Source organism: Podarcis cretensis (genome assembly GCF_951804945.1).
Source record: "Podarcis cretensis genome assembly, chromosome: 3".
NCBI classification, from domain to species: domain Eukaryota; kingdom Metazoa; phylum Chordata; class Lepidosauria; order Squamata; family Lacertidae; genus Podarcis; species Podarcis cretensis.
The window spans coordinates 39743116-39997668 of NC_137172.1; the positions used below are offsets into that span (position 1 = coordinate 39743116).

The 254553-nt window shown below is 45.1% G+C and overlaps 5 protein-coding genes and 2 long non-coding RNA genes across 13 annotated transcripts; 3 read left to right on the plus strand and 4 right to left on the minus strand.

Annotated features, from left to right (window-relative positions):
• Positions 1-3626: 3626 nt before the first annotated feature.
• On the plus strand, positions 3627-18989 carry SLC35B2 (solute carrier family 35 member B2). Of its 3 annotated transcripts, none has more exons than XM_079969299.1 (4): positions 3627-3756; positions 13069-13262; positions 14964-15124; positions 16606-18989. In XM_079969299.1, the coding sequence occupies exons 1-4, from the start codon at positions 3746-3748 to the stop codon at positions 17539-17541; spliced, it is 1302 nt and encodes a 433-aa protein (XP_079825425.1). In that variant the 5' UTR covers positions 3627-3745; the 3' UTR covers positions 17542-18989. The 3 variants fall into 3 exon arrangements, with proteins under 3 accessions (XP_079825425.1, XP_079825423.1, XP_079825424.1); XM_079969297.1 differs by lacking the exon at positions 3627-3756 and adding an exon at positions 4573-5547; XM_079969298.1 differs by lacking the exon at positions 3627-3756 and adding an exon at positions 11815-12465.
• Positions 18990-22594: 3605 nt separating this feature from the next.
• On the minus strand, positions 22595-38784 carry HSP90AB1 (heat shock protein 90 alpha family class B member 1). Its single transcript, XM_079969234.1, has 12 exons — positions 38626-38784; positions 36619-36771; positions 33170-33376; positions 32204-32363; positions 29944-30077; positions 28737-29051; positions 27631-27796; positions 26599-26789; positions 25999-26146; positions 24905-25173; positions 24267-24600; positions 22595-23188 (listed from the first exon to the last, which is right to left on the minus strand). Exons 2-12 carry the CDS (start codon positions 36769-36771, stop codon positions 23079-23081), a joined length of 2187 nt encoding a protein of 728 aa, XP_079825360.1. The 5' UTR covers positions 38626-38784; the 3' UTR covers positions 22595-23078.
• Positions 38785-40941: 2157 nt separating this feature from the next.
• Positions 40942-44959, plus strand: LOC307212287. Its single transcript, XR_013836941.1, has 2 exons — positions 40942-43497; positions 43871-44959. It is a non-coding gene; the product is annotated as an uncharacterized lncRNA (long non-coding RNA).
• On the minus strand, positions 44842-128831 carry SLC29A1 (solute carrier family 29 member 1 (Augustine blood group)). 3 transcript variants are annotated; one of them, XM_079969303.1, is made up of 13 exons: positions 128677-128831; positions 67953-68044; positions 64262-64343; positions 63016-63209; positions 62514-62653; positions 59836-59970; positions 59295-59392; positions 58050-58146; positions 56527-56618; positions 56276-56384; positions 55031-55116; positions 48881-49080; positions 44842-46353 (listed from the first exon to the last, which is right to left on the minus strand). In XM_079969303.1, the coding sequence occupies exons 2-13, from the start codon at positions 67976-67978 to the stop codon at positions 46242-46244; spliced, it is 1371 nt and encodes a 456-aa protein (XP_079825429.1). In that variant the 5' UTR covers positions 67979-68044; positions 128677-128831; the 3' UTR covers positions 44842-46241. The 3 variants fall into 3 exon arrangements, with proteins under 3 accessions (XP_079825429.1, XP_079825428.1, XP_079825430.1); XM_079969302.1 differs by lacking the exon at positions 128677-128831 and adding an exon at positions 106167-106298; XM_079969304.1 differs by lacking the exon at positions 128677-128831 and adding an exon at positions 79473-79640.
• LOC307212265 lies at positions 79691-82624 on the plus strand. Its single transcript, XR_013836918.1, has 2 exons — positions 79691-80075; positions 82034-82624. It is a non-coding gene; the product is annotated as an uncharacterized lncRNA (long non-coding RNA).
• On the minus strand, positions 111544-181065 carry LOC307212137 (uncharacterized protein). The gene is made up of 33 exons (XM_079969147.1): positions 179840-181065; positions 175305-175409; positions 171607-171768; positions 170005-170136; positions 168899-169087; positions 167946-168029; positions 167212-167330; positions 166932-167046; positions 166746-166832; positions 165646-165761; positions 164575-164662; positions 163765-163844; positions 162474-162567; positions 160603-160719; positions 159706-159980; positions 159092-159215; positions 157293-157520; positions 156869-157015; positions 156262-156479; positions 150832-151009; positions 150391-150537; positions 149452-149859; positions 148899-149018; positions 144033-145796; positions 143463-143543; positions 140969-141055; positions 139870-139961; positions 138928-139013; positions 138173-138239; positions 137368-137525; positions 135945-136100; positions 129172-134399; positions 111544-111722 (listed from the first exon to the last, which is right to left on the minus strand). The coding sequence occupies exons 1-32, from the start codon at positions 180251-180253 to the stop codon at positions 134161-134163; spliced, it is 6477 nt and encodes a 2158-aa protein (XP_079825273.1). The 5' UTR covers positions 180254-181065; the 3' UTR covers positions 111544-111722; positions 129172-134160.
• Positions 181066-217010: 35945 nt separating this feature from the next.
• Positions 217011-248460, minus strand: CAPN11 (calpain 11). Of its 3 annotated transcripts, XM_079969246.1 has the most exons (23): positions 248321-248460; positions 238218-238295; positions 236900-237190; positions 234510-234579; positions 233698-233816; positions 232978-233111; positions 232636-232804; positions 231014-231097; positions 230842-230927; positions 229738-229812; positions 229255-229415; positions 228659-228828; positions 228553-228564; positions 227878-228089; positions 227419-227458; positions 226303-226368; positions 225318-225375; positions 225154-225218; positions 223101-223169; positions 222826-222904; positions 222035-222151; positions 220970-221028; positions 217011-220269 (listed from the first exon to the last, which is right to left on the minus strand). In XM_079969246.1, the coding sequence occupies exons 3-23, from the start codon at positions 237143-237145 to the stop codon at positions 220243-220245; spliced, it is 2118 nt and encodes a 705-aa protein (XP_079825372.1). In that variant the 5' UTR covers positions 237146-237190; positions 238218-238295; positions 248321-248460; the 3' UTR covers positions 217011-220242. The 3 variants fall into 3 exon arrangements, with proteins under 3 accessions (XP_079825372.1, XP_079825371.1, XP_079825373.1); XM_079969245.1 differs by lacking the exon at positions 238218-238295 and having other exon boundaries at positions 248321-248458; XM_079969247.1 differs by lacking the exons at positions 238218-238295; positions 248321-248460 and adding an exon at positions 248172-248314.
• Between the last annotated feature and the right edge of the window lie 6093 nt (positions 248461-254553).

Here is a 254553-nt window from a genome sequence, read left to right on the forward strand (position 1 = left end):
GTTATGGACTTTCCTTCATTGGAGGTTTTAAAGCAGAGGTTGGATGGCCATCTGTCTTGCATGCTTTAGTTGAGATTTCTGCATTGCAGGGGGTTGGACTTGATTACTCTTGGGGTCCCTTCCAACTCAGTAGGATTCTATGATTCTATGAATTGTCGTGCTAGTAAAATATCATCCCATATTTGCTTGTGGTGTCATTTCTTTCAGATATAACGTCCCACACATTTTCACAGGTCTACCCATCTGCTGCAGGAAGAAGATACACATGTTACGCTTAAGCAATGAGAGCAGCCAATCTGCCTGTTTTTCTGCCCCAGCTAGATAACCAAAAGCAGCGGATGGATATATCCTTTCACCCACAGCAACAAATTGCTTGGGAAAGCACCAGTCAGCTGCTGAAGCCGAGAAAGGCTGAGATCACATGGGTTGTCTCCTGGCTTTAGGCCCAATGCAACAGTTCGTGCAGTTCTGGTTATTACAGAATCAAAGCTGGAGGAGGCTTATATAGAAAGTTGTGTATTTAAGGTTTCTGACAATAGAGGACTCTTGACTCTTCAAATCTAATCAAGCTACTGTGCCATTTACAAGGTACGGAAATCTTTGGCTGGCTACTATGGAGAAGCCTTCAGTTCCGGGACGACGACGACGGGGGACTTTGTTCTGTACCAAAAGCATTACAATTGGTGCAAATATAAAGCTGTCCACTGAACCTTACCAAAGAAGTGTCAGCAAACATAGTAGCTCCTTACACGGGAACTATTAGGGCAGGAATGCTTTCAAGAATTTGATTTGGGTTTTTTGTTTGTTAAGAAAAGTTTTCCTGTCTTTCCTGAGATGCTTCAGTGGAACTTTAAGCCATTTGCACCCTGCTGTCGATTGGCAGCTGTTAGCATGGAAGAGGAGGAGTATGTTGAAAAGGGTTCACAAAGCGGAAGACACAGCTTCCAACATTCAATAGGAAAATTAGAGCTGTCTTTCTACTGTATATTGTATTTCCAACAGCTTGATGCATCCTTGGAAACCTACAAGCAGGCCTGCTTCTGCTTTCAGAAGTTGCTGTCGGATCCCAAAGGCTCAATGTAGCTGTATTATGGCTATCCTCTCCTTCGTGGACCTAAATCAGGGGTCAGCAACCTTTTTCAGCTGTGGGCTGGTTCACCATCCCTCTGACCATGTGGTGGGCCGGACTATATTTTGAAAAAATAAATAAATGAATTCCTATGCCCCACAGATAACCCAGAGATGCATTTTAAATAAAAGCACACATTCTACTCATGTAAAAACACCAGGCAGGCCCCACAAATAACCCAGAGATGCATTTTAAATAAAAGGGCACACTCATGTAAAAACACGCTGATTCCCAGACCATCCACGGACCAGATTGAGAAGGCGATTGAGCCACAATTGGGCCCCCGGGCCTTAGGTTACCTACCCCTGCTCTAGAACATAAGTTCCACTGAACCTGGTAGAACTTGCTTCCAATTGTGCTCTGTGGATTGTGCTCTGAAGTCTTCCTTTGATATGAAGTTTTGCTTTAACCATCTCAAGATAATTAATACCAGAAACACAAACTTTGTACAACAAAACGGAGTAAGTCTACATGCACACTACCTTGAGCTCCTATAAAGCAGGATGCTTTATAAATATAACTAGTCATTGAAAAGTAATAAAACCACGCAGGAAATATTTTCATTTTCATATGGGACGTAAGGCTACCTTTCAGTTATAAAGTGTTTGAAGAGTTTTGTAATTGAAGTCTACTAAATTTATGGATAATATTTGGTTGTCGTTACTTGCATTTGTTAAATCACTTTATACAGAAGTTGCAAAGCAAGTTAACAGGATAAAAGACAAATAAAACTGGACATGTCTAAAATACAGGCAGGCGTCTTATTTATTGTTTGTGGTTAGAAAACAAATGGCAAGATGTTATGAATGAAAATGCATTCTTAGGAAGTGGTAGAACATTTGCAAAAGACTTTTTGGACACAGATTACGCAATAAGACATTCCAGTCTAGCAAAGAGAATTTCCGTTCTGGAGAACTGGGCTCAAACACTGTCTAAGATGGATAGCTTTGTGCAGGGGTCAGCAAACTTATTCAGCAGGGGGCCAGTTCACTGTCCCTCAGACCTTGGGGGGGGGGGCCCAGACTATATTTTGAAAAAAAGAAAGAAAAAAATGAATTCCTATGCCCCACAAATAGCCCAGAGATGCATTTTAAATAAAAGGACACATTCTACTCATGTAAAAACACACTGATTCCTGGACCATCCACAGGCTGGATTTAGAAGGCAATTGGGCCGGATCCAGCTCCCAGGCCTTAGTTTGCCTACCCATGACCTAAATGAATCATAGAGTTGGAAGGAACCCCATGGATCACCTAGTCCAACCCCTTGCAATGCAGGAATATGCAGTCATACAGGGATCAGCCCATGATCTTGGTGTTATCAGCATCACACTCTAAGCAGCTGAGCTAATAGGTATCCTAGTTTGATGTAAGCCAGGGTATGTATGCAATGTGCTACTGCAAAAAGCTTCCCTCAATAGCCCAGCATGCATGCTATTGTAATTAGATGCCATAAATCACACATCATCCCCCTCAAGATATTTTAAATACTTTTGGTATTTGGAAACTCTTTGTTCACGCTAAGGCAGGCAGTTTTGTTACCTAGAATGGGTATATGGGGCAAGGGAGCGCCATCATCAGGTTCAAATATGTACTGTATCTGTTTTTCCACATAGCTGGCAGGGAAGGTGACAGGTGAACTCAAGAGAAGCAAATTTGTTTCCTTCACTTTTGGGTTTGTGCCAGTTGGGTAACTTGTTCTCTAGTAGTTCAACTCTCCAACTAGCCTCAGGCAGCGTAGCAAATGTACAGGAATGATGCAGTCTCAGAAGGCCACAAGTTACCCACAACTGTCACCCCAAGTTTTGTTGTTGGACCCTGATACTGGCAAATGTAGCAGCTGAGAGTATGAAGGCATCTGAGTTTTCTCTGGTTGAAAAACCTGAGGAAAAAAGTAACTATTTGAAAAACATAGAAGTGTCCTTTTAAAAAAATCGGGAAGTAAGAGTGGAGGAATGCCATGCTTCAATGACTGTTAATCTGGAGATGAAGCACCCAGACTGCCTGAAGAACAGTGCTTCTGGTCATATACAGAGAGCAAATCCTGTGGCTTGGAGACGTGTGACTGAAATCGTAGTGAATGAGGCTTTTTATGGGTGGCTTCCACGTTCACTTGCTTTTCCACAGGGCATTGTCCTGTCCGAAAGGAGCCCACAGCTCTCCGCAGGAGGGTATATTTGCTAGTGAAAAGAGAATAATTCCTGAAATTGAAGTTCTTCCTTTCACCTCACGTGGCTCCTCAGGGTGGAGGGGAAGCCCTTCGCACCTTTTGGCAAACTTCACGGTCACTCTTCCAAGAAACGTTGCCCTCCAGATTCTGGGCCGGCGGCCTAGCTCTCAAACGGATTGAAGAGTCCTTTTCGCCCGTCGCCGGCTTCCTCCCCTTAGTCAAACATGGGCCGGAACTTGTAGGCTTCCCCCCTTCTTCGGAAGGGAATCCATTGCCGCGCGGAGACGGGGCCTCCAGACCGGCAGGCGGCGCTGTGGGAGCCCCGGAGTCCCTGCTCGGCTGGGGCGAGCGGCCGGTTCCTGGCCCTGTGGCGCCGGGAGGGAGGCGCGGCCGGGCTCGGAGCAGCGAAGTGGCGGGGGAGCGGAGCGCACCGGCCCGGCCGGCATCATGGGCCGCAGGTGGGCTAACCCCGGAGCGCGGGGCGGGGGGAAGAGGCTTCCGGGACGGGGGACGCTTCTCTGCGCCGGGGATGAGGCGGCCGTCCCCTCCCGCGCCGGCGGGCCCGCGACCAGCGGGGGGAAGACGGGAGGCGCCTACCGGCATCTTCGGGGGCTCCGGGCTGGGGCGGGGAGGATGCTGTGGGTCAGACGGGAGAGATGCGTGGAGGAGCGGGCAGAAGAGCCCCTCGCTAGTCTTGGGTGCCTCTGGAGGAAACGGGAATCAAAGATGGGGCTGGATCTCGGGAAGAGCTCGGTTTCTCCTTCCAAGCTCTCGGAAAGGCGGATTTGTCTCGCTTGCCTCGTCCGGGTTCAGCCGGAGACCGAGGAGTCGGATAGAAATGAAATCTGGGGGGAGGGGGGGATCCAGCAAGACTCGATATACATACAGTACGATCTGATCCTGGGTTTGAAGCAGCTGGGGGAGGTTATAAATGCCTGGTATGTTTCCAGGTGGAAGTCTTTATCCCTTTACTAGGGGAGTTAGTCCCATTTATATCAATGGGATTTTTTACTTCTTAGTAGCAAAGTACCTTTTTTCCTGGATCGGCCTCAGGACAACCCTGCGAGGCAGGCCAGTGCTAGCTCCACCCGCTGAGCAACTTGACTTTGAAATCATCATTTATCCAAGGCCACAGTTGGTTTCATGTTGACATCGAATTGGTATCAAGGTTGCCTTAGTAGCCTAGTAGATTACATAGAGGCATTGGGCTTCAATCTATACCTACTTAACTGGGTGTCTTTTAAAACTAAGGCTCCAGTCCAACTCTGCTTACCAGGAAATTTGATGCTTCATACGATGCAGTAAGTGAAAATCATTGTGTGGACGATTTCATAGCTAAAATCTGAATGGATTAATCTGAAGTAACTCACGGGCTCTATATTTTAATGGCGTGTATCCAATTTTAATGCAAGTCAATAATTCTTTAATGCTTTTTTTTTTTACCTTGCTATAATCACAGTAAATGGTAAGGATGCTTGTCCTCACTCTGCTTTCTTCATTCACACTTAACAGGTAGAATGGGAATTCTATTCGCAGTGGCAGTTTTGTGTAAGGAATTTATGGTGGGAGTTGTTTGAGGATTATGACGCTAGAGTAACAGGATGTGATCATTTATGTGGGAATAGTAGTATAGTTAAGAATCCAGATTTAAAGTGTAAGGGAAGCATTTTGCTCTGTTTGTATCAGCTTGAGTGTGCAAATGGTAAGTGCATCTGAAATAACTAAAAAATTCAAAGCTCAAAGGTGACAATTTCATTAGTACTTATAACACATCTTATGAAGTTATCCACTGCAGGGATGGGGAACCCATGGCCTTCAAGGTGGTTCTGGGCTATAACTCCCATCATCCATGACCATTGCCTGGAAGCTGGAGTCCAGTGATACCTAGGGGGCCACAGTCTCTCCATCCTTGCTCTACAGAGTGCCACTTTATGAAGGCCAGTCAGTTCGTAAAGGGATTTGACAGACCACAGAATCAGTTGTCTCATCAACTGAAAAAGGAGCCTACTTCAGCCACTGCCATGCTTATTCACAAATGAAACTCTTTGTACCTCTCCTCTGTTTAGAATGGATAGGAGGGTCAACTCCTAGTATCTAGTGAAACATGAGCATGTTTAAGAGAGCAAGTTCAATGACTAAGAAGCTGCGCCAGTGTAAACAAGGATGGAGCACAAAGAACAGTCAGTCTCTCCTGCATTCTGGATTTATGAGGATTTATATACTGAGACCCTTCACAGGCACCATAGCAGGTATTGGCAGGCACACTGGCACCCGTGGGCACAGTGTTGCTGACTGATGTTAAAGGTCAGTATCAGCATCTTGAATTAGAAACAGATTAACAGTTTCCTTAATTTGCTGACTGGGGTTCTTGCTGCAGTTTGTAAACACATGGAGCTATCAGGTGGTTGGCTGTACAAATATACAATAAAAAATTAAAAACATTCAAAACTGAAGTGGGGGGGGGAATCTGCCAAAGCTTAGCTAAACAAAAATATTACCTCTTTTCCTTAAAAAAAATGTGGAGCTGCACAGGCTTAGGCAGGTGTCTTTTAGGATAAATTACTTCAAGTAGATGTTCTTCCTAAGAACAATCTTGCTCCTAACCACAGTCATAGTTCTCTCTGCTCTGGTCCATGGGGTCACGAAGAGTCGGACACAACTAAACGACTAAACAACAACAACCCCAGTCACAGTTTTATGGAATATGGAGCAGAGCTACACCTAAAAATCTTGCGTAAAAAAGGCTTGTGGAGGACACAAGCTACATAGGATCTGTTCAGTTATCACATTCAGTTTGAATTGTGCCCAGAACCTGATAATCAGTATTGCAGAACGCAGCTGGCGTATGCTCTCAATCTTTGACTCCAATTAGATCACAGACTTTTGCATTTTGTACAAGCTGACATTTCCAGTCTTAAAAGGCAGCCTCATTTGTAGTTTATTTGCAGTAGTCAAACTTCAGAGTTTAAAAAATACACGAATGATGGTTGCTAGGGCCTTGTTTTCCAGGAAGGGATGCAGTTCACATATTGGTTATTAATGAAAAAAGTCTCTGGCCAAAGCTTAGAGCAACCATGTGCAAAAGAGACCACAGCTCTTATACTTTTAATAGTTGTGGAGTAGGGAATCCCAGAAGGAGTAGCTTGACACCTGACATTTCCTCTTCTGCACACTAGTAATGTTGCAGGTGTCCTGTCCTCTTTTTGAGCTGGACCACAAATGTGCACCCATCAGCAAAGCCAGGTCCAGGAGTACTCCCACTCTGAATATTTGTTCTTTGAGGGACATTGAGACACCATCCAAAAACACATCCCCAAATCACATTGCTATAATACCTTGTCTGGATTCACCTTGTAATGGGTGAATCTTTGCTAAAATAGCCTCTAAGTATGGGTGTAAACACTAAGACCATTGCTATTAGATTAGGTAGAAATGAAAAATAGTGCTGTGTTGTCAATTTAGAGATGATACCACACTCCAAATCTGCAGGTAATCCCAATGTTTCATTGAATATTAAATAGATTCCCACAAAAAAACTTCAAGTAGCAAATGAAAATCTCCCCATCGCCATTCTCTGATATTGTCATATTGAAAGAAAAAGCCACCAAAGGGCAATAACAATTTGTATTTCTTCCACTCTGCTTAACTGGTCCAACAATACTTCATGGCCAGTAGTTTAAAATGCCCTGAAACTAGGGTGCCTTTTGTTGTTGTTGTAAATTTCATTTTAGTGGGTGAATCATTAACAGTTTGATATGTTAAAGAAGTTTAGTTAGTTGTAGGCAAGCCTAGACATCCCTTCAGCTCCCAGAGTTCTAAGCTGACAACTGCCCAAACAACCTCTCCCTGTGGATCTTTCTGCACCAGGATCCTTACCCTGACTGCTCTACATAGCAAGTAGCCCTGTGAGTTTCTCTGAGGCTTGCAAATAGTGCTTTCTGAGCTTTGGATTTCTTGGGATCCAGTAGAAATATTTAGAATATGTTTAAACAATGAAAAGTGTCTATTATCTAAATCGGTCACTATTCAGGGGCATTTTACATTATAATATGAAATAAGAATAATAAACTATTTGGGGGCATTTATATGTGGTTACATTCCAGTTCATGGTTCATAAGTGAGCTTCAGTGTCTTGTGGTGACGCTGCCCAGAAGTGTGCTGCTCTGCAAATTTAATGATTGCTTGACAGGCAAGTGTGACTTGTTTGTTCTCCTAGTGAACTCCGAAGACTAGCTGATCAGCAGCCTCTGCTATTCTTGCTTCTGTGTTCTGGGAAGCCCTTAGGCTAGAGATGCCAGTCATAGGAAGAGCTTTATTTTTCATAACATTTTCTTGTCGCTGTGGCTGAGATTTGCCTTTAACTTTCCTTTGGTTTTCAAATTGTTTTTATTATTTGCTGGTTAAGAGCTAACAAATACCAGCTTGTAATTTTCTAACTGTTAGATCAGCAATGTCAAGTAGTGATTGCCTCCTGGTAACTAGGATTGACTGATAAGTGTCAGAAATGTGATTCTGCACCATGTACTAGGCTCTTGGATGCTTTACTTCTGGCCCTTGAATGCAGAAGAGAGAGCAAGAATGAGATGCTGCACTAAATTTTTGGGTTGTCTGCATGCACATCACTATACCACCTGCAGAGACCAAATACTTAGAACTGGGAGCCCTCAAGCGAGACATAAGCTGTGGGTGGGAGCTGGTTCCTAAAGTTTCCTCTGCAGGGGAAAAAAACCATGCACAGTGAATGTCCCTCACCCTGGAATCAGGAGCTCCTGGGTCCAATGCAAGCATTGGCAGTTATGTTAAGGGAGATGAATGCCTAACTCCTCAAGCTTGATTTGAAAGCTGATTAATAGTGTAATGCAATATGTGCAATATTCCCCTGGTTCCATGCTTGCACCCGCTAAAGCAAATTTCAATCCATGCACTTTATTTACTGTATTGGTCTGAATATAACACGCACCCGCAAATAAGCTGCACCTTTAAAATTCAAGGCTTATTTGCGGGTGCAGCCCACCTCCTGGCACTACTGCCCTGAACAGGGGGCGGGGGCTTGGTTCTGAGCACGCTGCGCGCCTGCCTCCTGGCACTACCGCCTCCTGGCACTTCTTCCTCAAGCCACCATTGCCTCCCATTCAGGGTGGTAGTGCTGGGAGGCGGGCACACAGCACTCGGTTCTGAATATAGGATGCACTTTAACTTTTCATAGAATTTGGAAAAAAACGTGCGGCTTATATTCGAGCCAATACGATATACGTGTGAAACAAAAGAACATTGGAAGCTGCCCTATAGCAAGTCGGATCATTTTCCTATCTAGCTCAGTATTGTCTACACTGACTGACAGTGGCTCTCCAGAGTTTCAGATGGCGCACTTCTCCTGTCCTACCTGGAAATGCAGAGCAGCGGGTGCTCTGAGCTATGGCCTTTCCTCTAAATAGGTTGGCCATAAATGTGCCCTTTTGCCACTCCTTAACCACCCTAATTGTGAGACAGTATGTCATAGAAGCCTAATAGATGCAAATACTTGCCAAGTAATTCTGACTGTGGATCCAAAGAAGGGAGGAATCTCTTAAGGCCCACAGAACTGTAGCTGCAGGAGAAATGCAACTGAAGGGTGAAGGGCATTTGCTCCCATGATCTTTTTGTGCTCTGCTTTCTTGCGGCTTTCTTGTCACTAGCATCAAGAACGGAGGTCTATGGGGATTTGTACTCCTGCTTCAGAACCATCTTGCCGGAGGAACTGAAATGGAAAGGTCTGCCAAAGGGGGCTTTGTCCCAGACCGCTCTTGCCCTAGTAGAGAGCCGCCTATCCGTGGGGGTGGGGTGTGTGTCAAAAGCACGTCTGTCCAGTGTGAAAGGGAACAGTAGAGGTATATATGAGCTCTGACTTCCTGGTTTCTTTGTGGGTTTGAAGCTATGAAAGCTTCTTTCATTCCTAGCACTGGTGCTGGTTTTGCTTGCCTGGCAGAAGTGAGAGCTCACCTGTAACACTAGCTGCCTTGTCTGAAGCTGGGAGGGAGAAACACAGGGTGAAAGTGGCTCACAGGCAGTGCCAGATTTACATATAAGCTAAACAAGCTATAGCTTAGGGCCCCACTCTCTTGGGGGCCCCAAGAAAATTTAAAGGGAAAAAACCCGGGATGTACATTTCCAAAATATAAGATAAAAAACAAATAAAATAAAACCTACATACAGTTAGAGCTTAATATTTATTTTACTAATAATATACTTCTTAATTGTATTTCAGATCAGCAATTATTTTGACAAAATACATATTTTTTATGTGCAAATGGCTTTAGATACCTATTAGGTCCATAAATTACCATATAGCATATATTCAACACAAAAAAACAGCAACAATTTGTTGTTGACAAAGGACAGCTGGACAAATAAAGGGCTCCCATTACCTTCAGTAGCTTAGGGCCTCATCAGTCCTAAATCTGGCCCTGCTCAGGGGCCAGGGAGCTGTGGACCAAAGCAGGAAAGAGAACTGTTGCTTGGCTGGTTTATTCCTTTTTCTCTGGGAGCCAGTAATACCAGCACTCCTGTCCTGGCCCAAAGCAGTTGAATTAAGCCAGGCTGAAATTGATTTAAACCAGTTTCCCTCTAAGTGGCTAATCACACAGGGAGGTGCCCATGCAGTTGGGGATACCAGGACCAGTGATATATTTAGGGATTATGACTTACTTGGGAGTGAAATAGGCAAATCAAACATAAGCAATCTCTTGCCTCCTTGCTGAAAAGTCTACGGCCTGAGAGTCCTGACCACACAAGGGAATAGTATTTTCAAAAGCTAGTACTGTGTGATAAATTCTCCATAAAATTATTTAAAATGCCTGCTGATTTTCTTCTTCTTCAGTGATCAGGTGTGTGAAGGTCAATAAAGAAGGATATTGTCTGAGTTCAGCTGGGTGGGAGGGGAATCCACAGAATGCATGGCTCCTGGTGATGTGTCTGAGCCGTGAGGGATCACTAACAGAGACTCCGGGTTTGGCGTCAAATGGTCCTTAAGTTAACCTGGACAAAAGTTGTCCAGGAACCCTTAATGTGCCCTAGTAGTATGTGGACAGCTAGTGCAACCATTAAGCACTGGGGTGATGTGCTGGTGGTAATATGACCCCACCAACCATCTAACTGCAACATTTTGTGCCAGCTGGAGCCTTCAGACAGGGGACATTGCAATAATTGAGTCTTGTGGTTACCAATGAATGAATCATCATAGCCAGGCTGTCCTTGTCCAAAAATGGCTGTAGTTTTTTACATTTATCTGGAAACCACCAGAGTATAATATATTCATGGCTTGGGGGGAAAAAAGAGATTTGAAATTCCTGGGTGCCTGGACTACAGTTTTATGCAACAAGGTGTGGAAATTTTTCTAACAATTATTTCTGTAATTTGGGTAGTGCTTGCCACAGCATGAACAAACGATGCAAGAGGGCAATGCTTTGAAACTGACCTCAGAGGGCTGTTTCAGAGCCTCTTTGAACTTACTCAAAACCGGTTTTCTGTGGTTTCATATCTTGCAAAAGATCTTGCGCTGGCACATGCCTGTGCAAGGCAGTTGGTGGGTAGAAAGAGAGAGGATGGGGAAACAGTTAACAGAATTATTCAAAGTGGGCTCCTCAGCTGTTGTTGGACCACGACTCCCATCATCCCTAGCTAGCAGAACCAGTGGTCAGAGGTGATGGGGGTTATAGTCCAACAACAGCTGAGGACCTCAGTTTGAGAAACTCTGAGTTAGAGGGTTGAAGCTGTCAGCAAGAGGGTATTAATTCTGCCTTGGAAGCTTTATTAGATATGAGTAACGGTTCAACTTTTCATTAGGCTGGAATCCTATGGAAGGAAGCTCGGCACAACATATTGAGACTTGCTTCTGAATAAGCATGCATCTATGATAGTTGTGATTCCATGGTGTCCAGAAAAACGTGGCACAAGTGAAGAATTTACTATTCTGCCTTCAGCTGGAGATGGAAGGACTAGCCTTAGGGCAGTATGCTTCTCACACGGTGAAGGGAAGAATAAGGATGCATGTGCTCGCTGCATCACATCACAGTGCTGGTCCCTGTCACCCTTCACATGTTGGAGCGCAGACATCTGCAGCAGGGAACCTGCTGCCTTTGTGCAAGTTTGACGTCTACATCTGTGGCTGCGGCTCCTCGCTGCAGACATTTGCCCTCCGAGAAATGTTGAGCTGTGGGGGTGGTGACTCAGCAGAGCTATTGTGCTTGACCCCACTCTCCCTCACACGATTCTAACCATGTGAGGTAAATTAACAAACAGGGCTTCTGTCTCTCACAGTTGCAAGGGGACAACGTAGAAAAGTGTCAGCGGTGCCTTTGAGGCTCGGGAATCACGGTGGCAGTGGCGGGGGGGGGGACTGCATAAGAACAGAAGAAGAGCCTGCTGGATCAGGCCAATGGCCCATCTAGTCCCGTTTCCTGTTCTCACAATGGCCAGCCAGATGCCTATGGGAAACCAGCAAGCAGGATTCGAGCAGAAGAGGATTCCAGCAAGTAGTTCTTAGGAACATTACTTCCTGCCTGCATGGAGGCATAGCATAGCCATCATGGCTTGCAGCCACCGATAGTCTTCTTCATGCCTTCTGATGGTTAAAGGGTGCTCTCTCTGCATAGCTTCTTGTTTGTAACAGATATTCTCCCTTGATCTTGCTACCTATTCTTCCGAGTTTCTCTGCCCACCTCTAGCTCGCCATCTTGTTTCGGAAAACAACGCTCGCTCCAAATGTGCATAACTTGAGTTTGACAGATTCAGGGTCGCTGGCTAAAAGGCCAGTTGAGACCCTGTGGGTTTCCCTTGCCGCTAACAGGATGAAAAGGGGCTTGACAGCACAGTCATTAATCTGCCTCCTCTTTTGGAGTGTTATCTCTTTGTGGCGCAACTGCACTGTGGCTACTCCAGGGAGACATTAGCTCCTTCCCTCACGTGTCTGTGGTGAATTTCTGCACAACTACATAGCTGCTCATTGGCTCTCGCCCTGAAGTCTGAAAATACGTGTGATTCCTCTGTAATAGATTTGAGTGAGCAGCCCAGTTGTCTGCTTCCCATGCTGCGTAAGAATATAGTTTTTAATAGGCTTGTTCTGTGACATATCTGGGAGTTATGTGCTGCCATATTTCAAGGACACTCCTGCCCCATAGAATGTCTGGATGGTAAGTACCAACGGAGCCCTCAGCCACTACACTTATTTACTTTGTAGGAAGGTCAGTTTGACTTTGCTGCTCAGGGGACACCAGGATCCGCCTGTTCCAAGATCTGTGTTTGTGCATGTTAATGTGCACAGCTTGTCTGAGATCCCAAAAGGAGGGTGTTTAAAGTGTTCTCTGTTTGCCTGTGTCTATTGCATCCCAGCCTTACTGTTTTATTTCATTTCTTTTATCTCTCTCCCTAACTCCAAGGGTGTTTGAAAAGACCAAAGATCTGACAAATGGGAGCTCTCACAGGCCTCTGTCCTTGGTGTTGTGCCAGATTAAGTGAAAGGCAATAGTTCCGCAGACAGGCATAGGGATTGCATGTGCAGAATTTCTTCACTCAGCTTTGAAGCTGCAAGCACGTCTGCAGCATTTGCTGTGAGAATCCTGCACAAGACAGATGTAGCTGCTTGGTTTCTGGGGTTCTTGGTTTCGCCTGTTGCTAGAGGAAGGGGGGCGGGAATCTTGAATGCTTCCCATGTGTGATGAGAGAGTTGCCTGTATAAACTTTTCACTGGATCCAGGGATTCCCTTTGGCTTACAACCTGCTCTTTTTCTTGGCAGGTTCTGCCTGGCTCTTGCGCTGGCTGCTCTCCCCATAGTGACTGCGAATGAAGAGGTACCTGCTGTCCACCAGGACTCCTGGGGAGACTTCTGGCTGTTTCGCTTTTTGGTCAATGCTGCAGGCTATGCAAGTATTGTGGTTCCAGGCTTCTTGCTTATACAATACTTCAAGAGGAAAAATTACCTTGAAACAGGTAAGTGGTAGGAATATGCACACAGAGTGGTTTCCTGATGTTGCAGCTGAGATAGCTCTTTCTGAGCCCATCGTATCTTCTGCAGCCCCTCAGCTGTGCTATCCTGGACTTGAAACTGCCCCAGAGTGCAATCATTGTCGACTTCTAAGTGCGCAATCAGTATGTTCACTCAGTGTTAGAAACTCAGATATATAAGCTAGGTGTCAAATGGCTCCTTAAAGCAGGGTTGCAGTCGCCAAAATGGAATGCCTCGTTGCCATTTTGGGGCCTGATGGCTCAAAAGTTGTATTTATTTATAAATTTATTTAGTTTTTCAAATTTTGAAATTTACAAACGATTGTCAAACAACCCAAATAAAAAGAGAATTCCATAGATTCCCCTGGACTGCCCTCTTCCCCTTTGTGGGTCCTTAGTTAACTTTTTTTCTTCTGCATCTTCTCTATTAATCCAAATCTATTAAAGCTCCATTTGAACCATAATTCAACATTAAACTACAAGTATTATTCCAGTCCTACTAATAATTTTGTTTACAATGATTTTTAAGGTAAATTATATATTTTCCCCTTTCCTTATTAAAGTTTTGGTCTTCCTGATTCTTCCGATCATTTTTGCCATTTTGGCATAGTCCTTCAACTTAATCTGCCATTCTTCTCTGGGCTAGTAGCATCCGAGCAGCAGTAGTCGCGTACATTAATAGTCTTTTCTGATCCGTTGAGATTTCGGTGTCTAGAATTCCTGGAAGAAAAGCTTTGGGGTTTTTTTTTAATAAAAAGTTATTTTAAAGATTTTTTTCAGTTCATTATATATAATCTCCCAGAATTCTTTTACTAATTTACAAGTCCACCACATACAATAAAAGGTGCCTTCTTTTTATTTACATTTACATTTCAATGCAACTTTCTGGTTCCTGAAATTCATTCTGATTGTACAGATAAAATATAATGGATAGAATTCTACGGGGTATGTTGCTAGTGTGTGAAAACAGTCACGATACAAGGATCCCCAGGCAGATGGACCTCCAGATGGCAGAGACGTCAGGTGCCATCCTGGTGCCTGGGCATCTTCACTTGGTCGCAAGTGGCCGATAGCCGGGTGCAAAATGTGCCTGGCGAATTTCAAACATTGCGTCCACTCCATCAGTGTTATCATGCTAGCAAGCACAGAATCTGTAGCCACTACCTGTTGAGGAAATTGGGAGATTTGCAAGGAATAGCCATGGCAATGTGGGTATAAGATCTGCATCACTATCTCTCTGATTTTCTGCAGCTCAGTCAGTCTGTCTTTTCTTAGCTGGGGCAAGCACTGTGAGCAGAGTAGAGTAGGACTGGCCTAGAGAAGAGGCAAGTAAATCTATTTGGAAGTGCCATCAAGAAATCACATATGGTGGCACTGTTGGAGGCAGCATGTCTCCAATTACCAGTTTATGGGAATTGCAAGTGAAAAGAATGCTGCTGCTCTCAAGCCCTGCTTGCAGCCATTCTTTGTGCAGGCACCTGGTTGGTCACTGTGAGAACAAAATGCGGGACTATCCTGGGCCTTTCGCCTAATCCAGCAGGGCTCTTCTTAATTCTTATATGGTGGTGATTGTGGGGACAATATTGGCAGCTGTAATGTGTGTGGCTCCCTTCCTCCCTCCCCCATGCCCCCAACTGGTGTGATTAAGTGTTGTGGCTAATGTGTTTTTGCTCCTTTCCTTCTTAGGCCGTGGTATTTGCTTTCCAGTTATCAAATCATGTGTCTTTGGCAACGAGGCCAAATCTGTACACCAGGACGATACCTTGCTAGCAGCTCGGAATGAGACTGTCGAGTCCTCCACAGCCCGGCAGTTCTTTAAGCTGCTGTTTTGTGCAACAGGCCTACAGGTAAAGAACTGAGAGCTAGTACGCCACTTTGATTTGGCTTGTCTGGGGTGGTGATTGGGAGCTTCTCGTTTAGATGTAGCATTACACCGAGAGTATGATTGGCTCAAAGGTTAGTTCACAGCTGAGCAAAGTTTCCAAGCAAAGTTAAAATATCCCACCCATTGCACTGACTTTATGTGCACTGGGACACATGTAGCCTTCCTGACCTATAACTTCCATTAAGCAATGCTACAATCTCAGTTCTCATGAGACTTGCAGGTGGTCATTAAATTGGATCCTGGGTTCATTTGGGAGGATATAAATTTAATAAAATAATAAATAAAACCTAGATGATGCTTTCAGAATTGCATGGTTCGTACCCTTCATGCAATAATGAGGTCAGAATATCACCCAGTTATTTTTGAACTGGAGTAAGAACACTGGGTTCAGTTAGGGGATTTCTGTTATTTTAGAAAGATAAAAACTTCTGCTTAGTTGGTATCAGGTGGATTAGAATTTTGTTTCTCTTATCTCACTCATTCTGCGGAAGATAGATAAGAGGCGTTTTGTAGTTAATTTGGCTTTTTGAACAACTGTAAGTCCAAAATAACGATATGTTGCAGGCCCTAGAGTGACATAGTTTAGCAAGTGCAGAACTTTATTTGGCATCCTTGGATTATGCCCATAGCTACCTGTAAAAGAAATACATAGGAAATGCTGCATGTCCTTGGATGACATTGAAAGAAAGAGAGAGAAGGAAATTTTCTTAATGCACTGAACTAATGTGGATTTAGTTATGTACCAAGCCTGCTGAATGGCCATAGGCAAGTCATGAAATCTCTTTGGTTCAGATCATTCCAAATTTACAGGACATAAGTAATTATATTTTTCGTATTACTGAGGTGAGGGTGTTGGGATTACTGCTTCTGCATTTACAAGGAACTGAGAAAACAAAGAAGGAAAATGGTTGATTCTGCAGGCCTGATGGGACACTAAAAGCTGCTGTCTGCAGAAGCAGGTGCTCTATGGCAGCTGCTGTCCAGCTATATACTTTTTTCAGTGCCTGAAATATGTAATCCTGTATAGCATCATGGTCATTTCATAAAACATAAACCAGATGGTGTTCAGATTGTTTGTGCTGATAGGAAATGCCAAGGCAAACATTGCATCTTGTGGCTCAGCTAGCATTTTATTGCTGTAATTTTTGTAGGTGGTGTCTTAACATAGCCCAACATAGAAAATAGTCTCTGTGGGATGAAGTGCAATACCGATCTGGTTAGATCCTGTTTGGGAGTGGAAAGAAAATCTCAATCAGATCCGGCCCTCAGCTTCCTGTTGCGTAGGTTGACAGTATAGGAAAAGTGGGCGTCTTTATGAGCTGCTTGGGTCAGCGGCATCCAAAGAGCGTCATGCTTCCTGCTTGCCCGATTCTCCAAGATGCTATCTTACTGTTTGTTGTGGCAGTTGCTCTCCATCCCCCCTCTCTTCCTCTTCCTTTGCAGATCTCCTACCTGACATGGGGTGTCCTCCAGGAGAGGGTGATGACCCGAACGTATGGCGCAACCGATTCCGACCCTGGCGAGAAGTTCAAGGATTCTCAGTTCCTGGTCTTCATGAACCGGATCCTAGCGTGCACCGTGGCTGGCCTCTACTGCGCCCTGATCAAGCAGCCCCGTCACGGCGCTCCCATGTACAAGTATTCCTTCGCCTCCCTCTCCAACATCCTCAGCAGCTGGTGCCAGTATGAGGCCCTCAAGTACATCAGCTTCCCCACGCAGGTGCTGGCCAAAGCCTCCAAGGTGATTCCGGTCATGCTGATGGGCAAGCTGGTGTCCCGCAAGAGCTACGAGTACTGGGAGTACCTGACAGCAGCCCTCATCTCGGTCGGAGTCAGCATGTTCCTGCTCTCCAGCTCCCACGACAAGCACCTCTCCACGGTCACCACCTTCTCCGGCGTGGTCCTCCTGGCTGGCTACATTGTCTTTGACAGCTTCACGTCCAACTGGCAGGACGCCCTCTTCACCTACAAGATGTCCTCGGTGCAGATGATGTTTGGCGTCAACATCTTCTCGTGCCTCTTCACGGTGGGCTCGCTGCTGGAGCAGGGTGCCCTGCTGGAGTCGGTGCGCTTCATGGCCCGCCACTCAGAGTTTGCTGCCCACGCCGTGCTGCTGTCGGTCTGCTCGGCCTTCGGGCAGCTCTTCATCTTCTACACAATCAACCAGTTTGGAGCCGCCGTCTTCACCATCATCATGACTTTGCGGCAAGCCTTTGCCATCCTCCTGTCGTGTCTCATCTACGGCCATGCGGTCACCGTGGTGGGCGGGCTGGGAGTGGCGGTGGTCTTCACGGCGCTCTTTCTCCGCGTCTATGCCCGCAGCCGCATGAAGAAGCGGGCAAAGAAAGTGCCCGTCGAGGGCACCGTGCAGAAGGTTTAGGGGCCACCGGGCAAGCGACACGCCCTGAGCTCCTCCCCGCCCCCAAGCACTTGCTGAATCTCTCTCTCGTCTCACGAACCCAGCAAAGAGCTGGTCGACTTGGGAAACGTCAGTTCCCATCCTCTACACCTCCCGCCCCAGCTGATTCTTAAACACTGCTGGGATTGGCTTGGAGGAAGCGAGGGGTAGCTTCCTCCTGTCCTAACATCTGAGTATTTTAAGTCTGCTGAGGCTTTCTGCTGAAGGAGACTTGCAAGCGGCTCTTGAGACCCCTTTCCAAGATAAGGGTACAGGTGTCCCTAATGCCTGCCCTGACTGACAGCTTGTGGGGGAGAGAAGGCTAATTTATGATCAAGTCAAATTGGAGCTTGTTTTTGTTTTTGTTTTGCTACGGTTTGCCTTCTGCTCACCACCCTGGAGCTGCGTATGAGGGAATAGCAAGGCCAAGACTTTTACAGTTTCCATTAAAAAGAAAAGAGAACCACACCCTCAAAACTTCATGGTTGGAATGGAAAGCTGGCCGCTTCGACAGAAAACCAGTCCCGACTGTGGAGGTTTTGAACTTACCCTGCTGGGCAACGGCCTCTCTTAAATCACAGCCCCTTTGCTTTCTGGCTCAGTATACCCACCTGTACTTTTGCCCCACTGTCGGACCTTTCAGACGGTGCCCCCTTTGCCAGCGTCATTTGGGGTTTTTGCTTTTTGCTTAGCTTTTCTTTGACCATCCCCTCCTCTCACTGCCATGAACTACAGTCCCAGAACCCCTCGAGGCCACTCTTGGGGTGCTTTCTTTGGGTTTACTGTTGCTGCAAACTTAGAAAAGCACAAATATTGCCTTTTTGAAACACCTCTCTTTGGAACCAAGTTTCTTTGCTGCTCTAGGCAAGGTGGTGAGGGAGAGGGTATCCTCATAGTAAAAGAATGTGCACCCCAGTCCTTTTCTCCACCCCCCCCCCACTCCCCAGTGATTTTTGCAAAGGTTGGTGGGAAAGACGGAAGCAGCCTGAGTCTGGGCTTGTGTGCTGCTTCCAGCAGGGCTGAGCTCTGGGCTCTGACCCTCTTGGGCCTTGCAGTCTCTTTTGTGCCATGTTCCCATTTTACTACGTGGCACATAGGCCGTTCTGGAAGCTGCAAGGTGTGGTGGGGGCACTGAACTGCACTGTATTGTCTAGCTCGCTGTGCCATTTTCATTTTTGAGCCAGGAGATAACAATTCTGAGATGTACAGTGCAGGATAGTTTGGTGCCCAGAGGCTGGATCTTTTTACCCTTTTCTTCACATGCTCTCAAAACTGGATGCGGGACTGGAGTTGCTGGCTCTGCCCCAAAAGTCTCGAGTTTTACCCATTAACCCTTTTGTTGCCAAGCTGACATTGGGCAGGGGAAACATTTTTTGGTACTCGACACACAACTGTTTTATTTTATTAAATTTAAACTATGCTGCAAATAAGTGGCCAGGACATGTTTTATAGCCTTTAAAGTGTGCCCAGGAGGGATAATCTAAAGGAGTTGCTGCTCCATTGTGGGCCACCCCCCCTCCAGGGGTGAAAACAAACAAGTGTCTCAAATCTCATCCAGTTGATTTATCCAGTATGGTTTAATCTGATGTGCCAAATATGGATCTAAGTGGCAAAAATGGGAGTTCCATTACATTAAGCAGAAAGAAGTTGCTGTATCTCTTGCCATTGAGCCAGGTGAACTTGATGGGGAACAATTTTGGAGGCTTGAGATCAATTATTTGTGCAAAGCTAGTTATCTTTCCTTCTCTATCTCTGCTGCCACAAAAGTCTTCTCACAGGTAGAAATACTGCCAAAAGTTTATTCCTGTGTCAGCTTAGTTTTAGTACTCTTTGCATGAGGATAGAGGTTTCCGGCAGGAAAAACACACGTTATTTTAAATAGAGCCAAAATGAGGTAGCTGAAGTGCCATTCAGTCTCTGCAGTGATGACTGGTGTCCGTTGGGGCTCAAGGCTAAGAGATCAACAATAGGTGCAGCCAGAACCAATGACAGGCAGAGTCAGAGCCTGACTGGTTATAAGACAGAAAGCAGGCATGTGGATACTAGGTGAGGGCTGACAAGTTATTGTGGAGCAGTGCTACATTTGCTTTAATGGACCAGCCAGATTGAGTCTCTGGTAACAGGTAGGCAAGTATGTGAAAAAATTGATATAAATACAAGTAAGGGGGAAGAGATGTCTTGTGACTGAAAAAGCCCCATTTGTTAATTTCCTCAAATGAGCACATAGTAAGTAAATTGAAGGGCAAAGGTACCAATGAGACACAAAAATCCTCATATTTGGCTACAAAGTATGATGTGTAAATTCACAATTCAAAATATTCCAGGCTTTCCGATTTTATTTCAAGGAGTGGCATGGTATGAGGAAGTAATGATGGGCAAGAAGGGATGTGGACTGAAGTAGTAACTTCACACAGAAGTTCAGCTTTAGTAGCTCTTGTACACCATGAGGCCTAGATTCTTAACTTGACTTCAAAGCAAAACTTAACTCCCCCCCAAAGAGCTGCTTAGGACACAGAAGACGTTCCAGGTCAAAGGTTACACTTGACAGCCATGCTCCACATTAAGAGAAAATTCCAATGGGTAGGAAATTCAGTGTATGGTGTCTTAGCCTTGTTCTGCCAATGTTGTTGCAGTCTAAAAATATCCCCCACCCTTGGCTGATCAACTTGTGAAATCCACTGTTTATAAACTTGCATAAATGGAGACTGAAAAGAGATCTGTATTGTTAATTGTAGAAAGGGAAGGTGTACACAATTCAACCCATTTAAGTCCTATCTGAACTGCCTAAACTCTTGTTGGATTCCGATCACAGGGTTCAGTGTAACTTTCCAAATTGTAGTTTGTCCTGAACATCACCTACAGGCAGGTGCCTGTAATAAAGCATAAAATCTTGACAGCAAGAAGCACAAGGTACTTCCTTAATTAGCTGTCAGGAAGGCAAGTCTGAGTAATCCTATGCATGTTTAGTTACAAGTCCCTTCGTTCAACGAAGCTTGCTCTATTGTAAGCGTTTATTAGCAGGGGTGGGGAACACACTATCCCATGGGCCAAATTGGGCAGTTAGGTGGGTGCTGCATGATGTTACAATGAAGGCAAGCTGGTTTTGAAGAGCTCTTTGAAGGCACTCTGCCCATGGATCAGTTGATCATTGTACAGTGGTACCTCGGGTTAAGAACTTAATTCGTTCTGGAGGTCCGTTCTTAACCTGAAAAAGTTCTTAACCTGAAGCACCACTTTAGCTAATGGGGCCTCCCGCTGCTGCCACGTGATTTCTGTTCTCATCCTGAAACAACGTTCTTAACCAGAGGTACTATTTCTGGGTTAGTGGAATCTGTAACCCGAGGTGTCACTGTACCGGGTTTGGCCAGGGGAGGAAGATGGGTTCAGCAATCTTCTCTAGCCTACAAGGAATTGTACATGTTAGAGTAACAGCTTTATATAGATGGCTGCTACATCCCTGCTCTTGTAGGAGATGATGCCTTGTGTAATCCTTTATAGCAGGACTGGGACAGAGGGCCATGGGCAACCTTCCAGAGACTGTCTGCCAGTGGTGGGCAGGGCTGGAGGCAAAAGTGGCCAAAGCAATTTAACTTTTGTACCCTTGGCTCTATTCCAGCTATGCCAAAGTATATTTTGTAGAATCTTAAGAGTTGGAAGGGACCCTGAGGATCATCTAGTCCAACCCCTTGCAGTACAGGAATCTGCAGCTGTGAGATGTTTCTACAACCCCCATGTACATCCAGGCAAACAAGAGTCACAGTTCAGGAACATATTCTGGCTAGGAAAAAGCATCCAAAGGGCCTGGAGCCAAGCCAGTGAAGGGAATGCTCTGGACTCTCCCTCCATGAGACTGAACCGTCAGCACCCCCTGCTGGAAGCAGGCTTGACAGCAGGATTTTATTATATGCATATGCAACTACGGATGGCTGCAGGGTGCGCCTTGCCCACAAGCCCAAAGCAGTTGACAACCCCTGCTGCAGAGCAGATGCCAGTAAAGAGAAGCATGTAAGAAATTTGACTACTTAAGAGACAGTCTCTGAACATGCCAAAATAGTCCTACCACCTTCAGGAGACGAAACTAAGCAGGTGGATTTTTCTAAAAGAGAACTGACTTGAAAATAAGTCATCTTGTTGCACAATGACAACAGGGAGCAGGGATGGGTAACATATGGCCAACAGACCAAGTGTGTTTCCAAAAGCGACTGTGATACCATACCATTTTGCTCAACACACTTCATATGGAGGCACCCAAAGATGCTTCCGCTAACAACCTGCAGCTGGGATTCCCCAACATGGTCCCATAAAGCACATGCACCCACCAAGGCCAAGAGAGACCTGGAACCCATGAGAACCTGAACCCATTGAAACAGATTGAATTGCTGGAGGTTTGTTCTTGCCCAGAGCCATTCCTCCACACTCAGTTATCTCCGTATGCCCTCTAACCAGCATGAATGTGGCAATGGAAGCAGCAATGTGGGTTCCAGGGTGGAGGCTTTGGGGCACCATGAGGAACATTTTTACTCTGGCACGTATACGCATGGTTGTTTTAAGGCTTGCCCACAAGGAATCCCCTAAAAACATCACATTTGAGGTCTACAGTTTTGTTCCATGGCATGTTTCTGCCCAGTGTAAAAACCAATGCCACGCGGCATTTATTTATTTATAATTTGCGGAAGAATCCTTGTGAAAACCATAAGGATTTGTTTTGAGAACCCAGTGTTTGTAATGACAATTGCTGGGTCTAGGATTTTTAGATGTCAGATCTGTAGTTTGATATTGGTTTAGAGGAATACTCCATGTAAATATCATGCAAATGCAAGAGGAGCCATTTTGAGGCTGGAGTGCCCACAACACTTTCTCAGAATTCCACATGTACACACAAGCTCAAGAAGGTCAGGGTGTTCTGGCACATGACACCTGAACTGGGAACCAGTTTCCACTCTTGATTGGGGGGGGGGGGCAGGTATGGCTCTCTGCACCAGTTTGTGACAAGGTCCATGTGCTCCACAAGAAAAGAAATCCATCACAATACCACTTCATTGTAAACCACATTCTTTGTTATTTTAATTCCAGTAAAACAAAACCAAATACAAACAGCCAACAAGAGTACAAGTCCCTGCTCTCTGAGGACAAAGGGCAGCAGTGAGGGAGGGAGGCAAGGAGTCAACTCACTGCTCTATTAGTGGGGAGGACATTCACTGTGTTCACCTCAGCTATGGTAGGATGGATGCTTGGTGGCCCAGCAGAAAAAGGATAAAACCCGCATGGGGGGAGGGAAAACCTAAAACCAGTGGGCCGGTCCCTTTCCCCTAAAGCAGCATTTTTTCTAAACAAGCAGAAAGACAGATCAGATAGGTGTGGAGACCCCTTGTCACACTGGCTACCAATTATACAGGAAGGTAGTGAGAGACTGCTTACGAAGGCATGCCAGAGCACTGCCGGAGCCAGTCTTCCTGAGCAAGGCGATGGTGCAGGGAATGGATGGGGGCAAGACAGAGGGGGAGGTCAGCGCCCTCTCTTTAATCCACCTCCTCCATGCGTGAGGCATCCTCGTCTCCTTCCAGAGGGGGAATATCTTCAGAGACAGCAGCACTAGGCTCTTCAGCAGCAACCTCATCTTCATCAATCCCTGAAATAGTAAGTGTGCAATAGAAAATCATTTTTAGGCCGTTCAAGGCTAGAAAGGATCTCTTTAAGAGCCAGACTTGTATTGCTTTCTCATTTGCAAGCAATCATCATGCCCCCTGTGGCACATCGGTTGTACTCAGTTTGGAGCCCTCCAAAAGCATGAGGGCCTGAAGTGAGGAGCCTCCATGAGAGAGAGAAGGATCCTCACTTTAGGCCTTTGTCCTCAAGCGTGTGGAGGGCTCAGAGCCATGACCTGCTGCTTCTCCCTGCAGGTTTGTTTACATACAAGGAGATTCAGTGCCCTAACAGGGCTTTAATAAGGCCACACATGTAGCAGTAACAAAGCAAAGACTTATCAGCCTTATACTGCAGTACTATAGAATGCCCTTCATGGAAGCTCCTTAGGTATACATCTACAATTTTTAGAAAAATTTGGCAGACTAGAGAACATTTGCCAATATCCATCACAATCTCAGTAATGCTTACAACAGCCTGGAAAGGTGCGGCAAAGTTATCTCCATGTTGTAGATGCTTGGGGGAGGTACTGAGAGAACAGACACTTCCATCAGTAGCAAAGTCATGGAAAAGGTCCAATCTTAGCTGGGGCTCTCATACCTTCACATCCACCACCTTGTGTTACAGGCTGGAATCCTTTCTTGGTACTCCCAAAATTAATTGACATTTAGGTTCCAAGTCTGCTTTCCACACCAGCTACAGGCAATTTCACATCCTTCTGCTCACCAGGCCTCACTTATAAAAACACTCCCCCCACTGCTATACCTCTCCTGCCCTTTTCACAACGTCACAATTCTATGTGACTAACCCACATTCATGTTCCCACCACCACTGCCACAACAAAGTTTCCCCTGAGGCTAGAGAAGAATGAGTGTGCATTTGTGGGTAAGTAACCAAGTAAATTAGACCTTCCTGAGGCCAAAAAACCCAAGTTGTTTGACAAGCCCTGGATTGAATGCATCAGGGTCACAAAAAGGCTATAAACCTCTCTTAACTTGCCATATTCCATTTCCTCAATAGCAGAAGAAATAGGCTTTGCTGCTCCCCATCTCCCAGCAACTCACCGAGCCCCAGCTTGATCATCCTATAGATACGGTTGGAGTGAGTCTGTGGATCCTCCAAGGAGAAGCCAGAGGAAAGCAGTGCTGTCTCAAAGAGCAGCACCACAAGGTCCTTGACGGCCTTGTCGTTCTTGTCTGCCTCCGCCTTCTGACGCAGTGTCTCTACAATGGGGTGGTCAGGATTGATCTCCAGGTGCTTCTTGGCCATCATGTAGCCCATGGTGGAGTTGTCTCGCAAGGCCTGGGCCTTCATGATACGTTCCATGTTGGCGGTCCAGCCATAGGTGCTGGTGACAATACAGCAGGGTGAGGAGACCAGCCTGTTTGAGACCGTCACCTAGATAAGACACCAGATGCCAAATCATGAGCCTTCATCAAAAAATGTTTATTATTCTTATTATTCTTAACCCATCTGGCTGGGTTTCCCCAGCCACTCTGGGTGGCTTACAGCACATCTAAAAATATAATAAAAACAAGCTTTAAAAACCTCCTGATACAGGGCTGCCTTCAGATGTCTTCTAAAAGTTGTACAATTCTTTATCTCATTGACATCTGAAGGGAGGGCACCACTACCAAAAAGGCCCTCTGCCTTCTTTGCACATGTGTGTGGTCAGGCAGATAATGGGACAAAGCACACTCACCTTTTCAACTTTCTTCTCCAGGATTTCCTTCATGAGTTTGCAAAGGTTCTCAAACTTGGCTTTGCTCTCCTCCATCTTCTTTTTCTCGTCCTCATCCTCTGGCAGCTCCAGCCCTTCTTTGGTGACGGACACCAAGGTCTTGCCATCAAATTCCTTCAGCTGCTGGACGCTATACTCATCAATGGGCTCTGTCATGTACACCACCTCAAAACCACGTTTCCTCACTCGCTCCACAAAGGCAGAGTTAGCCACCTGCTCCTTGCTCTCACCTGCAGCACAAGAGATTAGAGGAGCTAACATCAGGCTGCACATCATGGGCTCCAACAAAGCTCCATTTTTAAAGAGAGTAATGATGCTCTCATAACAAGCATGTTTCAGCTGCTCTTGCATTTTGCTAAGCCTTGTGGATGGGGCCCCCAAACCTGGCAAGACTAGGAAGGTATCAAAACAGGAGATTTTTGCACCCAACACTCAAAACAGAGGGCACCAAGGTTATCTTCTAATAGAGACCAATATTCTAGTACAGAGCAAATCAAGATGTATTTCTGTCTACATTTGCTGAATCTAAGCTTCAGTTCCTATTATAAATGTGCCTCCCTTTTGCGTAATTTAATCAGCACACATTATGTGGATCGTGCAATTTAGGAACTTGAAAGGTGTGTTTTCCCATTTTTTACCATGCACTGAGAAATTAGACTGGAACTCTAAAGGGCAAAGATGTGTAAAAGAATTGACAGATATTTGGAAGTCCTTCTGAATTAACTCTTACTGGTTTCACAACGTTTAATTAAAACTTGGAGGTTTTTAGCTCATGTCTCTGGAATCATGAAGATTAGAGTTGGGTTTTCAATCTCTCTTCAATTAAAGAAAAGAGCCACCACCCCCAGAAGATCCAAGGAAGGTAATCTATTAAGGAGAATTGACCAAAGGCACAAATAACTCAGAAATTGATGCCAGAGCAGCCAAGGTGAGTTCAGTGGAAATAAAATTCCCAGGTTCCACTATAGCCAAAGATTCCTGCTCAAAGGAATCACCATTCCACTGTGAGGAGACAAGGTTTGATCAGCTTTGTCCTGACAGCAGGTATTATTTACCTGTGATGTAATAGATGCTTTTCTGGTTTTCCTTCATACGGGACACATATTCGGAGAGGGAATTCATCTCGTCGCCAGAGTGGGAAGTGTGGTACCGCAACAGTTCTGACAGGCGTTTCCTGTTGGTAGAGTCCTCATGGATCCCCAGCTATGGGCAAAAGATGTTTTAGATGCATTTATTTGTATTTATAGATTCCAAATAGTGTGGGCAAAAAAATGTCACTATTGACAGATGGGCAGCCCAACCCAGGGTGGTTGGGGAGAGAAGAACTGGACTCTAAATAAATAGGTACCCAACTGGCCAGGCTAATAAATGGACATGCAGGGCAACAGGTGTTCAGGCTAGAGTTAAGCTTTCTGATAATCTAAAATTACTGCTTAGCTTCACTCTCCACTTTTCTGAGTTTATGGCTTGAAGATTTCCCAGCCTTTTCACAATCATGAGGACTAGAACTGTTTTTTTAAAGAACACTTCCCATAATTAAAAACAAAACAAGGTAGTAGAAGTCAGGAGCAAGAAATTCTACTGCAGCAGATTGTTTTACTGCCCAAATTACTGTGCTCAATCCAGCCTGAGACAGTGGGCTGGTCAGCTCTCACCTTGAGATTTTTGGAGAAGGCTTCGTAGAACTTCTTGTAGTTTTCTTTGTCCTCCGCCAGCTCTGCAAAAAGCTCCAGGCATTTCTTGACGATGTTCTTGCGAATCACTTTGAGAATCTTGCTTTGTTGCAGCATCTCACGGGAGATGTTCAGGGGCAGGTCCTCGGAGTCCACTACACCCCGGATGAAGTCTGATTTAACAAAAGGAAGGAAGAAATAAAATCAGAGACTAAACGAGCCATGACAACTGATAGGTAATCTGAGTAAGAGAGTACCATTTCTTTGTTCCACATAAGTGATCCAGGGAGAAGGGACAAGAAAGTGTGTACATACATGGCAATTCAGCCTTCCCCAAAAGTGCCCTTTGCAGAACTCAGCAGAAGGGCTTTGCTCATTTTCAAAGTCTCCACACTGAGAATTTTCATATGGTTTGATTTTCCATAGAATTGCTGTATGGTTTAATTCTTTTCCTTGGACCAATGTTGTGCAGTATTACTATTATTTTTTAAGGAGAGGATGAACGGGTGGGTTGCAGGTTAGGCCAAGTGGTATTTCATCCCAACCTACGAAAGCATTTTATAAGCAAAACAGTGCCCAATTGGAAATGCAAGCCTGGGGTGTTTGGGAGGAACAGCGCAAAGAGAACTTGCACAGAGGGAGCTAACCTATGTCATGACCCCCTTGCACTAATTCCCCCCTGCCCCGCCACAGTTCTACAAATAGCGGAGGAAGATAATGAGTACGCTAAGCCAGGCTGGCTGGGGTGGGAGATACAGCTTTGCTAGAGATCAGCGATGGGGAACATGCGTCACTCCAATTCCCATCAGCTCCACCTAGCATGACCAATGGTTAAGGATGATGGGAATTGTAGTCCATAAGCATCTAGCAATGCCACCTTGTTTCGGGAGTTTGAAAAACCAGAATAAAATGATAGTTCAATACTGGCATTGCAGAGATGGGTCAAACAAGGGCGATAAAAAACAGCCCAATATTCTAAGTGAGGTAAAGCAGGAACAGAAAGAGGGAGCTTACTCAGGTACTCTGGGATGAGTTCATCACAGCTGTCCATAATGAAGACGCGCCTCACATAGAGCTTGATGTTGTTCTTTTTCTTCTTGTTCTCAAAGAGGTCAAACGGGGCCCGGCGTGGGATGAAGAGAAGCGCCCGGAATTCCAACTGCCCCTCCACAGAGAAGTGCTGTGAAGTTTGGGAACATCAGATGAGCTAGTGAGCAGCCCTTTGGGGAAAACACACACTGGCAGCAAAAATACCATAGAAAGACTTCTGTGTGGACTGGACTTGTTAGATATTCCTGGCAAAACTTGCTAGGCAAGAGGAAACTTCAGAGACTCCACTGTGCTAGAATTTCTTGCACCCCAGTAGAGTTCAACATTATTCAACATTATTCCATTAGTGCTATATGGACAAGAGAAGTTGCACCTGTTCATCTGCAACCCAGAACACAGCTGGAAATGGACAAAAACTTGCCCCAGCATGGAATCTGGCAGCCATACACCTAGTTCCAATTATTTCACTCAGGAGACCCTTCTCTCCTCTAGCCTGAGGGGGGGTGTTTGTTTGTTTTTTAAACTTTTCAATGATACCTCAGTTAATACTTTAAAACATACTGCTATACTTCTACCCACTGGGCAACTATGAATGGGTGCAGACAACTCTAATGAAACCTAGCGACACTTAGAAAATATATCGCAGTGGAGAACTGCAAGCTTCTTCCTCCATGAAGCGGTCTCTTCTATCCCCTTCACATAATAATGCATACATTCTTCAGTTAGGGTTGCCATATTTCAAAAATCTGGACATAAAAGGTTGCTTGGCAGTGGCAAAGTTGTTGAGCTTTTTTTAAATGGAAAAACCACACTGCCAGCATGGGCTGCCATACATCTGAATTTTTTCAGACATTTTGCCAATTTCTGCCTGGGCACTGCTGCCAACCACAGTATTCTGGGTATGTCCAGGAAATTCCAGATGTATGGCAACCCTATTTAAGTACTCAGCTTCTTAGTTAGCAGACGCTGCTGCCCTGTATTGCCATCTTGTCTGCTACTTTCTCTGGGCCTTTGCTCGATACAGAGAACCAAGTACAGTAGATATCAGCAGAGATATCTACCACTCTCACCTTAACAGCCAAATGGTCTTCCCAATCATTAGTCAAGCTCTTGTAGAACTCTCCATACTCCTCCTGAGTGATGTCATCAGGGTTTCGGGTCCAGATGGGCTTGGTCTTGTTCAGTTCCTCCTGGTCAATGTACTTTTCCTTGATCTTCTTGGTCTTCTTCTTGCTCTTGCCACCTTCCTCCTCTTCATCTGAGCCCACATCTTCAATCTTGGGCTTCTCCTCTTCATCTTTGGGGGCTGCCTCTTCATCCTCCTTCTCCACTTTTTCCTCCTCCGCCTCATCGTCGCTGATTTCCTTCTCACGCTCCTTCTCCAGCTGCAAGAAGAGAACCTTGTTACTGTACTGCAGGTTTATCAAGAAGGTTAAAGTTAAAAGGGTCAAACCTGGGCGTGAGCCATATTCAGAGAATGGGGGATTATTGTACCGTGTATGAAGCATGCACACACAGATAGGCACCCTTTCTCTTGCCAACTTCACACCTATACTTCCACCAGGAAGAGAGTATAGCCGGTCTGCTTCTCACGCTAGTCAAGGGAGCAGAGTTTCAAAACACCGCTACCATCCAGTGTGGCCACTGCTTTCTCAGGCCTGTGACCAGGCCACAACCCAAGATGTGGCAGAACTTTTTAAAAAGCCCACCACGGGATAGAGCTGCTCTCCACTGCAACACATGAGAATGCTTCCCAAGTGAAGCCGCACTTGAAATTGCAAGAGCCACTTCACTTTAGCACCCTAAACACTTTAAAGCATACAAGAATTCACCCATCAACTGGTGTGTCGGGACCCAATATTGGGTCATGGTCTGATTTAAGGTGGCTCATTAACAGCAGCACTACCGCAATAGATACATATAACAAAAATTAAGAAATGGATTCCCAAATCCATTTTTGTGTTGAAGGTGGGTCCCGGTCTGAAACGAAATTCAATAAATAAAATCAATAGCAGTCTAAGCCACAGGCAAATACAATGCTCCTATAAAATCCATTTCAAAAGCTGAAAAGCTGCAGGACTGCTCTACAAGTATAGGCAGTATATGAATGGTCCAGCTCTCCCTCCTTCACATACCATGCCTGGGCTCTCCTTCATGGAGAGACTTTAGCACTCCAACAGCAGCACAATGTGGAACAGTTTCCACCATACACCTAAAAGTGGCTGTGGAAATGAAACTCATTTGACCCCCCTGGAGCAGCTCCTCTCATATACCTACGTAGAGAGTGATAGGGTAGCCGATGAACTGAGAGTGCTTCTTCACCACTTCCTTGATGCGACGTTCCTCCAGGTATTCAGTCTGATCTTCCTTCAGGTGCAAGATCACTTTGGTACCACGGCCAATGGGTTCGCCTAAAACAAACAACGAGGAACTAAGCCTGGGTTGCAGAGCTGCAGTCCAAAACATCTGAGGAGCACTAGGTTGGTGAAGGCTGGTGGGAGACTCTAGAAGGCCACATCAGATCTGCGGTTCCTTAGAAAGTGTTCCTGGTCAGAGCCAACATCTCCAGCAGGTGGAAGACTGGCCATTATTGGGGGACGTAGTCCTTGTTTTGGAGAGGCTGATATAAAAAACTTAGTTTTTGTCTTCTAAGAGCAAGTTGTAGGTCTTATAATTGGTAAGAACTCTTTCTTAAGTGTACATATGCAGCCTAAGATTGTTCAGAGGAAACCTATGAGGCTACTAAAGGTAAAGGTAAAGGGACCCCTGACCATTGGGTCCAGTCGCGGATGACTCTGGGGTTGTGGCGCTCATCTTGCTTTATTGGCCGAGGGAGCCGGCGTACAGCTTCCAGGGCATGTGGCCAGCATGACTAAGCCGCTTCTGGTGAACCAGAGCAGCGCACAGAAACGCCGTTTACCTTCCAGCCGGAGCGGTACCTATTTATCTACTTGCATTTTGACGTGGCTTCCAACTGCTAGGTTGGCAGGAGCAGGGACCAAGCAACGGGAGCTCACTACGTCACGAGGATTCAAACTGCTAACCTTCTGATTGGCAAGCACTAGGCTCTGTGGTTTAACCCACAGCGCCACCCATGTCCCTTTTATGAGGCTACTAGAAAGAAGGTAAGAGCCTGCTGGATCAGGCCAATGATCTATCTAGTCCAGCATCCTGTTCATAGAGTGGCTAACTGGATTCCAGTGTCAAATTCACAAACAGGAGTGCTCTCCCTAAGCCATTGAGAGCCTTATCCTCCACAAACTTCTCTAATCCTCTTTTAAAGCCATCCAAGTTGGTGGCTATCACTGCTTTGGTGGGAGCAAATTCCAAAGTTTATCTTTGTGCTATGTGAATGAATGCCTTTCTTCCTGTCCCAAAACCTCCAACATTCAGTTTCATTAGATGCCCAGGAGTTCTAGTGTTATGAGGGAGAAAAACATTTCTCTATCCACTTTCTCCATGCCATGCTTAATTTTTCAAACTTCTATCATGTCACCTTTTACTTGCCTTTTCTCTAAATTAAAAAGTCCTAAATGCCGCAATTTTCCCTCCGTGTTTCAGATGCAGTCCAGATTTTTATAATGACACTTGTGATATTGGCAGTTTTATTTTCAATTCATTTCCTAATGATCCTAGTATGGAATTTGTCTTTTTTACAGCTGTCGCATACTGGGTTGACATCTTGATTGACAACTAGTGTTGCCATTTCCTCCCCTGCAAACTCAAGCTATGCACCTAATGACAATATGCAAGGACACCTATTTATAGCTGCCTCAGAAATATGAAAAGCATGAGGTGACGCAGATAATACATTTATTTTGTATCTCTTGCATCAACAGATAATTATGGTTTCTTTTTTATTTCCTTATGGAATGCTTTTGAGAATTCTGTGGTGGAGAAGAGATGCTATTTATACATCCTGCTTAATAAAATATTATTTAAAAGTGAAAAATGTCACTTCATGCTCAATCTGCCTCAGGAAACCAGAAAAACAGAGATCCCAAATGCACAGTAAATGATGTGGGAAGTCCCAGCAACGTATCAGAGGGATTCTGGGACCAGCAAACAATGTGCTGATGCACCATGAATGACCTCCATGCTCTTTTGAAAATGACTGAAAGGTCTCCTGGGTAACAAGTCTTTTTTGCTGGTTACTGCTCAACCTCACCAGCAGAGGGCAGAAAAGAAGAGAAGAGGAAGGATTACAGTGGTACCTCTGGTTACGTACTTAATTTGTTCCTGAGGTCTGTTCTTAACCTGAGGTACCACTTTAGCTAATGGGGTCTCCCCCCGCCGCGATTTCAGTTCTCATCCTGAGGTAAAGTTCTTAACCTGAGGTACTACTTCTGGGTTAGCTGAGTCTGTAACCCCAAGTGTTTGTAACCTGAGGTGTTTGTAACCAGAGGTACCACTGTACTATTGTTCCTACTTTTGGGTCATGTATGAGACTGCCATATTCCCCCTTCTACTTCTAATTCAAGACAGCATTTGAGAACCCCTTGATCACTTGCCATTGGGGGCATCTGCCATCACATACCATGGTCAGTTTTGACAGTGAAGGAGCCGCCTGCAGATGACTCCCAGGCATACTGTTCATCATCGTTGTGCTTGGTGATAACCACAACCTTCTCAGCCACAAGGTAAGCAGAGTAAAAGCCCACACCGAACTGTCCAATCATGGAGATGTCTGCACCAGCCTATAGATGGAAGAGAGACTAGATGCCTGGAAAGGAAACCTAACATACATATGCATACACAGTTTCTAAATAACCAGAAAGCTATGTTCTAGACATGAAGAGTTGGCAGGAAATAAGGCAACACCCAGGTTAGATGTACCTTTATAATGAATGTATATTTTTTTGTTTATTTTAAAAATAGGAATGGTGCAAAACAGTGAAGCAGCTTATGAGCGAGGTGCTGTATTTTGTGCAAAAAATGAAAACTCATAGGCAAAGGATTCAACATCCTGAAAGCCTCAATTTTGATTATATTAAAAGCAGCCTTCTTCCTCTTAAAATCAGGGAGAGGGACCTGTGGCCCTAATTTACTGGAAACCAACTCTCCTCAGCCTCAGAGAACATGGCCAATGGCCAGGGATGGTAGGAATTTAAATCAGGTGGCATCAGGAGGAGGACAGGTTCCCTACCATAAGACTGTATATAAAGTGCATGGATAGTGGCTGATGAAATTCTCAGAAGAGCGCATGAGACATAATTTCCACATATCAAGGGGATTAGATACCCTGTAAAGTTCTGTTCCTCTCCAGTAGAATGTTGTTAAATAAACACCAATTTGCCTACTTTGCATGTAATTATTTTAATTTCTAATATAGATGTTAAGTAAGAGATTCAGGTTTTCCTGCTAAAGAATCCCAGTTTCTTTGAATGTGAAATTCAAGCATGCCTCTATATACCAGATCCCTTGTCTCTCTGCTTATTTAAGTCAACAAACTAAAGTTGTTGCTCTCCATCCTTTCCAAAAATCTCATCCACCAGCCACCCACCTGCAAGGCTTCCATGAAGGCTTTGGTGCCAGACTTCGCAATAGTGCCCAGATTGTTGATAAGGTCTGCCTTTGTCATGCCAATACCGGTGTCCACCAAGGTGAGGGTGCGATCATGGGGATTGGGAATGATATCTATCTTCAGCTCTTTGCCACTTTCCAGCTTTGAGGGATCTGTCAGACTCTCATAGCGGATCTTGTCCAGTGCCTATGAGACAAGAAAAAATAGGTAAGGATGGGACGATCGAACAATCTCAATTTCAGAATCTGTATCACTTCCACAGAACTGCATGTAAGCAAACAAAATGTTTCATGATGCTATCAGTTTTCAGATTTACAAACCGCTGTCAAAGTTAACGGCATTGTTGTGACGCTAAGTAGCCGTTTGAAATTTGCTATATAAAAATACAAATCTCAGTCATTTTGTATTCCACATATCCAATTATGACGGCAATCAGTTGTCCTGTGATGTTTAAGCCCCACCGCCCAACTTTCACTTTGTTTGCTGTTAAATTACATGGAATTTACAAAGCTTGGGGATCCAATTTGTTGTTACTGAAATGAATGAGGAAGATAAATTTCTGAAGACCAAAGCTAACATAAATCCATTTAATTCTTGACAACTTCTCAAAATAGGGCAGAGAAAATGTTAGCATTTTACTTGTATCACCAATTCCATTTTAATGTTGTTATACAACTTTTAAAAACAATGGAGTATTTTTTTGTTTCTGTAAAAAGTAGTACATTCCTTGTTGTTTTTTAAAAAACGTTACCTAGGACTACAGGGTAACCACTGGACCTCAGGAATAACACTTATCCTAAGAAGTTCATTCTGCTCAAATATGACTTTATCATGACACATAAGTTAACACTCTCATAAAGCAAACTTGCAACAGTGATTTCTTATTTCTACTTTTTTAAACCTATTAGGCTACTGGAACATATTGGACCCCCCTTTTTTTTTACTATGAGTATTTCACTTAGGCATTTTTTTGTTTGTTTTGGATTCTCATCTGTTTATTAGACTATTTTGAAATGTGATGCCAACACTTGCCCACACCCTAGAACTGGAGCCATGCTGAAATCCATTCCAATCATTGTTTCCAGGTAGGACTTTAAAGGGGCCCACTAGAGCCAGCGATACCGTCAAAACAAAACTCTGCCGGAGGCTTAAGAAGGAACAAAGCCCGTTCAGAAAGGGATGAGTAAAATCTCAGAGCAGTATGAAGGAGAGGTGAACCAGTTCCCCCAGCACTTGTTAGCACATGCCTACTGCAAAGCTGCTTCTGAGGGTGAGAGGAAGAAATTGAGCCAATGTGATCAATCCATGTCAGAACGCTGCTTCTGCATGAGAAGGTTCTGCTTAAACGAAGTCCCAGAAGCAAACCTGACACAGGGTTGTTGCTCTCCTGGAAGGAAGAGTATGAAGACCTCCCTCTCTCCCTCATAAACTAAGGAAGGTAGGAGCGGCTCAACTGGTGAGGCACACCAACAGCAAGAGCCCCCCAGTGGTTGCCGTTGATGGGAAAGGAGAGGCGCTAGGCAGTGAGGAGGTTGGGGCTACACAGCAGAACCAATCCAGCACTCCTACCACTGCACCCAGCCTTGTCCTTCCCAGGAAGTGGCAACCAACATTGCTGCTGGCCAAGCTACTCCTGAAGGGAGAATAGGAGGGAGATTTATAAAATTATTCATGATGCTAAAAAATAGATAACAGGAAATTGTGTGTGAGCTCTCTCTCTCATATATAATTTTAGACCCAACAAAATTTGGGCAGCAGATTTAGGACCAAGTAAGTATTTCAGCACACAATGCAGAATTATAGAATTTGTCGTCATAAGGTATGGCAATTGCCACTGGCTTAGAGGATTTAAAAGGAGAATATAATCAGCCATTATAACCACAAACAGCTGCTCTGTAGCAACCGGCAAACAATGGCGACATGTCTTCATGCCCTTCTTTTGGGCATCTTGAGAGCCTCTAGCTATCCATTGACAAAAACAAGATGCCAGACTAAATGAATCTTTGGTTTGTTCCAGAAGGCTATTTAAATGTAGGAACCTGTCCACACTGTCCACCTCCCTAACACACTAAACAGATTGCATGCTATAATGCAGGCTTCCCCAACCTGTGGTCCTCCAATGTTATTAGACCACAGCTCCCATCATCTCTGACCACTAGCCACACTGGCTGGGGCTAATGGGCGCTGGAGTCCAACAACATCTAAAGGGCAACAGGTTGGGAAGGTTGTCCCAGTCTGAACTTCTAAGGTAACCAGTCCATGCTTTACCTAGTAAAAGATGGAAAGTGAGTGCTCACTTCTAGTTAATACCAGCAGTTGGCTTGATCAAATCTGTTTGTACCTACTGCTAAGCCTTTTTTTTCAGTATTGCCAAGATGAGGGGAAATCATTTAATCTGATTTGAAGAAGAAAAAATCCCAAGTTTATCTTTCTAAAAAGATAGGACAATTAAATCTGAAGAAAATTATGTGAAAACTCAAATACACTGAGGGAAAGGCTGCATTTCTTCAAAAATAAAGAACCACTGTAAAAATACATTTTTCAAGATCAATCATTACCAAATGGCACAAAAGGTTATGTACTATGTTGTTACTAACGGTTTGGGACTGTGCAATAGATACCATATTATACTGCTGCTATGGGATTGATACTCGGGGCTAGACTCTAGCAAGTGATGAAATGCGCCAGGATCTAGAGTCTGGGTCCAGGAAATGGAATTCTGTGGATCACTGGGAGACCTATACCATTGTGCCCAGGGCTTGCCTTTGAGGCAAAGTTTTAAAGACACCCATGGCAAGCCCCCCTTGCAGAGAAATGCCTTGCAGGAAAACATTTATTCATTATTCCTCTGTGGCTTTCTAGGCCCCACACCTTATGCCATGTTATGGCAGGTGGGCCTTGCAAGGCAAAGTAGGACCCCGGCAGGCTTCATTTTGTCCACAGATCAGTACTTTTGAAGCCCGCCATATTCTTTAACTTCTTGAACTCTGCAACCTACTCCATAACTGACATTATGAATATGAAGAAAGAAAGAAAGTAAATGTCCTAACAGCTTGCTCTGCCCAAGCCTTGCTTCTAGAAAGCTCTGGGCACTTAATCTCTAAATAAACAAAAAATGTGCACAGGCATGCTGCAATGGAGTTTTTGGATTGTCTTTTACTTTGTGTTTTTGGGATCAGGACAGAACAGGCATGTTCTGCAACTAGAAGAAATGGCTGGCAAGTAGTGTAGCCTCCTAGACAGTATAAATGCTCTATTAAATGTTTATGTCTAGCTCAACTAATGAGCGTGCACCACTGTTTGGGAAATATATGAAGTTCCAATGGGAAACTCAATTTAAATAAATTATTTAAATTCTAGATTTAAGTATTATTCCTTCTTCCGCACAGCTCTTCTCCTTCCTCCCAACTCTAGGTCAACATACTCACATCAGAGGCGTTGGAAATGATCTCCCGCATAAAGATTTCCTTGTTGGAGTAAAAGGTGTTGATTATCAGGGACATAAGCTGGGCAATCTCTGCCTGGAAGGCAAAGGTTTCCACCTCCTCTTCGCCATGCTGGGTTTGGATTTCTTCAGGCATCTGGAATACAAACCAAGAAGTCAATATCTTTATCATACAGGGTTCATACAGGGATACAGTACTAACATTTACCACAACTTCATCAGTTGCTAATTTGTTTCCAGGTTTAATTTATGGAGCTCACACTGCTGTTAAAAGCCCCAAACTAGGCCCCAACTACCTGAAAGACCACCTCCTTGCCCTACAGATCCTCTTAGGTGCTCAGATAAGCAGAGGGGGTCCTCTTGGTAGCTGTGGCACCCTCAGAAGTTCAAGTGTGGTGGGCCTTAAATTGTGGCATTCCCTTTCTAGTGGTGCATCTGACACCATCCTGCTTTTGTCTTATGCTGAAGACACATCTCTTTATCCTAACTGTTGACACTTAAATATATTCTAGGACCCACTCCAGTTGTGATTGTAATTTGTTTTTTAAACGGTTTTTAGTGTTGTATTTTACATTGATGTGATCCATCCTGGAACCTTTGTGTTCAGTGTGGTTAGTATAAATTAACTCAGTAATCCTTACGACCACCTTGAAAGGCATATCCTCACATTGTTGTCCTCCTACAAACACTGGGCAGCAATAGTGACCTCCTGAAAGCTAGCTAGTCCAGTTTGCAAGAGGAAAGATGTGAAGCAGAGACACTGTGTGTAGCTCAGCTACACATGCTATGTCTACACAGCAAGAACGGGAAGCTATGGTCCTCCAGTTTCTGTTGGACTGCAACTTCCATCATCCTTGACCAGTGGCCATGTTGGCAGGAGCAGGAGCCTTACAGCATCTGGAGGCTGATAGGTTCCCCATCCCTGTTAGTCTGACACTGCATGATGGAGTCCTGAACTTCAGCTCGCTAGAGTGAAAGAAAGATTCACTGAACGTTTCCTGGGATACCACTATCTTTCTTCCTCGGCTCCTGCGAACGAAATGGACTTATCTCCTGCCAGGATTAGTGCAAGGCCGAACTAGATCAAGGCCACCGGCAGGCATCTTCTTGCATCACATGTTTTGCAGTAAAGCAGGGGGCCAGCAGGCTTAACTTCCCCGATGTTTTCATTCACTGGCCCGCCATTTGTAAAAACCCAATTAGCAAGATTTAAACCTAAGTTGAAACAATGGGAATTCCTAGATCTAAGTCCCCTCCCGTCCAATTTATGCTGTTTTCTTAGCTGCATCTGGGACAAAAGCCGGCTGCCTGGGGAAGCCGAGGCTAAACCGATTCCCTTTCGGCACAAGGCGATACCCGAGACCAGGCGAGCCATTGTTGAACCGGCCACTTAAGCCGTTAGAAGATGAGCGCCATTAGGGCGGCGGCGGCGGCAGCAGCAGCAGCAACCGCCACCATCCACCATGATCGGGTGGTTTTGCTTCTCTTTCACACCTTCTCCCCCGCGAGGAACTGCGCTCAGCCAAGGCCGGCAAGAAGAAAAGCCGAGCGCGGGGAAGAGAAGCCGCAAGGCCTCGAGGGAGGGAGGGAGAGAGGGAGGCAGGGGCTGCGGGAGGCGCCAGGGCTCTGGCCCTGAGAATGACGCGCTCGGGCACCGGGCCTGGCTAGGCCCACGAGCGCGCGCGCCTGCCTCTCCTCGGCCGGGTGGCGCTGCGCCCCCTCCCCCACCCACCCACCCGCGCGCGTCTCCGCGCGGCCGATCCTGTCAGCGGCGCCTCGGAGGAAACCCTTCGCGGGGTCTGGGGCCCGACCTAGCCGAGGAAGAGGCGGCGACGGCGGCGGGCACATGGCTCCCCGGAGGAAGCAGGTGCGGCGCCGCTCCTCTGCCCTTCTACCCGCAGCATCCCTCGGGACACCGTCGTCGCCTCACGCGGCGCCCCTCTTTTGGGAATGGGGTGGGTGGGGGGAATCAGAGCCCCCCCCCGCTTACTTTGATCGACGGCGGGAGATAAGCCTGGAGCACGGCCTGGTCTTGACGACGGAGATCGCGGCACAGCCAGGAGAGGAGCGCGGGCCGCCTCTTGCAGACCTATATAGCGGCTGAGTCCGGAGCCTCGCGTCCCTTTGCTCCCTCCGCCTTAAAAGGGCCTGGTGCTCGGCTCGGCTCCGACAGCCTCCTCCCTCCCCTTCGCACTTCGACGGCTCTTCTTCTCGCTTGGCCCTGAAGCTCAGGGACTCTCGGGTCCCGCTTCTTCTACCTGTGCCGTTTCGAAAGGAATGGCTAGGAATAACGAGCGACGTGCAGAAGATAAGTGCTGTCTGTTAAAGACGTCGATTAGCTGCGTGAACGCTCGCCGGTTAACCCTTCAAATGTGCATTAATTTGTATGGGAAGTGTAGAGTTCAGAATCAAGTACTGTAAACAGATATTTTGTTTTGTGATGAGGGATGCGTGTACCCTCAGTCAACATTTTCAGAAGAGGAATTCCTTATGTGAGGAAGAAGAACGCTTCTTTTAAGATAGTCCAGTTACAGGTTTTTAAATAAATAAATACATACATACATACATACATACTTTTATTTTCATTGGAATCCTGGAATATTAGAGGTGGAAGTTACCTTGGAGGTAGATCTATGCAGGTAGATCTCTATGCAGGATCTTCAATTCTGGATGCAAATACAGGATGCCTTAAAAAATGGCAGCCCAGTCTCCAGCAAAGGAGAGCCCAATGCCTCTCAAGGCAGTCTTTTTGCAGGTCACATAGCTCTCACCCCAATATTTAACTGGAAATTGCTTCCCTGCAATTCCCGACCATCGATCCTACTCCTGCCTTCTGTGACAACTCCTTAGATATTGGAGGACTGCTATTATTCCTCCCATTAATCTCTTCTCTAGGCCAAATACTGTATACCCAGCAATTTTATTGCCTCAAAAGCTTTTAAATGATTCCATCTTGGCTTTTTGGCTAAAATAAAAGGTAATGTGTGTAACTGGTTAATCTAACAGATTGATCCATTGAAAGTGTTGCAGTTTTGCCAGATTTATAACCTTGTTAACCCTAATTCAAAAAGATAACTCTGTTGTAGCACAAACAGTTGTTGCTCTGGGACCATTTATTGTGGGATCAGCTTCCACAGACTACCAAACAGGTGGAGAATGTGTAGCCTTTCAAACTGTTGTTGGACTCCAATTCGCAGTACCACCAGTCACCATGACTAATGGCCAGGAGTGATGGGAGTTGTAGTTCAATAACATCTGGTTCCACATCCCTGGAAAATGGGTTTCAGTTGGGCAATGTGACAAAGTGAATTTCATTCAGTCTATGAAATCTTTGTTGTTTTAAGGTCCCACAAGAGTCTGGCGGGCCTTGTGGTTTTGAGTCCCCTCCAGAATGCACAGGTTTTTAGAAACAGTATTTACTTTATTGTAACCTGCCCCAAAGGCAGGGTAAACAACACAAAATTGGTATTTTATTAAATTGGTATTGGCTTTCCAGCATGTTGTGACCAACAGGTTTCAGGATAAAAGACCCTACTTTCAGAGAGTTGCAGAAGAGCTTTAATTTCAGTGCTCAGACTCCTGTAGAAGAGATTCTCTCACTAATACTAATAATAATAATGTATATTTGCGGAAAGGAATGCTGTTAAACTAGGACAAAGAGCTAAAGAGAGCCAGTTCAAAATCAGGGGCATGTAAATATGTTACTTTTACAAACACGAAAAATGCCCAAACCCAATTTAAGCATCAAGTGTAGAAACAGGGCCGAAACTAGGCTTTATTTCACCCGGTTAAAGACCTAATTTGGCACACCCGGGGTGCACAATTGCATCCAGACATACAAAGGCTGGGAGCCTCAATGGCGCCTATAACTATCCATGTGTCTACAATTTCTCTCCGCATGTTGCTTTGTGGGGCCTTGGCCCTGAAAAGCAGCTAATAAAGAATTGGAATGCACGAATGAAAACAGAGATATGTGCTCGATTGTGAGTTGCGCTCCTCTCCTCGCACACTGGAGAAGGAACGTCCTTGCCCTGCTACAGCTTCGTCTCTCAGGCTGGAGCTGACATTGTGGGACCCACAAGATCTTTCCCTCTTAAAAAGAGAAAGCTGTGGGAGGAAACGCAGGGGCTCTGGAGCCGATTCAGTTCTCCCGCCTCCCCCAGATCTTTTAATAGCCAGATCACTACACATTTCCTGTAATCGAAGGAGAGCCCTTGCGTTCGAAAGCCCAAGGCAGGGCAATGGGGCCCTACACGCTTTTCGTTCAAAGCCCTGACTCCGCTTCCCGCCCCGCCCCCCCGCCTTGTGTCTGTGGACAAAGCACTCTGTACATGCCCAGAGGCGCTCTCGTCTATTGCTGTGTGCGTTCCCGTTCTCAACTCAGGCACCTGAATGCTTCCTATGGGCTAGTTTGCTTATAAACGCCCGCGGAGAGCAAAGACCAAATGGGCACTACAGACAATCGCTGCTCCCGAAAGGAATCACGGCTCTCAGACGCAGATTTGCTTTGCGAGAACCCTCCCGGTGTACGCATGCGCAGTCGCGCTCCCTCGAGGTGCGAGGCGGAGCCGCGGCCGCCGGCTTTGATTGGCGTGCGACGGCGAGGCTGTGCGGGGACTATTTTTCTTGAGGTACTCTGCATGGGTGGCGTAGGGAGACGGTTGGCTGTGCTGCGACCTCCTTCCAGTAGTTTCTTCGCGAGGCTCCTCGCTCCCTCCCTCCCTGTTCGGCTTGTGGCTTTCTTTTACCTCGCGCCCGCTTTCCCGCCTTGCGGGAATGCTTCTGACGCAGCGGCGGGCTCATTGCGTGGCCACCAGGGGGAGCCTTAACTCAGGCCTCTGCCGCACAAGCCGTGCATTTAAACCACCCAGACCCCCAAGAATGCTGGGAACTGTAGCTTAGCTCTACACAGAACTACAATTCCCAGCACCCTTAGACTACATTTCCCGGGATTCTTTTTTGGTTGTGGTGTGCTTTAAATGCGTCGTGCTCACCCATAAGATCCAGCAACCAGAGCGCCATGCAAATGTCAAATAGTTCTGAAATCTAGGATTTTTTGTGTGTGTGAGGACCAGAATTGAACCCAGCTAGCATTCTCCCCCCCACCACCATAATTTTTCTTGATTTCAACAGTGCCGTTTGGTGTGGGGGAGGGACACATTTTGGCCATCTACTAAAAATCATCTAGAATATTACCAGTAAATCCTGATCTGCTTTCTGCCTGGCCTACCTCTGTATAGGCCAGATAGGACAGTGGTACCTCGGGTTAAGAACTTAATTCGTTCCGGAGGTCCATTCTTAACCTGAAACTGTTCTTAACCTGAAGCACCACTTTGGCTAATGGGGCCTCCTGGTGCCACCGGAGCACGATTTCTATTCTCATGCTGAAGCAAAGTTCTTAACCCGAGGTAATATTTCTGGGTTAGCGGAGTCTGTAACCTGAAGCATACGTAACCCGAGGTACCACTGTAATTGTATTTATTTTTGTTTGTGTAACTCAGGGGTAGTCAACCTTTTTATACCTACTGCCCACTAATGCATCTTTCTTGATAGTAAAATTTCCTTACCGCCCACCAGCGCTTGATGGAAGGAGAATTCAGCAAGTGCCGTAGAACCCCCTACCGCCCACCTAGAATCCTGAAACGCCTACTAGTGGGCGGTAGGGACCAGGTTGACAACCCTGGTGTAACTGGTGCTGCAAAAGCAAGAGGGGCTGCCTTGGCCAGGTGCCCAGCAAGCCATGAGAGGGTTCAAAAGTGGCCCCAAAGTTCACTGTGGGTGACCTCTCAGCCTAGCCTGCTTCACAGGCCTGTTTGTGAGGATGATAAAATGGGGTAACTTCATCCTTGTGCTATCATGTGCCCACCACTCTGGAATCCCTGGAGGAAGAGGCGGGGGATATAAATGTGAGAGACAAAATACGGTAGATACAAGGGGAAACTGTCACTCTGCTGCCGCCCCCTAAGCTTTATATATCTTAGTAGGAATTTGAACCGGCATCTCCTGCCCACTAACAATGGCCCCATCTGCACTTTACATTTAAAGTAGCATCATACCACTTTAAATTCATGGCTTCCCCCCAAAGAATCCTGGGAAATGTAGCACGTTAAGGATGCTGAGAGTTCTTAGGAGGCGCCTAGTCCCATCAGAAAGCTACAACTCCCAGAGTTCCCTGGGAAGAGAGATTGAATGATAAACTGCTCTGCTCCAAAAGGATCTCTTCAATCTGAGTGAATCGCTATTAATGTGAAAAATGCAGTTCTGTGTAAGAAAGTAAAGTTGGGGCAAAAAATCCTAACTTTACCTAGATGCTTATTATGGGATTGGAACAGACAGTAACTGTCCAGGAAAAAGATGCATAGTAGATGCTCCATGAAAATGTTGAACTGGTGAATCTCATGCTAAGACCATAGCTGTCAACCTTCCATTTTTTTTTGCGGGAAATTCCCTTATTCCAGCGCCGTTTCCTGCTCCGCTGCTATTCCGGATTGTTAGATATCCAGTAGACTGTCTCCGGGACAGGTGAGGCTGCTGACTCCTTATTTTCAAGGCTGCTGATCCCTTATTTTCAAATCTGAAAGTTGACAGTTATGGCTAGGATCTCTAAGAAAGGGAACAACAAAAAAACTGTCCATATCATAATGCCAATATACAAACATCTATAGTTCAGTCAAACTTTGAATACTGTGTACAGTTTTGGTCACTACATTTCAACAAGGGTATCGTAGAGCTGTCTTAAAATGGGACTCAAATGTTTGCTCAGATATAAAATTTCAGGGAAATATATTTTGAGAATGAGTTTTTTTAAAAAACCAACTTTTGCCTTGCAGTATAGAAATATGGGACGCGGGTGGCGCTGTGGGTAAAACCTCAGCGCCTAGGACTTGCTGATCGTCAGGTCGGCGGTTCGAATCCCCACGGCGGGGTGCGCTCCCGTCGTTCGGTCCCAGCGCCTGCCAATCTAGCAGTTCGAAAGCACCCCCAGGTGCAAGTAGATAAATAGGGACCGCTTACTAGCGGGAAGGTAAACGGTGTTTCTGTGTGCTGCGCTGGCTCGCCAGATGCAGCTTGTCACGCTGGCCACGTGACCCGGAAGTGTCTGTGGACAGCGCTGGCCCCCGGCCTCTTAAGTGAGATCGGCGCACAACCCTAGAGTCGGACATGACTGGCCCATACGGGCAGGGGTACCTTTACCTTTACCTTTATAGAAATATGGCCAACATGTGGTGTTCTAGTTCTGCTATTGCCTTCAGAAGCCAAAGCCAATAACAAGCAATGTTTGGAAAGCTTTACCTCTTGTAGTTGACATTTGTCTACTTATACTTAACACTTCTCCCCCTCTCCCCTTGAATGTTGTACCACCTTCAGCCCCCCCCCCGCCCACCAGCTGAAGTTTCCAGATACAAAATTGCAGTAACTAGTGGAAAAAATGTGAAAGTATTATTTTATGGAGTGGAGCTGAGCAGGCAAGACATTCTGCCTTGAACTTCTCTCCACCCATTGTTCTTTGTGGTGGGAAATGGGTGGAGGGAGTTTCAAAATGCAAACTGCCTGCAGAGCATTTAACATAACTCAGTCCTTGTAGTTTGTTCGGTGCTAACACGCCATCAACCTTTTAACAGGTCTGGTCATTTCTTCTAGTAGTGTTTGGCTGTGCTCTCACCCAAGTGCTGGATGCAATCTCATCCAAGTGCTCTTCCCCTAATTTCCCTCTTCATATTTAACCATTCTAATAATTAACAATTCTGCAGTCCTATACACACGTTGTGGGTTAAACCACAGAGCCTAAGGCTTGCCGATCAGAAGGCCGGCGGTTCGAATCCCCGTGACAGGGTGAGCTCCCGTTGCTTGGTCCCTGCTCCTGCCAACCTAGCAGTTCGGAAGCACATCAAAGTGCAAGTAGATAAATAGGCACCGCTCTGGCGGGAAGGTAAACGGCGTTTCCGTGCGCTGCTCTGGTTCGCCAGAAGCGGCTTAGTCATGCTGGCCACATGACCCAGAAGCTGTATGCCGGCTCCCTCAGCCAATAAAGCGAGATGAGCACCGCAACCCCAGAGTCGGCCACAACTGGACCTAATGGTCAGGGGTCCCTTTACCTTTACTTTATACACACTTACAACAGAACTTCTCTGCAGGCATATATGGAATGTGCTGTTCATTGCGAACCTTTATCTCCCGTACACTTTACTCCACACCTTTCACAAAATAAGGTTCCAGGCATGTTTTTTAATTATAAAAAAGCAGTCCTATTTTTAACCCATCTCCTAATTTAATAATACAAATCTCTTCCACACACTAGAGGACTACGAGCTTCTCCCCGCCCCCCAAAAATAATAAAAAATATATATCACAAGCATTGCCTTTTTTTAAACAGAGTACAAACAAAACAACTACAATCCTGAGCTTTATAAATCCAAGGAGGGCAGGAGACAAGCTGAGAATGGATTGCAAGTGCCTTGGGCCTTTGCTCTAAAACAACCAGGGCAGGGGAGGGTATGGGATGAGGTCTGCCATCCACTATAGCATTTCCTGAATTCCATGCAATAAAATGCACTCCTTCGGTGCTGCCACCTGGTGACCATGTGAGTAGAAAGTTGTCAAAGACACGGAGGCAGTTTTAAAACTGGGGCATGTTCTGTTTGTATACAAAATGGCAAATGCACACACATATTTACAAAGGCAAAGTAATAGGGAGTAATTCGAGACTCCAGGACTATGGCTGTCGAAAGCAATGCTCTCCATCATTGACTTGCTCAGTCATATTATATATATATATATATATATATATATATATATATATATATATATATACACACATATATATATATATACATATATATATATATATATATATATATATATATATATATATATATATATTCACACATACACACTTCCGCCAGTTATGGGTCAGGAGTAGCCAAGGTCCTCCTCCTCGGACTTGGCACTCTTACCATGCTCTTTTCATAGACAGAAACCAGCTATGCCTTGGGGAAATGTGGCTTGGGAGTGCCAGAAGTCCACCTCAAGAGAAGGGTTGCCTTCCAGAGGCAGGACAGGACAGAACTCTGGGTATAACCTCTAATTATTGCCAAAACATTGGGATTTCCCCCATCAGATAGCAGATGCCAGATAAGCTTGGACACTTAGGAGCAAGTCCTTCCAACCAAAGCAGGGGTGGGAGACTGAAGTGGCAGTGAGGTGCAGGGGAAGAATCCCTTTAACGGAGCAGCGGAGACTGCAATGGTGTTCAAAAAAATAGAAGCAGGGCAGACATTCTTAAGCCAGTCCCCCATAAGGAAACACAGTAAATGGTCCTGGGTTTGGGAGGCAGGACAGACAAACATCCCGATGTCAACGGGAGCACGGCGGGTTGGCACAATCCTTGGAAGTGGAGGTCATTCACAGCTGGCAGTAGAAAAGATGGGAAGGCTGGGCGTATTGCACAGAAGAGGAGCCAGGCCGCTAGCGCAGCCCCACTGCAGGCCAAGAAGTGCTTGAGTCAGCTAAGGCAGTGAATTCCCGGGCAGCAGGCAAAACATCTTCCCTGGCGCTGTGGCCTCTCTGAGCTGATCCTCTGCCCGCAAAGCACTCAGAGTGTGTCTGTTAGATGGCTAGTCGGATTGGGAAGGAAAGGACAGCCCCCAAGGCCAGGCCCAACGAGAGGAAGAATGCCATGATGGTCCCAGCCGTCTCTGCTTCGTGGGACAGCACTTTCCTAGTGGGGGAAGGAAGGAGAAAACCTAGTCAGTTCAGGGCCGGCACCCTGTTACCCAAGCCACCAACTGCTTGCACACAGTCCTTTCAGTGAGTCAGCCCAACAAAGGGTTTCAGACAGCAGACATGCCAGCTCTGCCCGGAGATGCCAGGGGCATGTAGCTGGGCTTGCTTATATTCTTCCCTTCGCCTCTCCCATTTAAGAGTGTAAGCACCTTGGGGCAGAGGCCTGCCTTTAAGGTTTCGTTTGTTTCCGTCACTCTGTAGGCACCAGTGTGCCGAGTGCATGGGCAGCGCTGTGCAGAAAACCCAGGCAATAGCTTGCTAATCCCAAACCAGAAATGCAGAGGTGGCCCAACATTATGCTGCTAAGGGAGCTCAAGGGAAGCACAACCCCTGCCTGCAGCTCCCACCTTGGCATATCTGGTTGATAGACTGAAGCTGGGGCCTCAAGCACTAGAAAGGAGCTGGCAAGATGGTTGAGATTGACTAGAATCATAGAACTGTAGAGTTGGAAGGGACCCCGAGGGCCATCTAGTCCAACCCCCTACAATGCAGGAATCTCAACACAGGGTGCCCCATCCAATTTTAGACCAGACCGGACCCTGCTTAGCTTTGCAAATGTGCTAGCAGTTTTATTGCTGCACCACTACCTCAGGAGTGAAGAATGTTCAGTCCTCTCTATCTGGCCCTAGGGCCTCTCACCAGGCCACACCCATCCCCAGCCGTGCCACATCACTGTTCCTCTCCCACACCCTCATCAACTTGTTTGTTTGCATGACTGTAATGTGTCCTTGAACTCTGATAAAGCCTCTTGCTTGCCTGGATGGGGTTGTGTTTGACTGGCTACTGTACATATTTTGACTATTAATGACATGGCGGTGCCATGCATAAAACAGCACCATCTAGTGGAAGTCGGGAGGTATTGATATTCATCATTTTTGGTGGAAGCTGAAAGCTTATTTCAGGGTGTGCTTATTTTAGGGTTGCCCAAAACAAAAACAAAGCATTTTGTACATATTTTGGCTATTATTGAGATCATTACATCATAATAAAATATCATACTATTATTGTTGTTATTATTAATAATAATTATTATTATTATTATTATTATTATTATTATTATTATTATGTAGGCTATCATTGAAACACCCAAACAATGCCTCACACGGCCCAATAATCAGCTGATGGTGCTTTGCAAGCTGTGCCTTTACCTGCACATTTTGATTTCAAGGGCAGGCAAAAATACAGGTCATCAGGTGTCTGACAGGTGGGTGGAGCAGCACTTTGCACAGGGCTCTTCAGTGCCTACAACCGCTCCCCCCTTCAGCTCAGTAGGGTGGGTGGGTGGGTGGGTGTGGCTTGGCTGCAATGGCCTCACAGACCAAATGAGAAGGCATGGAAAACCTAATTAGCCCCGCACGACAGAAACTCCCCACCACTGATCTAGTGTTTTGCAGAGTGTGGAAAACTGGGATGCACACAGGTTGACGGAAACATGAAGCAACGTGAGGCAGATACAAATAGAATCCTTGTCTATCTACAATGCCCTAGATTTTGAAGTGGTTTCAGATGGAGGCAATGCTGTGCTTTGCCACGTGTTTGGAGGCAGTCTCCTGCTGTGAAAAATTCCCTGAACCCAAGGAAATTGCTGGGGACCAATGTGGTAGACCAGTGGTTTTCAACCAGTGTGCCGTGGCCCCCTGCGGTGCCTTGAATGATGGCAACACAGGCCTCTGTCCCTCTTTTCCTCTCGCATCTCTGCCTCCCAAAGGCTTGCACAGCTGTTTGTTGCAGCAGCTACAAGCTCAAGAGGCGGAAGGAGGAAGCAAGCAAGCAAGCAGGTGAGGAAGCCCAGCCAGCCAGTCCACCAGCCCTTGCTGTTGGGAATGGACAGACTGGTAGGAGGCCAAGCAGGCGGTGTGCTGGCCTTTCTTGGGCTTGCTGTGTGCAAGACCTGCTTGGGAGCTGAGTGCCTGATGCTGAAGGCAGGAGCCTTTCTGCCATGCAGTGCCCGCTGCTGGCTACCAAGGTGAGTAAGGTGCTGGCCTCACATTCACCTCTGGCCAGTCTTTGTCAGGTTGCTAAGGCTGGGGGCATCCTCTTCCCAGGCCCTTGAGGGGTGGGGCAAGGAGGCACCTCTCTTTGGGGCAGGGGGTGCAGCTCAGAGACCAGAGGACTCCCAAGGAGAGAGGAGAAAAGGCTGAGGGAACACTCCACAAGGGAGGGTGTTCGAAAAGGGGTGAGGGGTTGCCAGCTCTGCAGGCAAGGGGTGACACAACTGGGCTCCTGAGCCCCACAGGGGTGCCACAGAAAGAATGTAGCTGGTCAAGGGAGCTGTGGACTTGAAAAGGTTGAAAACCTCTGTGGTAGACGACTACTAGTCATCAAGTGCAATTTGGGCTGCAGTGATAGCCCCTCAGGCAAGCTCCATGCCAGTTCCCATAGAGCAGAAGAAGCAGAGTCTGGCAAGAGTTCAAGTTTGGCCTTTTTGCTCAGGCCTGCCTTCCTCTCAGGTGATTACTCACTTGGGTCCAAAGCACATGCAGAGACTGGCCAGGTAGCCATTGGAGATGGAGAAGAAGAACATGAAGACGATGTACCAGGCATCATGGGCAAAGAGGACAGGCAGGTGTCTGCGTGGGCCCACATTACACAGCATGAAGAGGGGGATGAAGACCACACGGGCAACCACCATGATGGGCAGCAGGCGGCTGTCCTTCCCAGGCTGTAGGAAATGGGGGAGAAGAAAATTAATAGTTGTCAGGCTTCGGGGAATTCTATCCCTCCCCTGGTGGCAGCAAGAAGCAGAGAAAACAAGGAAGAGTTCTTACTAATGAGTTTATTCAATCATCACGGCGAGAGACAAAGGAATGCAGTCTGTATCCTGTTAATGGCGTTGCTCCAACTGATCTCCTCCCCTCCCCCTTCCTAGCAACAGCACTTCCCCTTATGGTGGCCACCAGGGGCTAATTGCTCTTGCACTCTCAATGAATGCCAAATTCTGGGAGAAGCAGGGTCAGAAATACTCTCCAGTGATAACGTGTCACCTGGCTGCTCTCTCTGTGTCTCCTCCTTCTCTTCTCCCAACTCTTCTGTTCACCTGTCTCTGAGCTGTGACCTTCCTCAAACCACTGCTGTATTTCAATACTGCCTTCCTCTTCTATGGAAGCTTTTTTTTGGGGGGGAGGGGGGAGATCTCCACCATTCCTCATCAAGCTCATCCCCTTCAGTCCAGTCCCTGACAGCAGTAAGCTGCTGGTATTTCCTCCCAATGCAAGTAGCTTCAGAGGAGCAATTTTGGTCAGTTTTGCAACTGGGTTGTAAGGGCTAAACTCCCCTTTCTATTGAAATCCTGGTATTTATCAGATGCATCAGCAGATAGATAGGTATATTTCAGAGTATGCATGTTACATTTAACATCAAACACATTTTATGTCACTTCTCCTTTGGCTCCATGCTATAGAATCTCCCTGCTCATTCTCCCTGCTCACTGGAAGACTTATTGTTCTCTGGGTGGACTGAGAATATACAACAGTACAAACTGCAGCTCTGTGCTCTTAATTCTGCGATTGTTAAATGGGGAGGTGGGCTCCCAATATTATTCTGTATTTAAAACAGCACTTGTTTAGTCGTGATTTAGTTGACCAAAGCAACTGACAAAACTATTTCTTATTTTGAACATCTTTATCCTAGTTTGTACCTGTACTAGATCTGAAACTGTTTTTACATATAAAAGTGCTCTTGTTACAATCTTTATATATATATATATAGGTGTGTGTGTGTCAGAGCTGCCCCTAGGTCCCAGCTCACAGAGGACCAACGCGAGGCTGTCGTTATGTACAAAAGTCTTTATTGAGGTTCAGTTTCCATTTCAAAGCCGCAGCGCGCAGCTCTACGTCTTAAACCCTAGACCGGCGAAGTACCGTCTGAGTCTCCTCCCCTATGACACCAGTTTAAGATCCTAGCCCTGCTCCACCTTTTACGCTGCTCTCTCCTCCTCTGGGTCCTCCTGCCCGCTGGGGCATTGCCCTTTCTGGACTCTTCCGACGCTGAGTCGCTTAGCTCCTCCCCCTCCCTCCGGCGGGCTTTAGGACCCGGTTCCCAATCCTCATTCTCTGCTGTCCCGCGCTCCTGTACATTTGAACTTGCCTCTCGCGCCAACCCAGTGACCTTCCTCCTGACCGTTACACTACTTCTGTCACTGCTTCCCTCTTCCGGGATACTGGCCGGATCTGACCTCCCCTCCGTTGTCTGACTCTCCGATGGAGGTGTGGTCAGCCCTGCCTTATCTTCTCTCCCTGGTGGGGAATGCACTGGCCCCGATCCTTGGGACTCTTCCCCCCCACTCTGCTCTGGTGGGGAAGCTAGTCCTGATTTCCAACTACTGCTCTGGGAGTCCCTGCTGCCCCCTTGCTCCTGGGGCGTTCCCCTTGGGAACCCCCTACCCCTGGCCACTGGCGCCCCCTTCTGTGAATCTTCCGATTCGCTGGAGAGGCTCATGGAATCCCTCGGTCCACTGTCCTCTTCTCCTACACTCCCCTCGGATTCTTCCCCTTCGCTCTCCATCTCCTCTCTTCCCTGTGCCTCTGCTCCTGAACCCCTGACAATATGAAATTGCGCAATTGTTTTTATTGCAAACATCAATAAGGAGCTATTTTGTGGGAAATGAATATAATAAATGGAGTTAAGAAAAACAATAAGATCCTAAGGGAAAAGAGAACAAAGTCATGCCTGAGCCAAAAGCAACCATCAGGAAAACAACAACCCATACATATAAATTGAATCCCTGCCCCATGGAGCCTTCGGTCTATTTGTTTCCATGAGGGTACAGATGTGCTCAGCAAATCTCATGTATGTTCAATCTAGTCTACCAACATACCCTTGAGGGTTCTGTTTCGTGAACTGCTGTTATCTTCCCACTAAAATTACACACCAGAGAGAACAGTCTGTTCCTCGCATGCATCCTTAGGCTGTGTAGTCGCAGTCTGTCGGCCAAATCACGGGGAGAAGCGTCTCCACAGAGGTCACAAAGGACATCTGGAAGTTGAGGGTTTTCCCACTTTCCCCTCTCACTGGGCACTTCCTTCCACCAAAGTGGGAGAACTGTGCAGAGCTCCACAGACACACTCCTCTGTGCCCAAGCAAAGGGAGAGCAAAGGAAAATGATCGAAAGAGCTGCTGGGTGCTTCTGCCCTGGATTGCTTGGTTTGCTGGCAATGGCAAAGCACTGCACAATAATTCCACAGATGCAATACGTGGCAAAGAAAGCAGCTGGAAAAGCCACTCACACAAACATTAACGCACTATGGAACAGCTCACCCTTCCCTCAGCTTTGGCAAGGGGACCTGGCAAAACCTCGATAAGTGCCTGCGTGTTGCAATGCTCACATTAGTCTCCAAAAGACTTTCTAGATCCTTAAACCATGCACAAAGGTCAGCTAGTTCAAAAGCCTCCCAAGAGAATGTCCTTAGTGTTGGCTGACAACAGCATATCCACAATCTAAACTTGCGATGTTTTGCAGCCTAGCTCTCTTGACTGAGCCTTTGGGGAAAGGAGATAGCTCAGCTGCAAAATAGGAAAACTGTGTGCTTAAAATCCTAGCACCAGAGCTGTGTAAAACCCCTACCCAAAGCCTGTCAGAGTAGGCCACACTGAGCTAGATGGTCTGATTCCATATAAGGCAGCTTCCAATGACAACATGAGGCCTGTAATTTGCCTCATAGCTATAAGCATGACTCCTGATTGAAACAGGTCAGGTGATCCTTTAATTCCCTTCTTCTTGTTATACAGATAAAGAGTTCAGGACAGTACTTTAAACTGGGTTCTCCATAGCTCAGGACTGCTAGAGGACCTTCAAATTGCCTTCTTTTGCCATCATTTCTCTCTCCCTTCCCCTGCATAATCCCCACATTAAATGGATACAGCTAGCTGTAAGACTGCATAATCCTCAAGAAAGCTTCACACACAGAGAGCTACTGGCAGTCACCCAAAATGTTGTCGAACTGTTACACACATTGCTATATATATAGAGAGAGAGAGAGAGAGAGAAAGAGAGAGACAAAGTTCTTATGAACTATTTCCATTATTTTTCCATGTACAATACTAATAAGAGCCAGAAAATACTGCCCATGTTGACAAAACGGCTTAGCGTGCACAACTGCTAAGGGATCTTTTGGTATATGCTGTCCCCATCTGTAGGGTTTACCATAGCGGCTTGATTCAGTACAGCTTTCCTTATGACCTCAACAGAATGTCCCAGCTTTTCCAAAAATGGGGGGGGGGGGAATCACCCACAAAGGCAGAATTATATACCTTAGCAGAGGTCAAATTCTTAGTCCTGGTTTACTGGAGAACTTTCCACCAAATGGGTCATGACATTATAAAGACCAGAATTAGACTTCCTGGGGGTTTAACTAGTCCTGGTTTGCCAAATTAGCACTGGTCCCTTATCAAAACATGAGAAGCTGGGTGGGCCTATATCCAGGCACTTCAATAACAGTGGGGCAAGCAGCCCTCCACCTACCTCGGTGTTGACCATGCTGTGGCGAACGAACACAACTATTATTTCTGCCAAAAGAGGAGGCAGCAGGAAAATGGATCTGCCAGAGGAAATGAGGGGCCTGGATGGATCATGAGGCTCAAACCACATACAAAGAGGCAGTCTGTGGCATCAGACTTCCCACACTGCTGTTTTGCAAGCATTATTTGTACATCCATCTCTTTGCATGGGCTACTGTTCAGAGACCTGGCAAACGGGAGAGCAGCCAACAGACAGAGAGAAGCAAAAGGTGAAGTTGGGCTCGGACTTCCCACAGAGGTCTATTGACTCAGACCAGGGTGGGGTCTCTTACTGGTGTGCACCAATATATTTATCCGAACTGCAGGGGCCTAGGCCAAAGTGGTGAGTTGTAGTGCAGGTGCTCATCTTGCAGAGGGGCCCAAGAGGAAACCTGTTTCTCACAACCCTCGAGAAGAAGAAGGCCTCCATCCACCGATCTTGGGCTGGGCTGCCAGAGCCCTTTCTCTGTTGACTGGCCCCCAGCACGCCGCCTCTGTGCTGTACCAGACAGCCTGCTCATTGAGAGACTGCAAGCGTGGGCTTGTTTACTAGAGTCTGCAATTGGTGAGGTGTTTTTCTCCAAGCCGCATACATGGGGGCGGGGGACACAGAGGTGTGCCTCTTTCATGTGCCAAGCAAAACCATGAGCTGTCTTTGACTCTTCCCTCCCCACCTCTGCATTTCTTATTCTTTCCACGGTTACTCACGTCTCTGGTTAGCCAAGCATCAACTTTGCCTCCCACTTTCCCTCCTGTTTTCGAAGTCTCCTCCTTTACACCCCTTTCCCCTTCCTTCACTATTCCCAGACACTTTATTCCTCTCCAGCGACTGTGGCCTTCTGTGGTACCTTAAAGATTACACAAGACACACTGACTCACCCCTCTGTCACTGCCTGGCATCTCCTGCTCTACGACAGTCAGGCAGCTCAGCTCAACTTGCCTCTCCTTAACCTTAAAACATAAGAACTACAGGGCCAGAGCAAGACATAGCTGAACAATAAAGCTGGTTGTAATGATGGAGAGCGGCAGAGGATCCAGTGAGACTGTGGGCAGTGACCCCCTGGCAGATGCCCAACCCATGTCAACCCTTAATGCCAGGCCAATATGTTGCATGTTCCACAGAGGACCATGAGGTGAAACTGACTATGCTCAATCCAGTCAGAGGGGCATCTTAATATGAACCACAACTTCAAGAAGCAAGAGAAAGTGTGCTGTGAGGGCTATTCCTTCAACTCCATTTGTGGCACATTCTCTCTACAGATACTTATTTTCAGCTCTAACTATTCTCTACTACTCTATACAAAACTGTGAATCCATCTGCCCTCATTCAAAGGCAAAAAAACCTGGAAGAAATAATACCCACATATCTCAGATGGAAAGACAGGAAGTTTCTAAAAAGCCAACGGAGCCTGACCCAAAAAATGAAATATAAAGGTAGGGGGGAAATGGCTGTTTTTGAGTCTCTGTATCCAACTTGGGTCCAGTATATGGGCATCCTTTTCCAGCCCCCTGCTTCAGGGGTCTGTAGAATTCAGGCCCTTTCAGATCTAATTTGCGTTTTCACTAGAACCCCACAGACTCAAGAGCCAAGTGCAAAAGACGCAGTTAAAATTAGAGAACACACTTTAGGAATTTAGTTTTTCAGTACTGGAACTGAGCACACAGTCCTTTCACCTAAAAGCCCATTCCTGGTTCGGGTTCGCTCATTTCGGCGGCTTAAATATACTTGCAAAAGGTAGGGTTGTTGTTTGCCATTGTTCAACAATTGCAAGCCAGAAATCTTTGCCCATCCAATCTCCCCCAAAATCAACAAGTATAGATCCCAATCGACTTTCTATCCATCCCAGTTCGACTTCACATGAATATGCCTTTTCTTGATAAAAACAGAAGAGCCAGTTGGATCAGGCCAGCATTCTGTTCTCTCAGTGGCCAACAGATCCCTATGGGAAACCCGGAAGCAGGATTCAAGCACAAGAGCTCCCTTCCCTCCTGTGGTTTCTAGCAACTGGCATTCAGAAACATTACTGGCTGTTGTGCTAACTTGTTTAATGAGCTTTAGGAAGGGTAGGCTCTGTCTGGTTAAGCCAATACCAATGGCCTTTCTAGTGGATACTCACCCACATGCAGACAGCTGTAAGGCTCCGACCTGCCCAGTCGAAGACATTAAACGTCAGGAAACAACAGACTGCAATAAAGTAATCAGCTGGGGAGAGAAAGAAGTGGAGAGGAGGAATCAGTCCCCTGCTATAGTCAAACAGAGCGACAGCAAGCCCCAGGGCTAGGCCCAGGCAAATGGTACAGAATGCTTGAGGTGCATGTAAGCCACACACTTCCGCCTTCTTTGAACATGGAACATGCTGCTGATGAAAGGAGCCCTGCAGCCATGGGTCAGTCTGTTCCTGTACCCAGTCACTATGGGAGCACTAGTGAGTGGTGAAGAAAACTCAGCCCTTTGAGATACATGCAAAAAACCCCACAACCCCTCCCAAAATAGTAGGTTAAGGACTGGGGGGAGAGCATCCCGCATCCAGGACTTGGTGGTTGTAGAAATTTCCTTCATTCTTTCCCTTTTGATACTGTTCTGTCTTATCAAAGCAGCAAAAGGTTTGCTCCATCTTCGAAGAGAGTTGAATTCAGGCAGCCGAGGAAGTGGGCATAGCTTCCTCCTACCCCGATAAGACACCCTCTGAAATCTTCTCTGTTCTCCACTGTGAAATCATACTCCCTTCTTTAGCATACTTTTCATTAACACTGCTCATGAGAACTTATCTATATAATACGCATGGATTGTCACAGCCCTCTGCTATTCCTTTCCCAACAAATAATGTCGCCGATAATTGTACAGGGTCTGTTGTAGCATGAATGCATGGTGTAAATGCAGAGAGGTATGGTAAGAAGAAATAAGAAAACGTGCATGTTTTGTCCAAGCAGGATGTAGAAACTTAGACCAGGAAGGATGCATTTAATTTTCAGACCCATTTCCACCCTAGCCATTGTTGGCCATCAAATATTCTTTTTCCAACAGATAATCCTCCCTTCAAAGTCTTCCAGCTCTCCAGGCTAAACCTGCCCAGTCCACACTTAATGCCCTCCTGCTCTTACCCACAGTTGATGGTGGCCTTCTCAAACTTAATGCACTTCATAAGTTTTGGACTACAACTTCCATCAGCCCTAGCCATGCTGGATGGGTATGATGGGAGTTGTAGTCCAAAACATCTGGAGAGAACAAGGTTGGGGAAGGCTGCTTTATGGGGTGGGCTATTCATGTATTTATTTATGCATTAGTCTGCCCACATCTCCCAGGGTTTGGCCATCAATAGTTCTGACCCCAGCCACTTACAATGGAGTGCATTTTCACTTACCCCAAAGTGTCTTTCCTGCAATGGTTGGTTTTACATCAGCAGTGACAGCTGGGAAGACCCCAATAGTGACAGTAAAGACAAAGCAGACACAAGCGGCCATGACCCAGATCTGGTGAAGAAAATGGAATAGGTACACATAAAGACAAATTCAGGGCAAGAAAAGCCCAGAAACTTGGGTGTGGGACAGGCCCATTCCAAGGCTCAACTTCGGAATAGCCAACTATTCCAAGGCCCATTCTAAGTTCCAATACCTTTTTGAAAATGCTCAGTACTGAAGGGTTGTGGTCTGGTGCACGGGAGGCCCCATTTGCAGCATGTGGGGGTTCCACACCATTGAGGTCATCTGCAGAAAAAGACAATGTTTAGAATGATTTCTCATGCTTTTTAAAATTAAAATTTCTGATAGAGTACACTATGCCTGAGTATTTGCTGGATGCACCTGCAAACCTCCTTTAACTTGTTTTTATTATGAGTTTTCATAGGAGGTTGTTAATAACTGGCCCACAAAAGTAAAAACAATAATAAAGAAAATCCTAACAGAGCACTAACAGATCTGGGGTAGGGACCCTGTGGCTCTCTAGACGACATTGCACTAAAACTCTCATCATCCCAACCATTGACCATGCTTCCCAGGAATCACGGGAGCTGGAGTCCAGCAACATCTGGAGGGCCAGAAATCCCCACCCCCCATGCTAGGGATATTCAAATGTTTACATTATCGGCCAATGTTCAAGCGAGAAACGCTGGGTTGGTTGGTAGAAAGGGGGATATTATAACAGTGCACATCAATGAAGACCATCGTTCCAAAACAGGGAATAGGATACAAGTTGAGCATAAGGGTTTCATGGCTTATGTAATTTATTTATTTATACAGATAAATCATACGGAGAATAACCATGCAGAGAATAAAAAAGTAAAAATGTGTCATAAATCCAAAATACTCCCCTACAATTCCCTCTGTAGTAAGAAAGTCTTTGCCATGTGTGTGAAGTTCAGCAAGGAGTCTAATCTCTCTCTCTCAATCTCTCTGTGTATGTGTGTGGAGTTCCATAGATAGAAGCTATGCATCCAGTGTTGTGGGTCCTAATAATTACGAGGGGTGCATTTGAGCTGTGGGGAACCACCAACAGGGGCTCAAGATTTCAGTGTTTGAGCCAGGATATAAGAGATCAGATGGCCCCTTATGATATCCTGGAGCTGAGTTGTTATGGTAAATTAATACAAGAACCTTGAACGTGGTCCTGCAACATATGGGCAGCCACTGCAACGAGTTAGGGGCTGGCAGTAGCCTCTCCCTCTCAGCGATGCAGCCACAGCATTTTGCGCCAGGCGATGTGCGAGGATAGCCCCACACTGAGCGCATTGCAATAATTGCGTCTTTTGGTTACAGTGCATGAATCATTGTAGCCAGGCTATTCCTGGTGGCCATATAGTTGGCAGACCTGTCATAGATGGCAAAAGGTACTCCTAATCTTACCTTGGGGAATTGCCCAAATAAAGCGGGCCACTGGTGTGTTAGAGGAGTTATCATTTGCTGCATATATTCTGTAACAGGAATGAGGAATATGTGGCTTTCCAGATGTTGGATAAAATCTGCCATCATCCTTGACCATTGGCCATTCTGTTGCAGCCCAACAACAATTTGAGGGCCACAGATTCCTCAGCCCTGTACTAAAGCAGGTTTTGACTGTTACTAAGTGCTGGTGGGGAACCCCCAACCCCATAACTGAATTGGAAGCACACTTCCCAGCCCATCATCTCTTCCTTCTTTTACCTTTCTTGATGAGGTCCATCTTGGTTTCCACCTCAGAGTAGGCCTCATGGGTCCGATATTCTGTCTTATCCTTCATGGAGTAGTAGCGGAAGAAGTCCTGTTGAAAAAACCAGGGCGTAGCATAGAACATGTGTTGGCGTGGAAGGTAAAAACAACTATAACATAGTGGTGGCAAAGGGAAAGATGATAATAATAATAATAATAATAATAATAATAATAATAATAATAATAATAATAATAAATATACAGTGGTAAAAAGGTAAAGGTACCCCTGCCCGTACGGGCCAGTCTTGACAGACTCTAGGGTTGTGCGCTCATCTCACTCTAGAGGCCGGGAGCCAGCGCTGTCCGCAGACACTTCCGGGTCACGTGGCCAGCGTGACGAAGCTGCTCCGGCGAACCGGCACCAGAGCAGCACATGGAAACGCCATTTACCTTCCCGCTATAAAGCGGTACCTATTTATCTACTTGCACTTAAGGGTGCTTTTGAACTGCTAGGTGGGCAGGAGCTGGGACCAAATGACTGGAGCTCACCCCGCCGCAGAGATTCGAACCGCCGACCATGCGATCGGCAAGTCCTAGGCGCTGAGGTTTTACCCACAGCGCCACCTGCCACCTATACAGTGGTACCTCAGCTTGAGAACTTAATTCGTTCCGGAGGTCCATTCTTAACCTGAAACTGTTCTTAACCTGAAGCACCACTTTAGCTAATGGGACCTCCTGCTGCCGTCGCGCCGCCAGAGCACGATTTCTGTTCTTATCCTGAAGCAAAGTTCTTAACCTGAAGCACTATTTCTGGGTTAGCGGAGTCTGTAACCTGAAGCGTATGTAACCTGAAGCATATGTAACCCGAGGTACCACTGTATATATTATTTATACCCCCCCTATCTGGCTGGGTTTCCCCAGCCACTCTGGGTGGCTTCCAACAGAATGTTAAAATACAATAACCTATTAAACATTAAAAGCTTCCCTAAACAGGGCTGCCTTCAGATGTCTTCTAAAAGTCTGGTAGTTGTTTTTCTCTTTGACATCTGGTGGGAGGGTGTTTTTGGGTGATCTTGGGAACTCTTCTGAAGCAAAAAACTGAGACTCCTTGTGGCTCCACAGACCTATTGTATAACTGAGAATGGGACACAGATCCTGCTCTCACCACCCTGCAAAATGGTGCCCATTGGCCAGGAATACAAGGAACTGCCCACTTGCCCAATATTTCAGGGCCACCTTAAGAGAAAAGAGAATCCTTACCAGACGAGGCAACATAATATAGGCGCCAATGGCCATTAGGATCACGACACAGGCGGTGATGAAGTAACCAAAGGCACTGTCTTCCAGTTTAGAGCCACCTGAAAGATTTGGAAAGAAACAGTGACTGGGGAAACTTTCCCTCCCACCTGAGGGTAAAGCAGAGGCAGCCACCTGAAAATTATGTTTCTAGGAACCTTGGGATTCCTGCTTCAAACCAGGGCGTCATCTAATGCAACCCTTTGCATGGAGGTCCAGTCACAAACCAACACACACAATGCAGGTCACCAGTGATAATGACCACAGAGCCAAGGGATATGAAGATACCAAAACTTCAAGGTTTGTCCTTCACAGGCATTTGCGAAGGACAAGCCTTGCAGTTTGTGACTGAGAAGGGACATGAAGATTAGGGACCACAGAAGCTAGACCCCAGTGAAGAGAAGGCCTTTACACTAAGGGCTTCTTCTGATCTGAGATTTCATACTCCCAAGTAGTCCAGGCTGTTATGCTGAAAGGAGATGGGTGGTTGTGTAGCAATACTCACTGGCGAGAGCGCAGATCATGGCCAGAGCTGCAAATGTCCCTGCAAGGCCCTGCCCGCTCATAATAGGCGCTGTGTAACTGGCAGGCAGGAGTCCTGCCAGTCCAAAGAGGCTGCCCTGGAGAATGGCACCAAAGGCTGTAGGGAGAAAGGGCAGAGAGGTGAGTGGCAGAGGTCTGGTGCAGAGGAGATCTTGTGACACCACCCAGTGCTGAGGAGCAGGAGGCAGCCTGAATATGCACTCTCAAGGGTAAACGTGCCGCACTCAGCCTTGCTGGGAAAGGACTACTCCTTCTACAGCCTCCACTGCCAATTGCCAGGAGTGATGGATTGAGAGCATTTGCAGATGACCTAGTTTTAACGCTACAGGAGCCAGAATCTAGTACGAAAAGGGTTTTAGACCTAATTAATGAATTTGGTCAGGTAGCAGGATTTAAGCTGAACAAGTCAAAAACTAAAGTTTTAGAGAAAAATTTAACATCAATGGAAAAAGAAAGGTTTCAGAATGAGACTGGTTTGACTGTGGTTAAGAAAGTTAAATATTTGGGGATTAAGATGACAGCGAAGAATGTGAACCTATTTAAAGACAATTATGAAAAATGCTGGTCAGAAGTGAAAAGAGATTTAGAAATATGGTCAAATTTGAAGCTTTCCTTGTTGGGCCGAATTCAGTTATAAAAATGAATGTATTGCCTAGAATGCTATTTTTGTTCCAAACATTGCAAATTGTGGACAAGATGGATTGTTTCAAGAAGTGGCAGAAAGATATCTCTAAATTTGTCTGGCAGGGCAAAAAGCCCAGAATAAAATTTAAGATTTTAACTGATGTAAAGGAAAGGGGGGGCTTTGCCCTGCCGGACTTCAAACTCTATTACGAATCAGCAGCTTTTTGCTGGTTGAAAGACTGGCTGCTTCTTGAGAACACAGACATTTTGGACCTGGAAGGTTTTAATAATGCTTTTGGGTGGCATGCATATTTATGGTATGACAAGGTTAAGGTCCATAAAGCGTTTAAAAATCATATTGTCAGGAAAGCATTGTTTAATGTTTGGATAAGATATAAAGACTTATTGGAAAATAAAACTCCAAGGTGGTTGTCACCGATGGAAGCTAAGGCTTTCAAAAGACTTAACATGGAGTCCAATTGGCCAAAATACTGTGAGATTTTGGAACAAGAGGGAGACAAATGGAAACTGCAGAGTTTTGAGAAACTAAAGAGTAAAGTACGAGACTGGCTTCATTATTACCAGATAATGGAGGTTTATAAAATGGATAAAAAAAATCGGATTCCAGGTGGAAAAATGGAAATTAGAAACAGAATTGTTAGAACCTAAAACTAAGAATTTGTCTAAGATGTATAACTTGCTGTTGAAATGGAACACTCAGGATGAAACTGTGAAGTCTGTTATGATTAAATGGGCACAAGACGTTGGACACAACATTATGTTTGCTGACTGGGAACAGTTATGGACCACTGGTTTGAAATTCATGGCATGCAATGCCTTAAGAGAGAATATTATGAAAATGATTTATAGGTGGTACATAACTCCAGTCAAGCTTGCAAAAATCTATCATTTGCCTGATAATAAATGTTGGAAGTGTAAAGAGACTGAAGGTACATTCTTTCACCTTTGGTGGACGTGCCCAAGGATCAAGGCCTTCTGGGAAATGATATATAATGAATTGAAAAAGGTACTTAAGTACACTTTCTTGAAGAAACCAGAGGCCTTTCTCCTGGGCATGGTCAGCCAATTGGTGCCAAAGAAGGACAGAACCTTCTTTATGTATGCAACAACAGCAGCAAGAATATTGATTGCAAAATATTGGAAGACACAAGATCTACCCACTCTGGAAGAATGGCAGATGAAGATGATTGACTATATGGGTCTGGCAGAAATGACTGGCAGAATTCGAGACCAGGGAAAAGAGTCGGCGGAAGAGGACTGGAGGAAATTCAAAGATTATTTGCAGAAATATTGTAAAATTAATGAATGTTAGAAAGTTGTTGGACAGAAATTAAGTGGTTACCAGCTGTAATGTAAAAGTGGAGTAATAAGTTATAATAAGTTATAATAAGTTACAATAAGGATTTGCTGAATTAAGATTTGAATTGGAATACAAAAGGGGGAGGTGAGACGAGGTCCGAGAAACAAGGTAATAGAAATAAGTATTGGAAATTATATTTGTTGTTGTTTTTTCTTTAATTGTGTATTTTTGTACTTTTGTTTTTTGAATTAAATTGGAAATTCAAATAAACATTTATTAAAAAAAAAAAGGAGTGATGGAAGCCGTAAGTCCAACAATACCTAGATGACCTTAAGTTTCCATATGCAGGTGAAGAAGCTACTTTCTCACTTCAACACCAAGTACCTCTGTCTGTCTATCTATCTATCTATCTATCTATCTATCTATCTATCTATCTATCTATCTATCTATCTTATAACATTTTGTAAATAAATAAATAATCCTTTACCCAAGTCCCTACAATATCTTCTGCTATGAGAGTCATAGCTGTGAATTCTGACATTCCCATTCCTCCAAAGGCAATCAGGATTTGCCTTCCTGCATTCAGACAAGCGCGCTCTCTCTCTCTCTCTCTGTTGGTGAAGGGTTGCATGTGAGAAATGTCTATATTCCATTCTGTCAATATCAAGGCCAGTCTACAAGTGGCCCACACTTACAATTGATGAAGACTATCTTGACCATGGTGATAGTGAAGAACGACAAAGGAGCCATGGAGACCTTGACTACAATGGCTGTTATCAGGAAGACCAACAGGATAGCCACCAGGCTGCATAGGATCCGAACTTGCTGAGGGATCCTAACAAGTTGACATTGACAGAGGGAGCGAGAGAAAATTGACTGATTGTTTGATATGCATTCAAATGAATCCCAAAAGTGCTTACAAACAATAAATAACCATGACATTAATAGAGCATCACAGTTCCAGCATACGCCATATTACATGATTAACAAATCATTGTCGAAAACTAAAAAGCCCAACAAAGATGCAAAAGAAGGACATGATCCACCAAGATTGTAACTCTATCAAAAAGAGTCTCCTTTCCATTGGAAATGGCAAGGCTGTCTTGCCCTCAATGCAACTGTTGGGCCAAAAGGAGAAGAGGGACGAAGCAGGAAGCATGGGACTTCCTTTGAGGAAGAAAACTACAAAGATCTCACCTCTGGTGGAGGAAGGAGTTGAGGCAGGTAAAGATGAGTAGAGGCAACATGGCGCAGAGTGTCATCACATTGTTGAATATGGACTGCAAGTGTGTGGCAGGAGGTTTCTCAGTCTCTGTGTCATTCATGTTCATATGGAGATCAATGGAGGACACATTGTTGTAAGTATCCTCCTTCAGGCGGCTAGTAAAGTACTGCAGAGAGTGGACAGAGGAGAACATGAAGAAAAGAAGCTTCCCTGCTAAGCAATTGCTAACTTCTTCACTGAGCAGGGCTTTCTGTCGCCTGTTAAAATAATCAACTCTAAATCATGCTAAGCCATGTTTATGACGGCAAACCAAAGAGCTGTTTTGCATGTGTTTTTTGCGGGGGATGGATCCTCATAAATTCCTTGAAGAGATTCATCTTGGAAAGATAAAACACCTTTCCAATGGGAAGGTCCAGGCTGGATCGCCTTGGGTGCTACCCCTGGGATAGAAGGGGTTTGGGCAGAACAGTTGCCCTTATTGCTGCTCATATTCATCAAGAAATCCTCATCAAAAGGCACCTCCTATGTATGGGTGCAAGCCACAGGAAGTGGCTATGATGAAGTCCCACTTAAGTAAACATGACTATAGTGTCTTGGACACGGACTAACACAGAGCCACCATGCCTCTTAATCTGGTCTTGTGGAGCAATGTGCTGTGGTGGATGCATCCAAGAAACAAGCTGATTCCTCAAGGTGCATTTCAGACCCTCTAGCATCACACTCGGGTACCCTGACACACAACTTGGGAATCCCTGATCTAGGCCAGCCCTTTTGAAGGCGTCTAGTACCAAACACAAGGGACGCAGGTGGCGCTGTGGGTTAAAGCCTCAGCGCCTAGGGCTTGCCGATCGAAAGGTCGGCGGTTCGAATCCCTGCGGCGGGGTGCGCTCCCGCTGCTCGGTCCCAGCGCCTGCCAACCTAGCAGTTCGAAAGCACCTCCGGGTGCAAGTAGATAAATAGGGACCGCTTACCAGCGGGAAGGTAAACGGCGTTTCCATGTGCGGCTCTGGCTCGCCAGAGCAGCGATGTCACGCTGGCCACGTGACCCGGAAGTGTCTCCGGACAGCGCTGGCCCCTGGCCTCTTAAGTGAGATGGGCGCACAACCCCAGAGTCTGTCAAGACTGGCCCGTACGGGCAGGGGTACCTTTACTTTTTACTTTAGTACCAAACACATCAACTATATATACACAAGTGGCTCCCACCTCCCTTGAACTTACCCCCGTAGCAGTCATGAAAAAATTCCATGGCAAAAGCGTCCCAAGGCCAAGAATGAAAAAGATCAGCCAGACAGCCTTATACCTGCAAGAAACAAGAACAACCAACGGGGACTAAATGGGAGCTCCTGGACAAGGGACAGCCTAGCCATTGAAGACATTTCTATATTGCCATTCAAAACGTTGCATACTGCTCGAGGATTAAATAAACGTTAGAAATGCTGTAAGTGCAAAAGGTGCTAAACATGCCAGAGAGCCAGTGCGGTGCAACAACTAAGAGATTGTTGGACCAGGATTCACACTGTGACTCAGCCATGAAGCCCACCATTTCTCAATCTAACCCACCTCACAGGGATGTTGCAAGGATAAAAGGGGGAGGCTGAGAACCCTTGGAGTAAAGAAAATAAAATTAATTTTCTACTAAATAAATAAAACGCTATCCTTGGGGCAGAAAACAAACAAACAAACAAACAAACAAACAAGCAAACAAATAATCATAGAACTGTAGAATTGAAAGGAACCATGAGGGTCATTTCAGTCCAAATCCCTTTTGCCCAACGTAGGGCTTGAACCCAGGACCTTGAGATTAAGTACTGATTGAGCTAGAGAGTAAGCTATACTGTTGCAGCAACCAGCAGGGCAGTCACATCTTGCTCCTTCCTCACCTGGAGAATCCCACTATCCCATGCTGGAAAGCTAATAACCAAAGGAGACCAATAGGCTGATCTGGGTTGACGCCAACACAAAACAGTTGCACTCTGCAGTTGAGTGCCTGCTGCAGTTTACATCACATCAGGAGGGCCATTCCACACAATCTAGGGTTTTGAGGGTTGCAGCACCTACCCCCTGGAATCCCCTCTACTTGCATGTTAAAAAGGTGCCATCTCTGTTGATTCTGAGAGCCTACTGAAAGACCTTCATCTTTCAACAAGATGTTTATATGTTGGGATCGAGGCTGCAGTGGTGGGAAATTGAGCAACTGTTTTTATAAACATGCCCTTCAGGCTATATATAGCCCCAGAGCCAGTAAGGGGCAACTTGTAGATTCTTATTAGAATCTCTTGAGTACAATATAAATCAGCCTTTCCCAGCCTCCATGGGACTACAACTCCCATCAGTCCTGGCCACCACGGCCAATGGTCAGGGATCATGGGAGTCGAGTCCAAAACATCCAGAGGGCACAAGGCCAGGGAAGGTTCTATCTAAATCCTTTCAAGATCCTTTGCTCTGCTAGTTCTCGCCAGACTCTGGGCGGTAACTTCAGTACTATTCTCATTTCATTTCCTCCACGTCCTTCAGACTTAATATGTGAGCTTGTTGGGGACATGGATCCATCTAGTATACAAATAATTCTCATCTCGAGACTTGGGATGGACCATCTGTAGCAATAAACAAACAAATGAGTGTGCGATGCAGCTATGGTTAAGAGTCCTGTTGATTTTGGCAAGATAAATTTAAGCATGTTGTCAGGGCTGCCCTAGGTCCCAGCTCACAAAGGACCAACGCCAGTCCGCTGTTATATACAAAACTCTTTATTGAAAGGCAGTTTGGATTTCAAAGCCGCGGCGTGCAGTCCTACGTCTTAAACCCTAGACCGCTGAAGCTCCGTCTGAATCTCCACCCCCCAGACACCAGCTCCACCTCCTCCTCTGCTCTTTCCTCCTCTGGGTCCGCCTGTCCGCTGGGGTCTTGCCCTTTCTGGACTCTTCTGATGCTGAGTCCCCGGATTCTTCCCCCTGCCTCCGGCGTGCTTTAGGACCTGGCTCCCAATCCGTGCTTCCTGCTGTCCCGCGCACCTGTACATTTGAACTTGGCGCGCGCGCCCAGCCAGCAACCTTTCTCCTGACCGTTACACTGCTCCTGTCACTGCTTCCCCCTCGGGGGGGGGGGGCTAGCTGGACCTGACTTCCCCTCCGTTCCCTCACTCTGCGATGGGGGCGTGGCCAGCTCTGACTCCTCTACTCTCCCTACTGGAGGAGACGCTGGCCCTGATTCATGGGACTCTTCCCCCCCACTCCGCTCTGGTGGGGGAACTGGTCCTGATCTCCCGCTGCTGCTTTGGGAGTCCCCGCTGGCCCCTTGCTTCTGGTGTGTCCCCCCTGGGACCCCCCTTGCCCTGGCCATCGGCGCCCCCTTCTGGGAATCTTCTGAATCGCTGGAGAAGCTCATGGAATCTCTCGGGCCACTGTCATACTCCCCTACGCTGCCCTCAGATTCTTCCCCTTCGCTCTCCGTTTCCTCTCTCCCCTGTGTCTCTGCTCCTGAACCCCTGACATGTGTTTGCCTGGGCTAATGAATGAGTAAGTGTGCTCGGCCAATTTTTATTTTTTTTAATTGAGTAAATATGTGATCTTCCAAAGCACTCAGGCACCAAGCATGGAAACACTGAGGGGGGGGAAAAACCTTCTTTGCTATCTTTTATGACAGTCACAGAAGCGTTGAGTGGGAGAATGCTTGCCCAGTCTCTTAGGATCATTCATACAACAATGCTCACATGTTCAACATAGGATAAAGTACCAGATTTGTGGCAAAGGAGGTTTTGGGTGGTGGCTAAAATGAGGCAAGGTACATATAGCAAGGGCAATGGTGTAAAAATGTGATTTATTTTATGCATGGTCTCCTGGCAAGCAGCATTGCCATGGCTTCCATTTAGGAAGAAAGAGCACAGAGGCTTCGTTCAAGCTCTGGAATTTCTTTCTGTGGCTCATCCTAAACTCGTGCCAGGAGCCCTCAGCGATAAGCATGTTGCCTGCTTCTTATGTCAGAAAGTGAAAAGTTCGTGGTGAACAAAGCTAGGAAGAAAGAGATTCAGAAGCAGGCAAAGAGACAGAGCTCATTTTTTAAAAGGGACTGCCACAGCTTTTCCACTACCAATTGATTCTGTTTGTTGTTGCTCCTGTCTCGGAACAAGGAAGTCTCTTAAGAGACATCAGTGCAGTCATAGGAACATAAATCAAGTCATCCAAAACACTCACACTACGTTTCCCATACAATGAGTCAGACGAAAAGGTCCTGGGTTCAATTCAGGTCCAACTGGGGCTGAGAAAGACTCCTGCCTGAAACTCTGGAGAACTGCTGCCAGTCAGTGTCGACAGTACTGAACTAGATGGCTCCTTGGCTTGAATCTATATAAAAGCAGCTTCCTATTTCCATGTGGGGGGAAATGTGTCATGTGACATCAAAATCAAGGTGTAGGAAAAGAAGGGGCTGTTTCGTACAGTGCTAGCAAAGCTGGCTCCAGGCTTTAGTGGGGTGTCTTTGTTAAAGTGCCCTAGTGTTTGGTTTACCATGGTCACTAGGTAAGTCTGCTAGGTAAGTAGCAGACTTACCAAGTGACCATAGTAGGCAGCAGCCATGCTCTGATGAGCAGGCAGCTGAGTCTGGAAGTCTACACCTTTAAAATTACCCACAATGCCCCTGAGATAGCATCAATCCAGGGTATTGTAGGACATTAAAATCACAGGGACTCCCAGACTAAGTTGCATGGGCACAAATTGGACCAACAAAAACGTTATTTTTAAAGGTTGTCTAAAGTAGCTGTCAGCAGTGATCCCTGATAAGGTAGTAGGACTCCAGCATCTGTGTGTTGTGTGTTAGTGGTGGGCCTGGTGCGAAATAAACACACGTGTGTGTGTTTGCATTTGCCCATATACACAGGCAGTTCCCTTTCTGTTCCACTGCGCCCCAACCATACCTGTCCTGAGGGCTGTTGCCTGTCATTTTGGCACTTTGCAGGTGTTTCTTGTGTGTAGCAAATTCTCACTGCTTCACTTCACAGCTGGCCCCCTGGAGAGTCAAAAGGAAAGAAAAAGGTTAGTTACTGATTAATTTTCCTGTATTAGATTACTATGAATACCGTATTTTTCGCCCTATAGGATGCACTTTCCCCCCTCCAAAAATGAAGGGGAAATGTGTGTGCGTCCTATGGGGCGAATGCAGGGTTTCACTGAAGCCTGGAGAGCGAGGGGGGTCGGTGCGCACCGACCCCTCTCGCTCTCCAGGCTTCAGGAAGCTATCTGCTAGCCGTGGGAGACGCAGCTCTCCCACGGCTAGCGGAGAGCTTGCCAGCACCCAGAAGCTTGGGGCGCACTGAGCTCAGCACGCCCCAAGCTTCGGGCTTCGCGCAGCCCTCCGCTAGCCATGGGAGAGCCGCGTGAAGTCGCGCAGCTCTCCCACGGCTTGCGGATAGCAGCCTGTTCTGGGGGCCAGCCCTGCACCTGGGGAGGAAATAAAAAAAATTTTCTTTTTTTTCCCCTCCCAAAAAACTAGGTGCGTCCTATGGGCCGGTGTGTCCTATGGGGCGAAAAATACGGTATATTATACATCATGCACCATATAGTGACAAGACCGTGGAGCTTCATTGAATATATTTGGTTGTTCGTTATGCTCAAATAAAAGTAATAGATTTTTTGGGGAAAAAAACAGTTACTGAGAAGCCTGTGTGCATGTGACATTTATTTATTTTAAAGCACTTCCATATCACTTAATACTTCAAGAAACTTTAACTGTGTACAGTCTGAAGAAATGAACAACACATCATGAAATCGTTAAAACAAAAAGTCTTCTGCGTGGTTTGCCAACTTGTTCTTTTTATGCAGATTGAAGAGACAGATTCCTGCCTTTACAACATTTCTCGCTTTCCCACTAAAGCTTAGCATCTTTCATACATGAAATGAAGAGGTCAAAACCACAGCTCCTGTGGTGACTTAAGTACTGGCTACAGCAAATATGCAAATTCCAGTTGCATAAGAATGGAACTTAGCTGGTTATATTTAAAAGCTGTTTGACATCTATTTATGCCAGGTCCTGAAATTTCCCCCCAAAACTCTCTTACTTGTCTGCACTGCACATACACTGAATCTCTGTGATTCTGCTAAAGCATGCACAATAAATAAATACTTTTTACAGCATAATTAGTGTACAAATTGATTTACAGTCTTTATCCATCTCATTCTTATCACATTTATATGGCCCCATTTGACAAAGGGCACATAATCATTTCTCCCTTCCTTCTGCTGCAATACTTTCCTAGCCTTTCTTGGAATCAGAGGAGACCAGAGTTTCCCCTTGGTCTTTTCTCCCCAAGGCTTGCAATAATGGCCTGTTATACCACTAGGTACGGTATTTCAAGACTATTGTTTTATTGCACCGTGAACATAGAGCTGTTCCTCACATTGTTTGGGTAATCCAGATTTCCTTCCCACTGTAGTACTTATGTTGATGGGGAAATGCAATTTATCTGCAAGAAGCAGCTGCAGTTTGGAATACAGTAAGTTCAGTTGCACACATGCCACAGGTACCTATTGGCTAGTGCCCATGACACCACTGGTCTTACAAAGACATACTTCTCTCTCCCCCTCCCCAAAGATCTTTATTGAAACTTAACATATATACATAATAACCAAAATTCCCAATGATTCCCTCACATAAAATATAATATCTAAATTACAACAGCTGCATAATTATACACTTAATTATAAAACCCACCACCCACCCTCTACTTCCCTCCACAGCAATTTGACTTTATATTTCTTTCTACCTTTCCCCCCTTGCATTCTATAGTATTTTTTTTTGTTAAATTCTGATTTTTCCTTCTTTCTTTATTGGTTTTTGTTATTGCTTTCATTTTTTATTCTAAGCCTCTTAGCATGTCATTTTTAGAACATTATTTTGACATATAATCTTCGAAATACTTCCACTCCATTCTTAACTTTTGATTTGATTGATATCTTATAATTGAAGTTAATTTTACAAATCCACTCTTCCTTTGTTGGTGTGTCCTGAGATTTCCATTTAGTGGCAATCACTACCCTGGCCGCTTTTGTTGCATATAAAAAGATTGGTTTTTTCATGTGTGGTATGTCTTTGCCCACCAACCCTAATAGATAAGCTTTGGGATTTTTTATCAAGGTTTTTTTTTAGCATTTTCTTAAGTTCCTCATGTATCATTCCCCAAAACCTCTTTATTTCCTTGCAACCCCACCACATATGAATTATCGTTCCAGGTTCTTTGTTACATTCTCTTTCTCTCTTACATTCTCTTTCTCTCCACAAAGCCCACAAAATTTTTTTATATCTATCTGTAATGTTTTAACTACAGTATTACACACAAAAAGAGCAAGTAACAATCAATAAGGAACCATAAGGATAAAGGATGGTACAAATCACACAAATCCAAAACAGAACCATTCCCACAGGTGACACCCCCCCCCACTGCAGTGCAGAGATATACCATAGTAGGATATCATCAACTGGTGCCGAATTTGGGGCTGAAGCTGGACTTCAATTTCTAGTGGAGGAAATGCCCTGGTCTCAGAACTCAGAATTGCAAAATGCTTTGAAGGCCCATAATCCTAAAGGGCATCATGCAAAAACACCAGGTTCCCAGGAAGCTGCAGGATTTTTTCTTCATGCTCCAGGTGAAAGCAACACACATACCATGAATCACACCCAAGCCCTCAGGCACTTCTGTAAAAGCCAGAGATTGCCACTATGATCCAGAGCGTCACAACTTTCATTTCAAAATACATTTCTAACGATGGTGATTTCAAATAGAGGTTTGAAACAGCATTGCATTTCAGGGAAAAGTAAAAGGGTACACAGAGATTTTTCTCTTCTCTTTTCTGCTAAATGCTCACAATGATTTTTTTTTTTTTTAAAGACTCAAATATTTTACATCTGAGTGTTAGAATTACAGGACAAGACAAGGCTTGGTACAAGTATTTCTGTGTATGAACTGGCATGGAAAACCAAGTTGTGAGAACCAAGTCTTACAGACATCCAGCATCTCTGTGACAAGTCCAATCACTTCAGCAGCTGAGAAATGTGCTGCCATGTTCATTACTGCCAGGAAATTTCAGCTGGATCTGTGATGGGTCAGGCTATACTTTTGCATGCAAAAGCAGCCCCAGACAGTTGTGCACTGTGTAGAGCCCTTTGCTACTTGTAGGCCACTCTGTATCTTATGATTTTTTTAAAGACTCAAATATTTTACATCTGAGTGTTAGAATTACAGGACAAGACAAGGCTTGGTACAAGTATTTCTGTGTATGAACTGGCATGGAAAACCAAGTTGTGAAAACCAAGTCCTACAGACATCCAGCATCTCTGTGACAAGTCCAATCACTTCAGCAGCTGAGAAATGTGCTGCCATGTTCATTACTGCCAGGAAATTTCAGCTGGATCTGTGATGGGTCAGGCTATACTTTTGCATGCAAAAACAGCCCCAGACAGTTGTGCACTGTGTAGAGCCCTTTGCTACTTGTAGGCCACTCTGTATCTTATGAACTATCTCTCATCTATATTCTTTCCTGAACACGGCTTCAGCCTATACTTTTCTTTCTTACTACTTTCCTTTTAAGTTTCTAAACATATATATATATATATATATATATATATATAAAACAAACAATCCCCATATACCCCCACCCTCCAAGAAACATTCCATGCTCATACAATGTAAATAATAAAGTCAAAATAAAGTTTGTGCATAGTTTAGAACCACTAGTTAGGTGTCTTCTACTCTCTTCTGTTAACATGCGCCATAAAGTTTCAAATTTGTCTTTGTGTTCCTGAGTGCTCTTCAGATTATTTGCTACTCGATACTTCAGCTGGGGATCAATCTGCCCTCACGGCAACCTGGCCAACCTGTGAACACAACACTCCATGACCCTCACCAGGGTACTATTACTAACCAAGCTTCTCTTCTCTCTCTCTCCAATACATTCCCTGCTTTCACCACAGAAAGAGGCTCCAGATACAAGTCCAAGAGCAAGGAGAAGCACAGCTTTCCTGCCTTGGAAACAAGAGAGAATTTAAGCCAAATGGAATGGAAACTGGCACTTACCGCGTCTCAAGTTTGCTGAGCCTAGTCCTGTGCTGGGAGCCGCGTATTTGAAAGGAGTGGATATGTGTTTTGCTTTCCACTGTTTTTGAGACTGACATGGGGCAAAGACCATGTCAGAATCATGGGCTGGATCTGACTTGCGGTCAGATCAGTGTCTGGCGCTACATCTGGTCTGTCGCTTGAGTCACGGCTTAAGTAAACACATAATGGGTAGGAGCAGCTGCGGCTGCCAACTCTGGGATTATGGTGGGGATGGAGGATGCTTGTCTCTGTCAGCAATGCTAAGTAGGTCTGCAGTATCTGCTGGGTCGAGCTAGTCTGCGTTTGTCACTAACACCCAACTCCCCTATGCTCTCTTTGTATCAGGAAGGGCAGGAGTTGCATTTCATAGGATCACAGAACTGTAGAGTCGGAAGGGACACCAAGGGCCATCTAGTCCAACCCCCTGCAATGCAGAGCGGTGCTTTAGTTTAACGCATTCATGACAGATGGCCACCCAATCTCCAGTGAAGCAGAGTCCACCACCTCCCAAGGGAGTCCATTCCCCTCACTGTTAAACAGCTCTGTCAGAAAGTTCTTCCTCATGTTTAGCCAGAATCTCCTTCCTTGTAATTTGAAGCCATTGAAGTGGGTCTACCCTCCAGAGCAGGAGAAAGCAAGCTTTCTCCATCTTCCATGTGACAGCCCTATAGATATTTGAAGATGGCTATCATATCTCCTCTCAGTCTCCTCTTCTACAGGCTAAACATAACCAATTCCTTCAACCATTCCTCATAAGGCTTGGTTTCCAGCCCCTTGATCATCTTGGTCGCCCTCTTCTACACACTCTCCAGCTTGTCAACATCCTTCTTAAACTGTGGCACCTAGAACTGGACACAGTATTCCAGGTGGGGTCTGACCAAAACAGACCAGTGTGGTACTATTCCTTCCCTTGACTTGGACACTTGGTTTCTGTTGATGCAGCCTAGAACAGCATTAGGGTTTTTTTGCTGCTACATCACACTGTTGACTCATGTTCAACTTGTGGTCTACTAAGACCCTATATCATATTCACAGGTACTATGGGCAATCCAGGTGTCCCCCAACTTATATTTGTGCAGCTGGTTATTCCTGACTATGTGAGAACATAGTCTAACTATCATTTTGTTAGTTTTGGCCCAGTTCTCCAATCTGTTAAGGTCAAATTGAATCCTGATTCTGTCTTCTGCAGCATTCACTACTCCTCATCTGGCTTACATTTTACCAGCTTCTCTGCAATATTATGGGGGGCTTTGTTAAAAGCCTTACTTGAATCTCAATTCCCTACTACAGGATGCCTGTTGTTCAGACACAGCAAAGTCCAGCAGCTTCTCAGGAAGGCTTCATCACACACATCTTACTCAGATTACCTCTTTTACATTCGCAGGTGCCCACAAAGCTATGAATGGGAATTTAACTCATGGACTGGAAAACAGAAAATGAATCCATCATCCATGCTAGGGACACAGTTCTGTGGGCATAAATCCAGAACCCTTTGGAAAGGGTGTGCATGGGGGGAAAGCCACAACGGACATGGCTCATTGTGGTCTTCCTGGTTGCTTTTGCCACATGCCTCCAAATCCTTTCCAAAGAAAGCTGTGTTTTGTTTCTGAGAAATGAGGCAGTGCTAAACAGCTAGGGATGGAGTGGGTTGGAAGGTGCCCTGATGGTACAAACTTCCCTACCACAAGAGTAATTCAGCCATCACAGACTAATGCAATCTTCCCCAGCCTGCTGCCCTTGATGTCTTGTACTACAAACTCCAGTCAGCTGTGGCCAGCATGGTGGGGGGATTTGTAGTCCAGAACATATGGATAGCACCAGCTTGGAGAACATGACCAGGGCAAAGTAAGTTAGGGCAACCTAAAATGTTTGGGCACTCCTACATGAAAACCAATTAATTTGATAAGGTTTATAACAACAAGCATGGGACGCAGGTGGCGCTGTGGGTTAAAGCCTCAGCGCCTAGGACTTGCCGATCGAAAGGTTGGCGGTTCGAATCCCTGCGGCGGGGTGCGCTCCCGCTGCTCGGTCCCAGCGCCTGCCAACCTAGCAGTTCGAAAGCACCTCCAGGTGCAAGTAGATAAATAGGGACCGCTTACCAGCGGGAAGGTAAACGGCGTTTCCGTGTGCGGCTCTGGCTCTGGCCAGAGCAGCGATGTCACGCTGGCCACGTGACCCGGAAGTGTCTCCGGACAGCGCTGGCCCCTGGCCTATTAAGTGAGATGGGCGCACAACCCCAGAGTCTGTCAAGACTGGCCCGTACGGGCAGGGGTACCTTTACCTTTACCTTATAACAACAAGCAAGGCTCTTGGGAATGGTCAGTCAGCAAACATAGTTCAGGTCAGCTTTCTTGCACAATTCTGCAGCTGTTAGCCTAGAGCCAGTTGCTGGTACATGCGGAGGACATTACAAATGTTCACAGCACTGTCACAGCAAAGTGTAATGGGGTGCTTCAAAGGTAATAGCCTTTAGGAAAACAGACTATCAAAAAATAAAAGAGGGCATTTTCCTTTCTGAAGGACAGTCCATATATCTTTCCTAGAACTGATTATGTAATGTTATCACCTGGATATTTTTCAAAGTGCCACAAAGCTGTCCAGGTTCTCTGCTGACTAGGAAATAAAAGAGGAAAGGCAGAAAACACAATCCAAAGGAAGCTCAGAAGAAGCGGGGTTTGACAGCGACAAACTCCTCCTGGAATTTGTCCCCAACACCTGGCTATCTAATAGCCACTGATAGGCACAACTTTTGTGCAGGGGTGGTGGTGGTAGGGTGTGTGCGTGCTACATTTGAAGGGTCTAAATATGCATATAAAGGTAAAGGTAAAGGTACCCCTGCCCGTACGGGCCAGTCTTGACAGACTCTGGGGTTGTGCGCCCATCTCACTCAAGAGGCCAGGGGCCAGCGCTGTCCGGAGACACTTCCGGGTCACGTGGCCAGCGTGACATCGCTGCTCTGGCGAGCCAGAGCCGCACACGGAAACGCCGTTTACCTTCCCGCTGGTAAGCGGTCCCTATTTATCTACTTGCACCCGGAGGTGCTTTCGAACTGCTAGGTTGGCAGGCGCTGGGACCGAGCAGCGGGAGCGCACCCCGCCGCAGGGATTCGAACCGCCGACCTTTCGATCGGCAAGTCCTAGGCGCTGAGGCTTTAACCCACAGCGCCACCTGCGTCCCTAAAGCGCCACCTGCGTCCCTAAATATGCATATACTAACATGAATAACAAATCCCTGAAGGCAAACCTTCAGGAAAGAAAAGTGGCTTGGGGGTTAGGCAATTTTAAGCAGAGAAACTTTTGTACGTGTCTCTACATAATTAATTTTTTCCCCACCACCAATTTTTCTGCTCCAAACCCCCTCCCCCGCCCAATCCCCAGTGGGATTTCAGCTGTGTGTTTGCCCTATTACAGTGCTGTATTTCTAGAAAAAGAGGTGCCAGAACTCACAATGAACGCCTCCCTTGTTCGCTTATAATGGCAACGGCGCCCAGCAGAGAGGTGCCGAAAGTGAGTTCTGGCTGAAAAAAAGCCCAGCAAGGACACATCTAGAATTCCACAAAGGCGAAAGCACTGGATACATGAGTAGTATTGAGTTAAAACATGGGTAGCAAGGAAAGCATTATATATTTTCCCTCCCCCACCTCTGCCTCTCTTTCTCTATCTCACCTTCCAGAAGCTACTTTTCAGGGACTCTTATGTCAACACTGGCATCCTCCAGTAAAGCTAAAATGTAAAGGACCCCTGGATGGTTAAGTCTAGTCAAAGGTGACTATGGGGTGTGGTGCTCATCTCATTTTTCAGGCCGAGGGAACCGGTGTTTGTCCAGCTTTCTGGGTCATGTGGCCAGCATGACTAAACTGCTTCTGATGCAACGGAACACCGTGATGGAAACCAGAGTGCACAGTAATGCCGTTTACCTTCCTGCCACAGGGATACCCATTTATCTACTTGCACTTGTATGCTTTAGAACTGCTAGGTTGGCAGAAGCTGGGACAGAGCAACAGCTCACCCCGTTGCGCAAATTCGAGCTGCCAACCTTCCGATCTGCAAGCCCAAGAGGCTCAGTGGTTTAGACCAAATAACCAACCGTGTCTCACCTGAGAGCAGCAAGCTAGCTTAGCGGGTGCAGAGCTGGTCATATGGGGCGCACACAGTTCTGTTCTCCAACTCTTTGCAGCCGCTCTGTGCCTTCCAGCACCTCCCACCTCATTCTGCCTAACGGCAGGGCTGGCCCTGCTACTTTTCTTTACGAAAGCATCTCTTGGAGGTTTACTCATCCATGTGTAACATGTAGCAAAACTTCAGTAAGACAGTGGAGGCGGGGGAACCAGAAATTAGAAAAAAGATTAGCATAGACGAAGGAATGGTTTAGCAGACTTGGCTGGCAAAATTAGATTCAGTCAACAGGGAAAGGTTTGCAAAAGAATGTGTTAAAAGGAGGAACTTAACTTGATGGAAGAGGGATGGGGGATGACTGCTCCAAGCAAGGGAAGGGGCCAAAGGAGTTAGAGGGAACTAAACAGAGGGTACTGAGAGCAGGTGAGCTTTTTCCTATACTGATCTGTGCTCAATGACTTACTTGTTCTCTGCAGCATTGCTGGTAAGAGAAGAGTGCCTAAGTAATATTTTCCTTGTTTCAACATTGCTTCCTTTCAGTTTTTGCCCTTGTTCTGACATCGCCTCCAAATCAACACAACACTGCTTTCTTTGGAATGAATTTAGGGATGTGGTAAAAGGAATCAGAATGGCAATATGAACTATATCCGTTTGCTGTGGCCAGTTTCCATGGACATGCTTTCTAAAGAAAACCCGCAAAACCCTGTAATTGTGCACAGCAGATCAGTTCTAAATTTTATTCTGCATTCTGAGAGTTAGAATTTGCTTTGTGGCAGTCTTTGTTACACCCCAAAAGGAAGCTATTGTCTTCTCCTTTCCCCGAAGTCAACAAACCTGTGGCAGCTCCTGTGACTGAAAAACACTAAACAGGAATTACTGCCAGAAAACTGCAGGTACCCAATAAATCTAAGTAGGATTTGATTCATATAGTATAGTATAGTTTTATTTTATCTTATTTACTTATTGAAGTGGTCTTATACCACTATTACCATATCAAGGCAGTGCACGTTGATAAAACATAAAACACCATTAAAACCAGTACAGGATTATCATTACAGGATTTAGCTAAATGATGTGCTTTATGGAACTACATAGGCCTGTTGGCATAAAAAGCCTTTAAGAGATGCTGGAAGTCCAAAACAAGGATGCCTGCCAAATCTCTGCTGGAAGAGTGTTCCACAGCTTGGGTAGGACCAGTGATGCTAAATGCCCAACAAAGGACAACTAGCAGTGCTCCTTCCGAAGATCAAACTGTGATATAAGGGCTCAGGTGGTCCTTTAGGTATCCTGGGCCAAAGTTGTTCAGGGCTCAGTATATCCACACAACAACCTTATACCTGGTCTCACAGCTTTAGGCTGCAATCCCATACACACTTATCTGGTAGTAAGCGCACATGAGACCAATGAGACTTACATCTGAGCAGACATGCCTAGGATTGTGCTGTTAAGGCTAATTCTGCAGTTAACCTTCTAACAGGGAGGCCACATTTTGGGGGGACCCAGTACCATGCACAAACACAGCGGCTGCTCTCTTATTTCATTGTCAGCTCAGAGCAGATCAAGCAGATATTTAACTTGAGTCAATTATTTCTGCTATTCAGCCCTCCTTTACGCAACTACACAATACCCAGAATTTTTTACACATTCTGAATGGCAAATGCTTTGTTTGGAGTTCAAAAGGATGCCGAAATCTCTTCCCCCTTCCTTCCTTCCCCCTGTTTTTAAGCTGATAAGCTTTTCTTTGCTCCAGAGGTCAGGCACATCTTCCTCCTTTGATGTCCCTGTGTAAGCAGGGGACCACGAGACTGGAGTGTAACATTCCCCAGTTCCTTAGAATAAACACAGTAGGAGTGAAAAAGGGATGGACTGGAAGTACTTTACTCCAGGTGCACTGTAGTTTGTAAACAAACGTATATATTTTTCTGTTTCACACTGAAGGCTGCCCACTCTCCCACATTTCATGAAAATCAGACTTGGTCTGTGTACACCACAAACTTCCTTAGTTTCCACATGCTCAAGGTTCAAAGAGACATAAGCATTCATCACTCTACCAAATGGCTGTATCAACATTTGTTTCTCATACTCCCCTGATGATGACTGCTCCAGTTCAAAATGCATCCGGATTCACCTAACCACTGTCTTATCTCACAGTTGCCATCTGGCCTTGTTGAAAAGCTGTGGTGCAAGTTCCCCAAAGGTTCGGATGTGCCTTGAGCTTTTCCCACCACCCCAAAGGAGTATGGAGGAAGTTTCCTTCTGTTTGTCATTGTTCACAAGGAAAGGTGGTGAAATTGGGTCAAATTGTAGGTGTCTTTAATAAGCACTGTTGTGCTCATCTTCCACCCTTACCCTCCTGCCTCCGTAGATGTTGAGATTGCAATACAAGGAGCTAAAGGCAAGAATACAAGTGCTACGAAGCCCCAGTTTTCATCCAATAGCACTGCATTTGCTGGATCCAGTCTGGCTTTGACACCGGCCACAAGAGAAAGAACAAAAGGGCAATAAGGATCAAGTCTTGGAAATAAAATCCAGGATGGAGTATTGCGACTAGATGGTCCATACTACACTATCCAGGGTTAAATATGTTCATGTCAAAACCTGCACTGTACAAGAAAATGTGGAATAGTTAGGACCCATCTTAATTTAAAAAAGAAATGAATTTACATTGCAAACTCAATAGGGAAAACATTTGTCTCTTTGGGTTATGTACACACAGTGATGGCACTAGATAAAATATAATTACCACACCTGCTGCCCCCATTAGGTTATATCTTTTGATGGCAGAACTGGGTTAGTTTGCATGAGTAATTACCTCCAGGCCCATTTATAAACACTACTTGAGGATGCTGCCCTTGCTAGGTTGATCTTTTAGGAATCTAAATTTATTTCTCTATAATAATGTTGTAAACCTAAGGCTCACTGGAGATTACGCTCCTCTAAAGGACAGCAAATCCAAACTCTCAGTTATACACTCCCCACCCCCAAGGCAGCATTCGAAGCAAAATCCAAGTTAGGATTCTGCCCTGCAGATCCTCCAAAGGGCCCCATCGCAGCAAAATGCCAGACTCCCTTGGAACTGCAGCAGCCAATGTGTTGCCAATATCCACAAGACTAATGGGCTGTTTGTGCCTTTCTCTCGAGCCTCTAGCATATATATACACGGACATCCATCACAGGGAATATCTGCACAGAGCAGCTCAGTGGCTGTAATTAATTACATCAGTAATGATACCTTCTCAGCATCCAAGCAAACCCTGGGGCCTCCACCCAGCAGAAGCTGCAGCCAAGTCCCCTGTCCTGCTTCTTTTCAGCATTATGGAAACGGACCAGTTGGCCAAATCGACGCTTCAAGTTCCAGATCCTTCAGCTGGAAAGAATAGGCAGGTTTAGGCATACGTGCCCTTGCCCCCTACAAATCTTAAGGTAACGTTGAAAAGAGACTTACTTAGAGCACAGGCTAGTTCACCAGTTCTATAAATCCTTTAACGCTCATGTGATAAAGAGTTCCAGTAGACTATCAGTGGTCCAGGAATGAGTCAAACACACGCACATGTGCGGTATCTAAGCCAAACCACCTGCTGATTAGCAGTTTGCCATCAGCAAGGGCCTCTTTCTAAGAAGGCCACCTAGTGAAAACAGTGATAAGGCTGGGTGTTACACAACATCTTTTCTACTGAGTTGCTAAGAGGAATCACCATGAGACTGAACGTAAGGATATTCACTCAAGCTTACTTAATGCAGATCAAGCTTGCTTATTGCAGATTAGGCAATCTTTAACCAGCTTGTAAAATGGATGGAATTGGTGTGTATGGGATTCCAAGCACTGCTGGTGAATGTAAGTATGCTAACAGGTAAAGGTGGAAGTAGCTATTCTGGGTTGACTAAGCTGCCATATACTAAATCTGGCCACTAGAGTTAGTCGGTGTCTTCCCAACCTGGCTTTCCAGGTGGCAGCTGTGCTAACAGACATTCTTCTTTAAAACTGAGGAAACCAGGGGTTAAATCTGAAGCTTTCTGCATGCAAATCCCATGTGTTCTACCAATGAGCTATGCCCCCATCCCCTTGTATGGTGACTGCCCTCCACAACACTTCAGAACTTTAGAGAGTGTGCAAGAGAGGTTGCATTAGAACTATGGCTGGCCAGAGGAGGACCAACAGCCCTGAAACTACAAAGTAAGCTTTCTAATGAAATTTATCAATGCCCCTCTCTTTTATCTTTTTGCCACTTTTTTTCCTTTTTGCTGACATTTAGGAGCTGGCAGAAGAAATACAAAAACTGTTCACTTTTTCACTTCTTCTTTTATCAATTGCTTCCCTTTCCATTGGCATGCTGGTTTTTTTTTTAACATCTCAAAGTATCTGAGTAATGCGACCACAAAGGGGAAGGGGTGTTTCGGGCAGGGGTTAGTAACTTGCAGTCTAAGGGTGATATGAGGCCCCTGGCTAAATGTCATGTGGGTGGGGGGAACCAAGAGGGAGGATAAGGGGAAAGCTGGAAACTGAAATGCAAAGCAGCTTGCTGGGAGGATGGAGAGAACAGAAAGAGAGAAAAGGGGCAGTGTTGCCCATTTTTGGCACTGGCCCCACCTGCTACCAGTTCCACCAGCATGCAGCCCCCAAAGGAATACAGGCCTTGACAGAAAAAAAGCTTTGTCCTCCCTCCCACATTAGGGAAAGGCTTCAGACATACAGACATCCCTGTTCCATCTGAGAGCCAGTGTGGTTCCATTCCTTCCATAAACCCATGGCAGAGCTTTAGTAAACTCTTTCTCTTTTTTAACAAAGGCTGCACACATACACTACACACTTAAAGCACATTGCTACCCCCAGATAATCTGGGGAACAGTAGTCCCCCCCCACAGAGCTAGCACCCTTAGCAAACTACAGTTCCCAAAATTATTTGAGGAAGGGAGACACACGTCTTAAATGTGTTAAGCAGGCACAGCACTTTGCAAATTAAAGCTGCAATCCTAAACACACACAATCTAGACACCAACTACACTGAAATCAATGTGTCTTAAATTCTCAAGCAAAAATGTGCTTAGGACCTGGCTATAAACGTTTTATTAAAACGATAATACAGAAGAAGCCATGACTCCTCCCAATTCCATTTCACCAACCACCCTGACCTAAGTTCCCCCTTCCTTGGCCTGAATTGCCCCAATTCCTGCCAAAATATTCCAAAATACTGCAAAAATATTTTGCTCAAGGAAAAAGAAGTTCAAAGTTCATTCTGAACACAGATACTGCTTTCCTTGGGGAGAATTTGATTCTAATTTAAGTACGTCATAGATACAGTCCAAGCCTACTGCTGTAATCCGAACACACAAAACACCCTCTTTCAACTCCAGGGAGAAATAGGGAGTCTATGTCTTGCTGTGTTGAAAAGTTAAGACAGACTTGCTGTGTGTTGTCAAACCACTGCTTGGCTCCAAGGCACTGAGAAGTGCGTTAAAAGTATGTTTTGCAGAGTCATGAAAATGGTAAAAAAAAAGCATGTTAAACCACTGGGGTAAGCCAATGTGGTGCCCTCCAGATGTTAGTCTACAACTCCCATCATCCCTGACAACTGGTATCCTTGCAGAAGCAGATGGGCATTGGACTCCAACAACACCTGGAGGGAGTTGCTGTAGAGTTGCAATATTTCCCCCCTCTATTAAAAACCTGTGTTTTTAATAGTTATGTAGCATGTAGATATTTAACGGGAGCTTTTAGAATTACTGGTGAGGGAAAATGACTGAATTCCTTCATGGAACTGTTAAATGTCTTGGATCACACCCACCTTTTCCTAGCAAAGTTCTAGCAAGGAAGGCTCAGTATGGAAGAACTGTGGCATTTGATGTTCCAAAGAACTGTGGGCTGAAAGCTAAGAGGACAGTGGTGGAGGACAAGGGATGTCTGAAGGCATCATTTTCCATCCCACCCTGTATTGACTGCATGCAATACTATCTCCATCCTCTTGCAGTTCAGCTTCCACTAAACCCTACATCTCTCTGGCTGCTGTGGCAAAATTACATAAATTACATTGTCATTTCACCCCATTCATTACAATTCAAAGGAAACATAATATGAATAGGTGGTGGTGAGAATGTAATCATATTGTTTGCAGATGGAAGGCAGCAGCAAATACCGATCTTAATCAAAGGGAAAGGAAATACAACAAGAGGCTTTGAAAGGAGGCAGGAGGAATAAGGAACTTTGTTGAGGTGAAGAGGAAGAGAAACTAGGAAGAAAGAGAAGGCTTGTGAGAAGAGAAGAGAGATGGGGCAAAGGCTGGCTAGCAACCGTATGAAGTTTCGTTTTTTCCAATATGGCTCTTAGAACTCCGCTACTATTTGGATGGTGAAAAACATTGCTATTTAAATAAAACAATATGGACTTCAGCTTTAGGATTTGCACTAGCTCCAGACTGCCTTCTGGACACAGTTTAGGGTGTTCATTTTGACCTACAAAGCTCTATAACAGGGGTGGGAACTAACCCAAAATGTTGTCCAAAAAGGAAAGCTACTCGCCTGCATTTCAAGGAATGGAGTGGCAGTAACATTTCCATCTCCCCCAGAGCAGTGAATTAAGTTTGCAAATGGAAGTTGTAAGGCTCCCTTGGCTCAGCTTGAGGACATTTTCCCAGGGTCAGTCTCAGGCTCTGATGGCTGTGTGCTAATCAAAGAATAAAAGCAAACAAGACCCCTTTTGTCCCAAGGGTGGAGGAGAGGAAGGAACTTGATGGGGACCCAGGTTGGGGACTTGCCCCTAGTTCACAGAGCTTCCCATTGCAGCAAAGGATGCTCTTTGAGGCAAAGTAAGGCCATGAGGTTGGTCACATGGGAAAGTTATTCTGCACTCACAATGCAGTAGCATAGGTAGCCATGGGCAGGGGCGGTCTATAGGACGGCACAGGGGTCTGTCTTATGTTCCCTGCTGTGCGTCAGGAGTTTTGTTTCTGGGCAGCAGGGGAGCTTTCTCAACAATTTTGATTTCCCATAAAAAGCTCAACAACTTTGGTCTGCCCCAGGCACCAGAAGGGTTGCTATGCCGCTGCACAATGTTTCTTCTTAGGCAGGAATAACCAGCTGCAATGCAGAGTGCAGTGATTAATTGGGTATATAAAAGACACTTTTTCAGGTATCCTGGTCCCAAGCTGTATATGTCTTTATACACCAGTATCAGTACCTTGAACTTAGCCAGGAAGTGAATTGGCAGCCAGCTTGTTGAAGTACTTGCTACAGTCACAATCGATGGATTAAATCACTAGGCAAGCCAAGTCAAACAGTTTCATTTTTTTTTATAATAATTTTTATTAATTTTCCAATTTTTAACACAAAACAACAACAGCAACAGCAACACACAAACATCAACAAATACAAACACATACAAAGATATCATTTCTTAACCTCATTTTCATAAGCCTCTTTTCTCGGACTTCCCCATACCTCACCCTTTTTGCATCCTTATTTTACAGTTTTTCAACAACTCTTTTTGCCAATTAAGTTTAAGCTCATTATCATTCTCAATCTTACCTTAAATCATCAAACAGTTTTAGCTGCAATTCTGCATCTCCCTTCCCCTTGACATTTTATCAGTCCTCTATTTTACAACAGTTCTTAAGATATACTTTAAACTTCTTCCAATCTTCCTCCACTGTCTCTTTCTCTTGGTCGCGGATTCTGCCGGTCATTTCTGCCAGTCCCATAAAGTCAATCACTTTTGTCTGCCATTCTTCCAGTGTGGGTAGTTCTTGTGTCTTCCAATACTTTGCTAAAAGGATCCTTGCTGCTGTAGTGGCGTACATAAAAAAAGTCTTATCCCTCCTTAACACCAATTGGCCGACCATGCCCAGGAGAAATGCCTCCGGTTTCTTGTGAAAAGTACACTTAAGTACCTTCTTAATTTCATTATAAATCATTTCCCAGAAGGCCTTAATCCTTGGGCAGGTCCACCAAAGGTGAAAGAAGGTACCTTCAGCTTCATTACATTTCCAACATTTATTATTGGGCAGATGATAAATCCAAGTCAAACAGTTTCAGCTTGGAAAGAGTGGTCAAGGCGCATTGGTGAATGAGATGCATAAACCCTCCTTAGAACAGCAAGACAATGAGCAAACAATGATGGAGGGGGAGGTTAGCACAAGAATGGAAGAGAATTACTCCTGACACAATGGCAGGAAAGTAGGATTTCCTATCCCCATGGAGATTCTATATAGGAAGCAGCAATAAAATAATAATGAAGTATTCTTCATAATAAAGTATCCTGATTGTGGGAAACTTTGAGGAATGTTAATAACATGAAAAGCAAGCAGCTCCTCTGTGCATTGACCCCCCACCCCCTATCTCAGCTGCAAAGAGTGCTATGAACTTGGCCCTTTAAATCATGGTCATGTAGAATGATAGTCACCCAGAGCACTTTTGTTAAACAGCCGTGATGAAGGTGCCCTGCTGTGAATGGTGCATGCATTCCACTGCTCATGTGTACCTGTTTGCAAGAGATGGACTGAGTCAGTTTAGGTAGGTTTTAGTAGCAGCAAGGGTTGATTCCTGAATTTGTAGAGGTAGGAGATAACGTGCCAAGAGAGAAATAACTTTTAGCTGTGACTTACAAAGTAACACTTTGCAAAAAAAGAAAGGGAAAAAAAGGAACAAGCTTGCCCCAGCATGACCAGCAAAATGGCAGTTCACTTAAGTACCCCAATATTATCTCACCGGTGCAGTCCTGCATCCAATTATCAAGTAATAATAATAATAATAATTTATTATTTGCACCCTGCCCATCTGGCTGGGTTTCCCCAGCCACTCTGGGTGGCTTCCAACAAAGATTAAAAATGCATTAAAATGTCAGACAGGAAAAACTTCCCTAAACAGGACTGCCTTCAAGTGTCTTCTAAATATCTGGGAGTTGTTTATCTCTTTGACATCTGATGGGAGGGCGTTCCACAGGGCAGGTGCCACTACCAAGAAGGCCCCCTGCCTGCTTCCCTGTAACCTCACTTCTTGCAGTGAGGGAACCAACAGAAGGCTCTCGGTGCTGGACCTCAATGTCTGGGCAGAACGATGGGGGTGGAGATGCAACTTCAGGTATACTGGGCTGAGGCCGTTTAGGGTTTTAAAGGTCAGCACCAACACTTTAAATTGTGCTCAGAAACGTGCTGGGAGCCAATGTAGGTCTTTCAGTAACAAACATACTGGCAAAAGCAAGCATTCAATCAATCCAGTGGTGGCGCAGTTTGCAGGGAGGTGCTAATCCCAGATAGTGGAGGCAGTTTTGCTTTATTTGGCCTGCCCTTCCTCCAATGAGATCTCTCATTTTATCCTCACAACAAAGTTCGGCTGTGTCAGCTAAGGCCACCAAAGGCCCCCTTTGAGCTACGTGGGGAATGAGATATGAACTCAGGCCTTCCAATCCAAGCCCAACACTTTATTCACTGCATCAGGCTGGCTTTTCCAGTGCTACCACCTCCCAGAAAGGAAGACAGTGCACCAGCTTCTAACCTGCAGCTACATCTTAACCCTTGCATGTCAACAGCTCTTTAAAAAGCTATAAAGAAAACATAAGGAACTGCATGACCACTGACAAACAAATTTAGAGTGACTGTGGTTGCTCTTTGGCTGCTCCTCTGAAGGGATGATGGAATAATGGCCAAACAGTGATGAATCACACATAAATAGCCATGAGTCACACATTAACAGTAATAAATCAAACTAAGTTTGTAAACATTTTAAGAGCGTTGCAGAAGGTGAGCTAAGAGAGGCATTACTCCCCATTGTGCTCACACAGGGTTTTTTTTGTGGTTGAGTTCAATTATTGCTTCTGGTCAAATGGATTTTGCAGGCTTTTGAAACAATACCAAAAAAATGCCTAACCTGTTTGCCAGAAACCAAAGTGGGAAGATAGTAAACAACACAGTGGTCCTTCTAGCAAACAGATTTTGACTCTCAAAAATCCTGTTGTCTGTCTCCAGCCCAACAGCATAATCCTACCCATGTTTACTCATTCAGTGGGACTTACTTCAAGGAATGTGGGTATGCAAGTGAAGCCTAAGCCTCCAACAATTTATTATCCTTTTTTCCTTTTCCATATCTGCAAGTTCCATGGATCCCAAGCAAGTATTTAGACCATGTGCAATATAGTGCCATTGCAGATGGTGACATATAAGGAATAAGTCAATCTTCTGTTGGCCATTTCAGCTTGTCATATGGAATGATTGCCCCTGCCATGTGCAAGTGGAAGTCTTTGTGTGGGCTTCTGTTGATGGTACTCATTAGTTGAATTCCACCCACAGGTAATTCATAGTAATCATTTCAGGTAGAACAAAGCAGCTTGGGCAATTCTCATTCTCTGAATCTGGATTTACTACAGCCACCATGTTGGCAGCGAAGAGTTCTTTGTACCATCCTGTGGCTCTCCTTCAAAGTCACCTATTATCTTACTCATTATCATTGCAATCAGAACGTGTAGCAATCATGGTGATGCAGGTACACTCTTGCAAAATTCTATAGTTTGCAGAGTATGAGATACTTGGTCTTGCACGAGTGGAGTGATACATGCATTCTGCTCTTTTACTTCCAACACAACTGTGAAGCTGGTTCACTCTCAGCCCACAAGAGCATGATTGGAGGACTTGTGTGTGCATGCAATGTAGCACAAAATTATTCTGAATGTCTGGTGCACAGAAACTTTGGCGGCAAGAGACCTGCCTCATATAGACACAGCACTCATCCATTTTTACAAAGGCACAGCTTCCCACTGAGCTATTTTCAGTTGCCATCTGCTCCCTTTCATCTATATTTCGGAGACATCTGTCCCTCTCTTATTCAGCCTAGGGGCCAATGCAAGACTTACAGCATTGCAGCTGGTCCCAATTTAGAGGGAGTGTGGTTGAAGCCAAAACGCAGGACAAAATGTTCTATGTGCTAAAATACCATCACTTGCACCAATTAAAAGTAAAATACCAAGGCAGAGCTGTTTGTGGCCATGATTGACACTGAATTTGACCAATAATTATTCTTGGAGGAATGCCAGCCAACATAATGGCTGGGATTCATGGCTTTTCTCCCCACCCTGTTCACGACACACACAGGACTAAAATACCGGGTCTATTTCAGGCTGAGCAACCCACCATCCATTCACACGGCACTAAACTAGCAGCCAAAACCTTAAGAGGGATGCAAAACTAAAAGATTAGTTTTCTTAGCAGCATTCATCCTAATGCCAAGTCCATGGATGAACATATCAATTATCAAAGTGAGGGGGGAAGGCATAGGATCAAGTATGGACACCCCTGAGAGTGGGATGCAAAAACACTGCCAAAAATCTGGCAGAAACCCACATTGGCTCCCAGCACCATCATCAACGGAACGGAAAAGGATGCAGCATGCCACAAGTCTGCAGAATGCCTTTCAAATTCAGGCTAGAAAACTGAAACAAGCCATTTGTTGCAAGGGTAGCAAACCTATAACCCTCCATATCTCCATCTCCCATTAGCCCCAGTCAGCATGGTTAATGGTCAAGAGATTTTGAGAGCTGGAATCCAGTAAAATCTGGAAGGTCACAGGTTTCCCATTCTTGCCCTCTCCCAGTCTGAAAAAGACTTAAAGGCTTTTTCATCCAACTCCTACCCACTAGTACCTCAGATATCAACCTATGCAATTGGGTGAAGCAAATTGTGGAAGTGACTCAAGCAAGTGAGCCAGGCTATATATTGCACAGATTCTTTTCTTCTGCCTATTGTCTTGGGCACCAGATAATTATTCCAAACTTTCCTCAAAGCAGGCCATCCACCCTCCAGTTCAAGAATATGCTTGAATGTTTATGCATTAGGGGGGCTGAAGAAGAGCCTGCTGTGTCCTGTCTAATTTATAGCTGCCTGGAACAGACAAAGCATTCTACTTTGTTTAGGCAACAGATAAATTTAGTGGACTGGATTCTATCTTGGCAAAAGCTTTTTTCAGCAACAGAGAGAGACCTCCAGGGAAGGCTGATTTACAGAATGGTTTAAATAATGACTAGCGCCACTGCTGCAAGTCAGACAAAAATATCATTACTGTCATCCTGAGACCTGAAAACTATCATCTTTCTTACTCCACCCAAACTAAGTTCTATTATTTGCACATAACACAAAATACAAACTGAGGGACCAGATCCTGCCACAAGATATCAAGCCCACTCAGCCAGTACTGCTATAGGGCCTAACAATGTCAGCCACAACACCAAAATTAATCGAACCTGATCATCTTCCAATACAGTATATGCTATCATCTGCCAGTAATACCTATCTATATTCTATGTATAAGACAAACAATTCAGTCACAACACAAAAAAGTAAGTGGGTACCAATATGACATAAAAAGCAGGTGTATTTCAAAATCACTATGAGACCATCAACTGAACTGCTGTCATTTCAGTGAAAAGAAGGAAGTTCAGAGAGAAATTAGCATGAAATTATAAAGTTACGTTCTATCACATGTGGCCTGAATCAAAACAATGGGTTTCCCTGTATGGGAGTTACGGTAAGTAGCTGAACAATGCCAGAAAGCAGAAAGTTTGCCAGAAAGTTTGTGTTATCATTAATACTGCTTTGTACACAATTATCAGAGTTCATATTTCGTGCATTTCCTTTTCCTGGCCTCAACCCAGTATACCTGAAGGAGCATCTCCACACCCATTGTTCAGCCCGAACATTGAGGTCCAGCACCAAGGGCCTTTTGGTGGTTCCCTCACTGTGAGAAGTGAGGTTACAGGGAAGCAGGCAGGGGGCCTTCTTGGTAGTGGCACCTGCCCTGTGGAACGCCCTCCCACCAGATGTCAAGGAAATAAACAACTATCTGACTTTTAGAAGACATGTGAAAGCAGCCCTGTTTATAGAAGTTTTTAATGTTTGAAGTTTTATTCTGTTTTTAGTGTTCTGCTGGGAGCTGCCCAGAGTGGCTGGGGAAACCCAGCCAGATGTGTGGGGTATTAATAAAATAATAATAATAATAATAATAATAATAATAATAATTTGACCTCACTGCTAATGTCTCCATGCCACACATGTGAATGGGATATATGCACACACACACACCTACCAATTTTAGATAACATTCCATGCATCCAATGAAGTAGACTCTAGTCCATGAAATCTTATGTCATAAAACAGCCTTCAGGTGTCACAAGGCAACTCTTCAGAAGCAGGAATTGACACAGAACACACCACCAGTTAAGATGACCAGGCTGGATTTTGTTTGGTGGTAGCCTAAGCAGGGCATAAGCAAACAAGACACCTGACCAGAACAGGGAGGGAGGTGAGGAGCTAGGAAGAGATAGCCTAAGGTCAGGAAGTAATATGTTAAGCTTCTGGCTTATCATTCCTTTGTTATGCAGATTGTGGGCTAAATGGTCATCTGATGGTTAGGAGATGGTTGGGAATTTCACTGCTATTTGAAAGACAGCACCAGCAAGAATATCCCAGATAACAGGAAGTTGTAGTCAATGTGGAGGCTCAACTTCTAAGTGGCATGGAATATCACTATCATGGGCATCCGTCTGTCCTGGGAGACAATGGAGGAGTGAACCTTTGGGGGGTGAGGCCAAGCTGTTGGAAGGTTACAGCACCTGCTGTGGCTGTAGAGAGACATGTTTTGTTGCAGCTGGGGCAGATGAAGGCATTTGGTTGTGAAGCTGCAGATGCACCAGGGTGTTTCTTCTCTCTGCACTGCTACTGAAAAATCACACTGACTGCCAGATAGCTACTGAGCTACATTCAAGGTATTGGTGTGCAAAGCCCTACACAGCTTGGGGCCAGGATATCTAGAAGGCTGCCTCATAACCTACATCCCCAACTGATCACTGCATTCTGCAGGAGAGGGCATCCTGCAGATACCATGAGGTCCTTTCTTTACAGTGTCAGAATCAGGCCTAAATTCCTTCCCATTGCATGTCAGGCAGGCGCCATCTGCTGAATTTTCAGCACTTGCTAAAGACATTTGTCTTTCAATGAGCCTTCTAAAATCTTTATCCCAGTTGGAATGTGTCTTGGATTTGAATTGATTCCACGTATGTGCTTTTGCTGTTTTAAACTGTTTCTATATTTTTGTTTTATACGTGTTATTACGGTATATTGCAAATCGCTTTGGGATGCCTCATGGGAAATGATTCCTAAACAAAATAATTAAATAAGTAATTCGATCAATCGTGCATGTATTGCTTCACACCGCCGGAATGAGTGACTTAGAAGGATATCATCATATAAAATGTACAATTCCATAGAACAATTAAAATGGGGAGAAAGGTAGGAAGATTAGAGTGTCTCTTGGCCCCACGCTCCTGAATGGACCTTCTTGCAGCATCAACAGCTTCCTTGTGTGACAACACCGAGAAAGGCTGGTTGACCGCAGTAGATCATAGCTAAGTGTAATACATACCATGGAGTCACCCAGGATCAGAGAATAGATTGTGCAAGCGTGTTTTTCTCATGAACAAAGGTTGGGGAACCATCGTTCTAGTGATGCGGCTCATGCACCCGTGAGAAACAAGCCACTGCACTAAATGGAAAAGTGGTGCAATTATTGCCCAGAGGCACATTGTGTGCAAGAGGCAAGCAAGACAGGGTTGTGGGAGAGGCTACTGAATGGGAACTCAAACAGGGTGGAGTAGCCCTGTTGTGATGGTGGTGGAATAGCAGGTACAGTGAGGCTGGGGGTGGTGTGGTCAGGAAAGCCATTGCTCAAGAGAGTCACAGATATTCTTAAAAGAGAGAAGGGAAGCTCTTCCAAGCATGGAAGTAGGAGTGGGAGAGAAGGAAGCATAGGCATCGTGAGCAGCTATTATGGGAACCAGCCTCAGTTGGGGACCTATCTGTGCTGTAAGAGACTCTGAGTATCACCCAGAGAGGAGGACCATGGCTACTAAAATAAAACAAACCCTCATGTTTTTAAAGTAGCAGTTAGAAAATCAGTATGTCCAGGCTTTCTCTGTGGGGAAAAGTTGCCTTTTATGGCAGAGTGACTTCTCCAGGCCCCTTCTGAAGCCAGGGGGAAATACCTTGTTTTCCTGTATCCTCCCTCCCTCTCTTGAGGAAGCTTCTTCTCCCCTCTCTTCATTCACTCTCACGCAATTACTGAGATGCAAGCTTGGAGGCCCTACTACAGGTACAACCACCGTTGGAAATTAACTACTAGAAATGCTGCCTCTGCTGTTATACCTCTGTATGTAGAATTTGAAGGCAAGACTTGCCAAAATGAAGGCAAGTCATTACATGTGTTTGGCCCATGCTGGTGGTTTATTCCAAACACACACACACGTACGCCACTGGTGGGCTGTATTATGACAGATAACCTTTTGCAAACAACCTTAAACTGCTGTGCAGAAGATTTTATTCTGCATCACTGGACGCTTTGAAGACCATCTGGTCCAAAAGTGTCACATAAAATGGGATGAATAGCCCAGCTTGTTGGTGGAACATATGCCTTGTCTGAAAAGGCCTACGGTTGTATTCCTAGCATCTTCAAAGTGCCTCATGAAGCCGGGCTGGGAAAGGCGCTTGCTTTGGATCTTAGAGAGCCACCGTCATAGGCAAAAATACTGGGCTGTTTAGACAATTCTTATCCCACCTCTCCAGATGGTCAAAGTGACTTGCAGTCCAACTGCTGACACACCAATGACCTGACATGGGCTACATTCACATTTAAAGCACAAATATATCATTTTAAATAGTCATAGCTTCCACCAAAGAACTCTGGACACTGTAGTTTGTTAAGGGTGCTGAGAGTCACTAGGAGACCCATATTCCCCTCACAGAACTACAATTCCCACAATCAAATCCCTTTTCCCAGGGAACTGAATTGACAGCAAAAACCCCTCTGGACATCCACTTGCTTCATTCAAGGTGTAAAATCTCTTTGCCCTTTCCAAACTTGCTATTTAGCACTGATTGCTGTGTATGTGTACCACTTCTAGCTTTATCAGCCATTTATAAATATTGGCTGCCTTCCAACACATTTGGCACACCTTCCATTCAGGTCAACAAGGCTGGCTCACTACATGTTCCCAAAAGGTTGTAATCACCAGAAGACTTAGCAAGTTGGACAGCTGCAAACAGACTTTGAATTTTAACTTCGATAGCAGTTAGAGCTATGCATGACACCAGCAGAAAATTGATTATTCTTTTAACCTGAACATACCTGGCTCTGGAAATAGGAGCCTTGCTGGATGAAACTAACAATCAGTTCCATGGGTAGCCAGACCACAGGCCTTAAAAAGGTAAAGGACCCCTGATGGTTAAGTCCAGTTGCAGATGACTCTGGGGTTGTGGTGCTCATCTTGCTTTACAGGCCGAGGGAGCTGGCGTTTGTCCGCAGACAGTTTTTCCAGGTCATGTGGCCAGCATGACTAAGCCACTTCTGGCACAACAGAACACCGAAACCAGAGCAGCGCACAGAAATGGCGTTTACATTCCTGCCAGAGCGGTACCTATTTATCAACTTGCACTTTTGGCGTGCTTTTGAACTGCTCAGTTGACAGGAGCAGGGACCGAGCAATGGGAGCTCACCCTGTCGTGGGGATTCGAACCGCCAACCTTCTGATTGGCAAGCCCAAGAGGCTCAATGGTTTAGACCACAGCGCTGCAGGCCTTATCTACCCCCAACAAAGGTGTTTAGTGACACCCCACACCCTCTTGGTTAGAGCAGGGTGCTGATAAAGCCAAGGTTGCTGCTGTGATCCCCTGACAGACAGCTGCATATTTCTGCATTGCAGGGGGTTGGACTAGATGATCTGCAGGGACCCTTCCTGTGGTATATAGTGAGTAGAATGTGAGGTTAGGACTCGTGGAGACTAAATCCCTGCTCAACACTGAAATTCCCCCCCCCCCCCAATTATTTTCTTTGGAAAGGCAAAGAAGGAAATACAAAATCACACACACTCCCAGTCTCTATTTTTAGGCTGTAAAAGGTATAGACCTAAACATTTACTCATTAAAAATGAATCGCTGGTTGCCACACATCCTCTTGCTGTTTGTAATTCACTCCCTTCCTGCCAGAGAGAACTGGAAAGTAGGACTTCTGGTTTGGGGGAAGGAGGCAACGTAATGTCTTGACGAAAGGTGACTAAGGGAGGTTTGTAAAATTGCACATTGTGTTGACTGAAGTTTTCCTCCTTCCCTCATAATACTAGAACTCAGGCTCATCAAATCATGATTTGGGACAGAGAAAAGGAAGTACTTCACAGAAGCTTGGGGCTCCTCCAACCTTTTACTTGACCCATATTTTGATCGTTTTGCAAACTGGTTAAGTCCCCCTGCTCCAAGAGCTTTTATCATTGTTCCACAACTCTTGCCTTGTGAAAATCCAATCTTACCTGCTGAATTGAAGCTCAGCTAAGTAAAATCTCTCTTCAGATATTCTGCACATCTGGTAAGATCCAATTCAGCTGGTAAGAATGGATTTTTGCAAGGCACAGCCACATAACCATGAGAAAGGCTCTTGGACCCAGGGAAATTAATTGGTACACAATGCAATCAAAATACAGTCAAGTGAAAGTGTTGATGAGCCCATAGACTTTGAAGGGGGCTTTATAGAGGCAGTCTAGCTTAATTAACCATAGGAAATAGAGCAGAGCAGTGCCCAACCTGATGGTAACACAACAAATGATGCAAGGAGGAAGCTCAAGAAAAGAGGTGGCAAAGGAGCACCTAGCTACTTTAAATGAGTTCAGATCTCCAGGGCCCGATGAGCTGTACCCAAGGGTACTAAAGAATTTGCAGGTGTAATTTCAGAGCCTCTGTCTATAACATTTGAGAATTCTTGGAGAATGGGTGAGGTTCCTGCAGACTGGAGGTGGGCAAATGTTGTCCCCTTCTTCAAAAAGAAGGGAAAAGAAAGACCAAGGTAACTACTGACTGGTCAGCTTGATGTCAATACCAGGAAAGGTCCTAAAACAAATAATTAAACAGTTGGTTTGTGAGCATATAAAAGAGGATGCTGTGATTACTAAGACCAAGCATGGCTTTCTCCAAAACTAGTGATGCCAGATAAATCTCATTTCTTTCTTTGATGGAGTTACAAGGTTGGTGGATCAGGGAAATGCTGTGGGCATAGTATATCTTGAATATAGTAAAGCTTTTCACAAAGTCTCCCATGATATTATTGCAGAAAAGCTGGCAAAATGTAGGCCAGACGAGGAGTAGCAAATTCTGCAGAAGACAGAATCGGGATTCAAGATGACCTTAACAGATTGGAGAACTGGGCCCAAACTGACTGAATGCATTTCAATAGGGCCAAATGTAGAGTTCTACCCACAGTCAGGAATGACTCAGAGTTACACTAAACTTTGAGAATTTCATTTAACACAACAGGCCCATCCATTGCATTAAGACACCAATGTTGATTTTTAATTGTATATTTATTGCTTCTTTTTCTTATTGTATTAACATTTGAATTCCTTTTTTTATTACATATATTAGTTCCTAGCAGAGAATATTGCAGTTGCTAAACAGAAAAATCATTAAGTAGTGCACCTGGAACCTCAGCAATTTTCAAATGCTCTTGGGGTGGGGTTGAGAGTAATTCACCACAGGCAGCTGCTCAGTCTCTGTTTGAATATACCTCCCCACGTCAAAGAGAACCTTGCCACTCCAACAAAGTAATTAGTTCTTTGGTTGGATGTTCTTATCACAAAGCAGTTTCTCCTAATGTTCAACTGAAATCTGTGCTCCTGTATTTTAACCCCATTGGATGTAGTTCTGCCCTCTGAAGAAGCAGAGAACAATTTGTTGCTCTCTTCTATATGACAACCCTTTTGAGTATTTGAAGAGTGTTCTCATGGTCCCCAGCTGTCTTCTGTTCTCCTGCCTATTTATTTATTTTACAATATTTATAAACCACTTGACTGTAAAAAAAATCCACTTAAGTAGTTTACAAAAATAAAGAAAAAGTTTAAAAAGGGCATTTGAAAGCACTCAAAAGATGACTAAAATCACAGGTAAAAAGACATAAAAGATGGACCACTGATATGATCCAATAGGGCTCATCTTACATTCTTGGGCATTTTGCTTCCATGATTACTTCAGTCTCATGACATCTACTTTGAGTTCATTGCCTCATTTTTAAAAAGAACTGAAAATATTTCACGTGCATAGCTTGTTTATGATGCAACCCCTATTTTACCTTTGTTTACATTGATCATCTTGGTTGAGAAACTATGCGTTGAGGCCAACATGCCAGCAATCCTCTCTGCATGTGACCCAGCAGGCAAATCCTACTCATACCAATTTCTGTGCCAAGTTGCTGAAGGTGTGGTCAGTTTGAACGTGACAAGAGGCAGGGATAGCCAAGTACTGAATTGGGTGTATTCTATAATCATCTGGTTGGATAAACAGAAATGTTAATTCTTTTGACACTTAGCACTGAAATCTGGGGGAACCAACCCAAGATGTTGGCTATGCAGCATCAGGGTCGTGCTGGTGAAATCAACTTTGCTGAAACCCTAGACCACTTGAACTCAAACAAGGTAGTGGGAGAAAATGTTATTCTCACCTCATTATGAAAGCTGCTTTCAATTCTCTTAGTGAATATAAACTCTCTTTAGTTATTGCATAGGTTTAGGGTAGGCCCCAAGAAGGACATCTCTCAAAGTTAAGCTACATATCCATTTCTGAGGGAACTGCAGGAATAGAGGACAAAATGCTCATAATTTGTAGCGCCGCAGATCAGTTGGAAGGATCCAGGAGAGCTAAACTGGTTTATATTCATGGTTCGGGTATGGCCTAAAGGCACTCCTGCACCACAAACAAGTCCCTTTAATAGCAAACAGGTGGTGGAGTGCTGACAGGATTGGAGCAAAAATGAAACAACAGGAAGGCATCAACATGCTCAGCTGATTTCCAAGGTTTCCAGTGGTACAAGGAAAAACCAAAGGGGGCACCCTCCCCACAACCTCCCCTCACAAATGCATATGCTCACCCAGGGTATGTTGAGTTTCAGCTTGGGGGGAAACCTGAAAAAGAGAGAAAGAAATGAAGTATCCTGGAGAATGGCCAACAGGCACCATGAAGAAGAAAACTGCTCCTCAGAGCTGAGGCTATGCTGCAACACTTTGCTGCAAGTCACAATTGTTCCATCTAAAGCCCCAAAGGAAGCAAAATCCTTCCTTCCCTCAACTATTATGTTCAGGGTAGGAGGGATAGAACAAGAGAACATGACAAGTCTTGCAATTAAACTAGTTTACATTTGCGCTGCATATGTACTTTAGGGGTGTAGTAGCATATGTCAGCAAAACGACAATATGTCAGCACCATAGCTGTCAACTTTTCCCTTTTCCTGTGTATTCAGAATAAGGGAATTTCCCTTTAAAAAAGGGAAACATTGACAGCTATGGTCAGCACATAACAACCACAACTAATAAAACCTTGCTAAGGGATACTGCAGTCTATAATAACCAAAATACTTTCCTCTCTCTTGTGGCCAAGTCTACCTTTTACCAGTTTCATGTGGTATGCCAGGTACAGCTGTATCTGGATCAGGATAATTTGTCCAGAGTAGTCCATACATGGGTAACCTTGAGACTAGATTACTACAATGTACTCCTTGTGGGGCTGCCCTCGGGCCTGGTCCAGAAACTCCAGTTAGTGCAGAAAGCAGTGTGGGGCAGATGAATGACAGGATGTGAACCTCAGGTGAAACACCTGTATCGGCTGCCCATATGCTACCGGGCCAGGTTCAAGGGTGTTGCGTTGATATACAAAGCCCTGAACAACTTGGGCCTAGGATCCTTTAAGGACCACCTGAACCTAACTCAATCACTGAAATTATCTGGAGCACAGCGGTCCAACAAGCGGCCTTGACAGCCTCTGCTAAGTTCCAAAGGGGTGATACTAACAGCCATCCCTGTGATACTTTATGATATAGAGGTATATAAATGATTTTATAAACAAATTATAAACTAGATTCTGCAGAAAGCATTACTGGTTAAGGGACTTTCCATCAAGTACCACCATGGGAGAGGGCTGGAGCTAGCCAACCATCTGGTATCCTGTTCCAGAAATATTTGCATGATAGTTGGAAGGCCATTGGGGCTATAAACTAAGGTTCCAGAAAGACTGGAAGGCTTTACGTAAACACATACTTTGTACAACAGAACTGGCACTATCTCTTGATTTGCTGACACCTCTTGAAAATGTTCCTGGCTGCCCTTTAAACAGTGCGCAAGCAATGACCAAACAGCAGACTAAAAAGCATAATTCAGTTTCCACTGCCAACAGCAAAAGGGACTTTTCAGATAAGCAAAGCAGTATTTTCACATTAGCTAGAATACCCTGGCATTCTCCGCGAGCATTAAGTAGCTGGGCTTCTTGCCCCAGCAATTATTATCTGAGAAGCATTTCCATTATCACTGTAGCATGGTCTTCCCAAAGTAATATATTGCAAAACATTCCATACCATCTTAGTCAGGCATCCCCAACCTTTGGCCCTCCAGATGTTCTGGACTACAATTCCCATCATCCCTGACCACTGGTCCTGTTAGCTAGGGATCATGGGAGTTGTAGGCCAAAACATCTGGAGGGTTGCAGGTTGGGGATGCCTGATCTTAGTAGTTCAATCCTATGTCTACTCAGAAGCACACCCAACTGAGGTCAATGGGATTTACTCTCAGGTCGGTGAGGGCAGAACTGCAACCTTAGCAAGTTTCTTAATCCACCTCCCGAAACAACCTGACATTCTTGTACATCCACTGCTTCTTCTCCCAATATTTGTCTGCTCAGATGACAAACCACAGGAAAACAAGGACAGATGCTTACCAGGAAATGAGGAGTCAGCAGGAGTAACTTTGCAAAGAAAATTTCCATATAATTTACAAGGAAAAGTGGCTACTTTGGTTGGTTGCAACAACAAGCGTGCCAAGCCTAGACTTAATTTATGTTGCAAGAGACAGAAATACAATAAGTTTCTGCCACTTCTTATGTCAGCCGGTTCCAGAGTGCTAATCTCTTGCAGGAAAAGAACAACAGAGAGTCTTGTGGCACCTTAAAGATCAACAAATGTATTATTGCATAAGTTTTTATGGACTTGTAGCATAGTACACGAGAGCTAGATCAGGTGGTTTGGAAGGCAACCAAGTCAGCACAGTCTTCGAATGATGTTTTCCAAAAACTAATCTCAGATATCTGTTAAAAGAAGTAGACTCGCACAACTGTCAACATTTCCTGTGTGATAGATGGAGTTCCCCTCTTTATCAGGTCATCCAAGATTAAAGAACAGCTCTCCATTCAAAGAACACAAAAGGATAGAAAGCCTTGCTGAATCAGGAGTTTACTGCTCCATCTTTAAAAACCAGCCCCTCCCTGCAACATCTGTGCAATCTGTGTTCTAGGTTTGATCTTAATGCTGGTTTAGTTGTGATTAACTTGAGTATCTGCAATAACAGAAGCCTCTAGTTACTGGGCTTGTATTTACCAGTGCTTGATGGTTTGTCCAATAATGAGGGGTGCGTGAAGGGGAAGGACCACCTGCCTCACTGATGCAAAGGACGAAGTATATTTGGTTTCCACCCACCCTTCCATCAGAAGGTGGGAGCCTCTGCCTTGGTTAAGGTACAGAGTGCAACCTCTGAATTTAAGAGGGAGACAGGGGGAGGCAACAGTATATGCCCCAGCTGACAGTCATTCTTCACATAGCTTTTTTATCCCTAAAATCAAAGGTTTCTGCTGATGCACCAAGCCCCAAAGAGCACAGGAGAGGATCCGTACATTTAAAACCCAAGAAAGCCCTTCCCTTCCTAACAGCCCATCCTTTTCTGCCTCTCTGGCCCCAAGGCTAAGCTCTATCCCCACCCTGTTATATGAAGGCAATGTGGGCCAGCCACGCCCAACAGAACCAACTTTCTGTAGCAGCTGGAAAAGAAGAAGCTTTTGCCCCTTTTCTCCTGGACCCTGTAAAGAGGTCAGTGAGTACTTAGTAGGGGTCCATTCAGGTTAAGGAAGAGGGCCCAGCACTTTGCTTCGGGGCACATCTGGAAAAATGGAGGTCTCCATTGCTACTAAAAATGAAGTTAAGAGGCCTTTGGGTTTGGATGCAGCTGTTGGGGCTTAAATAGAACTTTTGAAGGTATAAAGTATCAGGTCCCCAACTGAAATAGTATCTAGATCAGCAACCAACAACCTTTTTGGCAAGCGGACAACCAAGTAGAAGACTGAGTTCCTCTGGTGTACACCACAGTATCCATTAATAATAGTAATATAATATAATAAATACAGTGGTACTTCGAGTTACAAACACCTCAGGTTACAAACTCTGCTAACCTGGAAGAGTTACCTCAAGTTGAGAACTTTGCCCCAGGGTGAGAACGGAAATCATGTGCCAACGGCGCAGCGGCAGCAAGAGGCCCCATTAGCGAAAGCGCGCCTCTAGTTAAGAACAGGTTCAGGTTAAGAACAGAACTCCAGAACAAATTAAGTTTGTAACTAGAGGTACCACTGTACTGTGCTGTAATGTGGTTTTGCCACAAATTAGGGAATGGAGAGCTGTGCAACACCAGGCTTTATCCAAGTGCAGGAGTGCAACAAACTCCCATTGTCTGTGCCACTTGCAGCACATGTAGTAGGAATGAGCAGATAATCTCAGCAACAAAGAGAGGGTCAGGGTGGAAACAAATAAACAGAGTGCATTGTCAGCTAGACTATGACAGAGCATGTCTAGAGTGCCTTGGTTTCTATTATGACTGTATCAACACAACTTGCTCACACCTATCTGTAATTAGAGATAAATGAATCAAGGTTAGTGGGGTGGGACTCTGAGGCAGAGCTGAACTTTGGCACCTTTCATTTAAGAAATAAGCATGGGCAAGGGATCAATGTACAGATTCTGCACTGGCTTAAAGATGCAAGGCATACTGGAGAGAATGCATGGCAAAAGCACCCCCCCCCCCAATTTGTCATTTATTTATTTTTTTAAAAATACCGTAATTGTCCCATTCTCTCATGTAAGGGGTTTAGTTTCCTTTAAATTTGCACTAAGTATGCACTTTTTCTGTATCTGATCATGCAAAGGCTAAGTGAGAGAGCTTGAGCTATATACAGAAAACTATGAGTAAGTCATGTTTTATGATCTAGCATGTCATCCAAACATGGCCTACACCTAATGTGTGCATGCATGAGAACAGTGGTGCAAATCCAGGGCTATTTCAGTGTGGGGCTGGAACTAAGAAATGAAAAAGAATGGATGAAACATTTCAAACGTGCTGGTGTTGACATAGCCCAGGCATAGGCAACCTCGGCCCTCCAGATGTTTTGTGACTACAATTCCCATGATCCCTAGCTAACAGGACCAGTGGTCAGGGATTATGGGAATTGTGGTCCCAAAACATCTGGAAGGCCAAGGTTGCCTATGCCTGACATAGCCTAAGCCATGGGTAAACAAACTAAGGCCCGGGGGCCGGATCCTGCCCCATCGCCTTCTAAATCTGGCCCGTGGACAGTCCGGGAATCAGCGTGTTTTTATATAGGTAGAATGTGTGCTTTTATTTAAAATGCACCTCTGGGTTATTTGTGGGGCATAGGAATTCATTTATTTCCCCCAAAAAAATATAGTCTGCCCCCCCCCAAGGTCTGAGGGACAGTGGACCGGCCCCCGGCTGAAAAAGTTTGCTGACCCCTGGCCTAAGCTTTGTGAGCAGCAAATATGTTGCTTTCTTTGGTAAAGGTTAAAAAACAACAACCCTATTTATCTACTTGCACTGGCATGCTTTCAAACTGCTAGGTTGGCAGGAGATGCTTTCTTTACACCTTCTCTTACTTAGCATCATTTTTTTTAGAGCGACTAGAGAAGTGGAAACCCCACCTATGGTCTTTGGTCCTTTTATGTGTAAAATGAACACAAGGATCCTCCTTCCCTGTTGTTTAAGAGTCAACTTGCAGGTTGTAAGTCTATCAGAGAGCTCAGCATTGAAATGCTTGTTCCAGGAGTGTTATGACTCATGGAGGCATTAATCTCAATCTTTTTGTAACATCTTATTCTTTCTCAACTCTCAGGCTCCACAGTTTCAGTGCTTGTTGTTCCCAAGTGTGGCTAAGGGCTTGCTTGGCACGCTGGTGGCACAAGTCTTGCAAGGCAAATAGCCAGGAGGTGGTCAGAATGATGCAGAACTGGGAGGTGGGGGGGGGGGAGGGAATTCCTACTAGTGCCTGGCACAAAGGCTTTCCTCAACAATTTTAATGAACAATTATTACCCCGGCCTGTGATCAAATACACCTGCCTGAGCTCAAGTGCTCGAAACTCCCATTGTTCTCGGCGCATTTTAAGACAGGGAGTTTCATTAGCGCGAGCAGTTTCTGCACTCTGTGGGTGAAGTACTGCGCCTAAAATTTCAGATTAAAACTTCAGAGTGGAAGGAAAGGAGCACTTTTTTCTGCCTCCCCACTTCCAGCTACTTTCTGAAAACTGGAGAAGAGACCCTCTTAAGAAGATCAGGAGGTGGGCAGGGGAAGGACTAGACCATGTGAAAAATGAACATAATATTTTCGCTGCAGTTCATTCATTTTCAGCTTTGTATTTTTGTTATAAAAAAGTGTGCCTAAACATTCTGTTGTTGCACCCTTAACCTAGGTTTAAGGTGCTATTTAGCTCCTAGCTTTAATATCTATTTTCTAACACTGCCTGAGCTGTAGTCTGTATGAGGGTGCCCTGCCTAGTAAGAGCAGTTAGATTGGTAGGTACCTGAAACAAGGGCTTTTCATTGGTGGACTGGCACCTTTGGAACTCCCTTCCTAAGGAGGGGCCCCCATGGCCCCATCATTGTCAGTTTTCAAGAAGATCTTAAAGACATTCTAACCAGCCCAGGTTTGGTCCATTTTATTGTGTGCTTTTTTATTTTTATTGCTGCTGGCCTGTAAATTAGCAGGTTTGATGGGGTGCTTTGCTAATATGATGTTCTGTGTTTTACATCTCTCTACAACTTTTGTGAACAGGGGTGCCCCTTGAAAAGAGGGCAAGGAATCATTTTAACTTAGTAAGCGTAAGGGCATTTCACCACTGTAAAAGTGGATAACGGCTACTTGGGTTTTGTTTTGTTTTTTTTAAGCTCCACCCATCAGACCCTGGGTGCAAACCCGAAAGCTGAGTGGGTGGGTGTGTCAGAAGGAAAATGAATTGATTTTGATATTGAAAAATGAATTTATATTGATTGATATTTTTATATATTTGTATTAATGTAACATTTTTATATGTAACTGTGCATATTTGTAATATTTTGTTTAAGTTGTTGCTTCAGTTTTTATACACAGTTTAGATATATTTTAAAAGTATTAAACGGTATAGAAATAAAATAATCAATCAATCAATCAATCAGATCTCCCTACCTCCCCTCAACTATGAGAGTTTGGAAATCTGCTGCCCATGAAAGTACACACTACTGCTGCAGGTGTGTATTTTGCTCTGACTCTGCAAAAGGCAGCCTCATCTATACTTTGATGGATGGATACAAGGAGGTACTTCTATTGCTGAAGGATGTGCCTCTTTATCTGGAGTGAATCAATTTTTGCAACTGATGGAAGATTTAGCAATAATTCTGCACACCACAGAAAAACAATGGGTGGAATTCAGCTTGACTTTTTCTGTAAACTGACCCCACACCTATAACACTCAGTCTATTTTTATTACTTTAATACATTTTGCCCTGTGCAACCACCCCTAATTGTGCAACATTTTGCCTGCTGAATAATTCTGGAGAATTCAAAAGTTTGCCACATCTTTGTAATCTTTCAGTCGGTCCAAATAAAGGTATTACCCAACTGTGGAAATTAGAGTTGTTTTCTTACAGAGTAACAAGGCTACTCTTGTTTTATTAAAGTGCTCAGTATATAATAGCTTAACTCCAGAGTATGATCATCATGCCTGATAAATACTGAGTGCAATACATTGTCATTATATTCAATAAAACTGTACTTTTATTGGCAGCCTACAGTAACTTACACAAATTGTTTCTAATTAAGACCCCACATTTATCATATAATCCAATACCACTCGCAACAGCATGAAGTCTATGCCAATCCCAAATATCCCTGTTAAAAATCTATGAAATATTCATTTATTTATTTCCTTCTTCTTCCCAAACTGTCATCTCCTTATGCTTTGCTACTGGAATGCTTTCCCAAGCATTGAGATATAGACACACTGAATACCGGTAACTCGTTGCTTTGCTACAATAAAATACTTTGTTTTCCCTGTTCTATTTCTCTGCCATTTAGCACCAGGTGTGGGAAGAGCAGCACAGATTATAGAAAAGACAAAAAGCTAAACTGGATAGTCAAATATGACTTTGCCTTTAATTTGTATGTTTCTTTAAATGAAAATACCATCTTATGGGGGTGATAATTATCATTATCTCAGCAGCAAGAGGGGGAAGCTTAAACATTTGCTACCCTGCCTTAATCCTAACAAAAATTCCTCCTCTGCTGCTATTTGCACAACGCAAAAAGCAGTTTCAGAAGAGGAATTTTTGTTAGGACTGTAGCAGGTGAGGAAACTGTTAAACTCCCACTTCCCCAACTTTTTAGATCCTGATTATTGTCTAGCTCACCCTTCAGTCCATGTTAAAGGGAAAGAGGTCAGGAACCTGACAGTAACGACTGGCAGACTGAATAGGAAAAAGTGAGCTGAATGTGCATGAAGAAAGTGCATTTGGAATGGGAGCAATTGAAGGGTCCCTTCACAATTTGCCCTCTCCCTCATCTTCCTACTATCCTGCCTCAATCCATCTCCAATTGTAATGTTCACTTCTCTAGTTCCATCACCCTCAAACAGCCAAGTCTCCTGCTCCTTTAAAGCATTCTGCTCTCTCTCTCTCTCTTGCTACCCCTTATGCTTGAAATTGCCTCTCAGGACACCTGTACAATGCCACTTGCCTTACCTGAGTAAGGGTTGCAGCTTAGTAGCACAACACAGGTTTTGTATGCAGATTCAATCCCTGCCACCTCTTGGTAGGCCTGGGAAATGCCTCTCTGAAACCCTGGATTGCCACTCAGTGGAGTAGCGTGGGGGGTGCCAGGGGTGCCAAGGTCCTGGGCACAGAATCTCGTGGGGAATGTGCAGAGATCCCCATGCCCTGCTTTGCTCCAGTGGTGGGGGCTTGGTGAGAGCGGAGAGTGAAGGGCACCCTCCGTGCCCGCCTGGCACACGCCTGCCCAACAGTGGTGAGGGCTGGGCAAATGCATTCAGACACCACCTGGTGAGCATGGTCTGCCCCTGCCCCGGGTGCCGGCAAGCAGCGTTACGCCACTGTGGCCACTTCCAGTCTGCGTAGACATGGGGTAGGGAACCTGTGGCCCTCCAGATGTTGGACCCACCACATCTGGAGTGATCTAGACAGACCAAGGCACTTTCCTAATTTCCTGCTTGCTTCAAACTGCTCCTCAAAATCCGATGCTGACATAACCCCATGAACCTACTCTAAAACCCTAGGCGCATGTAGCTAAAAACCACATATACGTACACACCCTTTTTCCCACCAAAAGAGCCTGCTGAATCCGGCCAATGGCCTAACTAACTAGTCCAGCATCCTGCTATCACAGTGACCCATATCAGATGCTTGTGAAAAACCCACAAGCAGGACCCAAGCACAAAAGCATTTTCCCTTTCTGTGGTTTCCTGCAACTGCTATTCAAAGCCTGCAGGAAGCCTGATTAAACTCCCCCATGCATCATCATCAGGGTGGGGGCCTATTCTGCTTGGTCACTATCTTTTCCCACACAGGTGGGAACAGCCTGTCAAAGTCGACTGTGAGGGGAAAGAAAGATCTGGCTCAGGTTCTCCACCCCTGCTAAAAAAAGGTAGCACACTAAGGTTGGGTGAGTTCTCTCAGGAATACCGGACAAGATCCAAGAAAAAGCAGCAATCGTTGCATGTGGGTACATATTTTGAAGTCTCCATAGGAGACTTTGGTTATACCACTCACACAATCTTATGCACAGGCAACCATCCGTAGGAGTGCAAAAAATAAATAAAATGGTGTGCCCAAGACCAGCTCACGGGACTCTCTCGCACCGTTTACTCTAACCACCGCCATGCAGTATGGAATAGCTCAATAAATGTAAGGGATACACAGCTTACACGATCGCCATCTGGAAAGATAAGCAATTCCTTTTAAGACGAACGGCGGCGCTGCTATACGTCAGAAACAATAGAGGGATTCCAGTGGGGGCGGTCCCCGTTACCACGAGGTAGGGAGAAATCGTCAGACTCTTTTATTCAAAGAAAGGGGAACGGCTCACAAGCTCTTAAATGTCGAAAAAGAACAGAGGTGGGCGAAGATGGGGAAAAGCCCCCCAGCCCCGACCGCGGGCATCCTAACCCTCTTCCCGCCAACTTCTCTTCCCGCCAACTTCAAAAAATGTCACCACCGCCGCTACTTGAGCGCCTCTTTCTTCTGAGAAAAATAAGCGTTACTCTGGCAACCTACGTTTCAGGGCAGCGGGTGGGGAAAGGGATGAATGGACGGACAGAGATATATAAATACAGACACTAAGTTGCTCGCGCCCTGGGGATCTGCTCTGCCGCCTCCGTGAAACCGGAGCGACTCCTCGAGCCGCCTGCTGGAAAGGAAGCAGAGGTGAGCCCCCTAGAGCCGCCGAGTGCCAGGCTGGCCCCGCTCGCCTCGTGGCCGCGGAGCGAGCAAGGCAGGAAGCCCATCTCCGCCCTCCGCCAGGCAGCGCCTCCGAGCAGCAACAGGCACCTGCCACTGCGCTCCCCGCGCTCGCCGCTCCGGGCGGGGAGAGTTGGCTCCTGATGCCAGCCAGGCACACGCGCCACCACCCCGGCCCATCCATCATCGGCGTGGCTGGCATCGGCTTGCGGAGCCACGTCGCTCCTCCCGGCTCGGGGGGGGGGTCCTCTCCGTTCCCGCCTAGCGCCTGGGCCCCCCGGGCAGGCCGCGGGAAGCGGTTCCTTATGCACGCCAGGCGAAACTCACCTGCTCCGGCCCCGCGCTCTCCGGTCTCGGCGTGCAGCGTCCTCGCGGCGGCAATTCCATGTGAAGGGGCCGGCTCACTCCGGGGCAGCCCCGCCTCGTGGTAAAGATAGGCTCTCCCGCGGCCCGCCTCCTCCTCTCCTCGCGCGCCGCTGCAGGGACTCGGTCGGCTTGCAGCAGCCGCCTCCTAACCCGCCTTTGCTGGGCACCGTGCCTGGTGACTGTGCCCTGGGCCTGGACCAGTTGGCAGGGCGCTTCCCAAACGAGGGAGGCGGCTGGAAACCCTTGGTTCGGGATTCGCCATGAGGTATGAGTGCGAAGCGGGGCGTGAGGAAGCGGCCTGCCCATCTCCCGAGTTTCACGCATTCAGAACTGCTGTGCCGGATCAGGCCAGTGGCCCATCTAGGCCAGCATCCTGTTCTCGCAATGGCCAATCAGCGGCCTGCGGAATACTGTACCAGCAAGCGGCACTCAAGCAAGCAGGGAAGTTTTTAATATGTAACGCTGTTTTTAACACTTGATTGGGAGCCGCCCAGAGTGGCTGGGGAAACTCAGCCAGATGGGCGGGGTATAAATAAATTATTATTATTATTATTATTATTATTATTATTATTATTATTTATTAAGCACAGGAGCACTCTGCCTGCCCTCCTGTCGTTTCCAGCAACGTTTTTCAGAAGCATGGCTGCCTCCAACTGTGGAGGCAAAGCATAGCCATCAGTAGCACTCTCCTCCATAAATTTGTCTAATTTTCTTTTAAACGCAGCTAGCTCGGTGGCCATCACTGCCTCCTGTGGGGGCAAGTTCCATAGTTTTAACTATGTACCGCATGAAGAAGTGTCTGAGGCCTGGCGGAAAGTGGGGACATAGTTCTCCTATGTGTCTTAATTTTGGGAGTAGAAGAGAGCCCCTGTGATAAAGAGCATTGGACTAGGAGCAGGGAGGTGTGGGTTTGAAATCCCCACTGGGCCATAGATCTCACTTGGTGACTTTGGGACAGTCACTCTTTTTAGCTGTTCCCCCATTACAAGGGATAAAAGAACAGAACTCAGATGGCAGGTTATAAATGCAAGACAGGCACTTGGGGTAAATTACTGCCTTCAAGTAAACATGTCTAGCACCATGCCTGGACTATGGCCCCAATTCTAAGCATGTTTTATTGGAATTTAACTCCCATTTATTTCAGTGCATCTGAATGGGATGCGGGTGGCGCTGTGGATTAAACCACAGAGCCTAGGGCTTGCCGATCAGGTTGGTGGTTTGAATCCCCGCAATGGGGTGAGCTCCTGTTGCTCGGTCCCTGCTCCTGCCAACCAAGCAGTTTGAAAGCACTAAGTAGATAAACAGGTACCACTCCGGCGGGAAGTTAAACGGCGTTTCTGTGCGCTGCTCTGGTTCACCAGAAGCGGCTTAGTCATGCTGGCCAGATGACCCGGAAGCTGTACGCCAGCTCCCTTGGCCAATAAAGCAAGATAAGCGCTGCAACCCCAGAGTCATCTGTGACTGGACCTAAGGTCAGGGGTCCCTTTACCTAAGTTTCTGAATAGGGCAGCCTTAGTTGAATTTGATTGCCTCTGCACACCCCTCCCTAGGACCCTTCTCTTGCTGTGGCACTGCCTCCAGCCAGCTCTTCTCCAACCATCATTTGGCTGGCACTGGGTCTTTGTGACCTCCCCTTCCTTTCTTCCAATTGGCACACATTTCACTCTGGCTTGCAGCTGTGCCACCCCTCACCCACTGCCCCTGCCCCTAATGTTCTGCTTCCTCCCACCCACCCTCCATGTCTTTTGCTGTCTTCAAGCCTCTCCATTCAGGAGCCCAGACGACAAAGTGGGTCATTGCTATTTCCAAACACCCAGGACAGGGTCTGAATGTGAATAAGTTTCCAGAGCCTTATGTCACACACAGAAAGCCTCTTCCCTGCTTAAGGAACCACTTTCTGCCTTGCATCCTTGGCAGGAGGGGATGCCAGGGTTTATGTGCTTTTCCAGAGCTTTTCAGGGCATCAGTATTGTTTTGAGTTGGGGGGGGGGGAGAGGCGGGGTGCCAGGCACATATAATTCCTGGATCTAGTAAGTGTTAGAATTTAATCAAAGCTTGGAGTGTTAAACTGGGTGCCAGACACTGAACCCCTGCATTCAGCAAGTGTTAAAATATAACCCAGGCTAGTTTCCTGTTGAGGTAATCACCTGGGGTGATAAGCCGTTAAGAAAACAAAGGAAGAGTGATACCCCATTATGAAAGTTGAGAGGGGCTCTGTACCAGATGGCAAATGAGTGGGGCCCCACCACCAGCTCTTAGATACCGGGAAGGATAAAAGCCAGGATTGAGAGTTGGTTGTGATGAAACCTGGGGGGAGGGGTGAGTTGCAGACTGGAAAAGGAAGGGAGAGAGCACAATGTTTGCTGTGTATTTGAATCCAAGGCTGTGGCTGTGAGAGAAACAAGAGCTTTTTGGGGTATTAATAGTGTGAACCCCTCCAACATAGGATCAGGTCACATATAAGTATAAATAAACCATATATACTACAAAGACACCACAGTCTCTGCTATGCCTCATTTGCAAAAGGAAACATGGACCCTGGGTAAGCATACTGCTTGAATGTAGGCGGGGGGGAGCCTCAAAGCAGAGATCGTTCTCCCCACCCCTGTTTTATCCTAACAACAACCCTGTGGGTAGGTTGTGCTCATAGGCAGTGAATGGCCTGAGATCACTCTTGTGAGCCTCATGGCTGAGTGGGGGATTTGAACCCTAGTCTCTGCCGGATTTGAACTCTGACGACTACACCACACTAGCCTTTATATCAGGAATGCAAGGGGAAGGGAACACAGTATTTGCTCAAAAAGGTTATGAAGATTATGTTTTAGTTTTAGGCATACGTAAAAGATCTTTTAATCTTCAAAAGCATGATAAATCGTCATTTTGCTTGCAAGAGAAAAGAAGTTCCAAGAAAAGGAACTACTCTATGGAGAGTTTTGCCTCCATTAGTGCCAGCTCACAGTGAAAGCTGAGGATTGGGGGTTAAATGCAGTTCTGCATATAATATCAAATAATGAACACAAAGTGAATTCTCACTCAATCATTTTCTAACTCAGAATCATCATATGAGACGAATGTAATCTACTCAGCACACCCCCAATCCCGAGGAAAGCCTGGTACCAGAATTTGGAAGTAATTAATTTTCTCTAGAGATACACCAGAGTTCTTGTAGCAACATCCTGTAAAATGAAAACCCAAAGCAGCAATATTGTCCACAGCTGCAATTCTAAATCACTCATTTTGTAAGTTAATCCTTTTGAAAGTCAACAGGACTTACTTCAAGGACAGTGGATTTAGGAAAGAAGTGCAAAATGCTCTATAAACATGTTCCTGAAAACGACAACTTTAAGCAGTATCCACATATAGAAATAAAATGAAAATTAACATAAATGGATTATGAGTTTAACTGCTGAAAATTATTTCAAGACTTCGCTCAGCCTTTGTTGTCTGCAAACCTCCTAATTAAACAGAGGGAGCAGCGGTCATAGTGTTTAGCCTGTCTCACACACCATTTCCCAGACCTATATGCCATCTGCCAAAGCAGCTATTAGCAGTGTTGGGAGGGGGAAAATATACACATATATTAAGCAAAATTCAAGGCTCACTCACAAACAAACTGCTCCTATTGCAGAGATCCATTAGCAGTGTTAAACCCAAATTCATGCAGGGCTATTTGTCCTAGTTTCTCTGCTTCTCCCATAACATCCTCAATCCTAGATTGCTGCCAAAGGTTCATTCTGCCATGGCTGCTAAACAACTATGAGAACAGGGAAAGAGGTACAAACCCTCTGGTCATTAGGGTCCCATTATCCAGGAAGCAAGGTCATGAAAACCAGCCAAGCTAAACTTCTTGGCACAAATGGCTGCTGGGTGCATTATCAGGACACTAGTCGATTGCTGTCATGGCTCGTCTGAATCCATGGCCCAAATGACTTGAAACTTTGGAGGCCCAATCATGTACAGTGGACGCTCGGGTTGTGAATGTGATCCGTGCGGGAGAGTGAAAAGGAGGGAGCAGTAAAAGAGGAGTTTGCAGAAAGAAGAGAGTGCATGCTCAGGGGTGGAGAGGGAAAAGGGTTAAATGGAAATAAAAATTATTCCACAAATAATGTAGCTGCAACAACATTTGACAATATTGTCAGCATTGTCCCTGCAACCTTGAGGACGTGGAACCTAGGGCTTGGGTAGCATGTTTTAAAAAAATTAAATTTGAAATTGTAGCAAATCCTTATATAGTGGTGCCCCGCAAGACGAACGCCACACAAGATGGAAAACCCGCTAGACGAAAGGGTTTTCCGTTTTGGAGGCGCTTCGCAAAACAAATTTCCCTATGGGCTTGCTTCGCAAGACGAAAATGTCTTGCGAGTTCCTGCCGGGTTTTTTCCCTCCCCCCCCCTTTCCTAAGCCCTAAGCCGCTTATCAGCTGATCCGCTAAAAGCCGCTAAACCGCTAATAGCGCTAATCCGCTAAGCTGTCAATGGGCTTGCTTCGCAAGACGAAAAAACCGCTATACGAAGAGCCTCACGGAACGGATTAATTTCGTCTTGCGAGGCACCACTGTATTCCTTCTCTTGTCCGAGGGAAATGAAGGGGGAGGGGAGAACAAGAGGTGCACCATGATTTGGGGTTTATTCAAGGGTGCAGAAAAAAGCACTGCTGTGGTGGTAAAGCCACTTCTGGCCTGCCCAGGAGGTGGGGTTGCGGGCTTCACGCCCACCCCACGTGAGTGGGGGCTGCTTTCAGCCCCCGCGAGAGCAGGGTTTGTGGTGGTTAGGCATTGGTAAGAAGGGGTTTAGAGGATGTGGGGGGGGGGAGGAACGCCATCACCTCCCCCCAGAGAATGAAGGGTGGTCCGATAAAGGACTCTGGGGGGCGTGGCCCTTTCCGAAGCCTATGGAGGTGTGGGCCTAGGGCACGCCCCCGAGCGGTGCCCCGGGGGTGCCCCTAGTTGACGTGCCTCAGCAGGAGACACCCCCACTATGGTGTTAATCCTTCCTGTGTCTCCAGCAAATGGGCTGGAGCCGGATAGTCGATAGGACCAATGCCTAAGCCAATGCCTCTCATTCCTGAATTCAATAAAGTTGTGGCCTAATTCGTCCATTTAACCTTAAATTCTGGTGTCTGGTGTCTTTATTTATCCTTGGTGGGGGGCGGGAACTCACCATGCAACTATAGAAACTGACTATCTGCTGCTTTTTAAGGGCAAATACCCTTCTCTCCCCCACCCCCAAAATTCCAGCAAACTCTCTCGCTTTGACTTATATGAGGGCGAATTTGGTGCATGGGTTGTAAAAGTATTCACTTAACAATTGGCCAGTGCTGGGGAGAGAAGACACAGAGGTTGGAAACGTTATTTTATTGGTTTGCGAAAGTGAAGCAGAAGGAGAATGTTGTTTTTAATTCATCCAACATTGCTTTTAAGAAGCTCATTATGTGCCAATATATCCACAAAGGGGCGGTGGAGCATCAAGAAAAGCCTGAAGAAACAAGGCCATGACCTCCTGTTGATGACTCATTTGTCTGCAAAAACAAAGAGAAGCAGCAGTGTCAGCGTAAAACACCAACAGTGAACTGGGCTATAACCGAGAAGGCCTATAGGAGATCTGCTGCAATGGTTGCACTCCACCCCAGTCTCCATGAGTGTTACAGATTCCAGGGATTCTAGATGCTACCCAGGAATGGAGAGATTGAGGCACAGTGGAGGCTAATATCTTAAAGATATATGGTTTATGACCACATTTTTATACCTGGGAGTCTGCAGCAGAGGAGGTACAGGACATTGTACCTCAATAATGTATCTTGTGGCCCCTCTCTTCAGCAAGCTTGGGTGCAAAGTAGCACCCATCATCATGGCTCCTAGTGCAGCCTCCTCTTGCCAGAACCACATGGGGTTCTCCCTCTGTTCCCCTTCTCCTTCCTAGCACACATTTCTCCCAAATCCAAGGCTCCTGTATAATAACAGTTCCGCCCCCCCCCCCAGGCATGCTATGTGCTTGCCTTCCTGCAATTCCTTGTCACCTATGGCTGCCATATATACAAGTCTTAGTTAATAATATTAAACTTTAAATAAAGTTACATATTCAGTGTTAAACTGATAAAGAAAAATAATATAAAAAACAATTGTTGCAATAGGCCAATGGACACACACACACATTAAAAGCAACAGAATGGAAAGAGTGTTAAAAATCAGCTCATCCAATATTTGAAAAAGCCTGGGAGGTTATGTATTTGTCAAAATGGCACAATAATAGGTGCCAGGTTATTAAAGCCTAAGTACCACCATTGTACAAAGATGCAATTGGCTGCCATCCGCTACCCACAGCTGGTAGTAAGCTCAACTGAGACCCATGAGACTTACTTAAACATGAATAGGATTGTACTACTATATACACACACACTTCAACTCTAATCCACAATCATTGCAGGCAAGCTAAGCTCTGTGATACACATGTGATACCAAAAAACATAAGTGAGATATTGTAGAAGGATAAGGGGAGTACTGATATAATTTGCAATTATAAAAGATGTGTTATACAACATTTCTCACATGCATGATGGGTGGGGTTTTTTGCTCATTGTGAGCCGTAAGTGATTGTAGGACGGAAATGGCATTAGGTGGTCTGTCACCATATTATGTATACTTTAAATCAAGCCGCTAACCATCCCTAATTTTATATATCGGAGCCTGGCTCTTAATAAATAGTACATTTCTTATGGATGCAATTTATCCATTTGTTTTATTTTATTCCCATGGATTATTTCTCATAATAAAATCACAGTGAATAACCCTAATTTTGGCATGAATTACCATATGTATACAGACCTCCTTGAGAGACTGAATTAAAATTGATTGGTTCTCTGCCGATGCAGTGCAATCTGCACTGAAATAACACAAAATATGATAGTAATGAATGCTACTAAATAAGGGCAATTCTTCAATAGTTAATAATGAAGCTAATTATCGTTAACAATACCCATTATTATATTGCAGTTGCAATAATTTCTTACTCATTTTGCGTTTCTATAAGGTTGAATGGGTCATTAGTTTGCCATGTTACTGGGTGGCAAATTAATTTTGAGTGATCCCTGTGCTTCATGTATATGCTTAAGTAAAATTAAGAAAGCTACAGGCTGAAATTGTATAGTGGATAGTGAGATTATATACAGTATCACAAACAGATAGGTAGCCGTGTTGGTCTGCCATAGTCAAAACAAAATAAAAAAATTCCTTCCAGTAGCACCTTAAAGACCAACTAAGTTAGTTCTTGGTATGAGCTTTCGTGTGCACACGAAAGCTCATACCAAGAACTAACTTAGTTGGTCTTTAAGGTGCTACTGGAAGGAATTTTGTTTTGTTTTGTTTTGACAGTATCACAAAGTTCCACTTAATCCTGGGTGCTATCAAAATGCCAATCCAATACAGTACATACATGAAATGACTGCCCTCTGCTGGAGAAAACAGGTTCCCTACTCAACAGATAAGGAAGTCTGGGAGACATGGTGTCAATTGTATCCTGTGGCACCATCACGAAATGAGTCCTTCTGGCTGAGCAAATGCATGCCCGTCATTTGGGGTGACAATAACAGTTCACGCTCAACCCTCCCTAAGCTACTGGTATTTTCAACCTTCTACCTGATTGTTGTCTGTGGAGGCCCTATGGAGTCTTGCAGGCTTCCAGTGGGAGCTGTCATTTCTCTATATTGGAACAAGCAGGAATTTGAGCATTGCCTTTCTGGCTCAATAAACAGAAACAAAACTACATTGTCCGTAGCTCAGGCTTCAACTCTGTCGGGGGCACCACCATCACGCATGCAGACTCTCAGCTGTGCACATTCCACACAATTGCGTTGCAATATTCTGACTCACCAGAATCTCATAAACCATGGATATGGGTGTGGTATATATTCAGACATGAGGTAAATATTAAGCCAAAATGGATCTCATGGCAGCTCCTTCTCACGGCTGACGTTATTTCCCAGAAGTTAATAGCCTGGGAGCTCAAACTACCAAGATGACTGACACTTAAAACAGTTTCAGTTCACCTACTAGGATTAATAAATAGCTTGTATGGATTCAAAAGTTGTTTCCACACTTTCTCAATACAATGAGGTTGTGTCTTTACTGATATTTGCCTGCCAGCTGACCTTCCACAAAATCTTGCTCATATTCACAGTCCGCTTGTAGGAACAGTGCGATACTGGAGCCTCAGTCTGACACGAGATTGTGGTTCCAGTTTTTCAAACTGAAAACTCACAAGTTATCACAACTAAAATATTTGTAGGGATGCCAGCCCTACCAGTAGGAAGAACAAGGTGGCAAAGGATGCTGGGGTGGGGTGTTGGAGGAGAGAGCTCTGGGCACCATGTCACCTGCCCCATAAGCTCACCCGCTGCTACAATAGGGGACAATGTCCCATCATCAGTGCTGAAATAAGATTCAGCTGCCAGGCCAGCTGGCTTTTGCATATGGGATGGGGAACACTTTTGAGGAAGGGCCATAGCTCTATAGTAGAGCATCTGCTATGCATGAAGGAAGTTCCAGGTAGAATTCTCAGCATCTTTCAAGTAGGGCTGGGAAAGACTCATTGCCTGAAATTCTGAAGAGCCACAGTCAGTCAGAATGGGCAGTACTGAGCTTGACAAACCAGTGGTCTGACTCAGTGAGAGGCAGATACCTACATTTCTGTGTTTCCTGTGTTCCTTTGGCACAGGCAGCAAAATGTAGTTGGCCATCTCTACTGCAGAAAGAGAAGAATTTGTCTCTCACATCTGAACAGAAGAGGCAAACTGGCTGATGTCCCATATCAAGTACCCTCCAAAAGAGCCCCACGGCAGGAATTCCACTCTGGAGGCTGGAGAATTTCTCTCTTTTATGCCTATGAATTTTTTTATTGATTTTCAATTTTTTTATAAAACAAATGAACCTCCAATTAATTCAAATTTAACATACATTTTCAGCCTTGGAATTTCTCTGTTCCTCCTAGCCACTGAAATCAAAACACCTCTCTTAAGCATGCGAGACCATCTCCACCAGCCACCTTTGAAGATGAGGATGGCTCGACTGCACAGGGCATGATCTGACATCACATGACACTAAGCTGGTCTGGATCCGGCCAGTGCCTGGATGGGAGACTCCCTGTGAACCTCCTTGGGTACCAACTGCCTTGAATTCCATGTGGAAGAAAAGCAAGTTGTAATCATAATGAAAAAAACTACACCTCCCAAGCCCATTTGTCTCGAGGGTGGTTTTGCCCCCTGCATTGATTTTGCATAATGAATATGTTCTTTTGAATTGCTCTGATGAGGCGAGAGCCATTCTATACCATTCTGGAACAAACTGTTATGATACCTAATAATGGAACTGTAGTATCGGAAGGGATCCTGAGGATTGTCTTGTTCAGCCCCCTGAAATGCAAGAAACTCAACTACGGAATGTAGGATGATGTCTGGGGTGGAGAACGGGAAGGGGTGTAGTTCAATTATAGAGCATCTGCCTTGCACACAGAGGGTCCCAGGTTCAATTCTCAGCAACTCTAGGTAGGGCTGGGAAAGACCCTCTGCCTGAAGTCCTGGAGAGCTGCTGCCAGTCAGTGTGGTCAGTACTGAGCTAGATGGACTCTGCAAAAGGCAGCTTTCTATATCTTTGTGGTCCTAAGAAAAGAGGGGGTAACAGAGATAGCCAGGGGATAACATGAGATAGGGCTGCAGACTCTGGGAGTGCAAGAAGACACAGACACAGACACAGACAGACAGACAGACAGACAGACAGACAGACACACACACACACACACACACACACACACACACACCATGGACTGCAAAGAGAGAGGAGAGAGGGCCTGCTAAGGAGTGGAGTGGAAAAGAGACATCTAACAGAGAGAGAAGTCAAGGATGGTACAGAGGGAGCATTGCTGCGAGTCACAGAGAGAAAGAAGAGAGTTTTACAAAGTAAACGGAGTTAAAGCAAAGAGAGGGCTTGAAGATTGCAAATTCTATTACATATTAACAAAAGCCATATTACTATTCCTCTTATTATTTATAGTGTGTGTGTGTGTGTGTGTATAACTTTTGTCTTATGAATGTAGATTGAGAGATATATGGAAGAGTAGATATCATTTACAGTATGTTCCAACTTACAGATAAGATAATGTATTTTCTTCTTCTCTGTTTTCTTTCTTGTATTATAGCTTGTATTATGATTTTAAAATATTTTTTCTTTAATAATAATAATAATAATAATAATAATAATAATAATAATAATACAGGCTTAAAATTGTAAAGATAGCAATGTGATTCTCTTGAGGTATCAAAAATAGAAGTGTGGCCTTCTGAACAATTTGAGTTTGACACCCCAGCCTAGATCACCTTGAGCCCATCAAAGACTTGCCCCCTGCCCTGGGGTGTTGGCAAAGCAGGGAGCCGACAGACCTGCTCAACAAGGAAAACGGCATGTCCTGGCTCCAAGGTCATCGGGTCTATTAAGCTGTTGTACAGGAGCAGCAGCTCCTTGGCTGGCAAGTGGAGCCAGTCTCCAGTGAAGGAGCACCGTTGGACTTTAGCCAAGCTCTTAGGCCATAAAATGAAGTGGAGGCCAAAGACCAGCAGGGAGCAAAAGAGCCAATGTAGAGTCCTGAGCTTAGGATAAGGGTCTTGTGCCACAGAGCCACCCTCACCAGTAGAGGGCGAATGGGGCATTGCCCCCACAACCTCAGCCAGACCCCACCTGCCTGTGATCTAATCCAAGGGGCAGCGGTGGCTGTCAGCTTCTTCCACCTGTGTCACAGTTTTGTCTGTATAGAACTCAGAATGGAGGGGTGGGGTGAAGACTAGTATTTATTGGCTGTGGCTCCCCCTAGTGTTGACCTCCCTGCCTTCACTCAGCCTCACCTCTAGTTGTGCATTAAGCCAGATCTCTCACTTCAAAGACTGACCTTTCCCGAGGCTAGCCAACAATATATTAAAGTCAAACATAAAGCAGCCCGCTCACTTTCAATTAAGGTGCAATTAAAAACAGCTGAAAATAGATTAGTAGCTTTCCAGAAACAGGGGGGGAAAACTCCCGCCACATGCGCCTATTACAGGGTAGTCCAATTCTAGTGGGAGATTTCAGGAGCAGGTATATGCAGTCTATACTATATATCCTTAGACCAGATGATCCAGGGAAGGATACAATGATGGGGATTCAGGGATTTGTCCTCCTGCTCTATAAACTCTCCTCGGCTGCCAGGATTTTGCAGGACCAGCTGGCAGATGTCAGTGGCAGCTGTGTGAAATGGTATGAAAGGACAAGCTGTGCCCATGGCAGGCCTCTGCAGAGCGCTCCTTAGCAGCTCACAAGTGAAAAGTATTACTATAGCACAACCTAGTACTTGGCTCACTGAAAGGCTTGTCTTAATTCAGCCTCAGCTCCAGATTGCTGAGACCCACCTAGGGCAAGGCCATCTCCACCCCTCTCAGTGAGAATCCCTTCTCACTACCATCCTCACCACCTCCTCCTCCTCCTCCCCATTGCCATGACCACACTTCTTTTCCAGGCAGAGAGCCAGTGAGCAAGCAGGCAGTGGCATCTATTGCTCCTTCTTCCCACCACCTCTGTTGTCTGGGTCAGCTTGAGAGGCAGTGAACCAGAGCTTAGAATTCCTGCTCCGTGATTGCAGTCATGGGATTGTTGTCTATCACATGACGGTGTATGTTTTGACTCCACAAAGTGGGAAGTGACGGAGCCAGGATGTTTGTGTTACTGTGTACCATAAAGTAGGACTGTTGTCCTTTGTCCTTTCTCTTTGCTGTCTGATGCTAGAGAGGGAGGCAGCCATGTTGTAGTGCTCCATGTGTGTTTATATGTAAATAAAGTAGATTAGCCAAAACGCTGATTTGCTGAGGTCTGTTATGCGAGCTGCGAAGACTCTGCGGATCCCTGTGTGCCGATGTCTCTTGGCATCGTTCACTGTGATGTTCGGGCAGAAGGAAGCTTTCGAAGCTCGCAAACGATTGACCAGGAGGGAGAGAACATGCCAGTCGGGCATGTGTCTCTGCCAGGGTCCTACTCAAGACTAGGACGAGCTCCTGACAGAGACAAGGTGAAGCAGTTGCCTTAGGTGGCAGATCTGGCCTCTAAGGAGCTCGGCTCCTCTCTCATGTCCACCCACCTATAATGGACTAGCTGTTTGCAGAGGAGTGGTGGGAGACACCAGCTGGGGAACCACCCAGCAAACCCCCAGGGGAAGAAGACGCAGAGCCAGGGGATTGGTGGTGGATGCTTTATCTGAGATTCCAGCATCTTGGGGGGTTGGACTAGATGACCCTTGGGTCTTTTCCAGTTCTAAGATTCTATGACAATGAGTGGTCAGAGGGAGAGAAGACTGCAGGGGGAAGTGTTGGCATGGCAACAGGGTTTCATGAGCAGGAGGAGTCTGTGGCAGTGTGCAGTCCAGACTCTGAGGCAGAAGCAGAGGCTGAAGAAGATGGGGGTCAAGAGGCTGCTGAAATCTCCCCCTCCTGCTGCTACCAGCTCCCCTCCCCCCTGGTGGCAGAGAAATGAAATGAGCAGAACACAGATTACTTGTGTGCAGACACAGTTTGAGACTGCATGGGGGAAAACCCAGGAAAGGAAGAGCCTTAAGGAGGGGTGGTAAGGCAGGGACCTTAAGTCCTCACAACTGTGTCATCGGGGCAATACCTTCAAGTAGAGTTGCCGAGACCGCTAGGCCTGAGCTGTGGGTTTGTTTCCTTGATTGCAGGTTTAACTTCACTGGTCTCGGGTGATTTATGGGTTTTTTTGTTGCTGACCTACACCTGACTCAAGCCCCGACACCACCTCCTCTGTACCTGCCTGCTGCCCACTCCTCTTCACCTTCCTTTTGCTTCTCAGTCACCTTCAGCACAGGGGAGGGGCGCCTGCGGGCAGCATCTTCTGTATTGCCTGCAGCGGCAAAATGTCCTGGACCAGCCCTGGAGTGAACAAACTGGAAGAGGTCCCCAGGGTAGGGGGGCTGTTGCCAGTGGGTCCCCTGCTGGGCTGTGGACCAATGGCAGAAGCCCAATGGTGCCAATTGTTGGTGCTGGCAGTTACTTTTATATTTTAAAATGTAACTAGCCCCATAACTAATAAATAAATAAAGATGCTGGCCCTGCTTTTGTTCATAGGATGTGCAAGGAGCCAAGCAGCAAAGTCCAGGCCTCTAAGAAATGGCACCGTTTCATTTTTCTTTATCTCATTAAAGTTAGAAACCAATTAGCTTCACTTATTTCAAGTGGTCCTTTAGAATATGTACTCTGCGTTTCATCAGATTGCCTGACACAAAGTGTTCCGTTTCTTCAGGGAGAGGAGAAATGTGGTGCAATAAGCTAAACTTTGGCTGTTAAGCCTCAGGTTTGGGCAGGCCTGGTAATTTTCCAGGACTGCTTTTTAAAAAAAGAAAAAGTAAAGTAAAATCATAAATAGTTGGCTCAGTAGGGAATTGAATAGTCTAGGCTTCCTCAACCTCGGCCCTCCAGATGTTTTTGGCCTACAACTCCCATGATCCCTAGCTAGCAGTGGTCAGGGATGATGAGAATTGTAGTCTCAAAACATCTGGAGGGCCAAGGTTGAGGAAGACTGGCATAGTCCTTCACACAAGCTGCAATTCCTTCTTTAGCAGTCAGTGGTATGAACAGGCCCAAGATGCATCTTCCTAGTAGAGTAGCATAATATAATTAAGAGATCCTTTCCCACATTGTTGAATGTACAGTAATCTATCCATTATGTAATTTACTGGTGCATTTTCACCCCCATTGTGGGTATCATTTGGATCTTCTGCCACAAGCACCAAAACATCTTGAGTCTCTCTGCCTTCCCTGATTGGTCTGTTTTAATCTCTTGCAGCGTCACTGTTCCCAGCCCACCAACAAAAACATCAGCATTGATTAACTGTAAAATGGCTTGTGACAAACTTATCTTCTAGATGGAGATCATGCAGATTTTTCAGAACTCTGATCTACACATCCTCCCCTCTGCTCATTTCCCACCCTCTGATTTGATCATATTACATAAGAGCTAGCAATGGGTGCATGAGTGAAGTCTACACAGTATTCCATCGAGTGCAAGTTAAAAACCAGTACTCATGGAAAATCAGAATTTAAGGTTCTCTGTAAGCTCTTAGTAAAAGAGAAAGCCTTTGATGAAACATTTGATGAAATCATTTTGTGCACAAATTCAATAGTTTATTTTTTAGTATGCTGGCACTTGACTCCAATTAGGATTAAATGTAAGGCATCTGCTAGTCGATGCTGGACAGATTATAGCAAATCACATGTGGAGTAATGGGGAAAACAAAATCCAGCCATTTTTGACTAAGGGTAATCCTTTACCAGAAGACAGGAGTGCCTCGCGTGCTCTGGTCTATGGGGTCATGAAGATTCGGACATGACTAAATGACTAAACAACAACAACAACAATCCTTTACCATCTTCTTTAAAAATGGGTATGAAAGGAGAGTCTAGGGACTACCGTTGGAAAAACTGATGCAGTAATTCATACATTCAGAGTGCCAGAATAAGGTGGAAGACCAGTAATGGGGAACCTTTGGCTCTCGTGCAATCTGACTCCCAGCTCCTGTCAAACCCAGCCAGCATGACTAATGGTCAGAGGTGGTGGGAACTGTAGTCCCCCAACATACAGAGGGCTACAGGTGTACCACCCTCAGTTTAATAGTAAAGTGGTTTCCCTTCTTAAAAATATATATAATTTGGAGAGGTGATAATTTTAAAAACATCATATAAGGCTGCCATTCTGAAAAATTTTCATTCATTTCTTTGAGCAGTGCCCTTCGATTTCCAACTATTGACTGCTGCATTTTATTTAGTAGTTAAAATTAAGTGCTGTGAAATTTATTAGATAACTTCTTTGGACTGGGTTGTGTCTCTGTGTTTTAGTGGTGCAGAATTTTTGTTCTGAAATAAAACAAAAAACAAGAAGGCAGCAACATGTCTTTCATTGGAGAGCCTGTGTGATGCAATGGTCAGAATGCAACTAGACCAGGACCAGCACAGCCCAGGTTCAAATCTCCACTCAGCCACTGGATGACCCTGGGCCAGTCCCTGTCTCTCTAGTGAACCTGCCTCCTGGAGTCATTGAACCTATGCCAAGGAATCAAAGGCACGCATGCCTTTGTCTCGCCCCCTGCCATTAAAATGACCGGATCCATCGTAATTTTTTACTGCTGGGAGCAGAGATCTGGTTATTTTACTGTCTCAGGAGCCACTCATGCTTTCCACAGGAGAAGCGTTTTGCTCCAGCTCGCTCTGCCTGCTTTGCATGCATCCTAAATGTGCTGTGCCACAGCGCTTAAGTAAACTGATAGATACGTGAAACTTTAAACTACGGTAGCTTCCCATTTCCAAAAAAACAGGCAGTGGGTGTAATAGCTTTATGGAGGGCAGTGCAATGTTTATACATCTGATCCATAGGGAAAGTAGAGAGGCGGTTTTAAAGAGACAAAGTACTTTTTGACCCTAGCTGGAGCAGCCTGGGAAGCTCTGCCACCCTTTAAAATAGGAGAACAGGACTCTCTGTTGCTAAGGGGTGTTGCAGGCGGATGGAGGAGAAGGAAAGGAACTGCGCTATTTCCCTAGCAAGGATCAAGGCATCACATGAGGCACATGAGGAGCTGGATTAAATGGTTTATAGAATTAAGTGCTTCCGATAGCCTGACGAAAGAATGGAGAAACTTTTAAAACACCAAGGTAAACCTCCCAAGATCTGCTTGTGGCAATGGCATCCACGTTACAGCACAGGCCTGTTGTCCCTGTGCTCTTTGGCTCCCATTTAGGGTGGCTCATCTGAACATGCTGCACGTAAAGAGAAGCATTCCCTCTGCCTAATGTCCAAGCTGCTTCTGCTGGCCACACACTTGTCACGTACGTGTGCTGCTGCTGCTGCCCACAGGATTCAACTTCTGGCATGCACCGACATGCCAGTGCTTTTTTTTTTTTTTTCAAGAGTCTTGCCACAATGTGCCCAAAGCCAAATCCTGGCATGGCCCCGGGAGCAGCACGTGACAGCATTGTATTTCCCTTTTGCATGACTTAGCAGATTTGTCCTCCCACACAAGGAGAAACTGCGAGCAAGGCCTATCAGAGGAAATACGCAGGGAAGTGCCCATATGCCTGTACTTTCCACATCGGCGTCAACTGTGTCAGCATTGTTATTTATTGCATTTATCTGTTTACTACAAAAAAAAAAGTTTGTCTCAAAGTAACTTACTTTTTTGGAGGGGAGGGAACCATACACTACCAAATTAAAAACATATCAGAAAATAGAAGAAATTTGTTAACTAAAAGTGTCCAAGAGATTTTACTTTCTTGGGCTCCATGATCACTGCAGATGGTGACAGCAGTCATGAAATTAAAAGACACCTGCTTCTTGGAAGAAAAGCGATGACAAACCTAGACAGCATCTTAAAAAGCAGAGACATCACCTTGCTGGCAAAGGTCTGTATGGTTAAAGCTATGGTTTTCCCAGTAGTGATGCATGGAAGTGAGAGCTGGACCATAAAGAAGGCTGATAGCCGAAGAATTGATGCTTTTGAATTATGGTGCTGGAGGAGACTCTTGAGAGTCCCATGGACTGCAAGAAGATCAAACCTCTCCATTCTTAAGGAAATCAGCCCTGAGTGCTCACTGGAAGGAAAGATCGTGAAGCTGAGGCTCCAATACTTTGGCCACCTCATGAGAAGAGAAGACTCCCTGGAAAAGACCCTGATGTTGAGAAAGATGGAGGGCACAAGGAGAAGGGGTCAACAGAGGGCAAGATAGTTGGACAGTGTTCTCAAAGCTACCAGCATGAGTTTGACCAAACTGCAGGAGGCAGTGGAAGACAGGAGCGCCTGGCGTGCTCTGGTCAATGGGGTCACGAAGAGTCAGACACGACTAAATGACTAAACAACAACAACAAAAAGTGTCCATCCTGGAATAGCATAACAAAGACACATGCTACCCCACTCCAGTGGCTTTTTATCAAAACCAGCACCTTGAATTGAGCCTAGAAACTAATTGGCAGCCAATGCAGTTGGGCCAGTATTGGCGTTATGTACATCCAGTCAGCAATCTGGTCACTTATTCTTCACTAGCTGTAGTTTCCAAACCGTTGTCAAAGATAGCTCCACATATAATTCATCAAAGTTATTCAGCCTAGAGGTTACCAGAATGTAGATAACCAAAGCTGGGCTATGGGGTCTGTCCATATGGGGTCACAGCTATAGGATTTTAAAGAGCAGATCCAGGGAGAGAGAATCAGGGCATGTGATTTTGCTACTGGCTGGTAATTTTAGGTCCTGGCAAGCATTTTAAGAAAGAAATTATGAATCAAGTTTATCTCCCAAGTATTCCCATTGACTGAAGCATACCTTCTGCAGCAGACATAACTTGAAGACTGGACCCTTAAAAGAGTAAAGAAAAAGCAACCACTTTTAGAGAAATGTGACTGGGACAAACATTTATTTTATAACTGCTTTTATGCCAGCTTTGGCCTCTGCACTTTCCATTTCTGCTGCTGTTCTATGTATCATTGCCAAAATGTTTCCTTGGGTGGATTTCTTTTTCTTTAGACACGGTTTTCAAAAATACAAAAGCTAAATAATCAGCCATACAGCAATAAGAGAACAGATATTGCAGAAGTTGGTTTAAATGTTATTCACACCAGTGTAGACAATATGATGAATAAGGCACTGTGCCTGTTCCCTGGGAACTTTGCGTTTTTGAATTGTTTTTACATCTCTCTTTCTTTTCTATTTACCTTGCGTTGACATTTGTTGCTGAATTTCACTTGAATATAAATAAAACCCTTTTTCAAATAGTGCAAGTTAACATCTGAACTTTAAAAGGCAGAAAGAATGTATTTTAAAATGTCTTGCGCTTGGCACTGAAAAGAAAACAATATAAGCCCCTGAAAAACCTTTGGTGGGAGGGATTTCTAGAGATGGCATTTTCTTTCTGAAGAGCATGGGGTGAGAGCTATAGACCCTTTTGACATAACTGCAGGCCCATGACAATAATTCTTTGTGGCCTTGTGAGTAAATTCTTTGAATTCCAATCCCAGCCCAGGCCTGAGTTCACTGGATGATTCCTCAGCCAGAGTTCTGTAAAATGGGAACAGCAGAAATCTCTCTCACAACTCGCAAAACAGCAAAACTTTTTCCAGTGTTAGGTTATAATTATTTGTCATGCTCCTTGATAGAGTTTTAAATTCGGAAGAGATGTTAATTGCCGTGTAGTGTTCTCCTCAGGCAGGAATTGTTCACCCTCAGCTGTAGGGATCTCCCCTCAAGGAAGGATCACTTGACTAGTTCAAATAGCAGCTGATTGAGCAGCCAAAAATCACGCTGAGTCACATGCCTGAAGGCAGTTCTGAGAGTTATGGATGCACTGATGTGGTAAGAACGTTAAAGCAGAAAGCTACTAGGATAGTGAAATTACACTGAAAGATGCATGGGGAGAATTAAACAGAGAAGAACTTCAGGGACAGATTAGCAAAGCAAAAAGGGGATAAGGCTGATAAGAAACTGTTGGACGTGTTAAGAAAAGCAAGAGCTGAAAGAAAGGGTAAAAGTTAAACAGTGTGCAGTAGTAAATTCTGAAGTGCAGGCAATTCCCCATGTCAGGTTCCCAGGCCTCTTCTAAGACTATGCAACAAAAACAAACTTTTGACTAATGCAGGCATTATGGCTTCAATACCAAGTCAACTTCTCTCTCTCTCTCTCTCTCTCTCTCTCTCTCTCTCTCTCTCTAAATCACACACATACGCACTTGGCTTAACATTCAGCCTGATGACACGTTCTGGTGGACTTGAAAGCTTGCTCACGATTCTGTGCCATTTTGGTTGGTCAAAAGTTTTCAAAACAGAAGCCACAGCTTAATCCTTAGCCCTGCATGCCAATGTAACCTGCTCCTTCCCCTTGCTTAGCTCATGTAATGGATTCCTCTCTCAGGAATAACTTACAGGTTTGATTGGCAAGTAGTGCTCCAGCATAGGATATCAACACCCCTACTTTGATATAAGCGGTGGTGCTTCATCCCTTTTCCAGTATGCCACTGATACCAGCAGAGAAGCCATGATGGGTAGGCCTCAAAGCCCTGCCTAAATTTCCACCAGCATGTCTTTTCCTTTGGATAGAAATTGAGATTGCCCTAAGAGGTATGTTTGGCCTTAGAATTTACCACCTATTTTGGGAAGTAAGGTGACAGCTAGCCTGCAGTATCCAATCACATCCACATCTCTGGCCAAACCTAATTAGGATCCGGTGACTTAAGAGTTTGAGCCATCAGCAAGCAGTCCTCTATTCACTTCTTAACTGCACTCACAGCAATCCACCCTCAGCCAAAGTCAGCTGGGAATCTGCAAAATGGAAACACTAATACTAGCCTACCCTACAAGGCTCTTGCAAAGTGGTTTGATTGGTCAAAAGCATGTATTATTATTGCTGCACCCCTTTGGAGAAAACATCAGTGGATGGATATCTGAAAAGCTGTGCAAGAAATTACCTGTGTATGTGTTTTTAAAAAAACACACCTCACAGAGCAAAACAGTAGCTAAAAGAGTGAGAATTAAGACAGCTTGATCTTTTCACAACTACCAAAGCGACAGCATTTGCAGTATTTGGTATTTGGCTTTAGACAATAAAGAAACATTAACTTCTCCACAGATGTCTGGTGCTGTCCAGCACAATCATCAGCCGATCAGGGCTGGAAGCACAAGGAACTGTCTTGCTGCGGTATTCATGCTAAAAGCTATTTTATCCAGGCTAGAATAAGCTCATAGAGGAAGGACTTGCAGAGGGGGGGGGGGCAGATTACAGCTGTACGTTACCATGACGATTGCATGAGCACAGCAACTGTGCCTGAGCCCCAGTGCATGAGAGGCTCTGAAGGACTGCGTATCCTTGTACAAATTCACCCGTTCAGTGATGCCTTGCTCCAAAAGCCACCCATAAAGTGGAATTTCCTGCTTATGCATTGACCGCAGGATTCAAGACTAGTGCCCTGGAATCTGCTTGAGATAAAGGAGCCTTCATCTTTTAGTGGTAATCTGGTCTTCCACACTTGAGCAAATCATCACAACCTACCAAAATGCAGCAAAACCACCTACCGGTATATTTCTCCCAGCTAATTCAGAAACTTTGAATCCAATTGTACACACGGTATTAAGCTATATCTGTCTATATAGTTAAATAAGCAGCATCTCACACATGATGCTTAAAAGAGAATGAGAGAAGCTCATGCTTCACGTTACTCTTCATGCAGAAGAGAAAAACAGGAAAGGCATTTGTCCTGCAAATGGGCATTTTGGCCACTTTAAACTGCATGTGTGAAAACAGCCATCGTTCGCACAAAAGATTGTTCTCATGGTTCTTGTCCCCGCCAATCATTTGTTTCACAGCTGTCGGAAATCAAGCTTAAGCTTGGGGGGATGGCAGGTCTCCCACAACATTAGCTGCATAGCAGTTGGAAGGGCAGGAAGCTCAGGAGGAATGGGATGCCTAAGAGCAATCAACCTTCTGCATCTCCTGAACAGAGCCTCATAGCCTGCACAGCAAGGCAGTAGCCTCCCTGGTGGTGCAAGGAGGGAAATTTCAGCAAAGAGCATCAGTCACCTCCCAAGGTCACACAGTACATCGGCAACTGCAGTTCCCTTTGCCTTGTTACCACTGGCGACCCACATGTATTTACATATTGAACTCTGAGCTGAGCTCAGTGTGATGGTGACAGACCCCTTCTGTTTAAAATGGTGTCAAATGCAAAGGGAAGACACAGTTTTTAGAGCAAGAGGGGCATGTGGGCAAAAGGAAACCTTGCCAACTTTGTGGAAGAAGAATATGAACATAAGAGTCCTGCTGGATCAGGCCAGTGGCCCACCCAGTCCAGCATCCTGGTTTCACAGTGGACCACCAAGTGCCTATGAGAAGGACCTGATGGAAACAGCGCTCTCCCATCCCGTGGTTTCCAGCAATGGTGTTCAGAAACATGTGGGCAAAAGGCATCAGGAGAGCAACAGAAGAAGGGAAACCACAACGGATTCCTCTTTTGCTCCTGTAAAAACAGTACAAATCATCTACACAACCTCTGGATTGCAACCTGGGAACCCTTCTGAACACCTGTGCCGATTGGCCAAACCTGGCACAGCTCCATCATTGAGATGCCAACACAGTTGACCTAGGACAGCTCTGGCTAGTGGGGAAAGAGAACAACAGAAGGAAATTGGGGTGGGGGGATTAGAATGGATGAAGACACTCTGCTAGCGTGCAACAGAAATGGCCGTGTGTTTCACAGATTTGTATTCAAAGCTGTGACCTTGAAAACCTGGAGATCTGTACACATAGCCAGCCCTGGAGACTTAGCACCAAGGACACAGCAAACCGATGACCGATGCCTGCTCTGCACCTGCTTGATGGAATATCCCAACACTCTTAACCTTGTTTAGACTAAGATAAAGCAAACATTAGGCACGCCTCCAGGCTTTAAAAAGAAAAAGAAGCAACCTAGCCTAGACATTAGTGGCAAAGTTCTATTACTTAGTCAGCATTAAAGCCTGAGGGAGGAAGCACAGTCAACAACTTACATGCAACTTCCAGGCAAGCTCTCTGGTTCCCTGCCACAGACATGCTACGCCGAACACCACAATTGTATCTGGAGCTCCGTTTTATTCCACTCCACCCAACCCAAGGGGTAAAATCAAGCACTATTGCTGCTGCATCAAACGGGCAAGCAAACGGCATCAGGTCAACCGATAGCTTCCTGAGCATCAGCTAGTTTATCTTTGGGAGGCTTCAAAGGGCAATTTCTAAGCTTTCTGCAGCCAAATCCAGTTAAAAATTTAGCAGACGCTTTATGCCCTCTGGGCGATTTCGCACCATTACACTTTGGAGGGCACGCGCACCTTGCACCAGCTAACATAAGAGATTTATTTCTCCCTGGATGTGCACATCTAGCAATGAACGGGGATCGTTGAGTTCCCGAAGCTGTGACAAGGGTAGGAAATCCACCGCGATCGAGAACACGGCGTAAAGGGCGAGCTAATCTCCTCTCCATGCTGCTGAGGAACTGTGCCTCCGAGCACACTCGCCAAAGCACTCGGCCCGACTTGCTTTTCAGAAGAACGACATGTGCCGGGACAGACGCGGCCAAGCAGGCGTGCGCCCAGGCTCCACTTTGGAAGCAGCGGCTGTGCGCCCACGAGATCCGTCCTTGCGCGTCGGAGCCGGAAAAAGGGCGCCCCCACCCCCAGACGCAGTTCAGAAATGAGCCCCTCGGGGAGAAGCGGGTAGCCCTGCGGACGACTCTTACCCCAGCCCCGGACGAAGGGCGCCCGCCTCGGCTTCTTTCTCTCCCCCCACCCCCGGGTGTTTACAACCTGTAGGTTCCCTCTGCAGGGAACTCGGCTCAACCAAACGCAAGCAGGAAGCACAAGCTGGAGCCCCGAGGCACCACCGCGCACGCTTACATGTTGCCCAGGGCTCGGCCACCTCGCCGCCGGCTCCAGCGCTTTCTCCGCCTCTCCCGCGGAAAACTCGCCGCCTTCCACCAGACTGCTCGCTCGCTCGCTCGTCCCGGCGAGACTTTTCTGCTCGGGCGCCTGCTGAGTATCCCCAGGTCCTAGCGCGCCCGGCGCTTGCTTTTATCCTCTGGCGCCCTTGGCGAACCCTTCTTCGATCTGAGGCTTTTATTTGAAAGCAGGACTCTGCTCTGGCACGTGTGAATCAGTAATCAAGGCAGTGCCCTTGAGCAGGTGCATAGTGCCTCCCCCACCCTAGGGCAGGGCATCCTAGGCGTTGATGACAGCTCTGTATTGCAGGCAGAAATGCAATAGGTGAAGCTTTCCTGTATCTCCTTATAGATAAATGTTGCCACACACTTTTAAAAATGGTTTCCCTTCCACGCAGAATAAACACAGCAGTTGTAGTTCGGTAACATCAGGATGACTAAAGGATCTCCACACCTGGAGTGGACGATATCAGGCTAGAGCTGGACCAAGGGCCTGTTTTAGTTGAAGCCAGCTCTGCACATTGGAACGCAGTGGCTTCAACAGAGACTCCGATGCTGAATGGGGAGCAGCATAGGTTGAGGCAGCCTGAATCAATGGAGCAGGAGAAACCCTAGCAGCAAAGTGTTAACAAAGTGCAGTCTCCTCTTGCCATCTCATGACCTTCATTTCCTGTTTGGGTGCAGATAGCTTGTAGCCTCTTGCCCTCTCTTACACTCTGGAAATCCTGATGCAGGAGGCCCTGCTTCTGAAGGGAAGAGGTGTGAGCACAATTGAATTTCAAAAGAGAGGTGCCAGAATCTCACCTGGAATCTCCTATATCCTTAATGCAAAAAACTAGGAGGGCTGCCAGCAGAGAAGGAAAGGTATAGGCCTGTTTGTTCATCCTTGGACCAATGGCAGCTCTCAAGGGTATCAGGCTCCAGTTCCTTCACCTCACCTGCTCCTTAATCTTTTACTGGAGATGTGAGGCACGGGGTGGGCTTGGTACCTTCTGCATGTGAAACATGTGCTTGAGCATTGAGCCAGGCTCCCTTTGTTTCCAAGGTTAATCAACACTATGGACAGCCATGTAGACTTGGTTCAGAGGCTTTACATTAGGGGTTATCAGTACAGTACCTGCCTTTTCTTGGCGTCCATCAGTTTCCCTCCACTTGCTGAAATTAGGCTTGAAAGAAGCATTCTGTTGTAGCCAAGGAAACAGGATGAGATGGGTGTGTGGTGCCTGCAAATTTGCCATCAGGCTCCAAATGTTTGGTGACTCCTAGCCTATATGCACCATCACTTGCTAAGCAGGCCCTGGGCCAAAATTAAACTGTAAGAACATAAGAAGCGGCTGCGGTGTTACTACATTTCCGCACCTCTAGTGGCACTGTCAGAATGCGCACACCTTTTGGATCAGTGTATTTGCGGAAATGGAATTAATGTAAAACACAAAGCATGACCACGTCAACTTCATTAGTGCTGTTAGGGATAACAGAAGAAGCCAACCAGCTTTTATGTTATAAAGAATTGCTGATAGCTCCGATAGTGGTGGCGTGTTTAGAATTTGCCAGGTGTTTGCGTTCTGCAGATGGATTAGCTGTTGACTCTTGGTATACTTATGTTTGGACAGTGGTGCTAACAGAGGAAAATGACACGTCAAATACATGCTAAGGGGAAATCAGACCCATTATCCCTCTATGCAGCTTGGCAACCATTCACCTCACACAGAAGCAGTGGGATGGCCAGATATGGAGACCACCTCAATCAAACAGAGGACTTTGGAAAGACTTAGTAGATTGAAGCCATTATGATTTGCCATGGTCTGTCCTTTTGCACAAACTTTCATACCCCTTTGATGCACCTTGTACTCTCTAAGTGGGACAACCACCAAGTTACTTGTCACTGTATTCGCTTGTTAAGATTTGGAAAATTAACAAAAAAATACTATTTTTGAAAGAAAGAAAGAAAGAAAGAAAGAAAGAAAGAAAGAAAGAAAGAAAGAAAGAAGTGCCTGCTGGATCAGGTCAATGGCCAATCCAGGCCAACATCCTGTTCTCACCCTAGCTAACCACATGCTGATGGGGAAACCTGCAAGGAGGACCAGAGTGCACCAGACCAGAGAGCATAGCTATTACGCTTAGTAGTTACTGAGAGCCTTATCCTCCATGAATTTGTCTAATCCTTTAAAAAGCCACCCCAAATCCCCAAAAGCAGCATGGATAGCAATACAATGGTAACAAGAGAGCTGGGAAGTTAGTATTCTATAAACCTAACACAAGCCACTGACTGGCCACACAATGATGACTCTGCAAAACTATACTATGGAACTAGGGTCCTGCCCATGATGATGCTGCAGCCACCACTCTAGAGTTCTCACCCATGACTAGAAGGAGCACTCCGGAGTCTCAAGAAAAGATCTGTCTTTGCTCTGGTAAACAGAAATGCTTTTTAACTAGTTAGACTAGCAGTGAATCCCAGACTTTATATATGTGATGCATCATGTGTGTTCTCTACTTCTAGACTGATGCATTCCTGGAGTGCACAACTCTGGGGGGCCAAACATGTGCCACATAAATGTGTAGTCCTGAGACTGCTTTTGCTACAACAGTCTCACACACCTAATCCCTCTGGAATTTTCCATGCAGGCATGTATAGCTTGCAGCCTATTGATGTTGTTTGAAACAGGCCGGCCCTATCATTAGGTAAGAGTGAGGTGGGTGCCTCAGGCAAGTGGTACTGGAGGACAGAGCCTGCCCTGCACCCTCTAAGCTGGCCTACTGCCACCAAGGGCAGTCAAGGACACGGACTCACTGCCAATGTTGAAATCAGTATTAAATTGCCAGGCTGGTTGGCTTAAATGGACAGATCTTGTCCCTCACCTCTTGCAACAAACTGCCTTTTGCTAACCCTGGCAAACTGGGTTTTCAAACATATATTTGAACCTCCTAGCTCCCATGCATGTCTCTCTCTCTCTTTCTCTCTCTCTCTCTCTCTCACACACACACACACACACACACACACAAGCCATGGTGTGATTCTGGAGAAAAATAATGAACAGGCAAAAAAATTAACTGCATCATTTCCCACTACTTCCCTGTTCTTAACCGCCCTCCTGTACAAAGCAGCTTTTCAACCCTTAAGAGGGTGTTCACTACAATTACTGTACATGCATCTTTCTGCAACATCTAGCGAGGCATAGGTGCTGTAAGTCAGAACTGCACCAGACCAGAATATAGCCAACAAAACTGCAGTGCAGACGTGTTCCATGTTTTTCATGCTGCACTCCTAGGTTCACAATTCTGCATATTCAGATTCATATATTGTCTCTCTCACTACTGTACTTCATCTTTTCAGATATAAGAAAACATTTCTGCCTGCAGATCTTAAGAGGCTGAACTGCCTTCATTAGATGGTTACAGATAATTAAAAGCCCCTGCCTTTTAGAGCGGAGCTGCTTCCAGCTCTCCAGGAAACCAGTGCCAATTTCAGCTTAAACAGCAGCTCTGATTGCCATTCCACACTTTGCTCTTATGAGTGGGCTGAACAAGTTGTCACTGACAGCATGAGACGATTAAACAGGTGCGGCCCACTGCTGGTTGCTTAAAGGCTTCCTCACATTTGATATTTACTATTATTATTATTATTAGTAGTAGTAGTAGTAGTAGTAGCAGTAGTAGTAGTAGTAGTAGTAGTAGTAGTATTTATACCCTGCCCATCTGGCTGGGTTTCCCCATCCACTCTGGGTGGCTCACAGCACATATCAGAATATACTAAAATGTCCAACATTAAAAACTTCCTAATACAGGGCTGCCTTCAGATGTCTTCTAAAAGTCAGATAGTTGTTTATTTCCTTGACATCTGATGGGAGGGCGTTCCACAGGGTGGGTGCCACTACGGAGAAGACCCTCTGCCTGGTTCCCTGTAACCTCACTTCTTGCAGTGAGGGAACCAACAGAAGACCCTCGGAGCTTGACCTCAGTATGATGTTTGATGTTTTATTGTGTTTTTAATATTCTGTTGGGAGCTTCCCACAGTGGCTGGGGTATAAATAATAAATTCCCTCACTTCCTCCCATTTGAGAACCCGCCACCATTAAAGGGACAAACCACCTGTTGTTTTCCAGATATCATTGGACTACCACTCCCATCGGCCCCAGCCAGCATTGCTCAATGGACAAGGAGTGCCAAGTGTGCTAAGGAGCCTTAGAGCAGGGTTATTCAGCAACAGGTTCACTGACAGACAGTTAAATAATAACTCCGTAAACTCTATTACACTTTGAAGGAAGGCACACAGACAGCCAACTGGTGTTTTAATGTGGTGTTAATGTCTCTTGAGGAGATGCAACTGACAATTGACAAGTCACATTTGCTGCTGCATTAGGCATCATCGTGCAGGAGAAAAGAAAGCAAACATTAAGGTTTCTTGTGCCCACGCGCACACACACACACACACACACACACAGTGGAGAACTCACCCTCTATTTCTGAACCATAAAAAGGGTAGGTACAGAAATTGTTCTTTTTGAGGTGCAAAAAAAAACACATACAAAAAACCTAGTTCCAAAAGCCTCCACAAACCTTAATCCATGCCCATTCTAAATTAATAATGTACCAATTTGCCCAAGAAATAATTTTTCTGCTCTGGGCTCTGCTCCAGACTTTAGGACTGATTCAGGTTTGCTGACTATCCAGAATAATCCTTGGCCTGGCCTCCGTGTGTGTGTGTATGTGTGTGTTTACATGTGCATTTTACAGCAGCTTGACCTGCAGAAATCAGGAGATTACACATTATCCCCTGCTAATATCTGTGAAGGCACCAGGTCAAGTTAAAAAAACAAAAGGCAACCCTATATGCCTGCGTAAATAACATAGTCAGGATAATTGGTACCGAGAAAGCGCTTCCTTTTTTGATCCCATCATGAGCCATGCAAACATTTGTTAGGAAGGAAGAGAAACAACATGAGTCTTCCACAAACCCCTGCCTTGAATACAAATACAGTATTAATATGTATGTGCCTGGGAATGTATTACCTGATTTCCTATACTAGCTTGTATGTCAAACAAAGGCTGTGCTCTGTGCTTGTAGAGAAAAAGCCCATGGTAGTTGGAATATACTACCCTGCAACAATATGAATGAGGTGGGGTGGTTTTTAACTTTAATTTTCTTTCTCCCTGAAGACCTTTGACCCTTTCAGCTGCTATTCCCTGGGGTTGCTGCCCCTATCAGGGTTGAGTTAAATGGCATAGAGGGCTGAGGGATAAGGGATTGTTTCACTGTGCAGAGCCTACCAGTCCCACCTCTCTCACCCGACCTCCTTGGGAAAAGAGAGAGAGCAAAGGTCAAGCAATGGTGGAGCATAACAGTGTGTCCTGGTAGCCATTGGGCCCAGTCCTGGGAAGGTTCAAGCGCTTGCATGCAGCCACAAATCCACTCCTGGGCCGAGGAGAATGAGCTGGCATCTCAGTCCTTCTTCCCAAAGAACTTTCTGAAGACAGATTTGTTCTTCTGGCGAGGCGAGGCGCCTTGGCTCCTCTCACCCAAGGTTTCTTGGGCGCCACCAGGAGAGGCGATGAAGGAATGGCAGCGAGGCCTGGGAGGAGTCGGTACCTGCTCTCCAATGTACAGAGTGACTGAGTAGCTGCTGCCAAGGCCCAAGGGTTCCTTGGACACCGACAAAGGTGTGATCTTCTGGTACGTAGCTGGAAAAAAGAATGGAGCGTAAAGGTTGCACAGCAGCACCATGAACTGAAAACAAGCAGCAGACCGTGCCAGAGGCTGGTTAACGGTCTGTGGTACACATGGTTGTTTTACTCCAGAGTATCACATTCATCCCATCTCTTAAGTAAAGAGAGGAGAAGAGAATTCAGGGCAGTGTTTGAACTGAGGCTTATTATGCTTCTGCCCCAAGACCTTTTCTGGTGCCAAGGCTCAGCCATGGAACATATGATGTAGTAGTAGTAGTAGTAGTAGTAGACGACTACCTTGTCTCTAAAGGTAAAGGTACCCCTGTCCGTTTGGGCCAGTCTTGCCAGACTCTAGGGTTGTGCACTCATCTCACTCTATAGGCCGGGAGCCAACGTTGTCCGCAGACACTACCGGGTCACGTGGCCAGTGTGACAAGCTGCATCTGGCGAGCCAGCGCAGCACACGGAACGCCGTTTACCTTCCCACTAGTAAGCGGTCCCTATTTATCTACTTGCACCCGGAGGTGCTTTCGAACTGCTAGGTTGGCAGGCGCTGGGACCGAACGACGGGAGCGCACCCCGCCGCAGGGATTCGAACCGCCGACCATGCAATCGGCAAGTCCTAGGCGCTGAGGTTTTACCCACAACGCCACCTGTGTGGGTAGTAGTAGTAGTAGTAAACGACTACCTTGTCTCTGGGTATGTTCAAAATATGCTTTTCCCTCACCAAGGAACGCCTACCTCCACCCACAACATATTTAGGTACAATGCACAGTTCTGGTCATTATCTTTCAAGCCCTAAATGGCTTGGGATGAAGACTCTATTGTCCATACAAAACTGTCCCATTTTCTACATGCTGTGGGAGAGGCCTTTCTTTGTGGTGTCTGTCCCCCCCCCCCCAAAGTACACTAGGTGGGACAAGAGAAAAGGGGCATTCCTGTTGTAACTCCCAGGATGTACAATTCCAAGGCCTGTAAGATTAAGTACACACCATCTCTGTTTACTTTCTGGCCGTTGCTTGCATACTTTATTGTTTCTGAAGGTCTGCATTTTATGCGATTCAGGCCCTCCATAAATTGTTTTTGGAAAATTGTAATATCGCTGTTTCTTCTTCTTTTAAAATGCGACTACTTTCACTTTGCGGGGGGGGGGGGGGGGGAAGGGATATGCTACATATATGTAGTGTCAGCACAGCCTACAAAGGTAACAAGCTTCAACTTCAGACATGTGCCATTGAGTCAAAAGCATGTTGCTGACACCTAATGGCGACATTAAGCAATGAACTTGTTCCTTTGAGAATAACCGTGCTTTGAATGAATGCAGCCAAGCACTGAAAATAGCATAATGATATCATGCTGGGTACACAACAGACTGGATTTAGTCAGAGAGATTTCAGCTGCATTTGAACAGAAGTCAGTTGGCAAAGGGCCAAACTGAGCAAATGCCGAACATGAGCAAATGAACAAACTCAGATTTCCCTGTACAAACAGGCAGAGGGGTAGAGGTAGCCTCAACCCTGACTAGTAACCCATTCTTCTTCAAGGTCATACAGTATGTACCTGAGGTAAAGGAATATGATCGCCTCTTGTTCGCCACTAGCCCATAGTCCTCTTCCTCAAAAATGTAAGGTTCCTGCGACCTTGTAGATGATGTAGGAGAGCACTGCTTCAGACTGTGATCTGTGGTATAAATGGCAGCAGATTTCTGGCTGTCTTCTAAGAGGAGAGAAAGGAAGAAATTAAGGATGTGACACAGAGGCAGACCTCCAGGGATTCATTATTATCTTTCTTTCTTTCTTTCTTTCTTTCTTTCTTTCTTTCTTTCTTTCTTTCTTATTTATTTATTTATTTGAACTTGCCACATTACACCAAAGTCTCAAGATGATTTAAAATAATGGACAAAAAAAATCAACAACAATAATTTACACATTTAAAAATTCAGCACAGTCATCAAAATCACAAGGGGTCACAATAAAATCAAGGAGCCCTTTTCCCCTGACTGTCTTAACCAGAACCAACATCAATAGCTAGAAATATTCCAGCAGCAACAGTGAGGTGCTGCTCTTCTTTGCCATGGCTTTTGAAACCTGAAAAATGTATTTTAGGACCCACTCTATGTTCGTGATGGTCATCTGTTTTTACTGTTTGTAATATTGTTTTTTAATAATTGTTGTAACCTGCCTGGGACTTCATAGTGAAGGGCTGGTAAGAAATCTAAAGAAAGAAAGAAAGAACAAGGAGAATTTCAAAGACCTGACAGAAGATAAAAGTCTGTGCCTGATACTGTAAATATCTTAACATAGTCACTAGGCAAGATTCTTTTGGGAGAGCATTACACAAGGGGGGAGGGCCACCACTGAGAAGGCCCTCTCTCTTGTTGCCACCATCCAAGTTCTGCCAACAGGGGCACTCTGAGGAGGGACTCGAAAGAGTATCTTAAGCTCTGACTGAGTAGGCTCATATGGAGAAAAGGTATTGGGGTCGATGCTACATAAGGATTTGTAAGTTAAGACCAACACTTTGAATTAGGCCCAGAAATATATCAGAAGCCAGTGCATGGAGCCAGACCTGCTGTAATGCGTTCAGATTGTCTGAACCCATTGGCAGTATGGCTGCTGAATTCTGCAGCAGTTGCAGTTTCTGGACCATCTAGAAAGGCAGCCTCATATATAATGCATGAAAGGAATCCACTTGGGAGGTTATGAGGCCACAGACCACTAAAGCTAGATAATTATTCATGTCAGGACATGGATAGCTGAAGCTGATAGAAATAATTCTGCACCACAAGGCTACATTTGCCCCCATAGACAGCAATGGACCCAAGAGTTGCTCTAATCCACAAACCACATCCTTCAGGTAAGTGCAACCCCCTCCCGAATTGGTTGCAGAATCATACGAGACTGCTCAGTCTGGAAGGCTACAGGTCCCTTATCCCTGCTTTAAAGAGAACCCTCAAGAAACTGTGAACAGCCCACACACACACCTGTCCGTGATTCTGCTGAATCCAATAGGTCATCCTGATTTTCGTAAGGCAGCTGCAGCCTGACACTTGATCTGGGTAAGAGTATGGCCTCTTGGCTCTTGGCTATGAGAGACTGATGAGGGCCAAGGAAGTGCGGAACTCCATGGCTAGGAATCACACTGGAAAAAAAATGGAAGCAGCAGAAAATAGAGAATTGGTCTCACATGCCTAGTTGCGCAGGGCTATGCCAAGCTAGAGTAAAATTTAGTTGCAGCAAAGGTAATACAAGCCACCATAATCACAGCCTGGGTTTAGAGTATCTGAATGGGAAATTTGATGTACCAGTGGTTTCTACGCAGCAGAGAAAATTCAGCAGATTGCACAATAATGGGATGTGAACATGTTGGGGGGTGGGGAGCACAAGGAAGTTGCTATCACTAATAAAGGCAGAAATTAGAGCAGAGCAGCAAGGGGCAAATGGGATCACTCCTAAACAGGATAACTAATGGCCTCAGCTCAAATTGCCCTACATGCACTTCTAAATCTTAAGCTGCCCTTAAAAAGGGAGAGAGAAGAAAAAGAGGAACACATACCAATTTGCGTTCCAAAATTTGAATTTTGGTTTGAATGCATACAAATCCCCAAACCTGTTTTTTTGTTTAATATGCTGAGTTTGACAAAATAGCACCATATGATTTATGAGAAGATCTACTTGCCACTGGACAGGAGTCCTCATTAGGACAAACATTATGAGAAGAACTTTTTTAAAAGCTAGCCCCTGCCCCCAGCAAACACATCTGGATCAAGCTTTGCTTATAGTAGTTACCTAACAGCAGAGGTCGTCTCTTGGGCAGTCTGGGAAGCTGACTGGAAAAAGTCCACTTCAGGTAAGCCTTTGAGGACAGAAAAGCAAACACAGAGAGATGGCTTTTGAAAATCAAGAGTGTTCTTCACCCAAACAAAGCTGAGGCATAGGTCTGTTCCACATACTTGCTGCCTTGCAATAGGGAGTTGTAGTCTCTCCGATAAGCAGACTTTTAAAAGCTACATATCATTCACCTGTTTTGCCACATGTCCACTTGTTTCTGGGGTGTACACCTAAAAAAATGCAATGTGTACAGTAGCCCATAGAACCTACGGGACAGACTTTTCTTCTTTACACAAAAGGAATGGAGCCCAGGAGCCAACTGTTATGCAGAAAACCTTGTAGCTAAACTGGAATCTGAGCTCCAGCCTCCCACATGCAAGTCCCAGCACTCGATGGGCCTTCTGTATGTCAAAGATGAATCCCCCTTCTGAACTCAGGTCTGACTCAATTACAGTGGGAAATGTGGGAGATATAAAGTCTGGCACAAATATAAAACCAGTTACCAAAAACATGACATGGCATTGCTGCTTCTCTCAGCAGTGAACTTGAGGGAAAACCGAGAGTGCCCATGTGGGCCTCTCGCTCATGTAGACCACCAGAGTAGTCTGCAGGAGGCCTCAAATTACCTCTTGTTCCTGAGTGGTAACCATATTTCCTTCCCTTAGACCTCCAATGCCCCCACGGTCTCTTCCTTATAATTACTTCAGTCTTACCTGAGTTCTGCTGCAATTTGGTAATCCATTCCTGCATGAGTGGCTCAGTAGGAGCTCTAAGGAGGTACTTGGAGCCATCCTTCAACCTGGGGTATGCAAGGAAATCAGCTGAAGGAATTTGATGGGATACAGATACAACAACCAGCACCAGCTTCAAATACCTAGCAATCTAGGAGCTAGAAGCAGGCACCCTCCACAAAGATTTCTATAATCACCATTTATGCTGTTCAGGGGCTGGCATTTCATCCATGTCCCCACAATGGAACCCCAGCATGTTCAAGTCTTTCTTTCCCAGATTGATCAATTGATATCTATCTATCTATCTATCTATCTATCTATCTATCTACCTACCTATCATCTATCTATCTTACCATCCTTCATCTGAGGATCATTGGGTCACTTACAATATAAAAACACAAACATACCTAACAACAAACAAAACAACACTCCCACCAGTTTAAAAGGAGAAGTGTGCATGCACACGAAAGCTCATACCAAGAACTAACTTAGTTGGTCTTTAAGGTGCTACTGGAAGGATTTTTTTATTTTGTTTTGACATATTGATTAATTAGTCAAAGGCCTGGGAGAAGAATGTTTTCACTTGGCACCTAAAGATTTGTAATGAAGGCTCCAGGCGAACCTCCCTGGGGAGAGCATCCCACAAATGGGGAGTCACCGTACAAAAGGCTCATTCCTGTGTTGCCACCCTCCAGACCTGTCATGGAGAGGGCACACAAAGAAGTGCCTCAGATGATGATTGCAGGATCCAGATCAATTCTTATGGGAAGATGCAGTCCCTGAGGTATTACGGTTCTGAGTTACCTTTATTTTCTTTTTAAAACCTGTAATAGTATTATTATTTAGCATTTATTACCTCTTCATAGAGCTTAATGTGCGCTGCCTATATTATCTTGTGAAGGAAAAGAAACAGAGGTTACTCACTGTAGTGTGAAACAGTTGTTCTTTTTGATATACTCTGTTTCTAGGGTGCAAACGGCTCCACGGAGGTTCAGTGGCAAGGCCACTACAGAACTCTGTTGTGCAAAAGAAGGCAAATGATAAAAGTCCCTGGAATCAGAAAGCCACTCTGAAGTGGGCTCCTACTAGCTACTTCACTCTTCTCTTGGGTGGGCCATTGTTACTCGGGACGGCCTGTGCTGGTACACTGAACTTTTAAATTTGTTGAGCTTTTCTTCTGCCAACGCTGCCTGATGGTTTTGAGATTTGCCACTTGGTTTTACTGTGATTTGTGGACAGTCTTCATTTTAGTTTTAGATGTAAGTTAGTCTTTACAAGAATTTCAAGTTCTATTTTGGCAGAGAATGCACTGAAGGTTTAGACAAAAATAAATGCAATCGGCAAAGTGTAGATGCTTGACAATCTATGCATGCCAAACATTCACAGGAGATGTCAGTTGGGGAAGGACTATACAGGATATGAAAATGCTGAAGGCAGTGCTTTTTCCTCCTGGGGAGATGCAGGGGTACGCATACCCCTAAACATTTTGTGAATCTAAGTTTGGCCTGATTGAGGGGCAGTATTTCATTATGAGTAAGAAAACCGTGCCCCTAAACATTTTTTAAAGAAAAAAAGCACTGGCTGGAGGTATATGAAAATGTGACACAGGGCTTAAAAAGGTAAAGGGACCCCTGACCATTAGGTCCAGTTGTGACCAACTCTGGGGTTGCGACGCTCATCTCGCTTTATTGGCTGAGGGAGCCGGCGTAGAGCTTCTGGGTCATGTGGCCAGCATGACTAAGCCGCTTCTGGCGAACCAGAGCAGCACACGGAAACGCCGTTTATCTTACCTATTTATCTACTTGCACTTTGACATGCTTTTGAACTGCTAGGTTAGCAGGAGCAGGGACCAAGCAACAGGAGCTCACCCCGTTGTGGGGATTTGAACCACCGACCTTCTAATTGGCAGGTCCTAGGCTCTGTGGTTTAACCCACAGCGCCACTTGCGTCCCTTGACACAGGCCTTACTCATACCCATTTCTTATCTCCATTTGTCTTTGGGCATCTCACTGCCTACCATTACCTTGAGGGTGTCTTTCTTGTCCTGGTAGAAACACAAAGTTTGTCTCATCAGTACTGTGTGGAATGTGTTCCAGGAACGACAATTTGCCTAGGAGAAGAGAAATGAAAAGATCAGATCTGAAGTAAGTGAAGAGTTAAGGTTGGTTCACAAGGTGACCTGTTCACATGGTTTCATGTGCATGAAGCCCCTATCTGCCTGTGCTTGCCTCCAGAGTAAGGCCCCTCCCTTCCCCTGGAGGCAAAATAGGCAACCATTGCCTGAGAGACCCTGCTAGCTCTTCAAAGCATGGGAACATGAACTTCAGTGCAAAGTAAAAATGAACATCACCTTCAGATATATGGCCAGCTTACTCTGGACCTTATGTTTCCACCTCCTGTCTGCAGCAGCTACAGTTGGCAGTACAGTATAAGAATAAAATCCACAAGTTTTCCGTCATTTGGAAAGGCCCTTTGCCTTCTGCACCACCCACATTGTGCTGGTTTAAGCCAGGCCAGTAATCCAGATCCTTATATCCACACCCCATCACAGGTGACATTTGCCCAGTGGGTGGGACTATCCACCTGTCAATCACTTGATGACACAATAGCGTCAAGTGGCCTGTATTTCTCTGTGTGGTTTGAAATCAAATTGTGCAGACAAAATCTGCAAAGGGGCAACTAGCTGCCTTTCATCTAAGCTTTGCCTTTACCTGCTCCACACCCGACTTCAGGTGTAGAGCAGGTGGGCATGGCTTCATGAAACAGCCTTGTAGGCCCACAGACTGGAGGTTTCCCCACCCCTGGGTTTAGACATAACCATGGCTTGGTATTATGTGAATAAGCAGCAAGGAGCCTCAGTTTCGTGAGTTCAGCCACCAAGTCTTGTGCAGATCCTGGCTTGGACCAAACCATAGCTAGTTTGTCACACAGCAAACTGTTATTTATGCTTCCCCTGAAAATCAGGATCAAATCTTGGTTTGCTGTTATGCCTGAACCACCTGTGTGTTTCTTTTTTTATTATTTTTATTAACCGACCAATCACATCAAATCAAACCAAATTACATAAATTCCAAATTACACAGCCGAATTTTAAATTTTTGTTGGGGGTACCCATATTTCAAGTTCCGAAGGGGATCCAATCAACTTCTTGCTTCTTGCTGCTATTTTAACGTCCACAAATCTAACCTTATGATGTTCCCAGTACTATCCCAGTCCTTTCTTATTGTTTTTCCACATCTCTTGTTGTTATTTTCATATATTTTTCCTTTCTCTTTGTGACCTCTGATAGTCTCCACAAGCTGGTTAGAACAGTTTGTAACCCTGCGTGGATATATATATATTTTTATCCAGTAGCCATATCCAGACGTTTTCCATATAACATCACTTCCATACATCAAAACAGTCTTAGCGTCATTAATCTTCACCAATCTGCCTCCTTTCTCAAAACCTCTGAGGAGATTCACCAGGAATGCAGTCTGAAAACAAGTCCGTTCCTCCTCCTGGCTATAAATCCTTTAGCAAGATGGTGACTCCGAATTAATTGCTGCGCCATTCCAAAAGCTCTTATTGCTTCTCGATCTCCATAAAGCATACTTTTGGTTAAAGTTTATCTCCACACAGACCTTAATCATCCTGCTTGGGTCAGTTCAACCGACGATTCTAATGAGGAGGGGTTCTTGTAAATCACATAGAAGCAAAGTAAAAAAGGTTCCCCCCCCCAATCAGTCCCTTTGTCAACATACCCAGCCTTTGGTGTATCCTCATCATAAAATATTCCTGTTTCTCCAACTCGTCGTCTTCTTTCACAGAGGTCACTTAAATTAGCAGACTTCACTCCCCTTCTTCACTTGAAATATGTGCATTTGCTTCTTTTGTAATTAATTATTCCAAATTGCTGCAGCTAGTGCGCGATCAGAGACAGTGTCCAGGAGAGCCGAGGTCCACACGGGGGCATTCTGCCTAGTGCTCTCACCCCCTTCTTTCGAATTAGGGGGTGATTTATGGGCACAGCAGGCAAGGGCAGTGTTCCCCATTTCCTTGGGGCAACAAGGGAGGCTGCCTACTCCCATAACAACCTCTTAATTACCCCGTGTGGGTCGGAGAGATGGTATTGTCAGCCATCTTCCAATGCGCCCCTAGTGGCCCCCCTACCACCTGTGTGTTTCTGTGTGTGTTGATATAAGTCAGAGCTTTCCAAATTGTGTGTTGTGACACGTTGGTGTGTCAGCTGCAGTGTGTAGATGTGTCACGCGAATGCTCCCTGCGCTGCTCCTGGGGCTGGAAAGGGGTTAGTTCAACCTCTGACTTGCTGGTAAAACTGAATTACTGTGTCACAAAACGATGTATGTCTAAAAAGTGTGTCATCAACATGAAAAGTTTGGAAAGCTCTGCTGTACGGGGCTAGGCTCTGTTGAAGTGTTACTGGACCACCAATGAAGTTGTTTCTTGGTGGCAAGTCACTGGCATCCATATTCACACCCCCCCCCTCACATAATGCCACACAGCTCTGACAGTACCTTCTTGCCTCCTGCCTGCAACAGATGCTTTCTCTCCAAAGCTCCTTCCATCATCTGAAGCTCTAGTTTACTGGGAAGATTCTAGAAAGAGGCAGGCGACAATGAATGAAGCAACCACAATGAAAGCAGCAGTGTTTCAAATACGAAGGCATTTTAACACCACATTCCCCAAAATAGAGCAAAAAAGGAAGAAGTGTGCTTTGAGCGGTCACTGATTCATGGAAAAGACATACATTGTATGGCTCATGCTAGGAAAGTGTTTGGGGATCTCTCTCTCTCCCCCCCCCCCAGACAAATCAGGAACAGTACTGATGTAAACATCTCAAGGGTAAGCATCTCATTAGCTGGATCTGTATCTCCTTTATAAGAAAATACTCCACATATACGGAGTTGCTGGTTCCTGATAGGAAAAAAATACACATTTTAATAATTGTGCAATGAGAAACTGCTTAAGTACACATTGCAGATCAATGCCAGCAGTATCCAGGGGCTTGAGGAAAAGAACAGTAAACACCTGGTTTCCAGGCATACAATCCCCACCCCTGCCCCATAGAAACCAATGGTTCTGACCTTGCCAGTACTTCTGCCCTCCGCCTGAAGCTTCTGCTGGGCCCCTGGGCAGGTACTCTGCAGTGACCTCACAGCTGCAGCTACTGCCCCTTCTGAGGGCTCCTGGCCAGAAGGCATGGGTGCCCGGCACCGACTCGGACTGTCACAACTAGTCCCTCTTTCTCCTTCAGACCTCTGAAGCAGCTGGGCAGAGGTAGGGAGTTTGAACTTAGCCACCAACAAATTGTCTGCCGCTGCCAGGAGGAGTCTTGCACCAGAGCTGTCTGGACTTTGCATCTTATCCACCTTTCCAGCAGGGCTGTTGTGGATTCCCGAGCTTTTCTTGTGCTTCTCCACATTGCTCCATATGGCCTGCAGCTCCTCTTCCTCCTCTTCAAACAACTCGTGGGCAGGGTGACAAGCCTCCAGCAACTTTGGCCCTTTAGTCGTGCTTCCTCCAGGAGCCGGGACAAGAGGGTCCAGCCCTGAGGGTGTTGGGGTGCCTAGTTCACATTCAAATACAGACAGCTTGGCAGGAGATTTGACCCCCAGGTGGAGGAACGAAGGAGAGGTTCTCATGCAGCTTCCCTTCTCTTCTGCCCCATTCACAGCAGGGTTCTTAGCTCTGGCTATGCTGGAAACTGCATCGGAGCTGCCCGTGTGCTTAGCAGATGAGGGCTTCAGCTTCACCCGAGATGCTTCTCTGGCTTTGTGGTCAGCCGGACCCTTTACCTGCGCCTGCTTGGAGCTGCCAGTTGTACCCAGTGAGGTAGCTAGTCTGTCCCACTCTATACCTATCTGCTCATGCAGGACACTAATGCGGGATAGCCGGTTCTGCTTGAAATCCAGGAAGTCGTCACTGGGACTGCTCTGGCTATTTGGACTCTGCCTGTCTTCTCCCCTAAGAGCAACAAAGCAGGCCTTCTGCCTGCTGTAGCTTGGGTTGATGCTCACCTCTTCAAACCATGTGCCTCCCTTACCCTGGGGAAGCTTGTCACGAGCATCTTCAGGCCTGAGGGGCCTCTGGTGCATGGCTGACTGCCCTCCGAGCACCCTCTTTTGCAGGCTACTACCAACCTCCTGCACTTTTGCCCCAGCTGGGCTGCTCCGAGCTCCCTGGCAGACCTGGCTTATTCCTTTCCTTCCTGATGCTCCCTCTTTTGCTACTCTGATGGTATCATGGATATTCCTTAGGACTGTGGGATCCTTGGGGAGCTCCAGGCTCAGGACAGAACCGAGAGAAAGATGCTGGCATGTGTTGCTCATCCGCTTTGCCAGTGACAGGGGGCTGTTGAGACCTCTGCTCTCTCTTGGGAACACGTGACATCCAGATACTTCCCTAACTGAGTCACATTCAGCGTCAATAGCCCGTGCCAATGGGTTCTTTACATAGTCTGTCAACTCTCTGCAGGGTGCTGGGCACTCTGCCTGCAAGGCATGTGCCCTCCTGTTACCCTTTGGGGGCCAGGTGCTACTAGTACTGCTCCTCTCCCCTTGCCCTGCCTGCAGGTCGCTTGGTTCGGTTCCCATGATCCCTTGCAAGGTAAGGAGCTGGGCATCTTCTGCCTCCACTCTGCCTTTTCTCTTCAGGCTCCTTAAGAAGCAGCTGGAGCTGATCTTGGGCAAGGTGTGGAAGGCTGAGGTGCCCCACCCAGGACTGGGAAATGGGGAAGAGTGAGCTCCGGGAGGCGTTTGCTTAGCAGGCTGCAGAATAGTAGAGCTTGCACAAACCATGCCAGGATCTCTGTCTCCCTCTTTCTCCTTCACGTGCAAATAGGTGCTCACCTGCAGAAAGAGGGAAGACCCAATGAGGAGCACTCTTCAAATTGCACAACGTCACTGGAGCCTAAACCTACCTATTTTGGATGGCACAGCAGCAAACTGACATGCACTAGCACATGCTCCTTTCAACTCAGCGAGTATACATGCATGCATGTTCATTAATCGTAGCAGACACTAAGGTAGACTGCCCACAACGGGTTCCAGGATGTTAGGATCACTTTAGTTCAATCCTAGGGAGTGGCAACAAAACTTCTGGCTTACCATGGTTCCAAGCTTACTACTGGAGATGACCCAACTCTGCTGGGCTTTCCAGAAGGGGCACACTGCCAACTTGCAAGGCTGCTAGATGCACCCCACTCTACTTCAGGATAGATGATGCAGCCTGAAAAGAGGCTACAGAACTCAATATGAAATATTGCAGTAGAAACTGAAGAGGCCAGCATGATTGGGGGGGGCGGGGCGGGTACCACGATAGCAGCTATGGGCTGTGCTACAGTTGAGGCCAGCTCAGGGCCAAATGAAATGTGAATGAAGAATCTTACACTGTATGGTTTCAGACTGCGTGTGGTGCAGATTGCATGTATGAATGCTCCTTGTAAAAAACAAAGAAACCTTTCCTCTACATAGAAAGCTATCACAGCAGGAAGAGAACTGGGCTTAAATAAACCCTTAGGCAGGGACTCAGCCAATACATAGAACACATGCTTGCAGAATGCATGTAGAAGATTCTGGGTTCCTTTTGCAGCCTCTTCAGAAAAATCTGAGAAAACTCCAGTCTGAAATCTGGAATAGCCACTGCCTTTCAGAGCAGACAATCCTGAAATTGAAAGATTAGTGATCTGACTGTATAAGGCCCCTATAAGATCTGGGTCTATAAAGTATAATGCTTTAAGTTTGTATGAGCTCCTTGATAGATAGATAGATAGATAGATTCTTTATTGTCATTACACAAGTGCAACATTGCACAGTGCAACGAAATTGGATGTCATCCCTTAAAAAAAAAAAAAAAAAAAAAAAAAAAACAACAAAAGCAAAACAGCAACAACAACCAAACAAACCACATTCCAGCCACACCCACACCCACACCCATCAAACTCCCAGGTCACACTATCGAGTTACAGCATTCAAAAAGGCCACAGCTCTTGGATAGAAACTATTTTTCAGTCTATTTGTCCTTGACTTGATGTTTCTATATCTCCTGCCAGAAGGCAGTAGTGCAAACAGACTGTATCCCGGGTGAGATGCATCCTGCAGGATGTTGTTTGCTTTCCTAAGACAACGGGAACCGTACAGTTCTTCCAAAGATGGGAGAGGATGACCAATAATCCTTTGGGCTGTGGTTATGACCTTCTGGAGCACCTTCTTCTCCCTAGCTGTACAACTGGAGAACCAAGCACAAATACAGTATGTGAGAATGCTCTCTATGGAGCCTCGGTAGAAGGACACCAGCAGTTTCTCACTCAGATTGTTCTTCTTTAAAAGTCTGAGGAAATAAATTCTCTGCTGAGCCTTCTTCACCAGAGCAGTGGTATTTGCGCTCCAAGTCATGCCCTGATCGATAGTCACTCCCAAAAACCTGAATTCCGCCACCCTCTCCACCCGTTCCCCGTTGATATACAAGGGCTGAATGACCGCCTTTTTTGTCCTGTAATCCATCACCAATTCCTTGGTCTTAGCTGTATTAAGAGCCAGATTGTTCTCTCCACACCAAACACAGAGCCGCTCCACCTCGTCCCGATACGCGGACTCATCCCCTCCTGAAATGAGCCCCACCACCGTAGTGTCATCAGCAAACTTGATGATTTTGTTGCTGGAATAGATGGCTGTACAGTCATACGTATAGAGAGTAAAGAGCAGGGGATGATGTACCAGGGGTATCAGCTCTCAGTATAACAGGAATCCCCTTCCTGCAACAGCTGCAGGAGATGTCAGAAGTTTAATTCAGGAATTATTACTGTACATCGTAGAGGCTGGTGTTCCTTTCCCTTCATGACTGGCAGCTGACTTTCTAAATGAATACACTTTACAGTCCTGAAATCCTCCTCTCCAGTTCACAAGTTGTTGGAGCTACTGTAGCTTCTATGCTCAGGCACCTCGCCAGAAACTAGTTTTGGACAGCATGGCTCAGCCTTTCAATTATAGCAGCTACCCATCTGCTTCAATCCCTAATTATCTTCTCACCGTGCCCTTTTAATCACAATTGCTAATGTGTGAGTGATTACGAAGATTTGCTTGCTAGCAAATAGGTGTATTCCTCTTCTCAGTTCACCTCATCCCCAAATCACCACAAGACTCTGAATTCTTGTTCATGGGACAACCCAAAGTGAGTGTGTCTTGTCATGTGGGTCATTTCCTCACAGCAAACTAGTTTGGCCTGCCTTCAGCCCGTATCAAGAAGCAGTGCACTTCAGGCTCGTTTCCAGTTTGCTCTAGCAAATCTGGTAGCTCTTCTGCTGTGGGATATGAATTATTGTGCTGAGGAAGACATCTCCATATTCCACTGTGCTGGCTGCACATTTAAGCTCTGGTTTGTTTGTTTGTTTGTTTGTTTGTTTGGATGGTCCTGTGCCTCTAAGAATATTCCAGAAGGGAGGATTCCTGGCAATAATATGATATGACAAGTTGTGCCAGCTGAAATTCTCTTAAAAGTTACAGAATCCACATTTTGTGCTGCACATGGCAACCCTGTGCTTTAACCAGAAGAAGTCACAAAATATTTGAAGGTGTTTCTCCTAAGGGGGCATCTGCTCAGGAGTACAGGTGCAAGCACAGAATGCATATCTAACTTATTCACCATAGTCTTGGAAAGGAGAGACACAGCGTCTGTGTGACCTCTTAACATTTTGGAGATGCCATTTAAATGATATAGGAGAAGGGAACAAAGCTGTTGAGACTCCAACTTGCGAAGTCCCAAGCCTGTTAGCCAGACCAATGGTCAAGGACAACAGCCAAGTCACATCTGAAGCGTTTCCCTCTCCTAATTTAGGAGCTGCCTTTTGAAGGAGGCTATTGGATGGGTTAGTCAAGGTTTCCTTGCACCATGCAATCACTCTCAGTCTGACATGCTTCATCGTCCATTCTCTCTCCCCCACTGCTCCATGTTACCTCTTCTGCATGCTGGCGGGGTGGCCTTTTCTTTCTCTTTAAACTACCCAAAGTACTTCCTAAAAGCCCCTGGCAACGTTTCCAGAAAGCTTTACAGGCTGAGGATTTAGTTTCAGAGAGCTGGATTTTTAGGAAAGAGAGAGACAAAAAATAAAAAAATGAAAGTGAAGAAATAGCAAGGATGACCTGCAAAAGCCAGGAAGAAAAGGGCAAAATCAGTGCCTGACCCATGAAGAGGAAGCTCTAGAACTGCACGCCTGGCAGTGGCTTAAACGAGAAGCAAAAAAGCAACAGAGCTGCTAGTCTCCCTGATTCAGAGTGTCCATTAACATCTTAATGCTCACTGGGAAGTTAGAAGTTCTCCACTTGCAAGCCTTAGCCATTAAGCGTGGCACTCCCTCACTTGCCATCCCACTTCTGTCCTGCCTGAACACTTGGCAATACTTTGCATCATGAAAACCCTGCCTCCCTTTGCCACAGAGGCACTTATTTGATGTCCTGGAGATAGCAAACAGCTCTATCGATGTCACGCCTAAAGTAAAGGGCAACTGACCTTGTGCAAGGTTTCCGGTCCCATTGATGGTGCTGCTCCAACCTGGCTTCCCGTGGCCTCTCTCCCTGCTTTCTTCCCAATGCTCAGTATCAAGTTCACTGTGCCACCCAGACTGCCAGGGCCTGGGTGGGGCACCAGCAGCACAGGGGTCTCCAAGGGTTCCAGGATCAGAGTCTCCTTCGGGACGTCCATCTCAAAGGGCAAGTGGTTTTCCAATTCTTCTGAACTCTGCCTGTGCCCTGGAAGAACATCCAGGGTAGATAGCACTGCAGTGGAGACCGATTCGCTCTCTTGCTGTGCTGCTGAACCATTTGGGAGGGAGCCGAGGGTGAGTGGAGGCCTCTCAGAAACACTGGAGTTAAGGATACCATTTGCTTCACCCACACCTGATTCAGGAACTACTTTAATCTGTGGAGTAAGGTAATACAATGAAGAAAGAAATTGCAGCAATAGCTTCTTTGTTCTTTGTTAATTCTAGGATTTCCTGTTAAAATGGGATCTCCCCCACCTAAAGACCAATACATGCAGCTTAAAATTTGCTCTGCTCACTTGTATGTGTGTGTGAACAGCAGCCAGAGATTCTGTCAAAATGTATTGCTTGGTATGTTATAGAAAGGAAAATAATAAATTATGCAAAAAAATACAGGTCTTTATGAGGCAGAATAGCAACAAGATAGATAATATACACATGGGGAAATTGTGTAGGTATTCCACCAAGTTTAAAATAAAACAGATTTCTAAGCTCGGGGTGGGGATGGTGGAGGAAGGAAGCTAAAGAGAGAAAACATGAAAGGGGTGTGTTTTGTTTATAACTTTGTGCAGATGCCCCATAAAAAGTGAGTGAACAAAGCATAGCTATTCCATGATAAATACACAGTGCAGGCCAAGCTATTTTTCAAGTTTAGCTCTAGTATTGGCACTCAGGGGCTGCATACTAACTTGGCAGTGCTCTGTCTTGTTCAGTGTGCCATTCTGAGTCTCCCTGCCATCACTCTTAGTGCCAGGGTCCTTCTGGGAACTCTGTGCTCTCCAGCGCACCATCACCCATCCAAGCATGCTTTGCAGCTCCTCCATGCGCTCCTTTATCTAAAAAGACAGAACAAAACTGAGAAAGAAATGAAAGGAGGAAAAAAGGCCATATGATGAATTCCTCTCTTTTCTCTTCTAGGTACAGGTCTCAGTCAGGGCCATCCCTCTGGATGACAAACAATTGGGACAACTGTCTAGCTTCCACCCACCTGATGAGATGCTTCGCCTCCTCCCTTCCGAAAGCAGTGATGGCAAAGAAAGAAAAGGGAAGTGAGGTGGGATGGGAGGTTGTTCCCCAAAGGATGCTGCAGGCATGTAGGATGCTTGCATATCATGGCCTGCCACACTTACTGTCTCACTCAAGCTGTGCTCCTCAGCTACCAGTTTCCATCCAACTGCTGCCAGCTCCTCAAACTCCTTGAACTTAGTCTCCATGTTACTTTCCAGGTCTTCCCACTGAGCTTCTGAGAGACCGTGGGTACTCATAGTCTCAGAAAAGATCTGTGCCCGAGTATCCTCTGTCCAGGAGCTGGAGAGTCAAGGAAGGAGGAGCAACTATTAATATGGCCAGAAGAAATGTGTCTTAACACTTCACAGAACTGCAGCTCAATTTATCCTCCACCCTTCCAACAAAGCCAGAGAAACCTGGAAGAATCCCAGTAAAAACCTATTTTGCATCAAGTTGTCTCAGCCTCTAGACAGCTTTGTCTTTCAAGTAGTGGCATACAGTTAAGATACATACCATTTCCCCAGGCCTTTTAAAGCAGTATTAAAAAGGTGTGTCCCAGTAAAAATAGTTTTTCTCTCTCTTTGTTAACCACTAAGGCAGGCATCCCCAAACTCGGACCTCCAGATGTTTTGGGACTACAAAGCTAACAGGACCAGTGGTCAGGGATGATGGGAATTGTGGTCCCAAAACATCTGGAGGGCTGAGTTTGGGGATGCCTGCACTAAGGGCTGCTTCCATTGTGGCAAAACAATCTACACACTAAGCCCTTCCATGGAAAAGTTGGTGTTACATCTCACAAGCAAATCACCAGTCTTGGCAAATGTGTGAGCAAAGAGGAGTAAATACTCAGGAAATCTGCAGCTAAATCACAACATCCAGGGCATGTGTAACTGCACCAAAATAAATGCAAGATAAGTTGTGACGTGCTACACTGAAGTTGCATCCAATTTCAGTAAGAGCATATTTGGTGGGGTGGAGCTGCCGTTTCAATGCAGGCATTGCTGCCACTTGCCTGGATGGTGCTGGGCTGGGACAGCAGCAAGCTCAGTCCTTCACAGGTGCACCAGCGGGAGCAACCACCTGGTTGCGCAGGTACCCCTACAAGGTCCCAAACCTCACTTCCACCCTGCCCCACCTCCACCCCATCCAGGTGTGTGAATGGGAGTTAGAACTGATACTGAGAATCAAGCTTGCTGGACTGACTTCAAAGTACCGTATTTTTCGCCCCATAGGACGCACCGCCCCATAGTTTTTTGGGGGGGAGGGGAAATAAAGAAAAAAAATTTATTATTATTATTATTTTTTAATAATTTTTATTCATTTTTCAGATAGATAACAAAAACAATACAAAACAGTATAATTTCAATCTCATCATTTCATACCCTTCTTTCTTTTGACTTCCCCATACCTCCCCATCTCTGCATCCTTGTTTAATAGTTCTTTAGCAACCCTTAGGTCCATTATCTTAATTCCCTTTCATAAAGATTCCTTTAGTTTTTTTTTTTATTACTGCTGCAATTCTTTACCTCTTACCCCCTGACATCTTAACATTCCTCAATTTTACAGTTATTTTTAAGATATATTTTAAATTTGTTCCAGTCCTCTTCCACTGTCTCTTTCCCCTGGTCACGGATTCTGCCCGTCATCTCGGCCAGTCCCATAAAGTCAATCACCTTTGTTTGCCATTCTTCCAGAGTAGGTAGTTCTTGCGTCTTCCAATACTTTGCCAGTAGAATTCTTGCTGCTGTAGTGGCATACATAAAAAAATTCCTGTCCTTCCTTAACACCACTTGGCCAACCATGCCCAAGAGGAAAGCCTCTGGTTTCTTAGGAAAAGTCCACTTAAGGACCTTCTTAATTTCATTATAGATCATTTCCCAGAAAGCTTTAACCTTTGGGCAGGTCCACCAAAGGTGGTAGAAAGTGCCTTCAGTCTCATTACATTTCCAACACTTATTATTAGGCAAGTGGTAAATTTTTGCAAGCTTGACTGGGGTCATGTACCACCGATAGATCATTTTCATAATATTTTCTTTTAAAGCATTACATGCAGTAAATTTGATACCGGTGGTCCATAACTGTTCCCAGTCAGCAAACATAATATCATGACCAATATCTTGTGCCCATTTAATCATTGCTGATTTCACCGTTTCATCCTGTGTATTCCATTTCAACAGCAAGTTATACATTTTTGATAAGTTCTTAGTATTGGATTCCAACAGTTCTGTTTCTAGTTTTGACTTCTCTTTCTGAAATCCTATTTTTCTGTCCTGTTTAAATGTCTCATTTATCTGATGGTAATGCAACCAATCTCGAACCTTAGGCTTTAGTTTCTCATAACTCTGAAGTTTCACCCTTTCACCATCATGTTCTAAAATTTCATGATATTTTGGCCATTTAGAGTCCATATTAAGCTTTTTTACTTCCCTAGCTTCCATTGGTGACACCCACCTAGGGGTTTTACTTTCCAGCAGATCTTTATATCTAATCCAAACATTGTACAATGCTTTCCTCACAATATGGTTTTTAAAACTTTTATACACCTTTACCTTGTCATACCATAAGTATGCATGCCAACCGAAGCTATTGTCGTACCCTTCCAGGTCCAAAATGTCAGTGTTCTCAAGAAGTAGCCAGTGTTTCAACCAGCAGAAAGCTGCCGATTCATAATAAAGTCTTAAGTCCGGCAGGGCAAACCCCCCTCTATCCTTTGCATCAGTTAAAATCTTAAATTTAATTCTGGGCTTTTTGCCCTGCCAGACAAATTTTGATATGTCTTTCTGCCACTTCTTGAAACAATCCATCTTGTCCAAAATCTGCAACGTCTGGAATAAAAACAGCATTCTAGGCAATACATTTATCTTAATAGTAGCAATTCGGCCTAACAAGGAAAGTTTCAATCTTGACCATATTTCCAAATCCTTCTTTACCTCTGCCCAACTTTTTTCATAATTATCCTTAAATAAATTCACATTCTTGGATGTTAAGTTTAACCCCAGGTATTTTACCCCTTTTGTTATTTCCAGGCCTGTTTCATTCTGAAAACTCTCTCTTTCTTCCATTGTTAAGTTTTTTTCCAACACTTTCATTTTTTGTTTGTTCAATTTAAAACCTGCTACTCGACCAAATATTTCAATTAGTTCTAATACTCTTTTAGTACTAGTGTCTGGCTGTTGCAAGGTCAATACTAGGTCATCTGCAAATGCTCTTAACTTGTAATGTCTAACTCCGACCTGAACTCCTTTAACCAACTGGTCCTTTCTAATCATGTTTAACAAAACCTCCAGGACTGATATAAAAAGCAAAGGGGATATTGGGCATCCCTGCCGTGTACCTTTTTCTATGGGTATTTCTTCTGTAACCACATTATTTACAATTAGCTTGGCCTTTTGTTGGGAATATATTGCACCTATACCGTTTTCAAAACCTTGGCCTACCCCCATCCCATGGAGATTCTTTTTCATAAAAGTCCAGCAGATATTGTCAAAGGCTTTCTCCGCGTCCACAAAAATCAGAACTGCTTTCCTGTTAATGTCAACATCTAGCAACTCCAAAATGTCTATAATGTTCCTCACATTGTCTGACATATATCTCCCTGGGAGAAAGCCTGTTTGGTCCTTATGAATCTCCTCTATCAACACTCTTTTCAGTCTTTTTGCCAAAATGTCTGCAAAAATTTTGTAATCCACATTGAGTAAAGATATAGGGCGGTAGTTTCTAACCTGGTTCTTTTCAGTTTCTGTCTTCGGTATAAGTGAGATGAAAGCCTCTTTCCACGATTCAGGTGCCTTTTTCCCCTTCAGGATTTCATTGCAAACTTCCTTCAATGGTTGTATCAACCATTCTTTCAGCATTTTGTAGTATTTAGCCGTAAGGCCGTCTGGTCCTGGTGATTTTCCCAATTTCATATTTTGGATGGCACCCTCTATTTCTTGTTCTGTTATTTCCTCATTTAGGATCCTTTTACTTTGTTCTGGAATTTTTGGTAAGCCGTATTTTCTGATGAATTCTTCTATTTCTTGTTCATTAATTGGCCCTTGTGCATACAGTTTCTTAAAAAAACTTTGAAAACAATTGTTTATCTCATTAGGTTTGTGGATAATTTTTCCATCCATTTCTAGACTTGTTACAGTGTTCATTTTCTGCCTTTTTTTCAATTGCCATGACAGAAGTTTCCCGCATTTGTCCGCTGATTCGAAAGTTCTTTGTCTCATTTGCTTTATCTTCCATTCTATTTGTTGGTTCATGAGCTCCATGTACTGCATCTGATAAAACTTTATTTCTCTCAAGATCTCATGGGACTTTGGTTTGGACCTCAATTTCTTCTCTCCTTCTTTTATTTTTTCTAGGATCTTTTCCTTCCTCTCATTTTGTTGTTTCCTCTTTATAGGGTTCTGTTGAATTAAGAAACCTCTCATCACGGCTTTGCTTGCATCCCAAATTATTCTCTTTTCCACATCTGTTTTCCTGTTAATCTCAAAATAATCTTTTAATGTTTCAAGGGCCTTCTTGTGGATCTCTTCATCCTTAAATAGGGTGTCATTCATTCTCCATCTAAAGGATCCAGTTGTTGTTAGTTTCATCTCCATCTTCATCGCATTATGGTCGGAGCAAGTTTTTGGGCATATTTCTACTTTTTTTGTTCTTGACGCCAGGCTGCTAGAAATCCAAATTTGGTCTATTCTTGTCCATGTCATTTTTGCCTCAGAGAATGTCTTGTCCATGTCATTTTTGCCTCAGAGAAGAAAGTTCCCTCTCTCTCTAGAGGATTCCTTTTTCTTTTCTTTTTTTTTTTTTAAAGAAAAAAAAAATTATTTCCCCCCCAGGCGCATGGCTGGCGTGGGGGAAGCCCGAGCTTCCCCTGACCCCAGCCCCCAGAACAGGCTACTGCCTGCAAGCCTTGCGAGCCCGGCATGCCAACATCTGCCCGAAGCACAGGGCGGGCTCCGCAGCTAACCCCGTGCTTAGGGCTGCAGGCTGCCGCCCCAAGCCTTGCGCGCCCAGCGGGACCTCCTGCAGGGCATGCTAGGCTTGCGGACATCTGCCCGAAGCACGGGGCGGGCTCCGCAGCTCACCCGTGCTTTGGGCTGCAGGCTGCCGCCCCAAGCCTTGCGCGCCCGGCGGGACCTCCTGCAGGGCGCGCGAGGCTTGCCGACATCTGCCTGAAGCACGGGGCGGGCTGCGCAGCTCGCCCCGTGCTTCGGGCTACAGGCTGCTGCCCACAAGCCTTGCGCGCAAGGCTTGCGGATAGCTTCCTGAAGCCTGGAGAGCGAGAGTGGTCGGTGCGCACCGATGCCTCTCGCTCTCTAGGCTTCATCGAAAGCCTGCATTTGCCCCATATGATGCACACACATTTCCCCTTCATTTTTGGAGGGGAAAAAAGTGCGTCCTATAGGGCGAAAAATACGGTAGATAAGATGGATAGTCCCCAAGCGCAATTGAAAACAAGGGGTGCTTCCAGATGGGGGCTTAATATCACAAATGGGTGAGTCAGACATTGCAAAACAAACTTTCAAGGGACAGGAAGTGTCCACTAAGGTCTACTGACTTACATAATGGCTAAATAAGCTCTGAAGAATTGTCTCAAATGAGCGGCTTGCTGCCCACGAACTGCATTTCCCAACACCAGCTTTTGCAGATCTTTCCAAGCCTCCAATGTTTCACTGATTCTTCTGGACTCATTTGGCATTACAATCAAACAGCAATCTTCCAGCTCAATGAAGGCTCTCTCTAGTTTCTCCATGTCGCCTTCCAGGCTAGACATTTCACTCTATGAAATACAAGACAGCAGGATTCAGGCTAGCAATAGAGTTTTCGAACGGGGAACTCCTGGCTCCTTCCCAATAGTAAATGCTTGTCCAATCTAAAAACAAGCATGAGACTCCCAACTGGCTTTAGGAAGCCAAACAAACAACAGGGCAGTATCATCAAACATCAGATCTATGCTTACCCATTTAAAAAAGTGAGAGCACAGAACCAATGGTCAAACCTGAACCTGCATAACAATCTCAACCTGCAATTTACAATGGTGCTGGGTGGAAGAACAGACTTCCAAGGTGTGCGTAATGCCTGATTTAGCACTTCTCCAACATTGCCATGAGCAAACACTGGTTATATGGGGTCCTTGTTACAAGGCCTCAAATAGCCTTTTGATCTCACCTCTATCTCTTTCTGCCTTTCCGTGAGCCCCTGCAGCTCCAGAAGATCTACCTCACTCTTCACTGTGGCAAAGCTTCTCTCTGCCTGCATTATGTCCTGAGCCAGTGTTTCTGCTCTGTTCCTCATTGTCTTGATCTGTGAGGCCAGCTGAAAAATTGAAAAAAGAAAGGCGACACTGAGAAACAGTTCTCTGTGCTACAGGCTGCTTGGACAACCAAACCAAAGTTGGAACTGCAACAGAGTAGTGCTGGTAGCATTTAATAGGTGGTCAGTCCACCTCTATGAAACAAGAAGATAGATTTTGTAGCTTCTTGCCCAAATGCAATAACCAACCCTGAAGGATGGAGTGGTCCAGGCTTTCCACCTCTAACCACTAGGGAAGAGCGATTTTTTTAGCACGCAGCCCCTCTTAACCCTCTCTTACCTTAGTTTCCTCCCCACTTGACAAGGCCTGTACAAAGCACTTCAGATTCTCTGTCTTGGTCACTGCCTCCATGGCCCGCTCGCGCTCCTTCACAACACTGTTCAGCATGTCCACTGCTTCTTGCAGTTCCTCCAGTGACCTGTTCATGTCCTCATTGCTCAGCTGTTGAGCACTCTGGGCTATGAGAAGCTGCAGAGGCTCTTGGGAGCCTAGCTGGTTCGGCACTGCCTAAAGCAAAACAAGTACATGAATAATATTGGGTACCAATCTAGACAGGCCACCCTGTTAATTCTCTCACAGAAGTCTTCTGAGCAAATTGCCATGACTCCTACTTTACAGAGAAGGAAAGTGAAACTTCAAGAGAGAGGCTTAACTAAAGCCACTCAATATTAATATTAATAATATTAATAATGATGATGATAATAAGGTAAAGAAAAAGGGACCCCTGACCATTAGGTCCAGTCGTGGCCGACTGGGGTTGCGGCGCTCATCTCGCTTTATTGGCTGAGGGAGCCGGCGTACAGCTTCTGGGTCATGTGGCCAGCATGACTAAGCCTCTTCTGGCGAACCAGAGCAGCACACGGAAACGCCATTTACCTTCCCACTGGAGCGGTACCTATTTATCTACTTGCACTTTGACGTGCTTTCGAACTGCTAGGTTGGCAGGAGCAGGGACCGAGCAACGGGAGCTCACCCTGTCATGGGGATTCGAACCACCGACCTTCTGATCGGCAAGTCCTAGGCTTTGTGGTTTAACCCACAGCGCCACCCGCGTCCCTAATGATGATAATAGATTTGGTTATATCTTTGTTCTACTACTAATTGTATCTACCACAACATACATCAAAATAATAAATAAAACCATGCAATCTACTAATAATATAACTCAGAGCCAACACCCAATTTCTAAAAGCCGCAACAAAGAACATGTGATATAACCAACATTTCAAACTAACGAAGACCCAACACCAGCAAATGTAAAAGATGCTACGCATTAAAAACTGGCAGTGATGAAACTAGGTTTATAAACTAAAAACAAATTGAAATAAAAGTGTCTTCAATTTCCAACACTGATCTTCAGTCCTGAGTATATTTAGCTGGGAAGCTAATTTCTGCCACCTCACTGAAGGCCCAGATACTTGCCAGTGGATATCAGTAAGATAAGGCCTCAATAAGCAGCAGTAGCCAATTAACCAACAGTGTCAAGAGTTGCAATTTGTGGCATTATAGTTAGGTGTTCCATGACTAAATGCGACCAGAGCTAGAATGGCGATAGAACTTAGCTGTACAGGACCATTACCATCCACAGTAATTTGGATGGCATACCATACTGAAATCATGTGAACCCAAACAGGAGAGTCACGCAAACTGTTCCTGTGTCACTAATCTGACCACTTAGATACAATGCAGCACAAGGGACTTTTATGGAGATGTGTGTCCCTTCAGCGCCATGCTCCCTCATTGTTCAAACTAAACATAAAGCGAGAAACCCCTTGCTTGTTATTTTTGAACTCTGACCCTTCTGGGGAAGCGTTGTAGTTCCGTGGCAGAGCATCTCCTTTCCACATAAAAGGTCTCAGGTTCAATCCCTTGCAACTCCAGGCTGGGAGAGACTCCCTATCTGAAACCCTAGAGAGTTGCTGCAAGTCAACCTGGTTAGTAGTGAGCTGGGCAGACCAATGGTCTGACTCGCTATAAGGCAGCTTCCTATGTTCCTATGACAGGGCGGAATTCAGACCACACCTCTGCATATCACCTTGTTCTTCCCTTCCCTGGTCCACGTCTTCTCTGCTTCTCACCTGTTCTTTGTTCCTGTGACTCAGCATTTCTTCCATATGCACATTCTGCAAGAACTCGGTTAAAACCAGGGCATCTTTCAAGTCTGATGTTCGGCGCTGGAGAGCCTCCTGCACACAGGTGAACCTGGGAAGGAAACCATGACATCTTCCTACAAGCGTATTTCACGAGAGCAATGTTACCTGCTGCCTAAACATACGCAACTTCAATTTGGACAGACAAAGCTGATGGAGATGAGATAGGTCTAGAACAACATGGGCTACAGCTCAGTGGTAGAACATCTGCTCTGCATGCAGAGGGACCTAGGTTCAATCCCCAGCACCCTTGTCTGAAATCCCGGAGAACTGCTGCTTATATAGTGTGAGGACAATACCGGGTTAGATGGACCAATGGTCTGACTCAGCAGAAAGCAGCTTCCTATGCTCCTACGACCAGGGAAACTTAAAAAAGACCCAACCCTGGCTCTCTCCTCCTCCTTGGTTGCCTGCATCTATTCATCTGAAACCATTCTTCCGCCCTGAAGTAACCTCTTCTCTTTCTCCAGCTTCTCAGAAGCCAAGTCTCCTTCCTACACCACCTCCATACAGAGAACACTCTTTTGTTCCCAAGAACTCACTTTTCCTTCACTCGTTCCATCTTTCTATGAATCATTGCAGCTGCTGTGTGTTCCGAGGAGGAGTCCATTTTCATTTCCTCCTGCAGGGCTTGAAGCTTAATATGCCACGCCTCCACTTGGTTCTCCAGGGTGCCAACCTTCTCTAGGTCCCCATGGAGGTCATCAAGGTTCTTTGCTGCTGCTGCTGCTGCTGCTGCTTCTGGCTCAGAGAGCAAGCCTAGCACAGTTTCTAGCCAACACTCAGCCTCTTCTACCTCCCCAACCAACCGCAGAGCCTGCAAACAGAAAGGAGTGGCGTGAGCAAGGCAGCCCCCCAGCCTGAATATGACAAGAAAGTGATTGCGCACTGTCCTCTGCAAGAGAAGACCTTCGCCCTGAAAGATGGCGAACAACTTTCTTAAATAAATAAGAGAGTGTATCCTAATCCCAAGGTTCAAATGTCTAACTGTGGGAGAAAACTGAACACTACACCACAAATAATCTGTTCCCTACGGCTAAACTTTTCAGCGCATGGATGACAGGCAAGCAATCCAACTGAACAGGAAATGTAACCTCTGTCAGGGATACAACTTGCAGGGAATGAGCTACAAATATTAGAATTGCTAGGGTCTTTTGAGTGAGGCTGAGACTACATGTTACCCACAACATAGAGCAGCTGCCAAGAACGGCAGCTGTCTCACCCCTTCCACCCCAAAACCTTTTATTAATGTCTAGCATAATTTGTCTCATCTGACGATGGCGTAGATTTCATTTGCCTCCACGCTGCATCATTTGGTTGTTGCCAGCAAGGGTGGAGAAACACACAGTGCCATGAGATCACAGGATGTGAAAAACTGGCGCACCATGTTTACAAAAGGGAAGGATGAGACACCCTTTCCAGTGGCAGCCACTACTCACTGTATCAATCTCCCTCAGGGCCACGCCATTCTCTTGGTGCCGCCTTCTCAGTTCCTCCCAGAGATCCTCCAGTTCCTCAAGGGCATCTTCCATCTGAGGACTCCACCTGTGTAGCTCCTAAGATGTATAGCACACACATGCCATTAAGACATATGAATAAAAGGGCTCCCACTGTGGTGGTTCTGCATATGTGGAACTCTTTGCCCCAGGATGTTCGCTTAACATCCTCTCTGTATGTGTTCGGACAGCAAATGAAAGCAGTTCAGTTCTCTTCAACAAGTTTTTGATTCTGTTCGTTACTTCATGCTTTGATTTATTGGTGATTAGTTTTGGCCCTTGGGTGCTGCTTTTAACCTGGTAATTATGTTTTAATGATGGGTTGCTATTTTTATGCCTTTTTAAAACATTGCAAGTTGCACTGACTTTTTGAAGGGGAAAAGCAGGATACATTTTTTTTTTTTTTGTATAAATAAAATTCAAATATATGAATCTGACTGAAGCCATGTCAGACAGCTGGACCATCTACTCCAGTTTCATCTAGTGATAGGCAGCTGAATTACAGAGTCTGAATTACAGGGTCTGTGTGTGTCTTTTCTAGCCCTTTTACCAGAGAGTCTTTTAACTGGAGATGCTGGGGACTGAGCCTAGGATCTTCAGAATGAAAAGCATGCACTCCATCACTGAGCCATGGCCCCCACTTGTTCAGTTCCCTCCTCAGATATACTCTAAGAGTAGAAGCCATTGTCCCTGTTGGGGAGGTATTAACAGATCCAGTGTGGTGTAGTAGTTGGAGGTCAGACTCTAGGACCTGGGAGACCAGGGTTCAAATCCCCACTCAGGCAAGAAGCTCACAGGGTGATCTTGGGCCAGTCACTGCCTCTCAGCCTAATCTACTTCAAAGTGTTGCTGTGGAGATTAAATGGGGAGAGGGAGAACTATGAATACCATCTTGAATTCCTTGGAGAACAAGATGGGATAGAAATGCAAAAAATAAACGAAATATTTTATGAGACCCAGAAAATACCTTTGTCAGGCTGGGCTAGGGGTTGTCACCTGTCCTGTATAATACAGGATTGTCCTGTATTTCAATGTAAGATGCTACATCCTGTATTGATACAGTTTTGTCCTGTATTTCAGGCCTCTTTCTCTCTCTCTCTCTCTCTCTCTCTCTCTCTCTCTTTCTCTCTGCCAAGTTAGGGATCCTCTCCAAATGTATGTGCTTGAAAGGGTTTGTGAAAGGTCATGTATTAAAGCTCTGGGTAGCCAAGCATAGACAGGTTTACATGTGTGTGTGTGTGTGTGTGTGTGTGTGTGTGTGTGTGTGTGTGTATGTATGTGTGTGTGTCAAATTCCAGAGGGGCCATCCTGTCAGGCTGCAATAGATTATAATGGTTTGCTTTGAAGTCACTTCAGCATTGGGGGGGGGGGGAGAGGGGAGAATCACCCCCCCCCAACTGCCCTTCCCCGCTCTGCCATGTATTTTGCCAAAACAAAGGTGGCAACCCTAGGCTGGGCAGGAATTAGGAGCATCCCTGGTGAACAGGCCTCTCTCTCTTCTTCTTACCACCCACAACAGTCCTAATTGAAACACACTTTAATTCTACAAACCTGCTTAAATACTTGGGTATTTGAAACACAAGATTCCTCTTCATTAACTCAAAGTTTAAAAAGAAATTTGTCAACATTTTGCTTTTGATTTCTGATAAGCACCTCATTCAGCTATGCTTGTAGACTAGGCCTGTTCTTCAGCCAAGTGGCAGCCTACCAGCAGCCCAAGGGAAGCCAGAATTACTACCACAGTAAAGGAATCTATGTGGGCTGCAGAATGACAAAGACTTGGGGATCTGGTGAAGCTTGCAGAGAGACATTACCCCATCAGCGACCTGGCAGAAGTCCTGAAGGTGTGCCTCCTGCTGGGGCAGGTCCTTCAAGGCATTTGAATGCCAGAGAAGCTTCTTCCTCCTCCTGGAGAAGACAGAAAATTAGGGTGAGGCCATATATTCCAATTCATTGTTTGATAACTGCCACATCAAGTACACATGTGCGAAACGCCACAGAAAGAGAGAGAGAGAGAGCGAGAGCGCAAGCAAGCATTTATACATACCGAGATCACCCTAAAACACAACACATTTTAATGGCTTTTCAGAAGTGTAGCCATATTACTCTGTTGGGGGTATTTTTTGCACTTTAAATACTGGGTAGGATTCACCTAAGCTTAAAAACCTCCAAGGAAGGAGGGCCCACCACCTCCTGAGTAGTCTATTGAACTGCTCTTAGTGCCAGAAAGTTCTTTCTGATTTTTAGTTGGAATCTTCCTTGTTAGTTGAAGTGATTGGTTCAAACCCTACCCTCCAGAGAAGGAGAAAACAAACTTGCTTCATCTTCCATGTGACAGCCCTTTAGGAGAGGGAGGGATCATCTCCACCAGAAATGCTTGCGCAGATGGAATGTTCATAATAGTGCAACATTGAATTCCACTCTGACAAATTTGTTATGACAGCTTCTGCTATAATAAATGTGGGAGTCTTTAAGATTCTTTGTTATTTGAAGTGAAGGCAGTTTGCATTCTATAACCAATAGTGAACTCAATTCTCTGAGTGCAGGTCCTAATGTAACTAAAGCATCCATGCTCAATGGGGGAAGTACCAGCAGGCTCAGGAGAACCACAAGGTTTACAGAAGTACAAATATATATATACCCAGCCAAATGAGGATTGAGCATGCTCAATGGCCATGGAATGCTGACAACTGAAGAGAGTGACAGAAAACCAGGAAAAATTGAATGGAAGGGGGCATGACTGACTGGAACGCTGAACTGAGTGTTTTGTTGCAGGTGCTACTTAGATTCAACTAGAAGCCACTGGGTGGTGGGCTCAACCTCACAGCTCCACTGTTTTCCTGTGGAGCTCTCAGCATCTACCCATAATGAGGCTGGCCTTAGTGCCAAGACCACAGGGACCCCCCAACCCATTCAACTTCAAAGGGCCAGCCCCTCTGCTAGGAGTAAGAGATAAATTCGTTCCCATAGTGAATTGTTGCTAAGCAACAAAGCAGATCCCAGTAAGCAACTTCTACCCTCCCTTGTCCCAGTTTCTCCTCACCACTTCCCACATAGCTTTCCCCCAGCTTTCTTCTCCCAGGAAAGCACTGTGTGTGCCAGTACCTTCTGCTGTCACTGGTGATGGCCTCCTTGCCTGGTGAGTCTGTGTTGCCCTCTTGGCTTCCTTGGATGTCCTTCCATATCTAGGATTAAAAGTAGAGTAAGAATATATTTTGCTCAGAATCCTGAGAGGTAAGACTCTGGGTAGGACCTTGTCCGAACTCTGAAGTGGCTCCAGAATTATGGAACCAGTTCCCAGAGATCTGTCTTAATCCAGCTCTTGGCCCAATGCCAAGCATTTTGCATTCTTCCCAGGTGCCACCTTGTGGGAGAAAGGGGGGTGGATTTGCCACTCACCATCCTCTTCCTCTTCCCCACCTTTGCCAGCTGCAACGTTCTTGTGTTAGAGCTTGGCTAAGGCCAAAAAAACTTAAGTAGCATGAAGTCTGTTCTGGGATATTGGTAAAGCAAACAGGCCACTGCTTAGCAGCAATCACCAGTGGTCTTCTTTACTAATTCTGGGCGAGAGAGTACATAGCACTCCTCTCTGCTTTTCCTCACCATAAAAAGTAATTGCACTGGCTTGGGCTTTTAAGCACCACCATGTTATAACAAGAAGGCTACAGCTGAGAAGGCTACAGATGCCCTCCTTGTCTGCTGGGACACTTGAGCCACCAGTTCTGGCCCAAGTGTGGCCACCTGAGATTGACAGACTAGTCTTGCCTGTTGCTATGCATCCATGCATGAAACATTTTCCCCAGAAGTAACTTTTACCCATGAGACACGCCTTAGAAATGGAGGATGCTCTGAGGCTGGTCATCTACGCACAGTACCCAGGAGATCTTGAGGTGTTATCTTGAATACTTTTCTTACCTCCCATACAGGTTTAACTCCAGCCTCTCTCCCTGCACTGTTTGACATGATCTTCACTTGCTCACGATTTGGAGAATCAATTGATCTCCTGGTCGAAGCCAGTAGAGGGGCAATAGGAGCGAGGGAAAGCAGATAGGTGAAAAAACAAAGAAAACTGTTAGAGTAGAGAACAGAAAAGGGCAAAAAAGAGAGATGATAATCACCACAGAATAAATGCAGACATTCTTGAAGAAATCCTAGTTCTCAAGCCAAATGAGCGCAGAGCAGCTCAACACTCAGTATTGCAGGGTAGAATGTCTCAGGCTTATGCACCTAACCCCTGTTTTCAGCTTTCTCAGGTTGTTTTATTCTGACCCATTATGCTTTCAGCTTTCATTATGCTTTCAGCTTTTGTTGAAAGAGGAATGTCTTGGGTAGAGCATCCCGAAGTTACAGTGATAGTAACAGAGCTGCTGGCTTAGCCTTGTTGCTGGAGCAGAGGCCATCTCAGTCTCCAGAGTCCACATTAGATTTGGGTGAAAGATTCCTCAAGTTACTCACATCAAGGAAGATATGGTAATAAGTAAGTGCTGGTAAGCAAAAAAGGGGACTTCCCTTTACTTCCTAAATGTCTTTTGCCTTGACTGGTAGAGAGAAATAGATGCCACCCTCAGCACCCACACATATAGGCTGCATATTCATAACTTAAAAATCTAAACAAATGCATTGTCTGAAGGCCTACAACCTCAAAAAAATGTGATTAAACAACCATGCATAGTACCTTGTTCTGAAAGAATGAAATGGGGAGGGGGGAAACATTGTTAGGGTTGCTACCTTTTCCTAGCAGTTTTGCTCCTGTGCATCTAATATCAGTAGCATGCAAAGCTTTTCCAGGCACAGTAGACTCCTCACCTGCTTAGTTTCTGTATGCCACACTCCTGTTAAAGGTGCACAGCAAAACAGAAGATGGTAGTAGTATTGTCAACAATGGCTCTGGTGTGCCCAAATTAGAGACATTTACTAAATATAATCATTAACTAGCTCAGGATCCACCTCATGCAGAGAGACAAAAATTAGGCATTCGGCAAATACCTCAATAACTGCTGGAGCTGGGCCCAGCTCTCCTTCACATCTTGATGCTTGAGAGAGACTCGTGCTACTAGGCTGGGATGGAGGCTTGTCAACTGGGACACGGTCACATCCAGCATCTGGATGGCAAAAAAGGCTGGGAATGAATGAGTGAGCAGGAGTGACAACTGCTCACTTGACTTAAATTAACCTGACCCATCAAGATAAACGCACCTCACTAGCTATACATATCATGTAACATATGAGCAATGTGACCAGTAGCCCCTGGTTCCCTAAAACCAAGTGGTTTGCTCAGTCCCTGGTGGGCTACCATGCATCTTAATGGGTGACAAGTTGTGCATGTCTAATCTATAGACTGCCTCCAAAGAAGATGCTGAATTAGACTTTCAGCAGCAAACGCGTGACAATGCAGGATTCGACTCCCTTTCTTGTGGATCATTCCTCAGCATTCAGGAGCTTCTGCTGAAAACTGAGCTTCTTTCAGAATACCAGCATGAGCACCTCACTTTGGATACAATCACTCCAGCAGTGGAGGGGTAGGACATATACCAGATGTTGGTACTTCAGCTGGATATCAGTTTTTGAGTCCAGGCCATCTTGCTTAGTTCATTATTTACAGGACGACAAGTTGCTCTCTAAACTAAGGGAGAAATGGACATGCCTACAAATCTTATTTAAAAAAAAAACCTTTCTCTCCCCCCCCCCCACATCTTCTTTAAGCGTGCCACCAGGCTGTCATTATTTTGTGGAAGGGATTCAAGCCCATACCAGAAATTTGGTTTTGTGCAATTAAAGTGGATCAAAGCACTCTGCTGCCCTATCACAAATCCATTTTTTAAAAGAATCAAGAATTTTTGTAGTTTGGAAAATGCACTGAAACGTGTGGGATGAACAAATGGCTAGCATGAATATGTATCAACACATCAGGATGAATGCAGGACAGCTGCTCATTGTTGTATAACCACCCACAAACAAATCAGAATCATTGCTCAATAAAGACTGGATATACTCTGACCTCTATGTAAGCAACTCAAGATGAATGCTTAATAAATAGGGCATCTGGAGGGGCTCCAAGTAATGTTCCTGGGCATTGCCCAACTTACCATGACCTGACTAGCTATATCCCTGACATCCAGGTCTGGGCTGGTTTCAGGTTCCCTCTGTTTCCCCACTCCACAGAGATTCCTCTGCTACAACAGAAACAACAGGCGTTAAGCCCTGAGACAAGTAGCAATGCAGTTCTTAGAAAGCACCCACCACCTCCTCTTAGAAACTGCTCTAGAATCTACCTTTGCATGGATGGCCCCAAGGAGCACTTCTGCTTGCTGGACGAAGGCAGCGGCTTCCAGAGCCAGCTGCAGGGTCTCATGGTGTTCCTTCAGTGTCCCCTGGAGACGCAGCCACCTGGAAGGTGAAACGGGCAGAAGGATATTAGGAACGGGGAAGCAGCTTAGCCTGCACATCCTTGACAGTTAAAGTAAAGCAATTGTGGACAGATGATTCCATAGCCCATCCTAATGCTGGTTATGCCCCATCTCTCTTCCCCCACCAGCTCCTGCTCTAGCTCACATTTTATTGAGATGCTTGCGCCGTGCCATAATGCTCCTGCTCTCGCTCTTCCCCTGCTTCTCAAGTTTGTGAGCCAGGCTGTTCATTTCCTCATGCAGGGCCTGGAACTGCTGCTCCTCCTAAGTTGGATGAGAGAGAGAGAAAAGGGGAGGAGAGGCAGGGGAGAAGAGGAATAACATAAACTTACTTTCTATAAAAGTATGACCTCATAAGAAGCTAACCGCTACTGGCATTGCCAACTGAGCCCCAGCAGAATAAACCTTGTACTCAGAAGTTGTTTTCGAAGGGAGCTTAGGAGCTCCCGATAATAATTAAGCATCAACCTTTTTTTTTTACAGTGCTTTCAGGTGTTCCAAGTACTTCTCATACATTATCTCAGCAATCCTTGCAACAACTATGATGCAGGCCAAGAATTATTATTCCCAAATTGCAGGGAGGAGGGGATGGAGGCCTGAGAAAACAGTAGTACTATCCAGTACAGACAAGAGACAAAATCTTCACAGTGGCGCCTTTCTGTTCTTGCAGATGGCAAAATGTGATGAAGGACTGCACCAGGCTACCCTCTTGCTACCCCAATAGGACCTAGGTATGAACTACAATGCCATTTATATCATCTGAGGTAGGATGCAAAACCTAACTGCAACCACCCCAGGTAAAACAGCACTGTCAGAACCACACACCCTCAACACTGTACAGAGAAGAGAATCCTACACGACTGTCAGTAAGACTGTCACCTGTTTCAAGTCAAGGATGCGTCGGGCAAGCTGAATCTTATCTGCATTCTCTTGTAGCAGGGCAGTTAGCAAAGGCTTCTCTTCCTAGAGGGGCAGATAGAAATGGTTAGACTATATGAGATATTGAAGGCACAGTGACTACAGCGTTACAATTTCATCCCAATCCTAAGAGATGCAAGTGGAGTGGTTTGGTTTTGCTTCAGAATACACAGTTAGAATCCAACTTGTAGACTAGGAGTGGGGAACCATTTTCACTCCAAAGGCAATATTCCCTCCTGGGCAGGACTAGAGGCAAAGGTAGGCAGAGCCATGGGTGTCACTCTAACCTTTGTACAATAGGCTACATTCCAGCCGTGCGAAGACAGAGGATTCTACATATGCCCTTCTAACTCTCTCCATTTAGGCAAGCCAGAGTCCCAAGGGCCAATTGGAAAGGAAATTATGAAAATCAGTTAAACTTGCTTCTATTTTTGTATTCAGGGTTGTTTTCCTCTTTTAAAGATTTAGGATTTCTAGGAATTTGGAACGTCTTGTTATGGAATCTGGGGGCGAAGACAAGAGCACATGGAAATTGCTATTAGATGGCCAGTGCAGTCAGCAGACAGGGGAGAAAGCAAACTATAGATGCCATGGGGAGATGACTACCTTAGCTCCCCATCTGCCATAACCAACTACTGTCTAAATCTTTCTGACCTTTGCTCCAAAACCTTGGAATAGGTGGTTTTCAGAAAAATCTGACCAGCTGGGGAGATCCTTCCATATATGTGTCCGGCATCTGCAGGCAAAACATAAATTCCTCTTCCCTATGGCTATGCATACCTCTTCCCTAGCTCTCATTATTATTCACCCATTCATTACATTTCTATCCCAAGGGAGATCAGGTCAGCATAGATATATATTATACATGCTGCAGAAACAGGGGAACTGTGGGTTGGCCCTGCTTTGGCACATACCTTCTGCCTGATCCAAGCTTCTAGTTGCTCAGCTTTCTGGTTGAACTCTTGTAAGTTTCTGAGACCGCTCACTGCTTTGCTCTGATTTGCTGCCATCTGCTTCAGCAGTTGCCACTGTTCGCACAGGGTTTGTAGTCGCCTCGCTATCTCGGCACTGGAGTTTGACTGGACAGTAAGCTGGTCACCCATCTATGGATGGGAAAGAACATAAGAGCACGTGAAGAGCCCTGCTGGATCAGGATGATGCCCAACATCCTGTTCAAACAGTCACCTGTGAGAAGCCTGCAAGCATAACCTGAGCATATCAGCGCTTTCCTCACTTGTGATTCCCAGCAAATGGTATTCAGAGATATACTGGCACTGACCATGGAGACAGAACCCAGCCATTGTGGCTAGTAGCGACTGATAGCCTTATCCATGGGTAGGCAAACTAAGGCCAGGGGGCCAGATCTGGCCCAATCGTCTTCTGAATCTGGCCTGCCTGCTGTTTTTACATGAGTAGAATGTGTGTGTTTATTTAAAATGCATCTCTGGGTTATTTGTGGGGCATAGGAATTTGTTCATTTTTTTTTTTCCAAAATATAGTCCGGCCCCCCACAAGGTCTGAGGGACAGTGGACTGGCCCCCTGCTGAAAAGTTTGCTGACCCCTGGTCTTATCCTCCACAAATTTGTCTAATCCTCTTTTAAAGCCATCCAAGTTGGTGGCCATCACTGCCTCCTGTGTTTTCCCCCTAGCTCTGATAATAACCATCTTGAAGTGATGCAATCAAAACTGTGCAAGTGTTCCAAGTGTGCTCTCTCGGCATAGATATAACAGCGTTATGACACTGATGGTTTTGTTTTCAGTCCCTCTCCTAACGATCCCTAACATGGAATCTACATTCCATGGAAAGGCGGAACTTAAAAGTCATCCAGTCTTGCCAGAGCACTGATTTCATGGAAACTCTAGAAATCAAGAGTGCAGAAACAGGACGAAACACAGAGATGCTGAAGTACAGGAGAGGGAGCAAGGGTGAACAGGATTCAGGTCTCTCTTCAGGGCTGTGCTGCAACCTAAAGAACTCAAATCAGGGGGGAGAGGGGGCTTCCAGAGACCTTGTTGTACCTGGTTCAGTTTGATCATGGTATTCTCAAAGTCTTTCATGTCTCTTTGTAACGTCTGAGCTGCCCGCTCCCATTCCTGAATACTGCAGCCATCCTTCAGGTCTCGGAGTTTCGCTCGCACCCATTTCTCAGCCTGAAACATGAAGACAAATGCCAAGATGGGAACTGGACAAGCAGCTGGGGAAAGCACTCTTTCTACTTCCATTAGGAAGTTCAAAAGTCTGATTTTGTATGGGAGAAAGGAGAGACTCTGGGCAAAATGGAGAAGATGCCTGTTCTGGCATGACATTAAAGAAAACCCTGTACAGGATTATTCCATGTAACTCCCCATTGCTACAGCATGTAATCCTGTGGAATTGCAATGTTTTTAATCATTTGTTTGTTTGTTTTAACCAAAGCTCGGGTTTGATGTTGAAGGTCTCTCTTCAATACACAGGAAAGCTGCTGCCAGCATGAGAAGACCATATTGGGCTAGATGGGCAACAAGTCTGACCGGGTAAAAGGTGACTTCCTTCCAATATTCCCCTACAGCAGCATCCAGATGTTGTGAACAGATGGCTGCTCTGGCTGGGACTCATGAGAGTTGTGGTCCAGAACATCTGGAGGACGTCAGGTTGGCAAAGGCTGCCCTGGAGTTAACCTCACCACAGATCTACCCCGGAAGTTTCAGTAGTCAATCCATAGAATGGAAAAATGCTAAGTAGATGCTTCAAGCAGTGAGTGACAGAGAGGCACAAGTGTGAATTAATTTATCTTAATTATGTAGTAACCCATACTACACTGCTCTTTAGTTACCAAGCTCATAGTCATGTCTACAAGCACTGAGACATGTTCCAGCTATGTGCTTGGAATTAGCAAGAGCTGGAAAACAGGGGAGCAAAGAAGCTGCTAGTGCAGCGCAAGAGCTCAGCCTGGGTTTGGTCTGAGCTGCTCAGATTGAAGAGCCAGGCATGAATTAGCAGCTTTACAAGAGCAGGTGGAATGCAATTGGTCCCTTGTGTCACCTGGCCAATGCTAAACTCCTGAGTGCCATATGGGTAACAGGCTGCCTGTTTCTACCACCATGGCAACTAGCCATGGTGCTGCAGAAAGTAAAGTGGCTGAGTCCCATTGCTAAGAGTTCCTAGTTCAAGACACCTGGCACAGAGAGGAATGACAGCCACCTTTCTCACAGGGCTGCTGTGAAGTCACATGACAAAAGCTACATACCCAAACATTCTGATATAAAAATAATACACTTTTATTATCACCTAGATGTCTCTACACTGGGCTGAGACTGCTATTCTGTGCCCCCTTCACCTCAAAGAGATGGGAAAGAAATCAGATATCTGTGGATTGACCCCCTCTCCTCTGGTCCTCCATCCTAAAGACAAGCTGCCAAGGATGACCTCATGCCATAACAACAGCCTCCCTCTAGCCAAGGGACCTTGTCTCCTTCCGTCTGCACGTCCCTCTCACTTTAACAGAGGAAAGACCTTTGGCAAGGAAAAGGCTGCCTTCCCTTCCTTTCTACTGTAGTATGGGAAAGAAGAGAAGAACATGTTCCTGCTCTACCGAGACACTGAAGGGGATTTGTTCCTCTGCCAATCTCATTTTCTTTTACCTGCATCATGTCACAGTTGAACTGAGCTATGTGAGGGCTCCATTTGGAAAGGTCGGCCAGCCCTGGGCTGCTCTGGAGGCAAGGCTTCAGCCCTGCTACTTTGCCTGCCTGTATGTTCTTGACATTCTCCTTCCAGGGACCTGCAACAGCACAGCTTGACATCTAGGAGAGAGAAACAGAGGGAAAGAAAAAGTTTGTTTAGATTTGGTCCACGTCTGATAAAGGGGAAGCAGCAATGCCCTAACTGAGCTTCAAGGGGGTTCGGAACTAAGTTAATTAACAAGATAGAGTCTTAGGCTACGTACGCACTGCACCTTTAAAGCTTGCTTCCACTGAAATCCTTCAGTGTTTTTGTATTATCCGCTCACTGCAAGAATCTTGTATGCAGTGAGTAAATGGTTCATCTTTCTCAGCAGCAAGGCTGGTGGTATAGTTGAAGACAAAACTCTCTAGAAGTTCTTTCCTGGCACTGCTACTCGAGATCCACTAAGGTGCCAGGGATCAAGCCTAAGCAAAACATAGAAGATGAAAGGCCCTATCTTTAACTTCATCTCGTCCTGCCTATCTCAGGTTCGGCAGAAGTAAACCTATTTCTGCAAAACTCCCAGCCCTCAGGTAAAAGAGCTTTGCTCCCTGAACAAACAGGGAGACTTTTTGTCTGCCTGCCTTACAAATGAGCTCAGACCCTGCTCCTCAAAAGCAGTCTAGAGAGATACTTATTTTAAGTAACTCATCAAATGGGAGAAAGTCTGGATTTCTTCCAGGCTTTGTTCTTGTGGTCAGAAATGATGCAATGTTCTGTCACCACTCCAAAACCGCTAAGGTCAGCCAACTGCAGAAATGGCTTTCCTCCAAGCTTAGCCCAAGGTCCAGCTGCAAACTACCATGGAGGGCTAAATTTGTAAACAGTATCTCAAATCCCACTGCAGGAAGAGAGGTCAGTACTGGCTGCTCTTAAATGGTAGAGCATGGAAAGAGAAGCTTAACACTACTGAACTCAGAACACTGACAGCACACATACCAGAGCACTTATGAAAGATACGATTTGAGACCTTCAAGCAGAGAAGGTGTAAGTCAGGAGGGAAATAGTTCATGATGCATGAAGAGCACGACTCAGAAATATAACGATTTTAAAATTAAAGCTTGGGCGCATATTCCCAACAAAGTTCATGCTAAGGGTAGGTCTACACTGCAAACACAAGCTGGTTTCAATCCAGTTTAATGGTCAGTTTCACCCCTCAATGATTCCTGGGGATAAGTTTCCTGTAAGTGTATGTAAACTAGGTGGTAGGGGGAGAGACAAAAGCTGCTGCATTATTCTGAATCAGACCATTGGTCCATCTAGTTCGTCACTATCTACACTGACTGGCAGCAGCTCTCCAGGGGTTCAGACAGGGGACAACCCAAGCCTTACCTGGAGATGCCAGGGATTGAACCTGGGACCTCCTGCATGTAAAGCAGATGCTCTGCCACTGAGCTACGACTCTAGAGCAAAAGATGCCTAGCAAAGAATTCTCATCACCTCATAGAGCGCCCCCAGCACTGTCGAACCAGTTGTAGTGTAGGGGCATCCAAAAAGGAGACCTGAATGAAAGCCAAGAGGTTTGGCATGGAAATGTCTCAGAATACAAATATGGAATGAAAACAGAAGAGACTGAACAGAAACAGTTCCTAGAGGACAGCAAGTGGCATAGGGTTGTCAGTAAAAAGGTAAAGGTAAAGGTACCCCTGCCCGTACGGGCCAGTCTTGACAGACTCTGGGGTTGTGCGCCCATCTCACTTAAGAGGCCAGGGGCCAGCGCTGTCCGGAGACACTTCCGGGTCACGTGACCAGCGTGACATCGCTGCTCTGGCGAGCCAGAGCTGCACACGGAAACGCCGTTTACCTTCCCGCTGGTAAGCGGTCCCTATTTATCTACTTGCACCCGGAGGTGCTTTCGAACTGCTAGGTTGGCAGGCGCTGGGACCGAGCAGCGGGAGCGCACCCCGCCGCAGGGATTCGAACCGTCGACCTTTCGATCGGCAAGCCACACATATCTGCAATGGAAAAGTAGCTCCCTATCAAGACTGGGGGCAGCACAACAGCCTCATAAATTGATCACGGCTAGATACATTATAGAAAACAAGAATAATTCTTATTTTTATTCAAGAAGGGGGAGGGGGAGCCACTATTAAAGGGACTGGACTTTACAGCATAGATGACTGAGTCCTTGATAATCTATAGTTGTTTATAGCCTAAGCTATCACCCTTCTAATGATGTCCTGTTCAGTTTTTGCATGATAAGCTTGTGGACATGCCCCAGGCATAACCTAATTTCCTCCCGTGACATTTTCCCCAGAACTTTTTTTCATTTGCATTTCTGTCTGGCAGGGAAGCTAGAAATGAACAAGGAAGACACTTTGCACAAGGACACAAAAAAGAGACTGTGGTGGGGCACAGCCTTTGAGAGATTGGAGGCGGGCACAATACCCTGACATTTCCCATTAGCTTGTGCCTTCAGACAAAATGGCATGCCATGTTCTCATGGCATGAGTGGTGGCCTTTCAAAGGATGCATTAGAAAGTGATGAACTGGTAATGCTTTGGTCCTTTACGCTGGATGCCAATTAGCTGAAAGAATATGCAAACTGGTACCAGGGTCTCCCAGATTACCGTATTTTTTGCTCTATAAGACTCACTTTTTCCCTCCTAAAAAGTAAGGGGAAATGTGTGTGCGTCTTACGGAGCAAATGCAGGCTGTGCAGCTATCCCAGAAGCCAGAACAGCAAGAGGGATTGCTGCTTTCACTGCGCAGCGATCCCTCTTGCTGTTCTGGCTACTGAGATTCAGAATATTTTTTTCTTGTTTTCCTCCTCCAAAAACTAGGTGCGTCTTGTGGTCTGGTGCGTCTTATAGAGAGAAAAATACAGTACATTTTTATATACTGCACTGAAAGAACACACATCTGTACATGGAAGAGCTATGAGAGCTCCCCCTTCAGACCCCATAAACCTGGAAAGGTGGCGTGCGAATCACTAAAGCTACAATGCTAAGCAGGCACATTGGTGATTAACTTCTACTGAACTTGGCAATATTTCTGAGCAAATGTTCTCAGGACTGCACCGCAAGATATCTTCTGTTGCTACTTCTACATCACATATGAATCACTTGTGCAGCTTCTCATGGAATGTGCTCTTCCTTGGTTCAGGTAGCTTTTTGTACAAGCTTTAACAGAGCCAGAATGTACAGCTGCAACACAGGCAGCACTTAGAACAGGATGGGAAAACTGAGCTCTCCAGATACTGTTAGACTACAACTCCCATCATCCCTGGCCACTGACCCGGCTGGCTGGAACTGATGGGAGTGAGAGTCCAATGGCATCTGGAGAGCCCCAGGTTCCCCATCCAAACCTCAGAATGTGTGCACCTCCACTTATATAGGTAGATAATGTACAGAGAAACTGTGGAGAGACAATTAATTTGTAAAGGCTTTTTGCACCCTTGAGATTTCAATGATCTATCGAGGAACTCAAGGAATTCTCATGGGCTCATTCCTTCCTCTTCATTTGACTGCACTGCTCTACAAGGACAAAAATGAAAGCATGAAATCCATATTCTATAATTGAGTTTGCCTTTATTTCCATTTGAAAAGACTCAAAACAGTCACCAAGGCTCACAAACAAAGGGCTTATATATTAGAGGGGGTATAAAGGCACATACCATGTGAAGAGGAGCAACTCTGCCCAATGAAGAATGGCCACTAGCCTGGGGCCTCCTAGAGTCTTGCTTTTCTTCTTCTATTTCCACCTCTTTTCTGAGAAAGACCTAAAAATGGGGGGAAAACAGATAATGGATGAGGAGAGTGCAACCTCATCCAGCTCTGAAGAATATTAGAGAATACTTGAACTGGACAACTAAGGGCTATTCACGATGCAAAGGCAGAGCGAAGAAGAAAGGAAACTTCTCAGGGGCAGACTTTATCACATTTGCCCAACTGCAGCATAAAGCAAGGTCTCAACCAAATTATGTTCCTAGGTGAGCATCACACACTCATGCTAGCTGGTCAACCACAATTTCAACAAAGCCTATCTGCCAGCTGCTACTGTGTCACAAATCTGCAGGCAGCCATTCCATGAGAATACAGAGCAAAGGCTCATCACTTTGCAACCCTCTTCAATCCTTTATTATATTTGGAAATACTGCCTATCCAACACTAAGTTCTCTTGGAAGAACAGTGCAATGGAAGTAATACTTATTCCTATTTTACATCTGAAGTACGGAAGCTAATACGTTACTTTCCAAAGCAACCCAGCAAGTACGTGGCTGAAGTTAACATCCAAAGCCACCTTGAAAAGCATAACATTCTGGCCAGTGGGCTCACCTCTCTTTACATATCATTTGCTATCAAGCAGGAAAGGAAGGCATTGCATTTCAGGTGTTATCTGAAGAGGCAGAAACCCTGAAGTCTAACAAAACTATACTTTCTCAGGATTCAGATCTTTATAAACACTCAGCGCTACCTATGCCAGACATTTATCCACAAAGCCTGAAATATCAAATTAAGTAATTTGAAGAAACGTTCTTCACCTATACCCAAAGGCTTAGCATATGGGGTGGGGTGGGGGGGAGGGAAGCAGGAATGAACAAATCTGGCACAGAACAGTGACAAATGTCAAATGTAACCAGGAAGGATGTGGACTGCAGTGACACAGAACATTTTGTTCTCTGTATTTGTCTTCCATTAGCAGTAAAGGAAGGTACCTTTACTGTACACATTGAGCTATAAGCAATTCACACAAGTGAACAACTAATGTTATTAGAAGCAAAGGTGACATGGTGCTAGACAAAGTACCATAGGTTTCTGTGGGGGAACATTAAATCAGCTCCCAAACACCCAACCCAAAGCTATGTAATCTACATTTTTTTGAGGGGAGACTTGCTGGAGGTGGTTGTAGCATGCTTGTGACTGAGCTCAGCAGACTTGAATAACTTTCTTTTGGAAGGAACAAAGGAGGAACACAGCATGAGAGCATCATAATCATCATTATTTATTGTGTTCCAGAGAACACAACTGCTTGTCAGAGTTCATGATTCAGAACAAAGGAGAGCAGGTGGTTTGCTACTGTGGTGGTGGCTTCTGAACCCTAAACTGGGTATATTAGAATACAGTGGTACCTCGGGTTACATACGCTTCAGGTTACAGACTCCACTAACCCAGAAATAGTACCTCGGTTTAAGAACTTTGCTTCAGGATGAGAACAGAAATCGGGCTCTAGCGGCGCGGCGGCAGCAGGAGGCCCCATTAGCTAAAGTGGTGCTTCGGGTTAAGAACAGTTTCAAGTTAAGAATGGACCTCCGGAACGAATTAAGTACTTAACCCGAGGTACCACTGTATTGACAAGCTATGGTCTGGGAATAAGAACAAAAATTCAAGGTTAAACTTGCACTTAAGTGCACTCAAGCATGACTACATTTTAAGCACATATTAGAAGTTTATGTTGGCTTTTGGTACTGTTTATTTCCATCTTATATGAGCATTCAATATCTTGCACTTTTCTAAATAAGCTTGTTGGTTGTTTAATTATTGTTGGGCTTACAACAGCACAAATCTAAGCACATTTACTTGGAAGCAAGACCCTCTGGACTTACTTTTAACTTTTGTGAACTGCACTACAGCCCAAGTGTCATTTACATGCAGAGGGGTCTGGTTAGGGCAAGTTAAGCAGCTTTGAATGCCTCATTTCCAACGGGGCTCTAAAATCTCTTGAGATTTCTGGTGGATCATGCAAGTTTGGGGCTCAGTTTTGCATGCAAAGAAATGATAGCCCAATACAAGCTTCTTGCTGCTCAGAAGATCTTCAGTTAGCAGGAGGTGGGGGTGTTTTATAAATGTATGAATCACCATATCACAATTTCTTTGAAGTATGTACACTCCCTCTGTTCATTACAGGAGTGTACATCTGAGACCTGGTGTGGGTGGGTGTGTGGGTAAGAAAACCATTAGCTCGGCCACTGAAGCCAGGCTACTCCTCTCCAAAACACATATGAACAAGAATATTCCACGACGGATTTTGCGATACATTTTGTTATCCGGATAAGACTTTTAAAGGGGCTTGAACTATCAAAGCATCCAAGAGATCTATCCCATCAGTGCATTAGGTGATGCTTTGCTCCTATCCTGTTTATGGAATGGTTGTTACTGTGTTTGGCACAGTGCCCTGTGGTCTGAGGTGTTCACGGTTAAACCTGCCCACATATTCTCCACCACAACCCACTTGGCCCTTCTCCAGCCAGAGCTCAGTAATGGGAGATAAGCTTGCAGGTGACATAAGTGCTTTATTTACATACGAAGCTCCCTCAATCCATCAGCTGCAGGAAAACAAGGCTGTCAGCACAAAGATGATCTCATCCTTCCTGCAGAGCTGCTCTGCTTGGATTGCGGAGGCAGGACTCCCTCCCTCCCCTGCCATATCATCCCATCCAACAAGCAGCAGCCGGGAGCACATGTGAAAACAAGAAACGAGTTAGTCTTTCTGTTGATTTGGAAAGTAGAGGTTGCAACTGAGAAGTGACTGGCTGGAACCTTTGCTGGCTGGTGTGACTACACAAATGAGGGCAAATGTATGTCTATCCAAAGGAAGAACTAGCCTGGGTCCTATGAGGCTCAATGCCAGGGAAACACAGAAGGCCTTATAGACAGACTCTTGGCTGAGATGTCAAGGTCAATTTGGAGGACGCTTTCCCTGGGGCCTATGAGATAGCACAATGAGGTAATGCCTTTACCAGACACTACAGAGAACCTGACAAAATCTTGACTTCACTCAAAACCGAAATAAGCAGGGTGTCCTCAGTTTGTCCCATTGGGGCATGTTTCATAATTTCACAAAGCTGATGTGTCACGAGGATAGAGTTAGTCTCAGTGTTACTTCCTTCTTCTCTGAGTGTATAAAAGTTCTGCAGAGAAGTGGCTAGAAAACCGGTGCAAGTAATGCACCTTTGTAATGGGGAAATGGATCTTATGTGATCCAGAGACATTCACTTTTAAAAGGGTGCTTCTATAAAGTTTGCCTAACAACGCATCTCTTCAGGGATTTGCCAGCACTTCCATGCACAGACTTTACACAGGCAGAACAATCTGCACTCAGATCTGTTCAAAACAAGCCTAGTACTAGCATAGCAGGAATAAAGGGCTTTGCTAGGGTTGTGTGTATACAAAAAACAACACAGGTCTGAGCAAGAAATGAAAGCAACTCTGGGTATGGTTTTTAAGCACTGGCAAATAATATGTAGACATACTCTGGATTACAAAAGTAGAAGGCTGCACCAGAATGCAGACTGCCTTTTCTTTCAAGCCCAGGAACCACTGCTGCAAAGAAATATGAAGTCTTTCAACTGAGTACCTCCAAGCCTTTACCAGCATCACTCTGCTCACTACCCCTATAAAAACCTGCCCATCATTGACATGCCTGTGGGCGAAGCATGATGGAAAAAGGAAACTTAGAGGCTTACTAAAGATATGGGAAGCCTTTCCTGGGCTTGCCGTACCATGCTCTGCTAGTTGCTTTCTCACTACATCATCCACAGGCCATCCAAAAAGGTAGATGAATCCAACAGATAAGAGATGGAATAGAAATGATATAATAGAAGGCAAGGCAGGACTAGAAATCCCTGGGCTCTGTTCCCAGTTTTGGGAAGGGTTGTATGGAAAAGCCATTGTAATCAAAATAAGGATAAAACTATCCAGGATCTACAGCTATCTCTGACAAGCAAGGCTGGTGCTGCTTCTATCGATCCATCTGCATAAAACTACCATCAGACACTGCAAAATATGATAATGAAGGAAACTTCAGTGGTGATTCAAGGGAGGCAGGTGCTTTGTTTCATCTTATCCCTACAGAAAAAAAGATGACATCATCATCTCCTTTGAGATTCTGAACTGTCCCTTGTTCAGAATTATTTTCTACCATGATATGAGGAGTAATTCTGCTTCCTTAGTTTCAAGCGATCAAAGCTCTCAAGATCATCTTCCTCAACAGATAAAAAGGGGGAAACTTAAGCTATGAAAAACCCTTGAGATGCATATTGACCCACACATAACCACCCCATCTCAGAGGATCTTCTCAGAGGATCCTGAAACCAAGGGAGAGGTCAGGCCTGATGTGACTGTGTTATAGAGTGGAGCAATGCACTCTAGTGTAACAAAACAAAACAAAACAAAACAAAGTAAGACAGGGGAGGAATATAAAAGACCTTACCTTAAACTGTGCTTTCCCTGTTCTGCAGTTGTTGTTGTTGCAGTTCCTCTCACAACCGGTATGAGTTGATGTTTCCTCCTCTGGATTAGGTTCTCCGTGCCAGTTGGACAAGGTGATTTTCTTGATGGAGCGGGACAGGGAGTTGCGATTGATGCGATCTTCATTGGTGGCCATCTCCTCAACGGGGCTGGTGCTGTCAAACCTACCCTCAGAGGACACAGGAGAAGCTGGAGCCAGATACAGAGACACATGCTCATTGAGGTTTTGGTGCAGGGCATGATTATCCAGAGCAGCTATGTCGGGACAGCTGTCTCCTGGAAAGTCCAGGGAGCACTTGGGTAGGGAAAGCTTGGTGGTAATAGTGAACGGCTGGACCTTCCTTGCTCTGCTGCCAGACATTTCTCCCTCTCGCATTGGCAACACAGGAGACAGGGGAAAAGGAAGGGGAGAGCGGGCCACCAGTCCTGAACTCTAACAAGAGGCTATAAAACACATGGCAAAGTCACAAGAGATTCTTCTCCAGCCTCTTCCGAACTATGCAGATGCAGAATTTGCTCCGTTGGGTTCATTCCTCCTGGGAACTCTCTCAGAAGTTAAGCTTGCTCGGAAATGTCTGACGGAAGGGGACTTCCAGTCTTCTTCGGCTTCCAGGCCTGAGAAATCACGATGCTACCACCACGCCAGGCCTCTGGTCAGCAATGGTGGTGTTGCTTTGCTTCCCCATCCATAATTCTCCACCAGCAACCAAAAGACCATGAGTGTGGGGTTGTGGGTGGGAGCTTGGTCCTGGCTTCAAAGCGAAGAGGAGAAAAGCATTCAGCGAGGCTTGAAGCTGGAAGCGTTTTGTCTGGGGGTGGATCTTGAGAAATGAGATCAGAAATTAAATCTTCTTCCTTGGGAGGGCTGGAGTTGCTGATTGCTCCCTGATTGCTCTCCCTCTCCTTTGGCAGGCGGAGAGCAGCTCCTTCTCTACACGCACTCACCCAGAAGCTAAAAATGTCCCTTCAGATGCTGGAGAGAGAGAGAGAGAGAAATTGGCTGCAGCGCGGGGTGAAGTCGGTTTCCTCCTCGCTCTTTGGGGTGCTGCTCCACTTCGAAAGTCTCTGCATGAGTGGTGGCGGCGGCGAGGACGACAGGTGGCGGCGGTGGGGCTACCTACCTTCAAAGTTGGGGGCTTCTGCTGCTGCTGCTGCGGCGGCCGCCCCTTCTCCTTGGCGTCTCCCTGCAGAGCTCGCCTCAGGCGTCGTCCACCTTCTTGCGCAGGTTGAGGACGCAGAGGAGGCAGGTGAGGAGCGCCTCGCGGGACTGCCGGGAAGTCAGGCGGGCCCCCAGGCGCCGGAGCAGCGGCAGGAGGCGCTGGCGAGCCACCAGCAGCAGGCGAGTCAGCAGGGTGCGCAGAAGCAGGAGGGCGAGCAGCGGGGCGGGCATGCTGCGCTCCGGGCGCTCGGCGGGGATCTGCGAGGGGAGGCACAGAGACACACACCGCGGTCAGAGCAACCGCGGTACGGAAAGGCGCGCATCCTGCTAGGTGGCCAAAGCAAGAGGGGAAAGGAGGGAGGGAAGGAAGGAAGAGAAGGAGCGCGCGCCCACCACCCACCCACCCACCCAGGGTTCAAGCGGGCCTGTTTCCTTTTCTCCCTTTCCCTCCTGGCCCCGTCTTCACTTCTCTCCCACTCCCGGTCCGGGTTCCAGTCCCGATATTTAGCCCAGCCCTTCAGGCAGGGAGTTCTTTAGCATGAGGTAATGCGGCTTGGGCAAAGGGGAAAAGACGGCTTCCAAAAAAACGCGCAGCCTTCCTCCCTCCTGGGGGTGGAGGAGGCTCGGGGTGCAGTTGGGGGAAAGGAGCGCGGATTGAGGAGGGGAGAAGAGGGACGCCTCCGAGACAAGGCCACGAAGGGGCGCACCCATCCCGTCGCGCGCCCTGCGGGAAGGGACTCCGGCAGCAGCTGGAACGCCTTTGAACGGCCGCGCGACAGAAATCCAACAGGTGAAGCTTTTCCCAGCGCGAGGCAGCCGTACTGAGGAACGTAACGCTTGCTGGATTTCTGCCCGTGGGGAGGTTGTTAAAGACAACAGGAGCCGCCTCAGCGCCTCACTCAGACGCGCGCGCCGCTACAGCTCGCGCTCTCTTCTTCGGGTTAGTTGCAAGCAACCTGCGAGTCACGGAAGAAAAGGATGGGGCAAACTTTTTCCCCTCCTTTTTTTTTTTTTTTTTTTTTGCAATCTCATGCGTATGCTTGAAGTGCATTTTCCCTTTTAAAGCGTGCGCGCACGTTCGCCTAAAGTGAAGCTAAAAATTGCGCGGGAAGTAATGTAACCAGGCCACCAGCCCCTTGCTAGCTAGAGGATGGGGTTATAGAAGGGAACTGCGCGCGGGAAGGTTCTTCGCTTTCCCGCCTCCAGTCCTATCGGAGGAACCCCAAGAGGCCGCTTCCCCTGCTTATTGCTGCGCGTCCTCTCCTGCCGCCTAGCGCGCGGGCCGCTGGAATCTAGGGGAAGGGAGAGCGAGCGAGCGCGCAGGCGGGCGGAGGGGAGAGGAGCGTTCCCTGCAAGTGCCCAGAGTTGTCTTAGCAACTGAGCGCGTCGAAGGCGATGATGCAATTGAATTCCACAAGGATAGGCTCAAAGCGCGGGGACTCGGAAAGGAAACTTCCCCGGGCGCTATGGCAACGGAGAACACGGACTCCAGCAACCTCCGGGCAGGGGAGGCGGGACTAGAGCGCTGGACGGCCAGAGGCTGGGACGGGGCCCGGATCGCTGATTGTCGCTTGCTCCCGGCCTGGCCGAGGATCCGCGCTCTCTCCTGCGGTGCCTCGGTCCTTTTCAGGGGCTGCTGTTCCGGAGCCGCAGCCCAATGCGCGCTGAGCGCAGCGTGATGGGGGGGGGGGGCGGCGTTCACTGTGAGAGAGTTCCTCGGTATTTGCTCTTCACACGACTGGGCAGAAGACACTTCTCTGGAGTAATGTCAACTGCGGCTTGTATTATACATTTATGTATAAGCTAAACAAGCTATAGCTAAGGGCCCCACACTCTTGGGGTCCCCCCAAAAAAATAAAAGAAAAAACTGGATGTACATTTCCAAAATATAAGATAAAAATAAATAAAATAAAACCTACATATACAGCAACAGTGCTTTGTGTTGTGTAGGTTCCTACCATGTGAGCAAATTATTATTATTATAATTACCATATAGCATATATTCAACACAAAAAAACAGCGACAATTTGTTGTCAACAAAGGACAGCTGGACATATAAAGGGCCCCATTAGCTTCAGTAGCTTAGGGCCTCATCAAACCTAAATCCGGCCCTGCTTGTATAGGCCTTTGGGCAGGGCTTCCATCTGAACAGACGCACAGAGGGGCAGCAGAAGCATATCTGCAGGCCCTTTCCGCTCTACCTACTTGAATCTGGCGTTTGAAAGAGACTTCTTTGGGACTTCCGGTTTGGGTCGCGATCGGCGAAGAAGCGCAGAAAGTCACTCTAAGGGCTTTCTGATCATCGCGGAGGCTGGGGGGTGTTGCAAGGGCACTGCACCCCCCCAAAATCCCAGGGGGGAGACCCTGGGGGATAGGTTTCCCGGCAGCGTGGGAGCAGCTTGTGGTCTTCGAGCCTTTTTCTCGGAAGAGACTCGGGACGGGGCTGCGAGCGCAAGAAAGGGAAAACACCGACTCCGTGCTGAGATGCCTCTAGCTTCAGCCGAGGAGAAAGCGACGAACCTCCACAAGATAAGAACGGATTCTTCTACGTGTGGGGTGTCAGATTGATAACAAAATTTGGAAATCAAGCGAGGAGAGCCGTGGATGTATAAAGATTACGGTGAGGAATTCATCCGGCTAAGAGTAGAAAAATGGCGCGGGTCACGGAATCTCAGGCGTACAAAGAAGGAAGCACGGATTCAGTCTTCCGGATCATTGCCTGACTGAGTGAGTACGGACCACCAAGGCTCTTCTGCCTGAGTAAACTAGCAACTAACCATTAACTACAAAGTAACGAGGAGGTTGCCTGCTTGAACTTTACTTTTACTTTATCTCCTTGCTGCGTACTTTACCTCCCCGGGGAGAGATACAGTTACAAACTTTAATCGGAACTCTGCAATCGGGGAGGGTAGTGAAAGTGACGGCAAATGGGGAAAGCCTGAGAAGAAGAGTGACGCAGATAGAGTGAAAAGACAAAAGAGAAGGTAACAGACGGAGGCATATGGAGGTGGACTTACAACTGCAGACGTCTTGAGAAGCAAAATATAAGGGACTAGGAAACTGTGAAAGCTGCAAGATACTGCAAGTTTTTTTTTCCTCTTCTCTTTTTTATCTCCCTCTTGAGGCCCCACTTCCCCCTCCTCCCCTCTGTTATCCTATTAAGCTATATGATTTGTTAATAACTGTTTTGGTGAATTTTGATGAATGCTGCAACCTCTTCAATGAGGGGTTGTTAATGAGGGGAAAAGTCTGAGGCAAACTTGAACACCGGACTTATCATTATGATTTGTGCCTCTAATAACTAAGAGCGATCTTTTCCTCCCCCCTCCCCCTCCCCTCCCCCTCTCCCTCCCCTCTCCTCCCTTACTGCTTATTGTTAATAATTGTGCTGGTCAACTCTGCAACTCTACAATAATTTCGAATTTTGAATTCTAAAACTTTGAAACTCTAAAATTTTGAAACTCTGAAACTCTGAAAAATTCTGAAAAAGCCCTCTGCAGACTGCAAGGTTTACCTCTCGGGGTTGGATTAGGCCTCCAAGTGGCTGAAGAACACAGAGTGAAGTTGGACTGATTAAATAACGTTGGTAAAATACCCTAAGGGATAGCCCATTTTTGGCTAAATACTCTGTAAGGAGTTGAAGCCCCTAGTATTTATACTATTTGGACGCGTTCAAAGATTGTGAGCCCTTTAAGGGAGAGTTTGGTTATAAGTTACAGAACGCGGAAAACTGGGATACAATGTGGGAAAAGATGGGAAAAAAGGGGGGGCAACCCCAAATGAAAGAAAGTTATCCCGACAGGAGGAAATTAAAGACCTAGACGTCCTTTGGCTAAAGATTAAGGAGGAGTTTAAACAGAATGAAACCCACATAGAAAGTAAACTAGGAGAAATGCAAGAGCTCATAGATAGAAAGATAGAAGGAGCAGTAGGAGAACTCTCCACTAAAATTAAAGAATTGTCTATCAAGTCAAAAATATATGAGGAAACTAATAAAAAAATTCAAAAAGAGCTGAGAGAGCAGAAAAAAGAGACAGAAAAGATAAAGGAAGAGGTGAGAGAAGTGAATAAAATGCAGGAGCAAATATGGGATAATTTAGCGATGACAGAAATGCGACAGAAACATCTTCAATTAAAATTCAGAGGAGTAGGAGAGGAAATGAAAGGGAACATAAAAGAGAAAATGATTGAGGAGTTGGCTAAGTGGTTGGGTTTGAAAGAGGAAGAGGTGGCCTGTACGGTGGAGAATGCTTTTAGAATAAGACTGAAATCTCAACAAAACAGGTTAAAGAAACCTCTTGAGGACTGTCTAGTAATTTTAAACTCAAGTGAGATGAAGAACTTAATACTAAAAACCAGTTATCATAAAAAATTAATAATTGGTGGTAAACCAATTATTGTTCTTAAAGTGATTCCACTCAGGCTTTTGCGTAAAAGGGAAAGGTATGGACAGATAGTTGGTGCCCTGAGGAGAAATGGTATACAATATAGATGGGAGTTCCCTGAGGGGATCTCCTTTTTCTTTAAAGACAAAAAATTTAAACTGACAGATATCCAAGAGGTGGAAAAATTTCTAAGAAGGTATGAGAGGGAGTTCGGGAAGGGGGAGGAGAGGATAAAAGACAGAGAAGGATCCAGAAACGAGAAAAAGAAAAAGAAAGATAGGAGGGGGGGACAGGAAGAAGGAGAAATTGGAGAAGAAGAAATAGAAGAGGAAGAGGGTGCAGCGGGAGGTGAGGAAGCAGAAGAGGAGGACTATATTGGGAGCGGAAGCCCCAAAATATAAGTTTAAAAACCCTGAGTGAATAAAGAGTCTAAATAGTTAGGAATGTCTCTGAACCTTTTGACCTGGAATGTGAACGGCTTGAACGAAAAATCAAAAAGGAATAAACTAGAAAAAATCGTGAGGAATAAAAACTATGATGTGATTTGCTGGCAAGAGACACACGTAGCCCCAAAACACAAACATATATTGATAAATAAAAGGTTGGGAGTGGAGTTTATTAACTCGGATGTAGGAAAAAAAAGAGGGTTGGTAATTTATATTAAAGAAAAATGGGAACCAGTACTGATTTGCAAAGACTCCGAAGGAAGAATCTTGGGAGTTCAAATTAACTATCAAGGGGAAAAATTTAATGTGGTAACTGTTTATGCACCCAATACAAAGAAAGCAGAGTTTTTTAAAAAATTGGAGCAGATGTTATTAGAACTAGAAAATCACAAATTAATTCTGCTTGGAGATTTGAATGGAGTACCATCACCAGAACTAGATAGAAATGGGAAAAAAAGGAAATCGAATCAAGGGAAACTCCCAAAATCATTTAACAACCTCCAAGAAAACTTGGACTTAATAGATATTTGGAGGTACAAAAACCCAATAATGAAACAATTTACATACTTTTCAGAACCGCATCAGAGTTGGGGCAGAATCGATCAGATATGGGTTTCAAGTGAGTTATCGACAAGAGCAAGGAAATGTGAAATACAACCCAGAACCCTTTCTGACCATAACCCAATAGTGTTGGAAATAAAATGCAAATCAGCTGGCCCATATAGATGGAGACTGAATGAATATTTACTCGAAAACGAGGAGATAACTGAAAAGGCTAAGACTACTCTTAAAGAGTATTTTGATATGAATTTGAATAAAGAAACAAAAATTGATATAGTTTGGGACGCCAGTAAGGCGGTCCTAAGAGGATTTTTTATTCAGCAAAATAATTATAGAAAGAAAATAAGAGAATCAAAGAAGGAAGAAATAGTTAAACAATTAAGAGAATGTGAGAAAAAACTAATAGTAAACCCTAAAGATGAAAGGATTAAACAAACCTCTAAAATGCTGCAGACGCAGTATTCGATATTAATAAGTCAAGAGGTTGAATGGAGAATTAGATCAATGAAACAAAAATATTTTGAATCTGCGAACAAAACGGGACGGCTACTGGCGTGGCAACTTAGAAAAAGGAAAAAACAGAATGTGATTAATAAAATTAAAGTAGAAGAACAAATAATTGAGGACCCCGGTAAAATAGAGGAAAAATTTCTTCAATTTTACGAAAATTTGTATAAAAAGGAAGATGAAGACACGGAAGAGATAGATAAGTACTTGGAAAAGAACAGAGGAGAGCAACTGACGGATGAAGAGAAAATTTATTTAAACAAACAAATAACGGTTGAGGAGATCAAGGAAGTAATTAAGAGGATGAAACCAGGAAAGGCACCAGGTCCAGATGGGCTATCCCAAAAGTATTACAAAGTTCTAGAAGAATATCTGGCCCCGGTCCTTGGTAATGTAATGAATAATATTCTACAAGGAGGCTCGGTGCCCGACTCTTGGAAAGAGGCACACATCACGTTAATCCCCAAATCAGAACCTGATAAGCTGGACATAAGAAATTACAGACCGATATCACTACTCAATAATGACTATAAGATCTTCGCAGAAATAATGGCAAATAGGCTCAAAAAATATTTATCGAAATCTATCCATAAAGACCAAGCAGGTTTTCTACCTAATAGGTATCTAAAGGACAACGTGAGACATATAATAAATATTATTGAGTATTTGGAACTTAAGATTGATATCCCCGCAGCCTTGATCTTTATTGATGCCGAAAAGGCATTCGATAACGTATCATGGAGGTTTCTACTAAAAGGTCTGGAGAGGGTAGGTATAGAAGGGCCCTTCTTGGAAGGTATAAAAGCGATATATTTAGAACAAAGGGCTAAATTGATTATTAATAATAACTTAACTAACTCATTTCAGATCTCGAAGGGTACAAGACAGGGATGCCCTCTATCCCCCCTCTTATTTATTTTGGTACTAGAAGTGATTACAAATAAGATCAGGGAAACCTCAGAAATAAAGGGAATCAGATTAGGAACCAAAGAATACAAACTAAAAGCTTACGCTGACGATTTGGTAATATCGCTAGGAGATCCGGTAGTGGGTATTGCCAAAGTCTTAGAACTACTTGAGGAGTTTGGAAATCTGTCCGGCTTTAAATTAAATAAAGCGAAAACTAAAATGCTGACAAAGAACTTAACTGAAGAGTCAAGAAGCCTGTTAGAGTTAAAAACTGGAATTAAGGTGGTGAAAAAGGTGAAATATCTGGGCATTTGGGTCTCCGCGAAAAATATAAATTTAGTAGAAGATAATTATACAAGGACCTGGAAAGAGATTAAAAAAGACCTGGACACCTGGAGTAGGCTAAGACTTTCGTGGTCGGGTAGAATGGCCGCAATCAAAATGAATATTCTCCCAAGGTTGCTGTTCTTATTTCAGAACATTCCGGTGATCAGGGGTACGACATCATTTAAAGACTGGCAAAGAACCCTGTCCAGATTTATTTGGCAGGGCAAGAGAGCAAGAATTAAATTTAAACTACTCACAGACCGCAGCGATAGGGGAGGATTTGCTGTTCCTAACCTAAGACTATATTATGAAGCCGCGTGTCTGTGTTGGATTAAGGATTGGATTACCCTGAAGAACGTAGATCTGCTGGACCTGGAGGGGTTTGACGCCAGATTTGGCTGGCATGCGTACCTATGGCAAGATAAGGAGAGGGCCCATAAAGGATTTTATAACCATATAATTAGAGGTGCGCTACTTGAGGTATGGAATAGAAATAAGAAACTTTTAGAAAAGGACACCCCCTGGTGGCTATCACCGGTTGATATTTTGACAATAAAAAAAGTTAACATGGAGGGTCAAAGATGGACTTATGAGGATCTACTGGTAAAATCAGATAAAGGGTGGAAACTCAGACCATATGAAGAACTTAAAGAAAAATTAACAACCTGGCTACAATTCTACCAAATCAATTCCCTATGGAATGAACATAAAAAAATAGGGATGAGTGAGAAAAAGTCCAGATTCCAGGTGGAAATAATAGAAGGAAACTCCAAACTCCTATCTAAAATGTATAACCAACTATTAGACTGGGACACGAAGGATGAGGAGGTAAAGGAGGTAATGATCAAATGGGCTATAGATCTTGGTTATAACTTAGATTATGACAGATGGGCGAAACTCTGGAATAAGGACATGAAATTTACGGCATGTGTTGACCTTCGAGAAAATCTACAAAAAATGATGTACAGGTGGTATCTTACCCCTGTGAAATTAGGTAAAATGTACAGGACGGGGGATAAAACATGCTGGAAATGCAAGGTGAAGGAAGGAGATTTCCATCATATGTGGTGGACCTGTGAAAAAATAAAAAGGTTTTGGGGACTCATCCATGATGAACTAAAAAAAATTTTGAGATACACCTTCCCTAAAAAACCTGAAGCCTTCCTTTTAGGGATGGTGGGGAAGGAGATCAGACAAGAGGACCAAACCATGTTTCAATATGCAACAGTAGCTGCCAGGATACTGCTAGCGCAAAACTGGAAAACCCCTAATATTCCAACCATTAGAGACTGGCAATCTAAGTTATTTGAGTATATAGAGCTAGCAAGGATGACACAGAAGATCAGGCATCAGAAAAATGTAAAATTTATTAACGATTGGAGTAAATTCCTTATATACATGGAAGCAAATCTAGGTAACGTTAAAATCACAGTTGGCGATATATAAAGTTTGAGAGGTGTAAACAAGGTAACAAAAATACTCCGCAGGAAAATAACATGGGAGTATAACTCAAGCCGTTTTGAAGGGAAGTCAATCACTGTTTTGGGATGGGTGTATATATATATATATATATATATATATATATATATATGTGTGTGTGTGTGTGTGTGTGTGTGTGTGTGTGTATATATATATATTTTTTCTGTATGGTTGTATGTGTTGGTGGTTTTGTAACTTTGCTATTTGATACCTTTGTTTGTTATTTCTTGTCCTTTTTTTTCTTTTCTTGTATTCTTTTTTTTTTTTGTTTGTTTGTTTATTTTTGGTCATATGAAAAAGAGCTCAATAAAAATATTTATTAAAAAAAAATAAATGAAAGAGACTTCTTTGCACGTGCAGTTAGAAACGCGAATTTATAGGCATGTGCGTAGGGCCAAATTAAGACCTCCAGAGGCCCTAAGCACTAAAAAGAGTATGGTGTCCCATCCCCACGTAATTAAAAATAAAACCAGTACTAAACTAGTTTTTAAAGAAGACATAGATTTATTGCAACACATGGCAGATATGATTTCCTGGCATCAGTGCTCTTTTAAGTGTTAAGACAGACACAATTGTGCCGTGAACACAGATTTATAGCCATCAGGTTTGTGCTTGTGTAGATTTCACATTTAAAGCTCCACATGCTTGGGTTAGGCAAGTGTACATGATCTCCCTTCTCCTCATGCATCAAAAGTAATGTCTGAACACTGTGACAACTGGGGTGTTTGTTTTGTATATTGCAATTGGTTGCACATATGAATGTTCCCTTAGTGAAAAACCTACAAGTGTGATTAAAGCATCATACATGTCACATGGAAACAGTAGAGATTGGGACTGCACCCACTGGCATCCCCTCCTTATGCATGTTTGACAAAAGCCATGGAAAGCCATGCTACGGAACAGCTGCAGGCTCTTTGCACAGTCAAAGAATTCACACATACAACAACTACGATACTGCTTTGTAAATATGTTTGCTACTTCAGAACTTAATGCCAAATTTGAATGGGCAGACCGTGGGCAGGGGGGCTGCCGCCCCACCAATAAATAAAATCAATAAAGAAATACTTAAATAACTGAGGTTCTGCCCCCCAACAAAAGTTCTAGATGCACCCATGGGGCAGGGCAGGAAAAGAAGGTGCAGTCTCACTGCAATCAGGATAATTTGTGAAGAGCCCTATTGTTGCATACAGAAATCTGTGGACAAGGTGCACATACCATAAATTCCTACACAGAATGCTTCAGTTGCCTGTCATTGACAGGGAGTAACATTTAAATTATGGATGGATGGGGACCCTCCAGATGTTATTGGACTTCCCTCAGCCCCAGGTTGGCCAATAGTCAGTGACAATGCGAGTTGCAATCCCACATCCCTGGTCAAAAGTCACCGCAAAAAAAATATTATTTCACTGTAACCAGAGTACCGCTACAGCTGTTTCTGCACCAGACAGGGAAACATCTTGCTTTTATTAGGAAATTCTGTCTGACATCCTGACTATGTTTCAACAACAAAAGAATTCCGCCTTGAATGTGATTAATATATATATATATTGTTATGAGATTGTGAGTGCTAGACACTTCTAAATTCATGGAATCAGTAAGTGTTAGAATTTAATTAAAGGCCTCTAACTCCAGGAAATTGCCAGATCACTATAATCCCGGGATTCAGCAAAGTGTTAGAATCTAATGAAGCCTTGGGGAGTTAAAGTCAGTGACAGATTACTTTAACCCCTCAATTTAGCAAGTACTAAAAGCTAATTCAGTCAGGGAAGCCTCCTGGTTGATGGGCCGTTAAGACAACCAAGGATCAAAAGGGTCTTGGTGTGAGATTGAAGGAGTGAGGACTTTCCTTCAATAGATAAAGCCAAAACCAGGTTAGAGTTAGGAGTTATATGTCCGGGAGAAGCAAAGCAGCAGATAGAGCATGATGGCTTATTCAGGGCTGCAGCTATGGAAGAAACAAAACTCTTTTGGGATGTTTATGCTGTGAACCTTCCATCATAGGCTCAGGTTGCAGATATGTGTAAATAAACCATATATCATGAAGACACCTCAGTCTCCACTGTGCCTCATTTCCAAAAGGAAACACAAACCCTGGATGAGTGCTGGAGCCCCTGGAATCCCACACTGCTCAGAGCTTGGAATGGCATGCAACAATTTAATAACATAACACAATAAAGCTATTTGGAAACTATTACTATTCCGGTAAGCCACATGGGTTGCTTGTGGGAAGACCCATCATGATGGGTGGTGCCGGGGCAGTGGGCAAGCATTCTCCCCCAAAAATGAGCTCAACCCTACCTAGTCCCTCTATTGCTGGACTCCTGCCTGTAACATATACGTTTGGTTTTCTTTCAGAGATAATAATAATAATAATAATAATAATAATAATAATAATAAACCTCTCCATTCTGAAGGAAATCAGCCCTGAGTGCTCACTGGAAGGACAGATTGTGAAGCTGAGGCTCCAGTACTTTGGCCACCTCATGAGAAGAGAAGACTCCCTGGAGAAGACCCTGATGTTGGGAAAGATGGAGGGCACAAGGAGAAGGGGGCGACAGAGGACAAGATGGTTGGATAGTGTTTTCAAGGTTACCAGCATGAGTCTGACCAAGCTGCGGGGGGCAGTGGAGGACAGGAGTGCCTGGCGTTCTCTGGTCCATGGGGTCACGAAGAGTCGGACACGACTAAACGACTAAACAACAACAAATAATAATAATTTATTTATACCCACCCATCTGGCCGAGTTGCCCCAGCCACTCTGGGTGGCTTCCAATCGAGTGTTAAAAACAATACAGCATTAAATATTAAATAAATATTTAAAAACTTCCCTAAACAGAGCTGCCTTCAAATGTCTTTTAAAGATAAGATAATAGTTGCCTAACGTGTGGGATGTACAATCACAGAACTGTAGAGTTGGAAGGGAAGTGTCATCTAGTTCCTGCAATGCAAGAATCTCAACTAACACATCTATGACAGATGACCTATAAATCACTCGCTTGTAAATATACTTTGCCCCTTCTGTGTGCCTCATCCCCTTTTTTTCTGGTGCCACCCACTGGGACCAGTTGTCTGTATGTTAGGTAAAGCTAGTAGTGATAATGTGTTTCTGTTTTCCATTTCACTGTAGCATGTCTGATGACATAATGGTAGCCAGATCAAGGGCTTTTTGTATAGGAATTCCAAATTGGAATTTTGTGACAAAAGGAGATGCCAGTTTGTTTCCAATCCAGCTATGCAGTCTGCAATTCTTCACTTGCTTTTTTTGCAGGGAATCCAGATGATTTTGCCAACCCATTGCATTCAGTTTCGCCACACCCCCATGTTGTCCTTCCATCTATATTCAACTTGATTTGTGCTTATCGTTTTCATGGTTAAAGGCCACTTGTAGCATCGGTCTATCCAGTGCGGACAGGCAAAATACCACTGAGGTTTTCCAGGGCTATTGTGTCTTTAATTAGACACCATTTTGTGCTGTCTGCCTCTGATTGCTTCCTGTTCAGCGCAGCAAGGATTGCTGATGAATTGACCCATTCTTAGCTTGTTCTTGCTTTCCACTGCCCTTAATTACTGTACTGGTTTCCTTTCATTATTTTACTTTGTCTTTCTGAAAATGCACAATTTTGAAACAAAAGAGCAGGGGGAAATGAGAGAAAACCAGTAATTAACATCTGACCATAAGGAAAAGGAATTGCTCTATTTAAAGAACAGTTAAGGAAAGAAATCATCTGCAATACTGTGACCACACTGAACAGGAAGCACTTGGAGACTGAGGCTAGGAGGCAGATTCTCAGTAAAATTTGCAAGAGCTCTTTCTTGAACAGGATTAGTTAGTATAGAGCTTGCCAACCTTTTTGGGCCTATAGGCACATTTGCAAACTGCTGTGGCCTGGGCTAGGGGAGAGCCCATGAGCCTCAGGGGCAAGATGGGTCAGTTTGACTGCAGAAAGCCCTGCATCCCTTGCTCTCTTATTTCTTTGTATTCTTATTATTTAACAAAATTTATATACCGCTTGATTGTAATAAAGCCTCAAAGTGATTTACAAGAAACAAACTAAAGCATTAAAATTACTAATAAAATACTGTTAAAAACAGGTTGGTTTTTTTAAAAAAAACACACATTGAAAACTAATTAAACTCAACAGTAAGCTAAACACAGATTAAAACACGTGCAGCTTCTACATGTTTCGATAGGCTTTCCTATACAAAAATGTTAAAGCAGGTACTGAAAACATTCACGTTCTGATTGCGTTCGCAACCCGCAGCTTCTGCAACCCGCAGCACTGTGTTTGCAGACACGCGAGTTGCAATTTGGCACTTCTGCGCATGTGCAAAGTGTGATTTAGCGCTCATGCGCAAGCGCCAAAACCTGGAAGTAACCCGTTCCAGTACTTTCAGGTTCAGCACGGTGCACAACCTGAAATCGCGCAAATCGTGTTTGTAACCCGAGGTATGACTGTACAGCAAAAGTGCCTGCTTGATGTCAACAGGCAGGGAGTTCCAAAGTGTAAGTACGGTTGTATTGTGGGCATATATGGAGTAAGTTACTTCTGCAGGTAAACTGGTCCCAAGCTGTTAGTGGCTTTATATACTAACAGCAACACCTTGAATTTGGCCCAGTAACACATCAGCAAGCAATGCAGTTCTCTGAGAAGAGGTGTTTATGTGCTGACAGGGTTTCATTCCTGCTGGTAGCTGTGCTCATACCCTCCAGCATTTCTCTGATGAAAATAGGGATGTCCTATTCTGTTGTTGTTGTTATACTATTTATACCCCACCCATCTGACTGGGTTGCCCCAGTCACTCCAATATATATCTATATCTATCTATATCTATATCTATATCTATATCTATATCTATATCTATATCTATATCTACACACATACATACGTACACACACACACACACACACACACACACAAACACACACACACAGTGGTACCTCTCCATACCCTCCAACATTTCTCTGTTGAAAATAGGGACATCCTAAGGAAAAGCGAAACATTCCAGGATCAAATCAGAAACCGGGATGGCTTCTGTAAATCTGGGGCTGTCCCTGGAAACTAGGGACATTTGGAGGGTCTGCTGTGCTGCTGCATTCTGCACTAACTGCAGCTGCCAGATCAGGTTAGGAGATGCCCTACAGAGAGAGTATTGCAGAATTCAACATTTACCGGTAAGTCTCCGGTGCCTGAACTACTGTGGCCAAGCAAGCTCTCCAGGAACAGCCACAGTTGTCATACCAGTCGCAGCTGCCAAAATACATTTCTAGCCACTGAGGCTACCTAATCCTCTCCATCCACATAGGTTTGTATTTGTTCACAACGTCAAAATTATAGCACCTCTCAAGCAGAAAGGTAGACTAATCAAGATATCATTTGCTATCCAGATCATGCAAATAAATGGCATTAAAACTGCATAGTTTAAGCACACTCTCTTTTGGAGATGAGATTCTGCAGTTCAGGCTCAGCTTATCATGACTGAAGTTCCCTAATTGTTTACAGACTGATTGACCTCTAAGGGCTTGTTCACATGAAAACAGCCACTCGCTTCCCTATTCTGCCCTGGTTAATTGACTGAAATGTCTGGGTGATTCTGTGGGACAGGATATATCACGTAAAGTCTTACCACAAGCCCAGGAACTGTTTTCTACAGATAGGAAGAGTTGTCCTTTTTGGTTTGCAATGGTATGAAAGCTAGGAAAGCAAGAAAAAGGTTCTCATAAAACTTCTGCCAAAACAGATGGTAGGGAATAAATTGGCATTCCTATCATCTGGAAATATGGGCCTGATTTATTATTACCAATGGGCCTCATAACAATTACAATTGTAAGGTCAAATCTAAAGTTTAGCTACCCTGCCAAGATTGCCATCAGAGGTTCTGAAATGTTTTGAATAAACTTTTTAATTTATCACCAAACAGCAGCATGGAAAGCCATTTTAGGATTCAGCTATACAGCTGCAAATAAAACATTTTAAATGTATTTTTCAAAATGTTTTTTTTTAAAAAGCATTTTCACAGCTTTTTTTATATGTGTGCAGATTCCAACTTAGCCAAGGGACACTGGTGTTTTAAATGTTATGTGTAAAGACAAACTTGTGGATTGTCTTTGAACTGTTAATAAATTAATCAACCTATTAAATAATTACATTATCTTCATGCAGATAGCTTGTGAATGTTTGATAATATTTCTGTATTAGATTGATATTTTGTAAGTGGCTCAGGAACTGTTACTGATGGACAGCCACATAAATGTAATAAACAATTATAATGGTTTTCTCAATTAATACATCTTAAAGGCATGTCTAATTCAAAAGCTGTTCAAAGTTTACTGCACCAGTTACCCTATTTGTAAAGCACAGCTTGAAATCATGTGATGAAAAACTACACATTAAATACAATATATCAGGACATCAATCGGACTGTTTATGATTCCTTTAATCCCTACATTTTCCCCAACAATATCCCTTTAAGCTTCCACTTTAGCAGTTTTCCTATCTTACCCCCTTTCCACCCTACCCTATAATTTTCATCTGCTGTTTCCTTTATTCTTTATCAAAAAAATTGCAAGAGCAGAGGCAAAACACTCAGTTTCAGTCTGCACTTTCCTTTCTTTAGGTTAAGAGAAAGCTAGAGTTGAGAGAAAGAAGAAGAAATTGTACATCTTCACATATTCTTCTCCCTCCACCATTTTTTTTTTTTTTACATCCTCCCCAAACTATAATATTTTTGTGCAATCCTCCATCATAGAAATAGAAAACCAGCTCAGTTTTAGGCTGGAATGGCCAGCAAGTAAGGACTGTAGTAGTCCATGACGAGCTTTTCCCCTTGTTATTACATTTTCCATAAGAACTTGGAACAGGAAGCTTGGATGCTCCTGTTGACCTCCAGAGGTCATCTCTGCCATGGGATGGGAACATCCCTGATTAGTAGAGTTCCCAGAAGACAGCTCTACAAATGCGTAACCACAGAAACTCTTACTGTCTCCTTCCTCGGTCTCCTCTTCCAGAATAGCAGAGCGGTCCTGTGTCAAGGCCCGCCTTCAGGTTTCTGCACTACCTCTGGCAAAACGACTCGCCTTCAGCAGCACCACGATTATGCCCAGACAATGAGGGATACATTTCTGTCTTTTTAAAAAAAGACTCCTCCTTGTCAGCTGTCCTTTAAACTCTATACCCATACCCAGCTCTGTCTCTCCCAACAAACAAGGGAGAGGAGGAGGGGAGAAGGACACATGGTCATTGTAAGGGATCTCTGCCAACCCTGTGACCCCCCCCATCTGTTAGGGTGGCAATGTTGGTGCTTGCAACATGCAGATGGGGCTAACTGGGGGAAAGGGATGGGGCTAAGGGAAAGGATCACAGCATCTGTGCTGCACAATCATAAGATCTGGCACAAGTAGCATCTGTTGAAAAGCCCGATTCAGACTCTGAGCAGGCAACTAGCTTAAACACACAGCTCCACGACGGTTTGCCTGGATTGCTAATGAGCATCACTTCATTTCCTCAAGGAACCAAAGAATGTTGACACATGTTATTGTATAGCAGGGGGAAAGAGAAGATGACAATAATAATAATAATAATAATAATAATAATAATAATAATAATAATATATTTATACCCCGCCCATCTGGCTGGGCCTCCCCAGCCACTCTGGGTGGCTTAAAAAAATATATATATTAAAATACTGTAATACATCAAACATTAAAAGCTTCCCTAAACAGGGCTGCCTTCAGATGTCTTCTAAAAGTCTGGTAGTTGTTTTTCGCTTTGACATCTGTTGGGAGGGCATTCCACAGGGAGGGCGCCACTACCGAGAAGGCCCTCTGCCTGGTTCCCTGTAACTTGGCTTCTCGCAGTGAGGGAACCGCCAGAAGGCCCTCGGTGCTGGACCTCAGCGTCCGGGTAGAATGATGAGGGTGGAGACGCTCCTTCAGATATACTGGACTGAGGCTGTTTAGGGCTTTAAAGGTTAGCACTAACACTTTGAATTGTGCTCGGAAACGTACTGGGAGCCAATGTAGGTCTTTCAAGACTGGTGTTATATGGTCTTGGCAGCCGCTCCCAGTCACCAGTCTAGCTGCCGCATTCTGGATTAGTTGTAGTTTCCGGGTCACCTTCAAAGGTAGCCCCACGTAGAGTGCATTGCAGTAGTCCAAGCGGGAGATAACCAGAGCATGCACCACTCTGGTGAGGCAGTCCTCAGGCAGAGTCCTTTAGCACCCAGCGAGTTCCCACTCTCCAGAGGCACTGGGGGGGGGTAGGGGATAGAATGCCTTTTCACTGTTCACCCAGGCACGGCTGGCCCATTCATGAGGCAAGCTGAGGCAGCCGCTTTGGGCAGCAGGATCCACAGATACAGCAGATCTGGCCTTGTGCACCTTGGAGGTAGGATTTGCCCACCTCCTCAGCAGTGTCCTCTTGGCAAATAGGAGGTGGTCTCTCCCCCCGCCCCCCTTGTTTCAATGTAGATCTCTATTTCCTCTTGATCCTGATGTAGATCTGCAGTCACTCCTTCTTCCCTGGCCCTGGGCAGGGGCACCATTTTGTGGTTCGCCTCAAATGCAAAAATATTCTGATTCTAAATATTCGAATTAGCTTAAATTGTGTCCACATGGGGAGGGATTGTTTTGGTCTGGGAGAGACTGTAGCTCAGTTCTAAGACTTGCTGTACATACAGGAGTCTAAGGGTTCAGTCTCTGCTATCTCCAGTTCAAGAAATACAGTTAAGGGAAATTTATCTGTGCCTGAGACCTGGGAGAACAACTGTTAGAGAGAGTAGACAACTCTGGGCTTGATGTAAAAGTATAAGACAACTTCTTATGTTCCCATACATCTTGTGGCACAATGGGTCAGGGCATCTAGCTGTTATCCAGAAGGTTGGTGGTTCGAGCCCACCCAGGGATGGCTGTGGGCATTGCAGGGTGTTGGACTAGAAGATCCCTTCCAACTCTACGATTCAGTGATTCTATTCTCAAAGGCTCCCCAGCAGATAGAAAACCCTTTGAAGGCAAGTGAATCCTTCAGAATCATTGATCTCTGTATGAAAGATCTCCAAACCATTTTAGGAGCCTGGCTAATTTATCTGAGTCTGCAGGAACCTAGAACTGGAAGTGCCATGATAAGAACGCTGTGGAAAAATGTGGCATGTCGTATGGGTCAAATGGATCCAACCCATGTCCGACACAAATAGAAAAGCACATCCGGCACATGGTAAGGCAACCATGTGCCTAACAGACACACTGTTAATCAATCCACTTTTATCTAAGCACTGCAATGTTGCAGGGAGTGGCTAGTCATACTGCGGTAAAAACTCCACTGCAAGTTGGCTGAGCATTGGCAAAAAAATGTCACCACCACATGTCAAAGCAGGCCCCCTCCACCCACATATGCAGCAGCATGAGATTTTACGGTATTTCCCATTATGCAATCCCATTCATCTGTGTAACCCTTTTCCACGGCCACAACCAGACTCTGGAATTCCCCACCCAGGCAGATTTGCCTCACCTTGACCCTGAATATTTTCTGCCGCAGTGGGGAAAAATCCTTCATTTGTAGTAAGGCCTGTGTTACTGATTTTAATGAACTTTGGTTGACAGGCTTTTATTACTGTTCTTATGGTTTTATTGTTGTGGTTTTTGCTGCTCTGCTTCTTAAGTAATGATGTTTTAGTGATTTTTTAAAAAAAAATAATGTGATGCATTTTTTAATTAAAAAAGTCTCTATATAGTGTTTGTTATTTGTTAGTCACCTTGAACTTTTGGGGATAGTAAACATTTTAAATAATGGAAGTAATTAAAAAAGTACGTTTGTAAACACCACAGTTATGTGGAGAGGGGTGATAATTAGGCAATAGGCCAGGTAAACTTCTTGCTTGGCAGATAAAGATCATGCAGTTCTTCTCTATTCCATCATCACCCCACTTGTGCTGCGTCAAATATTTGCAGAACTTGATGATGCGAGAGGGACCCTTCCTCAAATCACTTCACATGTTCATGAGCCCGGGTGATACCTAACATTCTCTGAGCTGGGAATTGGATCCTCTTGCTCATGCTTTGCAGTTAACTCACACAAGATTTAACTGGCGAACAATTGAGAAACAATAAGGAAGTGGGAAACTGTAAGCAGTTCACATTGTTTGACGCCGTGTGGAGGTTTATGGCTGAGAGCAAAGATCAGCCCTTCCTCCTCCTTTCTTCCAGTCCAGACTATGTGACCCATCCTTTGCCCCTTAAAGGCTGCTGCCATGAGCTCAGCTGGGTTGACCTTTCCCAGCCCCTTGCAGCTTTCTCACGGAGAGGCAGAGATCAACCCAAGGGACCAGCTTGGCCCCAGCACAGCAGCATCATGCTCCAAAATCAGAAACAGCCACTCAACAGCTCAGTCATTAGCAAGAGGGAGCAGCAAGGGTCAATGGTGATGTCAGACTCCTGGGGCTTGCTTCCTAGCTGCCCTCTGCCTTGCCTGATCCTTTTCAGCTGATGAAGAACTTGTTCCTTCCTTTCCTTTCCACACACTCAGTATCATTTAGTGCACAGTGATGCTGTTGTTTAATGTTCCTGTTGTTCATATAAGTATTGTGAACCAGTCAGTATTCTGGACTGCATGGGAGAACTAACAGCATGTGAAAGCATGGGCACGACATGGGCTCAGCTGCCTCCTAAAATCAAGAAAATCAATGAAAATAACTTACTGAGGTTCTGCCCCTCCTAACATGAAGCCTGTCCCCCCACCCAACATAAATCCTGGCTATGCCCATGTGTGATAGCAGAATTATTTGGCAGCAGGAACAAATCTGTTAAGAGTAGAGATGGGAGACAGACACATTCAATTCAGTTCACATTAAAACCTGAATTTATCAAATTCAGACTTTCAATAACCATAGGACAGCCATCCTTTGAAATCCACGCTTATCCAATTTTTGCAATGTAGCTCTGCATTCACCCAGTGTTTACAAAAATACACGTGTTAGGCAAATGTGTGCCTAAAAATAAGTGAAAATAACATACAAAGATGCATTATAGGAGAAATAGCTTGCAAAAATGTGCATACAAGTCACAACCGCATACACAAATGTGTTTATTAGAAAGTTATACTAAAATACAGACAAAATTTCATGAGGATTTTTTTTTTGCAAATTGCTGCAGAACTGCGGAGAACCAAATTTAGGATTGGAAAAATGGCAGCAGGAGCACTGTCAACATATGAGGCTGTTCCAAGAAGGGTAGATTAGAAGGGACTATCATCATCTGTAACAACCTAATAGACATGACTGAAAAGGAAAAAGGGATGGGGTGAGAAAAGGAAAATAAGACAATTCACGTCCCAGCTCTTACATAATGTTAGATGTTTACATACTGGCCAGACTGCAGGAGATGTTCTGGAAGGAAGCCAAAGAGATGTTGGTACCTCTCAATCATGCTATTAAAAGAAACCTTTTTTCCACGATAAAGTGATTGATTTAGTAGACATAGGATATAAAGTCAATATAACCTTCTTTGACTTTAGCGCAGATTCTGAATGATAAATCCTCCTTAGGAAGCTTGGGAAATAGAAGAGAAAGACCAGACTTTCAGTTGCATATGTAACTGGCTGAATAATGGCATATAAAGGGGAATAATGGATTGGCTTCAGATTAGAAAGAAGCCTTGTTTGTGGTTTTACAGGGGTCATTATTGGGTCTGGTGCTGTTCAGCATCTTTGCTAGCTGCTTGGAGAAAAGAGTTGAGTAATACACCTGTCAGACTTTCAGATTATACAAAAGTGGGAAGAATTGCAAACATCTTAAGAGCATAAACTAAACATTAAAAATAATTCAAATACACTGGAGGGTAGAGGTGATAACAAGTGCTGTTCTACAAGAACTAATGCAAATTGTGCAACATAGAAACGAAGAATGCAATTCACAAACATAAGGAGGTTTAACAGCAGCTGGATTGCACAGAAGTATGCAGGGACTGCCGCAAATAACCTCATTTAACAATGCAGAAGGCAACTGACAAATTGGAATGGTTTGAAGGTGAACTACAGAGATGATGAAACATCTAGAAAGAAAAGCATGTAAGAAAAAGTTGAAGGAGAAAGGTGTGCTTAGCCTAGAGGAAAAATGTTTAGGAAAAGATGTCAGAGATGTATTATATTAAGAGGCAACAACCCTCAGTGTTCATATTTGCTTAGTTTAGCTCTGCTTGCTTTATACTTTTCCCCCCACCTCAGAATATTGAATCAATCTGATTTTTTTAAATAAAGAAACTGAAATCTATGACACACAAAGAATTCTTAGTCTAAACATGACAGTGAGCAAGCCAAACAGGCCACTTCTGGTTATATTAGTCAGGACCAACCCACCCATGAGGCAAGGTGAGGTGACTGCCTCAGACAAATTGTCGCTGTTTTTTGTGTTGAATATATGCTATATGGTAATTTATGGACCTAACAGGTAACGAAATCCATTTACACATAACAAAATATGTATATCATAGGAGCCTACACAACACAAAACACTGTTGCTGTATGTAGGTTTTATTTTATTTGTTTTTTTCCTTATATTTTGGAAATGTGCATCCAGGTTTTTTCCCCTTTAATTTTTTTGGGGCCCCCCAAGAGAGTGGGGCCCTAAGCTATAGCTTGTTTATCTTATACGTAAATCCGGCATTGCAGCAGCCTTTGGAGAATAGGAGGAGCTGCTGGTGTATTCCTCCCCTTGTTCCCTATGTCAGTTTTCACTTACCCCTTGCTCCCCGGTGTGGTGTGGGGAGAGCCATATTGTGATTTGCCTCAGGCACCAATATGTCTACAGAAGTCAAATACACATACCATGACAAAAGCCTTCTGTGATTATATTGAAATTATACATTTTCTGACATCCCAGAAAGTACTATTTCACAAGATGTCACCCATTTGTTTCTGTAAATATTTATTACCACACAACATCTAAAATACTGACATTTTTAGAACTTCAAAATTCAGCACAAGCTAATGACAACAAGCAAGGGAATACTATTGAGCTGTCTCCATTTTTTTCTGTATGCATTAAACAACTTCCATCTCACCCTTCATCACAAAGCACAATATACAGGCACTACAACAATAAAATAGTAATTAAAAGCAGCAGGATAAAAAAGCAAGTGGCACTGAGAAAGTGGATAAAGAAACGTTTTTCTCCCTCTTTCGTAATGCTAGAGCTCATGACATCTAATGAAGCTGAATGCCGGAAGATTGAGGAGAGATGAAAGAAAGTATTTAATAGAATCATAGAATTATAGAGTTGGAAGGGACCATCTAGTCTGAGCTTCTGCCGATCAGAAGGTAGGCAGTTTGAAACCCCGCAATGGGGTGAGCTCCCGTTGTTCGGTCCCAGCTCCTGCCCACCTAGCAGTTCAAAAGCATGCCAAGTGCAAGTAGATAAATAGGTACTGCTCCAGCGGGAAGGTAAATGGCATTTCCGAGTGCTGCTCTGGTTCGCCAGAAGCGGCTTAGTCATGCTGGCCACATAACCCGGAAGCTGTCTGCGGACAAATGCTGGCTCCCTCGGCCTATAGAGCGAGATGAACGTCGCAACCCCAGAGTCATCCACAACTGGACCTAATGGTCAGGGGTACCTTTACCTTTAAGTGAAGTTACAGGGAACCAGGCAGAGGGCCTTCTTGGTAGTGGCATCCACCCTGTGGAATGCCCTCCCATTAGATGTCAAGAAAATAAACAACTACACGACTTTTAGAAGACATCTGAAGGCAGCCCTATAGCGGGAAGTTTTTTATATATGATGCATAGTTGGGTTTTTATCCTATGCTAGAAGCTGCCCAGAGTGGCTGGGGCAACCAGTTAGATGGGCAGCATATAAATATCATCATCATCATCATCCGAAGCCTATGCTGGCAGTTGATACCAGTCTGTTCTTTATCTGTTTGCATCGGTTTTATGACTATTATTATATAAGTGTTAGTTTTATTGCATTTTTTTACATTGTGCTGTACACAGCTTTGTGATTTTTAAAAGAAAAGCCTTATGTAAATGCTCTAAAATAAACATTTTTCTTTTTCTCTTGTGTGCTACTGTAGTGGGGAGTAGCTAACAGAGCATATTCCCCAGTTTGCTAAAGAAAGGGAAATGATAAAGATGACCTTTCCATCAAATGATAAGCAGTAGTTTACAGATAAAAGATAGTATCCATCTTCCTTCAGGTTCCCCAAAGAAACCTTTGAAATACGTAAATTTATCTGAAAGGCATCTTAACTGAGGCAATCCATTATGTAAACTCATCAGCCACCAACTAAAAGCCAAACTTAACATATTAAAAATTATATTTAGTGGGAAATCAGCCTTCGTTGTGCCAAAAAGGTTTTTGATATGGGCACTTGAGACATTGTGTGACAAGCTTTTACACTATAGGCCTGGGACAATTTGCATTTAACCTTTTTTTTTTTTTTTTACATGAGATCATTCCTTCAAAGAGCCCAAAGGAAGTGCTCTGAGGTCAAATCTAGAGGTAGAGCCTTTCATGAGATGGGGTAAAGAGAGAAAAGGAATGGGAGGAGAGAGTGGAGGGGAGCCAAATGGTGATTTTGGCGCCATGGCATCACTGCATTTGCAGACAGACACATGAATGATGTGGAAAGATTTATCTGCTGAAAGAAAAGGAATGGGAGGCAGACAGCAGTGTAAGCTCTAAGATTAATGAGGAGACCTTGATAAGGATCACTCCAAGAAGTTTGACACACTGCAGACTGGATCTTAAATACAGTCTGAGAAGTCAGGTATAATGCTTTTACAACAGCATGACCAATGTCTTTTGCCAAGTAGCCAGTTCCCCTGCCCTAATCTTAGCTGCAATTTTACCTAATGGACAACATAGTTTTGTACAATATTTGAACAAATTGACTGTGGTCTTTGTGTTTCAGATGCGCAGCACAAGAACATCTTAGCACTAAACAAATCCCATGTGCCAAAGCACCCTCATTTAGTCTGCTGTAGTCTGCTGGAGGATAGATTGGCACGGAAATATGGCTGCAGCAAGGAGGTTATTCTGGGCTTTGTGGCATGGCCTGGATTTCATCAAAGGCATATACTGTTTTCTATTCCTTTGGGAATTATTGCTCAAGACAGAGAGTCCAGTCCAGTGTGGACAACACATACCATGAAGGCAAAATTCTCAGGGGCAAAACCTTTGTTGGAAAATGCAGCAGGCAACCTTTGTTGTGGTCTTCACACCAGTTTTACAGCTCCTAAGCTAAGCCCTGAAAAAACAGCTGTATATGTTGTTGGCTCCAGGAAGTATCAAAATCTCCCCTTCTGAGAGGAGAAGCCTGTTGAAAGCAGCTGCATGGCTGACATACATAGTTCTGTGGTTGAGGTTAAGAGAAGTATGGCAGGCTAGAGACAACTGAACCCTCCTCCTCCTCCACCACCACCAGTTCCTGAGAAGGGACAATATGGCCCATTCATTCTTAAGGGACTATAAATAACTTGGGGAAATAAGAACTAATTGTCTGATAACTTTGCCAGTTCTAGAACATCAGTTGTTTGAAGCAGGTGGGGTAGGCCAGCTGTCTTCCATCTTGTCTTCCCAAGATTTTGCTAAACGTAATATGTTTAGCAAAATATTGATCATTTGACTAGTAATGTATTGGGCAGGAGGCTGCACAGAGAGCTTCTTCTCCCAGTCTCCTCTGCTTTCAACTTCAAGCCATTTGAGGTGTTGTGCTGCAGAAGGGAGAGAAATATGTTTTCACTCATCCTCATGGGCAGAAAAGCATCAGAAGATTTGGAGGGACTGTGTGATATGGTACATATAAAGGAGGTGAAAATATGCACAGCTGGGGGGGGATAGCAGAATCATTGCACAAGTTAGTATTGCTTCGCAAAAAGCGATTTATTAGTGTCATTTCAGGGCGGAAGTTTTTCAGCACAAAAATTGCAATTTGCTTTGCTCAGTTAGCTTACATACATTGCTCATGTGTGCCAAATGAAGGATAAGAAGGAGCTGACTAAACAGCACAGAATAGCTTCTTGGACTTTGGTCAGATAATTAGAAAACCATCTGGTCAATGACTAGCTCTAACCTGAAAGTGTTATAGTCAGTAAGTGTATTTGCTGTTTTGGCATTAATATTAAGGGAGGAAAGCAAATAAAGGTTTTTACAAAGAGATGAGTTTTTGGTTTTGTGTCTCTTTTCAAGAATGGGGATGAGGAAGCCTTTCAGGCACCAAGAAAAAACATTTTCTAGAGGCAATGAGCAGCCATGTCAAAAACAGAGATAGGTAACCTATGGCCCTCCATGTCCCGAACCCCTATCCTACCTGAGTACCGTATGTCAAGTCCAACGTTCAAAGACCAGGGATCAATCCACAAGTCCAAAATCCCAAAGAAGTCCAGGAGCATCCAAGTCAAAGTCCATCAACATGGGCACCTACTCCAGCTGAGGAATCACAGGGAGCTGGGCTGTGGGCCCTTGCCTGACTCAGCCTCCTGGAGCACCCCTCCCGCTGCTCCTACACCTCAGAGCCTGCCGTGTTTGTGGAGACAGGGGCTCCTCAAGCACCTCTAGCTCTGGTGATGGGTCCTGTTGCTCTGGTTCCTGTGCACTGACCCTCACTGCCTCACCATCCTCCATCACCCTGTGAGTACTTCCTTCCCCATCCCCTGCTTTCCCTGGGGTCCCAGTTTGGGCTACACCGTGGGCAGTTCATGACACTTAAGATGTTGCTGGGGTACAGTGCTCATCATCTCTGAACTCTGTCTGGGGCTGATGGGAGTTGGCCCTACCTGGAGGGCCACAAGTCAGATAATAAGTCAAAAATTATTCCCCCAAAGTGGATGGAAGGCAGTCATGGGGAATGCAAGCCGTTGTTGAACAGTTTTGCCACCTACTAAATATGATTTAGGCCTAACATCCTGAGGGTGTTATAGAGGAGCTTGCTGATGTAGGACAGACTTCTCCAACCTGGTGTGTGCCCTCCATATGTTTTGGACTACAGCTCCTAGCTGTCATTGCCAATGGCAAGAGTTGATGGGAATTGTAGTCCAAAGCATTTGGAGGGCACTAGGCTAAGGAAGGCTGAAGTAGAAGAAGCCATTTATAGATGGGCCAAAAGCCAACTCCTCCAAACCTGGAGTGGCTCCTGCAATTTGCCAGGGACTCATTTCCATTAATGGACACAATGACTTCAAGCATTAAAACGGCTTGAGAAGCAGGGCCTCATACCATGTAATTTCACTCATTTTCTGACCAAAGATAGAGCACAAATTGGATCTGGGCTGCATGACTCAGTTTCTCCTTTTGTCTGAGGGGTAGTCAGGGCACAATGATCAAGCGAGCTTAGTTTGCTGCTGCTCCCAGTCTGGAATTCCTGCTGCAGTTTCCCACTTGGCTCTTCACCTAGTCTCAGCAACCGCAATCCTTTTACAGCAAGTGTTAAGAAGACTCCAAAAGCTGAAGCCACCCTGTGAATAGAAGCAGCAGCTGGGGCGTCCTGGGTGCCTCTCCCCACCCCTGCCCAATCTTACAAAGGGACTTTTTGTGCCAGCAAGCCTGGAATTCCTGCAGCAAGTAAAATAGGGAGGAGAAGGGAGAACCCACATCTGATGGACACAGAGGGAGTGTCAGAGAGCCTGTTGCGTGCAATGGGCAGCAGCAGCTGACATAAACAGGTGGGCACCAGCTATATGGATTCCCCTCACCCCTCCATTTGCTAAGAAGTGTCTGGCTGGCTTGGGAGAAGCTCAAGAATTATGCAAGCAGTTGCTTGGGAGGGGAAACAAATGGTGGGACTGAAAAGGCAGCTGGCTCCAAGGAGTAGCAGAGGCCAGAACCTTGGCTTGACTGAAGTGGCAATGGAGAAGACTAGTTAGTGCCCAAGAGGAAATCAGAATTGCCAGGAAGAACGCATGGTATAACATTAAGTGACACAGAATTTGGAGGAGGGGAGAGAGAAATCATTTATTTCAAGCTCATACTAAAAGAAGAAGAAGCAGCAGGTTCGAGTAATGGAGTATATTTATTTATTCATTTCAAAAAACTGTGCACCACCTAATGACAGTCATCTCTAAGTGGTGCAGAGGAAACTCAATACAACGAAACTAAAAATGTGTTTAAACTATTAAATCAGAACTTGGTCAAAAAGCCTGCTGTAATAAAAGAAGTCTTCAGTAAGTGCCGGAAGTTCATCAGGGGTGGGGCCAGTCTGATCGCCACTGGAATGGATTTCTGTAAAATTGGGCCCACAACATTGACCATACGGTTCCAGATAACAAGCTTTGGGGGACCACGAGCAGTGTTACCCCCAAAGACGTCAACGATCAATCAGGGATCAGGTGGTCCCTAAGATATTCTGGACCCAACTTGTTATGGGCCCTGCAAATTAATACAAAAACCTTGAACCTGGCCCTGTTGTGTATATCTCTGTTCACTGTCAGATATTGGCTAACTAAGATCTCCTGCTCAGTTAGTACATTTTGGTCTATTAGACAATTAGGTGTATTACAAGTGACTAAACAAAGACAATTTTGTTCGTGAAAAAGGAGATCATGCCCCGCCTTATTCCCAGTATTGTGATTTTAAAAATCAACAAAAGTTCAGCACTAATAAATCCCAAGACTTTCAATGGTAGAGATTGAAGAATGTGTTCTCTATTTAAAGAAGTGAATTTTTTAGGTGCTACATGTTCAAAGTGTCTTATTTGCAAATACTGGAACATTGTTGGGTTGAAACTCATCATTCTAACTTGAATTTCTTCAGAATCCAGAGTTCTGTGTGCATGCCCACACATGCACATAAGCACACTTAAAAATCATGATCAGTCCTATTTTTTTACTATCTTTGAAATACAGTATGTTTATATTTATTTGTAGTGGCCAAGTATTTATGAGAGATTAGTAGTAAATGGGACTGTGTGTGTGTGCGCGCACACATTGGGAGGGAGACTCAATAATGTCATAAGTTGTCCTAATATCAGGACAAGTTTACCAGTATCACAGTTCCTCCATGGACTGAAGACTCCTGAGATATATTGCTCCACATAAATGTGGACAATCAACTTATCAAGCTTTTTACCCTAGTTTTGCTTGGCTGTATGTACTAATAAAAAGGTAGCATGATTCCCTGTCCCCCTGCTATGCATTCTAATGTGTAAGAAAGGTTGAGGGATTTATCTAATAGTCAGTTTCCTCAAACACTTACCACATGGTAAAGTTAAGTTGCTTGCCTGTATTTAGCCCTGTGCTGATGTCAGCTGCGTTTCTCGCAAATTTGTGCTGCAATCCCCTACTTTCCCTCTCTCTCCTGAGCTTCTGTGCTCTGACCCCAGCTGCTCTTTGCCACAAACAAGTTCCTTTTCAGAGTTTTGACAGCCTCCCTCTTTCATGTGAGGAACTAAAGAGGTGCCTGTCCGAAACCTGGAGCTGCTCAAGGTGCATAAGAAGAATGAGGTCAAAGTTGTTTCCAAGGAGACAGACCTCTACGTAAATAACTAGTTTGCCTCCATTCTCTGCCTGCAAATAATCACACAACACTTTGAGCTGGCCAATCAGGATCAAAGTTATCCCATCTAGAATTCATCTACCATTCCTTCTTGCTCCTAAACCCCTACCTGGGTTTAATTTCAACTGGGGCCATTTGCTAGTCCTGCTGTTGAAAGGTGACTTCTGGCAAGCAAACACGTCTCAAATCATGCCTACCTGTCATCCTCTGATTTACCAGTTCAACTCTGTGCCAAAATTGTCCTTTAAAACCAATGCAGTGTAGTGTTTAGAATGCTGGACTAGGACCTGGGAAACCAGAGTTCAAATCCTCACAAATCCATGAAGCTCACTGGATGACCTTGGAGACAGTCACTGTCCCTTAGCCTAACCTACCTTGCAGGGTTGTTTTGAGGATAAAATGGGGAGAAGGAGAACCATGTACACCACCCTGTAAGGTCTGAAACAAGATACTGGCATGTGAACATACTCTATATCCCCTTATTTCTCATTATTCATAAAGTGCCTAAAGTTATTAGCTGCTGTACAGCAGAGACTGGGAACCATTTTCAGCCTCAGAACAGATCCCCTTCTGAGCAATTGTCCGGGACCCTCAGGCCAGTCATGGGCAAGGCCAGAGGCAAAAGCAGGTGGAGGAAAGAATGAGAATCTTACTTTTGTACAGTAGGCTGGTTCCTCTACTCACTCACTCCTTTCTTACCATCCTCTATCTAGACAAGCAATAGCATTCAAGGACACATTCCAGCAAGGCAAAAACACTAAAGAAATTTTCAAAATACCAGGACAGACAAAGTAGGGCCAGTGAGAGGTGCAAGCTGGGGAGAGGGGATGTGACCTGAGGAGAGTCCTGGGACCACATTTATTCCCTGGGCCTGAGGTGCCCCATCCCTGCTGCACAGCTAGAGATCCCTCTGAGAGCTGCTTTAGGCAGTACTATCTCAAATGAAGCTCTCTGCAGCACTTTCTCAGGACTGACTCCAGGGCTGAAGAGTCACTGGCCCAAGTAGCTCCATGTGGGCTGCCTCCTCTGTCAGTGTACCTTAGAAGGCTGATCTGGCCATGGTGGCAGTGCACTAAGGAGCAGCAGGTGTGGCTGTGCCCAGCCACCCTTTACATTTCCCATCATGCACCGCTCAGGGGTGCAGTAGAAAATTTAAAGGATGGCTAGATCCAAGTGCTCCCCTTCATGGATCACTGCCTTGCCGTGGCGAAGGGGCTTGAAGAACTCAGAGAAGCTATGAACTATGCCGAGCAGGGCACCCAAGATGAACAGGTCATAGTGGAGAGTTTTGACCAAATGTGATCCACCTGGAGGAGGAACCGGCAAGCCACTCCAGTATCCCTGCCAAGAAAACTCCATGGACAAAGACAACAGGCATATAAAAGTTATGGCGCTGGAAGATGAGCCCCTCAGGTCGGAAGGCGTCCAACATGCTACTGGGGAAGAGCGGAGGGCAAGTACAAGTAGATCCAGAGCTGATGAAGCGGCTGGGCCAAAGCCGAAAGGACGCTCAGTTGCGGATATGCCTGGAAGCGAAAGGAAAGTCCAATGCTGTAAAGAAAAATATTGCATAGGAACCTGGAATGTAAGAACCATGAACATGGGTAAGTTGGAGGTGGTCAAAAATGAGATGGCAAGAATAAATATTGACATCCTGGGCATCAGTGAACTAAAATGGACGGGAATAATAATAATAATAATAATAATAATAATAATAATAATAATTTATTATTTATACCCCGCCCATCTGGCTGGGCCTCCCCAGCCACTCTGGGCGGCTTCCAAAAGAATATTAAAATACTATGATACATCAAACATTAAAAGCATCCCTGAACAGGGCTGCCTTCAGATGTCTTCTAAAAGTCTGGTAGTTGTTGTTCTCTTTGACATCTGGTGGGAGGGCATTCCACAAGGAGGGCGCCACTACCGAAAAGGCCCTCTGCCTGGTTCCCTGTAACTTGGCTTCTCGCAGTGAGGGAACCGCCAGAAGGCCCTTGGTGCTGGACCTCAGTGTCCGGGTAGAACGATGGGGGTGGAGACGCTCCTTCAGGTATACTGGACCGAGACCGAATGGGTGAATTCAGTTCGGATGACCATCATATCTACTACTGTGGGCAAGAAACCCGTAAAAGAAATGGAGTGGCCCTCATAGTCAACAAAAGAGTGGCAAAAGCTGTACTGGGATGCAATCTCAAAAATGATAGAATGATCTCGATACGAATCCAAGGCAGACCTTTTAACATCACAGTAATCCAAGTTTATGCACCAACTACTGGTGCTGAAGAAACTGAAATTGACCAATTCTATGAAGACTTACAACACCTTATAGAAGTGACACCAAAGAAGGATGTTCTTCTCATTATAGGGGATTGGAATGCTAAAGTAGGGAGTCAAGAGATAAAAGGAACAACTGGCAAGTTTGGCCTTGGAGATCAAAACGAAGCAGGGCAAAGGCTAATAGAGTTCTGTCAAGAGAACAAGCTGGTCATCACAAACACGCTTTTCCAACAACACAAGAGACGACTCTACACATGGACATCACCAGATGGGCAGCATCGAAATCAGATTGATTATATTCTCTGCAGCCAAAGATGGAGAAGCTCTATACAGTCAGCAAAAACAAGACCTGGAGCTGACTGTGGCTCAGATCATCAGCTTCTTATAGCAAAATTCAAGCTTAAACTGAAGAAAGTAGGAAAAACCACTGGGCCGGTAAGATACAATCTAAGTCAAATCCCTTATGAATACACAGTGGAAGTGAGGAACAGGTTTAAGGATTTAGATTTGGTGGACAGAGTGCCTGAAGAACTATGGATGGAGGCTCGTAACATTATACAGGAGGCAGCAACGAAAACCATCCCAATGAAAAGGAAATGCAAGAAAGCAAAGTGGCTGTCCAATGAGGCCTTACAAATAGCGGGGGAGAGAAGGCAAGCAAAATGCAAGGGAGATCGTGAAACATACAGGAAATTGAATGCAGATTTCCAAAGAATAGCAAGGAGAGACAAGAAGACCTTCTTAAACAAGCAATGCAAAGAAATAGAGGAAAGCAATAGAATGGGAAGAACCAGAGATCTGTTCAAGAAAATTGGAGATATGAAAGGAACATTTCGTACAAAGATTTCCATAATAAAGGACAAAAGTGGAAAGGACCTAACAGAAGCAGAAGACATCAAGAAGAGGTGGCAAGAATACACAGAGGAATTATACCAGAAAGAAACGGATGTCTCATATACCCCAGGTAGTGTGGTTGCTGACCTTGAGCCAGACATCCTGGAGAGTGAAGTCAAATGGGCCTTAGAAAGCACTGCAAATAACAAGGCCAGTGGAAGTGATGGTATTCCAGCTGAACTATTTAAAATTTTAAAAGATGATGCTGTTAAGGTGCTACACTCAATATGCCAGCAAGTTTGGAAAACTCAGCAGTGGCCAGAAGATTGGAGAAGATCAGTCTACATCCCAATCCCAAAGAAGGGCAGTGCCAAAGAATGCTCCAACTATCGCACAATTGCACTAATTTCTCACACTAGCAAGGTTATGCTTAAAATTCTACAAGGAAGGCTCAAGCAGTATGTGGACCGAGAACTCCCAGAAGTGCAAGCTGGATTTAGAAGAGGCAGAGGAACCAGAGACCAAATTGCAAACATGCGCTGGATTATGGAGAAAGCTAGAGAGTTCCAGAAAGACATTTACTTCTGCTTCATTGACTATGCAAAAGCCTTTGACTGTGTCGACCATGGCAAACTATGGCAAGTTCTTAAAGAAATGGGAGTGCCTGATCACCTCATCTGTCTCCTGAGAAATCTCTATGTGGGAAAAGAAGCTACAGTTAGAACTGGATATGGAACAACTGACTGGTTCAAAATTGGGAAAGGAGTACGACAAGGCTGCATTTTGTCTCCCTGCTTATTTAACTTATATGCAGAATTCATCATGCGAAAGGCTGGGCTGGATGAATCCCTAGCCGGAATTAAGATTGCCGGAAGAAATATCAACAACCTCAGATATGCAGATGACACAACCTTGATGGCAGAAAGTGAGGAGGAATTAAAGAACCTTTTATTGAGGGTGAAAGAGGAGAGTGCAAAATATGGTCTGAAGCTCAACATCAAAAAAACGAAGATCATGGCTACTGGTCCCATCACCTCCTGGCAAATAGAAGGGGAAGAAATGGAGGCAGTGAGAGATTTTACTTTCTTGGGCTCCATGATCACTGCAGATGGTGACAGCAGCCACGAAATTAAAAGACGCCTGCTTCTTGGGAGAAGGGCAATGACAGGCCTAGACAGCATCTTGAGAAGTAGAGACATCACCTTGCCAACAAAGGTCCGTATAGTTAAAGCTATGGTTTTCCCAGTAGTGATGTATGGAAGTGAGAGCTGGACCATAAAGAAGGCTGATCGCCGAAGAATTGATGCTTTTGAATTATGGTGCTGGAGGAGACTCTTGAGAGTCCCATGGACTGCAAGAAGATCAAACCTCTCCATTCTGAAGGAAATTAGCCCTGAGTGCTCACTGGAAGGACAGATTGTGAAGCTGAGGCTCCAGTACTTTGGCCACCTCATGAGAAGAGAAGACTCCCTGGAGAAGACCCTGATGTTGGGAAAGATGGAGGGCACAAGGAGAAGGGGGCGACAGAGGACGAGATGGTTGGATAGTGTTTTCGAGGTTACCAGCATGAGTCTGACCAAGCTGCAGGGGGCAGTGGAGGACAGGAGTGCCTGGCGTTCTCTGGTCCATGGGGTCACGAAGAGTCGGACACGACTAAACGACTAAACAACAACAACAACAAGATCCAAGTGCTATGACTGGGGCAGGCGAATTAAGTGGGCCCTCTCAGGGCCTAGGTAGATGTCCAAGGATCCCAGCTGCCCTGCTCTTCATCTGAAGGGACTTCTGACAGAATCAGCAATCCCTCTTTTTGTTGCCATTGTTAGCATTTATTTCATTTATGAGTCACTTCCTGTGAGGCACCCTGAAGCAATATACAACACAGCATTTTTGTTTGTTTTCAGAGTGCATGGGAATGGCTTCTCCTGAGGGTTGCTTTCCCCATCCCATGATTTCTCACCTCAGAGTCCAGATGAGGGGAGGTTAAATATATGTGGGGGAAACCAGTTGTTGATTAATCTGTTTCAGCCAAGAGCAGGAGAACCCTGGTTTGAGTGACATGAGTGCCCACCTCCTTCACTTGTAGGAGTTTTCCTGGAAGCTTTTTATATCCAGCTGTGAGACACGGCTTGCCTAAAAACACAGGAAAGAGCTTTGGCCTTCTACAGAGGCTGCCCACGGGCAAGTGCTGTGTGTGGTCCACTCTCCCAAGCCCAGCAGGCCGGAAGTGCTGGATTTTCCTTGCTTCCTTGCCCGCCGTGCTAATCACCAGGCTTCTGAGAAAGCTCTTCATGTTCCCAGTGCTCTCACTAGCCTTCATCGAGCAGCACCCTGATGGCCGAGCTGCAGAGATGCAACGGCCAGGTGGAAAAGAACAAGATCTGCTCTTGTTGCAGCCTTGGCACAGGGCTGCTGGCTTGGGCCCGCCTAGTGAGACCGGCGTCCGTTGCCAAAGGAGCGCAGGAAAGTGTCCGCTGGTGCTCCACAAGGGCTTGTAAATATTCCAAGTTGAAGGATATTAAGTGCTAGCTTCTTTACCATTAAAATCACCACTTGGAAGTGAACGTTAACAGCTCATTTACTGCAACAGTTGAGGCCAAGGGCTTCTGATCGATTTTTTGAAATCCATGCTTCTGGAGTCCTTCTCCCCCCCCCCCACAGGCTGATCTAGGGGCACAGAGTTTCTGGGGTACCGCAGCAGGTGCCTCAACTATCCAATGGAAGGCAAAGCATGGGGTGGGGTGCTAGATTTTGGCACCACACAGTGTGCCACTGAAATTTGAGACATCCAGGTCCGCCACAGCACCCCCTCCCCCCCCCCACACACATTGCTTGCTAACATGCAGGAGAGATTTGTCTTTCCTCTAGATCTCCTGTTGGATTCCCTTTTCTGGGCCAGGCATGCTCAAAATCTTCTGCATTGAATCTTCAGGCAATAGGTTTCCAGACACTTGGACATGGCATTGTAGAGCTAACATATCATCTACAATAATTAGGTTTTGTGTGTGAGTGTCCTGTTGTGGTTTCCCAAGCTACCATTCATGTTCCTCTAGAGACCCTGGATGTACAGGCAGCACAGCTACAATGGACAGGTGTACGGTTTTGTTTGGTGCCTGCAGGCCACTCCCTCTCTCTGATGCAATCCTTCTCTCAATTTGCTGTCCACGGAGCTATCCTAACACAAGGTACAACCACTTAAACAAGGGGCCTTAATCACCTTGAAGGACAGCATTTCTATGGGCCAGAACGGCACCCGCCCACAAGGCTAGGGCACTGCAATCTCTCCAAGCTTTATAGAAATAAGGAGGAAAGAACAAGAGGTGGCCAAGTGCCTTTGCAAAATATATATATATATATTCTTCACACCATTCCTTTCTCCTCAAAGGTACTTTTAGAAGCTGGAAGGATGACCGAATTGTATGGCCTCAAGGCTGTGAGTGGTGTGAGAGGGAGGAGGTGATGCCCAACCTGGCAAGCCCTTCCCTGCCTTTCTTGAGTCAACCCCTTTCTTCATTAACTCCAATACAGGCTTCTTCCAGAGTTTAAGCCAGCAGGACAACTTTGCTGGAATCCAGCTCACTGGCAAAGTTGCAGATCGCAGTAGGACTGGCAGATAGGAGTCTGGGAGTTCAGCAGGGCTGAGGAAAGAGCTTTCCTGCCACCTAGTGGCTTCTGGATAAAAATCATAGTACCAAGAGAAATTGAACACTATTGAACACTAAAAAATAAATCAATCCCTGGGAGGAGTAACCTTTTGGTAAACAAACAGCCAATCTTGCCCCACTTTACCTACAGCTTTTCTCTTCTTCTGCCAAAACGTGTAAAGGTTACACCTGTAATCTTTGACACTGATCATATGCCACATTTTTACTCCATACATGAAAAATCTTTTTTAGCATGGTAGCAATCTTCTGGAACTCTCTATTTGTATCAGACACACACCTCTGTTGCAGTTTTTTAATGCCTGCTTGTGTGCATTTTTTTATTATTTTACTGAATATACCACTTCTGTAAGCCTCTTAAGACTTTTTTTTCTTGTTATATAAACGCTGCTAAATAAATAAAAGGCATGTTGACATCAAGATACTAGGTGTCAGTTGGCAAACTCTTATATCTGAACTTGGAGTTACAGCTGTTATTATATATTTGCTTTGCAACTGTTATTATATATTTGCTTTGCAACTTGCAATTTGCAACTTGCTTTGCAACTTGCTTTGCGACTTGCTTTGCATCTACCTCAACAAAAATAGTTTTAAATTCTATTTATTTTGCTCCTATTGGTCTGCACACAAACTATTTCTGGAAAATACCTGTCTTCCCCAAATATATAATGCACAGAAGGAAACCTGAAGTTTATAGAAGTTTTCTAAAGGCAGGGAAAACTATTTGGCCTGCAGGCATATATTATTCTTTTGTTGGTTAATGTGTAGATCAAAAAATATCAGAATGGTGTCATGCTGCAGTTTACTTAGCCAGACAGGTGCTGCTGCAAACTAAAGTGTGATGACAAACTGGACTCTCGAAGCTGCTGGGCCATTGCAGCAGCAGACGATGGGGGAACTGGAGATGAAGCCAACCAGGCCTACCAAATTGTGGAGATTTGGCTTTGGAGAGGGGTGGTGGTTAGCAATGCAAGCAGGTGGTTAGCACTGCATTGTATGGTGTGTGTTAAAGTATTCCGTAGATGTTTGAAAGCTTCCCTTTCAAATGACTCCTAGTACGTGAATTTGCTCCCAATAGTTTTTTTTTTAAATCATACCAACACCCACACATACATAGTTTGATATATATATCTCTATTTATTATTTCACATATGTCGCAAATCAGACTGAGGAGGCAGCTCTGCTCTCTGAGCTGAAGTGGTTATAATCGCAGCCAAGTTCTGCAGGAATTCTAAGGCAGCAGGTGGTTGTGGGTCCCTGCAACAAAGCACTAAGGGCACGAGCAGCCTGGATATAGACAGGGGCCATGAAGGGGTTTGGGCTGGTGATGGGGCAGGAGGATATGCTGCATGTGGGTTCCTCACAACGGAGGCAAGAAAAGACCCAGAAGCTGGAAATGCCCTCATGGGAGTGAAGAGTATGATATAAGACAGGAAAGAATGAGAGTACATGGAAGACCTGTAGAACAGGCATAGGCAAACTCGGCCCTCCAGATGTTTTGGGACTACAACTCCCATCATCCCTGACCACTGGTCCTGTTAACTAGGAATGATGGGAGTTGTAGTCCCAAAATATCTGGAGGGCCAAGTTTGCCTATGCCTGCTGTAGAATCTGAACTCACTACTGTTGCTTTTTGAAAAATCCAATTTGGCTGCATCTCACCTAAGCATCTCCTTTCCATTAAGCGGGCTGGGTTGTGCAAAGCTGGCTTGAATGTGCCCTTCAGAAAACTCCCATTTTACATTCTCAAACGGGTAGGGAATTAAGCAGCATGACTAAGGGCTAGACAAGTGAAGAATGCAGCATGGGAATTTGGCAGCCAGAACATTTTCAGTTTTCTTTTGGCAAATTTTAAAGAGAGATGGGGGAGAGATTAACCTGGGAGTGCATTGGCAGTGTTTGGAGAAGCCTGCACATGGAGGTGGCAGAGTAGGGCTTCTAACCCTTACGCCTTCAGCACACGCCTCTCTATCCTGCTCTCAGAGGTACTTGACCTCAGCCCAGAATGGATACACAAAACCCTCACATCCATGTTTTGTTTTATTTGCAGCTTTTGCCTCCGACCTTACTAGGGCATCTTGGCCCTCTCAAAATCTCAGCCTCAGAAACAGAATTTATGCAAAGCAGACTCCCATTTTCTTAATCTGCCCAGTTTAGCTCAGGACACCAAATTCAGAACCCCCTTTCAGGAGCCAGACATGAGGTATGACTTGGGCCAAGTGCTACCTATTACAGGTGCAATCCAAAGAATAACCTCCCTACCACTTGCATCAGGTATTACAACTGACACCAAAATGAGGCAACTGCAATGTTTGTGTATCAAGCAATAACTCAGGTGGCTTTTAAGATCTTCCCTTTCCCCATCTCATACAGCTTTGCTATATTAGGACTCTACCACACCCCACTTTTCTCAATGACGTTTTTAATGGAGAGTGGAGATTCTGATCCATGCTAAAGTAGCACCAAAGGCTGGCAGTTGTTCTGTACTAGTAAATCCAAAGAGAGGCAGCCATTTTGAGAACACGTCACAGTAGAAAACCAATCCTACCTCAGGCTGCCTACAGAGCTAGGCTGGAAGGCTTGCTGAGGGCTGGAACTTCAATTAAGTGGGGATCTTTGTCCTCACCACAGGAAACCGATGGAGAGGTGTAAGAATGAAAGAGGCAGCACTGCATTCAACTACATGTAGCCATTAGCATTAATGAGCAATCTAAGAGCAACACACTCCCCATTTGTATCTATTTTTCCACTCAGAAGAAGGAGAAAGCTAAAAGCATAAAAAGGACTTGGCCAAGGCCACAGAGCAAGTCAAAGGCAGGCATGGGAACGGTCCTCAGAACAATGGACTTCACCCTTTGCTTAGGCTAATCTGTGTATTTACTATACGGTTTTAAAACTATTGTCCACAAGTGCTTCCACAAGGCTTGTAATGATTAGGCAAGCCTGTGCTTACAATTCCAACAAGAAAGCAGGGCCAGGTGCTCCCAGCTGTCACTAACCCATCAGGTGCAAGGAGGCAGAATCCTTCATTCTTAACTTCTTGATCCTTTCACCTGTTAGGGGTACTGCATAAAGTTCAAGTGACAAGGTCCTCCCCAACTCTTGAATGCTTTGGTTTTGCTTTTTTAAAAGGGTTCTTGCCTAAACATGTAACAATGAGATTGAAAGCACTGCCACAGTTGTGATGTTTTCTCGTTTTGAAAATTGGGCCTTTAAAAGCGTGAATTACTTATTTTGAGTACTGGGTCCCAACGATGCAAGAACTCTGATGCTTTGGGTACCTGAAGAAATGTGAAATTATCCAAAGCCCTCTTCTTTCACCAGTGTGCATGCAAGCATCAAGGAGGCTGCAGTGCAGTTCTGAAGAGACTAGTGTGCAAACAGATAACTCTCTCCCACTAATGCCAAATTGCTGCAGTTCAGTGGTAGACAGTGTCTGCTTTGCATGCAGAAAGTGTCAGGTGCAATCCCCAGCATCTCCTAGTAAAAGTGAGAATATACTTGGAGAGACACACTGCCAGTTAGTGTAGAAATGCTGAGCTAGATGGACCAAGGCAGTTTCCTATGTTCCTGTGCCTCCAACCTCCATGGATGTTCTGTGCAAAGTGAGAATGGTGGCACGTGTGGGCAGTGGGGCCTGTTATTGGTCTTGGAAAATCACTGACTTCACCACCCTTTGGCACCAGCTCTGGAGGTCATGCCATCACTGCAGAAAACTCTTTGAGAGTTAAATTAAGGACACAGATCCCTTTTCATCCTGCCACCAAGTTTACTAGAGAAAAGCAGAGCAGGGGATCTTGCAATGCTCAGAGCGGCAAGAGAACAAGCGAGATTTCTGTGCAAGATCCAAATTGCCAGTAGCCAGTGAGTACGGAAAGGCCAACCTTTGAGAAGAAGCAACACAACCCCACCCCTGCCTCCTTTTGATAACTGTGAAGGCAGGCAGGCCCCCTCCTGGCAAAAGGTATAGCTACACTAATGTCTGCATGCAATGGCCCAACATGCACCCATGCGCTTCTCTCATTACCCCCTGATCGCCTAAGTGCTGCTGTTACCACAAGCCACACTCACAGCAGGATAAGAGCTGTTCCTTCTCTGCCCAGCTCCCATAGAAGAGCTTTTTGATCCCTCTAAGTAAGTGATGTAAGGGAGCTTAAATCACAGGGTACCGGCTGTGTCTGTTTCATGGAGGGGGAAAATGGAAGCAGGCTCTGAGCTTGGGAATGAGGAGGTAAGAGGAAGAAATAGGGATAATGGGCCATCCTAGGTCAGTCAGCCTGACGTAAGGGAGGCACTTGGGGCAGCCCAGTCCAAGAGGGTCATCTCAGCAAACGCCTGTCTCTTCTTTAGCCGCACATTGTGAACATCAGCCACTGTGAGGGAAGGAAAGCAAGAGTGAATACACTTGTGAGGGCCCAGAAGGTAGATGGACCATAAACTGCTCCCCGTACCACCTCAATCTGACTCAGGCGTGGCCCAAGATATTTGGCTACCTGAGGCAAAGGACAAGATGGTACCCTACCCAATGAACTCTACTGGATTTAAGTTGAATCTTACTTTAATACAGTCCTCCACCACGTCTGAGGACAATAGACTAGATGAGGAGTTGCAGAACAGGCTTCCAGCAGAAGGGCATAGCTAAGGGACACAGCAGGAACAGCCAGGGAGCTGCCTCCACTGTCTCCCTAGATTTATTAGCTGTCTGAGACTAGCACCTCACTTCGCCATCAAACTAACAAGGCACTAGTCCTTGGACCTTTATCTTCTCTTCCTCCTTTACTATCCATTTTCAACCCATCACCAAAACACAATGGTTCTCTCCACACAACATGGCAAAAACATGGGCTATTCCTCTTCATTCCTGCCACTTCTCCCCATCTAGCCTTCTGCTGTCAACCTTCTCATCCCTTCCAGTTTCTCAGTGGCCAGCCTTTCCAATGAATAGTTTGGTGCAATCAATTAAGTGCCCTCTGCACATTTAACGCATGACAGGAGCTCCAAAAGGGACAGCAGGGCTGCAATATTGTGAACGCACTTTCTGTCACCTTTCAAGTCCTGCCTCAGTTTTCTTACCTCGCCGAGGTTCATCACAGCACTCCCACTGCCTTCAGGATCCAAGCTATTGAAGAATCCTACAGAGTTTTAAGAGAAAACACAAGGTGATCAGTCATTGAAAGGACTTCTGTTCCATCTGATCTCATCAAGATGGTCCCTAAGGAAACTTACAAATAAAGGTTGGAGCAATCCAGATCCTTTTAAATTGAAGTTTTAAATACAAAACAAGTAGGCACTATACAAACATATCTAGGGATGGAGCTCCACAGGCAGACCACCACTTCCAAAATGGCCTGTCCAAGGATGCCTGGAATTGGGCCTCAGCTAAATCCCGTAAGCACTGAACTGATCTTCAATGGCATGTAGGCACAATGAATATTAAAAATGCCTACTCAAAACATTTCCTTGCCTGTTGATTTTTCTTGATGCATTCAGTTGGCGGCCTGCTGGCCAGTGTTAAAATATCCTTCTTGTCATAGCGGTGAGCTATACATGGCTCTTGGCTCCTGACTTATAATGTTCTTACCTAAACCCTGTCAAAATGAGACTTGCCCTTCAAAACCTGGCAAGGAGTTGGTACACTGAGAATCTGTTATATACCAGGAACCAGGATACGTTACATCCTTAGGCGAAACACCATCACACTTCAAAAGCCAAGAGGGGCTCAAATTGATCCTCACTGTTGGCAGAATCTCCATTACAGCAGAAACACTGACAAGCCAAGTGTGTGGGGTGTTATGTCCCCTCTGAGCCCATATAACCACTACCAGAGGAAAGTGATAACCTCTAAGATATTATCTAAGGCCTACCACAAGCAGCAGCCTGTCTGGAGGGAGCTACTTCCTCCCCTTTTCTCCCAAGGAGAAACCCAGCTGAAATTAATAAGGAGTGATAGCTGTGTAGCCGTTACCTATACCCCAAAAGAATAGTTTGTCTGGGATGGCCGTTTTACACAACCAACTGCCACCAATAGAGAAATACAAGTGTGTGCACTTCAGGCCTAAAGGCGTGTTCCTACACGCCGTTGGGCAGACTGCCCAGGGAGATCGCTCCCTTCTCAGGCCCAGCTCCAGAACCACTTACTGAACATCGTCTCCAACTTGACTAAGCAACAGACGAAGTTATCAAAGTCCACGCCCAGTGACTCGTCAGCATAACGTGCCACCACCACTTGGTGCAACTTGTTGTCCAGTTTGAAGCCTGAAAAGGTAGAAATGGGAGTGTTAAACCAGCTTGAAAGAAATGGAGGCCTTCTCTGCCTTAATGAGGTTCAGCATAAGAGTCAAGGCCAAAAAAACTAGTTCAATAAAACTAGTTCAATAACCCCCCCCCCCAGGAGGGGAGGGGAAGAGTGTGAAAACTTGGCTTCTGAAGAGAACAGGGAACAGGATCATTGTATTGGTCTAAGATTGCACCTATATTTACCACACAGATGTTGCCAAATGTCCTTCCTGAATTAAAAAAAAAAGAATGCTGTAGGAGAATTTTCTTTCTCAAATCACAGAATAGTTTTTTCTACCCACATGCAGTTCTGATGAATGCTGCCAAATCCAAAGCTGTTCCAGTAAGGCTATGGCACTAGAAACAAAAGGCCGAACTCCTTCCACACAGGAAGTCTGAGAAGAAGGACCATCACTCCTTCTCAGATGGCATTATTTAGTAGTTCTGTGTTCAGATTCTGAGAAATGAATTCTGCTCCCCCTCCTCCCCCCCCGGCAAAAAAGCCCTGAATAGCAATTAGAAAATAATGGTATTGTATGAGACTAGCATGGATTCAGACTACATAGCACAGTCAAAATATTAGGGTCTGCAGGTGGTAAGGACCCCAGCAACCCACCAGCAAAGTGTTTGGAAACATCCCCTTCCATGCTTACCACATGTTTCCAAAGCCAGACGCATCTCATAAGAGCTCATAGTTCCTGACTTGTCCAGGTCATGCTGGCGAAAGACATTCTGTCATGATAGAGAAAGAAGATGATGCTAAGGTTCTGCTTCCTCCACACACACTCCCTTGCCATCCTTAAGCCCCTTCCTCCCACTGAAGGTTCTGTTGAGCACATCTCTCTCTCTCTCTCTCTCTCTCTCTCTCTCTCTCTCTCACACACACACACACACACACACACACACAAGCCAAGTCTGCTTCTCTTACCAGCCAGGTCCTAATCTTGTTCCACAAAATCTGAAACTCCACAAGGCCCAGGCGAGCACTGCCATCTTTCTGAAGAGCAGAAGAGTCAAGGGAAGACATTAAGTGCAAAAAGGAGGACTTCTAATCCCAAAGTATTGGAGAGGGAGTTGAATAGATGAGGAGAACCCGCTCGCCATCCGTAAATAATCAGTCTCACACCAAAAGAGAGACTGATTATTTACGGATGGCGAGCGGGTTCTCGTCATTTGGTGCCCATGCTCTTATGGACAAATGACCATATTCCCACAAATAGAGGAGGGTGTAAGCTCATTAACTGTTCAGAAAAAAGAAGCCTAGAGATAGTGTTGGCTGGATTCCAGGTTCACCTCACCCACCCTTGTCTTCCAGTTGGACACAAGACAGCCTAATGCGTTTGCAGTTATCAGTGCCACACGTCTGCCAGCTTGGAGCAGCTGCACTTCTGAACTGCTCTGTACAATTGAGTGAAACACTCTATTTAAGCGAGAATAGCAGGTATGCACAGCTAGGAATTGTGCACTAGGCCACAATGATATTGAGTGAATGAGATATACACACACACTTTCACTTCCAAAAAATAAAGAAGAGGGGGAACATGAAATGAAAAGTGAAGTAGAAGAGAAGGGAAAGAAAATTTACATAATGATAGTGTTCTATTTTAGCAAGAAAGGGCTAGCAACAGAAAATATTTCTCCATATTTTTCATTCCAGTACTGAAAAAACAAGGCCCATCTACATCTAGCGATTTTAAGAGGATTTCAAGAGAAAAGAATGTGGCAACAACAGAAGAGATGGGCATATGTTGGCAACAGGAGTGGGAAACCAGATTTTTTAAAAATGTATTAAATTAAATTAATTATTTTTTATTTGTACAGTGGTACCTCGGGTTACGAACTTAATTCGTTCCGGAGGTCCGTCCTTAACCTGAAACCGTTCTTAACCTGAGTCGCGTTTTCACTGATGGGGCCTCCTGCTGCTGCCGGCGCGCAATTTTCATTCTCATCCTGGGGCAAAGATCTCAACCCAAGGTACTACTTCTGGGTTAGCAGAGTTTGTAACCCAAAGTGTTTGTAACCCGAGGTACCACTGTATTAATTTGGAAAAGAAAGAAAGAAAAAACAAGGCCCATCTCATGGTACATTTATCTTGTTGGCTGAATGCTCCCAAGATCTTGACACATTGAAGTGTCTAATGTAAGCACAATCAGACAACTGGCTCCAAAGCACAGCTCACAACACGCACACTAATTACACACGTGTATGAAGAGGGGCATTGCAACAAAATACAGTTGCCTAATACACTTCTGTGAGCAGTGGGGCCATGAGTAAGCCAGAGAATCTGCATTTAACTAACACAGATCGGCTCCCACAATATCCTAAAAATTGCAAGTTACAAGAAGTCTCAGGCCTGCTATATGGCTAGGACAAACTATACACAGAGAGGCTGCACAATCGCAAGCAACCACCTGCCTACAACTAAGAGGAATAAAGAGGCAACTACCTCAAAAGTTGTCCTACTCTGCATTCGTAAATGATGAACACATCATGAGGCCACAGGGGCTCCCTTCACATAGGTAATGGTATACACAACTCCCATCCCTGACCAGAAGCCATGCTGGCAGGAGCTGATGGAAGCTGTAGTACAATATCTAAAGGAAACCATGTTAGCATCTAAGAGGCTCTTCTCTCCCTCCTCACATCTACTTGGAGAAAACAAACCACAATTCCTTGCTTTTTGGTATTTCCAAATCAGTAAGCTAATCACAAATCTTGGGTTTTGGGGAATGAAACGAAGCATGATCCCTGGTGCAGACTTACATGAAGTCAGGGAAAACCATTAACTACAGCTTATTGTGATGGGCAAACTTGGGTCAGTAGGTTTAGGCTATTAAGCTTCATACAAGAACACTCCCCCCCCCCTCTCGCAAAACTACCTTTGCCCGTAGTTCTATGATATGAGCAGATTTCTATCCTTGCCCCACTTTCTTTGACCAAGATAACCCTCCCCATTTCTCCCTTCTCAGCAGAAAGGATACATCCATCAGGTTGACCATGTTACGGCAAGAATCCATGCTGAACCCATCCGTCTTCAGATCTTTGTCTGGCCGAGGGAGGAAAGAGACACACTGTTATTACACTTGGATGTGATGTTCAGAGACACCCACAGCATAGGCCAGGAGTCTGAATAAGAAGTACTTACGTCTGGCAATGACTCTGTTCAGAATAGTTCGGAGCTCAAAGACACTGATTTCCATGTCCTGGAGGAAGGGAGAGAAGGCAGATCATTAGAAGGGCATTGATTTCAGGGGTCCAAAAGCAGCTCATTCCTAACTCCTCAGGCTCTGATCTCACCTTGGGCAGCCTGTCAATGCATAGGAATGAATGGATCACTCTATCTACAATCCATGTTGATTTCACATACATGTCTATTCGTAAGTTCACTGTGCCCTGTTTACACACCAATCTGCAATTCTGTTTGTTTTTTTAATCTACAGCAAAATTAATATTTAAATATGTATTTTATTCCAAAATATGTATTTAAATGCATTTTGCATCAATAAATGGGTTTCTAAACATACAAAACAGATTTATTTACATGTTTTGGTATACGTTTTTTGAGCCAAGAATGGCATCACAAAATTCAAAGCATTGCTTTCTGATTTGAAACTCAGTCCCAGTCCGTTTGTATCAGAATTCAGAAACTAAATTCTTCAAGCATCCCTAGTATTAAGAGATGGTTCTGGACAACACCGAGGAAGGCTAAGTCACTGAAGTAGTCATGGAAATTTGTCCGGACTATGAGCCCTTCAGCCTCAAATTCATATTCCAATGAACTATTGCCATCTTCCTCCAGAGATCACAAGCATGCTTCTGTTCAATGATATTTATCTATTGTGCTTCCCCTCAACTTTCCCTCCATTCTCCAAGTTCTATGTGCATGCCTCTGTCACCCTCATTTCATCTCTACAATACCCCTGTGAGGTAGATGAGGTTGAAGGAAGGCGACTTTGGGGCATCCCTCAGAGAGGTCTCTGATCCAAGTGAAGTCCTCTTTCTACAGTGAACAGGCTCCTTCAACACCTTCTCACTTCCACATTGTCAAAGCCACTGGCGCTACTTTACCTGCTAGCTGCACACAGCACCTGGGGAAGAAACTGACAGGAATGCTGAGTCACAGTACCTACCTCTCCTGCAAGCTGCCGGAACATGTTCTTGAAGTTTTCGTCCACGTCATCCTCAGATATCTCTTCCTGAGGAAACAAAAACCAGGACCAGCAGGTGAAGCACTGCTCTGACTACCTAATTTCCCCTCTAGCTATCTTCAAAAACCACTGACAGCATCTTACACACTCCCATCATTAAATGCTATCTTCTCACTTTCCATCAGCTGGCTTTCTCCCTTCCCTTAATTCTCCATGCTTCATCCCAAGCTGTTTTAACCAACAATGTTTATTTAAAATGTAGCTTTAAGAAGGAGGAACATTGGCGTGAATGGACATTAGCCAAATGCTCAACAAAGTATTTTATTATGTGCAGGTGATTTATACAGTAACCCAAGACTATATTACTGCTTTATGGGGAGCTGTCCTTGGGACTCATCTCAAAGCTTGATCTAGAGCAGATTGCTGCAGTTAGATGGATAATGGGAAAAGGCCAGGTTCAAGCTGTTTGTACTGGTGTACGAAGCCCTGAGCAACTAAGGCCCAGGATACCTTAAGAACCACCTTGCCCCTTTATGTTCCAAGCCAATTACAGAGATCACCCCCCATGGACCAAAGTATTATTTATTTATTGCTTCCTAGCCCAACTTTGGCACTCAAGGTGGCATACATCACTCCCCCTTTAATCTCCACAACAACCTTGTGGGGTAGGCTGAAAGGTCAACCAGTGAGTTTCACGGCCAAGTGGGAATTCGAACACTGCTCTCCCAGCTCCTAATCCAACACTGGAGTCGTGCCTTGAATGTAGCGAGCCCAACTCTATGGAACTCCCTCACACTAGAAATCAGACAGGCATTGTCCCTGCTAAGCTTCACACGTTTAGTTAGAACCATTTTGTTCCAGGAGGCATTCGCACCATGAATACTTGTTTTGGTATTATCATCTTTGATGTTTTAAATTTTGTACACTGTATTGTTTTCACTTTTTGTAAACTGCTTTAAGACCCAGATACAGTGAAATGTGCAGAATACACACACACACACACACACACAAACACTTAGATGCTCTCATAAATAAGTCAGAATTAAAAAAGAGGGAGGTTTGACACTTAAAACTGCCCGTCTTGGGTTGGAGTGTTACCTCATCAGGCAGATCTGCGCTGATCTCCTCATCCAGCTCCCTGGGGAAGAAAGAACAATGTTAGGAAAGCCTCTAGTTCTTAGAAGATGGAGGAGGGCCTGGCAGAAGGGCAAGAGATATGGTAGGACACATCTCCACTTTGACTGTCCCCATTCAAGACAGCAGTCCCAATGGATGTATCTGGAAGTTTGCTGTGCAGCTCACTCAGGCAGCAAAACACGGAAAGCCACTGTGAGGATAAAGACAATGGGTGGAATACAAGTCAGGTCCATTCCTCAACTAGCTTTTGAGTCTTTTGTCCAACATCTAGAGCTCAGATGAGTATCTTCTGCTTTTCTTAACCCCCCAAAAGTCAACTGGCATCTTTACAGAAACATAGCTGAGTCCCGAGGAAAGCTCATACACCCCTTACAAAGACCTAGGAGATGATAGTAGCTCACACCGAAGGCATGCACTCACTCTGTGTCTGACTGCTTCTCCGTGAATACGCGCAGGATGAAGTCTGCTTCCTGGTGAGGCTCAAAGGTGGAGGGCACGATGATGTATTCGCCTGGGGGAAGGCGGATATGGTTGCTCACCTCCCGCAGGTTGATAAAGGTCTCTGAACGCGCCCGAGACTGGTTCCTCAGGAAAAATTCCTTCTTCAGGTGAATACTCTGGCAGCCCTGGTTCTGGAACAGGAAACAGTTCAGGTATATTATACAGGGCGGCAAAGGGGCAGCCACCTCCTTCATCTGATGACAACGGCCTAGGCATCACATGCATATCTAGAAACATACAATCACACCATGCATTTAAAGCACTACAATCCCACTTTAAAGTCTCGTGAAGGCATCTGGCAAACCCATCTAAAATCATGCAACCACCACACATTTACTGATTTTGTTTAATTTGTTGATGCATCCAGTGCAGAATTGGACCCCCCTTTCTAGCTTAGAAACTATACAGCCTGGACCATTTGGTCTGCAGCCATCAAAGAGCTGTGCACAACATTATAGGTCTCTGTTTGCATCAAGCAGGAGGAAGGTACACGTTTCAGATTCCATCCAGAATAGGGAACAGCACTCTGTGGCCTCAACCCATTTCATTCTCGCACACAATTCAGTAATGGGATTTCGGTGGCTCAGGGCATACCTCCTCAGGAACCTGCACACAGAGAGAAAGCAGGCAAAGGTTAGGAATGCACTCCTATTAAGTGATGATGCTCAAAAGGGCACACCAGGAAGCCACATGGGGTTACCTCATAGACTGCAAAGCCAATGGTGTGCATGTCTCCCCCAGCTTTACGTGCTTTCCGCCGGTGCTTTTGCATCAAGGCCACTAAGAAGCTGCAAGCCAATTCATTGTCGTCTGGGTCGTCATCCTCTTCCAAGAGCTTGATTTTGAACTGGGGGTTAATCCAGAATGTGGCTGCAAGGGGGAGAGGGAAGATGGTGCACAATCTTGTGTTTGTTTTGTACTGGTGTGTAGTGACTGTATACCTAGATTAACTGTTTCAGTTTGCTACGAGTCAATAAAAGCCTACAGTCAAGTAACTAGCCTCACAATATACTACAAGGTTATCAAGATTTGAAAGCAACCAGTATTCATCTTGATTTGCTACTTCTTCCTATCTTTCCTCATCTATTTCTTTTTTTACGAAACTACAGTGGTAACCCAAGGTAGTTTTCCACAACTAAGGCATCCAGAGAGGGGGACATCAGGCTACAAATCGTGGCTCAAGCAGAGGCTCCAGGATGGTGAATTTATATATCACACCTCTGCAGAATGTGGGAGTCACTTTACTAGTCCATCAGCACCAAAGAGGGCGGACAAACAATAGGCAGCAGCTGTTACCTGGGTGGTTCCTGCAGCCTCCTGCTGTGCTGCCTCGGCGCCAGGTACCCTCAAACAGGGTGGTATGCCATCTGCTCATGTCATCCTTGGTCAGAGCATCGGGGGTGAGGTTGCAGATCTCCAGCCTGGAAAACTCACGTAGAAAGTCTCGAAAGGACATCCTGCAGGGACAAAAAGGTATGTTTGAAGTCACAGGGCAGAGAGGAGAATCAGGCAGAGCAAGCGCAATGCTGCTCAAATGCTTGAAGAACCTTGAAGCCAAAAGAAAACACTTTCCACACCTACTCTTTAAACAACTTTGGGGTACAAACAGAAAGGAGCTATGGGTGTTTTGTTTTGCTCTGTTTTTTTTAAAGAGGCAATTAATTGGCATCAAACACATCTGCATATCCCACTGCAGAATTAGGAATTATTTGGGGTATCTGTATGTCTCTCTGTGTGTGCACACCAGGAACAAACAGTGCCACAAGTCTCAGAACTCACCAGAATTCACCATCTTCCATTCTCAGCTGCAGTTCTTCCCTCTGATCGGGGTCCACTTCGTTCCACTCAGAAGAGCTAAGATAGCAACAGAAAGATAGTTACGCTGTGCATCCTCCCCATGTTGTGTCAGTTTGCATTTCTTAGTGCAGAAAGTATTGATCTGATGTGTGGAGATCTTTCCTATTCTAATTAATTCAAGAGGGTTCTTGAAGCTTCTCTGTGTGAAAGAAACAAGCAGAAAGTTCATGATGTTTGGGTTATTCCTTCAGAGAAGCTGAGTACAGCTGGTTTAAACTGGTTCTGTTATCTCTTTAGAATTATTATAAGTTATTGTAAGTTTAAGTTAAGTCTGCTGCAACTGGATTTCTTATGGATAGTGCCAATCCTGAACGTATTGCATTTGTGACCATTTTGCTCATTTGTCTTCAGTAGCAGTAAAGCTCTGCTGGATGAAATAAAATTGCCTCCGGTCTATTTTTTGAGAATCCTGCAACGTGTTTAAGTTTTTACTCTGCTAACTATACACTGCAATCTACTCTGGATCAATATTGAGTAGAATTTTAGTGACATGTTGCTCCTTTCAGTTTTATCTGGTAGCAGCAAAGGGCTGTGGTAGAGGCCTATGCTTTGCATTCAAAACGTCGCAAGTTCAATTCTCCCTCCTGTCTGAAACTCTGGATAGCTGCTTCCAGTTAGTTTAGACAATTCTAAGTTAAACAGTCCAATGATCTGACTCTATTTGGCAGCTACCCATGACCCTAACCTGATGTTTCATTCCAGCTCATGGATGAAGAGATTCAATCATCATCATCATCATCAAATATATAACATTGGTATAAAATCAAACAATAATTAAATCACCTCCTAATAACAAGTCCGTATCAAATTAAAATCTAATTAGATGGCTAATTGGATCAAAAAGCACTGTGTTAGAAAAGAGATGGAAATTCTACCTGTGATGCTCAAGTCATCGAGTGATGACACATGCATTTGCGAAACATTTTTTTAAGTGTCACCCGGATGCATCCCAAATGGGATCGCTATCAGATGTCACAGTTGGGCACGGCACCTACTAATGTTGCTGCAGGAACACGTCCAACCCACCTATCACTCCAGGCTCCAGTCCACTCCACTTGACCCCAGGGATTCCTTATGCGAATGAGCGCTTCCTGCCGGCCACGATAGTCCACCTGTCAAAGTTAAGGTATTAAGACAACCGACACACATGGCTAAAGCCCTTGAATTGGTCTCCACAGCCCCTTGAAGAGAAACTCACATTCTTCAATCCTGTGACGCTATAGGCATGGCCCTTCACCAGTTTCTTGAAGGTAATGGCTTCCATGTCAAATGCACTTGTGATCTGAAGAGAGAGGATATATGGCACTGGTCAAAAGGCTTAAACCTCCCCTCTCTCCAAAAGGCAACGGACTAAAATGGCTGCTAAACACAATGTACCAGCAGCAGTTCACAGCTCGGTGTTGGTTCCTGTATATCCTAGTTGCCTCAGTGAAAAGTTCATTCACAATGTTGAAGAGGCTGTGAACTCTTACAAGCCCGTTCATTTCAGAAGGATGCAAAAGTCATGGAGTAAGGCTGCAGGCATTACAGCATCTATGTCAAAAGATGCTCAGTTTCCATAGGTTCCATAGGAAAAGGGCCCTTTAGTGGGTGTAGGCTTTGACCTTTGGAAAACTGTTATTTGGAAACTTGACAGAGAACTTTGGGTGAAACATCACTGGGAGTGCTGACGACATCCAGGTCGATTTCTTTACTTTTTCAACAAGAGAAGACCAGCTTTTCACATTTGAAGGCAACATTCTATAGCAGGGATGGGGAACCTCCAGCCCTCCAGTTCTTGTTGGGACTACAACTCCCATCATCACTGGCCACACTGGCTGGCCTGATGGGAATTGGAAATCAACACTATCTGGAGGGCTACAGCTTCACCCATCCCCATTTTACAACATAAAGCTATTCCATAGATTAGCTGCAAGCTATTCACCAATTGGCCACTTGTATTATTCAGAATACACAAACAGTGAAAAGTAAACGCACTGAAAATGTACAGATTAGTTCTGGCCCACTAGATCATAATATATATATGGGATGTAGCCCTCATTCATTTTTCTGGCTTACTTGGCACTGCTTTTCTCCACAACAGTATGGAGTGTGAGGGGGGATGACTTATTACAACTCACAAATGGACATTTATAGAAGGTCACCCTGTGGACAATGTGTGAGCAGGCATGCAGGGCAATAAGAGTGGGTATGGAGAAAGGAAAAGCTGTTGCGTAGGAAGCTTGGCTCAGAGGCATTCCTCCTTCACAACTTGGCACCATTCCATTTCTCTTGCTTAGACTGGTGTGCACTTGTGTGTGGTCACCAATTTGCTTTTCTCTCCTCGCATTTTAAAAACACAGGAATAATTAAAAGATGTGTGTTTGGCAAACATCCCAGACAATGGTCAGTCAAGCATGGATCTCAGCTGACTAATTTGCACATAATAAGACTATTCATATGCCCCTGTTTTGCACGTCATTGTTTTCTAACTTTTAAAAGAACTCAACTAAAGAGTAAAAGAAAATGGCAACCTGAACTGTACTGTATTTGCCTGAAACAGGGTGGTTGTCCGTACACTTTCCTAACACAAGGGGGCACCAACCAAATGTCTCTTGCTACAGATGAACGTGAGAAAAGGAACTTCACATACAAACAGAGACTTGAGTTAACATTTGGGCCTATTCTACTGTTCTACTCTGACAGGTTTCCATTGACCGAATCCCTGGCCTCAGAACAAATATCAGAGCCAGATCAGGGAAGCCAGATCTCCCTCCGCTGCCCCGCTTTGATTCCACATCTGGAACATCCCACAAGCTCCCTCTTTGGGGCACTGCTTACATCAATGGAACAGCCAAGCAGGGATCCCCTCTCAAGAGCCTTGGAAATGATCCTGCACAAGTCGCGAGGTGGCTTCTTGAGATCGTACATCTCTGCCACGCCACCTGTGAAGTCCTCAAAGCCCTCTGTGGTGCTGCCCCCCGACAGGGCCTCATAAGAGCCGTTCAGCCTGTATGGCAAAGAGAACTGGAGGTTAGTAGGCTAGCCTTAAACCTGGCCTCCTGGAAACCGGAAGGCCCAGTTACAGAGGGTGGTGAGTTGAAGAACAACGGAAACAAATCCAAACCAGGGCTTGCTGGGAAAACCACAAAAGGGCATAACCTGTGCTGAGGCAGCACTCACTTGGCATAAGCTTTTTCCAGCAGAGCACTCCAGAACTCCTGGCACTCTGCTGAGTGCACAAACACCAGCTCTCCATCCTTGGTTGGCAGCTGATCGTCAATCACTACATCCACCCATTCACCAAACTGCCAGATCTGAAGAATAAGAAGTCGGAGAATAATAATGAGGTAAGGCAGAGTAACATAGCAAGATGGTCCAGTCAGAATCAGACCATCACTCCATCTATTATTATTATTATTATTATTATTATTATTAACAACAACAACAACAACAACAACAACAACAACTCAATCCTCCTGAAGAAGCCTGCACCTTCGGTACTGCTGCATCGAGATAGGTGCTCAGGCTCAAGAGACTCCACCACTAAACTGGAAGAGGACTACACCACCTTAGTAAAATATATATTGCCTGGCAGTGGCTTTCCCAGGTCTTAGATGTTCTTCCCCAGCTCTACCTGGAGATGCCAGGGCTTGAACTGATGATGGTTTGCATCCAAAGGATGTACTCTACCACTGAGCTATGAGCTTTGCTGATTGGGTTGAGGTAATGGGACAGTAGACATTAGGTTCAAACAGGGCAACTATCCCTTCAGCAATAACTCCACTTCTTAGCCAAGGCTTCCTCTGTTTGCAGCTTTACATTTTCCATAGCTTAGGGTCCCATCCACCTGTGAGACAGGCTTTCCTTTGAAGCACTTTCTGTGGGAAAGATGAGCCTTACCTGGAAGTGAAAGATGCCCGCATAGTCCTCCTGAAAGCTTTGTCCATGGGGTACAACCCTGTGCAAAAGTTCCTCATTGAGAGTCAAGGAACCAATAGCAGCTAGCAACCAGCAGTCACCTGATAAATAAGGAAATAGATGTCAACTCAGGCTGCATTCAGATGTGGGGATTGCTGAACCAGTTTTCCTGGTGACACTTTTGTCCCAGTTTCTGACATTCCTTTTACACTGCATTACTAGCTGCATTATGGAACAGTGGCTTTTTGACTGATAGACTGCCCAGGTCACACTAAATTCCACTCACTCCCATAAGCATAGTGGTACACAAACGCAGACAGCAGACATGTTCCCACAATCCCACCCTTTATGCTCATGTGCGCTATGATTCCCCCACGAAAATGGCAGGAAAGAGTAGTTATGTTGGCATACCACCCCAAATTTCCATCCTCCCCCCTCCCAGTTAATGGTGTTGCAAACGGATTTTCCCTGGAAGCAATTAATAGGGGAATGAGCACTAAACTTCCGCTGCACTTCCAGAAGTGGCCGTTATGTTATGTGAAAGATCACATAAACTTTGCCGGGGGGCGAGGGGAGGAGGGGGAAGGAATGAAGTGCTGTCTGAATGAAGCCTCAGTTTCCCAGTGGACCTGGATTCCTAATATCCTTATTTCTTCTCTAGGTTTTCAGTATCAGCAAATTCCTCATCATCTGAAATCACCAGAAAACTTGGAATATACTTTCTTGCTTTTAAGATTCATTTATGGTGCCTCCAGCTTCCCTCTCAATCCAAGGGATAAACACACATTACTCACCCAGAGCCCCCTGGCAGATATCTGTCCTTGTAGCACCTCCAACGATAAACTGGGGGTCATCCACAATTTCCTGCAAAGAGGAAAGAAAAATGGAATATAAACTGTGGCTGGGTTCTTCAGAATACTCATACACACATAGTGGGAGCACTGAATACACAACATGAATGCAACATCCTTAAACGGAGACAGGCAAAGACTGTTATGGCTCAGATCCAGATAGTGTTCCTTTCTCCCACTTCAGTGCTGCTCTTCTTTTTAAAATCTCCTCTCTCTCTGACCTCCCTGCTCTGGTTTCTTGGGTTATGGGTTGGTCTAAATGTATTCTGGAGAGTTTAAGAACACACACACAAATCTTAGGATTCTTGCAACTTTCTTTTCCTTTATTTTACTGTGCATGTGAGAAATGAATACATTGCACAAGTTCTTTGTTGAGGACCTATTTTTGCAGTGCTTTACATAAAAAGGTAAAGTGCCATAACAAAAAAGGAGAGTGTTTTTTACAAAAACCAAAACCAGCAGAATCTAGAAACTAAATCTAACACATTCAATGAAGTATTCTGTTACTTGTGAAAGCTTCTGGCCTTTAAGGGAGACTCTATGTTGGAACATCTCCTGGTTCAGTTTGGCACTGAAGTACAGTAATGAATGGTTGGCATCAGAGTTTGGTTGAGCCAGGCAGCTGCTATCGCCCAGACCATTTAAAGCACAGGTGGCCAGTTCAGGCAGATGCTGGCAATCTAATGCTGATAATACATTTTTGAGCCATACACTATGACTGTGTTTTGTGGTGCCCTATTTTCTGACCAGAAATCGTTAGTTTTAACTTTAGTTTGGGGGAAATCCTTGATATTTGAAGGTGTTCACACACTTTTAAATTATATTTCTGTGGTGTGGGGATTACAGATAGGCAGCGGAAGCAGAACCTGCAAAACCTTATGGCTGCAAAGAGGTTTATACTTCAAGGCTGGAAGCATAAACAACTACCACCCACCCTGAATATCTCATTGCTCTTTCTACATGTGAACAAGTAGACATGTGGATTGCTTATATTAATATACATGTTTAAGTCAGGATTGATTGTCTTAAAAAGATTAATGTGAGCAGACAATGTTTTCTTCTTGTTGAATACCACCTATAATCTCAAACAAGTTTTACTCAGGGTAGACCCATTGAAATCAATGGACCCAACATAATCATATTCATTAATTTGTACTCTGAAAAAAACTTAGTTGAATACACACCCATCTATCCATTCGGGGAGAGGGGGAGAGAGAGCTGGCTAACCTGTGGCCCTCCAGATGTTACAATTCCCATCAGTTCCAGCCAGCATGACCAATGGTCAGAGATTATGGAAACAATAGTCTATCAACATAAGGAGTGTACCAAGTTTACAATAAATACCATATTTTTCCATGTATAAGACAATGTTTTTTGCTTAAAACTTTTAGTCAAAAATTGGGGGCTGTCTTATACCCAGATGGTGAATATACAGGGGTTCAGGGTTGAGTGCAGGCTGCCTGGACTCGGGTTCAAGCTCGGACTCTGGCGCAGATGGTCTGGGCAGGGTTTGGGCTCTGGCTTTCGTGGCCCAGGCTTGGGTTCGGGCTCTGGCCCAATTTCTAAATTTTGGGTTCCAAAAAATAGGAGTCGTCTTATACATGGGGGCATCTTATACACAAAAAAATACAGTATGCAGGCCAGCATTTTTGTCACCTTATAATAGATGGGGAATGTGAGACAGCAGCTTGTTTAAGGCTGTGAGTCCACAGCTGACTGGATATCATCATCTATGATTTGGTTTGCACCAGCTCGCGCAGATCTCATATGCTTGTATCAAAGGATTTCTTCCTATGCCTTATTACGGTTCTACTTTTTCCTCACCAAGAACCAGGCCATACCAAAGCTTAGAGGGAGACTTTGCATATAAATGTTGCTACATACCCCAAACCTTGAAGCAAAATGGACAATCCTATTGAACTAAATAATGGCTCCAAAACATGGACCTGTGCCATCGATACAAAGGAAGCTGCTGGGAACTCTAGAGAGTTCTATTGTAGTGAATATTCAAGTGCGGAAATTGGTTGTCTGGCATTTCTCCACCCCTTTTGTAGACTAGACGATCTTCTGCAAGCTCAGATGCATTTGAAGTTGGGCTGGATCCCAGAGTCAACTAAAATTTATTGAAGGGGCAAAGCAAGAGGTCCAAATGAGAAAAGCGGGACTAATTAGAAGATGGAAAGAGGCCACCAGAAGCAAATAATAATGATAATAAATGCTACAGTCGGATCCATGAACAAAGAGGCTTTTAATAAAAGCTGCTAACAGAATGCAGAACAGCAGGTCAAAGTGGTCCTCCGAGGGTCCCTTCAAGCAGATGGCCAGGTACTCACCGAAGGACGCATCCAGCGAACTCCACGGGTTTTAGAAGAATTTGGCCCCAGCTCCTTGAATCCAAGGACTGAGGGGATGGCAGGAAACTGTGGGTCCTCAAACAAGGTGCCGCTCTCCAGACATTGCTGCTTCAGGGTCTCATAATCTTGGCCGAGGAACTTAACAGCATTGTTGTGCTGGCCCACACCCTCAGCCCGCAAACGGTTCCATTCTAGTTTGGCAGCCATTCCTCCAAAAGGCATCATGGCACAGCAAGCAGGGTGCGGGCAATGGATACCTCAGCAACACTCCTAAAATCCAAAATAAAAATCCATTGTGAGATGAGACACAGATTACTGAAGCTGATTAAGGGTATCCAGCATGTGCATCTATGTTTTTATGATTATACATTTTAAAATTCCTGTCTTGCCTTTCAGGTAAAACAAGGAAGTGCAATATCTATTTATAAGATATAGTTTGAAAAACAAACAAACCAAAGACTGAAAAACAGTTTAAAACAGTCCTAATCCCCATGGCTAATCAGGAAAAACCAAAACAGTAGTACTGTCTTCGGGGGGGGGGGGATTCTCCATTTTGTTCTGCGTACTGGGGAGGGCAAATCACCAAATCGGAGATATTCTTCCAGACTACAGAGGGCAATGCATTGACTGAATAAGCCTTCATGCTCTTGTGAACAATATTTGTCCGTAGGTTGAACTATGTAGTTGGGTGCATTTGTCAAAGATACTCCCAGCCATTTATATGCCCCACTGTTTCCACAAGGAGCTCAGGATCACACACACAGAGAGAGTCCTCTCATTATTCCTTCACAACAACCCAAGAAATAGGTCATCCAGTTTCATGCCTTCTGTCAGGTTGGAGGCCAAGTTGTGATTTGCACCTGGGCTCCTCCACACATGCGAAGACAAATGCGCCACACTGGCTTGCAGGCCATGCAACACAGCAAATGGATCTCACTATAGCCTGGGGGACACCCTTTACTGAGCACAGATCAGGTTAGGACATTCTGGGCAGCCCACAAGAAGATGGCTTCTAGCTGTGCACAGCTGTAGGCCAGAGACAATAATGCCTGCAGACCCAGCGAAAAGAAATCCCAGAAGCCCCAGCTCTGGCAGGAATAAGAAAACCAAAGAAGCAAATAGAGCTCATCTGACGGGATGAGCGTTTTGGGAAGAGTGCCACCAGTCACCCCACACTCAGACATCTAACTCAGAAGCCTGAAAAGACCACTGGGAAATGCAAGCACTCTTTGGTAACCAGGTGTTAGTGAAATACCATGCAAAACAGATGTGTTTGTATATGCATGAAAATATTTACATCATCCTGACTTCCAAATTTCCTGGGTTATGTTTCGGTTTGGGGTTTTTTTGGCAGACTTTAGAAGATTAAGACACCCTAGGAGAAAGAAAGAAAGAAAGAAAGAAAGAAAGAAAGAAAGAAAGAAAATGTAATAGATACTCAAGCGACAAAATCCCACTTAACCAGTGTTTCTCAAACTTGAGTTCCCAGCTGTTGTTGGACTACAACTCCCATCATTGCTGACTACTGGTCCTAGCTTGCTAGAGATGATGGGAGTTGTAGTCCAACAACAGCAGAGGACCCAAGTTTGAGAAACATTGCACTTAACGTATTATTATTATTATTATTATTATTATTATTATTAGAATTTATATACTGCCCTATACCCGGAGGTCTCAGGGCGGTTCACAGTAGAGTCCTGCTGGATCAGGCCAGTTGCCCATCCACCCCAGCATTGTGTTCTTGTGGTGAGAAACAGCTATGCAAAGCTGACAAGCAGGGCCTGTGTGCAACAGCACTCTCCCCCTTGCGATGTCCAGCAACTGGGAGCATTATCATTGATAGTGGCATAGTAGCTGTATTTTTTCCAGGTGATGCTGACATCATTATTCAGCTAGCATTCTGGGACAATGTATTTTTTAAAAACACTTTTTCTTCTAATGCAAAAAGATCCATCAGCCTCAGCCAGCATAACCAATTGTCAGGTATGATTAGAGCTGGAGTACAAGATCATTGGGAGGGCCACAGGGTCCCTGTGTAAATGGTAGAGATTCACTACTGCCTGTGTGGAAATTACAGTATTTTGCAACCCACATGAAAATGTGCCCATTTCACTGTGTGCACATATATCTGTACATCTACATGCTACAGGAATCCACCACAGGCTCCGCATTCCATTCACATAGTGAAATAGATCTTCGATGTACATGCATTTGACACACATAGTTTCCTATATGGGAAGACAAACAAATCCACCCTTCACAAACCAGAACTTTCCACACTCAAAAACAACATTTGTCACAGAGTTACTCCCAGCTGAGTTCAAGCATTCTACATACCCCTCTAGGCTGCTTGTTCTGAAAGACAAAAGTCAAATTTACCTCAGAACTATGCTTTGGGGCAATACATTCAATGTCAGCAAATATCTTACCAAGGTTTAACTGCCTCTAGCATACTGTTGGGACTTGATGGCAGCTATCATGAGAGAGAAAACTAGTTTACATCAGGGTAAAAGTCACAAAAAACAAGTTCACACAACTTCTCACCCCACAAGGTATGCATATTTCCAGACCAGACCAGTCATTCTCTCTCTCTTTCTCTGACTCACTGGGCAGGGCGGAGTGAAACGGAATCACCAGGCACATTCATATTTATCATAGCAACCGTTTCCTGATCTGTGGTTTCATTATTCTAAAGAAGTCAGTCTGCTAACAGAAAGAACACTTAGACAATTATGACAAGGATGTGTGTGTCCCCCTCAGATACAGGGTGTCCCTGATGCAGGTCCTCAGTCACAGGACCAAGGTCTGGCACATAGGAGAACTGAGGCAAATGAGATGGGAAGCTTGTGACTGGATCATCTCTCAATATGGTACTTAAGCCACTTCCCAGGTCCCCTCAGTGGGCATAAGTATGGGATGAAACCCTTAATTTATGAAATAATTGTAATAATACATTTGTGTTCTGTTTTGGTGTTATTAAAATCAAGAGCCACATGCTTGTTGTTACACTATTAGGCTGCATTTGTGGGTTATAACATTGAAAATGCAAGCTTTCTTTTTATTGAGCTCTTTTGGATAGAACGCTGCACGTTTCCCCTTTACATTTCTGTAAACTTTACAGAAACCACAATCTAAAGTGAAAGGAGCAGGCAGACACTTTTAAAAATGAAAACTGAAAATTCAGGAAAGGATCTTGGAACAATCCTGTGACAGAGCCAGCCCCCACTCCCTGTCATTTCATGGCCCCGTGGGCAGCCCCATATCAGAACGGATGGCTGAAGTTATCTTAAGCAACTGCAACAGCCAGCACACAGGAAACTATTTGAGAACAATGTGCAGGAGGGAAACCCAGTGCTATTAGCTTACAAAAAGTAGTGGCTTGGAAAGGGTGAGGGAGAAGGGAGAGACACATTATGCAACAGTGCAAGTCAAAGTAGACTAACTCCAGCCCTGTATACTTGTTAAGTATGAAGGAACAAAACAAAAAGCACCCACCTCTTTGTTTAAGAGAAGATTTAAGGTGTATACAAATTCACTCGCGCATTAAAAAGCTTGGAAGCATTAAGTTACGACACCTGGCCTTAGCTCACTGCCACACAAGCAGGAAAACGCCTTCTATCTCATAATATTGTGCTTGCTTATGACTTAGCTGCCATGCACTAACACTTACCCTTGTGTATAGTGCACTTGTAGCATGTTGCAGCACATGAAAACACGAGTGTCAATCTGGCCAACAAGACACAAATTGCACCCCTTTTAGTTGAATCATTCCTTTAAAATGGGATCCATAATTTATTTCCACAATAGCCTTGAATTTTTGACACAATATATAGACAAGAAATGAGCTTTTTCATGGCCACATTCACGTCACTGGAGTCCCCACTCTTGGCATTTGTCTGGGAGTCAAAAACCTTTTCTTTTCAGTTGTATTTCAGTCTATCAGTTGGCTGCTTTTATCTGAGTGGTTGCATATATTACTGCTGTGTTTTTTCCTGCTGTTTATTTATTAGGTATGTGCATTTTCAATATGCATTTTCAATATGTCTTCATTTATATTTTGATTTATTTTCTGTTTATTGTTAGTCTCTAGGTCAATATTCCATTAAACAGGTGAAACATAAATAATAAAGCTTCATAAATAAATGCCATTCTTTGGGTAGGCAAAAATGTCATTTCTCTAGAAAGATTGAAAAACCTCAACTGTATAAGAGCCTGTTAGCGGAGGAGGAGTAAACTGTCTTAATTTAAGAATATATTATGCAGCTGTTAGTATCAGAATGGCTAAATAGGGAGGATATTTCTCCAGAATGAACTCTAATGCAAAGTTATACAAAAATAGCTCTGGAATATTTATCCAATCTTTAAACAAACTTCAACATCTCACGAAGTTAAAAGAAATAATGAATGCTAGGTTTAATATTTAAACAGTTATAACACAGCCATTCCTCATGAGCTGCTTGCCATTTGGTCAGATTTCTCCCTCTTGCGGGTCAAATTCTGTACTGATAGTGCAAATTGTTTTGATTTTATGACAAATAAGACTTTTCAGGTGCTATAATGGCAGACTGCTGAAACAGCTGCTCACCTTCCTTACAGTGCCACTCCCAGTTATATTGCTGCCAGTACTTAGAAACACTGGTATCATATCAGCAACCAATTGCTGGCAGCATTTATAGATGCAGGTAGCAGATTTTAATTGCACATTAGCACAGTTAACTTCTGTTGGTTCCCAGAGCACAACTCAGTAGCTATTATTGCTGTAAGGCACAAGTGTTTCGCCAACAAAAAGTTTGTCTGCAAACATGGTGGTAAGGTAAGAGACCCATATACTGTATGTAACTTCTGGTGTTTTCCTCTTTCCACTATCAATTCCTGTATTATGAGAACGTGTCTTTCCTCATTTTCTCATGGAAGTATAAGCAACCTAACAAAATGTCAACCAGCTGCCTATTGCCATTACCACAAATGATGCCTGGCTTTGGCTACACTGGCAGGTGCCAGTGGGTTCTACATGTAGTGGAGCCACTAGGGGTGAACCTGGCAGGCCTGTGTGCCGGTCTTTTGCCCCACATCCAGGAAAATCATAGGAAGAGGCAATGTGGATCACAGGAAGCTGCTTTTATAACAAATCACATCCTTAGTTCATCCAGCAGTGACTGTGCCTTTCCTAGCTCTTCCTGTAGATGCTGGGACCTTTTGCGCACAAAAGGTCCCAGCAAAAGGTGCACTCCGCCACTGAGCTATGGCTTTTCCCCTTGCATCTTTCAGCATATGTTTGCTTCTTAAGTCAGCGCAAGGAGGCAGAAGATGACAGGAGATGCTTTAGGGCAGGCACAGGCAAACTCAGCCCTCCAGATGTTTTGGGACTACAACTCCCATCATCCCTAGCTAACAGGACCAGTGGTCAGGGATGATGGGAGTTGTAGTCCCAAAACATCTGGAGGGCTGAGTTTGCCTATGCCTGCTTTTGATCTACCTCTCTCCTCCTTCGTGCATCTTGTACACACTCACTGAACTCATTCCCAAGGCGCTGTCTGGATAAGGGTTGGAGACCAAGGGGCAGGCACCCACAAGGGCAGGATCCCAAATCCAACTCATCATTCGATGCCCAGTTTTACTAAACAAACAGCCGATTCTATGTTTTTCCTTTAAGTCCCCAAGTTTCCAAAATACTGCCTTGTGTGGACGATCAGAGTTCTGATTAAGAAGGTTTAAAGTGGCCCCACAAGCAAACCCCCATCCTCTGTAAAAAAAACACAACCCAAAGTCACACTTCCCCCCACTGCCCGCAAGAGATCAAGTGCTATAGTCTATAGACTATAACCAGAAAAGGCCTTCCTGCTTTTCTGAAGTCCTAGCATACAGCTACTATTTTGGATTGTTTAATTCAGTCACTTTCCCAGTCTCCCATATTCCCCCAAACCAGGCACTCTGCCAATCAGATCAGCCAGTGCTTAATCAGCTTCTAAACATTTGCAAAGTGGAAAGGGATACCCTCTTCTCCCTGCCGCTCCCTTCAGCCTTTCAGCACACTCTCTCGACCATGCAGCTTTGAAATGAGTTTCACATAGCTGGCACAATCATTTGATTTTGCAGAAAGAAAACATTTCCTGCTACTTCAATTTCCTGCTGCTGTACATGCAAACTAAAAATGGTACTTCTGAATTCCCAGTGCAGAAAGAGTTCTGCGCAGTTTCCCAGAGGCAGCGTTCCTCTGCAGCACTGGCAGCAGGGTCAAGTCCCAAGTTCCTCGCTTTCTACCTCTCCCCTTGTGCCAGACCGAAATGACCAGCTACCAGGACTCTGATCTGTGAGAACAGTTGTATGCGGCTGCAGATTTCTGAGCTGCGGGCCTCTTTATGACATTCAAGTCCAAACACAGAGACCTTCATTCGAAGCAGAATCTGTCTAGAGTCAATCCAGGGAGGGAAGGATATTCAAGATGTTCCTCAAGGTGACACACTGCCTGCCACTCAGCACAGCTTCCTTTCTTACATCCCTTAATATCTGCAAGGAGGACTGACACCTGCAGCCGAAGTGGTACAGTCCAAGAAACAGTTCTTAGCCCTTGGAGGACTTGCTGGGTTGCATGAGCTGGCATTTAGCAAAATCTTGTGCATGAGCTAGAGATGGCCAAGGAGAAAATGATGGGAGTGTGGAGCTGTGACAGAGAGCAGCCCAAGCAGATGCAGAAGCTGCCTGCCTCCCACTCCTCCCCAAGAGAAATGCCGCCTGTCCTTACACCTAAAAATTGAGACAGAAACATCAACAGCTGTAAGCTATATCCAGTGATCTGCAAGTTATTTCAGTTATGTCAGCAGGCAGCTCCCAGATTATCTAGCACTGAAGACAGCAACTGGCCGCTAGAATACAATGCACTTTTTCAGGCAGAGCGATGGCCTCCAGCTCTTCAGTCACTACACCATTCTGCTGTATTTGAGAAGGCCTTGGCTCCCTGCCACCCTCCAGGATTAATCCCAGGCGCCTGCTGCAGTGCATGAAGCACTTTGCTTCCTGCTTTCCCAGCTCCTTTGCAGCACGAACACCCTGGCCAAGGGCTTCTACACAGAACCGCTCAAAGGAGAAGGCAGTCACAATGCCACCAGAGCATCCTATAAGGGGAAGGGGGAAAGCAATAGTTAAGCAGTCCATTCCAGCGGCTCAGTCCCGATTGCTAGCACCCCACACAACTGGGGATAACATGGACAATACAGATTTAGTACACGTGGTAGATATCAGCTAGCTCATACAATACAGCACTTATTCTTTAAAAAGCCCTCACAATTGCAGAGGAAAGCAGGAATGTGCTGATGGTGTCCAGTCAGGTTCCATTTACCACATGCTTTTAGTCCAGGCATAGGCAAACTCGGCCTTCCAGATATTTTGGGACTACAATTCCCATCATCCCTGACTACTGTTCCTGTTAGCTAGGGATGATGGGAGTTGTAGTCCCAAAACATCTGGAGAGCTGAGTTTGCCTATGCCTGTTTTAGTCAGCCCAACTCTCAGCCCCCCCCCCAATCAATAAAAGGAGAAAGGTCCAGTAGATTGGAAACCTGAATGCTGGAAGAACAATAAATTTGGAAATATATGCAGATATTATTAATTTTCATAAACACAAGCATAGGCGCCAACTCCTAGAGGCCAAGGGGGCTTCAACCCCCCCCAATAAAATATTTGAGGGGGCTGAGGTCCCCCCCCCACAGTTGATGGGCATTGTCATTCAAATGGTGTTCATGTGCTGTGTCATGTGATTGATTATGCAGGGTGGGGCTTACCTGCCCCCCATATTTTATTCAAGTTAGCACCCCTGAACACAAGCAAGCAGGTACACCCTGGCAGAAATGGTCCGGTTCCCTTGAGCAACAAAAATAGCTTTGTAAAACACAGAGTGTCCCTCTATGCACTGGCTACAAATAAAAAAACCAAAAAAACAGGAAAGGGGAGTTAGATAAAATCACTATAAATTGTTGTGGTGATTCAAAGGTTTGATTTGAAATCAAGCTGGATTTAAGTTTGTTGTCTCCGGCAACCTCTCTCTTATATCGTGGGTGCTGGCTCGTATTATGGACGTATGCTCTGTATTGTTTTACTGGCACTGATGCTGCAGGTTTGTCATAGGTTTTGACTAGAACAATAAACTTCTATTGACTGTTAGATAATTTGCATAATTTAGTTTGGGTGCTTGTGCTTCCTTGGCAAATAATATAGATTAATTGGATTGCATTAGATCTTCTAGTGACAGAGATAGGCAATGTGGTGCCCTCAGGTGCTGTTGGGAATCCAACTCTTGTTGGCCCTAGTCAGCATGGTCAATGGTCAGGGGTGATGGGAGTTGTTGTCCAGTAACCTCTGGAAGCAGGCACCACATTGCCTACCTCTGGAATAAGGCAGAAATATGAAGCACCCACCCAGTGCTCCTTGGAGTGCATTGCTTCACTTTAAATCAAGACTCCATAACTGCAGCCAAATCAAAACAGGACTGGTCTTGATCAAAGCTACCATCCACATAAGGTTTGCCCTCCACCCCAACACTTCAGGGGTGCATACAGACATAACATTTCAGCAGCAGATTGTTTTGCAAGTACACTCCTTCCATTATATTAAAGTCATTTTCTCTCCAGTGCCAAGCTCAGAAAAATCCATTTCAACATTTTTGCAGCAGCAGCAGCAGACTGCACAGCACTGTTTGGCTGGTGTCCATGACATAACAAACCACGGTTCAGTGACAGAGCATCAGCAGGTGGTCCCAGGTACAATCCCGAGCATCCCTAGTAGGACTGGGAATATCCTTGTTAGGAAATCCTGGAGAAGTGCTGCACGTCAGTGTAGACAGTTCTGAACTAGACGGATCAATGGTTTGACTCAGCATAAGATGGCTTCCCCAGTTCCTCTCTATCCTCCCAAAGTGTATTTTGCAAACCTTTTAAATCGTTAAACAAATTCAGGGGGGAAACAAAACTTTCAATGGATGACAATTAAAAAATCAAAAAGTGGCAGCCTAGTCCAAATATGGTAAAGAGCGAAAAGTGAGTTGAATGAACTAGTGTGTATGACTGTCATTTACACTGGCAAGTCAGGAGGAAGCTTGGCTTACACTGCAGGAGGAAAATCTACAGCAGCTTCCATTTTAATGTTATGGAAGTACCCTATCAGTGCAAGTAAGTCCCATGTTTATTCCTCCTAGATATGTGAAAAGGAAAAGCTACAGATTGCCACAATAAATCCAGCAGAGCACAAAGAGCAGCCATGAGCTTCATCCAGCCATCCCAAAGTACTTCATGTTCCAGAGCCACAAAAGTGAATGGAAAAAAAAAAAGAACACTCAGCATCAGAACAAAAGCATCCATGAGGAACACAGTAGAATGCAGCAGCTACATGAGGCCATGGGGGGAACAAATATGGTGACATGTAGATGTTCTTGGACTGCAGTTCCCAACATGTCTGGGTCTGTTGGGAACTGTAGTCCTTTACTCCAGCCCTGAGAAGTAGGGCAGGAAGACACTAGTTTAGCTGGGTCAGGCGGCACAACTCCATGGAAACCCAACAGATACTGAGAATCTGTATTGACTGTAAGAAAAAACAGACTACAATTTAGCATGGCCATCCTGTGTGTGCTCCTACACAACAGTGGAGGACCCTGGCCTTGGGCTCTATCTACCAAAGAGAAACTATTAGTCATCAACCACTGCCTCCAAGTCCATAAAAAGTGGCCAGTTTTGGATGCCTAGATGCACAGTCCAAGGAGTAGAGTGAAATTTTTCCACTAATACTTCAAGCACGTATTTAGTTGTTTATATAGGGCATAACTATGACATAAGTCAACAGTGGCTATTAGGACATCTTAAAATGGCCAGATTAGAGGCTAGTGGTTGGCTTTAGAAGTGAAAGGCTCTCTGCTTGTAGAAATAAGTAAACAAAGCAAGAGCTATTAACTTCATTACACTTTTAGGTCTCCAATACTAGTTTAGTGCTTCAAATGCTAGTTTAGGGGCTTCCCACAGGTACCTGGTTGGCCACTGTAAGAACGGGATGGTGGACCAGATGGGCCTTTGGGATAATCCAGCAGAGCTCTTCTTATGTTTTTATCATCAATACAGATGAAAAACGTGGGTGCTCTTATGTGCAATATAGAGAGGGGGTCCCAGAGAGACCTCAGCAGTGCTTCACCCCCTGAAGTGCACAGTTGACATCAATTAAAAACAGCAAGGAGGCGTCTTGACATGACATCTTCCAGACAGGGCCAGTCCACTCATGAGGCAAGGTGAAGCAACTGCCTTGGGTGGCAAATCCACAGGAGCAGCAGATCCCAATGTAGATATTTACTTCTCCCCTTGCTCCTGATGTAGATCTTCACACACCCCTTCTTCCCTGGAGGGAGTGGGGTGTCATTTTCTGGGCCGGCCCTGCTTCCAGATGATGTTGGACTCCCAACTCCCAACTCCCATCAGCCCCAACCAGCATGGGCACTGGTCAGGGGTTTTAGGAGCTGCAGTCCAACATATGGGAGGCACAACATTGACTATCCCTGCTATGACCCTGTCCTGAATACAAACCCAACTACTAAGCCCAGAATGCTAATAATTCTGCTTTGTGCTACAAAGCACAGGCTCATTCTCCCAATTGCTCAGTAATATGTTGGTGCAGACAGGATGCTCTTCCCATGCCACCTCCCGTTGCTTGGCTTCATTCCCAAAAAAGAAGGTACACCAGGGGGAAAATCAGATAGGAGATAAGCAGCGTTTGATTATTCTCTCTAGACCAGGCATTTCACTGCACAAGCTTGCTGGAGCAGCGCATGGCTCTGCAAGGGGTGTAGGGAGGGCATCCCCAGGGAGTTTAGCCAGTGGCTTTAAAGGGATCCTCCAAGAAATGCGCCTTCCCCTTCCAGAGTCCCAGGCTGATCCTGCTTGTTCCTTCTGGCTTGGCCCAGCCCAGGCCGTGCAGAGCGTTACACATAAGTTGGCGCCCACCCAGATCGGCTTTCAGCCATACATACAAGGTATAAAATGCTGGATCGGAGATTTGAGGTAGATCGAGTATCCCTTTCCCCCCAACACCCTTTTAACAGACAGCATTTAAGAGAAGGTCGCTGCTCCCCTAGACATTCTTCGACCCTTAAGGACAGAAAGGGAGCCCCCCCAAAACCCCTCCTCCCCCTGAACTAAAAAGCAAGTAAGATCTCCCTGGCTTCCTCCAAGTTCTTGCAAGTAACGGAGACGCCAAATTCTCCCCCCGGCCAGTCGCTTACCTGGCCTGGTGTCGGAAAGTTCGGGGCAGGGCTGGTGGCGGCGCCGGGGGGGGGGTGGTCCCGAGGCCCTGCTGCCAGCAGCGGGAGGGGCTGGAATTAGCAACTCCTAATCGGATTGCAGGAAATCTCCAGCGCCCAGAGCCACTTACTTCTGCCAGGCCGGAGTTCCGCTTCTGGTCCGCTCCCTCCTCGGGCAGGCGGGCACCTCCCCACGCCCTGCTACTTGCTCATCGGCCAGGCACGGTCGGAGCTCGGCAGCCGCCCTCCAGGCTCCGCGCGGGGAAGGTGGGGTTTGGCCTGGCAGGATGTGCACGCGGCGGCGGAGGAGGCTCAGATTGAGCCTGGGCGGGCGGGGCAAGGGCGGAGGAGTTAAAGGCGCCGCACAAATCCGGCTCGGGGTCCCTTCCCGCTTCTTTCTGCATTTGGGAGAACTCCCGGGCGTTCGTCATGTGCGGAACAAAAACCCCTCGAAGGGGCCAAAGCAAAGCCGATCTTTGATTGCCCCGGGCAAACGCCGTAGCTGACCCCCGGCCCCACCCCGACCGTCCGGTGCAAGGCATCGTAAACCTGCCCTGGAAAAGTGCAAGAGTTAGCCTGCCGTCGTTCTCGGGCTCTCTTTGGCCCAAGGAGCGGAACAGGACAATTATACGCGAGGGGCCTCTATGCACGGGACCCCCAAAGATCATCATCATCATCGGTTGGTGATAGAGATTTGGGGGAGCCTGAAGTTGTGTGATATTGACCTTGGGCGCCTCACACCCGTAGGGTGCAATTTCAGGAAGGGGGGCTTCGCTCCTCTTTTATCTCAGATCTCATCCTCATAAATTCCTGTCCTTCCCACTGCCCTCCTCTCCCGTCCCAAGTCACTGGTTCTATCATATTGAACAGTTTCTATCGGCAGGCTAACAGCACAAATCTCTGCTGAAAAATAAGGAAGTGGGTGTTTTCCATATCTTATTTTTAGTTACTAGGATTGATATGTAATTTATTGTGCTGTTTCAGACTGCTGTCAGGATAAGATACTTGGATGTGTTCGTGTTTGGTTAACATAGGTTGTGGGTTTATGTCAGATTCTGATGAGTTTTATGGCTTCGGTATGTTGTGAGCCGCCTCCAGAGGTTATACCTTGAAAGGCAGCATACAAGTGGTGATGCTGATAATGATTCATTATTATTTCTGTGTGGTTAGTTTTGTCTGTGTTGCAGCAAAAACAGCAACCAAAAATGATAACATATTTACTTTGGTGAACTAGGCTCCACTTCATCAGATGCAAAGCGTGGTTAGGTACACAACGTAAAGACTGAACTTAAATGGCAATGGAGTGCAAAGAGTCTGTGGCAATCAGTTTAAGTGTATGCAAAATTACTCCCAGCAGCAGCAGCAGCAGCAATATTAATAAATAACCTTGGAACCAAACCCAGGCATGTATTAACTGAACCAACTGCACATTCTTTCCCTGTTTACTTCCGCCTTTACTTCCCCCCTTTCCTTCCTGAGTTCCCTGCTTTCCCTGTGTCAATGCTTGGATTGTAAGCTCCTTAGGGCAAGGGACCTGTCCTTAAATACTGCACACCGATGGCACTCCATAAATGATGATGATGTTTGGAATTTGTTGACAACCGCTTTGAGGTTTTTTCCACAACCAAGCACTGTATATATCTTATCAAAGAAATAAAGAAACATTTCTATGAGGTTAAAATACTCTTAAAATGCACTGCCCACCCTTTGATCTTGAACGTAACCAAGAATGGGCATTTCAACCTTGCTGAGAATTTCTCCTGTCTTGAAATATTAATGAGTGTTCTTATTAATCTTTGCACCCTCCAATTTAAGTCTTATGTCTGCTGCGACCCTAATAACCAGGCCTTCCTTCTAAACGTTTGACCTCCATTCAAGCCAGAGAGGCTTTTCCTTGGGCATGTACACATTGTGTGAAAATGTCCATACAGTGCTGAATACAGGCACATTTTTTTGGGGGGGGGGGGTTCTGCTTGAGCCAAACGAACGGCTTTAATTCATTTTGTGCCAGGAGTGCACTTCTCAAGCACTGCTGCCATATACACAGAGAGTGTTTTCTTAGGTCGCCTCATGCTGGAGTAGACCTCATGATACACTGATTGAAGAACTGCACGTTCACAGGTGTGATGAGGTGTTACTTGGTTTCTGCCAGTGCTTATGGTGGGTAGATAGACTAACTGAGAAGAACACAGAATAAAAGATTGATGCACTTTGCTTCGTAAACTCATCCAGTGAGAGCCAGTGTGGTGTAGTGGTTAAGAGCGGTAGACTCGTAATCTGGTGAACCGGGTTCACGTCTCCGCTCCTCCACATGCAGCTGCTGGGTGACCTTGGGCTTCTTTGAAGTCTCTCAGCCCCACTCACCTCACAGAGTGTTTGTTGTGGGGGAGGAAGGGAAAGGAGAATGTTAGCCACTTTGAGACTCCTTAGGGTAGTGATAAAGCAGAATATCAAATCCAAACTCTTCTCTTCTTCATCATCCACTTGTATGTACAGACAGCATGGATAGTAACTCCCGATTTAGGCAATGTTATTGTGTATGTACAACTGCAAAGCACTTACGTACAAAAACTCTGCAAAAAAAAGAGCCCTGTGCATTTCAAACCCCACGTGTATATAGCTTGTTTTGGCCTTGAAGCCCTTTAGTCCATCAGAACACAACTGAGACCCTATGAGAGCTGGGATAATGGTTGAGCAATGGGAGTGCCACAGAGAGAGGAACAATGTGCTTTAAAATGACAGTTTATCTGTAGTCATGCTGCCAGTCTTCTGCATGCTTACTTAGAAGGGATCTTGGCAAATATGCAGTGGGACCTAGTCCTCCCAGGGAATGTGCATGGGACTGCAATTTCAGTGCATGTCTCTTCTTTAAAATGGAATAAGCACAACATTTATGTCCCTTGTCTTTTCACTGTTGTCATCCCCGCTGGATTTACAATGTATATGTTATTGCAGTTGTGTGTGCATACCCAGGCAGTATTCATTACACTGTTTGGATGCATACATGTCTTTATTGGACTGTAAAAAAATCACTGGCAGCATGTCTGGCTGGGTGTGAACAGAGGGATGCTGTGCTGGCCTGTGGTACTAAATCATGCCCAAGAGGAATGTCCAAGCAGGGTGCTGCTGCGTGAGCTGGGGAAGGCAACACCGAGAAATGTGGCTGGGTGAGAGTGGCTTGGGAACTCTCCCTCCCCTATTTGTTTAAGCTCACCTGAATCTTCCATTTTATTTGTTTTCCATGTCGTCTTTGAGCAGATCAATGCACAGCGCCTGGTAACAAGCACAATAGAGATGACAAGGTAACAGGAGCGGGTAGCAACTGGAAAGGAGAGGCAGGTGGCTTCTCAGAGGTATGTTTATCCTGCAGGGTAGGGCAATTTTTTCCTCTCTGGTCATCCATTTTTGCTTAGATGCTACGCTTCTAGTTTTGGCTAGGTGTGACTTACTATGTGCTGCGCTGTATCTAACAATTTGCACTCAGTGATTTCTTTCAACTAAGCAGGTATAGCCACTGATATTACCACCAAGTGCCAACAATGTAACATGCAATGTAAACACTGACGATAAACCACAAGGGGCTTTTGCCTTTCCCCCTCTTTTTTTAAAAAATTCTGCAAACACTGAGGTTCTTCTGAGCTTACTGACTGTGTGGAAGGACCGTGGCTTAGCGGTGGAGAATTTGCTCTCGATGTAGAAGTTCCAAGGTTCAATTCCAGGCATCTCCAAGTAGGACTAGCAGAGAATGCTGTCTGAAACCCTGGAAAACTGCTGCCAATTCTATTATTCTATTGCACCTGTACTTCCTTCTTTTCAGAGGTAGCCCTGTTTTGGCTGCATACACTCAGCACCCAAGTTTGTTACTAAAATATCATAAAGTAGAGCCATGTTGTTTAGTGTCGGTCTAAAACTGAGGAGACGTAGATTCAAATCCCTCCTGCTTGAAGCTTTCTGGGTGACCATGGGCCACCTGTCGGCATACCTCCAGCGGCTCTCAACCTGTGGGTCCCCAGATGTTGTTGGACTACAACTCCCATCACCCCTGAGCTCTGGCCTTGCTAGCTAGGGGTGATGGGAGTTGTAGTTCAACAACATCTGGGGACCCACAAGTTGAAAAAGGCGGCACTTACCTCACAGGCTTATTGCAAGGATAAAATGGGGGCCCCCAAACTGCTTGGTGGAAGCATGGAGTAATTAATAACAGTTGTCTGCTGTGTCTGTGCTTGATGGGTGGTAACAATGCTAAGGCTTGCTTCATGCATGCATCCATTCATGTTGGCACTGGCATGTGGAGGAGCTCCACATGGAAAAGCCACAGATGTGGCTTGAGTATATGTAAGCCAAGTCTAATGCAACCCCCTCCTCCTGCCACCCTTGAAAGGAAAGGGGAATGGTGTGCTCAGAGGGCTGGTGAGGAGGACATCAGGGGAAGGGTTGTGGGTTGGTGGTTAGAGAACATACATTGGCATTTCCAGGCAGAACTGGGAGAGGCCCCCACCTGAAACCCTGAGGAGCTGGGCTGACAAAACTGGGCTAGATAAATACAGTGGTACCTCGATTTACATACACTTCGGGTTACATACGCTTCAGGTTACACACTCCGCTAACCCAGAAATAGTGCTTCAGGTTAAGAACTTTGCTTCAGGATGGTAACAGAAATCGTGCTCTGGCAGCGCAGCGGCAGCGGGAGGCCCCATTAGCTAAAGTGGTGCTTCAGGTTAAGAACAGTTTCAGGTTAAGTACAGACCTCCGGAACGAATTAAGTACTTAACCCGAGGTACCACTGTATTTCATTTCTGGCAACCAATGCTAGTTTGGTCAGAATCAAGTACATACTTCCAGAATACATTACTGTACTACATTCTGTGCAACTTGCAGGAAATTGAGAATCTTGTTCATAAAGTGGCAAGTCAAGAGTTACATAGAAGTATCTTTTCACTAACTCCCTTTGAGGGTATATATGTGGCAAAGCAACGAAACACTAACAAACATAAGTATCTTTTCAGAAACAATTACAATTGCGTGTGTGCATTGTGTTGCATTATCAATGATGGGCACAGCCAGCAGTTATACAGAGAGCACAGAGATTGCACTTCGGTTAGTCCGCATTTCAGACGGGGGGGGGGGGTGTTTTGGGGGCATTTGAAGGCAAACCATGAGCTAATAAGCCCGGAAGCAAACTTCGGCGTCTAAGAGCCCGCCTCCCCCTCCTAGTCAAAGGCCCGGATCCACTGCGTCTTTCTGGAGCCGCAGCCCCGCTCTCTGAGTCAGGCCTCAGCTATGCTGGCCGCGCCGCCGCCGCCGCCGCCGCCGCCACACCCAGCCCGACGGGGCGGGGAAGCAGCTGCCACTCAGGGTTTCGTTGCATCTCGCGCTTAGCCCCGGAACTAGTTTCCCGCACTGGTGAGGGCTGAGATGCTTGGAGTAACGTGGCACGGCTCTGAGCGAGGAATGTGCAAAGTGCCTTTTCCTCGCCAATGAGAGGAACCCTCGAAAAGATCACTCGCCCCTCCGGCTCGGTTTGGAGAGCTTCCGTGCTCAGTTTGGGGCGGGCAAGAGAGGCTTGGCTTGCCGGCGAGCTGGAGACCCAGCGCTTTTAATTGTAGAATTTGCCACTTGCCGCCCCCGCCATGACTCAGCGTGCGCTGCAAGAGCTGCAGTGACTCCGCAAGTTTTACTCGATTGGCCCGTAACCAGCTTCTGGTTGGGCCCCTAAAAAGCCGCCGCCCCGCCCAGGCTGCGGGATCTCGGTGGGCAAACGGGACTGGAGCTTCGGCTCTTGGCGAAACGAATCAGTTTTTCGAAGCTTGCGAGCTCCCTCTGTTGGCGCATCCCGGGCATTACATAGTCCGGGATGCGCCAAGAGTGGCGGGTAGAGATATGGCTCCCTCGATAGTTAAAATACATTGCTGTTTCAATGGGTAATTTTATAAGCGAAATCCTTTCGCGATTCGTTTACTCTTTTTATCGAGGCTTCATTGCTTCATTGTTAAAACAAAACAAAAAACTCAAAGCGGTTTACAAAACGATAAAACAAAACAAAACAAAAATTCAGCCACACTTAAAAACATACAAAAGCTAAAATACTAAAAACAGATTTAAAATTACCTTGACTTTCTAAATATCTGAGTGGGCTTGCCTAAACAGGAATGCTTTTAGCAGCTGCCAGAAAGAGTAGTGAAGGCGGCTGCTTGACCTCAATAGGCAGGGAGTTCCAAAGTGGAGTTGCTGCCACACTAAACAATCAGGTTCCTACAAATGTGGGTGTTACGTGGTGCCCGTTCCACCAATTTAAGCAGTCTAGTGGGCAAGGCGATCTTGTTGGTACACTGGTCCCAAGTTGTTAAGGGCTTTATATTCTTTA

What these genes read in the sequence shown, in the direction of transcription:
- SLC35B2 (XM_079969297.1), top strand. Translation starts at nt 5,462, where the DNA reads ATGGAGCACAAAGAACAGTCAGTCTCTCCTGCATTCTGGATTTATGAG. An exon ending in CTTCACAGGCACCATAGCAG is followed by an intron (nt 5,548 to 13,068) that starts GTATTGGCAGGC and finishes TTTTCTTGGCAG; the next exon opens with GTTCTGCCTGGCTCTTGCGC. An exon ending in GAAAAATTACCTTGAAACAG is followed by an intron (nt 13,263 to 14,963) that starts GTAAGTGGTAGG and finishes TTTCCTTCTTAG; the next exon opens with GCCGTGGTATTTGCTTTCCA.
- HSP90AB1 (XM_079969234.1), bottom strand. Translation starts at nt 36,771, where the DNA reads ATGCCTGAAGAAATCCAAACCCAGCATGGCGAAGAGGAGGTGGAAACC. An exon ending in CCTTCATGGAAGCCTTGCAG is followed by an intron (nt 32,364 to 33,169) that starts GTGGGTGGCTGG and finishes TTCCATCTATAG; the next exon opens with GCTGGTGCAGACATCTCCAT. An exon ending in GCTACCCTATCACTCTCTAC is followed by an intron (nt 29,052 to 29,943) that starts GTAGGTATATGA and finishes CTCTTCTTGCAG; the next exon opens with CTGGAGAAGGAGCGTGAGAA.
- SLC29A1 (XM_079969303.1), bottom strand. Translation starts at nt 67,978, where the DNA reads ATGACAGGCAACAGCCCTCAGGACAG. An exon ending in GATGGACCTCATCAAGAAAG is followed by an intron (nt 56,619 to 58,049) that starts GTAAAAGAAGGA and finishes CTTTTTCTGCAG; the next exon opens with ATGACCTCAATGGTGTGGAA. An exon ending in TACTGAGCATTTTCAAAAAG is followed by an intron (nt 56,385 to 56,526) that starts GTATTGGAACTT and finishes TTTCTTCACCAG; the next exon opens with ATCTGGGTCATGGCCGCTTG.
- LOC307212137 (XM_079969147.1), bottom strand. Translation starts at nt 180,253, where the DNA reads ATGCGAGAGGGAGAAATGTCTGGCAGCAGAGCAAGGAAGGTCCAGCCG. An exon ending in TGCAGGCAGGAGGCAAGAAG is followed by an intron (nt 141,056 to 143,462) that starts GTACTGTCAGAG and finishes CTCTTCTCCTAG; the next exon opens with GCAAATTGTCGTTCCTGGAA. An exon ending in GAGACGACCTCTGCTGTTAG is followed by an intron (nt 137,526 to 138,172) that starts GTAACTACTATA and finishes TTTTTTTTCCAG; the next exon opens with TGTGATTCCTAGCCATGGAG.
- CAPN11 (XM_079969246.1), bottom strand. Translation starts at nt 237,145, where the DNA reads ATGATGCCTTTTGGAGGAATGGCTGCCAAACTAGAATGGAACCGTTTG. An exon ending in CTGGAAAAAGCTTATGCCAA is followed by an intron (nt 232,805 to 232,977) that starts GTGAGTGCTGCC and finishes TTTGCCATACAG; the next exon opens with GCTGAACGGCTCTTATGAGG. An exon ending in GAGAAGCAGTCAGACACAGA is followed by an intron (nt 227,459 to 227,877) that starts GTGAGTGCATGC and finishes TTTCTTCCCCAG; the next exon opens with GGAGCTGGATGAGGAGATCA.